General features: G+C 30.4%; 14 protein-coding genes and 2 long non-coding RNA genes across 35 annotated transcripts in view; 5 read left to right on the forward strand and 11 right to left on the reverse strand.

Annotated features, from left to right (window-relative positions):
* The window catches only part of LOC126833803 (uncharacterized), an 11003-nt gene extending 9260 nt beyond the window's left edge, over positions 1–1743 (forward strand). The window contains exon 19 of the mRNA XM_050565351.1: positions 1628–1743. Within this exon, the coding sequence (XP_050421308.1) occupies positions 1628–1644 (17 nt within the window). The 3' untranslated portion in view covers positions 1645–1743. The remainder of the gene's footprint in view (positions 1–1627) is intronic.
* Positions 1744–56659: 54916 nt separating this feature from the next.
* Positions 56660–60534, reverse strand: LOC126834054 (protein ABHD1-like). Of its 2 annotated transcripts, XM_050565689.1 has the most exons (8): positions 60268–60532; positions 59602–59771; positions 59321–59537; positions 58320–58432; positions 58070–58252; positions 57933–57990; positions 57701–57860; positions 56662–57004 (listed from the first exon to the last, which is right to left on the reverse strand). In XM_050565689.1, the coding sequence occupies exons 1-8, from the start codon at positions 60379–60381 to the stop codon at positions 56817–56819; spliced, it is 1203 nt and encodes a 400-aa protein (XP_050421646.1). In that variant the 5' UTR covers positions 60382–60532; the 3' UTR covers positions 56662–56816. The 2 variants fall into 2 exon arrangements, with proteins under 2 accessions (XP_050421653.1, XP_050421646.1); XM_050565696.1 differs by lacking the exon at positions 57701–57860 and having other exon boundaries at positions 56660–57004; positions 60268–60534.
* Positions 60535–63048: 2514 nt separating this feature from the next.
* On the reverse strand, positions 63049–66523 carry LOC126834013 (neuroglian-like). Of its 5 annotated transcripts, none has more exons than XM_050565675.1 (8): positions 66335–66523; positions 65658–65835; positions 65038–65129; positions 64484–64572; positions 64301–64409; positions 63910–64177; positions 63675–63845; positions 63049–63495 (listed from the first exon to the last, which is right to left on the reverse strand). In XM_050565675.1, exons 1-8 carry the CDS (start codon positions 66432–66434, stop codon positions 63222–63224), a joined length of 1281 nt encoding a protein of 426 aa, XP_050421632.1. In that variant the 5' UTR covers positions 66435–66523; the 3' UTR covers positions 63049–63221. The 5 variants fall into 5 exon arrangements, with proteins under 5 accessions (XP_050421632.1, XP_050421628.1, XP_050421639.1 ...); XM_050565671.1 differs by having other exon boundaries at positions 64484–64764; XM_050565682.1 differs by having other exon boundaries at positions 64484–64764; positions 66318–66523.
* Positions 66524–67583: 1060 nt separating this feature from the next.
* Positions 67584–73115, reverse strand: LOC126833952 (uncharacterized). Of its 2 annotated transcripts, XM_050565564.1 has the most exons (15): positions 72927–73113; positions 72304–72369; positions 71705–71773; positions 71304–71372; positions 71039–71107; positions 70647–70700; positions 70453–70485; positions 70344–70370; positions 70061–70085; positions 69807–69862; positions 69524–69592; positions 68732–68764; positions 68598–68645; positions 68062–68086; positions 67584–67729 (listed from the first exon to the last, which is right to left on the reverse strand). In XM_050565564.1, the coding sequence occupies exons 1-15, from the start codon at positions 73012–73014 to the stop codon at positions 67681–67683; spliced, it is 780 nt and encodes a 259-aa protein (XP_050421521.1). In that variant the 5' UTR covers positions 73015–73113; the 3' UTR covers positions 67584–67680. The 2 variants fall into 2 exon arrangements, with proteins under 2 accessions (XP_050421521.1, XP_050421530.1); XM_050565573.1 differs by lacking the exon at positions 71705–71773 and having other exon boundaries at positions 72927–73115.
* Positions 73116–74837: 1722 nt separating this feature from the next.
* LOC126834252 (uncharacterized) lies at positions 74838–76114 on the forward strand. Of its 2 annotated transcripts, none has more exons than XM_050566040.1 (4): positions 74838–74979; positions 75196–75408; positions 75492–75579; positions 75645–76114. In XM_050566040.1, exons 1-4 carry the CDS (start codon positions 74934–74936, stop codon positions 75712–75714), a joined length of 417 nt encoding a protein of 138 aa, XP_050421997.1. In that variant the 5' UTR covers positions 74838–74933; the 3' UTR covers positions 75715–76114. The 2 variants fall into 2 exon arrangements, with proteins under 2 accessions (XP_050421997.1, XP_050422006.1); XM_050566049.1 differs by having other exon boundaries at positions 75625–75739.
* Positions 76115–77269: 1155 nt separating this feature from the next.
* LOC126835675 (IQ and ubiquitin-like domain-containing protein) lies at positions 77270–79218 on the forward strand. The gene has a single exon (XM_050568419.1). It carries the CDS (start codon positions 77270–77272, stop codon positions 79208–79210), a length of 1941 nt encoding a protein of 646 aa, XP_050424376.1. The 3' UTR covers positions 79211–79218.
* Positions 79219–79849: 631 nt separating this feature from the next.
* On the reverse strand, positions 79850–107585 carry LOC126845267 (axin). Of its 3 annotated transcripts, none has more exons than XM_050584016.1 (17): positions 107093–107584; positions 84369–84554; positions 84208–84294; positions 83829–84120; positions 83511–83732; positions 83210–83452; positions 82796–82969; positions 82532–82682; positions 82328–82447; positions 82143–82248; positions 81427–81587; positions 81200–81341; positions 80998–81109; positions 80755–80903; positions 80506–80680; positions 80228–80431; positions 79850–80109 (listed from the first exon to the last, which is right to left on the reverse strand). In XM_050584016.1, the coding sequence occupies exons 2-17, from the start codon at positions 84484–84486 to the stop codon at positions 79983–79985; spliced, it is 2583 nt and encodes an 860-aa protein (XP_050439973.1). In that variant the 5' UTR covers positions 84487–84554; positions 107093–107584; the 3' UTR covers positions 79850–79982. The 3 variants fall into 3 exon arrangements, with proteins under 3 accessions (XP_050439973.1, XP_050439903.1, XP_050440031.1); XM_050583946.1 differs by having other exon boundaries at positions 80755–80906; XM_050584074.1 differs by lacking the exon at positions 82796–82969 and having other exon boundaries at positions 80755–80906; positions 107093–107585.
* A 4234-nt stretch (positions 107586–111819) lies between these two features.
* On the reverse strand, positions 111820–123686 carry LOC126833577 (heme peroxidase 2). The gene is made up of 20 exons (XM_050565002.1): positions 123453–123686; positions 119036–119214; positions 118810–118959; positions 118070–118205; positions 117782–117986; positions 117521–117710; positions 117332–117452; positions 116968–117249; positions 116687–116895; positions 116483–116621; positions 116134–116402; positions 115883–116056; positions 115389–115775; positions 115075–115329; positions 114832–115004; positions 114588–114741; positions 114225–114486; positions 113821–113967; positions 113275–113428; positions 111820–113204 (listed from the first exon to the last, which is right to left on the reverse strand). Exons 1-20 carry the CDS (start codon positions 123482–123484, stop codon positions 112875–112877), a joined length of 3948 nt encoding a protein of 1315 aa, XP_050420959.1. The 5' UTR covers positions 123485–123686; the 3' UTR covers positions 111820–112874.
* Positions 123687–153600: 29914 nt separating this feature from the next.
* LOC126834780 (diacylglycerol kinase epsilon-like) lies at positions 153601–158380 on the forward strand. 2 transcript variants are annotated; one of them, XM_050566958.1, is made up of 10 exons: positions 153601–153904; positions 154508–154687; positions 154862–155039; positions 155132–155262; positions 156281–156431; positions 156672–156889; positions 156954–157096; positions 157166–157649; positions 157725–157969; positions 158107–158380. In XM_050566958.1, exons 2-9 carry the CDS (start codon positions 154514–154516, stop codon positions 157842–157844), a joined length of 1599 nt encoding a protein of 532 aa, XP_050422915.1. In that variant the 5' UTR covers positions 153601–153904; positions 154508–154513; the 3' UTR covers positions 157845–157969; positions 158107–158380. The 2 variants fall into 2 exon arrangements, with proteins under 2 accessions (XP_050422915.1, XP_050422906.1); XM_050566949.1 differs by having other exon boundaries at positions 153601–153900.
* On the reverse strand, positions 158298–159318 carry LOC126834792 (uncharacterized). Its single transcript, XM_050566970.1, has one exon. The coding sequence runs from the start codon at positions 159149–159151 to the stop codon at positions 158477–158479; it is 675 nt and encodes a 224-aa protein (XP_050422927.1). The 5' UTR covers positions 159152–159318; the 3' UTR covers positions 158298–158476.
* A 5295-nt stretch (positions 159319–164613) lies between these two features.
* LOC126847401 (uncharacterized) lies at positions 164614–168880 on the reverse strand. 4 transcript variants are annotated; one of them, XM_050587601.1, is made up of 13 exons: positions 168576–168880; positions 167839–167912; positions 167626–167717; positions 167530–167562; positions 167365–167427; positions 166938–166991; positions 166811–166855; positions 166706–166732; positions 166507–166557; positions 166318–166347; positions 165995–166084; positions 165511–165594; positions 164614–164955 (listed from the first exon to the last, which is right to left on the reverse strand). In XM_050587601.1, the coding sequence occupies exons 2-13, from the start codon at positions 167853–167855 to the stop codon at positions 164711–164713; spliced, it is 831 nt and encodes a 276-aa protein (XP_050443558.1). In that variant the 5' UTR covers positions 167856–167912; positions 168576–168880; the 3' UTR covers positions 164614–164710. The 4 variants fall into 4 exon arrangements, with proteins under 4 accessions (XP_050443558.1, XP_050443568.1, XP_050443576.1 ...); XM_050587611.1 differs by having other exon boundaries at positions 167626–167692; positions 168576–168878; XM_050587619.1 differs by having other exon boundaries at positions 167626–167692; positions 167839–168016; positions 168576–168878.
* Positions 168881–169445: 565 nt separating this feature from the next.
* On the reverse strand, positions 169446–177201 carry LOC126847384 (uncharacterized). Of its 4 annotated transcripts, none has more exons than XM_050587580.1 (11): positions 177087–177167; positions 176968–177003; positions 176814–176876; positions 176451–176504; positions 176067–176111; positions 175959–175985; positions 175807–175857; positions 175613–175642; positions 175280–175369; positions 174819–174902; positions 169446–169836 (listed from the first exon to the last, which is right to left on the reverse strand). In XM_050587580.1, the coding sequence occupies exons 1-11, from the start codon at positions 177145–177147 to the stop codon at positions 169595–169597; spliced, it is 783 nt and encodes a 260-aa protein (XP_050443537.1). In that variant the 5' UTR covers positions 177148–177167; the 3' UTR covers positions 169446–169594. The 4 variants fall into 4 exon arrangements, with proteins under 4 accessions (XP_050443537.1, XP_050443518.1, XP_050443527.1 ...); XM_050587561.1 differs by lacking the exons at positions 174819–174902; positions 175280–175369; positions 175613–175642; ... (4 more) ...; positions 176814–176876; positions 176968–177003 and adding exons at positions 170081–170164; positions 170276–170365; positions 170611–170640; ... (4 more) ...; positions 171833–171895; positions 171989–172024 and having other exon boundaries at positions 177087–177162; XM_050587570.1 differs by lacking the exon at positions 169446–169836 and adding an exon at positions 174108–174444 and having other exon boundaries at positions 177087–177201.
* Positions 177202–178877: 1676 nt separating this feature from the next.
* Positions 178878–182341, reverse strand: LOC126847423 (uncharacterized). The gene is made up of 12 exons (XM_050587639.1): positions 182291–182341; positions 181792–181858; positions 181696–181728; positions 181539–181601; positions 181179–181232; positions 180762–180806; positions 180662–180688; positions 180454–180504; positions 180259–180288; positions 179945–180034; positions 179486–179569; positions 178878–179187 (listed from the first exon to the last, which is right to left on the reverse strand). The coding sequence occupies exons 2-12, from the start codon at positions 181850–181852 to the stop codon at positions 178943–178945; spliced, it is 783 nt and encodes a 260-aa protein (XP_050443596.1). The 5' UTR covers positions 181853–181858; positions 182291–182341; the 3' UTR covers positions 178878–178942.
* Positions 182342–220318: 37977 nt separating this feature from the next.
* On the reverse strand, positions 220319–221401 carry LOC126833426 (uncharacterized). The gene is made up of 3 exons (XR_007684946.1): positions 221292–221401; positions 220748–220809; positions 220319–220430 (listed from the first exon to the last, which is right to left on the reverse strand). It is a non-coding gene; the product is annotated as an uncharacterized LOC126833426 (long non-coding RNA).
* Positions 221402–232932: 11531 nt separating this feature from the next.
* Positions 232933–288358, forward strand: part of LOC126833396 (uncharacterized) — a 96243-nt gene continuing 40817 nt past the window's right edge. Inside the window, exons 1-5 of one of the 4 annotated variants that reach the window (XM_050564703.1) lie at positions 232934–233056; positions 239149–239527; positions 240123–240205; positions 241370–241496; positions 242010–242080. In XM_050564703.1, coding sequence (XP_050420660.1) covers positions 232985–233056; positions 239149–239527; positions 240123–240205; positions 241370–241496; positions 242010–242080 — 732 coding nt within the window. In that variant the 5' untranslated portion in view covers positions 232934–232984. Of the gene's footprint in view, positions 233057–239148; positions 239528–240122; positions 240206–241369; positions 241497–242009; positions 242081–288358 lie in introns of all 4 variants that reach the window. The other 3 variants (XM_050564721.1, XM_050564713.1, XM_050564739.1) reach the window with 3 other exon arrangements.
* On the reverse strand, positions 268456–270685 carry LOC126833434 (uncharacterized). The gene is made up of 3 exons (XR_007684948.1): positions 270487–270685; positions 268902–268963; positions 268456–268565 (listed from the first exon to the last, which is right to left on the reverse strand). It is a non-coding gene; the product is annotated as an uncharacterized LOC126833434 (long non-coding RNA).

Consider the following 288358-nt stretch of genomic DNA (forward strand, 5'->3'; position numbering starts at 1 on the left):
AGTATACATATATGTTTTTGTACAACAATAGATCCTACATGCGTTACAAAAATTAAACATCAAAATAGATCTTTCCTTCTTATGGTAATTTGTATTGTAATATATTTAAAAGCTTAATGTTAGGTTTTAGTGATAAGTTGCCTAAAAGCTAGTGTGGAGGCCACTTAAGTAAACTGAAGAGAAATCTGTATTTCAATGCTATTATTTATTTACTTATTTTTATTTTATTTTATACAAGTTACGGCAACTTAGGTCATTAGCTGTTTGTTGATTTGTTTGTATTGGTTTTTTTTAGGTTGGGTTGGGTTTGCGTTTGTGGTAACACGTGTGGTCGGGATTAAGCATCCGCGATAAAGGTGCCACCGATACAGCTTAAACTCAGGTACCACGCAACAGCTGGGGTATCCACAGCGCAACACCATGCCACTTATAATTTATTTAAATAGTAATTTTTTTTAGCTTTGGTGCGAATACCGGTTTACGCCGCAAATTAAAAGTTTGAATTAAAATGCGCGTGCTTGGGCAACCACTCAACGGCTCTCCGCATCACAGCTTATTGTATGGTTGGACGCCTTCGTCTATTGGACGGCACTAGTGCTCTGTAAAAAATATGTCATAATGATGTCATTGTGACAGTTCGTAGGAGCTGCATACAAGCCGATAATAACAATAATAAAGTTGACAACATTTTCAATAGAAAACCGCAGTATTAGATTATTAAGACAATCTACATATAAATATAACATGAATAACAAAATTATGTGATACCCACTAAAATATAATATAAAATAAAAAAAATGTTGTTGCAAGTTTTTCCGACAGTTTTCCATTTTTATTTTTTCCAGTTTTGATTTTAGGTCATTGGCCACCAAATTCGTATATTTTTATCGGGTTTTATTAAATTATACAAATTTATTATGATTCGAATAATAGTATTGGATATTAAATGTTAACAGCACACTTTAAATCAAAGACTTTAAAATACTGAAAATGTTTTAACATAATGTAAAACTAAAAACCTACTTTGTTATTCGAACCAATCCTAAAAAGTATTACTCATCAAATAAATAATGGCAATGAAATACACAGTATATTCAGTTTACTTAAGGTATACATGCATTTGTTTGCGATTTACGTCCAAACCTTGTTTGCTTGATATACAAACAGGGAATGGGCAGCCAACTTAAGTAGTTTAAGTTAACGTAGGGTTAAAACTAAACTTAGTTGTTTTTTTTATTGAAGACCAAGAAATAATAAAGTCAATTATAAAGGTTTTAGTATAGTTATCGCCAAGAAAAAAAAACTCATGTAATAACAATAAAGTAAGCCATCAATTAAATTAGGGTACCTAATAAAATACACAGTTAATTTTAGTTTACTTTAGGCAAACTTGCATTTATTTGCGATTTACGTTCAAACTATGTTTGCGTGCTATACAAATAGGGAATGTACAGCAACCATACGTAGTTTTAGGCAACGTACGTTTATGACTAAACTGAAAAAGGAAAACACAATAGCATTTGAATAAAATGTTTTACGGTGTGCCAAGTTGCTTTATGATGTTGTTAATAATCAATAATTGGAAAATGTTCATATCATGTAACGACAATGAAGATCTAATTTTTAGACTCAACGGCATACTGAGCAATCCTGGATGGAGATTAATGAACCATATCAAAGGCAAACACCAATGCTCTAAAAATTCATTTTCCGGCATTGATCTGTTTGTACCCATCGAAGAACCCGATAGCTTCTACGTGACCGACGAAAATGTCTACGATAAATACTCGATGACGGCTCGATTGATGGAATGCGTGTACGCGAAGGCCATATTAGATTATGTATCCTTCATTCTGTTTATTATACACGAAAGCTCACGTGATGCAAAACGTGTGAGTAACGTAAACCGTATTAGAAGGTGTCGCCAAAAAGCAAAATTACAATCAGTAAAAAAACCGAGAGCTAACATTGTTTTGAACTATGACGGATTTTGGTATATGCTTAATTTAGCGTTGGGTCAAATAGAAAACAGTCATGTGATGTTTGACTGTATAACCGATGCGTTGAGTTTTCTAGAAGAATCGTTGGATATATTACGTGAGTGCCAGTCAGATTCAAATATAGAGCTCATAAAAAAAAGTATCTTTCTAATCCGCAACGTCAAGAAAACTTTAAAACATTACAACGGCGAAAACCGTAATAAATACAATTCGTTCACTTCGAGAATTCCCAGTAAATTGGAAAAATATATCAATGATCATATTGTAAACAAATTGATTCAATTCACAAACGATAACTGCGTAATACTACAAACCGCAAACACAAGTGAACCTCAGACTTCAAGTGTGCCTCGGGTCAGTATCATTCAGCCCGTTAAAGACGCTCAATTAGAAATTGAAAATCTCATAAACAAGGTCATCACTAATTACTACGGAGCATTAGGTTTCATGAAACAAGAAGAACTGCCGGAAATTAACTTAACGTAAATTGTTGTATTCCTAAATTAAAAAATTATTTCTATAGTATAATGGATGTATTATAATTGTGTTATATATATGTTATATAGAAATAAAGATTTTTTTAACAATTTAATACTGCGGTTTTCCATTAGTCTATGTTTAACGGCATATCATCAGTTGACGTTGCCAATCACTTTGAATTTAAACCATTCACTATTTATAATAACGCGCCGATGTATACTTACGTTATACAATTTACCTAAGGTAAACTCGTCCACCATAATTGTAACAGCAGTACTGTATCCTCTGCGACCCAACTTATGTTCCTTCATCTGTCTATGTTATTTTTGTTTTTTGTATTCGCAATGACAGTTGAGAAGTTTATTCGTTTACTTTTTTTTTTAACAGAAATACATGTACAGTTATTAAGTGAAAATTACTGTTTTGTACTATAAAATGTTGTTAACAATTATTTAGTAAAACATGTTTACAATTATACGCTAAATGTTAACTTGATGTAACTCATGTTACAAAATTACAAAACATTCTACAGTGTAACTCACTGTAGAATGTTTATATGTGACAGGATATATGAGTGTATACCGAAAAGAATACCAAAAATTATGATGGGGAACTTCAATGCAAAAGTCGGCATGAAAGTTTACATCAAATATCCAATGACAACGGGACAAGGCTTATTACGTTTGCAATGTCTAAAAATATGCTGGTCAGAAGCACATTATGTCCACACAAAAACATATACAAGCTAACATGCGTGTCGCTAAACGGAGCCATTAAGAACCAGATTGACCATGTGATAACTGACAATAAAATAAAGCAGTGGATCCAAAACGTAAGAAGCTACAGAGGCGAGGGATCCCACTCAGACCATTTCCTAGTCGTGGTGATGATACAAGTAAGGCTACTAAGGTAATGGACCGGAAAACGTAAAGGGAAGTTCTTCAAGGAGGGAATACACAAGCTCCTGTATCGGTACGAAAAGTATATTCAACGCAACAGCGGCTACGTCAAAAAATAGTTGAATATACATGTAAAAATAACCTGTCATTTATTTCTTGGAAAATAAAACAATTTAATTTTTAAAAATGTGGAAACTTTACATTCTGAACATGCCTCGTATACTTATTTCTCACTAAACCACACCGGGTGGAAGTTAACACCCATGTCAAATATTTCTTATCGAAATAGAAGTGAATAAACACAAAAAATCTTATCCCACAAATAAGTACGATTTTTGTTTTAATAAAAAAGGCATACACAAACGTGAAATGAAAACATTAATTTTAAGAGTGATTTCAAAATCAATAACTGAAAAGAGAATAGTTTAAGCTCTGAATTAAGGTATAGTACAAAATAAATATAATGTTTAATATATATTAAAATAAAATAGCATTGTAAAGAAAGTGTCTACAAAAACGATTTCCAAACTTTCTTTTGTACATCGTAAAAATCATCTCTATGCGGGATAAAAGGCCGATTGTTTATTATTGCTTTAAACATTATTATGAGTATTTATATTTTCTAATGAAAATTAAAAAAACTAATTTTCTAATAGCTTAATCAAAAACGGGCCTTATAAGAAACAGAGAAAAAATAATAAACCTTACAAATAAAAATAAAATTGAAATGCACACTAAATTTTATGTATGTACCCCAGGTGGCCCAGGAAATATCTTATACGAAATATAATATTTTTTCTGTAGTCGAAGATAGTGGTTTTGTACTCTTTATGTCAATATGAGAAATACAGTTTTGCAACTGAATATTTACAACAACAGAATTCTAAGCCCCACGTCATAGTAATGTAAATAAGTAAATATATCAAATTTGGTCAAATTTACACTCTCCCGTAAACGATCGTCTGTTACGAGGGGAGTATTTCCTTAAAACTTAATACTTCTTTAAAATTATTACCTGTTCTCTCATCTCTGAACGGCGTTATGTATAGGCAATTGTGGTACATGAACGCATTGATCGGTTTTGGTTATATAGACACAAAGTAGGGCTCCGCCGCTAGACCCCCGTTGCTTTGAGATAGATTCCGAGTACTATAACCGGCTACGCTAGGCACGTTCACAGCCCTTCACTGTAAAGTATTTTTGGGGAGGTCACAGGTTCCAAAAGGGGGTGCCCGGTATGTGGAAGTCGCACGGTGTCGGGCCAGCGTAATACGTCTTAACCCTCCTTCGTTAGTGTGTTGCTATTTATTCCCGTCCTTAGTGTGTTAGGGTTTATTACACCCCATAAGTTATACCAACAACAAATCTTAAACAAATTTGAAAATAATGTTAAACATTTATACAGCTTAATTTCATAACAACTAGTATGTACTTGATTAGGTTACTACTACAAAAAACAATTTCTAGTAAACATTTTTTAATAGAAAATATTATTTTTGGTATTGAACATATAAATTAATTAATATAAAATTTAAAAAAACCGGTACAGTGAGGTCGGGGCATAGTGGGGACGGAACATAGTTGGATCGGGGCATAGTTGGTACGGGGAGGTCACAGGTTTACAGGAATTTTGTAATCTGAAAGTGATAATATCATTTTCGAAAAAACGCTTCGATGCAAATCGGTAGTTAGTATTTTCAAGCCAGTACAATTCAAACCAAGCATGGTGTAAGCCAGTAAAGTCAGAAAATATTAAATTGAATCGGTCATTTCAAAAACGACTTAGGTCACCGATTTTTCAAAAATGTCTATTTGTCAAATTTAATATTATATACTTATTTACGTATTCTGTGTGAAAACTAAATTTGTCAGACTCACTTCTTATATAAATGTTGAGTACAAGAAACTAGAATTACTGCAAAAACTATTTATGAAGTTTTTGTGGCTAGTGTAAAATTTCAAATTTGTGACTTGTGTCGTTTTTGAAATGACCGATAAAATTACAAAATAGAAGCATCGAAGCGTTTATTTGAAAGTGAGTTATTCACTTTTATTTAGAACAATTCCTGTAGAGTGTAGACCTGTGACCTCTCCGTCGCCTCGTTGCTTTGATTCCGTTATGCCTATATTCTACTTTACTAGGACTCTCGGATAAAATCACTTTCAAATTACGCTTTGATGCTTAAGGTATAAAGATGTCACATCTATATTACAGACATTTGGGATACAACACCGGAGAAGTGTTGGCAATTGGAACAAAACGGACGGGTGGAACAACTGTACTATCGTCGAGCGTGCAAGGACATTAATTCATTCCAATAATTTGGATGTGTCATTATGGGCAGAAAGTGTCAACACAGTGGTATACACTAAACTAAACAGGTACGAGTTCAATTAAAGATAAAACGCCACATGAGTTATATTGAAATCATACACCAAAAATTTAATCATTTAAGAGTTTTTGGTACGCAAGTTTTTGTCCATATACCAAAAGAAAAAAGGCAAAAATGGGACGCTTAAAGTAAACTTGGCCGATGAGCTCAAATATTTGTACAGAACTAAAATCCAATTATTTGAATTGTAAGTAGTCGTAATTTTGTCAGGCTTTTAGGTCTAGATTGATTTCTTGTAGAAACAAAATGGCTTTTTTTATACAAAAAATTGTATTAAATAAAAATAGTGCCTTGAGGCTTATACAAAAAAACGGGAAAAGAAATTGACGTGGTCGAAAATGATTAAAACCATTTATTACTTAAATAATGCCTATATAGAACCTCTTCCTTAATTAATTTACATTGAGTAGGTCTCTTGGCCTACTTTGAGGCGTCTGTTTGGATTACCCGGAAGTGTTTTTGAGTGCAGATGGGTGACAAGTCGGTTTGGATGGCATTGCATTTTGCATTTTAATCGGATAAAGCAGAATCAAGTTTGACTCTGAAAGACCTGTTTTCAAGATATGATTTGCGTAGAAGATATTAAGGCGCAGGAAATATTTGTTTAAATTTATATAGTAAGCCAGTGTGTCAGACCGTGTCAAACGCCTGCGAATCGTCAAGGAATAATGCTGAGCAGTATTTTCTGGTTTCGAGGGAGGTAGCAATAAGATCTACTGCTCTTTGAAGTCGATGAAAAGTAGCATGTTTTGGACGAAAACCGAAATGAAATTCAGGTTGGCGTTTTCCCCTTGAGCTATTGTACGTTATACCTTAAACTTTAGATGTCGTTTGTTAGTTAGTTAAACATTTTTGTATATTTACTATGATGTATTTTTTTATACTATTTATTATACATGAATTATACACACAATTTTAAATAAATATTGTTTACATAATATATCTAACTCATATAAGCTAATGTTTGTGATAGAGTCAGAGAGTAATATTAAAACAAATATAAATGCAAGTTTAAAGAATAAATTTCATTGAAATTCCATATGAAAAATGTTAATATTGGTCTAAGATGTTAATAATTACATACTAGTCGAACAAGGATTTTTTTATACAGGGTGATTCTTTTTATCATGAACCAGTCAACATCTCACTGAGTTTAGTTAATAATTGATTTTTTTTTTATAATGTTTTATAAAACTCAATTTTTCACAATTTCTTTTTGTTTTTACCATCCTCCCAACTTAGTTTTTTGATAACAACTTTTGAAACTTAAATGGTAATGTATGTATTTTCTTAATTTTTTAAACTGAGAATAATGTACTTAAAAATGTTGACTGGTCGATAACTATTTTCGGATAAATATTTTTGAAGTTATTGAAATATTGACTGGTTCATGATAAAAGAATCACCCTGCATGTAAAAAAATATTAAGGTTTGTTTTTATATGATATCACAATGTTTGTAAAATCCATCTTAATATCCAAACATTTATATTAGTTTATAAATATTCCACGAGAGATGGATTATATTCTGAAAATCTTTAAATATTTTTTTTTCTATACATTTATAAAATTGAACTCGGAATACTGACAATTGTCCTAAAATTTGAATTACTCAAGTAAAACATAAATGGACCAAAAATACAATAATAATCAAAATCGCTTTAACGTTGGGGACTTCAAATAAAATAACTAGGTCGATTTTGTTTTTGCTTTTGAATAGTTGGTTATTTAGTACATTGGTGTATGATAGTAACTGTTTGAACAAGCATACAAAACAACATATTTCAATAAATAACACCACTTATAGCGTGTTTTCAATACGTTGCCGTTTATGAAAGTAAATTCACAATTATTTAGAAAAGTATTGATAAAGCCATTTAAGATTTTTTTTAAATGTTTTTAAATGTGATTATAAAAATAATATAGAAACATTATTCATGACCGGATGTAGACATTTTTAGGTGCCATAAGACCAATAATTGTAGGAATATGGATAAAAATAAAATACAATAAAGAAAAAATAATCAATGTTTTCATAATAATTTATAGTTTTTTTATTATTACATAAATAATCGTTGATATTATCACGAGGCGCCCCCACGCCTTCTCCTAGGAACGTATTTTTTTATGTTACGGCAAAATTCCACAATGTGTCTAGAATTGTTGTTTTTATTATCAATATTACTGCTTTATGAAATCTATACATTTTTAAATATTTGTATGAGCGTATTTGTGAAAAAGTCTGTAATTTTTTTTCCCTAGTTTAAAATAAAATATTCGCTGAAATAAAATTTGTGATTTATAGAATTGCTATTCGAAAGAATTGGTCCAATATTAAAAAAGTTACATTGTTTACAGACAAAACAAAAGCCCAAGTCGTTGTAAACCAATTATATCGCTGCTACGCATTGAAGCTAAAAACCAAAGAGGATTCACATAAATTGTAATTATTTTATTTTTCCAGAAAACCGTCAACAAGTCGGGTTAACCATGTATTTCTTTTGACCTTGAATTTGTTATCGTCTTATAAACGTGTAAAAAGCGATTCCTATATTTTCATTTATGTAAACAGTGGAAATGGAAACGCACACCAAATCACCCTAGTGTTTTTCTAAAGTAAAAAAATTGTGTTTTCGAGCTAACGCTTAGGCGAGAATTCGTTAAATATTGCTTCCATAGAAAATCATATTTTTAAATCTTTGTTTACTTTTGAAACACACGTGCCAATGTGCGAAATTATACAAAACCCTCACTCTCTAATAAATAAAATAATTTATACACCTATTATCTTATCATTAATGACTTATTGGTTCGTATCAGCCATCTTTTATGATCACCGCCATTTTAAATATTTAGAAATTGATTGGAAAACAAAGCAATTGTGGCATTATTAAAATTGATAAAACTTTTTTTATTTGACACTAAAACCAAATGCTTTCGTCATAGTTTAATGATGGAATGAGTATAGTTAAATTTTCAAAAAACAATAAAATGTCTATGTAATTAATATTTAAAATGGTTACATGCAGTAAAAAAAAAATAAAGATAAACATACTTTGGCTGGTTAAATTAAATTTTTATTTTATTTAGGAGTAAAATTACTCATCTCATTTTCGAACTATGATGAAAACGTAGTTTTTATTAGTGTCCATAAAAAAAATTATGAAAAAATATTAACAATTTTATAATGTCTATCGAAAAATATTTAAAATAGCGACGACTTTAAAATTGGTGGGAAAATGAAAAAAATTAGGGATCTCATTTTAGGCCAAGGCGAACCAAGTCTAATGGTATTAGAATCCCACGGGGTGAGGCATTTTTATATATATATACTTATACATGTAAAAATAGGTCGCTTGTTTTTCCTTAGCATAATCGCAAATTTCTAGTATTTCTTTTTTGAAAATATTTTTGGTTATCATACTTTACAATATTGTAAAAATACTAATAATTAACCTTTTTTTTATTATTTTCTATAACCCTATCCACTTTTATAAACTTAAATAATAACGTATTTATTTAATTTACTATTTAAACTGCGAATAATTTTCGATGCACAAAAAGTAGTCAATGGAAATGAATATGGACAAATAACGACTGAAAACGCATAGTACTTTTCCTAAGGGTCTAAAAAGTTCCTTGAAGGTCGATTTTTAAATCTTAAATGGTAAAATATAAACTTGATTAACTTTTTAAACAAAAAATATTTTGCTGATATTTTAAATCGATACCTAACAGTTGATATTCTGATTATATTTCGATACTAATTACTTAGGGTAACAATAATTATTTTGGAAAACAGTGAAATTTTTATAAAAAATTGAACAATCGGTGGCAAAAGTTGACAGCTGCTATTAAAATATACTTTTGAAGAAAGACTCTTTTTTGTTTTTTTTTTTGCGTTACAGCTGCGATGGCTGCCGTAACACAAAAAAATATACACCTACGTCGTGGGTCCAAATATATTTAACCGACAAATTGTAAAATGTTTGTACATTTTTTATGTAACAACAAATCACATTAAAATCCTATCTATCTTAATTTAATAGGTGAAAAAAAAAGAAAGAGAACAAGTAAAAAATGCTAAATTGTTGGAAAAACATTGAAAACTGCTTCCAAAAGTCCATTAGCGATTCCATTTTCTTGAAATTTGCAAATGTATGTTTATCGTTGCTCTTGTTCATCCCCGCTCGCCAGCGAAATTATTAAATTTAATTGCAACTTAAATCTAACGATAACAAACATAATATCGTCACGTCATTCGGGTAAAGTTAGAGGGGGCATTTGCCTTTCCTCCCTCATGTCCGGTCAGGCATGATGTTCAACCCAACTAACGTGGTCTATAATATATGTGTGTCTTAATTGAATTTCTTCGTTTAAAAATATATAATACTGCTACAATTTTTTATACTTAAGCATAATAAATCAAGACTGTCTCATTTCGATTTGATATAATAATTCCTAACCGGATGCCACCCGTGAAATAGTTACAAACTGCAACATTTTGTGTTGTAACAATAAATTAATTTAAAAAGAAAAACGAAATTGACACATTTCTCATTACGGCTAATAAAAAATTTGATTTGAAATGGTAAACTGCCACAAAAATCAAATTCGGCAGTTAGGTCTGTTAAAAACCCATTGCTAAATAGCCATAACCTCAAATTGTGGTGTCTGGCTGAGATCTAACTTGGATTTAGCTTGGAATTAAAATAAACATAAGGTAACAAAAATAATTGCAAAGTATTAAAATTAAAGCTTTAAAAGTTAAAATTAATCATTTGGGACCAAGTTCAACCCTTAAGTTATATTTCCTGTAAAACTTTATTTTTTGTGTTGTGACAGTTTTGTTTCAAGGTTGCGACATTAATCGTGTTAATTGTATATAATAATTATAGCCTCAATTTAAGTGCATTATTGTCTTTAAGTGCTTTTATCAATACATATTTATATTTTTACTATATAAAATATACTATCGGCGACAATGTCATATTAACAATTTTATGGATTTTAATGAAAATAATTTTATCTATTTTGAGAAAATTTGTCGAATCGAGTTGAAATTTATAAAGAAAATTTACTTAAGCCATTAGTCTCAAATTTAATTAATTCCCATTTGCCAGTTCCCACGGATAGTGGTTGGGGGTGGGAATTAGCTCTGGCAAATAACCGAAAAAAGTGTTACCAAACAGCGTTACGCTGTTATCTGATAAGAGATATGTTGTACGTTCAACGTTCAAATCAGAACTAAATGATAAATTCAAAATAGTTTAAGGGGCTGAAATTCTCTGTGAATTGTATTACGCCAGATATTAAACACTACAATATTAGCCAGAAACTTGGTGTTTTAATATACTAGCTTGTTACTGCTTCTTAATATACTATATCATTATTTACAATTCCACCACTATAAATTTATTCGGTACTTCAATGAGACATGAAAATGCTCTTTCATGGTTGTAGACTCGGCTGACAAACATTTTTTTCTTTGTGAATATCCTTTGATAGCCATACTTAAGATTAGGTTAGTATTTGTTTTACGGACTTTTAAAGGCAGTAGTTTAAAAAATATCTATGCGCAAAAACTGTATGTAAATAGTATATCTGATTTGATAACATTTTCAAGTTTTGACAATTCGCATGCCCTTCGAATTTTCAACGTAAAAAGTAACACTAAGATGTACACAAAAATGTGAAATTTGAACATTGACAATTTTATATATTGTTTTTGTCGTTAGATCGACGTATTTTTCTGCTTGAATTTATGAATATTTATCGATGGAAAAAAATGTACTAAAACATGCGTGCACTAGTGCCGAAATTGTATGATTTTTGAAAATATTTTCAATTTATTATAACCATAGAATTTTCTGTAGGTATACAAAATGTTATCGACAAAATTACACATGGAAAAAAACCGAAATTTCGACAACCCACCGGAAGAAAGGCTGAAAGTTTTTAAAATTTTGTTTGGCGCAATTTTAAGATTTTAGAATTGATATTAGCCTAAAGATAGGTCTAACAAACATTATCAACAAAGCTTTATCAGTGTCACTTAAAAGCAGGACAACGAATGATACGAATTTTTATTGTAACTATGTATTATTAAATCATAGTGATTTGATAAATTATGGATAAGTAGGCCCACGTGTATAGGCATATATTTCAATCATAATAACGCAAAGATTTCTAGTAATTTCAACCTAACAAATACACTTAGTTAACTCAGTGTAAATGGTCGCTAAGTAAAAAAAAAAAAAGAAATGTTTTAACATAAGCCTTAAAATACGTGATATAATATAGGAACTAATTAAATACTATAATGTTAATGGTTTAATGGTCGATGTATATTTATTATACATCGTTGTCAACAATAAAATAAGTCGACATATAAAACCATTCATGAAAAAATCTATATTTAATTTACTTGGCCGGAAGTTGTAAGTTTGTTTTCAAACTTCCTACATAGTAAATATAGCACTTTTTATCATAGGGACAAAGTTGCATCTTTTTCAAAATTATTGCCGCTATGAATGAAGCATATAACATCATTATCAAATGTACTCATTTGGGAGTTACGTAGATAATAGAAAGGAGATAAATAAGAAGAAAAGAAAAAAAATTCGGATACCCACCCAAAAAAGTAAACCAATCAAAGTAGTGGAATCTACATTGCGGCCAAGTCTGTTTTAGCCTCATTCAGGTCATGCATCATTCGGATACTGGCCAAGCAATAAAAATAAAACAGCAGTGCTGCACATAAAAGTTTGAGTGAAGTGAGATTATTAACTAAAGAAATAACATACTGGCCACAATGTATATAACTACTTTAATAGGATGACTTTTTTTGGGAGGGGGTCTGGAACTTAACACTTTTTCACTGTTAGATTTTTGTTGGAGATTTAAGTACTTTTTAAGTTTAAAAACGAAAAATTTTTGAAAAAAATTTTAAATCTAAATGACTATAATTTGCGGTATGACTGATTCGAACCAGGTATACTCCACGTTATACTTAAGTATGCATTTTTGTCAACTTTAAGTAGTTAGAGATGTTTTAAAATAGATTTTCCACTGTAACTAAGTATTTACTATTTTCTGATTTTTGGACTTCTACATTTAATTTGTTGTCTTTGAATTAAAACAAAATGGCAGAAAGAAACGGATATTTATTTTTTTTAATTGAATTAAGGAGATACTTAGGTTAGTAAAATGTTGCCCGGTGAGGCACGACAGATAAAAAAAAATTACCTTTATTCTCAAAAAATAATACGAATTAGGTATAGCTTTAATATATGTGTAAAATAATAAAAAAACGTAGAAATATAAGCAACATATTTTCAATTTACATTATTTTAAAATTGACTAATATCATATGAGAGGATAATTCTGATACAAGAAAAATCAACTTGTCGAGAATGGCTGATAATTTTGTAATTTTGAAATATGATTAAACATAGTACTATAACGGTTGACGAACCAACTGAGCACAAAAATTAATAGTATTATTCTGCATTGATCTACATAAAATTGTTTTAATGATTTAATAACAATTTTTTTTAAAGATTTTAGGTATTTTTGTTAAAATATACGCAATCTGCGAAAACACAGTTTCCCGGCAATTAAAAAAAACTAGTGCCGAATTTGTTTTCCGTTTAATATGTTATGAATACATATGAGTTCTAACTACTGACAAATTTTAAACTTAAAGGTCCTAAAATTACGGCTAAAAAACTAAAAAAACTTGTACCCTCCCTAGGGGGGTGGGAAATGGGTATAATTTAAATTTGATACAACTGACGTGTGCGGACAAAACAAATAAATATTCCTAATAAATTTCAACTCGATCGCACTCTTTTTCTCGAAAATATAGCCAGTAAAAGTTCTAACTTAAAAACTCGTACGGTTTTTTTTTTTTTTTTTTGATAAAAAAGGCATACACAAATGTGAAAAGAAAATATTCATTTGTAGAGTGATTTTAAATCAATAACTGAAACGAGAATAGTATAAGCTCTGAATTAAGGTATAGTACAAAAAAAATATATATTGTTTAGTATATAATAAAATAAAAATGCAGTATAAAAAGTGTCTACAAAAATTATTTCAAAACTTTCTTTTGTTTATCGTAAAAATCATCTCTATGCGGGCTAAAAGGCCGAATGTTTAGTATTGTTTTAAACTTTATTATGAGTATTTATATTTTCTAATGAAAATTAAAAAACTAATTTTCTAATAGCTTAATTAAAAACCGGCCTTCTAGAAACAGAGAGAAAATAATCAACTTTACAAATAAAAAGAAAATTGAAATACACATTTTATTTTGTGTATGTACCCCAGAAAATATCTTATACGAAATATAAAATATTTTCTGCAGTCGTAGCTTATGGTTATGTACTCTTTATGTCAATATAAGAAAACTGTGTTTTTGCCACAGAATTTTTACAATAACAGAATTCTAAACCCCACGTCATAGTAATGTAAATAAGCAAATATATCGAAAAAAACAATCCCGTTTAAGTAAAAGAAATTTTCATAAGCAACTCTGCATAATACGTTTAGTTTTTCTGGTTCTTTCCTCATAACATCAAGCATTGTAAGTACACCATTAATATATTTTTATTAGAAATTTTAGTTTTAGTTTTTTTATTTTTGTGTTTAGACTAGCGGTAACATTAAATCACTAGGACGAAGTCATTAAATTACAAGTAGATATTATATCAGAAATTATATAGACAACTTTGCATATAACGTTTAGATTTTACTGTTTGGGCCGACAAGTCCTATTAAGAAGTGTATCTACAAGTGTTAAAAAAAAAAAATTAAAAATAGTCCAACGAGCTAGTCGATTAAGTAGATCTAGGGGTCTACAGCAATAAAATACATTTTCATTAAATATTTGTAATTAAACTTTTTTTAATAAAGGAGTAGTAAAAAATATGCTTTTAAAAATTATACGTGAATAACTTAATAAAAATAACCTCATAAATAATAGTGAAAACTTGTTTCAATGAGTATATTTTTCTTAGTCGGACATTCATGTTATAAGAACATATATAACTATTTTTCTTTGTATCAGGGAAAATTGGAACGAGTAAAACATATATTTTCTAACGTGTTTAGAATTTTTTAACCAGAGGCCCAAATTTAGGTTTCCAATTAGTATGACGTGTTAGGTTTTTATTTTGTACTATGAATTTTCGCTTTATAAAATGCGCTATTTTATTTTTATGATAAACGATAGACTGTGTAAGCAACACACGGTAAGTAATATATATTTTTGCGTCTTATTTACCTTAACATCGCATCGATATGGAATAACAACAATAATGGTAAATATATATATATATTTACTATCTTATACATGTAACGGTCACATTTAGCCGCCCGTTACCACTCGCCTTCATATATGCATTATTAGCAGTTTACCCCGATTAGCATGTAAGACATTATAGGTAGGGGAGACAACAGACACACGGGACCATGCCAGAGGCACCGATGACCAGTTAGTTGATATACTACCATCTTCGGACCGCGACCTAATTATTCTAAAGCCATTACTTATTATTTCTTGTTACATTACTATTTTGTATTTATTTTAACTTTACCCGTACTCGTGTGTCCGTCGAACTTCGCCATTGCCTGGACTAACTACAGAGAACGCTTTAGAGGCCACCAGGTAGAGGTGTAATATATATGTACATAGCTTTACTTATTTAATAAACCTGTTTTCGTTTCGTTACACACTTGAAAGTAAAGTTATTTATAGGTACGATCGCCTGTTAAGCTCCTCAGGCGATATAGAAAATATACAAAGGAAACTTTAGGGATTTTTGAGTGTAGATACGGCCTAGTCATCCGTCCCATCTTAGGATCCACTAAATTAACCCTATCCACTGTCGTTTCGGCCTAGCCTAGCCAACTAGCCAAACAGACACGTTACATACAAAAATATTGAAAACACGTTTTAAGTTGTGTTATTTATTAAAATAAGACGAAAACATATTTTGATCTGATGTTTTGTATGTTTGTCATACACTTATGTCCTAAATAAGAAATGTATTCAAAAACAAATAGTTATTAGAAATGAGAACCAAGACTGTTGGGTTATTTGAATTTTATTACTCTAAGGAAAAACTAACGCACAATAACTTATTTTTCTTGATATGGTCGACGGTGTACCGCTTTTTTATGTATTTTAGCACTACCACAAATAATACTTCACGGGCTATACTAAGAGACCTTATGTACAACAACATGTTTTTCAACGATCGTGTCGCTTTTTATATATGACGACTTCTGCCTTTACGAATCCGTAATACAAATAGCGAGTTTTAATAAAAAAAAATCCTTGCGTGAACGATTACTGACAATATCTCCGTGTATCAAGTATGGCTATCGACGGATATTCACAAAGCAATATACCATTACTATGGGGTTGGCACTTGAATTAGACCAAGCTGACTGAATATGATAAAAACATATTCAAACAAATGTTTCGATGCGAATCTGTAGAAATACGACTATCTATAATAGCCTTGTAATGACAATATTGTACTTAATATTGTATTTTTACTACTAGGGTGTACCCAAGAGGGTAAACCACTCTTGGAAATCAGTGTACAAATCTCTAGAGATCTTTGGAAATCTCAAATCTGGTGTACAAATTATTTAATGGTGGTCTACTCTCTGGATGGCGACGACTAGAGTTGATCTTTTCGACATAAGAATGTCGAAAGGTTTCCATTCCAGCACCGCTTTAGCCATATCTTCATCATTTCTGCGCATTACGTGGCCAAGCCGTTGTATTCGCTGGCCACTCATAAAGCTATTGGCTGGTGCCTGTCCCAACTCTTCCTGTAGTCCCCGATTGAATTTTCTTCTCTACGCACATATTCTGTTATCATAGATAGGACCGCAAATTGTTCTCCATATGTTATTCTCAAACGTTCTCATAATGATTTAATCACTTTTGAAAGCTTTAATGCTAATCCGTTTATAGTATAACTTAGCAAAGTCTAAATCAGTAGAGCTTAAACGTGTAGAGAAAGAAAAATCTTAAGCTTGTCGTTCCTGTTAACCCCTCGTTAACTACTCGTAAAATAATAAGCGAATGTAAGATATAAATATGAAAACAGAAATGATAGAATACAAAAGTACTTTAACCTTATCGGCTACCGCAACCTTTGACCCCTTTTTAAATAACTAATATATTTATACATTTTATGCAAAGGACCATGCGTCTCAAAGATTAATCATTCAGCTACTGAGCAATGTATATCAAACTTTACATAGGACCTTGGAACTGTGGCCAGCGGCAACGGAGTTGGTTTTTGATTATCATCAGTAATGCACGCTATTACTCTGCTTTGTTCTAATTTACGAATATTTTAAGAAATGTTATAACTATTTGTTCAAAAAAATGCTAAAAACGTAAAGAGACTTAACTAAACAGTTACTGAGTCTTATATAATATGATTTAATGATTATTATTAATATTTTTCCAGATAAAAATGAATCTTTTTTGTATTTTAATATCGTTTGCTTTGGTAAATGTTTTGGTAGCCGAAGATACAGGTAGATTATTTTATTTTTAAATTACACAAGCTATAAAAAAACTGAACATACAACTTTTTTTTTCCAGATGAAACATATTATAAAAGACAAGTTTACGCAACCAGTAAGTAAACATTTTTTTTTTAATAAAACATTATTTTAAGTCTTGCATTATGTATGCTTACAATTTATTTCAGACCAACATATCCAGTGTATTATTGACAACCGTAGTAGAGTTTCTATGGACCAAACAGGTAAAATATATTTAAAATATAAATAATTAAACTTAACGGTTTTGATAGGTTTGTCTGATTATCAAAAAACTTTTTAATTTAATATTAAAATTTCTATAACCTGTTGAGGTTGTAAATAAATGAGGTGTTCAGTAATAAAATTGTGTTGAAACCAGAGTTTTAAGTACAATTTGGATACTACATTAATGTAAATCGAATAATTTATATTAATACTCCTATAAATTAATAAATTTTTCGGGTATTTTTGTGTGTATAACAGAGAAGAATTAAAAATGTTGAATAATAAAAACATTTGTTAACTGCAACTTGGCACAGACACTCATCTTAGATGACAATACAATATCCTGTAATCATATTGGGACTCGGACATCCAGGTCGCCCTACACAGGGTCAAATGTGGGGGTCATTTTACTAAAATTTCATGTTTTTTTAAATCTTCTAAAATGAATTTAGTAATCTGTTCGCCAAATATTAAGTACCTTTAATAGGACTAAAAATTAAAAAATATAATTAATTAATAAAAAAAAAACTTTTTAAAAAACATGCTTTTCTAAAAATGAGTAAAAAGTGAACTAAAAAGTAAAAAATAATTTTATTACAAGAAAAACTTGCCAATCAATTGTAGCATATTTTATTTTAAATGTCAATTACTTTGAAAACAACCGAAAATTAAATACAATTTTAAATAATGTTAAACATCTTTAATTTTTGACTAAAAAGAAAAGCGTGGGCCCTAGTCAACAAAGACCCTAATAAATTTGTCAAATAGTGTTTTATATTGTAAGTTCTTTTGTAATTTAAATTTAATTTAATATTTGTGTGTGACACATACAATTCATTATACTTCACTCAATGAATTTGGACTTTGTTGAATAGGTCCCAACGTTTTTTTTTAGTCAAAAATTAAAGATGTTTAACATTATTTAAAATTGTATTTAATTTTCGGTTATTTTCAAAGTAATTGACATTTAAAATAAAATATGCTACAATTGATTGGCAAATTGTTCTTGTAATGAAATTATTTTTTACTTTTTAGTTCACTTTTTTTACTTACTATATATAAACCCAATTATTGCTTAAGTAATTTCCAGGTTTTTTCTATAGCTCAACTCATTTTTGTTTATTCTAGCTGACTTAATGAAAATAATTAAAAATATTGTTCTTGGAGAATATACGATGGGTAATTATAGTAATACATAGTAAATAATATAATTATAATGATAAAGTATTCTTGTGGAAGAAAATATTTTAAAACTAAATATATGATTTTTAAAATCTTAAACCTTAAAGTTTACTATATGATATATCATTATAATCATTCTATTAAACAACGCTTATGTTACGAATTTTAACCTCACCTTATCATTATTATTTATTTTACTCGTTACAACAACTTCAATTCAACTATTTTATTACCATCAGCTCTACTCAGTTTACTATAAAAAATCCAAAAAATATTGTTTTCCAAATTTATCGAGTATACTTGATTTTGGTCTTATGATTTTTATTAAAAATAAAAATAAAATGTAATTTCATTAAATAATACATTCATTTTATGTTAATTTTTAGTGGAAGTAGCATTAATGTTGGTAGAACCGGGTAATAATTTTCTTAACATATTATGAAAATATACCTACAAAGATTTGATATTTATTAAGTTTAAAATGGTTGTATTTTAATTTCAGAAAACCAAGAAGTCGTATTTATAGAGCAAGGTAAATGTTTAGTAGTTATTTGACCATATGAATTGAGAATAATGATTTATTTGTACATTGATTTCTACTATAGTGAATGATATACATTCACCAAATTTTGCATGTGATCATTTCAATATAGTTACTTGATACTGACTATTAAGCACAAAATTATTTTATTTTAATTCCAGAAACACAAGAGGACGTAGCTAAAGAGTGTGGTAAAGGTTTAGTAGTTAAATATTCATATGATTTGAATATAATCATAGTCTATAATATTGATTTCTATCATAAGGAATTATGTATGACTAAATTATCAGTTGTTAATTATTTATTTAAAGTTGAAAAGTAAGGGTAACACGAAATAATTAAATACAGGTACCTTAAATTCATTTTTTTTTTTGTCACTGGATATGGTAAGGCCTATAAATATCAAACAAATATTTACCAAACGATTTCCTCTACAATACAGTTAATTGATATTAACTATTGAGTACAAAATATTTTTATTTGAATTCCAGAAACACAAGAGGACGTAGCTAGAGAGTGTGGTAAATTTTTAGTAGTTAATTATTCATATGAATTGAGAACAACGATATATTAGCACATTGATTTCTATTATAGTGAATGATGTACATTCATCAAATTTTGCATGTGATCATTTCAATATTGTTACTTGATATTAACTATTAAGTATAAAATGTTTTTATTTTAATTCCAGAAACACAAGACGACGTAGCCATAAAGACTAGTAATTATTTAGTAATTAATAATTCATATGAATTGAGAATAATAGTAGACTTTTATATTGATTTCTATAATAAGGAATGATGTATGTTAACATTTTTTTTGTTTGAAATTTTAGATAAGTGTCTGCACTTGAAAAATTTGGTATCAAAACTAAAGCCTAAAACAAGTAAATTTTAAATTTAACTTTTTTATACGAACAATTATTAAATTTTATTGTTCAATATTTCTTAAAATAAATGATAAATATTTTATTGATATCCAAAGTCTATAAATATTTTGCTTAAGTTTTCGTGGATAGATCAAAACATAGTTTAAACCGAAAATTAAAACACGTCTACTAAAAGTTTTTACATTGACTTATTTGTCTAAAAATTCTCAATTATAAGATTACTGCTATACAGGGTGTTTCATTAATAATAAAATATGTAGTTTTTCGTTTTGGACACATTTAGTTTACGTAGTTTTACATTATTGGTCAATATTCAAATTTTATATTTTTTTTGTTTTTCTACAGAGCTATAAAACTTTAAAAATGTATTAATAAGTCTTTAATACATTTAGTTAAATAAAAAGTTTTGCTTATACCTAAGTGTGTTTCATGTATTTTACTACATAATTATGTACTTACATATGGCTTTTGAGTTTTGGTACTACTTAATGACGCCCAAAATAAGCTAAGGCACTTTCTAACGACAACTCGTTTCATATATTTTCATGGAAGTGTCTTATGTCACCAAAGAGTTTTATTTTTCTAGGCTATCCCTCTTTTAGGTACTGTTCTACTAGTTTTAATAGGTTGTCTTCTACTTAAGCTTTTTAAAATTCACTTTCTCTGTTTTTATTTAATCCTTACTTAACAATCTCCATTGTACGTACAATATCTTTAAGAGTTCCATCTGTTTTTTTCTTCTTCGTTTAAAATTTCTGATATTTTACACACTTGGCTCTTAACACATTATTTGTATTCGTTATTAGATTATTGTCGGTAGTTTGACAACAAGTTTTAACAAAATAGTCATAATAACAAGTACCAAACAATATATAGTAATAATCATAGATAAAGAATAACGTCTTGCAGATATAATATACTTCCGTCTACCTGCGTCAATTCGTTTATAGTTTATACTGGGTTTTGTCGCCGTCGTTGCAACTTGCAACATCACCTCCTACTGTATAAGTTTTAAGTTATAAGTTATATCTACTATATAAGTATAAGTTGTTCTTATATTAAGGGGCACGGAAAATCACCAAATTTTATGCAAATAAAGGCTAAAACCTTAGCCACTTTCTGAAGAGTCTACTGAACCGATTTAAAAAAAAAATTGTTAATTATAAAGATCTACATTTTTATTTAAATCATTATGAATGATGTACATGAAAATTGATTGTAAAAATATTTTCACATAGCTACTTTGTACATTTTTCGATTTTTCTAACAAAATAATTTGTTGATATTCTATATTTTGGTTATAGGTACAAACGCATCTGCAAGCAATACAAGTAATCTCAACCATACATACATAATTTTGATACTTATTATGTATAAAATGTTTTTATTTTATTTTCAGAAACATCAAATGTCTTACACATTAAGCATGGTAAATTTATAGTAGTTAATTATATTATTTAAGATATTAAATTATTCATAAAATATAATGAAACAATCATATACTTGCATATTGGTTTCTATTACAATAAACGATGTGCATCTAAATTTATTTTGTTTGAATTTTAGAAAAATGTTGGTACCAGGAAAAAATGCAAAGGGAAATAGAAACTGTAATAGGTAAATACAAATTTGAACTATTTTAGGCGAACAATTATTACATTTTGGATTCGATGTGGAGCTGAAAAGGTATTACGTAATTTTCTAGATTGTTTTAAACTTTGCTTGGTTTGGACTATGATAAGTTTTATTATAATATATTTTTAAATAATAGAGTTAAATATTGAATTGAAATTCAAAGTCATAATCATAAAAGTTTTTTGCTTAGGGCTTTGATGGTCGTTCAAAAACTTTTTGATTGAATTGGTCGGATTGAGTCTTTCATTTTATCGAATATTCATCGGACATGCCCCTATCTGAGAATAGCCTTATATCTAATTTTTAATAACACTACACGCCTCAGTACAGCTTTACATTTTTTATATTTTATGCGCAATTTCAATACTATTTTAGATATAACCTAGTTTGATGATTGGTCCATTACATATCTATAACTTGTATGAAAATAAATGATATCAAACATTTTTATAGTAAGGAAAAATACCGAAAATCTTAAAATTTGGTTTAAAAAGCTAAATTGGATCTGAGTCTTGATATTGATTGTCTTATGCTCGAAGAATCGCACTGCTGATAAAATTAAAACTAATTTTTTCAACAGTGTAATTGTTTTATATTTTGGTTATAGGTGAAAGATGCTCTCACCTTGCAATAGACGAAGGTAATCACAAACATACATAACATTTTCATGTTTATATTTAGGTAAATTGGTAGTTTACAAGTTCAACACAACAATGGCAAACACTAAACATTGCGGTAGATGGTTAATAAGTGTACCTATCTGAATAGTCTTCTAATCAAGGCAAATTAAGAATTTTAAACCTGGCCGCTCAATGGGAATTCGAGCATAAATAATGTGAACTATGCGATTGTGCACGGGAAATTCAAGGAATTTGCAGCATATGCTGAGAACGGCAATGGGCATATAGCTGCTAGAGAGTCTTTTAAGATCACTGGATTTATTCTGCTTATTTTGAAGTGATAGGGTAGACCCTCCGTGACCAGAATTTTGTACAAGTCTTATTAACTGCTTTCACAAAAGGGCAATAACAAAAAGGTTTAGGGAAAGGATTTAAGACAATTTGTTTAAGTTAGTCGTCACAATATGTTGATTATACAGTAGAAATATAAAAACAAAATCAAAAATATTAAAATACTCAAAAGTTTTTTACATATTAGGAACTTAAGTCAAAATAGGTATTAATTCTAGGTTATACAAACACTTGAAAAATTATAGGTACTATAACTAATTAATTGTTTTCTTTTTTATTACAAAGCCATATTAAAATCTCGTCACATAAAAGATTTGGGAGAAAAAAGAAGAGGTATGATTTTTAACGCTGCATACGAATTAACCCGTGCAGCTGTAATAGGTAAATATTTATATGGACATTTTTATTATTACATTGCTATGTATCTATTTTCGTGCAATAATTGTACTATTTTAGTTGCCTTACTAATAGAATGAAAATAACACAAAAAAAAAAAAATGTTATATGTATATTTACAGTATATCTTATGCGAAATACACAGAATTTAGTCCCCAATATGAGTCATGGTTACTAGACTCTTTTTCCTAACATACATTTACTAGTAACTTTATAATTAGACTTTTTCTTTTGAATTTAGTTCGTATTCTTTCATTGTTGAACCTTTTTGGTTAAAATGTCAATTTATTTTATTCAATTTTTTGTATCAACAATTACCTAACATGTTCTAACCAAAGTATAAGTTCTTACATTAAAAACATTTATTTTTGACTAACTATTACACGATTCACAATCGACTACAGTGATGTACTGTAAATCTTCCAGTACAAATTAATATATTTTTAGTTATAAAGTTTCTAATTAAGTAAATTATTATACAAATCAGGACTTTTAGTTTTTCTGGATGTTTGACGGTGTTCTCTAATTAGTTAAATATGATTGTTTTTTTTAGGAGGACATCCCAAATTGGATTTGGAACCATTACATTATTCAAAAAAGTGTCGTTTATTTGGATTGCACATGAGTTTACGTAACATACTTCATAGATTGCCAATTATAGGGTCTGCTAATATTCAAGATGGAACTGAAACTTGTATTCTAACAGCTCTAGATGAAAGTAAAACTAAATACAAAACCAAGCGTGACGGAATTTGGCAGTTTAACGCTGACGGTTCAAAACATCCTTTTATTAGATTTTAAAGTATTATTATTATTATATGTAAATCACATTTTCATGCTTTCTATAGAAAATAGAAAGAAATGATTTTATCAAAATTGTCAATAAATATAATGTCTTTAAAAGTAAATGTTTTTAGACACGATTAAGAAAATATTTCTTGTATATGTATTGAATTTATATTGTCATTTAATATTTTTCCGTGTATACAGATAATAACTAATATAACCACTTTACTACACTTGCATCTTTGTTTTTTGTTAGATAGATAAGTTTGCTTAACATTAATTAACAGTATTAAAATTAAATCGAATTTGGAAAATATTGTAAAATATATATAAATTATTCTTATTTCTCACCACACCATACCTGGTGGAAGTGAATGCCCATGTGAAATACAGTGCAGACATTGTGATTAAAAAAAACAAACTTTTAAAACTTTTTTTTGTTTTAAAAAAATATCTTACTAAAATTTAGCCTGTTCGGTGTTAGATAAGTGATTCCATATTTTGTTTATGAATCGCAAAACGTCTTCACCAAAATACATTGTGTGCCCAAGTATTTGGATTTCTCGTCTGATTCTGTAAATTGTTGTTATTAATCATAATGTTAACCGTTAGAAATATTATTGTGATAAAATTAAATGAACAATCCGGTTATTTATATGAAATAAAATAAAACAAAACAAAATTGATTAGGTGATAACATTTTAAAAAATATGGTCAAAAAAGCACAGTTGAAGCGTTAGGTTAAGAAAGTAATCTAAATGCCGGAAGACCTCGGATAAAAGTACCCCGTCTTCGATCACATTGCATGAAAAAACTAAATTAGAAAGAGAAAATTGTTGTTAAAATTATAGTAGGCTATCTCAATTATATCAAGGTACTAAAATATTTTCATTGTAATTGTATTACCTAATTATTATTACATATTCCGTGACAAAAAATAAAAAACATAATTTTACATTTATATATTAGAAATGTTGAGATATAAATTAAATGCAAAAATTATATATATATATATATATATATATATAATGTAAATTAACAAATAGAGGACGAACTGATATAGCTGATGGTAGTGGTGAAGTCAGATTTGGTCGGTCGGGCCAAATAATAATAACGTTAAACGTAAGAGAGACTATTACTTAATTAGAATTAAGTTACTTAGTATTATAATACTGTAGAAAAATATAAAAGTAACAGCTACTTGCTAGCCTTTTATACTAACCAAATTAATCATTTCTCTATCCAGCTTAAGATTATGAATTTTGTGTTTGTGAACCTGAATTACCGTTTCTGATAACTGAAATGCACACAATAATATTAGTAATATTAAGTAGTACAACTTAATAAGTATTAACTTATTTATAAATAAACTACTAGTTAATTGCTAGCAATTTGTACTAACCTTCTTACGTTTTTCTTGTTCCATTTAGATCATATGGAAATGCACACAACAATACTGTTGTATTGACACTTTTTTGTAGTTATAACGCGACATGGAACTAATCCAGTTTAGCGCCTACCCGTATTTTTCGATTTTTTTTTCTTCAAAATGTTTGTTTTTTTTACGCTGATGACGGTGGTGAAGTCAAATTTGGTCAAATTTACACTCTCTCGTAAACGATCGTTTGGTACGAGGGGAGTATTTTCATAAAACTTAATACTTCTTTAAAAGTATTACCTTTTCTCTCATCTCTAAGCGGCGTTATGTATAGGCAATTGTGGTACACGAACGCATTGATCTGCTGCTTCTAGCTTACAGATTATAGTATATTTTTTAAAATTTTTAATTGAAAAGAATAGTCTAGTAGTTAGACGGTAAATATCGAGTGTCCGGTGTTACTTACTTTTTGGGTTGAATGTAAAAATGTCTAGTGGTCAGTTGGCTAAATGTCTGTTATGGTGTACCTATGTGAAACGATTTTTTTTTGTCTACATATTGGTTAATTAAAATACTTATTTGTTCAAATATCACCGCCCATGCCAGTATCCGGTAATGACGTACTATACGTTTAAAATTGTCTTCATGTTGTTTAAATCTGGACAGCTATAAAATACATTTATTCAGTGCATCAAATACCTATATTGTTTGATTGTTGTATAAATGTATCACTTACTTATCCATAGCCATATTTTATATAATAGATAAATTGACATACATTTTCTAAATAAATTACACGTCCGGCGACTAAAAATTATAACTTTTTTATTGGGGTTACCTCATTAAAAGATGTTCTTAGTATAACTAATATGCTAAGAACTACACTACAGCCAAAATCAGCTATTTTACAAAAAGCAAAAGAAACTATTAATGGAATTGTAAAAACTTTTGAAAAATTAAGATGTGATGATGAGTTTTCTAAAATTTAGCAACAAATTTAATTGTTAGCTGAAGAATATGATATAACTTAGCAAATTAGGTATAAGTATAGTCCTTATTTGTAAATAACTAGTAATTTATCATTTTCATTTTAATTACTTGTTTTTTTATTTAAAACGTTTTGTAAAATGTTCAATTTCTTCAAAACTACTAAGTGAAGTACATTAAATGGGCATTTGTTAAAAGGGACCTTTACAAAAATATTTTTATGGTAAATAATTTATTTACTTATGTAAGCACATCGTTTTGTGTTGAAAAGTTCCTTCATCATATAGTGTTATGTACATGTTATACAAATATGTATATTTTTAGTATTCTAAGTTTGCTATTTATGTTCATTGTTATATAATAGATTAGACATAATAAATGAAAATGTACTTTATTATTTTCAAAGACAATTGTATATTATTTTTTAATTCAAAATAATTAAAATTTGTTAAAGTTTATTTTTTTAAATATAAACATAAACACTTATAATAAAGTTTTTAAGACAAAAATAACTGTTCGGCCTTTTAGCCCCTTAAAATTTTTTTTTACTTACACAATATACAAAAAAAAAAACTTTTGAAATCGTGTTTGTAGAAACTTCAGAAAGTGACTTCACGTTTTAGTCTAAATTTTCTTTTTTCTTTTTAATTACAACAAAAACTGTTATCACTTTAAATATGTCCGTATGGTAATGTTTTGTTTATTATTGTCTGGTTTGTATGATCTGCGTTGTTTTTATAATTATTAAGTATTGAATTTATATTATTGTATTTTACTGTAGATAGAGAAAACTGAAGGTAAGCTATATTTCAGGATGATCCTAGTGGCCGATTTACCTAAGAATGTTTCTCATAAAAATCTATATATTGTAATAAACGTTAATAAAGGTAATCACAAGCAAACATTATACAAGGTTATACAATAGTAATATTAAAAATATATTCAAAATTATTAAAATACTCAAAGTTCTTTAGAAATGTTAAACTTTAGTAAAAAGTAGGTACTAATTCTAGGTTCTGCAAACATTTACTAAATTATAGGCCTTTATTATTAAGTTTAATTTTATCACTTTCAACTTATCACTTGTTTTCTTTTTTCTTACTAAGACGAATTAAGATCATATGAGCTAACAACATTAGGAGAAGAAAGAAGAAATGCAATTTTAAGAGCTGTAGAAGAATTAATCCGTGCAACTGTAATAGGTAAATATTCATACAGGAATTTTTTAAAAATTCCATTATTGAACAATAATTTTACTAGTTTTGTTGACTTATTCAAATACTATATTATAATAATAATCATAATACAAATATAAATATATATTCAGACATTCATTCTTATCAGTTATGCACGTTACACATAATTAGTTTTTATTTAATAATAGTAGTATGGAGCCCTCACATCAAAAGTGTTTGGTATCACTCTTTTCCCTAAAATATATTTACTAGTAGCATTAGTCTTATTAATTATTAGTTAATAATTTATATACCAGGCTAAAATTTAGCCTGGTCGGTGTTGGAGAAGAGATGCCATATTAAGTTTATGAACCGCAAAACGTCTTCACCAAACTATATTGTTTGCCCAATTAAGATTACTCGTCTAATTCTGTAAATTGTTGTTATTATATTACAATGTTAACCGTTAAAAATAGTTTTGTGATAAAATGGAAAGAACAATCCAGTTATTTTTATAATATACAATAGTGATAACATTTTTAAATACATGGTCAAGAAAACACAGAACCGGAAGACCTCAGATAAAGGTACGCCGTCTTAGATCACTTTGCAAGAAAAAAGTAATTTAGAAAAAAAAAAATTGTCATCAAAATTATAGTAGGCTATTTAATTATTTAAAAAAAATATAGTTGCTAAATTATCTAATCATAATTGTATTACCTAGTTAATATTACATATTTCGTGACAAAAAATAAAAATAAAATTATTTTAATATTAATATTAATTTTATGATTTTTAAACACTTGTTTGATTCCGAAAAAAACAAATTATTTTAATTTTGAATACAAGACATTAGGGCATAACATTAAAAAAAAAAATAATAATAAATTAATTATATAAATTAATAAATATAAATTAGCTTGAGGAGAGTAAAAATGATGGCAACCATCCGTTGCGCTGTTAACAAAAAAATAACAAATTATTTAAACAATCTAATATTTTGATTATAATTTTTATGATTATTAAACCTTTTTTTTCTCGATAGTCATGTATAAGTATTCGGCAACGTTCATATCTAAAAAAACAAAATGACAGATTTTAGAAGATAGTTTTGTCCAATAATCCGTCAGCTCGTTAATGGAAAATCGGTGAAATTACTTTCAAAATAAAATACTATTGGAGTATGGCGGTTGTTAGTGTTAAATTCGTTCACGAGATCTCCCGCTTCGCCACCGGAGAGTATACCGTCGTGGTCGGTGTCAAGTTTTTTAAATCCAGCTATCGATGATCTGACCTCATCTGTACTTAACACCACCTCCTTCCAAGGAATCAACTAAATAAAATTATAAGCAGCGTAACAAAATTGAATTAAATAATGTGGAAGTAGTGCAGCACGAGAGCAAAAGAGTTTTAAATCGATAAACAATAAATTATATTACACTTTTGCGAACTGTCTTAGAACGTTCTGCCGTAATGATCATCAATTCCATCAACTCTATAGCAGCAGGTCCTGTGAAAGTTTAAATTATATGTTATGTAACAAAATCAGAATGCATCGAACGTAAATATATTTTCTATTATATTTTATTCTTACGGTTAGAGTTAAATAGCAGTAGGTCTTTATTGGACTCAGTAGTCATACCGAATTCTATAAAGATTTTTTGAATTTTTAAAGGATCAATGCGAGCGGAATTAGTTTTATACAATTGAATGAAGTCTTCTATTTGTGATTGGTTAAGACCATTGCCCTATAATGTAAGTGAAAAGAATAAATATAATAAAGACATAAGATATAATTATTCGAAAAAAGTATAAAGTTAATTTTAAAAAAGCCAGTACAGTGGGGTCGGGGCATAGTGGGGACGGAGAGGTCACAGGTCTACAGATTTTATTATAACTGAAAGTGATAAAATCACATTTAAATAAACGCTTCGGTGCGAATCTGTGGATAGTATGTTCAAACTAGTCATAATGGTTTAGAAGGTATCGTGGGACCAGTAATAATGTACTTGAAATTTAATATTTAGTCTTGTGTAGGGTGGATACGATAAGGGTTGATCGTCTGTCTATAAAAATGTACCGTCATAGTTACCCATATATCGTAATCAACAATATAATGAAAATATTTTCATTACCTGTTGATTCACACACACATAGCAACCTAGAAACTGACTACGGCCAAAGTGTAAATTTACCCTGTTTTTGGTGTTTTTCCTTAATAAAAAAAAAATTTTACTACAGATTTTTGAGAAAATTGTACATGTTATAGTTCCATTTTAGATCTATACCCTGTTCGCCGAGAGACCATGTGCAAACCCGGCATGCTCTCTCAGCGAACAGGGTATACCTTTGGTCTAATTTTCAGATCTAAATCTCTAAAACTTTGCTTGAAAAAGTGAAATAGAGAAAAAAATTCTATTCCTTCTAAGGGAAAAAAATTGTATGATATTTTTTTGGTTTGTTAATAGCACTATGTTTGAAGAACAATTCGTATAAATTTGGAACAATTTCGACTATTATTAAAAAAGTTATAGAGCATTGTGATATTAAGTTGAAAAATTTGTAAATTGCTTAGGTGTTTTTCTCGATTTTGATGGGGAAGGGGTGACTTTTTAAATTTTTGGCCTAATAAAGTACCTTCCAGGTATGATTTCTGATCAATAGAGTTGCTACACGAAGAAATCGGTTTAGCGGTTTACGAGATATCGTGGGTCCAGACACAAAAAAAAAAAATAAATAAATAAAAACACATCATTGTAAAAACAATACCTTCTCAGCTCCGCACCGAAGCTAAAAACTACAAATAATAGGACCTTTTTTGTTTTTTTAAAATCCTGATTTGAAAAGTCCTATCACCGGGTATGTCCTATTCCACTACTTATTATACAGTGACTTTCGTTCGTTCGTTCTTCTAAACGGTTCCCATTTAATGTCCCTAGAGATACTAGTTTTCGTCACACAAATAGTTACTTACTTCCGGTAGCATTTCCAACATTACCAACAATAATTCCGCTGCGTAACACATACCGATACCTAAAATTATATAAATGAAGATTATTCACTTGAAGTAAACCGCCGCTTCCTCGACCTAAATTTAATATTACCTTGGTCACTAACTAATTTTTCCGCCTTTGTCTTTTCTTTGCCATTAATATTTAGGTCTTCAAATACATCTGATATTTCTTTACCATCAAGGCATCCATGTACTCCTATACGTTCGGCGTGCTTATTGAACGTTTTGATGTATAACTCTACTTCAAAAGGCATCAGCGTTGGAATCTAATTCAATAGTTATTATTTTTATTTCGCAATAATATTCTTACAATATTTTTATATTGTTTAATAGTTGATATATTTTAATGTTAAACTAGATATTTAGATCAAATACCTCGAGCTTGTCAATTGTTCCATTATACGCTAGCACCAAAAATAAGTCCGTAAAATGTGTATAATAAGGCTTATCTATGTAAATTAAATAGTACACAGTTAGTTTTCAAAAACAAATACATCATGATTGTATGTGTTATACTTTAGTATGAAATTAAAACATAATTCGATTTATATAAGCAATAATATTCGCTGACTTTTATGGTGAAACCTAAATTACAAAAGTGTCATGGTGTGCCGGTGTAGCACTAACGTATGGTGGACAATGACCACCACACACACACACATATATATATATATATATATATCGTTATATATATATAAAAATCTCAAGTCACGATGTTGGGTAGCGATTAGCTCCAACACTATTTAACTGATCTTGATGATTTTTTTTACACTGTGTGTAAAAAAATATAGGATAGGTTAGATAGGAAAAATTGGAAAAGGTGCCCGGAAATTGAAAAATTAAAAATTTAGTGAAAGTTTATTCCAACCGCTACGTGTACATTTGGATGGTGGACAGCTGATCATATTTATTCATTGTTTCTGGCCAAAAAGACATGGTTTCACATATAAACTAATAATTTGTACAATTTGTGAGTACTATGTGTCAATTGTATTTATTAACCCGTGCGAATTCGGATACACAGAAAGCTATATATATATATATATATATATATATATACAGGGTATAATGTAAAGTTCTACCGAGCTTCAAATGAGACATTCAGGATGCTTTATGGGTACAATAAATGGTATTCATTTTTTTTTAATTTAAAAATTATTTAAAATAGAACTCGTATCCCATTAAAAAATGGTCCAACAAAAGAAATAATTTCAAATTTGAAATTGGGAAAAAAAATGTCGTTATATTAATATCTAACATGATTTTTTGGTAACTGGCCACACATACGTCCACCGAGTGGCCACTGTGTGGCAGGCAGGCATGTGACCAAAACCAACATATGACATGTAACACATCATTTTGGGTTTTGAATTTTATTCTCAATTCAGTGGTGTCCTTAGAATTATGAAATATTAAATTATGTGTCGCATGTCATATAGTGGTTTTAGTCACATGCCGGCCACTCGATGGCCACCTTGTGGACGTATGTGTGGCCAGATACCAAAAAATCATGTTACATATCAATTCGACAAGATTTTTTCTCTCGATTTCAAATCTAAATTTTTTTTTTTCGTAAGACAATATTTTAATGAGATACGAGTTCTATTTTAAATAGTTTTTAAATTTAAAAAAATAAATACTATTTATTGGAAGCTCGGTAGAACTTTACATTACACCCTGTATATACATAGAAACTGCTGATATGTAACAGTAAGTATTATATAATAACAAATACAATAGTTTTCAGCAAAGCTTGCATGTTTAATATGTATATAATACATTCAAATAAATGAGGTATGCTAAACATATGTAACTATATTGACAATTAAGTAGTTACTCAATCTAATAATTAAAAAAATACATTGCAATGTATTATACCGTTAGTAAGAAGGCCTTGATCTGTTGTGTAATAATAAATATTATCTATTGATATAATAGAATATGATATCTATATAAATAAAAATGAAATGCTGTTCGTAGTTAATCACTGAATTGGTTCATTTTTTTTTAATGTTTGTAATAGTCCGAATATCACCGCTGACAGCTAATCAGCTGACGTATAGATAGTTAGACATATTGACATATTGCATAGCCCCCTCCCCTTCTCTGGGCTAAGCCAGGGCAACGCAACTAGTAATAGAATAAAAATAACCTCTTTTAAAACTATTAAAACAATAACGCAACGTTAATTGTGTATAACAGATGTAACGAATACAATAGTTGTTTAAATAATACCTTACTTGGGTCGTATTTAAAAAGTTCATCAGGATTTTGAATTCCAAATCCGTTCTTCATGAGGCGTGGAATAACAAAATTATTGTCTAGTACATCTCGATTTTTGTATAATTTAATACATCTCAATATTTGATCCCTATGTAGTCCAATGCTCTAAAATTAAGTTTAATAACTTATAGTTTAACATTCGGGTGATCCATGTAACGTAAGACATTCATTTTCTAAGAAAATTATTTAAATTATATAGTTTTACTGAAAAGAAATGATTAACCCGATATTGTAAAATTATCAAATATTTATCTTTTTCAAACGAATAAAATTTTGTAACTTATGTGGGAACGTGAATATTTAATTGACTTATTAAATAACAATTTTTAGCTGAGGTTGATCAACTCTCGCTGATAAAACGAACACTTCACTCCACCCTTCCTACCGTCCTAAATTTTAAAATTAAAAAGTAATTAGTCAAAACTGATAATCGACCGGTCAAGAGTTTTAGCCAGTTTTTGTTAAATTAAAAAATTAATGAAATATATACGTTATCTTTTGAAAGCTGAAGGTCATTATGTTTTATCGTATAAGAAATTAGGAAATATTATACAAGTTATATAATATTGTATAACCCTATATTTATATTTATTTTAGGAAATAAAGTATCTTACCCATACTGATGTAAAGATATACACCATGCAGAGAATAACAGCACTCTTAAAATACATAATAGTTTTTAAAATAATTGAAGTCAACGAGGCACGTGTAGTATAGAGCTACTATTAGTGCTGAAGTCAAAAAAATGTATTAACAGTAAAATAAGTACATTTTGCATGTCTTTTACAGTTTTATATATTGACAAATGATAAATTTTCTGTTTGGCAAAATATCATAAATCTTATGTGTGCTATTTGGTTGCAAACACGATGTACATTTACTAGTAAGGATGAAGCGAAAGAGTGTTTGCTATACATACACAATGGCATATTACAGTTTTTTTGTACGACTGTTAATTGTTTTCCTTTACATACGATAACCACTGAAAAGTAAAACATTTTATTGTAAATCAGCTTTGAAGTTTATAAAAAAAATACCGTACATTTTTGCGTTTTAAAATGTGTTTTATAAGCTTTACTATGTGTTATACCTTGGGTATATTATGACACGCTAAGAATTGTGTCGAACATATATTTTATAGGTAGGTTTGTATTGAAAAGCTATTCATTTGCTTTTTACTGAGAAATTGTTTTTGTGTTTTCTGTTGTTGTTGTCGATGTGTTTGTTCTTATTTGCGCAAATATTTTTGAGTACGAAAATTTTGCACTGAAAAACCATTTTTTTTTTTATCTAAACAAGTCGATATACTACTGTTCGTTTTTATAGCTCTAGGGATGTTTTCGATATTGAAGTTACCACAATATGTTTTGTCCTTGAAAATTATTTTTCTGTTAGAATATAATATATAAAACCAATTTAACATGTAGTATATTTTCACATTGCAGTATACTTTATTTACAGCCACGTTAAATTTAATTTTATTTCCAACAACTATGGCTAAAAAACAAATAAAAAACACTTCCCTGCCACTTTTAGTGGGAAAAATGAAATTAGTTCCACAATTATTTCAAAACAAACATGCCTACTTTAATATATATATATATATATATATATATATATATATATACGTCAGCACTAAATTATCAAAAATTAAATCTATTAATTATATATTTATTTTTTTATTGAGTTTTTTTTTATTAAGTCTTGAAGCCTTCTGTTCAGTATTTCAAAAGACTTTCCATGGGCTATTGAGCATTCATCCCACACCGTGGCTTTACACTGTCTTAATATTTGTCCACGTTCCGATGATTTTACAATATCATATACCGGAAAATCGTAGCTATACTTAATGGTAGTCTTAGACCGAAGTGTCCAGCTCGTCCATAAGCGTAGCCGCTATTGCTGGTGATACCAGGGCGAGTGTTTCTCCCTGGATGCCACTAGGTGCATTCAGAAATATTACACCGCCTTATTGTTTTTTCAATGTAATCCATTATTATGTCATTAGTCAAATATACTTGATCGTGGCGGCTCGACTTAAAATTAATTTATACTCATTCGCACTATAAACACCACGCCCCACGGTTTGTATCGCTCTTAACTGTTCCGTTTTTTTCTAATTTTTTTTTTATTCATTTATTTTTTTTTGGTTACTATTGAAATCATATCAACGTGTTCAATATCGATTCCACAGATTCAATTGAACGGCTATTTTTACGATATTCAATAAAATGAAAATTCGGGAAAGTAGTAATTTGGCTCGGTCGTCTATGGTGATAATATTTTTACAATTTGAAGAAGTTGTTCTCTGTGTACTGTAAACGTTTTGTAACTCTTACAGAAGTAGAAACCAATCCTTCTCCCCACAGAACGAGTTTTGTGGTAGTGGTATGGTGGCCTCTTGAAATTTATAAATTTTTCCTGTTCGTCAAGTGCCGCCAATCAATGAGCGATTGTCGCTCGTTTGAAAATTTTTTGAAGAAATTTATAATCATATAACTTTAAGTAAAATAATTTTTAGTAACCACAAAATGGTGTTATCGCTTTTTCTTTATAATTCAATGTGGATGATGTTAATAGTTAATCATAATTCAAATGGTACACTCGTTGATGAGACGAGTTTAGGAGAAACTATTCAAACTTTGAGTATAAGAACTAATTTCTAGGCAATGTTGTAGGAGAAGAAAGTTACGGCCCTTGTTTAATACAAAATCCTGATCTACAGTTTGTATTTGGCTAAACAAGCTTGGACCAAGTAAATGATAAAGTTCATTCAAATATGCATAGCCAATTCCAAATAATTTCAACGGTTGTCTTGATGAATTATTTTAGTTTGTTGTATACACAAATTAATAACTATTTGACTTTGCATTACACTTTGCATATGGATAAAAATAGTTATAAACGGGTCCCCATGTTAAGCTTATAAATCGCAAAACGTTTTCCCCAAATATTGTTTGCCCTGTTTATATTACTCGTCTGATGGCGACGTCTCTACCGACCCGCATTCCAAAATAATTATCAAAATCACTCGAAACCTATACCAGAAATTGTTATTTTAGTTGTACGAATAAGTAAGCAGAATTTAAAAAAAAAGGTCCCCCCCCCCTAACTTTAGAATAACGATTTTTGAATTGTGTTCGTGTATAATCTGTGATGGACGACCGAAAATAATAATTTTTTTCATTTGTTATTAAAAAACAGCGAAATAGGTAATTTCATATTATGTTAGATAGATAATTTTATTTTTGTACACAAAACATTAAAACGCAATATTTAATTATTATAATTAACGAATGAATTTAAACATTTTAATACTTATTAGTACAAATATTACTTTTATGATTATTGCACATTTTTTTTATTTTTTATGCAGATCAATAAGATTTCCGCAACGTTTACTTTTTTTTTTAAGAAGCTAAATATTGAAAAAATTTTGGATAAAATGCCATTTTTTGAATCTTGCGGATTGTTAGTGAGTAATCCTTCCAGGAACTGTTTCGCTTCGTCATCAGAAAGCAGACCGTCGTGATCCGTGTCAAATGTTTTGAACAGAGATACCAGTGTTCTGACCTCTTGTGTACTTAACACAATCTCCTGAAGAATCGTCGAGTAAAATTATGTAATGCGTAACGAACAATTCAATAATTGGGATATTTTTGCATGACGGCAAAGAAATTTAAAATAGATAAAAAATAAATGATATTACATTTTCGTCAACTGTCTTAGAACGTTCTGCCTTAATGATTATCAACTCCATCCACTCTATTGCAGCGGGCCCTGTGCAAGTTTCAATTGAAATATGTTATATAAGAAATCAGAATTTATCCAACGTGAATATGTTTATATTTTCTTCTTACTGTTGGATTCAAATAGCATTAACTCTTTAAACGAATCCGGAGCCACACCAAGCTCCGTGAAGATTTTTTCAATTGCCAAAGAATGAATGCTACCGGACTCAGTATTATACAATTCAATCAGTTCGACAAAGTCCTCTATTTGTGCCTGGTTCAGACCATTGCCCTATAATGTATGCAAAAATGATAAATATAAGTTAGCTGTACAAAAATGTCCATGCAATTTACATTTTAAGAATTTGAATATTGAACTTTAATTTATAATTCGAAAAAAAGTATAAGGTCAATTTTCATAAACTACAATTAATAGTATTTTTTTTTTTTTTGATAGTATTCCGCTATTTATTATACATTGACTTTTCGTTTGTTCTTCTATACTGTTTTCATTTGATGTCCCTAAAGATGCTTTTACTCGTTGCATAAATATTTGCTTACTTGTGGTAAAACATCTATCATGATCAATAAGAATTCCACTGCGCAACAAAACCCGAAACCTAAAATTAAATAAATTAAGATTTTTAACTTGAAGTAAACCGCCGCTTCCTTGACCTAAATTTAATATTACCTTTATCATTAACTAATTGTTCGGCCTTTGTCTTTTCTTCTCCATTAATATTTAAGTCTTCAAATACATCAGATAGAACTTTATCTTCAAGGTATCCATGTACTCCTAAACGTTCGATGTGCTTATTGAACGTTTTGAGGTACAGCTCTATTTCAATGGGCATCAGCGTAGGAACCTAGTTCAATAGTTATTATTTTCATTTCGCAATAATATTCTTACAATATTTTTATATTGTTTAATAGTTGATATATTTTAATCTTAAACTAGTAATTTTAGATCAAATACCTCGAAGTTGTCAATTATTCCTTTATACGCTATCACCAGAAAAAAGTCCGTAAAATGTGTATAATAAGGCTCATCTAAATAAATTAAATAGGATATAGTTTTTGTTATGTAGAAAATATAATATTTTTCATCAAAGCTTTACAAGTCTAAAATGTGCATACTACATTCAATTAAAGTATGTATGCTTAACATATGGAATTATTTAGACATTTAAGGAGTTACTTAATGGAGTCAAGTAATTTGGCATCTTTACTTACAAACCAATTTAATTATATTTGTGCAAAGTTCACCCTACCTTGTTCACTTTATTTCATCACTAATTTCAACCAAATTGATAATTTAAAAAATTACGTTAAAATGTATTATAATGTTAGTAAGAACATCTTGAACGGTTAAGTAATGATAAATATGATCTTTTGAGTTAATCGTATATAATTAACCACGCATTAAAATAATAACGCAATATTAATTATCTATGGATGTAATGAATAAAATGGCCATTTTAATAAATTCTTACTTGGGTCGTATGAAAAAATACTTCTAGGATTTTCAATTCCATAATCTCGTCTCATAACGTCTGGGATAATATGATTTAAGTCTAGATTATTGGGATTCTTGTATAATTTAATACAATTTACTATTTGACTCCTATTTAGTCCAGCGCTCTAAAATAAAGTAAAATGACTCATAGTTAAACACTAGTACCTGGAGATTCATTTAACGTAAAACGCTTATTTTCTGGGAAAATTATAACAATATAATAGTTTTACTTTTAAAAAAAATGTTTTTTTTTTCAATATTATAAAATTATCAAATATTTATCTTTTCAATATTTTCCAAATCAGATTTGTAACTTATGTGGGAACGTATATATTTGAATAAGTATATTTCGATGTGGTTGAGTAACTCGCTCCCGTTGAAACTAACACTTTACTACACCCTTCCCATTATCGTAAATTTTGAACTTAAAAAGTAACTATTAAAAACTGGTTATCGACCATTCAGCAATTTTACCAAATTTTTCTAAATTTGAATGTTCATAAAATAAATGCATTGTCTTCTAAATGCATAAGGTCGTAAAGTTTTAACGCAAAAGTGATAGGGCTATATGATGTAAGTCACATTGTATAAGTATATAATTATATTTATTTTATGAAATATTATTTCATAGAAATAAGTATCTTACCCATGCTGATGTAAAGAAACACAACGCGCAGAGAGCAACAGCACTCTTAAAATGCATCATAGTTTTTGAAATAATTGAAACTCAATGAAATTCGTGTAGAATAGAACGCCTATTGGTTCTGAAGTCAAAATAACGAATGACCCTTGAAATAATTACATTTGTCGTTTGAAAAAACTTTTCGAGTGACAAAATTTTATTAACCTTACGTGTTTGCTATTTGATTGCATGCACTTTTCATATTCGCTGGTAAGGTGGGAGTTGGAGAGTATTTACTAGGCATGCACAAAGGTACATTATATATATATATATTTTTTTTTTTGGTTTTCAGCTACTGTAATATTCTATTGAAACACAGCTAATAGACAGAGCAGTATTTTATAACTAGATAATACATTTGATCAAATTGATCACGTCGTTTTCAGCTTTATGTTAAGTTATGGCCCGATGTCTGATTGATCAGCACGATCATGATCATTGATATACAAGGTGTCCCGACCCGGCTTTGCCCGGGATTTAGTTTACCAGGGCTGAGTAAAATATTCGGATATGCATAAAATTCAGACAAACAGACATACACTCATTTTTATATTTATAGAAAAAAGTCAGTACTCCAGGCTGTATATTCAAAAGCTTTAGCATACCCCGTCTCGGCTTTTTTTCTGGATCTACATATTGTGTACATAAAATTATATTGATTATGTCCCCATTCTTACTCGAGGATCTAGTTCCGGCCCCAGTCCCAGTTTCAATCGTGGAAATGTTTGATAGCGTCCCCAGAATCGTGGTACAAAGAATGGGCCTGTTCCTTTAATCATCATCTACCATTCGTTCGAGTACCGTGGTTACAATGGTTACAAAGCAAGTGTTTATTTTGGGTTTCTGTTTTAACATATCAGTTTAAAAACAGAAAAAGAATTTAAATTTGAATGTTTATGTGGTTCATCCTGAAAAGTTGCAAAAAACGAGATACGACCCTTTTCGTTGGGGTAGTCATAATAAAAACCAATTTAACATGTAGTATATTTTCACTACACAAAATACTTTATTCACATCTACTTTAAGTTGAATTTTAATTACAAAAACTATGGCTAAAAAAAAAAATTAAGAACGTTTTTCTGCCACTTTTAGAAAAATTAATTAGTTCCACTATTTTTCAAATCAAACATGCTTAATTTAATATATATATATATATATATATACATATATGTCAGCACTAAATTATCAAAATTAAATATAACAGAATACAGAATTTCTAAACTAACTACTATTTTATGTTAATACATATACAGGGTGATTCATTTTGGATGAGACACTCATTTTTTTGGAAGATATAAATATTTTGAAAAACAATTTTTTCCTATACTTTTAGATACTTATTGTACTGTATTTTTCAATAGTGTAAATATTCATCTCCAACCCTTATAATAAAAAACCGGTACGAGATCACTTTTGGCAACATTTTTTTTTTAAATTTCCATATATGTGCAGACAAAAATTGTTGAAAAATTTTAGCGTTTAAATTTTTATCTATGTGTTCGCTTGAAATGACTTTCCAAAGATTACATTTTTTGTCTATACTTATTAACAATAATTTTATCCCGTTCAACAAAGACAAGTAGTTTTATTACATCGTAAAAATATTATTACATAATTTTTATACAAAAAACACATTTTTATGTTTAACCGTAATCCGTACCATAATGAGATATAATAAATAACTACGCATTACGATACGTTAGTATGTGTTCAAAAGACTAAATGTAAACTATTCCGGACTTTACAATTTAGCTGGGGTTCAGTATCCACTATTTATAAATATGGCTGTCACAAATGACAATATGGTATCTTGACTATGCACTTGTTACCACTTACTGAGTGACCAGTAACTATATATTTTATTGTTTGTACAAAATCGTATAATATATGTACAAAACTTCTTTTGACTAACAAAATGTTGACTATTTCCATTTTTTCCATTAGTAAAAAAAGAAATTACAAACTTAATTAAACCATGTCTTGGCTTGCTATTATTTTAATAAAAATGGTTAATACAAGTTTAAATGTATTGAGCATTTTTATTTAGTGTGTTCCTAAATGTATATATCATTATATATATAAATATTGAGAGAAAGCGAGAGTTGTAGAGAAAAGTATTTTGATTAGCCCACCCCGTTGGTATTGAATTGTCTTAAATTCAATTTTGGTTCAAAAATTAACCCTACATATTATTTTAAATTGAAAACCATGATGATTTCAAATTATTTTTCAGTATATTATTGCGCGCATCTTCAAATTTTGTGAAATTGATTTCGATAGCAAGTTGTGGTTGTGTATTGATTTATAGAAGTGTTTTGTGTGGACTCATGTGTATTTCACATCGGTACGGAACCATGATAAATGATACGCTTAAAACGAAAGAAAAATAATTTTTCTACAAAATACTTCAAGGTCTTTAATATACCAACGCATTTAACAGTACGAAAACTCTGGGTACATAGACTATTTTAAATTATTTTTATTTGTTTTATTACTCATACATCGATACGAATTTAAGGTAAATAAGACGCAGAAAAAAGAACACCAACCATGTTGTTTTTGCACTATATCGTTTCCATTATATTATACCAGCGCATTTTATACAACGAAAACATCATAGTAAAAAAATAAAACCTAATACAATATCAATTGGAAACCCAAATTTGGGCCCCTGGTTAAAAAGTTCAGACACGTTATATTTATACCCAACACACTCACAAGTCACAAAATAATTTTTTTTCTCTGAGGACTGTTTTCAATATTTAATTTTTCATAAGGCGTTAAATTTTCAAATTGCGACGGATACACTTATCAGAGTTGTATCACAAAATAACCAGACAGGAAACTTAAAAGAAAATTGCACGGTCTCTTATGAGCTGCCAAAAAAGGCCGTCCGCCATATTGGTTTTTTTTATGGGGAGCCAGACTATAGTAACAAGGTTATAGATAAATTTATTTCTCAGATGTTTTTGGTCATACTGACTCGCAAAAAAGCAAGATAATTTACATAACCCGCAAAAATAAAATGTCGGACAATTATTAGTCCCAGTCTAGGTTTTTCTTCCGGTTATTCTGTTGTTGTATAAATTAAATGACAACTTAGGAATAAGGTCGTATGGTTGATTTTAATAGGGATAACATTGCCTTATCACTGCTAAGTCACCCTTACCAGTACTTCCCATATCGGTTTACTTATTAAAGTAATAAGCTTTTAAGTTCCAACATTTTAAATAAAATTAAATAACCAATATGCAACATTGTACTTATGTTTGTATGATATGCATTTACTTTAATTACTCCATTAAATATTATAGTAACTAATGCATCCAGACATTTTTATGTCATAGGTAAAAACTGATAATTCACACAGGTAATGTTTTATACCGTATTTTATTTCGAATTGAAATTTAGTTTAATATTTGTGTGTGACACATACAATTCATAAGACTTAACTCAATGAATTTGGACTTTGTTGAATGGGGCCCACGCTTTTCTTTTTAATCAAAAATTAAAGATGATTAACATTATTTAAAACTGTAGTTAATTTTCGGTTGTTTTCAAAGTAATTGACATTTAAAAAAAAATATACTAAAATTGATTGGTAAATTGTTCTCGTAATAAAATTATTTTTTACTTTTTAGTTCACTTTTTACAATTTTTTTTTTTTTAGAAAAGCATGTTTTAAATTTATTTTTTTTTAATTTTTTCACTTTTTAGTCCTATTAAAGGTATTTAATAATTTCTGAAAATATTACTAAATCAATTTTGAAAGATTTGGAAAAAAATTAAATTTTAGTGAAATGACCCCACCATTTGACCCTGTGTAGGGCGATCTGGATATCCGAGTCCCAATAGGATTTTTTTTACCGGTTTTTAACGACGTTCAGCGTTTTAAAGTGTGTTTTATAAATTAAAACAATACGCTAAGAAATATGTCAAACCGATATTTTATCGACCCGTAGGTTTGAATTGAAAATCTATCCCTTTGGTGTTAAAACGATGCTATTTTTGTGCTTTCTGATGTTATTGTCGATGTGAATGTTCTTATTTGAATGTTGGAATACTATAATATTTAACTGAAAAACAAATTTATTTTTTGGTCTAAATAGGTCGATGTGCTACTACTTGTTTTTATAACTATACGCATATTGTTGTTTTCGCAGTATTTTTTTTCCTTGAAAAGTTTTTTTTCTGTTAAAATAAATATAAAACTAATTTAACATGTAGTATATTTTCACTATACATTCATACATTCACTATACAATTAATTATACTTTATTTACTTACAAAAACTATGGTTAAAACAATTAAAGACATTGTTTCCGCCACTTTTAGGAAAACAGATTAATTAAATGCAATATTTTTCAAAACAAACATGCTTAATTTAATAGTTAAAATTAATTCATTATTCGTCTACACTTAATAAACAAAATTAAATGTATGAAATATATATATTATATTATTTTTAATGCCCTAGCATGTCACTATGCTAGCTCTTAAAAAAATAAGTATGACCAGAACTTTGTACAATAGTAACAATACTATTTGGAAGTTTGGATATTTGACAAACAGTATAGTATCACTACTGTGTGTTTAGTAAACGCAAAATATATTTCATCCAAAAATTCAAGATATTCTATGTTTAACATATAGTAAACATAAATGTTTGTAAATATATTTTAGCAAAACCCTAATCTAAAAGTGCAGTAAATGGTAAAGTAGTTTTTACTAAATGACAACTAACTACCTTTACCCGGAACAAAACCCCCGTACTGTTTAATTATTCATTAAACAGTATCTTCCAAGAATTTAATATGTTTGAAAATTTTATTTTGTTCATTTGCTAATGCCAGATAGACCCCAAGCTCAAAAACATATCTATGTAAATACAGATAATCTATTTTTAGCTTCGATGCAGAGCGGCTATCTGTATACACTGTAACTTTTTTAATACTGGACCAATTTCTTCGAATAGTTGGTACTTTGGGTGGGGTAAAAGTTCAAAAGTTTACTTCTTCACAGTCGAAATTTGAAAAAACCCCAAAAAAAAAACCGTACAAGTTTTTAAGTCAGAACTTTTACTGGCTATAGTTTCGAGAAAATAAATCGAATCAAGTTGAAATTTATAAAGAATATTTATTTGGTGCGGGACACGTCAGTTGTATCAAATTTAAATTAAACCCATTTCCCACCCCCTAGAGGAAGTTCAATTTTTTTGTTTACTTAGTTTCTTAGCCGCAATTTTAGGACCTTTAAGTTGAAAATTTCCCAGTAGTTAGAACTCATATGTATCCATAACATAATATGATGTGAGTCATTTTTCTTTTTGCGATTCAGCTGCTACGGCTGACGATACACAAATACAAATTTATACGTCTTGGGACAAAATATATATTATAGGCAAATTGCGAAATGTACTACCTACATATTTGTTTATGTTACTTACTGAGAGTTGTAACAGTAAATCATTAAAAAACTCTCGTTATTGTAATTAAATACATAAAAAAAAAGTAAAGGAAATAAGCAAAATAATTCAAAATTATGAAAAAATGGAAAAAAAATTTAAAATCGTCATTAGGGGTTACAATTTATTAAAATTTTTAAACATAATTTGATCATCTCCAGAAAATATTTATGCCAACTGATTATATAACGATTATATGAACGCAGAACATTGTTGTGTCACTTTAACAAGAATTAAATATATCTAGTACCTATTGACTTTGAATAATAGTTTCTGAAAAACCCTTAGAGATTAAACTATCCCTATTATCGTCATACTGGTTAAATTTGATTTGCCAATTTTCTATAACAACCTCACTCACTACATTAGTATAATATTAAGTTATAATTTAAATTTTATGATAACTAGTACCGTCATTTGGGTAAAGGTGATAAATAGCTATCACCTAAAACTCTGGTGTCTGGCTGAGATTTAACTAAGCAGCTTAAATTTAAAACAACAAGTATTTGGTAGCGAAAAGATTTGCAAAGTATTAAAATTGATCATTTGGGAGCAGGTTTAATCTCTAAATTGAATTTCCTCAAAAACATGATTCCTACTAATTGTATGCAATAATAATAGGCTATTTTTAACTACATTATTGCCTTCACAGTGTTTTATCAATACCTATTTCATATTTCTACTAAATTAAATATACTATCGGTGGCAATGTTACAATAACAATTTTATTATGCCTTTTTTATGAAAATTATTTTATCAACCGGCAATTGTTTTTGTCTTAACTTCTTTCGTTTATCTTTCCTTTAATCCTAATTATTTTTATTACAGTTTTCGCTGTTTAAATACTTTTTTAAAACAATATCGACGTTTTAAAATTAACAGTATTTACTTCGTTTGATTGTCAAACCGCAAAAAACTTCATCACACATCATGATTCAAGACGCAGTGATAATTCTTATAAAATGTTTTTCAAATATGTACTGTTTTTTTTTTTAATTAGTATAACTCAGTACATTTTTAAGACACGCGGTTCTAACTACTGACGTTTAGAAGAATATGAAAGGACATTCGAGATTGATTATAGCTATAGTAAAGTTTTTACTTATTAAAAAAAAAAAATTGTGTTTACTTAGTATACCATAAGTTTTTTTCTAGAATGGGGCACATAAAATTTACTTAAAAATCTTTAGTGAAGCTTTGTTTTAATAAGGAAAAACCAAACTAAAGGGGGGGGGGGAATTACGATGTTACTAGGCTTGAAAATACTAACTACCGATTTGCATCGAAGCGTTTTTTCAGATTTAAAAATTCCTGTAAACCTGTGACCTCCCCGTCCCCACTTTACCCCAACCCAACTATGTTTCATCCCCACTATGTCCCGACCCCACTGTACTGGTTTTTTTATAATTTAAACGGCTCTAATTTTGTGATTGTTAAGACAATTTTCAAAATTATTTTCTTCTTATTTATAAAATTAAGAATCTCTACAAAATGGCTATTGTAATATTTTTAGAAACAATTTTTGGGAAAAATGAAAAGCTATACGAATAACTAAACAAATAATTTGGACGATCGTCTCCTGATAGTTCAGTTTTGGAAAGGCTAAGGCCACAAGAAATATTTATGTTCCAATGTGTTTTCTTCAAGGGAAGATGGTAGGTACTTGTTTTTTTCGTTTTGAACTTTTAAAGTTTGTTTTAAATTTACGTCGAGTATTTGAGCTATCGGAGTTAATACATACGCCGTGTTTGATGTAACCGAACAAAATCCACCTTGACAACATTCAAAGGCCCCCACACCTTTGTATTTTTTATTGAAAACAAATTCTGTTGTAAATGCGTACAAAGGTAACGTTCATATTTTTTTAGTTTAATATGAAAACACGTTATTGTTTGAACAATATTTTTCTGCTCATGTATTACAACTTAGATTGTACCTACTTAAACTGAGAGGTCTCTGTCCCTTGGAATTTTTAATCTGAATTCACCTCGAACGAGTTTCGTCCACTCGCCGAATTTGATTTATTATAATAGATTTTAATTCCTAGCGTGTATTTGTAAAATTCTTTTTTAATTATACCATACCCGATTTTATATATACATTTAATTATTTCACGATACCTTTTACCGGTAGACCTCTCTATTTTATTGTAATATTTATTAATACTTAACAAAAAGTGTATACACGTTTGTAATTTATAAGCTTATGGTTTATTAGAAAAAGTTTTTCAGCCGAGTCTGCAACCACGAAAGAGCATTTTCATGTCTGGTTTAAGTACCAAATAAATTTAGAGTAGTGGTGGAATTATAGATAAAATGATATAGTATATAAACAAGCAGTAACAAGCTATAATCTAAGATGGCTATTATATAAAAACAACAAGTTTCTGGCTAATATTGTAGTGTTTAATTTCTGGCTTAAAACAATTCATAGAGAATTTGGGCCCTTGAATTTATCATTTAGTTCTAATTTGAACGTTGAACGTATAACATATCTCTTATCTCTTATCAGATAACAGCGTAACGCTTTTTTGGTAACACTTTTTTCGGTTATGTGTCAGAGCTAATTCCTACCTACAACCCCAACCCCATTCCCAACCCCAACACCATTCTCACCCCTATCTTCTATCTACTACCCCTATATCCTACCCCCTATCTCCTACCCCTATCTTATACCCCCAACCCCATTCCATCCTCATTCCCACCCCCAACCCCATCACCGTGTAGTAATTTTTCGTTACGCTCTTTTGGTAACGCTTTTTTCGGTTTGTGCCAGAGCTAAGACATGAAAATGTCAAAAGAAATATTTAAATTTTATTTGCTTTGAAAATAGTACAACGAGTAAATCTTTGAAGCTTTTTAGGGTTTATTTTTTACTTATTATTAAGTGATTGTCCATTTGCCAATCCGACGTCAAATACATAATGTATAATGTATCTGTTACTTTTTTTAATTATTGCCTTTTAATAAACATTATCCCTTATAACATTATTTCGTCCGAGTATGTTTTTTGTATTGTGTTTGTGTGAGTTCTTGTTATAATAGTTTAGAAAATCTAAGGATCTACTAGTAATATATCGTAAGTTGACATTATTATTGAATCAGATATACTTTTTTAACAAATTTGTTACTATGTTTTTTTTTTCAACTGCTATATCGTTGGATTATTTATAAAAGAAAATGTATTTAACTTTTCATAAACCCCGTGTAAAATAACTATGTATGCCTATGACAATTTTTTATGACATCTGGGACTACGCTTAGTAATATTATTTTAACGGTATGACAAAAAAAAATTGCATTTAAAAAAAAAGTCTTACACTTTTAAAACAAGTGTAGACAAGGGTTGAAAGAAATGAAAGTATAAAAAAAACCATAAATTCCTATCGGTCGCTGCAACCGTTGATCCCTTTCCTAATAAATAATATATTTACACATTTTGCGCCCAGGTCCCTAGTACTTTTTATTAATAAAATAACATTCCAGCGCGGTGTGTCTAAAGGTGTGTGCAAAATCTTAAACACAATTTTCCAGCCAAATTTCGGAATGACCTCAGCCCAAAATTATATTCATGTTAAAAATAAATTACATACGTCATTTTCGTGTACTATCTTAGAACGCTGTGCCGTAACGATCATCAACTCCATCAAATATTTAGCAGCGGGTCCTGTGCAAGTTTCAATTATACATTATTATATAAGAACTAAGAGCATATCTAACGTGAATTTGATTATATGTTATTCTTACGGTAAGATATAAATAGCATTAGTTCTTCTTGCGGTTCGGTACACACATCAAAATTATTGAAGATATTTCTTATATGCTTAGGACCCATGCTACCGGTTCTAGTTTTAGGTAATTCATACAGTTAAGTGAAATTACTTATTTGTTATTGGCTTAGACCATTGCCCTAAAATGTAAGCAAAAACGATAAATATAAGTTAGCCGTTGAAAAATATCAACGCATTTGTATGCGTTATAAAATAATATATACCTATTAGAACAAATTTAAGAATTAAAATTAGAATGTATCTGATTTTTATAAAATTTTAAGATTTTAACTATGGGGGCATTGTAATATCGTTTTGGATACAAGCAATAAATGCGGTGTAAAAAAAAGGTTATAATAGCTGATACCATGGTTTTCGAAACGATATTATGAATATTATATTTGTATTATAATTATGTATTAAATTGTGTAATAATAAAGCGCGAATATCAGTTAATTAATAAGAAAACCCTTTTTAACAACCAAGTCCGTACCGAAGCAAAACAAATTTAACGTGGTATAATATTTGTTTGTTTGTTATTGGTACACAAAATGTAATAAAAAAAAATATGTATCACTGCGTTGAAAATTTTTACTTAAAAATACTATATTACAATAATATTGTACAAGATTTTGGTTTTATTTGTTTTTCTCATTTTATTTGGCCGAATGAAAAACAGGGACAAATGCTCCATTGTATTATAGAGGCTTTGGTGATGTATGCTATCATAGGCCTTTTTAAAATCAACAAATAGCTGCCAGATGTTTTTGCGAAATTCATACTTTTTTTCTACTATGTGGCCTCTGATAGCGAGCTGTTCTATTGTTGATCTACATAAAATATTACTCTCCAAAAATTTCAAATTACAAATACAAAAAAGTATTTGAAGTAAATAAATGAACACTACCGATCTCTCATTAACTGATAGCTGCTCACTTTTATATAATATCACTATTGTTTTACGCTAAGCATCACGATTTTCCATATTCACTATATTAGCATAATACTTCTCAATAGATTGACCTTATTTGTTTTTTTCAGTTCATTTGCTAAAACGGAAATCATGAAACACGATGTTCTTATTTCAGGTACACGTTATTTGTTTTCAAATTCCATAAACTTGATTTTGATTCGAAATTCAACAAGTATGATTCGTCGACTTTTAAAGAACTCGATAAGTATGACGAATCGTTACGAGCTCAGGGCCAGACCATTTTGGCGATGCTCCTAACCGGCCTGAGGACATAATGACTATCAACATATACCTGAACAATGTTGCAAATACATTACTGGTACGAACCTTCTTGGGGGAGGATGTACCGACGAATAGCCCGGACAATGAGATAGAGGCTTACGGAAAGGAATTCCAAAAGGCCGGGAAACATATAATTTAAAAAAATATAACAGAGCATCGGTGAAAATTGCCCTGGGTTGTTGCCGGACTCGAAAACTGAAAGTCAAGGTTACGATCGCTTAAACGCATTGCTGTATAGTCTATATTATAGTGCCTATATTAGTATATTATTATGTCAACTGTATGATGTTGGTGAACATATTATTATCTTATTTCCAAAAATTAATCATTTTTCTCATATTTTTATTTTCATTTTTTAAAATATCATCTAACCAATAATATTTAGTTAAAATACATTTTCTTTTTCTTCACCTTGTGCAATTGAGGTCTAGTAGTCTAATAACCGCTAACTTGCATATAACTTTTGTATTATCACTAATGTTTCACAATAAGCGTAACGGTATTATTTTTATATGAACCCTTACAAACTATTCTCAATTTTAATAGTTACCTTTTAATTTTCAACAATTGAATATCATCTAATATTGTAATACCAAAAACTACACAATTTCAGTTATTTTAAGAGAAAACTGGTGTAGGTCGTTAAAATAATTATTTAGTATACATATTCAAAAATTAAAAAATGTCCTTTATATTATTATTACAACAAAATTAGCACAAATTACTATTAAGTATTAACTTGTACCCCATCAGCACGCAGGTGTCCCAAAAAAATTCCTTCTTTATATATTTTAGCATGATTGTTTTTCTTTTCTTTTCCTGTATACTGTACAATTTGATATTTATCATATCCGTGAACTGTATTACCATACTAAGCAATTAAGTGCTACATTTCAAATTGCATTGTAGATCCAAAATATTTAACAGCCAATATCATAAGACGCAGATGTTGTGTAAACTCTAGTTTAGCAAAGGCAAAGAATTATGTTAACAGAAAAATAACATTTGAGGTCTTTAACACAAAAATCCAGAAAAATGTTTTAGCTTCGATGCAAAGCAGAGATGCTATTGGTTTTATCATGATGTGAACCTTTTTTTGTCGTAACGTATACACCTTAAATATTAAAATAACATTATAATAGTGGACGGCCGCCGCCGCGATCTCGTGTGATATGTCTTTTCAGTAATCGCGACGACCACGTGCGTCCATATATGTTTTGCATACAACTTAATAGACTACATAACATAATAAATCTATAGACGCCTATATTCATATAGGCTTCCCGTCCATTAGAGTATAATATTGTGCACACGACCGTCTCTCTTTTTTTTTTTTAAGTTTACATTGGATCAACAACATATCATGTTGAGGTTCTGTATATATTACAAATAAGCACCAAAAGTACCAACTAGATAAAATTTGTGATTTATAGAGTTGCTACTCAATGGAGTTGGTCCATTATTTAAAAAATTACAGTGTATACAGATAAAAAAGGAAATGATTTTAATATTATAGTAAAAAACAATATTCGTTGATTGAATTAGAAAAAAAAAAATATTCGGAGTGTTTGAGGAAGTGTTAAGAGGACAGGATTCGGGAAGTCGGATGGGGAAAGGCTTTGACAGCCTATTCCGCCTCATCCTCCTTGAAAGGAGGGGTAGGAGGGGAACTTTCGAATGCGAAGGTGGTTGGAGGATTGGGTGTCGGCGGAGAAGGAGACGGTGGCTGTGAGTCCTCTGGGATTTCGTTTTTTGGTGGTGCTGGCAAAGATAGAGTTTTATGGATCATATGGTGGTCCTCTTCCGGTAACGCCGTGGGTGGTGAAGTCACGACCGCTTCATTTACTTCCATCGGCAATCTCTCTTCCTCCATGTTCTCCAGACTGCACTGCTGGCTCGTCCTAGCCTTCGCCTTCTTCTTGTTCCTTCTCTTCTTGTTTTCATGAGTGGGAGATGGAAGTGGCTCGCGGCCCTCTCTCCTTCCCCTCTGGTAGGCGGCCCACAGCATGTTGTCGACCCGGAGGGTGTCCAACGACGCCGCGTCTACCTCCCAAGGTTCCGTTAGGATACGCATTACCGGGTTAACCCCTACTATCCGCTCAAGCATGTGCACTCGATGCTCAAGCATGTGCACTAGATGCTCGAGTTCGGCACCCAGGCTTAATTGGGGATAGGGTTGTGTGGGGTCGAGCCAACGCGACCCAAAACCATCCCTGCCGCTCCTATCACCTTTGTTGATGTTGTTGGTGTTTTTGTTGGCCGCGGTCTGAAACAAACATGCAAGATGTGTATTTGTTGTACACGACACCCTTCCTAATGTTGTTTAACAGAGGGAGTCATTGTTCATCCCTCTGTTCGTTTCAGGCATGGTACATGGACTTTACGCGGGGGCGATTAATTTGCGAGAAAGACTCCCTTCCATAGCCTTTCTTTTAGTAGCTTTACCGGCCCCCGCCACTTAGGTGTGAAGCCCGCATGGAAGCCCTTGCTGGCTTTAGACAAGCGGTGGGCTTTATAGTACACTATATCCCCCACTGAGTATTTAGTCGTTTATCGAAGCGGGGTTGTTGTGATCAGCTCGTTTATTGCTTTCTCGGGTTGGAGCCACCCTTCGTTCAGGGCTTCCGACGATACTGGGGTAGGTTGTGGTAACGACCAGTCTCCTGGTCGTTTGGCCTCCATTACTAGCACTAAGACTGAAGTGGGGGGGGGGGTAATCTATCCGTTCATTTCACCGGTTTCTGACTGCGAATAGGATGGAGGGTAATTTTGTATCCCAAATGGTATGCTTATCGTCTACCAACAGCGCCCTCGGTCCTTTCTTTAATCCTGATTTCTGCGTTTGACGGGGTTGACCCGCGGGTGGTATACCGGTGTAGTTCATCCCTCGGATCCCCGCCTATCTAATGCTGGGTTTGGTGCACGCACAAACGTGGCAGGATTTCACCTACAGCCTAACCGAATTTTTCATCCCTTTCCAGAAGAAACGTTGTTTGACTGCCCTAAACGTTTCCTTCCAGCCAGCGTTGTCATGATATTTCCATATTACTCGGGGCGCTATGGTTCGGGGGGATGATCACTGGTGCGGTGTCTCGGTCCACGCCCGTTTATATAAGAGACCACCCAATAAGAGGAAGTCCCGTTCTTGGTTTTCTGAGTAACACTTTACGCGCGGGGGTGTCTTTTGTAAGTGTTTTGAGGAGTGGTTCAGTTTGAGACCTAGCTGTTGCCACTCCTTTAGCTATGGTGCGGTGAACGGTGGGCTGTTCTCCTCATGTTTCCTGTCGGTCATGCCGAAGTTTCTCGGGTTGTTTCTCAATTCTTTCCACGTTCACTGAGCGCCCTAAGAAGGAGATTTCGGGGAAACCAATTTTGCACTTTTTAGTGTGTCATGTTAGGCCATGTTTCTGTAGCCACTCAAGAACTTTGCTGAGGTGATTTAGGTGACTATCCAGATCCCCTTGATAGATGACAATATCATCAACGTGAACATACACAAAATCGTCTAAATACCTCACGAGTTCCTCGTTCATGACAGAGGACATGGGGGAGTTTTTAAGGCCGAAGGGTAGTACTTGGAACTGGTAGAGCCCCTTCGGGTTTTGAAAGTGGTATAGTTGCGTGAGTCTGGATTCATGGATACTAGCCAGTACCTTGATTATCCAAGACTGTGAAAATGTTTGCCCCTTTCATATTTCTAATCATGTCGTTAAGGTTGGGCACGGGGTGGACGTCTAAGATGGCGGTTTCGTCGAGTGTTTTGTAGTCAACACAACAACGGAAAGAGCCATCTTTTTTTTTTGTTAGGACTACTTAAGCTGACCAGGGGGATATACTTGGTTCAAATAGGCCCTGGGACTCCATATCTTCAACCATTTCGTCTATCACATTTTGTTTGTTTAACGGGTAAGGGTACGGTTTTAGTGTTACAGGGTCTTTGAGTTTAATTTCGCGCTCTATCAGTTTGTAACGGCCTACTCGGTCAGCGAAGATTTGTGGGTATTTTATTATGGTTTCGGTTAGCTGGGTCTGAGTGGGTGGGTCACCTGCTATTTCTATTTCGGATAAGTCTGGTTTTTCAGCGAAAAGTTTGAAACCAGCTTTCCAACAGGCGGTTGTTCTTTTAAGTGTGCCCAGATATATTGTGGCTGCAGCGTAGTCCCAGGCGACTTGCTGTGTTACTAGGAAGTCATGCCCCAAGAGTACGTGTTCGTGACTGGCCTAGTAATCGGGGCATTGTTCTAAAGGGAGGAGCCAATTGGTTTTCAACCGTGGTTTCCGCTAACAGTACTAACTGCCATGAGCTGATTATCCGAACAGATTGTCAAAAACGGTGATTTCCCGAAACGGTAGATTTGTGGGGAGCATTGACTATACCAAATGGTCGCTATTACTACTAAGATCGCTGCGAGGGGCGTTATACGGTAAATACCGAAAAGCGCATTCCCTACGCAGTTCGATCACTTTTATTTGGCCAGGTGTCTTTGCGGCCACCTCAGTAGTGCGCTGTGAGTAGGGCGAGAGAGAGAGAAAAAATGGAATAAAAAAAATAAATAAATAAAAATTTTGCGACAAGGCAGTAACAGTTAACCCTACAAACAACGGTCTAGTAAATAAAACAATGCTCAACCAAAAAAAAAAAAAACAACAAAACTTCAATGTGTAACGTTCTGAGGTTGTGGGTAGTGGGTGCAGGGGAGGAAAAATCAAATAAAAATAATATTACTGGTGTACTAAAATAGTAGTAGATTGGCTATGTGTCTGTTTACGTTTGTCGACGGTACTTTTTCACGCTACACCAGACGAGACATGTGTGTTTCCGCTCCTACCTGTTCAGGCGTGGTAGGGAGGACACTGAGTCATGGGCTCAGTGCTGCCTTGCACCTGATGATGCAGAGCACGCGGTCTTCAGGTGTGATAGGTGTAATGTATGCCTCGAACATGGTGTAGAAGAGCTGGAACCGGAAAACATGTAGGAGGCCATAACAAATTTTCTCCGACGTGCCATGAAGACTCGAGAGCGTGAAGAAAGAAGACGGCAGGGTATACTTAGATAAACATAACCCGGGTGTATCGCATACTGTAGGCCTGTCTCGTCCGTAGAGGGAAACAGGTTTTTTTCTATTGTACATAATTTGTAAATTGGCCGAATAAAAACGGCATCGGAAGAAGTAATGCCTTCCAAGGTTAGCCCCCCCCCCCACAATCTCTATGGATGCACACGATCGAAGAAAGAAAAAAAAAAGCCAGCAAAACCAAAAAAGCGTATTGATTAAAAGAAGACTATTTTGATCTGGTCGAGTAACTCGCGCAGATGAAACGAACATTTCACTTCACCCTTACTAATTTTTCAACTTTAATAAGTAATCACTCAAAAGGGGTTATCGACCAGTTAACGTTTTAGCAAATTTTTGTTTAATTAAAAAGTTAATCAAATATATGCGTTACATTTGTAAAGCTTAAGGGCATAAGGTTGTAACGCATAAGTGATAGCGCTATATAATATGAGTCATCATGTATGAGTATATAACTATATTTATTTTAAGGAATAACTTACCCATACTGGTGTAAAGAAATACACCACGCAGAGAATAACAGCACTCTTAAAATGCATAATAGTATAGTAGACAATTGAAATACAATGAAGTGCGTGTAGAATAGAGCGGCAATTGGCACTGGAGTCAAAATAACGAATGAACATTAAAAAAAATACACTTTTCATGGCTTTTACGGTTGTGTTTATTGACTCGTGATAACTTTTGTGAGTGACAACATTCCATCAACCTTATTTGTTTGGTGTTTGATTGCAAACACGACGTACGTTCGCTGCTGAGATGTAAGTCGAAGAGTATTTGGTAGACATACACAATAGTACATTATATATTTTTTTCTTTTGTTTTTCGATTATTGTAATATTTTATTGAAAAACAATTTGAAGACAAAGCAGTAATTTAGGACTAGATAATACATTTTATGAAATCGAATACCTCGTTATCAATTTAATGTTAAAAAACGGTACAATATCTGATTGATCAACTCAATCTATATATATATATATAATATTCAATATGTTTTTTTTAAAGCCAGTAATAGCAGCTCAACAATTATCACGTATTATTAAATTATTATTTAATAAGATAACACAATAATTGCCGACTTCCAAGCTAAAATAGTATAGTAAATAAATAATAGATTAACTCTAAAATAGTCTATGAGTATTCTGTAATAGTAGTAAACATTTTTAAGGAGCATGGATTACACATGCCTGTATCCGCCTTTTATTATACACTAGACCATTATGCGCGATTCTCATTGGTCAATTCGTTCATAAGACAGTTTGAGAGGCGAAATTTGGGTTTTTCCTGTGTGCAATTTTGTCGGTATAACGTTTTTTATATTGAAAATTAATTATTTTTATAAAGAATCGAAAATATTTTCGGAAAACATACAATTTCGGAACTAGTACACATAAATGTTGTAGTACATTTTTTTTTTTTGTGGCATCGAAAAAATATTCATAAATCAAGTACTAAATTTGAATCAAAAAAACAATACGACGTTCTAACGAAAAAACAATATATATATAATTGTCAATGTTCGAATTTATCATTTTTTTTTTTTTTTGTGCATTCTTAGTGTTTTTTTTATTTTGAAAATTCAAAGGTCAAAACAAATCATCCGAAGTTGACATTGTTATCGTATCAGATATACTACAATGGTGTTGTAAAAAACATAAATCAGCATCAACCAACTCACGTTTAGGCATACTATAAAAACTCCACATAAAGAGCGGTAATGACGGTTTATTTTTTGGTAATTTATTGAAAATATTAATTCACTATAAGTAAATTAAACGAAGTTTTATTGAACAATCAGCGTTGTGAGATATCAAAATAATTTCTATTTCTACTAATTTTGTTAATTATTATAAAATAAAAGTATAACTCGTATAAAAGTATATCTTGTAAAACTCCCCCCGTGGCGAATTTAACTTTTTAATTAAAATGAAACTGAAATAAGTTATTTTTAATAGTTTACCCAATTTTTAATTTATTTGTTGGTGACGCCACTATTGCGCATAACGCCCCATTGACGCTCAGTCTATCTCCAAAAACATGTACACAGATAGTGATGTACAATATGCAAATGTTAAGCATGATCTTAACTTTCAAAGGCGGTTTTTTAGTGAACTGAAATTACCAAATTCTATGGTAAAAATTAAAATATTGATTCTTGTTAATACCTGTAGTTATTTAATTAAATGCTGTTATAATATTGGTATTTCATTGTTATTGTTTTTTACTTTTTATATAAATAAAATACATTTTACTATATTTAGAAACCAATATTTTAACATGGATATTTTATTATACTGGATACAAAAAATGTCATGTCACCATTTTCGCGTGACAATATTAAAAAATATTTCAAATATTTATACATAGTAAGAGATAAGAGATAAGTAATAAACGATAAACGATAAAATATAGTTTTGTACCTATTACCTAACATGGTATACCTATTATTATATAATTAATCTTAACTTAACCCAAATGAGCAACAAAAAGACGGATCAAGAGCGGTTAATCAATTAGTAAATTTTTTGTAGTTATCGTTTTTGAATATTGCATCGAAGTATTGCCGTATAATACATATCATGAATTCTTCCTTTTCGGAAAATGGCCTAAAATTTTCAAAAAATCCAATATGTCCTCCTCTTGCCGTTAACAAAATCGCAACGTTTTCTGTGGTGGAAGCTTGTTCTACAGGTATATCTAAAATTAAAAATGGCACTAATTAATCTGCTTTAATCGTATGTGTATGTAAGTACATGTATGTGAATAAATGACAATGAAAGTATGAAGTTATGTTATACAAATAACACATTCGGAGGTAATAATTATTTCCAATTAATCCGAAACTAAATTATTGTTTTTGACTAAAACACTGTATTTTGTTCGATTGTGATTCTAAAAAAAATTTCTATTTTTCCAAAACTTGCACAAATGATGATTTGAGGGAATTTTTTGAAATTTCTAATTGATACAAAGAAAATGTTTGGAAGTTTACTGTATTAAAACACTAACATAAGTAACGATACAAAATAAATACCGACTGATAAGATAAAGCAGATCTGTAGGGTTATGTCTAAAAAACTAATTCAAACAATTATGTCATAGTACATCACAGAGAAAAATGATTTTTTTTTAATTTTAATAGTATAAAGTACTTTTTGTGTACGATTTTATTGTTCTATAAACCTGCTTAGTTTTCTGGGCTATTTCCTATATGGTTTTAAATCAGGATTGAAGACACATATTTGATATATAAATTTATAAGATACGCGTAGTTTAATTTGCACGCAAATCGTTTCATCAGATTTTGCAAACTGCAGTTTTGTATTATTTTTTTTTTCAAGTAAATATATAAGATGTAATTTTGTTGTATAGAATATTTTAACATAATTATACCGGACACTAGGGGGTCATCAGCAGCAGATAAGCACAAACATGGTATATTAAAACGGTCTATTTTGTCATGCAATGAAACCGAATCAAAGTAATCTTCAACCGTATTGTAGCCCAACATCTTAATTGTGTAATTTCTAAAAAATTCTACTCCGGTTTTACACTGAAATCGCAACAAAAAAAAAAAAAATGGAATAAATTATATTTTAAACGAAACTCTTACAAATGTTCGCACCTTAATCACGTCGTTGTAATTCCATTTTTGGTTTGGACAATTCAGGACTTTGCTGTTGCTGAATGAACATGATAAATATCATACTATAATGGCTGGCTGTATTATACAATATTATGGCGGAATAGAAAATAACAAACCTTTTCACATAGCTGTTTATCATGTAACGTGTCATCGCCAAATCAGTCATACGGCCCGTGATATTTTTCGACATAGATGATGCGATAGAGTGTGCATTCCAGGGCGCTGATAAAAACATTGCTGCACTTAAACGTTTGTGAGTGTATTGTTCGTTTGAACACATATAGACTCCTAACAGCGTACTATAGAACAAAAGTTACCGTGATATTGATACATTTGTATACAGTTGCAACAGTTATACCTACTTACCAACCCATCGATATTCCTAAGCCGCCCAAAATGGTTTTGGGGTACTTTTGTTTTACATGATTAACTACCTCTGTAACGTCTTCTAAATCGTGTCCGGTAAAACTTCTTGGCGTCTAAATAATACATAAAAATTTTAAACAGCTTTTACTAGAAAATGAATAAAACGTACAACAGACTTTTTCGTTTGGATATAATATGTAAATCTTAAAAACCTATTGTTATTTTCTTTGCGGTGTGCTATAATGTTTTACCACAAAAGAAATTTAAAAAAAAATTCCTTTTTTAAATTTTTTTTCCCACGACGGACGTCGTATTTTATTAATTAGGCTAATTACTTTGGTGAGGTCCATTATATAATATTTAAAGAAAAACTTCACTACTCTATCGAATAACTGTATTTTTTTTTATGTACTCCAAATTAAAAACATTTCTCAATTATATTATGTTTTCGTCGAAATAAGAAGTTAGTTAATATATTTAGATCTGAGGTTGTTTGTTGTGACATGCGTTACAAAATTTAAAGATTTGCTGACTTGATAGCTTAAAAGTACGCTAGATATATTGCATTTAACCATGAAATCAAACAATTAAAACGTAGAAACTTCTATTGAAAATGTGCATTAAGTCCATGTAAATATCAGAAGTATAATTATGTGTTTTAATTTCGTCAACAATACGTGAATCTCAATTTATAATGTACCTACTGTTAAACTTGTAAAATTAGTTTACTGTGAAAAAAAAATTTCCACCAGCTTAATGGGTCTTTAGGGCCAAAGATGCCATTATGACAAACATACCTTTGGAATGATCAACATTTTAAGGAAAAATTATTGGTTTTTACACGATGTTAAATTTTAAACGTTTATTCAGTATTTTGTAAAGATATTCATCCACCAAATTTATTAACACTCAGTATATAAACTATTCAAAGTTACATCGGTAAACAAAATTATCTTTCTCAACCGTTATATATAAATATATATTATGATATTATCACTAACCTTTAATTTGAGTCCCCCAACTCCTCTATAATTAAAAACAACCACACGGTATCCAGACTTTTGTAAGGCCAACGATGCAGCTCTCACATACCCACTTTGAGAACTATTACCAAACCCAGGCATTACCAAAATTGTGACGTCTCCGTTTATTGAATTTTCATTTGGCTGTAAAGTATCTAATGCTACATGACCACCGTCTTTAAGGTCCAGCAGTTCTCTAGAAAAAATTAATTTTATAAATTATGCCATACAATAACATTACAACAGTACTGGGAACGTACCTGTCATATTTTACGGACGGCACAAATAAATATCGAACACAAAATGCTATCACAGTATTCAAACCAGGTCCAAAACCCAATGCCAACGGCCAAATGTGTTTTTTGGTAAGAGGTACATGTTGGTAAAGAAACTTCTTGAAATCGCCGTCTTTGCAGTGTAACTTAGGTTCCTGAGTACACGATTTGTATGTAAATAATATTGTACATCTTTTTTTTTAAATGATGTCAGGGATCACATAGGTACACTATTGACAATTAGTTAATAAAGTTTTGTATTAAATGTTGGTTTTTTTTTTATTAGCTTATAATTATTTATAACGGTTTATAAATCAAGAGTGGATCTAGTGTATAAAAAAAAAAAGGAAGGAGTTGAAATCTAAATTTTGTTTTGTGTGATGTGCTTGGCTTGAAATGAAGAACAGCAATTATATTTTGAAATAAATATAAATAAAAATTATGGAAACTCGAATTTTCAGGGGTTGTTTCTATTTAAAAAGTATTCCAAAAGTTATAATCAAAAGTTTTGGATTAAATAGGAACTTTTTACCTTTTTCTTTTTATAAAACTTTTGATTTCAACTTGGTGCGACCGAACGGAAATGACAAGTATAAAAAAACTGAAGAATTTAGATTTAAATCAAATAATAATATATTTTTAACTTCTTACTTCGACTACAGATGTCAAATAATAATATGTAAATCCAATAATTGCAGTGAGTCCAAAAACATACAAGGAAGAAGAACAGCCAAAATGTAATATCTGATTAACGAAAGAGTCCATTTTAATTTGTATGAATAACTATTATAAGATAATAAATCAAAAAGATTGATAAGAATAATTAAGTTAAAATCTTAAATAAGCGTAAAAATTAAGAAAATAAAGTATACTGAAAAATGTTTTACTTTATGTACATGTTATAATAATTATTTTTTATTATTTAACTGCCCTGTTTGAAGACTACGTAGGATATATATTCTTTTTAGTAGGATATATTATATTAGCATTGTTTTATACTTGTTTTGGAGGTCAGACGTATTTTAATGGTTTTCATTATTTCGTGTATGAGTAAAATAATATAGTAGTATAGTATATTAAAACAATGAGTTTTATTGAAAACTTACTTACATATTTACATATTTTATATAAATTAATGCTTAATTAGTTTTTGTGGTATAGAATATGATTTTATTACAGAAAAAAATTATTTTAATTTTTTAAGTAATCATAATTATATAGAGCCAAATTAAAAACCTAATAAAATCAAATAAAATGGTTTTTTATAAATTTAAATTTAAACGATATAGTGTTGTATACGTTGAACACTATTAATCATTTTTTAGAATCGAAATTTAGATAGAAATTATTAAAACTTGAAGAATATATTAAATGATATTTGATTGATGTGATATGTTTTAAAGATAATTTATATATATATATATATATACAGGGCGATTCTTTTTATCACGGGCCACTCAATATCTCACTGGGTTTAATTAATAATTTGCTGAAAATTTCGACTGGTCAATAACCAGTTTTGGATAATTACTTTTTATGTTATTAAAGAATAAAGGCTAGAATGGGAGGTGGAGTGCAGTAGAGTAATTGCATAGAGTTATCAGCAAATTATTCCCAATAAAATAGCTGTCTTAAATTTCAAAAAACTAAAGTCACCAAAAAAATAATAAATAAATTAAGAAAAGTGATATTAAACAAACCATGGTTTTTATAGCGCCAATAAGTATGAATTTATTAACAAACAAAAATCTTAAAAATATTCACTGGAACAAAACTTATTTTATTTGTCAGATCTTTGTGGGACACTCTGTATACATATATTTATAATATTTGCCAGCGATTATTGGTAGTTTTATATAATAAGATTAACTTAATATATTATCGTGCAAATACTAAATAAAGAAGTGAAAACATATTGGTCAATAAAATAATATAGGATGTCTATTTAGTATCTGTCTGTCTAATGTTTGAGCTGTGACACGTCTTACAGCACGTGTAATATACTATAATAGTCTCAGATAATATATTTAAAACAACAAGAATTTTCAAATATAATACCACTCGATCATTGTAAAATAAATCATACTATTAAGTTAAAATAGAAAAGTTAAATTTATAGTTATATAAAATATATATTATAATCTTATAATATATATATATATATATATATATTTAAATGATTAATTCCCATGGTAACCATATGCAAAAAATACAATAATAAGGAATAACATATAAATATATAGTCTAATGGTAGGCAGGCTAGCATATTTTAATTTTAAGGTTATTGTAGTCGATTAAAAAATTCATAAGTACCTAACAATTTATTATAATTTAAGACAATTATTTAATATTTAATTTAAGGTCGTTGGATATTCTGTTGTGTTTTTTTTTATTTGTATAATATAATTTTTTTTTAATAATATTCCCATAAAATATTATTACTTTAAAACAATGGTTTTCAAGACCTGTGTGTTCCTTGTGCAATTTGCTATACCTAGCGGCTAGCCGAATATCTTATTAATAAAATATGACAATACTAGTCGAACTTAAAGGGTAGAGCAAGGGTAGAGCGACGACGTCTGCTAAGGTGATGAAGAAAGATCTTTTTCTTGGCTATTGGATTTATGATATTACCAGGGATATACCGGGTTTAATGTATAACACTTATTTTCTCGTAGAGTATTCACAACTTGGTATTTTTAATCATTTCTATTTGTGATACTGTACAATGCTACAAAATTGCCAAATATATACCTTTATTAGTATTTTTAGAGCGTTATCAACTTGTGCTACTTAAATAAGATTGTATGTATTTTTATTTTATTAACTGTAAAGTTGTAATTATTTTTGTAATTTTTTACTTATTCCTTTTCTTTTTTTTACATCTATCAAATTACAATAAAGAGAATTTTGAAATCTTTTACTGTTATAACTTTTATTAAGTTACATACAAAAAATTGTGGGTACTAAATTTCACAATTAGCCGATAAATTTTGATCCAAGATGTATAATTTTATAATTGTGAATATAGCCAGCTATCGCTGCTGTATCACGAAAATTTGTTGGCAAAGTTGACAATTTTATCCAACCAGATAATATACTATTTACTTAACATTGACCTAACCCCCCCCCCCCCCGGAGTTCCTTTGGATGAATGTGTAAAAAATATATTAATATGGTTTGTAAATATAATTTATTTCCATAAATAAATGATAAATTCAAATAATTTAAATGTATAGTTTTAGCAAGCAATGGCACATTAAATAAGGTACTTTTTATTGTGTAGAATAAATATTTTCCTTTTTAAATGTCTAAATTACTTTAAAAATAAAAACCTTAAAAAAAATCATCATTTATGTAAAAGTTATGTATATTTTTAAGAGGCAAATTAAATTATATATTGTACAACTCCATAAATTCAACAAGGTCAGTAAAAATGTCCAACTTAAAATAGAATGAATAATAACAACATTTTAATTTGGCTCATAACGATAAAACATTGGAGATAAAATGAAAGAGAATACATACCTACATATCTAGTATAAAAATAACACTGGTATATGTATGCCAATTAGTCCAATTGTTTAAACAATATTAAATAACGGCTATAAACAATTTATGATTTGGCACTTACTCGCGGATGTATTTTCATTTTTCAAAAAATAATTTAAATAATAATAAAACAGTTCTAAAATTTTAATTTTTAAAAAATCCCAGCTCGACACTTTGATTTCTAACGGGTCCGACTGTCTAGTTGTTTCACCGTCCACAGCAACAACTATGAACTCATACAATCTCATGGATTTTATACCCCCGACATCTATGTAGTTTTTGTCAAGTTCCGGCGGCGTTTCTACAAATATTGTGTCGCCTTTAAATCTAAAATGAATTAATTAACAAAAACTATGAGCACAAACCTAACGAAACGGCCATTTAGGTTACATGAATAAAATTCAGTGGCGCAGTCGCATAGGATTTAAAGTATACACTGTATACTTACATACTTACTGTGTGTACTTACAACTATACCACTGAACAAAATGATATACTAACTTTACCTGTACTGGACAAAGAAATGTGACCCAGGATAACCACGTAGGTCTGGACACCAAGTTATGCGAACTGTATTGAAAACACCATCTGTCGCCATGTGTTGGTAAGTAAATTCGGGTTTGTCTAAAAGAATGCCTTCCGGCAATGCAGGTTTGGTTCGTTGTTCAATGAAATACCTGAAATAAACAACTCATGTGTTAAATGTTCTGCACGGAATGTGCCTATTTCTTTGTTACATACGGTTCTCCGGAACCGGCGTTAGTTGTTGCTTTGATGTAGATTCGATAAATTGTCTCCGGTTTTAGTGCAGCCAATTTAACACATGTCTGTTCTGGATTGCTGATCGCAGGCCTTTCTTCCGTATAGCCCACTGTTACTTCGATCACTTTTTGATACGATATACGATATCCGGTTAACACACCGTTTGTTTGTTTCGGGGGCTTCCACCTCAACAAAATCGCCGACGATCCCCATTGTTCCGCTCCGATGCCATCCACCGGTCCGGGAACTAATAACACATTTATTTCTTTAGTTCAACAAGAGTAAAACTTCAAACTTCCTTCTGGAGTATTCAAACGTTATCAACGGGTTAAAAGGACCGTTAGGACGACTATTGTGAGTGAGCCATTACCATCTTTGCCTGAGTATCCACGGATTTGCACATTAGATTCACCCTCGGGTTGCCGCCATCTTACAGCCGGTTCTTTCTTTGAAATTTCTAATGACCGAGGCGCGTACGGCTTTCCATAGAAATAAAAAAAACCACAAGAAAATATTAACAAAATTGATAGAGTTGAAAAACAACTATGTGTACTTGAACAATAAGCATTGCGCTGGCTGACGCTTGGTCTAATTCGGTTCTAGCCAGACAAGTGTAGATCCCGGAATCCAATTCTATCGTTTCTGTTATAGCCAACGAAAAGTCGTTAGCTATTATAAAACGTGGATCTGTATCAGAGTCAATCGGCTCGCCTTTGGCTAACCATTCAATGTTCAAATTCAAAGAACCATCAGCAACAGCCGTACAACGGAAAGTAACCATCGTTCCGGCCACTACTTTAGAATCTTTAGGTGCATCCGCGATTCTGGTGGGTTCTTCAAATCAATTAAAGACCAAACCACTTTATAATATTTTATATAAGTTATATAAATACACAATGAAGTACTAATAAGAGCAGAGGCATCTGTCTCACGAGAGAACGGTACTGCGCAGAAGCCAAACGCGTCACTTATGTTTGCGCAGGCGCATACGAGGATAATGCATTTTGGTTTCTACACAGTACCGTTCTCTCGTGAGACGGAGTATAGAAAAGTAGGTACAGTTGCGAATACACTATTGAAAAATACTATTTTTTTTTTTTTTATTACTTTTCACAGTCAAGGATCCAGAAGCATTTACAGATCCCAAGTTGTTAGTAGCGATACACATGTAGTTCCCAACATCAGTAAAACGAACATTACTGAAAATAGAATATACTATGTAGGCATTTTAAAATTAATGATATACAACAGTAATAATAATAACCACAGATTAAGTAAAACCAGATAGTGCAGTCTAAATACAAATATAAAAATGTAAACAACCTTTAATAATCTCGGGTCAGTGTGACCAAAAAAAAATGAATAATATAATATTCTTCTGTTATACAGTGTGGTCAAAGTAATGTTATCAAACAACAGTAATGTTATCAGCATCGACCAAGGATAATAGATAATATTATCTACTTATTATCAGTAAGTTTTATCAGTTAACGTTATTATTGTAAACAGTCAACAGTGTGTACAATATTTTCGGCGATGTAATTTGGCCATGCCGAATAAAGTTTTAAGTTTAAACCATTTAAAAACCTTTTTTTTTTTAAAATCTATTATTTTCATATAAAGTGCAATATCTGGTTTTATTTAATCTGTGATAATACTTAATTAAATAACTTTAAACTAAAACGTTACATCATTAATTAATTTATATTTGCTTATACATTGCTTACGTTATTTGCAAATCACCATTGCCCAAAGTCGAATAACGCCCACCGGTCAACTCGATGTTGTTCCTTGTCCATTTCACATGAGGTTTGGGTGCTCCAAAGTTTTTACAGTCAATCGTCACCGTATGGCCGTCAACGGTTTCAACATTTCCCGGTGGTACAGGTATTACAGGAGCCAAAGCTTAATAAATTTGATATGTTAGTAGAATTTCGACGGAAATTACAAATATACGAAAATAATAATCCACTAAGAAATGTTTGAAGCATACCTATTGTAAACGTCACTGACCTTTATAAACGTAACCAAGACAATTGGTAGCGTTACCTAACGATAATTTCCAGTGTCGGTATTTTTTATAAGTGAATTTTTTTTGGGAATTTACAATTTGGACAGTTTACAAAAATAAAATTCCAAAAAATCTATTTTTAGTACCATTCCGTAGAGTGGGATATTTTTTCCACTTACAAGCTATTACTAGTGGTCTCAATACTTTGGCAACGGTTTTGCTACTTGGCCCACTGGTTGTTTTTCACAAACAAAAAGCACAAACGAGCCGCAATAACGTTTTACCGAAAATTCTACTATTAAATTACACATAATGAGGAAGGAAACCGTAGTAGAGAAAGTCTGTTTATTATGAAATCACACAACAATATACTTACTATTGTAATCGACTTACCTAGTACGGGTGTAGCTAAGTAAATACACAGAAGCGCCGTTACGCATAGACAATCTTGCAAAATTCTATTCATTTTGATTAATATTTTGTGCATAAACATCACTGAAAAAATTGCTGAAACGCACAACCAAGTACAACAACACGTTTAAAACAGTAGATATAAATAAACAATAATGAAAAAATACACAGACACACACTTAACAGTGGAAGAAGCATAACTGTTCTGTCGGAAACACAAAAATAGTGTTTTTGCCACTTGTCTGATCAATTCTATAGAGTTTATCATTAAAGGTTAATCCCAATTCAATATATTTACATGGCCGGCTTGTAAGCGGTGTAAGCTGTATATGAGGAAAAAGCGCAAGGTTGGCAGTTGCTTTGATTTTTTGCTAATATCATTGATTATAAAATAGACATAGTCAATGGTTTCATTGCTGTAGTTTACATACATATAAAAATGCTACAACGCAAAAACTAATCTTACAACAGCCGCTAAAATTATTAACACGGTCAAAACGAATAATAATAATCCTCTTTGTATCAACGATTCGGTCGATAAAAACTAATAATATTATGTATACAATACTCAATGTATAGAAATTGTATAAAAATAATCACTATAGACCAAACCGTGGTTTAATCTCATTATCATCATGTATATTGCACGTTCTAATTTTTAATCTACATTTCGAGTAATAAGCTCTTGGGTGCCTTTTAGGAACATTTGTTGTTCAAATACTTTATCGGATAATTTAGATCTGGTTAGGGGACTGTACAAAATCAGAATCAAAATTTTTAACAGGTCGTTTGAGTTTGTAACACAATTATCGTCGCTGTACGGGAACACAATATGTTCCGCCCCTTAAAATTATACGGTAATGGCAACACAACATACACCGACGCCATTTATTCGCCCGAAACGGTTTTCGCTTAATGTTTTATATATAATGATCATACAACAGTACAGCTTTCCAGTTGAAATTTATGACGGAATATTCAATAAATAATTTTAATTCAACATATTACTTATATTTGAAAATGATTACAGCATAAGTCACAAGACTTATGGCTTTTAAACGAGTGTAGAGTAAACAAAGTACAGATGTCGATGATATTTGATTGGTATCCACTATACGGGTGATTTGTATAAAACAAGATTAGTTGTGTTAATATGCACTTTCTGTAGAGATGGTCACTGTAGACCGAGTGCTGCCTTGACCAAGTGATTTACACATGGACAAAAACAATATTATGATAAAATAGTTTATTTTTTGAAAAAACACGTAACATATATCTTAGTTATCTTCAGTTAGTGTTACTGACTATGATGTCGATGCCATCCATATCTAATTCCAACCAATATATTTGTCGAGTATTTCATAATATTTATCATCCCTGAAAACAGTCGAATAATTTATTAAATAATAATATCGAATAGAACAATATTTGTCGTTAAACTGTAAACCATAAGAGGAAATTCGCCTTTTATTATTCTGGTTGAAATAAAAAATCCCATTAGTCGTTAATTTAATTTATATCCAGACTATATTGATAAATCATAAATCTTTCATCTGAACACAGTATCGTTTTGTTATACTCCTTATTATACTTACTTATATGCATAAAGAATAATATGTTAGATATTTCATTAACAAGTTGATTCAAGAGTTATTTGAAAATCTAAACTTAAATTAGATACATATTAAAATTGCAGTATAATTTCTTACGTGTTTTTGAAAATGGCAAACATGTCTGTAAAAAAAAAAACAGGTATTAAATAAGCATTACTAATAATGTTTTTGAAAAAAATCATCATGTACAACACAACATGGAGCAAAAGGAAGTTGAAATATTTTAGTTTCTTCGGTGATGTTGCTTTTCTTATTATGCACATTGAATGCGGTTACACATTGTAAAAAAACATAAAAAGTTGCAGGCTGACAAAAACATAACTGTAATGTCTGTTGCTTGACTTTACTAGGCACACAATGTTTTTCGTAAAACATTTAGTGAACTTAACTGAGTTTTTAGTTTGCAAATAATTTGTAGAGCTACTTGTAAAACCTAGTTCAATACTTAATAATTGTTTACGCCCTTTATAGTAAAAATGTCTTACTCAGTTTTGGATAAAGTAATAATAATTTACTTTTTTTTTATCAATTTGTTATACAATATTTCCTAAGCAATTTTTTTTTTTTTGTAGCTAATGAAGTCGACATTGACAACATTTTTTATGTACTTCAATAAAAAAATGTATAATTACCCAGAGAGTATGCCTGTAGCAAAGTAACTAGAGTTTCTCTTACTTTTTCTGTATGAAAACATATTATGTATTATATTATTAATAAATGTATTTAAAAGAAAAAGCTAATATCGGTTAATCAAAGGTGCACTTACTGTCCTTTAACAATCTATATGATACTCCGGGCTCTAAAATAAAAACCCAATAATCTATAACTAATTGTCGTGGCTAACTTATTGTAAAATACTTAACACTATTATATTGTGAGACGTATAAATGTATGTTAAAAATAAAAAAAATTGTTTATTTTTATAGGTATATAGGTGATTTATAACAGAATTCAGTAAGTAACTAACATTTTGTGACACCATAAAAATTGAGTGTGTTCTCACCCCTTATATTAGAGTTAAAAAATACAAGATAGGAATGTGACTTTGTAGAATAAACAAATAATTTAAAAAAAATGATATATTCATCTTCAAAAATGGTACGTTTGCTTGATGATAGTTTGAATATGACACAAATGTCAACTTTTATTTAATTGGGCTGCATGTTATGTGACACAATCTTATTCGAGTTATTTGAAGGTATAGAACCCCATTTTGGTAATTTATAACTGTGCTGGTTTACACTGCACTTGGTTTAACTTTTCTAGTTTGCTACATCACTTTTTTTCTTCAACTAGATTTTTACTTGGCGATAAAACATTGACTCTGCTTAAACTGGACTAGGTTTTGTCTACTAACTAACTAAGTACCGTTTATCCTGTTCTTGATTTAACTTTTTTTATTTACAATTTATGCTTGGTCCAATTCAAAATTAATTAACAGACTTCCTTTGTTTATAATTGTAAAATGATACGTTATATTTAAGTTTTAAGATTAAACTTTAATAATTGTACAGTCGTTATGCTACTTCATTTTTATTTGAAATAAAGTTATACTTACTATCTTCATACATATATCCGATTATGTCCCCTACTTCAAAATGTTCACTAGTTACTACCTCATCTGGACCTGAAATAAAAATTATTAAGCTGTACTGAATGACGGGAATAAAGAATACAGTTTGTACATAATTATTATTCTACCTATCAAAACCTATTAATTCAAGCGGTTGGAGTGATATTAATCATTGAAAATATTTGAATATAACTATGCCGATTTATTTAAGTAAGACTCCAACATGAATGGAAACAACTTGTAAAACAAGATATTTTACAAAACTTACTCAAATTTCCGATACACTCAAATATATTTGTTCTGTACGTCTCGTAGTCAAAGTCTCTGAAAATCGATTAATTGATTAATTATAAAAAAGCTCCTTGTCGTTCAATATTTACATATTGAATAATAAGTAAAAATGTGTGACTTGTGACACATTAAACTTGACTTAATCAATTAATTAGTTTGACTTGTGAACTTAAAAAGACAAAAAACATAAAAGTCAATAATCTAATCCATAACCAATATGTAATTACTTACCTATATTTACGGTGTTCAAGAATTTCTGTAAAATAAAACATAATGAAGTCATATCAAAAACTTAGGTTTGCATTTGTGTTTCAGAAATTACCACATTGTTATTATTATTATTATTGTACTTTGGCTAACAAATTATTATAACAAACCAAAAGCAATACAAATGAATAGTTTTACAATATTTAAACTATGATTACTATTAGTTTTTTTTTTTTTTTGTGTAATTTTTGCATATAATACTGACAAATATTGTTATGTACTTGATAAAAAAAATATGTGTAATTACTTTGACTTCCAAAAGGAGATCTTCCGTCTATACGAAAACGAAAAAGTATTAAATTATTATAATATTTATCTAACAAGCGAATATCGGTACATCTCTATGTGTTCTTTACCTCTCTTAACCACACCGTATTCCAACCCAGACCCTAAAATAAAATGTCAAAATCTCGAGTTATAATACTTATTATTTTATAAATAATAAATTTAATAACTATCAGTATTTTCTTCAGACAACATATTATTATGTTCTACAGCCGTTATTCTACTCAACATTTTTTAGTATTCAACCTAAATTAGAAATACTTACTATTGGCTGATTGAACACCAACTATATCACCTTTTTTTAACTCTTCGTTTAAATCTAAAATAAAATGAAAGAGTAAGTAATATTGAAGAGTAAAATAATAATAAGTATAATAACAAAAGTTAATAATTTGAAAATAATTGTATCTTGTATGGAAATATTGGGATAGAGATCATATATAATATTGAAGAAAAAAAATTCATGTTTGAAAAAAAATATATATATTTTTTTAAATTTAAATTGCTTTTGTGAAAAAAATATATATATATATATATTAAGATTTTTTCTAGGCAATCTAATGAGAAGTTATTGGTTTTATTTAAGTAATAAACTTCAACAGTTCTACAGCTGTTTATCTGTTCGAGTTTTATTAGTATTTAAAATAATATACTTACTATTGGCTGGTTGAACACCAACTTCGCGTGTATCATCTAGTTTAATCTCTTCAGGTGTTTCTTTCGAATCTAAATATTGTTGAGTAATATTGAAAAGAGTAATAGAAAAAAGTGTAATAGAAAAACTATATTACGGGTTTTTTTTTGGCATCCCAATGAAAAGTTTTTGGTTTTTTTATTTAATTAGTAAATTTCATCAGTTCTACAACCGTTAACAGAGCTACTCGTGTTTTATTAGTATTTATAATAAATTAAATATACTTACTATGTGATGATAGAACTCCAACTTCAAGTATATCAGTAAATTTAGGATTTTCAGGATTTTCTTTCGAAACTAAAAAAGTTATATAGTATTATTGTAAAGAGTAAAATTATTAAGTATAATCAAAATACGTTAATAGGTAAAATATAATTGTATTTTTTTATTCAAAGATTGGGAAAAATGAACTCTCGCCGAAAAGTCCACAATTACCTCTACATTTTAATATTGGAAATATATGAAAATTTTTGTTTTTGTCCAAACTACATGTTCTTATAAGACAAAAACTATATTAAGGTTTTTTAAACAAATGAAAAATGGTTTTTTTGAGCAATAAACTTCAATAGTTCTTAGCAGTTAATATACTCATGTTTGATTAGCATTTAAAATACATTAAATATACTTACTAGGTGATGAGGGAACACCAACCATGAGTACATCACCGACATCTAACTTTTTAAGTTGTTTCTCTAAACCTTAAACAAACGATAGAGTAATATTGAAAAGAGTAAAATAAGAATAAATAAATAAATAAGAAAAATAAGAAAGTATAATACAAATTCAATGCCTAACTTAAAAATAATTTTATCTTGTTTTAAACGATTGGGATAGATAGAGTACATTTTAATGTATAATGTTGCAAACATTTGCATTTATTAAGTTTTGTTAATATTAGTATGTTTTAATCAGAATGCTATGGACATTTTTCTTTTTTTTATGCTGATAATTTTCATATAAAACATTTTTTTCAGCATTACTCATAAAAGCAAAACCAAATCTAAAAAAAATGATCTCCCTATGAAAAAGAGAATAATAAGAAAATGTTGGTTTTGTCCAAAAAAACACATACTCTTGTGAGAAAAAACATTATATTAAGGTATTTTTGAGGCACCCTAATGAGAAGTTGTTGGTTTAGCTAAGTAATAAAATTTAAACTTCAATAGTTCTACAGCCGTTTATGTGCTCATGTTTTATTAGTATTTACAAATAAATTATATATACTTACTTTTGGGTGATTGAACTTCAACTATATCACCCATTTTTAACTCTTCCGCCAATTTTTCATTCGAAGCTAAAAAAAACAATGATAAGGGTAATATTGAAAAAAGTAAAATAACAAAGTAAGATAAAAAGATAATAAATTAAAAATAATTTTATTTTGTATTGAAACATTGGGATGGAGAATATAATGTTTATATATTCTTTCCTCGAAACTCCTAACAAAACACTGACAAACGTGTGTTTAAATATTTTTTAAGTTTAAAAAATAAAAAATAAATGCTAAATATAAATAAAATGTTGTGGTACGACTGATTCGAACCACGTATCGTTATACCACACAGCGTTACCAACTCTAGTATGCTAGTCTCATGCATTTTTGTCGACTTTTTTAAGTAGCTAGAAATGTTATAAAATAGATTTTCCACTGTCACAAGATAATAATATGTACTTGACTGTTTTCTGATTTTTGGACTTTTACTTTTAATTTGTTGACTTTGAAATAGGTAACATAAAAAACAAACTGGCAGAAGCTTGTTAAACACAAGTGAACATAATTTTACACACTTGCCATATTATTATTGTATACATACAAAGGTGGAAATTATAGAATACATTTTGAAATTTTACCTCTTAAACAATTGTTACCTCCGTCTACACGCCTACACGACACAATGAAAATATAAAACAGTACTGGGAAAATGATAGATCTCATCATTGAAACTTTTTATTTAACACTCACAGGTACAATGAGTTCAACAATTTCCAACAGAATGAACGTTTGATTTCGTCGACTCCAAAATAAGTATACCTAAGTTGATTTAGCAGATAAATAATTGTACAGCAGATGGGAGCCAACGACAAAACATAATAACTGTCAAATATATCATGTTCGATGTACATAAGTACCTAGTATTCAATTTTTTTTTTTTATTTTTACAAAAATTATCGTACCGACTTATATTATGTTAACATATTAGCTTACAGTTAATTTAAGAATCAATTATATCTGCTCAAACAACCCATGCAAACGTTTTAACATATTCTGAAACCAGACAATATTTGTAATACTTGTTTGATTTATCGACCGATGTGCGTTACACGTTTTCGTTTTTAGCTACCTAACGCCAATTATTAAAATCCAAATTGGTTTTTAGGAAAAAAAATATTATTTTCTAAGCAATTATTCTTTACTTGGGATTTAATGATTATACACATATTTTTGATAGAGACAGTGATAACGATATTACGGCTACAGTCTAATAATTATTATAATAATTATCGACTGAAATAATTACTGACCAATTATTTACTTCCCGTTTTGTGTATAGGAATGAAGACACATTTGTTAAAACTATTAGGGTACTTACCTGAAGATAATGGTAAATTAAAAATACCTACAACTATTAACAGAACAGTCAATAACTGATGTGTCTATTTTGCAGCTAGTCGATACTAATTTTACTAATTATCACTTAAATTGTATTTCTACATAGGCAAAATCGAGGTAAAAGATAATTCAAGCCAAGTCTTTGCCGGGCTTGAATAAAAACATTTTTTTCACTTTTCAGTATTTACTTACAACATCACTTATTAGAAATTTAATTCTACTAACGTTTGGAAGGGTACAATACCAAAAACTTCCAAAAACTCTTTTAATCTATGAAAATATAATTTTAAAATATCCAAACGAAGTATGGATATTATACCTAAGTAGGTATTCTTATTTCTAATAGACTTTTATCGATTTATACTATCTGATATCAGAGTATTTATTTAAAAAAAAAGCTAGGGCTGAGCAGAGGAGATTGGAAACAAATGGATGAATATTAAATAATTCATTTTGAAGAAGAAAAAATACTAAATATTTAAACTTTTTACTGAATACTATTATTTTATAGGATATTAATGTACCTACTGCATATTATTATTTAAATCAGAAATTTAATAATCGTCGAATACAATTTTATTGACAGCATCATAGTGAAATGGTTAACAGCTGATTTTGAACATAATATAAAAAAGCCAGTACAGTGGGGTCGGGGCATAGTGGGGAAGGAGAAGTCACAGGTCTACAGATCCAAAATCAAAAATTGATCATTCTTCATGATAGTTAATATTGAAATAGTGTTTTGTTACCGTTTAAAAATATTATTTTCCATCGAAGAGTATGTTCCGAAAATGATTTTCTCAAGTACGATTATGGAAAGTATACTCACAGAAGACAGCCAGAAGGGAAGCTTAATTTTAAAAAAATGACACGGGTTCCATTGGTTCCAAAGGCCGGCCGCCATATTGTTTTTTTCAGCAGGGAGCCAGACCATAATGGTCAAAACAAATTCAGTTCTCCGATGTTTCTGGCGACACTGACCCGGGCGAAAAACCGTGATAACGGTCCGCAAAAACAAAATGTCGGCGGACACTTGTCAGCGCCGGTCTAGGTTTCCCTTCTGGTTATATACGGTTGCTTGGCAACAGTGTTTTGATAACAACATAATATTGGTGTCGATATTGTGTTATCAATTAGTTTGAATATATTTTTCAACCGGTGTTGTTTTTCTGTAAAATTAAAACTTAAAATGTCACTTTGGCTACTGTTTAATGTGTAAACAAATCTGTTTAAAATAAAATTACAAAATGGATAAACTCGAAGGCCAGAATTCACATAGCCGTTCGTTTGAAGGTAAACAATAGCTCTGTTATTGCCATCGAAATCGGTTGGGTAAAAAAATATAAATATTAAAAATGTATCGTTAACTTTACTTGCTTGTTCGAAGTGCTTTGTACAACTGTATAAGTCTTTTAAGTACCTAAAGTCTAGTTTTTCATTGTTATTGATTATAAATGTTCACACCGCTTTTAATTTTTACTACGATACATATTTTGTTACACGATACAGTTGTCAAGCAGCGTCTGGAACAAAATTCCACCTGGAACGACCTTCTGTCGAAAGTACGAGACGAAGTCATCGAAGTACTCGAAACCGATGGCCAAATCGCCGTGGCCAAAGAAAAACCCAAACAGACCGAAACCGTCGAGCTGATAAACGGTCTAGTGTCGGAATACATGAAGTGGATGGGTTACGGTTTGTCCGACAGAATGTTCGTCAAAGGTAATTCAAAAGTCGGTCGACGGTTCGGTTTTAGACCTATCTAACATTCAACCTCTTCCCTTTGCGGGTTTTTTGTTCCGCAGAATCGGGAACGCAACCCAGGAAGAAAGATTTTCGCAAACAAATGGCGTCTCAACTCGATCTCGAAGACACCGAACAATCGTCGAAATTGTGAGAGACATTCATTTTTTTTTTTTTAAACCTTCCCTCTGTTAGTTTTTTCATTATTTTTCCAGGCCTCTACTAACGGTACTGATCACCATGTTCAAGAACAAAAACATAAATATCGACGAGCTCAACTTTTAAGTCGGCCAGGTTCGATTGTGCCTAATCATTATTCGTATTGCCCATGTCGTTTGTTATATTAAAATATGTATTATTGTTACATTTTTTTTTTTTTTTTACAATAAAACTATTACTTTGATTAATTTAGTTCGACGACATTTGGCGTGTTTGGCAAATGTTTAGTTTGTTAACTCAGTTGTTTATTGAATGTTCGTCTAATCGCTAATCGTCTGTTACGAGTAAATAAATTGTACACTTGTAATTTTAATTTATGATCTTTTCAACTGTAATTTGTGCAGTTAAAGCAAAGTCAAATATAAAAGTATTATTATTTCTCAAAATTTAAACAAATGAATAATTTGTCACAAAGTCACGGCTAATCGTGCTCGGTAGTTTATTAGCAGAAAAAAAAAAACATTAAAAATAAACTGTACACGACCGAAAAATGTGCCAATTATTGTCTAATAATGATAATAATAAAAAATGATTCAATAAATGTAAAAAAAAACCATTACATTTTTCCATAAAAATAATATTGTTTAAATTTGAATGCAAATATGGGCATTGTTTAGTTGTAAAAATGTCAATTATTAAAAACAAAAATATATTTAAATAAAAAACACAATTTTAATTCAAAATAATTGTATACTTACAATTTAAATGGATACAATAATTCTTATAAAAAAACAATCATCTAAAAATATTGTTTGAAACATTAAATACATTTTTTTTCTTTAAATAACTCAAAATGAGTGTTTGTTATTTAAATAAAAAAATGCCCAGTTTTGTGCGTAGAAAATCAACTCAAAATTGTATTAAAACATTTTCTTTTTTAATGCAAATAAATATTGCTGATTTTCCAAGTCGTTGACAATATTTGAAATCCCAAAGCCAGATTTTGATTGAGTGAACAAAAATATAGAATAATGTATTTTGGTTATTGATTCAAATAAAAAAAATGTAAAATATTCTAGTCTGTGTTTGAATTAGTATTGTTGGGAATCCGAATATCTAGATTTTCACAAAAAAAAAAAACGCTATTTAAGCCACTTAAGTGTTGTTAAATATTATTACAATACAAAGCTGTGTACCTAAGTTTAGTTTTCTTTATGAAAATTAAAAAATAAAACGACACAAAAAATCCGAAATCTGAAAGCAATTTATTGTAAAAGTTGAGCGTTTGTTTTTCTTCAAAACATTTTACTTAGGTACACAACTTTATATATTATTATAATAATATTTAACATATTATCTTATAAGACTAAGTGGCTTAATCCTGATTTAAATATTATTTTAATAAGGATATTAATAGTTTGTATTCTTATTAAATAAAAAACATATTTTTAAAAAATTAATTTAAGATTTACTGTTCAGTAAAAAAAAAATGTAATTAAGGGCAATAACCTAATACAAAACAATGTGTACCAGGGCCTGTGTCGGTTGCCTTGGTTATCGGCTGCGAATAGGCAAGTGTGTGATCAATGGGCGCGTCACAATAACTGTAGTAACTACGTACTGGACTGTATCACAATAGTTGAACAGTATTTAGTTTTAGTGAGGACCGCGACGTCGGAAAATGGCCAAAAACGTGAGCTGTACGGACGAAGTGGTTACGGTGAAATTCCGGACGGACGCCAACGAAACGTTGTTGACTCGGACGTTCAACCTGGACGCCGGCGTGGGCGTGCTGCGGTCGCAAGTGCAGCGACTGCTCGACGCGGACAACATATCCATACTGCTGGACGGCTCGACGCTCGACGACGACGGCCAGAGTCTGCGGCAATTGGGCGCCGCCGGTCTGGGCACATTCGAGTTGGACGTGCGGGCCGACGGCGGTGTCCGCGTGCCACCCCAACGTTCCAACTACCTGCCGGCGATGGACGTGATCAGCGTGCACACCGGCCGGCGGACCGTCGTGGTGGAAATCGAGAACTGCCTGGCCGGCAACAAACCGTGGCTGGGCGGTTACCGCGACCGCAACACCGGCAAGGTGTACCATAACGCGGCCGCCCAGACGGACTTCCGGCCCAGAACGTACGCGGACGTGGTCCGGACGGACGGCGCGTGCCAAACGACGGCCGACAAAGGCGTCGGCCGGTCAGCGGCGGACAAACGGACGCAGACGGCCGGAGGAGACACGGCCGCCGACGGCCGGTGGCTGCGACCGCAGGCGTACGGCGGTTACCGGACCGCGGGGTCGCCGGAAGACGCGCGGGTGCTGGCGAGCGTGGTGGTAATCCAGAGGGCCTTCCGCCGGGCCGCGGCTCGCCGGAAGCGCGCGGCCCAGTCGGCGGCGCAAAGGCCGAGCGGCACTTCGGAGGACCCGGCGGCCGTGTCGGCGCTGGAGTCGAAGCAGCAGCACTTCTACGCGCTGTACACGATGATCGGCAAGTGGTGGAAGAAGGAGAGGCAGCGGATCAGGGAGATCCGGGCGGACCGGTGCAGGAAGGCGGCGCAGATGAACCTGCTCAACAAGGAGATCAAGTTCCTGTTGGAGGTGGAAAAACAGCGGCTGGAACTCAAGTACGAGCTGACCAAACACGACGACATCACGTTCCTGAACAAGACGTCCAAGCCGAAAATGTTCAAAAACCGGAACGGCCAACTGCTCACCGTCGACACGGTGGGCAACCAAAAGGCCAGGGTGCTCAGGGACTTGTACGCCAGGGTCGTCGAGCAGCCGGCCGGGGCCGCGGACCGCGAGCGGGCGCTCCGGGACTTGTACGCCGTGGTGCGCGACTCGCCGTACAAGTACGCCGTTTACTTGCTGGACGCGATCGACATGGAACACGGCTTGATCGCGCGTGTCCGGGTGGACGCGGGCGGCCTGCGGTCGGTGCGTCGGCGGGTCGAGCAGCTGTTCCGGCACTTCATCCGGCAGCCCGAAGTCAACCCGGAGGCCGACTCGTACTACAGACCCACCGAGAAGCGCGTGCTGAACGTGTACACTTGCATCCGGTGCAAACGCAACTTGGCCGCCACCGACTTCTCGTTGGAGAGCCGCGTGAACCGCACCAACGTGTGCGCCAACTGCGAATGGGCCGAACAGGTGGGCCACAAGCACATCGACATGGCGCCGTACCGGCGGCTGCTCAAGGCGGTGCGGCGCGACGAGATGCGGATGGCCTGCTACGAGTCCGAGTGCTTCCTGATGCAGCCCACCGAGGTGTACCGGCTGGTGACGGTCATATGGGAAGAGAAGTCGGCCTTGAGCGAGGCCAACCGGCTGGCCGCGTTGCGGTTGGTCCGGTGGCGGCGGCAACAGCGCTGGTCGCCCTGGAACTGCGTGCTGTTGACCCGGCAAGAGGCCGACGTGCATCTGCGGGCGGAAGGCCCGCCGGAAGACTATTACGACCGCAAGTTCGTGGCGCGGGTCACCGGCAAACACCTGACGGCCAAGTTGCAGTTCGTCAACCTGGTGCGGGCCGTCAACAACCGGTCGGCTGTCGGCCACGGCGCCAAAGCGTTGCCGAAAAACTGGCAGGTGATCGCTGACAGTTTCAGCATTAAGGTGTGACGTCACCCTCCAACAGTTTCCAAAAAGATTTTGATCTTTGATTTTCAAAATACAATCGTCACAATAGTATAGTACTTAATCTGTCTCTTTTTGGTTTTTTGCACCTCAGATTTGTTTTCTAAGACGGTAGATTTATTTTGGGTTATGCACTTCATCGTTTAACAAATATATAATATATATAAATTATAATACATGATATATTTTTCCATGATAAAACATTTTATCGATGACCTCTCTTCTTGTAAGAGTTAACGGAAAAAGGTTAATAAAAAAAGTGTAAATAAAAATTATTAAAAAAAAAAACATCGTTTAATAAAAGTCTTTACAATTTTTGTTTTGTAATAACAAAAAAAAAAAACCCTATACAGTTGTTATTTTATATTATTATATATAAAATAATAAGTCTTATTATTTTATTTTAATTTTTATCTTGCCGTCAAGCGATTATTGTTCGGTCACAAATTATTCGTCGAAAAAAAAAATTATCGTGTATACAAAACTACTAAGGCACTGATTTACATTTTTCAAAAAATATTCAACAATTTGTTTTTTTTTCTTTTTTTTTTATCTTTATAGACGAGTTTAATGTCAAAAAAGGTATTAAAAAAAAAAAAAAAAAAAAACAATTAATGGTTATAATTTTAATGTTTTTAATTATCCTATACAAGTCTTTACGTCGTTCTTAAGCTACAGTTCTTAGTTAATCTTAATTTAAAAAAAAATAATAATAATAAAGTATAATAAATAATAATTATAATAATAATAATAATGATCAGTCGATAAGTCTCAGGCTAGCCATGACTTTACCCTTCCACAGCGGCAGCATCTGATCGTCGTCGGTAATCTCTTCTTGGATGCCGGTGCCGGGAGATTCGTCAAATTCGGTCGTAAAAAAGTACCTGAGCGACAAACAGACAAACGTAACAATTAGAAAAAGATTGGAAGAATAAAAATAAATTAAACACTTTTAACACTAGTCGTTTGTCTGGTTTAACTCTTCAATGTATATTAATATACCTGTAATGTCCTTTCTTCGGCATACATTCGATAAACTGTTTCAACGTTATCGGATGGCCGGCGATTTTCTTGCGGAACGGAAACTCTTCGTCGTTGAAGTTGTACACGACGGTGGTCGACGTGGGAGCGGCGACGACACTCGAGGTGGACGGCGGCGCCGACTCGTCCGTGGGCAAGCCGCGGCCGGATGAAGAAGAAGACGTCCTAGAAGAACGATAACGATAACAATAATGTTATATAAACGGTAAACTAAATAAGAGAGTTTAACAACAACATACCTCTGTTTATGACTCTTCTTCGCCATCTGGTCGTTGAGCCTACGACCGGCTTCGATCAACTGGTTGTCCGTATTGGGGAAAGGCGGGGGAGGCATGTTGGGGTCGGCGACAAACGGCTGTCGCGGCATGTGATTCGTCCACGAACCGTTACTACCGCATTCGACGTTTCCGCAATCTGAATGGTAAACACTCGATTAAAATTATATTACAATACCGAGTTGTACAAGGCGGCAAAAAAAGTCGACAAACCGTGAGATGCGGATTTTGCGGAGGCGGCGACGGCTGCGGCAGTGTTAGCAGACGCCGTGCACCAGCTGAACGCCGGACCGGGATCGGCCAGTGCGTCGCCAGCACACATCGGACTCTCCTGCAGCCATATCATGCAGCGGTTGGTAGACCTGCTTGGATGGGATAAAGTATATTGACAAATTAAAATTTTGTTACAAATATTAAAAAAAAATTAAATAAAAAATTATCGTCCAATAAACATACTCTTCTCGCGTTTTGTTCACGTTGGTCGGCGGCAATTGCGATTGACCGGACACTACGCTGATCCCGCTGTCGGTCATCGTGCGACGGCTACCCCAAGTGTGCCGGCCGAGACCTACGATGAAGTAGGGAAAAAAAGTAATTAAAATTTAATTTTACATATACTAATTAATCGTCAAACAAAATATATATGTAATTTCCGTACTCGACGCTCTGAGTTCAGCGTTGCAGTTGGCGTTTTGGTAGTCCGGAATGGATCGGCTCTTGGGAACGTGACGTCCCGGTTCAGAGCTGTCCGTCGTGAAGTCGGTGTAGTTGCCGCTATCGTAACCGGATATCCGATTGTCCTAAAAAGAGCACAGACATTTTTATTTTAATAATAGAGCGGACAACGACGACGACTAAAGAAAGTGTTCATCGACGGCGTCGTACTTTGTCTCTACGTTTCGACGATATGTTAGGGTTGGCCGCCGCCAAGTAGCTGCTGGCGAATTGTTGGACGGGACGGTTGACCTTGCCCAACACTTGTCGTCTTTGTAACGACTGTTCGGGCGATTTTGGCGGCGATTTGAAATACTTTTGTACGTGTTGATCTACACATAAATAGACAACGCGTTTCGTTTAGTCCATGCAATTACGACGTCAGCAAGTAAACAACAAATGAGACAGAAGACAGCATATATTGCTAATCGAAGTTGAGCAAAAGTATAGTATTTTTATTTAAATGATAAATTATTCAAATAAAATTAATGTGTACAAAAATTTGGTTCGAGTAATGTTGTTCGTATTTATAATTGTTTAATTTCACCGTTTTAAATAATGGAAAACCGTGTTATCATAGTACATATTCTCGTTTTATTCAAACTTTTTGAATACATTATTCATATAATAATGTTTGAAAATGATGATCAAATACAAAATATAATCCTTTTTATTTGGATAAATAACGATATTAGTCGTTTGTTTGTTTAATTGATTAGATTCAATTTATGTTATTCGATATTTAACTTTTTGCTCAACTCCAATTTGTCAATAAAAAAAAAAAAAAGAAGTCAACCATTGTTAGTAAGAAAAAAACATATTTTTGGGTTAGTATATATTTTCTTTATTTACAAAAGCTATTTTTTCGACGTTATCGTTCAACACACCTAATATTTCATCGTCGCTGCCTTCGGGTAGTTTCAAAGAAGCCCTGAACATTTCGTCAAGCATTTTAGGATCGTCGATTTTGCCCGACTCGCTGTCAAACTTGAGCTGCAACGAAGACAAAACAGATTAGACAAAATTACAAACGCCAATGTGGAGAAATCACAAACTATTATGTTCAATTTACCTCTGAAAGATTCTTAATCAATTTATTATCCCACTTTTCTTCGATATCGCGTTCCTGTTTGATTTTCTCCAGTTTCTCGCTCAGAATCGAAGCAAACTTTTTCGGTTCCATTGCCGGCGCCTGAAAAAGCCCATCGTACACAATTATAGGCTTTACAATAATATTACTTTTTTTATTTTATAAATTATTTCCAAGTCCACTCACGATACACTGAGGTTCTCTCATCGTACGAGGTATGATGGCCGCCGACATGGAACTCTCGACGTTCCTCCGTGCGTACTTTTGCACTTCTTTCATTTCCAACTGAGCGCTCTTCTTGGCTAGTACTTTTGGATCTCTCAGTTCGGCCAATTGTCTAAAAATGTAAATGGCAAACGGTTTTAATTAATGCCAACAACGGTGTGTGGTACTTACGACAATGTCGGTATTTTGTGTGTGCGCTAATAGAATAGCCAAACAATGACTTACCTTCTCAAACAGTCGGTCGACACGGACGCTTCGCTCAGACTTGCCAAATCGCTGTCCTGTGCCGAGGTCGGATTGTAAGACACGTGCGTGGCTCGGGGCTTAGTGCCCCACCAGGACTGATGGTAAGGGGTGCTGGGATTTGGGTTATAGATGCCCATTTTGGACGTCTTTGCTCTACAAGTACAGTTACAAGCAACACAATGCAATACAACAAAATTCAACAGCAAAAAATAAAAATAAAAAAGTAATATCGACTGACTAACTGTATTTTAACGGAACAACACAAATACATTTTACTTGAAAATACACTAACAAACAACTGTTGTGGTTTCGATAAAAAAATGTGAAACAAAATAAAACTTTTGCATGCGTAAAAATTGTCAAACGATCTCAGTTATGAACGATACGACGTACCTTTGCAGGAATTCTCCTTTGGCGAGATGCGATCGTTGTTTCTGGGACATGTGCAAAAGCGACTGGGTGAGTTTCATGGGGAAGTCTTTCGACTGTTTGAGGTCGTGGTTGGACAGCTCGGCGTCTTCCTTGAGGGTCATCAGGGGTTGTTGCTTGTGTTCGGGCGGCGGAGCTTGGTACCTCGAAGGTATTACTTTCTCTTCGGTGTCCGGTATGTGGTTGACCACTTTGCCGTCGTAAAAACTGTGGAAACGTCGTGAGTTAATAATAATAATATGGGTTGTCGTTGTCGGCAACTCACTTTATTCCGCAATCCAACGACCGAATGTAGGAGATGTACGTTTCTGATTGTAGGAACGCCGGGTACAACGTATCGTTTAAAAAAGCCTCGACTTGTACGAGAGCTTCGTCAAAGAGATGCTTGGGAAGAGCCGTTTTGTTGGTCATTGAATTTTTTACCCGTTGCACGACGCGCATCCTACACTCTTCGTTGACACCTAAATCTGCTTTTAGGAACAATTTTCTAGAACACAAAAAAATAATAAAAAAATCAGTTATTATAGAACAACGCTTCTTTCGGAGTGCAACCGCCAATAAATGTTTCAACTGTTGTATTTACTTGTAAATTATGGACCGCAGCTTATCGGCCTTCTGATCGGTGTGACCGTAGAGCCCTTGGCACGCCAACCAAAATTCCAGCACCTTACTGCATTGTTGACCGTGTCCGGCTTCCTCTTCCAGCTTCAAGTGTTGCCGGAACAGATTCACGCCTTCGGGGTCGGCCAACAAACTGTCCAAGTTCCGGGCCCACAACATGGGTCCGGAGCTGTGGCCATCGTTCGGAGACAACGAGCCTCGGTCGCCGCTATCGCCGTCAGCTGGTTCGTAATCGTGACGTGCACCGCGACCACCTAATGACAACAGGCAAACGATACAATTTGTAAGATATATTGTTAATAAAAACAGCAACAACATTATTTATAAACGGTTTTGTTTACCATATTCTTGGATGTTGCAGGAACAACATTTTGAACTGGACGTTGGAAAATCCGATCGTACTTTGCGACATCTCACACATTTATTATCTGAAAACACACAGAATAAGTATAATTGGTCAACGTAAACTTTCAAATTGGGCTTGTGTGTTTCGTAGGCTCACCTAAACTGTATTTATACTTTTGACCCGCACAGGACTTGTCTTCGGACGGTCGCTCAGACTCTTCTCCGACTAACACTTTAGGTCTGGCGGAGTCAATAAGTATGTTATTGTTCATCATAACCGCAGACGTGGAGCTATCGTTGTCGTGCTCCTTGCTACGTCTGTTACAGGCATTTCGAAACAGCACTGGAAAAAGAAAAACAAACATTTAGATTGAATTGCGCATGTAAACAACAACAACAACAATGGCCGCCATTATTGACGACATGAAACATTAAGTCATTTTCTACGGAAAGGCATATACGGCAAAATACCCTAAGAAAAATCTCCACCTTGTTATATCAAAATAAAGCCTATTTTTTTTTTTTTTAAATATATATATTAAGATAGATAATCCAAGTAAACGTAATCCGTAACGGGCAATCGATAAACAATAGTTTTACGATCCGACTAAATACAATGAAGGGTAAGTGTAAATACATATATAAATGTGTACTAGTATAATAATACAACAAACACCAATACATACCACTATCCATCACTCACAGAAATATTGTTGTATAATATATTTTTTTTTAATCTGAGAATAATAATAATGAAAATATGATCCGGGTGCAACAAACAACGGCAACCGGACTCGAGTAGTAGCTGTCGGTCGATGAAGCGCGTTAGTACGCAGGATCCGAGAGCGTACGTTGGTTTACTACCGGCAGCCGTTTAATCGATAGCGAATTTGTTTCCGATTGGAGAATAGAGAACAATGAAGTTATGAAAATATGATATGCACTTCCTACTAGTGTTTGGGGGGAGGGGGAGGGTTCTTTTTGTACAGTGCAATGGGATAGGAAATTATGATTTTTTGGATCAATTCATATGTCTATCAACATATAATATTGTATGTAATAAGTGGCAGCAGGCCAGGTAGGATTTCTTTATCCCTCATTTTGACATGATCCCTTTTTTTAAGAGCCTTCACTTGAGATTTTTTTTGGAATTAATCCAAACAATAAAATATGATATTGGCACTTGGCAGTTTATAAAAATGATTATTGGACATATATTAAAAAAAAAATAATAATATAAAATACCTACGTAGGATATATTTTAAGGTTCATACAACAATTATGTCGAAGGAAGTACACTAAATATTTTATAAAAAATAAATGTACTGTTATTTTTTAAATTCTTTTTAAATACCACATGTCAGTAAAAAATTATTTTGCAATATTTTTTTAATAAATTACAAAATAAATGTTCTTTAAAATAGGATTTTTAGTTAAATAAAAGGTTCAAGTTTTTATAATATAATTATATATATTATTATAAAAATTATTACTTATAAAATTGACAGTTTCCAATTTAAATATTAGTAACTTTATATACCAATGAATTGTAAAATTATAATATTACTCAAGTCTAATAAAAATCTGTACTCTGCTTTCTGTAATTAAAGAATTATTTATAAAATTAACAAATAATAAATTGAAAATAATGACATCTTGTATTTAATGTACATATATTATAATATTATTTATAGTTGTTTTTACTTGATTGTTTTATAAATTACCTGTTATTTTAAATAAATGTTTATTCATATAAATATAAAATGAATAAAATTGTAAAATTTAAGATTTGAGTTTTCATTTGAACAGGTTTTTGTTTTTAATAAATATTTGAATTTTTATTTTAATACAGAGGTTTTCATCTGTATGAAAAACCTAACATAACCAATTTAATAAAATAACGGTTAAAATAGTTTTATTATAACTCTTTATAGTTCTTTGCAAGTATTTAATTTCTAATGATTTTAGATTATATCACAAAAACATACTAGATCTCAATTTCCTTATCAATTGATAATTGTTTAAATTATATAAAACCACACAGTAAAAACACTATCATATGTATTATTAATTTTATTTAATAAGGTAAGTATACACGTTGCGACTTGCACACATTTTGTAGATGCCATATTTATTGAAGGTGAAATATATTTGTTTTTATCTATAAGGTTAATTATTTGTACAAGATAATTACTGTTATTGTACAATGTAAAAAGCCGGCGGGCTAATGGTAAAAAGAATAACAATCATAATAATATAATATTAGAAATCATTTCTTTGGAACAATGGACACCACCGGTATGGAGATTGGATTTTTGATATAATATTTTTTCAGCCTGGGGTTTAAGAAAACTAGTAGCACATTTGAATAGGGGTTGCCAAACATTGATAAAGTGCATCCCAAAACCGGTGACAAGGTCGGCCAAATATTGTGTTTCAGAGTTTTTAAGTCTCAATCTTTTATATATTATAATGTTGTATACTATTATTTACTCGGTTGCTGCTGCTGAGAAAAGGTTCTTCTTTTCATTTTATCGTTTTGCCATATGCCGCCGGTTTTCATATAAAAAAAAATCAAAAGAAAACGCACAATGCACGTTTAATCGGCCAACAACCCTCCCCCCAAAATGGGTTGTCTCAGGTAAAAGAAAAAATACAAATCCTTACCAGTATTTTATACCACATCCGTTTATAATACACAATACCCCAAAGATACTTGCAATTTTTTACTTTGGACTATAGTCCATGAAAACCCCAAAGGAATTTTATAATAGCACAGACTCGGCCGGTGAATGAACCCAGTTTTGTTATGACTGTTTAAGTGTATGACTTAAGGCGGCTTAAAAAAAAAATATTTTACCAAGTGTTTGAAGAATTGGACCGCATTCTTTCCTGTTTTTATTTTTTAGTGATGATAAATGTTTTTGAAACAAACAGACAACAATTTAAAAACGACAACTAACCCAACCGTCAAAACATTAACCATACACCCTAACCGCGGTAACCATACCTAACCGTAAAAAGGGTTACAACTTGACGGACAAAAAAATCGGTTTTGCCATTTGCCATATTAGTTACACATTATAGTAACCGATTTTGGATAATATATTTGATATTTATTACTGGGAAATAAATGATTTTGATAAATATAGAGTGAGAACAATATCACTGTGTGTGTAAAGAGACACTATCGAATTTTAACAAATCAATGTCAATCAACTGTCGTCACATTTATTCTTCAAACTACAAAGCGTACCAGAGACAGTAATAATTAAAATCTATAATTATAGCGGGGGAAAAAAATACAAACTTGAATAGTTATTTTTAATACACTTAAAACTTTGAAATGAATGTGAATAGTTGTTAACATATGTGTAAGGACACGTGTTGTACACGGGTTCAAACATTATTTTTAACACAGACGTTTTAAACATGTATTTAATACAACTGTTTTATTTTTATTTCATTGTTTTAATATGCCACACTTAAACGTTAAGGGCTGTGTTATTTGTTTGTAAAGAATTATAAATGAAAAACAAAAATGTATTATCCGGCACAATCGCAGCATCCATTAATGGCGGTTTTCTAAAAAAAACAAGCCTTCGCTTTTAACACTTTATAGTTTCAAAAATAGTATGTTAGCTTTAAAAAAAAAAAAAAAAGGACTACGCACTGCATACTTACAAAGATGTTTTTATAAAACAGTTTGAAGTTATTTAATTAGTTATTTACTTTTAGAATTTTTATTGTAATTAAAAATAATTTATGATTTACGTGGAGTAGGTATTATTCTTTGAACTATGTATATAATTATGTTTTGATTATGTAGTGATTAAGAAAAATTGTTTTTAGGAAATTTCTTAAAAAGAAAATTAGTTAAAAATGCACCTGCATTTAAAAAATAGACATTCCAATTACCGTAGTAAAAATGCATAATAAATACCAATTAGAACAAAAAAAATGTATAATTATTTATTATTTTTCAAAAATTCCAAGTATTTTACTACTAGGGCATTGTATCTTTTTGGACACACATACATACAAACGAGATTTTATACTTGAATAACTAAATAAGTGATTTGAGTTTTGACGTACATGATCAGATTCCAACAGCAGAATTAAATATACTATGGTTTTAAACAGTAAATGGAAACGTGTCGAAAAATATATCAGTCCAAAAACAAAATAATATGATAATAAAACGATAATATAACCACATATATATATATATATATGGCGCGAAAATCTGAAAATTGATAACAATTATAACCATAACGGTATTTCCAAAGAACATAAAAAAAACCCGTTCATCTTTTATATTCTCACTGGAATAATTATTTCATTTTTGTGTAGGTGTACATACATCAGCAAAAAAGTTAGGGGTTTAAACGTGGCCGAGACAAATTTTAATTTTGGGTATGGTTTAAAAAAAAAAAAAATTCATTTCGTTTTGGGATTTCCCCACTAGGTACGTTTTTTTATGTACATAGGTAATTTATATACAATATGTACACACACACGTGTGTCTATATATTGCTTCGCTTTGGCGGCGTCCGACTCTCTCACAGAAGGAGTTAATAGCCCCGGACGAATTCGTGTCGAAAAATCATAAGGTGTATATTGTATACAATAAATACCTCTCTGCTCGAGAATCAAACGCCACACGCAGCACCTGCTTGTAATAAATTAATAAAAATATAAAAAAAAAAAAGAGTAAAATAACCGTCGGGCTTTGAGCGAAAATCGGGGTGAGGGCAGTGTAATTTTGTAATGAACACACGATGTTGTTGTTGCGGCGGCGTCAAAAAAGCCGACCGGTTCCCCTCCCGCCTTGGTAGAATATAAGAAGTTGCCGGGCGGGCGGGGGAGGAGGGGCAGGGCCGAAGGGGAACGTCGGCGGTCTTGTAGCGTTTTTTGTAAATATATATATATATTTTTTTTCTTCTTCTTATACACTACATATTGTATATATTATGTGTAAAGGTACGGGTAGAAGAGAGCAGCAGAGAGGCGGCAACCGGTGCAATAATAATTACACGTGGCCGAGTGCCCTCCGGTTACGCTTCACGGTATAGTGAATTGTATATTATAGTAAATCTTGTCGGACGCGTATCACAACAACAACGACACATCGGCTTCTTTTTTTTTTTGGCCGGTACACCACTTTTTTAGATTTTTTAACAGGGCGCGGACGAGAACCGACCTTCGGAACGGATCAAAAACACAAAACAACAACAGAAGAAACGTTTTCCGCGTGGAATCGTCTCACAAGAGAAAAACAACGGGGCTGACAAACGGGGCCACCATAAGAAAATAGTGATAAGAATGGACGCGTAGACGTCCGCCGTTTTTGTGGGATTTATATTGTGTGTATAAAATAATTTCCAATATATTAATCACGGAACGGAACAATCAGAATGGACCCTGATAACAAATTACACGGGTAGCATATGCCGCCCGCGCGAATCGTTTCGGCCATTTTGTTTGTAGACAATCAGTGTATTTTTATATATATATAAACATTGATAATAACGTCTTCAAACAAAATGGCCGAAATGATTCTCTGTTATCGGCCGCCGCCCAGAAGTGTCCAGGGGGCCTGATAATAAGTACATATTTTTGTGATTTTGTGCTATTAACTTTACTTATAATTTATTGTCATAGAATATAGATGACAAAAACACGGATAGGACATTTCCAATTGAGGCCGTTTGTTTACAGTACTGCATATTATCTTATTTAGATTATAAATAAATAAAAAGTCAATTCGTAACAGTTTCGGCCTCAATTTCGTACACTTGATGACCGTTATGTGTCCTATCCATGTTTTTATCATCTATATTTATTGTTCATATTTTCATGTGATAAAAGTTTTAATTCCCACAAAGATGTGCACCACATTAAAGGGCTGCCTAATAATCAAAGGTCGCCCTGGGAACACGTGGACGTAGAAACAGATATATTTATAATAAACTAGATCGCTAACTAGTGATAAGAATTGAAGTCGACAGTCAGCCATTTTTGTGGGATTATGTGTATTATCTTTGCCGTGGTGTAATCATGAACCACAGCGGATTTATATAATATAATGTATAAGCACCACGGATATATATATATATATATATATATATGTAATAAATCAAGATCTCACTTATAATTATTATGTGATAAGGTCCTAATTCCCACAAAGATGGCGGAAAGTGGCAACTTCAATTATTAGATATACCTATCTGTTTATTACATAGATCTGTGACTGAAAAGTGTATTTTTTATGTTTATTCTCTTCACAATATGTAATATACAGAGTGATCAGGGTTTAATAAGAAATTTTATTTTATTTTTTCATACTTGCAAATATAAAATATATGTGATCCGAATTTTAAAAAAAAAATGTTTGTTTTTACCCCTTCCCCACTCCCAACTTTATTTTTTCGATAGCAACTTTTGAAACTTAAATGGTAACGCATAAATTTCATTAGCTTTTTAAATCGAGAACAATGCACCAAAAACGTTGACTGGTCGATAACCAGTTTTGGATAACCATTTTCAAGTTTAGGGCAGAAAGAAAGGTGGAGTGCAGTATTATTTTTATCTGCACGCACTTACCCTTATAGTGTAATTTTGGAATTCTCATAATTTAAAAAATAGTTGTTCAAAACTGGTATCGACTAGTAAAAATTGTTAGTACAATATTCTCAATTAAAAAAAATTAATGAAATGTATGCGTTACACTATTTGTTTCAAAAGTTACTATCAAAAAAAAAATTAGGTTGGAAGGAAGACGCAAATACAATTTTTTTTTTTTGAAAAATTGACATCCTATTGTTTAAAAAGAAATAGGAAAGGGACAACAGCGGTGTCACGTAACTCACGTGGCAGAAAAATCGTATTTACAGACGAGGGGAAGGGAAGGGTAGGTTGGGTGAGTAAGAGAGGGGTGGCGGGAGGGTGACAAAAAAAACACCGTGTTAAAATAATTGGACGGACGTTAATAAGTGAACACACACAAAGGTAGGTGTACTGAGGGGGATTGAGTAAAGAAAGGATCTATTTTCAGAGTTGGCAAAGATCCAACGAGATTTTATTCTCGATGAAACCCCCGGCGGCAAACGTTTGGTATTTACCAAAAAATATAGGTTTTTGCGCGTTTTACCTGTGCCCTGTGTGCAGAAGCGGCCGTCTTAAGAAAACGACAGTGAACTAATTCGATTATCGACATAAACTTGTGCGGTGTACGTTTTTAAATTAGATTTTCACTTGCAATATTACACAGTGTGTGTATGCCTTGGAGACTTTTAGACTATTTCTCATTTCCTCGCTGCGTTCAGCCTCTGTTGGAAACCGATACAGCGACATTATAAGCCCAGATTTAGGATTACCCTTTTATTTATTTTTTTTTTTTACCGCAGTCCTAAATACGACTCCTCTCTCTCCCTATCGGTCGACGATGGATACTGGATCAAAGAAGAATTAATTTGAAAGATATTATATCATTGTGAAATATCTCCTCTGTGTAAAGAGTTACAACGTTATATCTACGCCCTGTATCTTTATTTTTTATCCGATTAGGCGGCGATGGAAGTACTTTATATAACTTGTGTGTCATAAGACGGGCAGAAGACGGCTGCGGCTGAGGTATTTCTTTCGGTCTGGTACAACACATAATTCCATTGATAACCGCGACGGCAAAAGAGGAACAAGCGATAACAAAGACTCGACTCGAGCCACGCACATCCTATCCTACACTATATACCTACCTACCTATAATACATAGAGTTCATAAACGGGAAAATTCACTTCTATTCAACTCCGGTAATGTGCTCGGTGCAATCGGCACCAAAGCACACAGCAACAGAACGTGTACCATATACAACAGGATACACCATCTGCACGTATAAAGTCCTATTGCATTTTGAAAAGTACAAAAAAAATATATAAAAAAATATATAGGCTTTTGCACAAAACAAAATCGAATCATCCGGTCTGCGTCTCGCGTATGCATTTGAAAATTTAATCCCCTCCCCTCCCCGCCCTGTCTAACAAACACAATTATTATTTGATATATATATATATATATTTTTTTTCCCCTCCCATTTCTCAAGACGTTTGCGGTGGAATTGGATATTTCTATTTATCTTTTTTATTTTTTATAGCAGTTTCATAATACCAATAAGCACATAGTCTGTTGGCCACGAGGCATTCTTTTTGTATACCTACTCACAACAGTAATAATTTTATAACATTGGAGCTTTTATGTTACTTCTTTTGAAACTACAACGAGTAGACACACCATACACACCCTCGCCGTAAAGCGAGCGCCTCTTCAAAGTAGTATTCTGTCGAGAAGATACATATTGTATACAAGAAAATATTATCTAGTATATTTATATATATATATAGTTGTTAGATGTCCGACGAGCCACATTAATCGTTAGACGGCCGTCTACCTAGAAAACACTGGATAGGTTAAGTAAATCCTGTATATTTACCCTAACCCGGATTGCCACTGTCAATGATGACACCGTATGTAAAATTTTACAGCTGGTTCAGTGTAACGGTAAAACAGTGTTTAAATTACTTATTCACTTGTCCAAAATAATAATAACAATACAAATTTAATTCTGTCCACTGAACCTGTCTGAACCATTTGTCTGATCAGACAATTTTCCAAGCGTTATAGCAGCATGCATTTAAGGGTTTAGTTTAAGGTCAGGGATAAAGTTTCGAAGACAGCATTAAAACGTTTTTATAAAGTTAAAAAACCTAAGCCAAAAATTTGTTATAGTTCCAAACAGTTTTAAGACGTTTAAGACTACCTATACTTTTGTTTTATAAATGTGTACCTTTTTTTTTATCTATACCCAGTTATGGGCATTTTTGGACAAACCCAACAGTTTAAACCTGACCTAACTCTAAAAACATTTGCAGGCTTTTTTTTATGGGGGGAGGGGGCGAAAGGGATTGCTGTCATGTCAATGTCATCTCTTGAGTTTTTCTCGTCAGACTAGGAGGTTAGATATATACTTAATTCAATAGAGAAGAACGTTTAATGGTATTATTCAATTATGTGGCACAGCTATAGTGGCCAAGACATGGTGAAAAGGCAATTACCATGTGTCAAAGACCGGCGGTTCTCCCCCAGGAAGACCGGCGGCAACGGGGAGGGGGGGATGTGGTATGCAGAATCTATACAGAGAGAAAATGGAAAAATACCTTTAAAAGAGTACCATTATATAAGATTGTATTCCGCCGACTTGTTCGGTTCGATTAGTCCGATAGTAGAAGATAATATAATGGCGATGTCGGTGTACGTTAAAAAAAAAAAAATAAATAAATAAACACAAACAACAAAGCTCTCTCCAGTCATTTTGTATTGGGGATACCGCAAAAGAGAGACAAGACACACACACACACACAGTACTACTGCGCTGCTGACTTATACAACTCGATGGGCACTCGAAGACGTTTTTCTTTTATTTATTTTTTTCCACACAAACTGTACCTACCGATATAGAAAACAAATCTTGTTCTTTCTTATTTCTACTACCCGGTGCATGCCGATGACACCGAGACGAACAAGACCGTCGACAGGGTATATCTCATCCGACCTTCCCTCCCAACCTTCCGCCCCCCATTAGAGCGGAGTACTTAAAACCAAAACCTGTTTTCGTATGAGCCGCGAGTCAGAAATGGCTATAGAAAATAATGACGGGCTAATTTTCATTTCATTGTGTACAACGGATTTTTAACATTTTTTTATCGAACGTTTAATAAAAACATGAGAAACGAAAGAGCATGAAAAAAATATATACAGGGATGTAACTGCTTTGAGGCCAACAGTTAATAACCCGACCCAAGCTGAGCTCAGCGCATGTTTGGTATTTACTAAAAAATATGTGTACTACAGGGTTTCACAGAGATTATGTAAAAGTGTACCTACCCAAACAAATGTAGATAGGTCGGGTATATTTTTAAGCAAGAGCCTGGGTCACCACAAACTCTGGTAACAAAGATCAATAATTAAAATATGAAATCGAGACAAACGAAGACGGAGAAAATTTTAAGAAAAAAAATCGGTTTGAGAGGTCAAAGGATTTTAGATATAGTTTAACTACAAATTAAAAAATCATTCGCAAAAAAAAATTTAATTTGTATATGGCTTTTGGCGATTCTGTAGGTGTTTCTGGCCTTATTAGGTATTACGGTTTCTGTCCTGCTGTAGTAATTTAGCGGTTAGGTTTTTTTTTCGTTTAAACTGCCTTTAGCAATACTCCCTTTTGGGGCAATACATACTCAAATAACGTTAAAATCCAATTATAAAAAGAACAATATTTGACCTTGAAACATAAAACGTTGACTTTTAATTCATTTAGCTGAAATTTAAATGTTAAAACTCAATAAAAATATAATGTTATAAATAAAGTTAAATAATTTAATAATTTAAAATACATTTTAAAAATAACTTTCTTAGATGGAAATTACTGTTTGTTTATTAGCCAAAATAAAAATAAATATATTTAACAGTATATATTAGACAGACTCAAAATCAACACTTAAATGTTAATTTATAGCCAATAAGTTCCAAAAGACAATTTACAAGCAAAGTAGGCAAAAATGCCCAAATACAAAAAAAAACCAACTGCCTTTTTGATTCTAAATCCAGAAAAATTGTTGGCGTTTAACCAAAACGTGGTTGTATAGTAATCAAAAAACTAACTGGGCTTTTTATCAACTATGATTATTATACAGCGGGATTAAAATTAATGTCAAAACAAATTATTTTCTCGACCAATTTATTTTGATTAAATTTCAATAATATTCAATTTCAACAGTAATTATGCGTTTAAAGAGAACTTTGAAAACTTGTTGCGCTAAAAAAAAAAAATCGAGAAAAACAAGATAAGATTTTTTTTTTTTTAAACCCGTCCAAATGACTTAGGAATTTGTTTTCTTTTATCAAACACATTTTTCTCCTTACCGGTTATTAAAGCGCGGACTGTGGCCCAATACAACTTATAGTCTCCGACGGTCATCATCGTGGCGATACTTGTCACGCGACCACCTATACACGACCACCACCGCCGGCGTAGTACTTTCGCTCGGTAAGCAAGCAAGCAAGGAAGTAAGTAAGTAAGTAACACTACGAGGTACACTGACACGTTGTCGGCGGCGGCGGCGGCGAACGGGCGAGACAGAATGCCGAAAGTCATCTGCGACGACAAAAGGGTCGGTCGTCTCTCTCTCTCTCTCTCTGTCGCCCTCTCCTCTTTTTCTTTAGCACTTTAAAAGTTCTGCACTACCCTTGGCGCGACCTACCCTCCCCTTACCACCCTGTGACACTGAAATTGATGCCACACGCACACACACACACACAAAAGCTTAAAGAGAGTTGTTTTACGAATCGGAACAACACAACAGCGATATTAAATAATATAAAGCCTCGTCGTTGTCCTAGATTAAATATTTTACACAAAAGGATCAAACGGCGGCAACAGCAGCCAGAAGCAGGCGATCCTTTGAAAGTAGTGCCGCCCAGTCGTCTGGGTAGTACTGGGAAAAAGAAGTCTGCAGCGCGACACTCCTCTCCGCGTTAAAGATTAATAAAAAAACACGAAAATGCGACAACAGAGAGTTTAATGAAAACGAAATAATATCAACCCGGAAGGTGTGTAAAGAGATAGACGGAGAGAGAGAGCATAAAAAACGGTACAGTAGTGTCTGAATCAAAGGCAGAGCAGTTCGGATGTCAAAGGACTTCTTTATATTAAGCGTTTGAAGATTCATTTCGTTTTTTAACGCTCTTCTTTTTTTTTTTTTTTTTGTCACCTTTGCGAGATAAACGACATAAATGAAAATGGCGGTACATACATACATATAGTGAATCAGGAAAATATTCAGTACAACAACATAACAACGGTGATATGTATTCTGCAACACTATATTATAATGTATGTGTAAATAGCTACGTCAGTCCCCACTGTCTCTCTACTCGGGGATGTCTTGGAAGTAGCGTTTTTTTTTTTTACCCTTCATTAAGTTCATATAAAGCACATGACATATTTTAAACGAGCACGGACACAAGGTAAAACGCGTTAAGGACTAGAAAAAAAAAGTCAATGTCTTATAAAAAAAACACCCCCCCCTTTGATTTTTTTTTTGAAAAAAAACCCAAAGGTTTGTTTTCGTGAAAAAGCTCAAGCCAAGAAAACCATTGGCGAAAAATGTATTGGAAATATTGAAAATACAATAATAATTTAAAGAAAATATTTAATGGTGCTTTCGGGGGTACTTTCTTATTTGTATGACACGAAAACAAACAAAATTATTATTAAGAAAATAAACATTTTACATTTATATGTACATTTATAAAGCCTTTACCGTCAAAAAATTAGTCCAACCCAATTATCTCCCGGTTAAAAAAAAAACCTAATTAATTTACAACCCTAGTTTTTCCCCTAAAAATAGTGAAAAAATGTTTACTACATAATAATTGATGATTAATTTATAAAATTAATTATCGACCAGTGATTTGTTGTAACAGGCTGTTCTGAATATTAGACCACATTTCTATCAGTTTCCATTTGCATATTTTAATCGTTCAACAAATTGCAATATGCGTTTTCACTTGACTGAATTATTTTATCAGAGTACAAACAATTTTGATATACCTATTTTATTTGTATTGCTAAACACTTCAACCTGGCTATACTTATTATACATTCATTGTCAGTCAATAGTTTACTTTAATTTCAATAACTTTTGTATTTATGTCATACACAAAACACTCTTTTACACTTAAACATAGTTAAATATTTTTTTTAATTATAATTTGCAATTTTACAATTTTACCGTTTTTAGATAATTATTAGATTACACTTGAATTCAATTCGAATAATTGTATTTTCGAATAAATTATTATATTTCCGTTTCAATACATTATTCGATTCATTTTTAGCCGTCGTTCGTTGTTTAATTCAATTTTGTCTTTGCCAAGACATTACAGATTTTAATCCAAATCTATATATATATATACACATTTTTTTCTTGTCACAAATATAAAGTGAGTAATAATTTTAAGAAATAATCTACTGCTCGATTGTTGTGTTTTGGATCTGTCGTCGTACGCACAAACACATAAATCAAGTTTTAACGCATTCAAATGTCATACTTACACGGATTAATATTAATTTTCCGGTTGAATGTTTTGAACTGGATGCAAACTTAATGGAAATAAAAAAAAAACAAGTAAAAGAAAGGCGTAGGTAGGACGTAGTGATTTATCGTTACCACCAAAACAATTCATAGTCAACCACCACACACGCATTTACCACCGGTGCATGTTGTTACCGAAAATGGGGATTTTTAACATTAATTTTTTTTAAAAATGTTTTACATAATAAACACACACTCACACGGCAATAATTATTCAAATTAATAAAGATAATATAAACCTACGTTTTCTTGGCGGCGGCGACAGCCCTTTTACTTAAAAAACAATATTTCTCCTTTGGTCGTTGACCATTTTTTTTTTTTTTTTTTTCATTTAGAAGATACAAAACTATAGCGACATTCCGTATGACAAAAAAAAAAAAACGTTGGACGGTTATAATTTCCGATAAAGAATGGACAAGGGATGCCGCCGACAAATATATATAGATATACATATAGATGATAATCGGCGTTTAACATTTTTTTTTTTTTTTTTGCCATGGACATCACAGGCAGACCAGTTTTGTCGGTGACGGCTGTTTTTCTTTCATTATATATATATATATATATATATTATATTATACACATACATATACATGTACACATTATCTGTGGACTGTGTGTGTGTAGTTTTTTCCCCATTTTTCTCTTCTCTCGCAATAATAATCTGACAAGAATGCGCACCAGGTATTATGTGCGTTAGATACGGTCCCACCCAGCCTTCCTCGTCTTCTTCTTCTTCTTTTACACAAACAACATTTTCTATACTATAAGTCGCCGCCACACAGTATGTCTCTCTCTCTCTCTTTCTCTATCTATCTATCTCTTCGGTGTATTTGTGTCTGGCCGACAAACCAGAGACTTATAATACACTACCTTTAGGGTCTCGGCATCTTCTTATACACCTCTCTCACCTGTATCATAAACTCATATGCTACACGGTATAATATTATAACTGTAAAAATCCACGACCCTTAAGCGATAACCCGCCCCAACTTGAGTGAACCACCCCGAGCACAATCACTCCCTCGCCCTTCTTTCTAGCGCTTTGGTGGCATTGACTTGGGTAATGGGGGTGCTAACTAAAGAGGTACTTTACTTCAAAACCCACCCCCCACCCTCCAATTGATAGTTCACGTTGATCATTCGAGAAAAAAAGGTCAAAATTGGATACCTAACCTAACCAAAGTTTCAGTCAGTTTGGCTAGTCACAAGTCATTTCACTCATTTATTAAGCTGCTGCCAACGCTCCAAAAAAAATGATACAAATCGGGCTAATCGTTTGGACATTTTTTTTTTCTTAATTAAAAATACTTCTTCGATTCTGGAGTCCCCTAAGAAGTGTTCTCGGGGACTCGTCCAACGCCAATCAAGTTTAGACACACCAACATAGGAATACAACAGTGGACGGTTCTACTGAAAAAAAACTATAATTTTGTACAATATATTTTTTTTTTGATATAAATAAAAAAATCATAAAAAAAAAAACCCGTCGACAACACTGTTTCATGACATGACACATAAACCATACACAATACATTCGTGGGGTCGTCGCACTTGGAAGTCTCCGTGTAAACAGATGGAGACGCAGAATTATCAGTAGCATCTAGTAGCAAGTAAGATTTACATTTTGGTTTTAACGTGCCCGTATGGTGGGGGGTTCAGGTGGAACTCAACCGACAGAAAAATATCTATTCAAAACTAAGATCTCTAAGTTTTCATGGTTTTTTGAACACACCTGGAAACGACAATGAGTTCCCCATTGCCAATTTACTCCTCACACAAAAGCCAAGTCCAATACTACACTTTCCCTTTGCACTCTAAACGGCGCTCTGTTGCCTCTTTCCACCAAAAGTATCTCTTCTTAACTCTTAAAATGTTTAAAATAATATTAATAAACAATTGTTTTTTTACTTAACATACCAATCATTGTGTTTTGTAACCTTTTGACTGGTTTAAGCCCGTTTTTTGGGATAGAAATCTACTTTGAGGAGAGCCGAGGGTAGTTTTCACCTAAACATGTATAGATTTTCTGGTAAGTAAGTCTACTTCGCTGAATCTGTGCTCTCTCTGCGAGTTCAACAAACGTGGTCAGCGCCTTATTTTTTTTTTTATACAGTTTTTTTTCTTCATATATATAATAATATTATTATAACGTCGTGTAGTGAGATACGTCTACGTTTAAGATTTGTCCGAAGGTGGAAAGAAAACGAGAATGGAAAGAAGTAGAAAAAAAAAAACAAACCAGTCACGGTCGGTAATTCGAACATTAGGCGCGGCTCGCATTTAGGTAGGCTGTGTGTGTGTGTGTAATGTATTATTTTTTATTATTGGTGACGGCTAGCTTTTTTAAAACATTTTTTTTTTATTTATAATCTTTAAGAACTCAACCCGTGGGCAGCGAACCGACTCTGCTATAGGTACACCTTTCGGAGATGATCCGGCCACAGTATAGTATAGATAACGTTAGAGTTGCCAGATAACTGCAGCAAAAACTTAACATGATAATATTATGTCATCACTCATGCCGGAACATTGCGTTTTAATCGTCAAGAATAAAAAAAAAATTGATACATATTTAAGTCCTAAAATCATGCCACGCCAGGATTTACCCTTACGATGTTTCTGCTAGGTAAGCTAGGTTAGGTTAGGTTAGAATTACATGACGATATTTGTACACTTTACAAAATTGAAAATTCACAAAAACAATATTTATCAAGGTGTAAGTGAGTATACTTGATTTGGCAGGGCGGTGTCCAATTACAAAAAAAAGTATTCTCACTCTGGATAGGGCAAGTCCCCTGTTGAATCCTATCTTGGCCTTCCCTCATTCACTTTTCAGTAGGCACTCTATACAGTTTTAGGTTATAGTGGTTTTTTTAAATTTGTATACAATGTTTTGAACCTAACCTAACTCAAGAAGTGGGGAAAGAAATATGAACTTTTAGCCCATTAAAAATTCAAACCTAAACGATTGTGATTTGCTACACGAACAACCGGCCGAGTGATTAAAAAGTAATCATCTTTAGACCTTATACCGACAAAAAAAACTACAGCTGGTAGGTTAGGTTTGGGTTTTTTTTTGAAAACTTGGTAATTTTTCAAAATCATTGTTTAGATCTCAACTCTGTCTTAATTAATCTCAAGTTAAGTGCATATTTTCTTACAGCGATTCACCCAGACCATAATTTCCATATATTTTACACCTTATACACCTTTTAACCTTACATTAAATCATGTATTTTTATTTGTATCAAGATATACATATATATATTTCCACCCGAATTACACGTAGGCAATGCGGTAAAATCCAAAAAAAAAAAAAAACTAACATAAAATCCGGTATATCCTTGGAATATATATATATATATATATATATATATATATATTATGAGCATAGGCGGCGGCGGAGAGTGCTATTTAAAAACGATTTTTAAAAGGGGTAATTATACGTGAACGTGTGGCGCAACGATAGACCGCCGCTCAAGTTTTTTTTTTTTTACTTCTCTAGCGTCGGCCGGGGGGGCAGGGGCGGCGATTCACGCCGATAGGATACATAGGTATATATATACATACATAAACACGCGAGAGAGTGCGACCCATACCACACTATATACCATACCACGGGTCTCCTCTGTAATTACGAGATAATGACGACTGCGTTTGTGTATTGGGACTTATTAAAGCGAGAAAGAATTACTGCGGCGGCGGCGGCGGCGTGGCCGCAGTGGCGGACACGGACGAGAGAGAGAGAGAGAGAGAGGTGATGGTGGTGGACGCGGCCCGCGGGGCTGTACGTGTCGGTCACAGATCAAAGCGATCGCCACACAATGGGCCCCGGGGGCGAGTGGCGAAGGAAAGAGGGGAGTGCGGGGCGGCGGCGACGGCGGCGGGACGAGAAAGAGAAGTTACACGCACGCGGGACGGGGACGCCGGGGGAGAGAGTAAAAATCACCGTGTGCACAAACGGCCACCAGTAGAGATGTGCCACATGTTCGTTAAGAGAACAACACACAACAGGCGCAGTGTGTCTCAGAATATTGTGTTGTACTTACATTTTTCAAAAAAAAAAAAAAAAATACCAAAAATTCGCCAACGATAACACGGTACCTGGCTATTGGGGTAAACGGCGTTTTACCTGGCAATTCCAATAGACCAAAATCAAAAGAAATGTATACACTTTAATACAGCCACCCAAATCGCATATTACTCGGTTGGAAAACGCACGTTTAAAATAATAATAATAAACAACAACAATATTAGTCGACTGGACAAACATATTTTATAGTAAACCAGTCGAACACGGCGATTGTCGTTGTCGTTAACGCGGAATAAAATTAAAATCGGAAAGGACAGTTTCAATGTAAACAAAAACGTGGCGGCCATGTTTGGCAACCTGCTATGTAATCATAATATTATATTATATCCATACACCACCAATAATAATAATGTATAAAATATAACTATCTATCTGTATTATCATTTTATATCAACCTAAGGTTCCAGAACCTAACCTAACCGGGAATTAATACAGATATATATATATATATATAAACAAACTAGATTACTAACTATTGATAAGAATGTAAGTCGATGCCCGCCATTTTTGTAGAATATATTTCTGCGATTCTGCGTTATCGCCGACTTAACGTAGTATAATTTATTGTTACAAACATATTTTCGCATGTGATAAAAGTCATAATTCCCACAAAGCTGGCATGCTTAAATAATATAACACAAAAAAGGGCTGCCTAATAATCGAAGGTGCCCCGCCGTCCAGGGAACACAATATGAACGTCGAAACGTAAGATAGTAATAACTGCGAATACAATAATTTGAAAATTAATGCAAAAATTATAAGTTCAAATGTAATAAAAGTATAGTAATAACGTTGTCAAGTAGAAATGGCCAAACAAATTACTAAACTAACCAAACCTAATCAAACCTAACCAAACCTAATCAAACCAAACCTAATCAAACCAAACCTAACCAGACTTAACCAGACCTAACCAAACCTAACCTAACCAAACTAATCCCTAACCCATTTCTGCTGTCAAAGATATCACGTATAAATAATATTATTTTAGACTATTAACTGATAACAAAACACGGTTACGGTAATAATAGTTTTACTCGATATTTTTGCCTATTGTTGTTTATTTGTCCCCAACTTATATATGATACGTTGTAAAAGCTTCAAAAATACGAATGATGGTTTTTTTTTTATATTTTGTTAACGACAATCTGCCATAAATTTGTACGAAATCATTATTATTATTTTTTTTTTTTACCAAAACACCCAAACAAGAGTGTTTTTCATTCATTGAAAAGACTAACGCGAGGCACCGCGTGGAAAAATAATCGGATTGCAGCTGGTAATAGATACATTTTTCTTCTTTATCATTATATTATATGGTCGCCTCGTGGTGTACTCTTATATATATTTTAATTATGCCGAACATAACACAAATAACAATCAAATAGCTACACCGCTTAGCTCAAGAACCGTTTGCAAAACTGCCAAAATCGTATACGTATATACTTACTTGTGTGATGTTTTTTTTTTTTTTTTTTTAAAACCTTTCACACAACAAACGATTGAGCTAAACGGGTGAGAGAGAGGAGATCGTTTGAACTCGAGCCAATTTCTTTTCAGAGAAACAAGAAAAAAAAAACGAAAATCAATTTAACTTCATTATTAGCGAGAAAAGAAGTAAAAAAAAAAAAAAACCAAAACGAGGTTCTAAAGATAAACATGAAAAAGGAGCGTTTTACCTCTTATTGCACGCAGCTCGTGTAATAATATATTATGTACATACAAACATATTATATAGCCGTCGGTGGGAAACAAAAGAGAACTTTGTCGCGACCGTGTGCTTCGTGGAAGTTTATATCACTTGGCTTTGATGTGACAGAAGAAGCCAACGGGGTTTTTTTTTTTTTTTTTTTTAATCGAGTCAGGTGCGATACCGTTCAATAAAAATACATACATATATATATATATATATATATATATTGACGGAAAGCGACCACTTGAGAACTTTTTTTTTGCAATAAATAACTCTCCTTTGACGGTTAAAAATTATTAATTTCTTTCGACTGTGTACAAAAAACTTCTTCTTTTTTTTTCTTTCTTGTCGACTATCATATTATGCGTTATTAATAATAAATAAAAAGGAATGGGGGGGGGGGGTGCAGCAAACGTTGAAGAGCACAGACTCTTTTTGATGTGAAGTAACCATATATACCGCCGCTAACCTAACCACCACACCACCACCGCCACCACCTCACATACATCAAAGAAGACGTTTGATGAATTTGGAGAGACGGTTTTTTTTCCATTCATTTCCCGTCCCATCGTCGCTTCGTTTCCCTTCGGAAATCAAATCATGTGACCAATGACGTTTCACACACTGTTGCCTTTCGGTGTACTATTCTCTAATATGGTACCAACAGGGTTATTGCGGGGCCTTCTCGCCCGCAGCGGCTTTGTCGCCACCACGCGCGTTCTTCTGTATTATATACAAAATAACATGTTCATACAGTCGAAGTGTGAGATAATAATAATAATAATAATAATAATAATAATGACGGCAGGGTTTCTCAAAATAAACGTTTTCTTAACGTCGCGCGCTCGCCAAAAATTCAAATACACACAGCCAGCAATTCGCCGAATCGTGCTTGGCAACCACTGGCTAACCTAACCAAACCTAACCAAATCTAACCAAATCTAACCTAACTTAACCTAACCAACCTAACCCAACCTAACCCAACCCAACCTGACCCAACCCAACCTAACCTAACCAACCTAACCTAACCTAACCTAATCCAACTACCGCCTTTATGTTATTGAAAACCTTAAACAAACGCGACCAGGCAAAACTATCACAACAATAAAATTGTTGTTATTTGGCGAAAGAGTTATAGAAAATTACACAACACAAAACCCAAACCAAACAAAATATCAAAGGTTTACGTTGAGACAGGTCACAGGTTAGCCGTTGCTCTCCCCGATTACCTTAGGATAGGTTACCAGGTAACGTTAGGTAAGGTCGGGTTTGGGTTACCCTTTTACATTTGGTTAGCTATACAGTTACCTGATATGGTTAGGTAAGGTCGAACCTGGGAAATTTTTATTTTTATCACAAACATTAATCTCCAACATATAAAGAGTTACTCACTTTAGGTAGGTACATTTTATTTTTAACTGCATCAAAAAAATGTTGCAATCAAATAAGATTTTATGTACAGTTCAAGTAAATGACAGTTTAAATTACTACATAATATTAATTTTTTATATTATCATTTATAGTATACATTGTATAGTTTACGTAACATTAACATTTTTCAAATTTGAATTTATTCAAATAAATAATTAATATATACGATTTAGATTTTATTTGACGTCGTTTTAAATTTCATTTTTCTTTAATTATTTAAAAAAAACAAAAAAAACAGTTAACCTAAAAATTTAAATGAAAATGTATTTAAATATTACATACACATAATATATACATATTTATATTTTGATTTAACCAGTTTTAAATAAAACATTAAATTAATTTTAATTTGAACGAATTTACGCTAAAATATAAATAATTCTAAATTATTATTAATGGGACTTGTTTTAAATTACAATATTAATGTACTAACATTGGATTTTTCATTTTAATAATTATTAAAAATAATGCCCAAGTTCAGGTTAGGTGAGGTTACCAGTGGATTTTTTTTTTTATTAATCTAAAAAACCTAACCAGAAAAAATGGGTTTTATTGGGTGAAGGTGTTTACAATATTACACTAATAGCCAATAAGATAATTACAATCTGTCAAAATTTAAAATCAATGAACTAATACCTAATAAAGAAAAAAAACTAAATAATATAAGCAGTATACAAACCCTTTAAATCATTACAATTTGAAAAATATAAATTCTTGCATAGGTCTAAACGTTTGAATATCTTATAAAAATTAAAACCGAGAATAAAAATGGTATTAATCTTTCAAACTTCATGTTTTACTGATATAGGTGATACTACAATATTAATTAATTAAGTACCATTTATTATTTATTATTATTCTATCAAATTGATCTAAAAAAATACTACACTCATCTTTTCTTTCCAGTTTGAAATTCTAAATAATTAAAAACACTACAAATTTTACAATCACTGATCAAACTCACTTTAAATTGAATATCCGAGAAAGAAACTCAATCGGTCCCAAATATTTATTAAATAAATAATTAAGCAACTAAGTACAAACAAACCAAACCACCAAATATATGAAAATGCCCGGATAAGTATACCATACAAATAGATGCATACTCTGTTGACAATCTTTAGCTATCTATCGTTTTGGTTTTCATTATTTGTGTTCCTTTCATGATAATTTTAACCTACACCTTATAGACTGAAACAATTTTATTGATAAATTTACGATTCTTAAATTAGTTTTGTATCAAATGTCAAATTTAATAAAGAAACAATTCTAATTAAAACCTTTTCAGATAAACATGACAAGAAGCAATATAGTCTTCTAATGAAACAACTCATTCGTTGTCAATATGCATCCGAAAACAGTAATTCAATTTAAGATCAATGTGTAAAATATATAATAGGCAAAATTAAGAATTTTTCAAGTCAGTTTTTATTGATGTTTATAAGTCATTGTAGCAGTGCCCAGAAAGAACGCATTCAAAAGGAATTGCTATTTTTTTTTTTTATAATAAGAAATTACAACGCTATTAATAATATAGGTTATGATTTTACTTTTAGTTTAGCAGTTAAAATCTTAATGACAGATTCCGTTGCTCTTGCAGTGTTTGATAAAAAAGATTGTCGATCGTTATCAATTATTATGTTTATAATTGTTTGTGTACAACTTTTATGACAATGAAGTTAGCCAACTGCATAATACAAAAGCTATGGAAAGGTTTGTTAATAATAATTAACGGTCACTAAATGTAAAAACTGCAATTTTTTAAAAAACTGACACGTTAAAGTGAGTTACGATCGAAACTGTGTCGCACCCGTTTAGAGGATCTTTTCTGGACGGCTTTGAACACATATCTAGAATAACGGACGACGAGGACAATATTAAATCGAACAAAAGCGCATAGCTTTGATCGTTTAAACGTTGCCGGAGACGACACAAAGTAAACAAAAGTTTACCGACAAGTGTCGCCGTGATTAAAACGGCCCCAAAAAAGTGTAAGGTGTGCAAGTGTAAGTAGGTAAGTGGTTAGGTGTTACCACGTCGTCGTCGGCGCACCCTCCGCGGTTTTAAAGCGGATTAATTATCACGGCCGAGCGAGCAGCCGTGTACGGGCAGCGCGTTTGATACCTTTGGCGTAAACAAAACGAGCGCACACCAATCGTTGCTTTTGAACAAATACAAACAAAAAAAAAAGAAGGTTATAGAAAACGCATTATACACCTTTTGTTGTGTGTAATGAAATAAAATAAAAACGGCTCTTCCGGAGGGGAGACATCAAAGGGATTTTAATATTATTATTATTATAATCACGGCCCCTCGGGGGGGTGCCGACCGTCGTGGGGTGGCAAAGGCGGCGGCGGTCGCTTAGGGTGGCGCAGGGTTAAACGGCCGCCGCCGCCTCCACATCAAAGCGAAATGGTTAAGCCTTTGACACAGAGCTACGCAACAAACTCACCTCCACTCAAACGGTCGTCCTCCTTTGATGTTGTCCGTGCGCCGTGGTAAACGTTGTCCGCGCCGCCGTACGTGGAAAACCGACGGAAATCCGATAGCGACACTCGACGGCACAACGGGCGTCGCGAAACATGTTTTTCACACAAAAAGACACCAAAAATAATAAATTATGATTTTACACACGTTTTTTATTGAGAAATTCGGTTTTCTTGCGGTTGTTGAAATCGTCGCCCGTATCTAAGCGACTAAATAATAACAATAATCACGCGCACACAATAAAATATGAAAAAATTCAAAATTTACCAAAAAAAAAAAATCAAAAATCAAAAAAAAAACCAAACAAAACAAAAGCACTCAACGCGCGCCCGACCGAATTCCTATGCCGCCGATTACCACCGGGTACCTACTGCGTGTGTTGTGTGCACTGCGTGTCTGTGTGCGCGCGCTGTATCCAATCCGACATATAAAATGTAATATTTTACCGCACAGTCTAGACGGTGCGTGCACTGTGCTGTGCACGGTGTCTTTTATTTTTTTTTTCATTTTTCTTATAACGTACCGTCTCTGCCGGACAGGGGTGGGGGTGAACGGGACCGCGGTACGCGCGGTTACTGGTTTCCGGTTGAAGCCGCGCGAGTCCGGTTACGCGGAATAGCCGCCGCCGCCGATGCTGCTGCTGATAACAGCTACGAGCAGCAGAAGGGTCACTTTGGATGTAAACACCGACGGCCATTTTCTTAAAAATCTGTGTTTAATCTCTGTGATGCGCGACTGTACCTATAATAGTTAATAAATAATGTAAGGGTGTACAATAGGCAATGGCCGTACATTATATAAGCGGTGCGGATTTAAGAATTGTGTGTTCAGTTTTTATCAGACAACTGCCGTAGAGGCCGGACGCGGAGAGCGCGCGCCACCTGTGGGACAACCCGCGAACGCCCGGCGGAATGTCTCCGAAGTGGACCGTTGAGATTCAAAAATCCAAATAAAAACCGTACCCTCCTTTTACCTGAGGTTCAAAAACAACATTCTTATGGTAAAAACCGCATTCTTAACGATAGTCTATCGCGTAGCCAAAGTCACAACTACTCATAAATGAAAGAGCCAAACAATATGAGAAAATTATTTTATCAGTAAAACCTTTGAACGCGATTAAGGTTTTTCTAGTCACTACGCTAATGTTCTGGTAGTGGTGCCAATTTATACAAAACTGTCAAAGTACCTACCAAAATGCTCTGGACATGTTTAAATATTAAATAAAACATTTTAAGTGAGAACTAATATCACCTCAAATAGACCATACACCATCGAGTAGTGTACAAATTAAAAATATTCCATATTTTGAAGGGTACAAAACAGGCAAGTCACTGTTAAAAAATTGCTATTTTGATGTTATGAAATTCGATTTGATGCGAAACCCGTGTTATGGTCTTTATTTTTAAACGTTAATAAAAACAAAATATATTGTATTAATTGTAATTTAAAATATGATTATTATATTATTAGGTATTCGTGTCTCAAGTTCAAAACTGTAGTAATAATTTAATTTAAAACGCTAAGAAGTATTGTAAATTTAAACTTATGCAAACTCCGATACTAGTTTGGGGATTTTTAAAAAGGTATATATTATTTATTTTATTAATTGATGTTGTTAAAATTTTGAGTTTTTAACCGAAAAAAACATCCTGCTTACCGTAAAACCAATTTTAAGCACCAAAATAACTAAAACTAAAAATAAAATATTTTATAAAAATGTATAAAAAAGTTGCCTTACCAAAAATGTTTTTATCATAAAATAAAAGTTTAAATATTTTAGCAATGACATTTAATTTAAATAAAATATGCAAACAGATTTTTTTTTTTTATCAAAATGACATTTTTTTGCACAAATATTGCACACTGTGAAAGCAACAACTATTCAACACAACATACATAATATTATATACTCATAGACATTTCTTAGTAGGTATAAAATAATACCCTTAAACATATAATGTTCTTATTTATAATATTAATAATTACATTTGAACGGTTTATCAATTATAATAATTTATCTAATATTACATTTTTGTCATTATTCTATTATAAAATATTTGTTTTAGTTGGTATGTACTCTATTTTCTTTCTGTTTGTTGTATTATTTGACGGTACCTTGTACAAAATGTTGTAAGAAAGAATTGAGGATGATAAATAAAACACTAAATACTCATTTTCTTATTTTATCATTTTATCAAGATCACAATTTTATAGTTTTTCGATAGAGCTATGAAAAATATAAACATTTGGTATTTTGATAAAATTGATTAAAAACATAGTAAATTAAAAAGTTTTAAAAAGGAAAAACTATAGAATTGTATGCGCAATATTGTGTGAGATTATCTTTATAAATTATTGGGCTGGGCCATAGATAAAAATATAAAAAGATATTAACCATACTTGCGGTATAAACCTGGTTACACAAAAACCTAACCTAACTTTTTGATTTATTTCTTCCGGCTGCGACCAAATAGATTTTATTAGAATTTTTTTGGTTTTTGACTTTCTGTGTCATTTTTGATTTTACATAAAACTACTTTACTAATATTATGCATCGTGCATTTAAGTAAGTATTTTAAATGGTAAACGTTTTACTAATTAATCGACGTTTTTTATTATACCATGTTCAACTACAGCTACGTTTAAATCTGAGTAAAAACGTTTTTGATTTTAAGTTAAGTGCAATTATTTTTAAAATATATTTACATATAAGGGTATCATTGTATAAGTTTATGACTAGCCGCTGGCCCGAGTTGGCCGACAATATTATTAAATTTTAAAAATAATTATAATTTGTTCCGACACAGGTGTATAACCGAAATTTTGTTCTTTACCACAGACTATTTAGGACAAATATAGATTAAAAATAACGGTATTACTATTTTACCCATAATAGTATAAAATCACCTTACCACTGTTTTTATTGCAAGCGAGAATAGGGCAAAAGAGGTAGCAAATATTATAATAACAGTTATTTGATTTCAGTCAAATCACAATCTACCAATCATTATATTTTGTTTTGAATACAGCATTTTTATTATAAGATACCCAATGAAAATTTATTTCTTCATAATTATATATTATATCATTTAGTTTGTATTTTCAATTTTATTTTTTATAGTTTTTCAATAGGCCAGTTTGAAAAAGAAAATTAAATTTTGAATGACACAAAGGACATGTATAAGCATTAACAAATATGTAGACATAATAGAAACCTATTTGTTTTAAATATAACGGAAAAGCAGTTAGACTTAAAATTTACTTTTAAGTTATGAATGCGTTCTTAAACAAAATTTTAACTAAATTAAAATAAGTTTAATCACCATTTTTTTTTTATTGATAGTTGGTATTTTTTCACCAAATTTTGGTGCATGTCTGATTCAAGCCTGGATGTGATATTTTTAAATAATTTGAAAACAATGATTTATTTGAAATCCATTTTTGTTTGACCATTTAGAATAACCTGTTATTTAAAAGCAAAATATTTGATTTTTTTTTAAATATATAAATGTTTAAATAATGACTAGGTTTGGACTCTGGCGACAGTGAAATTATTTTCGGTTTAAAAATGTAAAATATTTCAATATGCGAGAATTGTTCAAGGCAAAGTCACTGATCTTAACAGTTCAAAACAATTCTTAGATTTGTAAGATTAAAAAGTACATACATTTAAACCTGTTATTTTTTCTACTTCGAATCTATAAAGTGCTGTGCCGTGAATATAACGTTTATTCTACACAATGTACCCATACAAATATTTATTGTATTTAAACCTCAGCATTTTTAATTTAATGAAATAATAATTTGAAAATAATGATTTATTTTGAAATACTTTTTTATTTTCTGGATGAAATAAATTTGTAATTCATTTTCATTTACTACATAAAATAATAATTATTATTTATTAAAATTATCTGTTTCATATTATCTGTACTATACATAAACATTTTGTTTAATGTTTTTCTGATTTTATTATTTTATCTTTTTTTTAAACTGTAATTATAGTTTTCATTTAATTTAAAAAAAAATGATAATGTACTTAAACAATTGTTCCATGTGTTATTTAAACATAAATGTATTTGAAATTATCATTTGGATATTTATTCAAATTAAATCAAAATGTTATTTATTATTTTAGCTCTTGTTTAAATACACTTGGATAGTATACACGAGTCATCATAATCTTAGATAGCTAAACACTGTTATTAAATTTTCATTTTAACTATTCACCTTCTGAAGGAATTTTCTCCAGAGGTGAGAACTATCAGTACATCATGCTGCATTATGCACGTTGGATAGGATATGATAAATTGATCACCTTTTATTTAATCTGTCTTTTTTTCGTGTTGAAATTAACTGAGTGAGAGACAGATGGTTTGGCTAGCCGACTACATACTTTATGCGATGATAAGGTAATTATAAAAGTAATAACATCACTTAATTCATGATATGTGAATTATGTAGGAATTTCGATCATAAGAAAACTCATTTCTTTCTCAGATGATTATTAATAATAAATACATCATCTTTAAATACAAGAAAATCCATTTTTTTTTATATTTCATTAATTTATTTATTAAAATATATTTACACATAACACATAATATAAGAGTAATTTATTAACAATAATATGACATTTTTATGACTTCACAATTTACAAGAATTATTATTATTATATTATCTATATTAGCACTTTAAATTATTAATGCCTACATAAGTATTACAAGTCCTAAATGGATTTCTTTTTGTACAAACATTTTTATGGACACATTGTAAACAAAGTTTGAATTGTACAATTTATAATAAGAATTATTCAAACACGATAATATTGACACAAATACTTAAGGCTTAAGTTATACAAAAAAAAAAAGTCTATTAAATAACTGGCAAGGTGAATCGAAAAGTTGAAAAATACACTATAAATAATTTAATAAGAATTTAAACAGCAATAAAATCTTCTATTTTAATTACAAATAGATATAATGCTTGCTAGTGTACTAGGATTGTTAAAAAACAAAACGTTTTGAGTATTAGTTAAATTAAAATCTGGGCAGTTATAAAAGGAATATACAAGAAAATTAGTATCATAATATTATATACTTAATACTACTGTAAAAAATAAAAGTATACTCTTAATTTAGTAATAATTTATAAATAAACTCTTACAGACAATTTAACCTAAAATATGTATATCGGCATGTTGACTTATTTAAGTGCTATATAAAACAATAAATAGGTTTGAGTTTTTGTTTTTTAATTTACTTTAATGAAGGATAATGCAATGATAACTTAGCCAAAAGCCTAATAATGTATCATGTGTGTGTGTGTGTAATGTGTATTACAATAACATTACCTACCGTTTAAATGCCATTAATATTAAAACAGATAATTTATATTATTTAAAAAAAATGATTGATTATGTTTATAATCATTAACTGTTTTTATTTAAGTCTATTACTTTAATATTATGCTGAATAAATTCGTTGTGTAGTCAACAAAAACCTTTACACTAAAACATGGCATTTTAATGGATAATTCTTACATAACGGGCTATCAGTCGTGTTTATACGTATAAAGTATAACAATTAAGTTACTTAGATCATAGGTACAACCATAATAATATAAAATATTTTTAATACACTAGTCGTCGTATTATGTTACGGGTAACAATAACAGCTAGCGGTTGCCATTTTCTTAGCAAAAGACAGACACTCGGTTGAGTTTGGTAAATATTGCGCGTTGCTAATTCAAATGACTATTGTTTCTGTGGGAAATTGGAAATCTCTCCTGAACGGTCTTCTCCTGCTCTTCAATCTCCTGTGCGGTCTTGATCGAATCAGCTGAGGGGGTGGTAAAAGATCTATTTCTTCTACAAACCTGGGACCCCGCTCGGGGGGCACTAAAAAGGGCGGCACTTGTGGACCGGACGACAATATTAAGGGGTCTGGACTTATAATGCTTTGTTCGACAAATCCTGCACATTGAGCAGCGCACACGTCATCTTGCATCATTTTGTCCACGCCGACTTCGTTCATCAAGCGACCGCAGTCAGTAACCCTTAACGACGCACAGTTGGGCTGCAAATACAACAAACACGTTAATTGAACAATTTTTTTTAGTTTAAACACCTAAAAATGTAATAAATACCCCTTCGGGCGTGCAAATGCAACTCGTGCAAGGTGACGGCAAATGCGACTCTCCTACTGCAATGATACGACCGTTAATGTTACAGTTTTGTCTGCTGTCTTTCCACAAAGTCAAATCGATCGACGGTAGCACCGGGCAAGGTAGTCTCGGGTTCCTACATTTGAAATAATAAAATAAGTAACATTTTAATTCGCAATAAAATCGAGTTCTCGGCATTCTGCAGTATGTCAAGGACGATCCACGTAAATTTACATATTTAGTGTTGTACCGATTTTCTATAATGTTCCAACTACTAATCCAATGCAATAAACTTCTGTTTTTGTATAAAAGTATTGAGAATTTTATAGTTTTATAGAGTTTAAGTTTAATTTTAATTCGGTATAGTTTAAAAAAATATTATATAGTTTACTTATTCGAGAACAGTTGTATTAAAATATAATATGCTAAGTAACAATATCCGACTCCCACCACTTGTACACATGAATTGTGGCAAGTTAAAAAGGTATTAATGTTTTGGAAAAATATTCTCAATTATCGTTTACTTACAAATAATCATTAGGCTGATCAAAAGCGGCCTTTTGCATATCGCTCATAACATCCAAGTTTTCACATAATATTTTTGACAGAGTAGCTTTACGAATTTCAGTGAGCTGAGCTTCTGAAAATCTCAATAACGGATCATCCGTTTCATACCTGTTAAACGTTATAAATCAATTGTTTTGATACAACGAATAGTCCTTAACATTAGGATCAATTTTAGGAATCAATTTTGTTAGTGAATTGATAAGAGTGTTGTTTGTTAAAAGATACCACAGGGGTGTTGTGAAAGAAAGAGGTGTCATTTAGAGTGATATTAAAGTTTTTATAAAACTGCCGTTGGGCCAGCAATGTTAAAGGGAACGTGATATGATGACAAAGATAAAGTGATGTAAAATTGAGATGAAAATTACCAGAAACGATCACATTGCTTTAGGTGTCTGAACTGTAAACCAATAATGCATGCAAACGTTGGACCAACAAGTCCGCCTTGGACTGGATATTCGCTGAGACCTCCAGGGAATAAATCGATATCGTCTGGGCTTGCATAAATCGTTTTAAATCTTGCAATGACATCTGGGGACATTTCTCTTGTTAAATCTTCCCACGCAATTGCTCGTTGAAGGCCACATCTTACACGAAGTGCGTTGTATGAAGGTACAGCGTGATCTCGAGCTAAACATTTAAAATGGTAATTCGTTATCATTGGTGGTTTGGTAGAAACTAATCGATTCTGGATTTAATTACAAATTACAGTAAAAGCTGAAAGCGCTTACCGCGTTGAACATTGAGTGCGGATAGATCCACTCCAGAATGTGGTATTTTCTTGTTTTCAAATAAATGATTGGTGATTTCAGCTGTTATAAACTGGTCTAAATTTTCCATTGGCGTGCTAGCTTGGCCTCTAACTATTTCATCAGTCATTTGATCCTAATTTAATGAAAATGGTTTAAATAAGATACAAAGGTATTATACAAATGTAAAATCTAAGTACTATAATAAAATCGTATTAAAAATTACTCTGAAAATGATATCCGGATTGAAAAAGACATCTCTGAGTAATATGGCTGGTTCTATAGGTTGGTATGTTGGTGACATCCTAGGAATGTGTGGTCGTAATAAACTATGGCCAATTCGGAAAGCAGCTACGACGAATTCAGCAAATGGGCCGGGATGGCAGTCGGGCGTATAACCTAGAAAACCAATTAAAAGGTTGATTAATAAGCCATGGAATACAATTTAAGCATATTACAATTGAATTACTTTTATAATATCCAGTCGAAGAAACCCTTAAATCATACTTATCAACAGCGTTCCAACCCAAAATCCTTGGTAGAAATTCGTTATAAACAATATGTTGGTACGCCGCTGTAAATATTTTTCTGGTATTTTGATACAACGTATCGTCATTCCAATGAGGGTTTAATCTATGCAACACTTCTGCGATACGATTATGCTCTCTTAAAAATATTGTATGCATAGCTGTTAATCCTGGTTGTTCACTCACTCGACCATCGCCTATCAAAAATTATTTTGTACATTCATAATGGAAATAATTTAATGCGATAGCTACAAACCTCCAATAAAACAATAACCAGATTGAGCTTTACACTCAGGATGTATGGGCGACTGTGGAAGCAAGTCCTTTCTTCCCGGTATGGGATGTATGGTGACATTAAGTTTACCGATATAAAACGCTCTGAGATCTTTTGCCATGCACGAATCCGAACCATAAACCGTGGATAGATCCAAATAAGCTGAATTTTGATTAATTTGATCTCTAGGACCTAGTCGTTGTTGGCCTGGGAGAGACCTCATGAACGGTAAACACATGCGTTGCCCGGTGGTTAAATTTATCTGGGGAAAATATGGATCGCCGGGAGGAATCGGTATAGGCATGCATTCCGGATGCACAGTCAATGGACTGTCACATGAACGACAGTCTGGTATGGATGAAAAGTATCCTAAAATCGAACATTTACGTGTTGAGTATTTTTTTCTTATTATTTACCAATTGTTAGGTAGATACATTAATTTGATTTCGAGTTTTTTAATGTAACAAATTAGTAACCTCGGTGAACAGGCGTAAACGTTATATCGTGGTCCAATATTTGAGCGAATTGCATAAGAGTAAGCGTGTAACGACCGTGTAGATGACTAATATCTGGATGAGACATAGCACTTACTAATCTTGCAGATGGCAGCGGAGAACCAGTTACGGACGTTAATCTCGGATGATTGATTCCTAAAGACGGAAAGAAAACATGTTCGTTGAACCTATTCGGTTTTATATTATGTATTCTAATAACGTGCGGTGTTTACCATTTTCGTACACTGCAGGCAAGATCCGTTGGAACGTTGTCATTGCCTTGCCGAAATTCGGGTTCTTTAAATTATTGCAATAACCGCTGAACGTTCTGAACGGATTTAAAATATTGCAATTGTCAGTTTCAACGGGACATTCGCCTTCGGCGTGATGAAGAGGCGGAGGAGATAGTTCGGTTAGCTCGAGGCCATCGAAAAACCCAGGGCTTATCGAGTTCAAACTAAATAACGGATCACCACTGTCCAAGATCTGACGACGGCGACGTCTAAATACATCATACAAGTCAATTACCTAATACAGTTTATTACATTTACTATTGGTTTTTTATTTTATTTTATAAATTACCTTTTCCCCAAAGACTTTAGCAGCTCTCTGGAAGCGAACTCGAATAACAAGGAGTTGTTTGCTAATATCAAAGCCGATTTACTAGCTTTACTAAACGCCGCGGCTGTTCCCATGGGCGATTTCGGATCGACTCCTCCTTCTGTAATGTTTGTTTTTATACAATAAATTCGTTTTATTATTACTTTTAACAATATAGTTTATTACTTTTTGACCATAACAAAAATTCCGTTTGCTTTCTTCTACTAACGTCATCTTCAGCCTTCCTCCACGCTTCCTTTACTAATGTGTCATCAACGGTCTCTGTCAATTCTCGTTCCGCATACTTTACTGGTAATTCGTCACTGTCTAACGGTTTGTCTTTCCATTGATACAAGTCTAATTTAGGATGTTGGTCGCAGTTTATCGGATGATTTCTACACACAATTTTAAGGATTAAGCAATTAAACCGGAAGTACATTGAAACCGGCTAAAATTTTGCCTCTTACAAGTAATCGTCTCGATCAATAAATGCTTTTGGTTGCATTGTGTTAACGTCGTCGAAATTCGAACAAACCATTCCCGCCATAGTCGTTTGCCTTATTTCTTGTAACTGATTTTTGCTGAACGTCGTTGGTGGAAAATCATTTTCGTACCAGAATCGGTCGGCGTCTTTAATTTTGGAAAACTGTTTTGCTATCAAACAAGAAAATGTCGGACCGAATACCGCTCCCTTTAGAGGAGTTTCCAATAAACCACCGGCCAACAAATCTATATCGCTGTCGTCGTCCCTACAATGGAATATTTATAAATTAACTGCGAATGTTCATTGAATACAGTTAATTATTTGTATGCATTATGCACAGTGCATACCTATTTAATGTTTTTAAATAATAGCTATTCGATTCGGTAGTTCTGTTAGCGCATAGGTTCTTCCATGTTTTGTAAGCAGGAATTTTCAACTGCCTTCCCAGGCTCAAAAACGCCTCGATATCTATAAAAAAATATGTAAGATTATAAAGATACACTGACGATAGTTAAAGACTTATCAAGGCGTCTTACTAGATTTGGACAAATTGTTGTTGGTCGTTCCGCCCAAATTTTTTTGCTGGTTTTTATCAAAAATAATAGCTGGCAATATAGGCAAGACGGTTGCGAATATACTTTGCAATACTCCCGGTCTGATAGCACTCGAATATTGTGTATAGTATCCGCGCTTTAGAGGGATTAAATTCCATTCGTTTACCGTGGCCTGTCGAATCGAAATTCCCACGATATTGAAAACCCATTGGAACGGCTTGTGTGTTTTTTTAATTTACTCACGTGTCCGACGACATTGGGAATAAATTCGTTGTACGTGATGTGCTGCAGCTGAGCTATTGTTATTCGTCTGGCTTCTTCATAAAGCGTATCGTTCGACAATTTCGGATTGATTTCCCTAATCGCGTCCACCAGACGGTTGTGCTCAGATATTAACAAACGATGAACCGTCGTAGTATAGTTAAATTTAGAATTTTCAGACGTCGAGCTAATTATTGAACACAATGCCGTATTAATAATGTTCACTGTCCATAACACGTGTACCTAAATGTAATAATATTATATACAGACCTAAAGCAAGAACTCGATTCGAGGTGGCCAGATTCAGTTCGTTTAATCGATAACAATGATGTTTCGCACGAAATATTGTTGTACACTGGAGACGCGTCCAAAAAACTAGTGGCAGCATTGAACAGAAAATCGCCTTCTATAAATAATTACATATTATGCTAATAATTAAAACAAATAGATTTCCAGTGATAGTAGGAGTTCATCAAGGGTCAAATTAATGTCCATACTTCTTTTCACCTGTGGTGAGAGCTACAGAAAGAGTAATAAAATGCTAGATAATAAATTAGAGCAATGTAGGGAGACATTATCTACTTAGAGTTTGAGTTTGGTAATAAGGAGGTTTTAGAACAAGGCAGAGTAGATGGTGAGTAAGTTAGTGAAATTTAAGTACTTGGGATCAGTTATGCCAAAGAATAACTGAGGAATTGAAAAAGATTAAAATATGTTTGAGTGAGCTGAAAAGATGCAAAAGGGGATGTTGTGTTACACAGAAAGGAGTCATTAAGAGTGAAACGAAAAATTCTATAAAATTGTGTTGGACCTCACAGCGATATAAGGAAGTGAGTGTTAGGTATTGGATAAGAGGAAGTTTAGGTATGAGAGAAATATGGATGGATAGAGGGTTTAATAAAAAGTGAGACTATGACTGACTGATCCCATTTGTATTGGACAAGGTGGAAGAGCTCCAATGAGACGCGCGAAGATGAGGAGGTGTTGTTTAAATATGAATTACATGTTACCTGTTATGTTTGCAATGGCCAAATCTTGCCTAATAAAATCTGCCCACATACCAGACAGAATTGTTAGGTGATTATTTCCAACAAGGTGGACGTTACTTAGCGTTTCGGCTACGTCAGAGAGTTCAGGCCATTTGTTTGACGAATAACCGTCTAAATACATAAAAAAAATAACTTACTTACTTTTAATATTCCCTAAATCGTTTAAATATAACATGTAGGTATTCACCTTCGGTCTCGGCAGACAGTTGTAGGAATTGAGAATTTTGTATTCCCCAATTGGGATGATGTACGTTGTTGCATCGTCCATCTACACTTCTGTATTTGCTGACCATACATTTTACACGGTGTGAACTACCGTCACTTATGGTACTGACTAGGGGATGTGTTCCCAGTGTCAAAAATAGGCTACAAGTTATAAAACAAGTGCATATTAATATTTTGCTTTAGATATGCGAATACAACAGCTTTACAACGGTTATTTTTTATCCAAGCCGTCTCGAGTGTAACGAGATAATATTATTTCACTATTGTCATTGTCAATTATTACAGTATTTTATTCGTTTAAAACGAACAGTGTCACGCTGTGTGTACGTCAAACAGTAGCTATTCTAAAATACAGTTTACATTGATTAAGATAGCTACTGGTTAACGACTATTATTTCATACAGGCACCAGTATGTGTTTACAATAAATTTTTTTACCGATTTTCACTTTTAACTATTTATCATTTCTATAACATGATACACGCTATCATCATTGTTCAGTATCGCTTTTTCTGCCACATCCGTTTCTATTCACACAATCTTTTCGAAAATGCAATTAATGAAAATCAAATTTCTATACATATATATATATTTATTAAATACACAGAAGATTAAAACACATTTCCACTGCACATCCATCATAATATTATTGTAACAATAGTTTTTTTGTCCGGATAGGCAATGTTCGATTCAGTTCAATTATTTCTAACAGCTGTCATCAAACAAAAGTACTTTATATATTTTTTTCAAAACCATATCCCTAACATTGAAATAAAATATCAAATACAGTTCGTTTACTAATTTGAATGGTTTACTGTGTACGTTCATACAAAAATTACACCTTTTCTTCTTAAATGTCTTAGAATTTATTTTGTTATTCCTACTTTAATAAGCCGTACAAAAGATAACAATGGACGTTGTATGTATTACATTCTATTCGTTTACCCACAACAGTTAGAAAACTATTAAACGTTTTCACGAACTAATAACATTACATAAACGTTATTTTTCATTTAAATTTCTAATAAAATGTATATATTTATTTAATAATAAAGGGAAAAAATCCAATAAAATATATTGTATTTATAAGATATTAAATGCATAATAATAAAATAACAAATTTCAACAAAATTGTCAAATATATGGTAAAACTTGTTAATGAGACAATTTTTTTTCGTAAAGATTTATATAAAAATATTCGTTTCCTGCCATTTGTAAACAAATATTTAAACGTTTTTTTTTTTACGTTGTTTTTAATTAAAAAAATAATTTAAGCAAAAAACAAATTTGTTATCATTAATAAAAATTGTATTACCTACAAACAGTTTATAATAACTATAGCAGTTTATAGTTGTTTATTAACAATTATTATTTTTACATGCATTTTGTTCTTCTTATATCGCATTTATTATAAATGCCGGCTTTGTTTGTACTGACGAAATCATAAAACGTTGATCACCGAAATTAATTTGATTAAACAAAATGTAGATCATGATTTTCCTATTATATAATAACGTACATGGTCGTTACATATGCACAACACGTCTGTACCTATGCATTATTATTCTTGTGGTCGCCGGTAGTGTTGTTTTGATCTTACATCAAGGAAGGCTTCGGGCAGACGAAAGTTATGGTATGATTTCAAACGTAATATTATGGTGTAAGATTGTTTAGTTGAAAGTTTATCATAGCCATTAATAAATATAATTATAAAAAAAAAATTGGGTATTATTATAAAATATATGTATACATCTAAAACTACTATTCTACACAACACATTAAAAGTAACACACACGTTTGTATTATATTATTATTATTATTGCCTTTGGTTATTAAACAAAACATTCATCTTAACAAACATATACTATATATTATGCATACTGACTTAGTTAAAAAAAAACATGTGTCCGAGTACCTCACCCAAATGTTTTACATAATGTTTGACGTAACGACGAAAACTCTTAGAAAGTTTAGTCGATTATTTCAACTACTTACAAGTCATTGGCATATTTTCGGAAACTAAACGATGGTCGCGTATTTTGAATAACAATATAAAAAGTCAAATGGCTCGACATCATACCTCACAGTGTGATAAAAAAAAAAAGATACACTTAATTTATCTACAGTAACGTTGGTGGAAGTAAATGATTTATATTACTTAGAATTTAAAAGCTACAAAATATTATAATACCATCTACGAATAGCAAATAAAAGTATTGGCATGGTAAAAATTTGTCAAAAATTTGTTACTTTTTAAAAAAAATATTTTTTTACAATACACATTTTTGTGATTGATGGGAAGTATTATGTATAAAACATTTATGTAAGGTTTTAAACAAATCATATTTAATTTTTTTAATTCATAATGCAATTTGTTGAAATATATTTTATGTTGTTACGATGTTGGTTTTCCTGTCAAAATATGATCAACAAACACAACTATTGGTTATTATTATTGTTAAAATATGTTAGAAATTTGTGTTAGCCGAGTAGGGTTTTGACAGGAGATCAAAATGGTCGAAAAATAATATTAATATTTATTATGACTTTTTTAATATATAGAAAATAATGATAGATAACTTTAAGTGTTATGATATTAAGTAAAACAATGGAAATGTATTCATAATAGATAAACAACATTTTTAAAGAAATTTATTCTGTTACGGTAGAACAGTTTAACTAAATAGATTTATAAAAAATATCTAAGTATAACAGAAGGAGTGATCTATTTCAATTTTTGACATTTGTTAAAGTACTAAATTATGCGTCGACTGATGAAAAGAAATGTTGACCGACAAAATCGGTTAGGTTATCGCATGTTAGCTTATGTTATTTATCTCTAAATTAGTGACTGTACCGATTCCAATATGGTTGTCCATTCGACTTGTCCTAGTTTTCGTTAAATTTACATATTAAGCTCATGAGTGAAATCGAATTTTGACATCTGTGCTAAACTAAGAAACTGTTTGTAAAAACAAATTGCCTCTTATGTAATTGCCAGCTGTAATACTTTGTTTGTAAATACCTAACGGCTGACAATAGAATACATTTAAAGAAATTTGCATTTTAGCAATGGCAGTTATTTAATTTTTATCGCTTAAATGATACTTTTGGCCACCATCCACGGATCTAAAGCGTTGAATAATTTCCTTCTGTACTCACTAGGTTCAACTCACTATGTTGGCTCAATAAATAAAACACTAAAATATGGGTACATTTTAAATAATAAATATTTATTATTGTTTCGTATTATCTTGCTTGACTAAAAAAGAATTTAAAATTAATTCAGCTAAATTTATTGTGAGAATAATGTAAATGGAAAAAAATGTAATCATACTTTTTATTTGTCTACCAACCAAAGGTATTTCTTTAAAAAATACAAATAATCCAAAAAATATTATATACATGATAAAAAAATTGGTTTAATTAAAATTGTCGCATGGATCACTTTTTTGACTCACATGACTTAAGTTTATGTTATTATGTATTCATATAATTATAAGAATCATTAACAGCTGTTGAAACGCTAAATCAACTTTATCAGATAAATTTAATGACCAATGGAAATTGATTAAAAACAAAATCCGTGTCGAGCCATATTTGAAATTTAAGTTTCAAACTTTAAGTCCGCCATCATAATTATTGACTTCTGTTTATTTACTAGGGGAGGGGTAAAAGTTGAAAAAGTTTACTCCTTCACCTCTAAAGTCGGGTGAGAGGGGGGGTAGTCAGTACAGTTAGATTGGTTAAGTTTGTATAGTTAATGTGTAGTTATATGAAATTGAAAGCTTTTTTAAACATAAGACGTTAACTTATAAACAAAAAAATCTTAAATGTTTCGGTTATTTAAATTTAAAAAAAAGGAAAAATACAGTTTCCCTTTTGAATTTTATGGTTAGGTACCTTATTTGACCCTAGTCGAAATGTTGCACTCGTTTTGTTAACGTCAAAGAGAATATTTTGAAATAATATATTTCAACAACGTTATTATGATATTAAAGATTATTTGATTTTTTCACGTTAGAAATATTTAGCACTTTTAAAGTCGTTAAAAAATAAACCGTTTTTGAGACGATTTTGCTTTTTTTAACCATTCGAGAACGTTTAAAACGTATTTAAACATTCTTTATGTTAATATTTCTCTTATTATTTTCTAATTTTTTTCTTTTTGGCACAAGTAATCTACTAATTTAGTGTACGATTTATCAACACTAGATTCTTGGATTAAATTTTTTTTGCACGGTGCCAATCGTTTCGCGTGGGAAGCCTATGCGGGCATAATAATATTATTATAGTGTAGGCCCGTGTGGTAGGTATCAGCTGTGCAAACTCTCGGTTGAAAGAAAAACAAATTTAAACGAAACAAACGGGTACACTTACCTCAACCGGAACCATAAGGCGGGTAAAATCATTTTTTTTTTTTTTTGTTGACGTTTGTTACATGCGGATGCAAATCAACGGCGGCGATTAAATTTAATATATATATTATTATTATTATTTAAAAAAAAAAAATGATCAAACACTGGCGCAGGTGAAATTTCGATTTCGTTTCAAACGTATCGTACACATTATCCGTTTCTCCGGTTGGACCGCCGTTGCGAACGCTCACGATTCATAAACTAATACTATCACTCTGAAGACTATAGTAAGTAATTCGCAGACGAAGAACGCCCTTGTCCACCGACGTGTCCTCCTACCTTTTTTTTTTTTTCACCGGTCAAACACACAAATCCACTCTCGCTGATATCGACAATTATCATTACTATTATTATCATCATTGGATAACGGTTGCAGTAGGAAGAAAGAATATATATATATTATCTAGTAGAGCTCTAGCAGCTAGAATACTTTTGAAAAAACATCCACACAGACCACACTTGTAACATATTATAACACATATACTATAGGTGGACACGTGTAATGATTATTATAGAAACGCCCAGTCGTACCTGTGGCTATAATATGTGTGTCTCTCATTGTAATTGAATTTTTCAATAACGAGATTTTTGTAAATTAAAGTGAAGGAAAACAAATACAAGTGAATCGTTCTGTGTTTTCTATTTTTTTTTTTTTACATTGCTTCTCATTTACAATCAAAACACACGACTATTTAACATATGACTCCATTAAGTAAAAATATGTATGTTTTAAACATTTGGAGTTGCACCACTTTTACAATGAACGGCCCGAATATTATGTTTTAAATAGCATGGCTATGTTTTTCGGTTTTTCAAATTTCAATAGACTTTAGTCGGTCAACAAAAAAGCAGAAAAAACTCTTTTTTCTTAGTCTAAGAATAAATTGTTTAAAAATGTTTTTTAATTTTATTTTAAAAGGCGAAACTTGACGTAACGAATTTAATGATACCAAAATCGATATTTGTTAATGATAATGTTAATTTTATCTATAAGAAATAATGACAATCATTTAACTGGTAATTAAAAAAGGGGAAAATTTAAGCAACTTTTTAACATAGAAGCATTAAGAACACATAAATATGTAGCAAATCTAAAGAACAGAAATTATACCTGAAAGCTACTTTATTGGGCCAAAAATTTAAACACTACCCTTTCTCTTAGAAGGGGTGGAACTTTTTTCTTGATTTCACTCTTTTGGGCATAGTTATGTGATTAAATGTCTGATATGAAGACTGATTGTAGATTTATAGTAAGGCTGTAACATACATTTATCTTAAAAATCGGTCGTCAAACTTCTTTTTATTAAGAATAATGAGAGATTTTTTCAAGTTATGTCTATTTAGATTAAATGTATGATTTAATAAAAACCTACAGCTTAATCTTAAAAAATACACACATTAAATAAACATATATTTTAATTGTTCAATGTCTCAGTCTTATTATACATTAAAGTCGCTTGATGCTTTTTATTGACTAAATTATTACTAATTTTTTTCCTACTTTTATCACGTTCGGTGTATGCAAGCTAGCTATTAAAGGTAATAAATTAAAATGTAATTTTATGTGTAACGAGGGGAAAAATGCATGACATAAATAATGACCGGTTTTTTAATACTACTCTACCTGTTCCAGGTATACATTTGGTAATTATTGTGGGATTGTTAATAAATCATGTTCAAGAATTACGCACCCAGTTATGCTAAACAAAAAACTTATATTAGCTCAGTTTTCATTTAAAAGCCGTTTTTCTTTCAAATGCTATCACAGTAGCTAGTTAATCAGCAAGGTACAATATTTGCATTAATTAATTGCTCTTTATGAATAAAACTTGAATACCGATTACTAATATTATTAACTAAGAAATATCTCTTGGCTATTACAAAATACATACATACTACATACACAGCTGGGGCAATGTAATGATTTATCCAAAGAAACGTTTTTATTATATTATTTTTATTTGGAAAATAATTAAAAAAATATAAATATATAAAATATGTTAACACAAATGTTGTACACGTCAATCGTTTACCATTAAGATTCCTTAGATTAAATATAATAATGCATTAAAATCGATTTTAATAAAAACTTAAATCTTAATTATAAGGTGAAATCTGCGGAACCGAGATAACGATCGAAGACACTTTACTATGATACTTGGTGTCCAAACCTAACCTAAGACAAAAAGTGTGAAGTGTATAATATATTATTTAATAATAGTTATTATTATATTTTATGGCAATTAAAAAAATTGCGACTATTATGTTGTTAGTTCAAGTTGAAGTAAAGAGTAAGAGTTAATTGGTAAATGGCATTGTTTGTTACAACAGTTTGCAAATCAGATAAATGCATCTTGCATCTCATGTTTTTTATTTGAATTAGAAACAACACGAGAACGAATTATACTTGGACATGGAAATTATTCATTCATTTTGAGACCAGATCTTAGTTAAGCAAAGAAAGTAAATAAAAACTTTGTTCGAAATACATTTTAGAGAATTAGTTCAGGGTTTTAAACAACAAGTGCGTCAGCAGCTCACTAAAACCAAACGCCCTGTAAAAATGGACTGCATATTGACTTACCTTATTCAGATTATTGGGGTTTTACTTTAAGTACATATTTTATGTACCACGTTAATATCCCAGACTGGTGATGTATGAGACACGACTCAATTCTAATACATTCAATTATATCTTTATGACTATTCGTCTTTCTGATCTATCACTCCTAAGGATGACCACATATATATCTATGCTAGTGTAGTATAGAAAATCGATATCTGTATCTCTGTGAGGAAGACTGATAAATGATAAAGAGGGCTAGATATGATAACAAGGACTGGTACGAGATAAGAGAGACTTTCGAGAACTGATAAAGACTTGTATCGTAAAATATATTGTTTTTATCCAAAAATAAAATTGACCAAAACTCTTACCGAACCGTTTTCATTAGGAAACGGTGCGAATTTTGTTTTTAACTAATACCATCCTCCCCATAGGCGACCGAACTAGGCCTAATTCAGGTCATTGAAAACCTATACAACGATAACAACAGCTAATAGCACAAGAGCTCGGTTATCTCACTCTGGGAGAGGCTCCTCTAATTCGAGCGCTGGCCTTAAAGTGATACGTTTTTGATAATTACAGACAATGGGATAGTTTTAACCGTGATCTTTACGAGGTGTACGAGACATACCTACCAACGTACGTCACGTTGGCACAAACAGATCAGCCAAAGGGGAATATACAGTTTAAACTGGTTGTTACCGGTCGAGGAAAAATAATCATCGAAACACTATGATATTCTTTGGCACGAACGCTAGTAGGTCACGAGCGGTAAAGGCTAAACCTTTCCAAATACCTCGTTGGTCGGAATGGAAACAACTCGTATTGGCTGTTATCGTTTTTGTAAAATATATAATAATAACAATATATAAAAGCGATTCAATTACGCAACACGAGCGCCGATGTCTGTCAGAGCTGTTATGCCTGACCGACAAGAATCAACATGGTTCAAGGCGGGAGCGATTTTTTTTTTGGTGGGCGATCCCATTGTGTTACCGAGGGGTCGTAACCGCCGTCAAAATGTATACACTGTCTGTTACAATGATTCGGCACATGTCCACCACTGTAATATACATTCTAGAGGAGCCTTATGTACCTAAGTAAAATGAATATAATAGTTAATACACACACAGACACGGGTATCCTATCCGTGAATAATAGCAATGGTCCTCGTCTAGGTCTATCCCGGATTGTCTGTCTGTGTGTCGAAGCGTACTTGTACAGCGTACGCTGTTAGTAAGTCATGGTCACATTGGCATAACACACCCAAACCCAGGTGATTTAAGATTCCAGGGAGAGTAACATGTGATATACTTTACCGAGTTCATAATAACCTATAATTATGGTAAACTCGGAGAACAATAGCATAATATCTCCTATAGTCATATTAGAATAATTCGCTCACAAAGGCCTGCCCGAACTTCGCTGGTCCTGTCTGCACTTGATAAATATTAATCTCTTGCTCCGTCTCATACGGCTACTTAAAATGTATAATTTGTTTTTAAACGAAAATTCAAGGAGAAACCACACTTGCAAAGCTATACAAAATTGATCAACTTTGAGAATCTGAAAGGTACTATTTAGCGCCAAAAATATTAAAGTCCACTCCTTCCACTTCGAAATCGTGAAATATTACCTACCGATAAACGTTGACGGTCCAACAAAATATCATAAGCCCATTCCCCTAAAAGAGATGGAAACTATTTCTTTAATTTCTTTTTTTAGGGTAAGTTTTAGGGTTTAAGGTCTGAAAATTAGACCGAAAGTAGATCTAGAATGATCAGGCTATAACATATAAAATTTATTAAAAAATCTGTAGTCAAACTATTTGTATTAAGGGAAAACCTATTGAAAGTTTCCCACATTTTCCAGGGTAGGTTATGTCCCGGTGGTAACGCTTCTGTGGGTACGTCCCAACCTGTGAATTTTTGTATGATGGTGATATTGACTACTACAAATTAATAGCCCGACCATGTTTGATGAACCCCTAGTGTTCAGTTTTACCAAGTGGTTCTTGTTTTTAATTATTATTATAAAATGTATTTTGAAAAGTTAGTGAAAATGTTCTAAAAAAAAAAAATAAAATATGAATTCTTAATTACTTTTAGATTGTCCTAATGTTGAGTACTAGTATAATAGTTTATCCCATGGTCATGAAGTCTTTTTGTCACAGCTAAATTAACACTACAAGTAATTTTAGTCAAAGTGTACCATGTATTTTTTGTGCCGGTTAAGGTGTTTATAGAAAATAATAATAATAAATCGAAATTAGGACTGACAAGCTCCAAAAGAAACAATGGAATTTCGTGTTTAACATTTAATAACAGGTTTTTCGCGCTAATTGATGTGTAAAGCCTTAAACACGGATTTCATAATACCCACGTGCAAAAATTAAATTTTATAATGTTTATAAATGAATCATAATATTATTGATAAAATATAGACAGGATTTGTATGTTTTAAAAATGTTAAACATTACAGTTAAAACATTGCAAATTTAATCATTTTTCTTTTATCACTGAAATTAATTGGAAAAATATATTGTTTTCCTAATCAACTATTGTTAATATTTATTAACAATAGACTATCGGTATCGCAATGATCATTATTAAACCAGTATTTCTTAAAAATAAAATTAAAAAAAAAACCTTAAAGAAATCGTGAGTGGGCTTTGGCCGTTAATCATTGCTGGTAATACTTATTTCATTTCAAGCTACTTCATGGTCATATTTTTGGTCTTGTAAATGGTTTTGCCCTTTGATTTACTATGTAAATTTCAGCAAAAAATTGTTGTCACAGATTACTTACCGGTTTTCAGTCCATTTATAATATTTAATGTTATTCTTTCTAGCTCTTTTACTTTAGTTGTAAGTTTATATACTAAAACAAAAAAAGGTGAAATCATTTTATACAGTTAGCTCGTTTCAATTTAATAGGTTGAACAATTGTTTTTTTATCATAATTTATATTCTTTATAGTATCATACTCCGTGTATTTTATTGTTGGATAATAAAAATGATAATCCCATATACCCACTACCTTATTAAATAACATCTAATAAATCATCATTTTCAAATTTATTTATTCCACCCACCGTTGGCTTATTATTAAGTTTAACATTATATTATAATATAATATAGATTACACGCTTCAAACGGCCGACTAAGAGAAATATTATTCATAATAATACTTAATAGTAACAATGATATTATTCGTAGACGTGTCCCTGAGCCTGTCAATATAATATTTTTGACCGTACCTTAGTATTTTGCATTGATACTTAAAATTAATCTGCGGTTTGATTTTTACAAAAAGTTTTTTGTATGCCATACTGTTTTCAGCGTTTTTTTTTTTATTGACATCTATTTCCAAAGTCCTTCGACTTAAGTGCGATAGCTTGGAATAAATTCGTCAGGTCGGGTAAACAGTCGTAAATCTATTTTTAAAGAGATAATATTTCGCTTTTGAAATTGGATTATTATTCGTCTTACTTAAATTTCATCATGCAACGCCGGGGTTTCCTTTATTAGTTGCACTTTAGTTGTGTACGTCTTGTATAATATGAGATGGATAATTTTAATTTGCTAGCCCTCGAAAGCTTTCATAATGTGGTAGACAGAAGAGTGAAGTTTACCGGTTGTTGTACGGATGCATTAAATTTCATTGATAAATATTAATTTATATTACCCCAATAATTATTGAATAATCGAATCAACGGCCTAAAAGCGTTATTTCATAACATGAAACAGTGTACAGCAGCAACATCTGTATGGCTTTTTACGGTAAAACAAAGTGTATTTAATAACGTTTATTATTTGAGTTTACCGGGAAAGTGCGGCAATTACCTACAAAGGTTGACAATGTCGGTGTAATTAGTATTGCGTGGGTTATGAATAACACAGGACAAGTGCATTATGTAACTCGAAATTAATACTCGACAAAGACCTACATAAACGAGTCGGTGTTCGCATGACAAAGTCAGTAGGTTTCAGACAGATTAAATATGGTAGGCAAACATCATAGTATAACGTATGACGTTATGGTCGTTTGTTGAATTGGAAGAAAGCGTAGGGAGAAAGTTCACTGAGCTCTTAGGTGACACTTTTAAATAACAGCTTTAAAAGTAGTTATATCAGCCAATTTTAAAATTTTTTTTTTTAAATAATCAAATAATATAATATAATGATAAAATATAACATACTTCCTGTGTGTGTTAATAATCGGTAAACTTAAAAGAAATGGACGTTTACTTCGGGCTAGCTTAATTGTATGGACACCTCAGTTGTGTACGCAGGGGGTGCAATAGTGTTAAAGCTAATTAAACAGTGTTTCAATGAATATTGGAAAGCGAGTACCCCTAGTTGTAATTGAGAGTAAAATTGTCTTGCTAGACATAAAGCATAAGTGTGTTTATTCTAGCAATTTACAAAACCGTTTTTGTCCAAGTTTATTACTGACCAAACCTATATGTTATTAGGAAATGCCTTTAAAATTGGTTTTCGGCCATTGGCGATGAGAGGAAATCGATAATTTACACTTCTTCCCTTATTACAAAATTCTGCATACACCACTGGTAGTGACTATGGCTTGTTAAACTATGTATAAATTTCTTTTTTTTTTTAATTTTAATCGAAAAAACCATGTTGACATAAAAAAAACGGGCTATAATAATTGTGATATTTAATTTTTTTTCTATTTTCAAGTATTAAAACAAAAACCACATTGTCCTGCACACGGACAATGTTACAGGAACCGTCTGCGCTAGGCGAGGCTCTGATTAAAAAGCATGCATTATAATAATGTTGTACCATGTTACATTATTTCAGGTATGCGTAATGTAAATAGTAGAATTACATTATACCACAATACGATCCGGGAAATCCTCGACCTACTCACCGTGAAATGCCCGCTCCTTATCGTTCCAAACACTCTATCCGTTGATTGTCTTTTCAACCCGTCCGTCTTCTTATTTACCATGACAAACGGAGTGTTGCACATAATTATTATCACAATGAAATGCCCGAACAAAAACCATATGAGTAAGCACTTGTCTATTTTGTTTTAAAAAAAAAATCACAAACGCGAGATGGGAGTCTCTGCGTCCAAACAATGATAAATTATTATTTTATTATTATTATTATTATTATTAAATACCTACTTATACACACAACAACCGAAATAGTAAGACGAAAAGAAAAAAACGTTCCAGCTTTAGAAACGTTTAACGTTTATTTCGGCTCTGACTTCTAAGCATGTCTTATTCCAATAGTATAAAAGCGAGCATGGTTAGAATCGTGTAAGATGTAATTTTGGATAGCAAAGTAAAAATCAAGATTATTCAACGCTAGTTATTGCAAACTATATGTTGTATTGTATAAATTATATGTCCTACATCACTTCTGTAGTAAATTTAAATCGTTTACGAAATATGTTTAGTGTGTAAGTTAATGCTATACTACTGACAACTTTCTAAAAGTATTATAAAAATAAAGTTTCTACGAAATTGCATCTAAAACTATAATGTAGGAAATCAATTCAAACAATTATTCTATTGAATTAACTATAAAACTTTACACCAATCTCAAATGAAACACATCATAAACTTTTTACTCCAAAAGAAGTGGATACTTTTTTGTGTGGAGTTTTTTGGATTTAAGCAACTTAAATAATATTTCAATATTATAAGTATACCTAGTTTACTAACAATTGATTAAATGAAATTGTAAACAAATTTTAATTAACATTGACAAAGAGATAATTCAATTATTGTTATTAACACAATTATTTTTACAAGAAATACCTACTCGATGTTGATTTATTTTTTGTCTATAATATATATCTTCAATTGTGAATCAATTTCGTTCATATTATAACTTGTAATGCACCTTTTAAAAGTATGATTAAACCTTACTTCTACGACTGGATATTAAGTCATTTGGATATTAAAAAGACAGCTAAATTAGTGTAAAGTCAAGTATGTGTAAAGATGAACAAAATTATTTAAATTAAATACAATATGGACACACCGTTTTGTTCAATCCTAAACGAACGGTTCTCACGGGACGAATTAATATTTTATACACACCTTTTGAACCTTTTGAAAAGTTATTACTCTTTTTCATCACTCGTACTTATACAATTTGTATTCAGCAATCATCAGACGTTTGTGAATAATTTATTTTGCAGCAAAACAAAAGAATGAATGACCGCCAAGTGTCTGGTCTGGTCCTCTACGCATAACATTAAATGCATGGGTTTTATTTTATACTTTTTTTGTTGTAATTTACACTTTTCTTTGATCGCAATATGTGTTGCTGCAAAAACGTGAAAATGGTAATTTCTGTGGAATTAAGTAACTCCCTACAAGACGGCTATTTCAATTTAAAAATATATAAAATTGCATTGCACTAGGATTTGAACATATGATCTGCCAAGTCTCCGATTAATTCATATCTGAACCGGAACTAGTACCACTTTTCGTTCCTTTAAGTTAAAATATGCAATTGCATAAGGAAAACGCCTTAATACACTTATTACATTTCAATGCATACAAAGAGTTGTGCACAAAATAAAATGGTGAGAACTAAAAGCGTACGTGACAATTTTTACAAAAACAATATTTTGATCATAAAATATTCTTGCCAACGAAACCGTTTTCTTTCTGTATTTGTTTTACAATTATTATTGGTCGATTTTTTTTTTTTTTTTGAAACAGGTTTCGAAGAAAACTAATCACCATTGTCCATTAGAACACAAAAAATATATAATTTTTGTTTTGTTAAATTCTATGTCTCTCTTATCCATACCCTTTTACCCTCGTGCATTCCTTTTTGATTCTCATCACTTCAACGTCGAGTTTTATCATCATATTTTTATCGGGTACTTCAAAAAATTATCTACATAAATACCCGGTACTATTAGGGGTTCTGCGCAAAAGAAACTATCTGTTTCCTTAATTTTCAAAAGAAGTAATCTGTAATAATTTCAAGCTACGTGTCTACAAAAACAATTCGTTCTAGGAATAAGTTTATTTTGTTTAACGTTACTTCAATGTTCATAATAATTGTTAGTATAAAAAAAAAAAAAAAAAATGTTCCAAAAACTTTTTACCCTTGCATAAACAATAAACATTGACTTCATAATATGAATACTTTATATTTTTTAGGTCAATAAAAAAATAAAAAAATAACTGGCGATGACATTGATGAATTCTGTGTTATTAAATAACGACAGTAATAATAATATAAAAAAAAAACATATTTTAAAAACGACGTTGTAAACAAAAGGTTTAATTTTCGACAACGTCAAAGTGAAACAAGAAAACTATGTATATTAATTTATATTCATTTTTATTTTAATTGACAACGACAACGGAAAAACGCTAAAGAAATATTGAATTTAATAACTACTACTGCTACTAAACTACTAATAGCTGTTATTGTGGGACTAGCACGTGGTATGTGCGTTGCCTTTCATATTATATCAAATCTCCCATTCCATGTTTTCTTTTACCGGTCGTTTTCACATAGACATTACACAGTACAGACAACCGGAAACATATAACGTATTAACAACAAAACTGCGATGAGCGACGTTGAAAATCATTTTTTACCAATACACATTTGTAGCGATAAAAAATAAATAATAAAGATTATTGTTTCGTTGACATCACAATGCGTCTTATAGCCCATACATGGTATTCTGCTATTGTATAACTAAAATATAACAACTAGTAAGAATTTCTAATTGCGTTTACTCGCCTGTGTGAAATTGCTTCTTAAATATTATGTCTGTGAGATGTTCGAGTTGGCGGCGGTGAGATGTTTATTTTGTACAGTAGCTAAAATATGTATTGAAATATAATAATTACAAAAGGAAAACGGTTTCCTGGAACCAGTTGGTTTTGCAGGAACCCAGCCTGGAACCCCGACGGCTTCTTAACAAAATCAAAGGAACGACAAACGGGGAACAAATTTCCTTTATTGGGATTATATATTCTTTTCAATCAATTCTCGGACGAACTGTCGAAAGGAGAAGAATATACATTTTTTATCTCGTTATAATACAATCATTAGCAGCTGTTTAAAATAAATACATTTTCAATAGAAATAAGCATATTTTCATAATTTTACTCTTAATTGGATGTAGGTACTAATATCATCCATACAAATGAAACGAAATCATAGCCTTGGACAACCATAACGGATCTTGGTAACAACTAAAAAAACGGTTTATTGCATTCTGAATAATAATATATAAAGGAAGGAACTAATTTTAAGACAAATAAGATTCATGAACTCCCAATATAATGTGAAAAAAAGTTTTCGTTTTTTTTTCTTTAGACGATTGTGTAAATAGGTAACAGATACATTTTTCGGTTTTGTCAAGCGGCAAAACAACAATGAACATAGCCACGATTATTTAGTTAAAAAGTCAATATGAATTTTCAACGTATTGACCCAAAAAAACATATTATAAACGCAAGTTTTACACTGTAATCGCAGTAACAGTATCCATTAGAAAGAAAGAATCATTTCAGTTTCATACAACTGCAGAACTTTCAATTCAAGCGCTGTACCTGTTGAAAATGTCATAATGAACTTTAAACATTTTATATTCTTTTTATGCATGTTTCATTATTTTAATACAGCAAATGCATTTACTGATGAGGTAATTTTGAATTTTTTCTATATAATACATTAAAAATGTTTTTCAATAGTCCTAGTGAATAATATAGAAGTAATAATTCGAGATACATTATTTCAATAATCATAGTACTCACATTGTGTAGGTATAAAAATGAAAAAAATTAATGATTTTAGCAACTCGTCAATGTTTATCTTGGTGTACTTAATATGGATAAAATAATTGGATTCCTCCAAATAGCTAGTGTCACGTACACAAACGGGAAAGTTACTAAGCGTGAAGTTGAAGCCTACTTACTGGGGCAACAACACCAATATGGACTAAATGATGAGGAAGTCAGAGAGATGATTAAACCCTTGAAGAGTACGTTCAATATATTATACACAAAACGCAATAATACAAATTGCACCCCATCAATTCGTTACGGCATAGTAAAATTTGATAAATTTTAATGAGAATAATTTTGTAATGATTTCTAGATAGTCATATGCGATGGTCGATATTTAGAGCATTAATTATTGTTGGAAAATAATGTGTACGCTATTAGCCGGTGGTGCATTTAAACATTTGCAAACTCTAGGCAAGTAATTTGTTCACACTTATACCATTACATTTTTCGTTTCTTTTTAACATATAGTTTTGGTTGTTATCTTTTTTTTTTTTAATGTGATAAATAAAAATAAATATTAGCTTATTTTTTAAATTTTATGCATGTAAGAATTATAATTGGGTGTGTGGGGTTTTTTTTTGTTTTAGTTGATTACTCTACTGTTTGTGTGATTTTTAAACATTATATTCAAACATTGAAACTTCATAAAAAAAAAGTTAAGCAACTAGTTCTGTGTTGATTAAACAACTTTACTCTTACCCTTACCTCTTCACAAGTAAAGGGTATAATTGAAAACCAATGTTAAATTCATAATAATGGGTAATGAATCCTGTCTCATAAGTAATAGTGTAGAAACTCAATATCAATTTTCAGTTTATATGAACTTAAAGCTTGCGAGACAAAGCTTCGGTAACAAATGAAAATGAGACCTACATAAAACTTATATTCCATCCCCTGGTTTATTGACCGACTTATTATTATGTGTTCATTTTTACACTTCTTTCGAAAAAATAGTTTCTTATTATTAGTGTGATCTATGTATGTTCGTGGTTAATTGTTGTCAATATTTACCTGCCGTGTTATCACTATAGACCTCAGACTACAACCGTGGTATAGTTCTATGGTTCTAACTTCTATGGTTAAGAAAATGCAAAACTTAAAAAACAATACCCGATGCCTGACAATATTTCATCAACTATCAAAATATGTTTTTATCTTTGCTAAATTTGCGTTTTGCTTTAATTTTCAAACGTCATCAGATTATTTAAAAACGGTCGATAATAAAACATCATGTGGTAATTCATATTTTACATTATATGATGGATTTTTAATCGCCACGGAAAGCGGAAAAGTAAGTAGATAATAAAGTATTTAAGATAATTAACCCGTTACTAGTTTTTAGCTAATTAATTATAAAAAAAATAATTTGAACATTATATAATATTATACCGTTACAATATTGTTAATAAACACATAAATGAACATATCAAAAGTCAAGTAAAAATGGTTTGTGCCTGTCAAATTATCTCAACAAATCATCCTTGAAACAATCACCTTTTCTGCAAAAAATGTCTCATAAAACAATATACTATTAGTTTTCATTCGTATACTTACTGTATACCTATAGTCTATAAGCGCAAACACTAGGGTATTTTATAGAAACACATATTATAATACCGTAGATGTGTCACGGTCGCATTTGTGGTAATGAACCTACTGAATGGGTTGTTAATCATTGGTGTAGTGTGTTGATAGTAATTGGCATTTTAAAATATGCGCTTTGATTATTTTTACCTATAAAAAAAATCATTATGCGAATCCGTAAATTAATTCAAATGGAGAGATAAACGCTTATTATTATTATTTTTTTGCAGCTTCGACGCGGAGCTAAGAAGGTAAATGTTTATTTCTATTAATCGTTGGACAAGTTTTTTTATAAAAACAAATACATTACTCATTTAAGCGTGTTTTTACGGTCGACCCCGGCAAAGTGGAATAATTTGTATTTTACATAATTTTGCAATGAAGACGATCTTCGCATTCTGTTCCATATTGTTGTACGGTGTCAATATCGTTTGTGGTCTACGTGCCACAAGGTCATTGGCAACCAGTACCTGCCTAATTTGTAATATAGGATTTTACGATTAAGTCGCCCAATGTTGTCGATGGTCTTTTGGAAAAGACAAACGACCGAAATAGCCGACTGTCATAATCATTTTGCGATCCGTATGGGAAAAAATCCTCTACTATGTACCTATATAATGTGTATATTATGTACCTATTATGCATAAAAGATCCGATGTAAACATTTCGTAATGGCGGACACCCGAGAAACTTGTTTGTCACCGATGACCTAAACGGCGATTCAACGTTTGGGGGGACATTGCACACAGGCGACACTGTACTGATGACTACAAAAAAAAAAAGATAAAACCCGTATTTTATTATGTCATAAATATACTATTTTGTTTTTTTTTAATTCTTCAGAGCGAATCGTTTGAACTTGAACTTATCCCAGTAACACATATTATATGTATATTTCGAACACTATTTTTTTTTTATTATCAGAAAATATATTTATACAGTGAGTACAATAAGTAAACGCGGTGAACGTTATGTACACAGAGTTGCAAAGTGTTTTAAACATATATTTAAAACGTTTTAAGTTTACCGTATAATTACATTTATTTTATAATTTTCACAATACTTATATTTATATTTAATAATATGTTATAAATTAAATATATATATATATATATATATATATATATATATGTTTGTTATTTTAATTTAAGTAATTAATTTGTATTTGTTGAAACATACAGAATTCAGATTTTAAGGTATAATATAATAGTTAATATGAAATATGTATTATTTGTATGTATACATAAAACTAAAAAATGTGCCCAAGGGTTTGTTCTGTAGTCTGTAGAGTCTGTCTCTAGAACTATTGTTTATTTCTAAAGAGTAAATATCTAATTAAATAATTAACTAGAATTAAAAAAAAAAATCATCCGGAATTGGTAAGTATTTAGTAAATATGTAATATATTTACAATTTCTACATAATTATATACTATACCAAATTAGATTAAAATTTGTTTAAAACATTTTAAATAAAAAAAACAATGTTTTTAACATGTTTAAAACATAATTTTTAAATTATATTAAACACAGTTTAAAACATTAAAAACATAGTTTTAAACAAAAAAAAAACTTTTTTTTTTTGTATTTATGACATTAATTAATTATCGTTAAGGGAAGACACTCGGCAGTATCATCCGGCTAGGAATTTATTAATTTAATTTGTTTAATTTAATAGGAAGTTATTTTCGAAGGGAGATCGAGAATAGTTGCTTTATTAAAAAGATTAGAGTGAGAACATAGATTTAAATGGAAATTCGAGTATAGAGAATTTGCTAACTGGTTGAGTGTTGGTACAATTAGGTCTTTATGTAGGTTTTTGTTTGTGAAACACTATGAACACTATTGCGTTACACGAATGCGTTACAATTTACAAAAACAAATTACATATCTTTATTATTATTATTATTTTTTTTTTTTTTGCAATTGTTTCACTGAATCCGAATCAAAGTTCTTTTAAAACTCGGATAAAAATCACTTAACAACTTATTTGATTAAATAACTTATTATTCATTTACTCTCAAGTATGTTGGCAATTCGGAGACGGCTGCTAGCTTCCTGTTCCCCTTAACAGTATGTAATAGATTATTATTTTTGTTATTGGATTTTTTTTTTAATGTGTTTGAAATATTAGAAGGCGTTTCTTAGACGTTGAAAACAAAGTCTCCGACAAGAACCGTGTGCATACTTCCCCGAACGGCTGTCGAGCTTAGCCTTTCTCTCGAATTTCTAATTTACTTTTTCTAAAGATAGGTACACACAAGTAGTAGAAGTAAGTGTGTGTGTGTGTGTGTAATCATAATACAATTTGCTTAACGCTGCCCGGCCAGTGCGAACGGCAACAATATAACAATAATATTATTATTATTATTGTGTGTATTTAGTTTTTTTTAAATACGACCGTTGCGCAATCAATGTAACACTCGTATAATATTATGACGAGTCACAATCGTAAAAGAGTAGGTAAAATCCATCAATTGTTGTCCACTAGGTATAAGAGCCGTGTCGTGGGCGAACCCGTGGAATGCAAGGGCGAACACCGCACCAAGTGAAAGGAACAATAATAATAATAATATATAGGCGCCATCGTGTAGAATCTGTTTTTTGGGCTTTGTCCAAATTAGATGTTATAAGCACCGTAACCGATTTGCATAGACCAGACGCGCGTTTACCGTCGTCGAATCCGTTATGATTCACATAATATATTGTTTACTAATGGCAACGAATCATCTTGCTAATAACACCGTATCGCTTAAAGAAACCAGAAATGTATTTGAGGGGTAGCCGAGGGGGGGGGGATAGGTGGACACTAGTTGTTCACTTAAGGGGTAGTATTTTTTTAACCTTAACGACTTAAATATGAGTTTGAAATTGTTTTATTCGCTTTTGAAAACAAATCATCCTCGAAATTCGAGAAAACAAACGAAAAATGTTCAATATTTTAAATTTATATTTAATGTTAAACTGTGATAATTTCTGAAAAATAGTAACAAAATATTTGTAAGCTGTGACCCTTTCACATTTGGCCCCACATGACGAATTCAAACACCATTTATTTACGTTCAATGTTTAAATAGTAATTAATAATAACTGTTAACTACTTGTCAACATTTTGTCAAATGATTAGTGGAATTGTTATTTTACAATTTTTAAAACTGCCATCGTTGATTTTTACCCATAGGCCCCGTTAATCGTACAACTATCAAAAAAAAAATCTTAATTTATCATAGCGACCTTAGCGATTAATCATACTTATTAGTTGTCACACATATTGTGTCCATCTTTGTAGTGACTCAACCTCCAAGTGCATATTTATGCCCAATCTTCTGGGAAACGTATTTAATAATTTATTGTAATATAATTTATTTTAAATACATATTAAATTACTATTTTTCCCCCAAAACCATTTGACATTGTGCAAGTTATGAGAAAACTTTCAAGTCAAACTTGTTGAACTTTAAACTAAGGATGCGACAACAAAAAATCTAGCTAATCACAATAAGATATATGTGACTTTGTGTATACGTGACTTTCAAAGACTTTGTGTAAAAACCAGACATCTTAAAAAAAAAGCAAATATAATACAAATAGCTTTGAATTTATCAGAACAAAAAGAGTTAAAAGAAATTCTTTAACATAATTTCATTATCAGATGATTGGATTAGTTTGTTTTTTTGCACAGAAAATATATTAAACCTAAGTGGCCTGGTTATTGCACAGAATTCTTGAAAATGTCCAATATAAATTTATGCATTTCTAAAAAGTAATATATGAGAAACCAATTTTTACTTAATATTAAACGGTTAGAATCTCATAATATATTTATTTAGAGTCTTTAAGCTTTTTTTTTAAATATATTATAATTTTCATGTATCATATTAAAATTATCCAAAACTAAACAGATTAATCTGAATACTTTAGCCATAAAAAAGTGACTCCAATTTCTTCTTTATAAAAAAAACATGTCTTACTTCAGAAATGTTATACTTATGTTGGACTTTGAGTACTTATGAACGTTAAATGATCGTTCTCGCCAGTTAAGATTAGTTCAGCCAACAATTTAGCCTCTAGAGGCTTATTTTGTTCTAAATTTAGCGTATGTTTATAATGTATTTTTTTAAATATGGTAAAATAAAATGTAATCTTTCTCCCGAAAGAAAGACATTGCATCATGAACATGTTTTATGATATGCGGATTTTCCCGTTTCGTGTCAATAATACGTTATCAACCGATTCTCTTATCAATCATATCTTATCAGTTATCCAGGGATTTGCACGATCTTATAACCAGGTCTGGTAGTTCCCTATACGGAAAAACGTAGCCGTATTTTCCAATATGGCGGCCACCGGCGTGTTGTTTTACACACAAAAAACGTGTCGGCTGATCAACGCACGCCGGGTGCCGCCATATTGGAATAAAAAAACGGCTACGCTTTTCCGTGCGGGGAGTTGCCAGACCTGGTTATAAAACCGGCTTAAGTAAGAGTTTATAAATGGTTAGTTTTGTGTGAAGGGACAACTTGGATTTAGAATTAATAAATCTTCTCGGAATATTAAGACGTTCAGTTTAATTTTAGTGCAGTGTATGTGGTGTGCCCAGTTTAGTTTTTCATCAGAGTGTACCCCAAGGTATTTGGACATTATTTAGAGTAACGTGAGGGCAGATTGTTTGTTTCAGAGTGAATGTAATATGACAGGATTTGGTTTCATTAATTTTGATTTTCCAATACTATTACTGCACCAGGTGCCATGACTTGTATGAAAGTCCCTGACGTTACTCGAGGCGATATAGGACTACGGCAATGGCGCGTGTGTGTGTGTGTGTGTGATAATCATACTAATTCGATTAAACGTGAGATCGTAAATTAAAGATAACAGAAATACACGCATATAATATATTACACATACGGATATACCTATGGGGACGGTTCGCGGCAAAGTATGTTTATTATTGTGACCACGAATCCGAGTGGCGTATCGTCCAGGCTTGTTAAAAGTTCGTTAACCAGAAGAAAGTGAAAATGGCCATGCCGTCATTTGAATAAATAAGAAAATGTAGACGACGCGTTGTGTTATTAGAATGCAATCGGTCTTCTCCATTTCGCAGGCCTATTGTGTGTGTCAAGACACCTAGACCAACACAATATGATAACCACACAGTATTTGTGAGGACAAAACGCCGCCACCGGACTACGGTCAATATAATATAATAATAATAATATTATAGAAAGTCATAATATTATTATACATAGCCACGTGATATATTTTTTTCAGGTTCAATCAAACACGGACATTGATTGAAATGGTTTTTCTCGTTTATTCGCTACATTCATATTTGAATAATAACAAATTCTATGTCAGACAATTTTATCTGGAGAAAAAAAAATAATAAGACCTAACAATCAGCACAGTGGAGACGGTCCGGGGCCAGAAGTCTGTGGTAAAGTAAACGCCTCTTAGAATTTGTAGATAGACAAAACTTATCACGATATTTCGATCTTTAGCTAAAAGCATTGAAGCGTGCTAACGTTTATTTATCTTATCCAAATACGACATCTAATACCAAGTTTAAACTAGGTTTAGTATAGAAGTTTCGAGTCTGTGGTCATTCTTATCACTATCGTTTTTCGTATCAGTTGATTATCAATTAACTATAACTTGTCAGCTGACTCGATAGTTATAAAACATGTTTATCATACTTCTTGTGTGATTATTGAAATTGTAAAAACATTAAATTTCCAAAAAACAATCCAATTTTTTATTTTGATTCTATTCAAAACCAATATCATTGATTTTACAGAAAAACTAAGTGATAGCATATATCTATTTATATCTACTGAATTTAGAAAATATGTTTTTAATAACTTTGATACCATTACAAAATATGTAATAGATGTAACACATCGAAATAATTTAGTTGCATAAATAAATTAGTTGTTGTAAAAAAAATGTATACACATTGGTGGTACGAGTGACAAAAAAATGATATTATTTCAAAAAAAGGTTATATACATTTCTTACACAGTTACAATTTTCGTTATTTTCTTACTCGAATTGTGAGGCGACAACGAAAACGGTTCTCAACAAGCACTTGAGTAAACAACACAACATTTTTTTTTTAGAAATACAAGCATAATATGTAGATACATTAGGTACGTTGACGATTGTTCGTACCAAATAAAATTGAACTTTCCCTAAACAAGTGTTATTCGCGCTGTGTCGGTGATACGATTTGTTTTTACCAACAAATTAGGTAAGTACAAAATAAAAAATATTAAATAAATGCGAGATTAAACCATGAATTAAACAACGTTTTCTTTGGTAGGTAATAATTGTTCGAAACAAGACAGCAAAAGACAATTTCAATCAGCACAATATCATAAAATGGTTTTGTTAAAATCATGGTCAGTTTTGGTTTACATCATAACCCAAGGTACCACCATGGTATCATGCAAGGATGCCCTTACAAGGTTTGACGAACTTAAGTGTAGCTTTCTTTACAGTGCTCATTTTAACATGCGTGTGACTAAAATTGCACATCTTGAACCCAAGCGTATGAGAAACCAACCTATTCGAGTTGACTATAGTTCATTCGAAAGAGAAGCCGTAGAAATTCTCAATTTGATAATAACTGAATTCGACGAACGCGAATATGACCTCGACGAGATTTGGATGTTTTATCTGTACGCACAAAAAATAAAACAATTTTACAAGCCACCATTAGAAACGGCTACAGTTGAGGCACTGACAAGTCCTGATGCGTCGTTACTACCTGATGTCATAGAGAAATACTCGGAAATGCATAGATTTATTTTCAAACAGATAGGAAAATATCTAAACGACAATTGTGACCCGAGCAAAAGTCCAAATTTGAATTTGATTAAAAATTATGAAAAGGAAACCTCAAAAAATGAAAGTAACTTATACGACAGTCGTTTCGTTTCCAAAGTGATTTCGGATAACAAAAAGGAGTTGTCTGGATTTATAAATGGCAAATACCGTTGGGTAAGCGTAACGTTTTTCGAGCATTTTAGACAGCTATTTTTTTATAAAAAAGACAATCATCATTCGAATTCACTTTATGTATTTTTTAATCAATATGTCGGCTCGAGCAGAAATTTAGACAACACGTTACTCCGAATGGAGATGATCAGAGAGAGAGCAGACACAAGTGTGGCGTTGGAAGGAGCACGTTTGATTGTAGCGTATCAACGTATGGCGTTTGACATTGTTAATTTAATAATGTTAAGACTCACATGGGATTGGTTGACCAAAAGTAATGAGAAAATTAATAAACAAATTCATAACGACGACAGTTATGCTAAAATTTTAGACACATTTGCAATCCGAATATATTGTAATGACAATATTTTCTTCAAGGATTTAGCATCTTCTTTTAGAAATAAATCTATCTCGCCAAATTGCATGGCCGACGAAATTAAACAAAAACATGACCTTTTATCGAATTCTATCGGATTGACACTAATCGAACCGGGAAAACCGAAATCACCAGCTGAAGTTTATGGCGAATCATGGAAGTTTTTAGAAAGTTTGCCAAACGTCTTTGGGAATATTTCTATAATCAAAACTATTCGATCATTTATCAATATGGTCGACAGAAAAATGATAAAATAATTGGCCGACAATTTTACAATTATTTAAACTTAGTAAACTATTTTAACATATTTTTCCTCTTAAATTGATCGTAATACATATTATTACCTGTCAGTTGAAATTTTATTTTATAATCCTTTTTAAGCTTTTAAAAATACTGGTGTATTCTCAAGAATTTAAGTGTAAACAAATAAAAAGAACATATAAGTTCTCGGTAACCAAGCAGTATTGTTGTTGTTGATATTTTATATTTTTTAGTTTCCATATGAAGTCTTTGTTGATTTCAACTGTGTCAAAAAGGAAACCAAAGCAATCAAATGAACCTATTAAAGAGTTGTCTCCCCAAGCGATAGTAAATATATTTAACTTTCGATCAATAACATAAGTTTATTATAAATCTAATTAGTTTTAACGAAAAACATGATCGTTTGGGCCAATACTCACTGACAAACAAATTTACTTTTAAAACTTAACATTGTAAAAGGTCCAAGAGACGATTCTACTATCTAAATACCGTCATTTCGTTCGGTTATATTTATAGTTAGAAGTTCTTGGACCAGTTGCCTAACACTATTGTTTAATGTTATATCATTTCCCGAATCCTGCCCGTCTATAAATTCCAGTCGTTGAAAGATTTTCAACTTATGTATGGTTTGTCATGAGATATTTTATGTAGGTATTCAAAGTAACCCAAACTATCTCTGCAGTCACCTGAAACTTAAGTGAATTGTAGTAAGTCATAGCAAATTGCATTATTCATGGACAGTAACAAGATATAGGTGCGTTTTAAAACGTTTTGTATTGATTATTTAAATTTATTTCTTAACCAGAGAAATTCTGTTTTCTGTTCATTAATTTGCAAGGGAAATATAACTGCAAAATCTTAACGGCTTTAGTTCTTATGTTGTATTTTGCATGGTTGCGTGGTAAACAATTTAACAAATATTACTTACTGTAAAAAACAATCATTTGTAACCATGACTTTACATTTATTATTATTTTTTTTTTTGTTTTTAATGTAACCGCCAAATATATATACTAATTGTATTACATAATTTGACACAGCAGGAAAAAATAAGTGTCTTTTTTTGGAACCTTTTCTGGTTCTTTTTAAGTATTTTCATTTCGACTATGAATCTTAACGTATTTACATCATAGCCATTAATAAGTAACATTACACATTTTTAATAAACCTTATTCATTTAAACATTATCATAAAAATGCACTTTATAAAAATTATTATTATTTGAAATAATAAAGTTTAATAAAACCCTAAAAACCTTAATACTTGTCTGTTGCAAATAACTTACACGATCATTACATTTATTTGTTTAATCATAGCCTTTTTTTTTTTTAGATAAAATATTTTTTTTTTACAAATTAAGCAATTTTTTTTTTAGTAAAATCATTTATTCGATCAAAAGCTATGTCGAATTAAAGTGAATAGCTAAAGGTGCGCTCCACTGTTGTGATTGTGACATTTTTCCAATTTCAACGTCCTTAACTGTCTTACTTTATCGACCACTTGGCATGGCATTCCAAGACGGATGGTAATTTCAAAGAGCTTTTTAAATTGCTCGAATGTTATTGAAATCGAAGTAGGGAAAAATGTAATTAATAACAACGAAATGCAATTGAAACAAATCGAATAACGTATTAATTGAAAATATAAGAAAACAAATTTTTTTGTTCTATGATTTCCAAATAACATTATTATTACTTCTTCGGACTTCCACTTTCCGAAGTTAGCTTCTTTGTTAAGTATTTTTTTTTTTAGCACATTTAGCCTAATGAAATAAAACTATTAGTGATTTATTCGGAAAAATTTGTATTTAAAAATAATATTTTATTGAACAAAAACGTTATTCGAATAATGCACAGTTCTTTTTACAATACAGTGGACGGTCTTTGGGTAAAAGATAATAAGTCAATAATTGGACAAATTTGGAAATGTACTTGAAAAATGAGCACTGTTTGTGTGAGTTGGTGAAAAGTTGGAAAACAATTTCAATGAAGATGTGACAAAATATACAATTTATAAATCCGAAGTCAATAAACAAATAAATAGTACAATTATTATTCGAATTCGAACTGTGATCTCAAATACACCAATGAACGCCTTCGTTTGCTATGATGTAAACTCCCTGATTTATATTTTTACTTAAGACAACACTATGTAATGGACTCGCTTATGCTTATATTACATTACTCGATCCATTAAGTCCACACGAAAGCATGTTGGTGTTTTTATTTTTTATCTTTGTATTTTTGAAAATGCCGCCGACGGCTTTCTGCGGTTGTTATTTTCAAAGAAAGTGAGTTATGCCAAGAATGACATGTTCCTCTTTCGCTTATTTATAACAGACGGTGCGAGTCCAATAACTCTGGTGTTTAATTACCAAACACAGTACCTAAGCATGTACGTGAGATAATATAAATTATACCTACATAAGTATGACGTGTATATATATATATATATATATATACTAATAACAATCGGTCTTGTGTTCGCTGTTAACGGCATTACGTTAGTCTACGATTGATTTTGCTTTATTATGTAAACAGCAACTGTTGCCTATTAGTATTATCCACTCCTACACCCCTTACATGTATGTGCACTATTCGAGAAGCCCATAAACGCAAAAGAGAAAAAAATTAACGGAGAAAGTTTTTTTTTTTCGTCTAAGTAAGTATACGGCTCTATACTATACTTACTGGCTTACAAGTTCGTCCGATGATGGTTTTATAAATGGACTAAAAAACGCGCAATGATCATCTTCATAACTTACACCAGTAATATCCGTACACACTGTTCTCACAGAGTCACGACGGTGTCATTAAGGGATCAGTTTGTATATTATGTAGGTTCATGTAGGTATTTTTTTTTTTTTTTAACAATGAATTGCTTAAAAACTTGAATTTTTATTATTATTATGATACCGATCGTTTAGTGACTGTACCGATGGTCACCACTAACCAGCATTTATATACAAATATATTATACAGGAACGTTAGATTGAAGGTAACTCTAGAGAGTTATTATTAAAGAACCTTCCCTCTCTCCCCACAAAAATAAAGGAAAAATTACACTTTATGTTAAAATTAAACCTAAAATAATGTTCTTATTAATTGGGACAAGGATAAATTTGGTACAGGGCCAGGGCCAAAAATTTTAAGTGTATTGTGAGAGGGGGGGGGGTCTGAATTTTAACAAATAAGCTGTATCCAAGTATATTGGGGAACTGCCCTAGTTCATTTGATGTTTATGTTTCTGTTGTCCAATTATTGGTCCTTGCTAATATTACAGCATAAGCCACATAGGTTAATTAAGTAACACATAACGGGAAGAAGCGTGTGGATTTCAGTCTGTTGTTGTGATATTGTCGAAATAGTGTCTACCTATTTATCATGGCTATACTTATTAACATGTCCATAATAATATTATTTAATAATATGTCTCTACTGACTGTCATAATGCTGTTAACATTTATGTTTATTTTTCATAACTTATAAGTAGGTAACTAAAAACTGAATATGTATTGTGTTCCGTTTTTCATGTTATGTAAATTTAGATAGCTGTGCATATTTTTAGCTTCGATGCAAAGCTAATATCCATAAAAACAAATTTAAAAAAAGTATAAAGTCCATCTACACCGTATACTGGATTTTAATTGGTTTTTAAGACTATAGTAATAACTGGTTTTTTTCTTCTTCAAATTACTATTTGAAGAACGCCAACAAGTGTTTTACAACACCTCGGCCGTAAAACGTTATTCTTTTGATGAAAGTAGGTATTAAATCCTTTTAAATATTTGTAATTTCACTATCAGTCAACTAGCTTAGATCGTTTGGATATCCATAAAAATCTAATTGGTTTTCCGTTTAATTATTCACAGTATAACTTGAATGATATTTAACATATATATATATATATTTATATTTATACATACATATTATAATACATATGTTGTAATTTATACCCGTCAAAAAATATAATATATATATTTTTGTACAAAAAGAAATTTGTAATGTGGACAGATTATTCAGAAACTAATCACCATCTAGGAAGTACTTGTTATTTTGATAAAGTCGAGTCATTTGGATTTTTTCAGTGGTGTAATAATAATATTACAATATTTGTGTATTTATATATATTTATGTAATAGTTAAATATTTGTACAAAGAAGTAAACACTTGGTTTTTTTTTTCTAGAATGATTACCTTTAAGAATTCGTAAAGAGCCGTGACCGCCTTGACCCCTCCTAGTGTCACCCCCCCAATCTTTTTATGATGGATTTCTGTTTGAAATAATCGCAGAAGGTAACGACGTTTTAAACGTTTGGGATGTCTACCGGGAACACGGTAATATTATATTTAAGGTACTGAAGAAGTTTTATAGAACGATTTGTTAATCGCCCGTTATATATATATATAGGTATTTGAAAGAGAGATCTGCCTTTATTCGTCGATTATTTGAACAGCGATACGTTTGTATGTGTTGTGTGTGAAAAAACATAAAATCTCAGAATTCAGTAGCTTTCCAATGAATAAAAAAATACCCGCATTTGATTAATTTCTACCGTTTTTGCGGAACTTATATCTGTAAATGGATTTCTTGTTAAATAACCGCCAAAAAGAAAAAAATGTAATTTAGCGCCAAGTTTAGATGACCTTAAGTCAGGGAAGCTTTACTCAAAATAAAAACAAAATGTGATTACGCCGTAAAACAGAAAATGTGAGCTATTTTCTGCACTTAATCGCTCGAAAAATTGCTTAAAATACATTTTAACAATTTCTATGAGTTCTAGGTATTTTATAAGTATATGTTGAACCCGTTTTATTGCGGTTTATGTGTTTTATATGAAACCAAAATGGTCAAGTGCAGAAAAAGGGTACATTTGCACCAATTCAAAATGGCATGCTCATTCATAATTTTTGTAAAATAAGGATTATTTTTTTTTATGTAGGTCATAAGGTCATTTCTTCTTTTTTACACATAGCTTCTCCCCGTTCTCTTGTTTAGACAGTTTTCTTGTATCTCTTGTGAATTTTTGGTTTTTAACCACCCTGCAATTGGTGATTCCCAAATCTACACTTACTCGGGAGAATAATAATGCTGTTTTTTTTTACATTAATTTTGACATTAGCCGTTTCAGCAAATTCGCTATTTGTGGTACATAATATATTGTGGGACTTGTTGGCCAGTGATCTTTTGTAGCTCTAGTTAATGCGTTGCCTTCACGGCTTATTAAATTAACGATTGAATTTATCCGATGAATTTGTTACCGTAAGAATGTTAAATAATGTTATATATTTTACACACACACCTACCGTGACGTGGCTTACTCTAAAGTATATAATAATGGTACTTAGTATGTTAACTCTTGTTACATAACTGCCCTCGGCTATGCACACTTGTATGGTTTATTGACTTTGGAATTCAACGACAAATCATGTGGTGTTCGTGTCACGACAACCATTTTGATCTACATTATATATTCTGTATAATAATAATAATAATAATAACACTGTAACTAACATTGAATGTTTAACATTGAAAGTGAAATACCATATTATACAATCGCCTATATAATGTCAGTAACCGGGCAATCGATTATACGATTTAATTATTAATTACCATAAAGACACCTGTGAATAAATGTGAATATTTATAAGCGAAACTACTAAAGCTAACACCATAATAATATGTATATATCTATTATTATATCAACATTTTTAACGCATACTTACCTACCGTGTGCGCAATACATAATAATGCACACACACACACACTTGGGAAATTGCTTTTCAATTATTTTTTCTTACATTTTTTGACTTAAAAATATAAACAATTTATAAAAAAAAATACTCTATTCACGTGTCACTATATTACAAACACAAACAAATTATAATGTCCACGTAAAGGGCAATTAAATTGATTAGTTTATTTTTCTTTGCTCTTCGAGTTTGTTGAACTTTCTCCGTGTAATAATTATTATGTTTTCGTAATAAGCCAGATTTACATATTGCATATTATCCAATAGATATTTGTGTGTGTTTACACTATATGTTTACTTTGGACAGCATCCGTTCGGATATCAATCAAGAAAAGGTTTTTTCTGTTATTTGTTACAATTATCAATACCAGCCAACACTTACACACGACAGGGTGGCTTTTTTTTTACACTTAACTGCGCTATTTAACAGCTGATGTATAAATATCTTATATTATATAAGCTTCCTTCTATCTCGGATATCAATAATTTCGATACCCGCGGCGGTGTTTGGATCTAGTAGAGGAGGTGGTGGTGGTGGTATAGTAGTAATATATAGTAGTAGTAATAGATGTACATAGTGTATTATGATATGAGGACGAGGATGTCCGGAGGCGGGAACCGGTTTTGCCATTGGAAACTTTTACTGTCTGCCAAAGACAAAAAACACCGTACCGAGGAAATCAAAAGCGAAAACCAATGTATAACTGTGGTAGATAGTCCACAATAAAAGTGAAAACGAACGGATAAAACTTGATTCTTCCATCACCGTCAAGAGCATAGACCATAGTAATAATATGCTCTCTTGGTATGTCTCTTGGTATTTTCTATGTGTGAAAATGTAGGTACATAATTGGGTTTTTTTTTTTGAAACGCATTCAAACACATTAGCCATCAATGTTGGCGAAAACTGTTTTTTTAGGGGGGTTGAAACCCAGGTAAAAAAAAAAACCCCCGTCAGACTTGACCAAAATAACAATAATTGAAGGTGATAAAGGTGTTCAAGCATTCGGCTATGTACATAATATTTTGCTAAATTGTATAATAATATATATTAACACAAAACATGTCAGTCAACACCTTTACCAATTCATTCCTTTATTGTTGCCAGAAAGCATTTCGGGGTGGTCAGAGGTCTTCAGGAATTTTATTGTAACTCAAAAGTGATTAAATTCGGCATTTAAAAACGCGGTTCGATGCAAAGCAAAATGTATCATCGTGTAAAAATTTGCTTAAAATGTTTTGACGTTTCCATCCGCACACTTTATAATAATAAAATCATTTTTTTTGTGATAATAATTGTTTTCTGTTCTCTATTTACACATAGCATTACCAGGAAATTCAAATGTATTGAAAACCCCCTCAGTTAATTAGTAATACACTGACTATAAGTACAAGACAGTAAAGTAATGATTTTTTGAAAAAATCAAACATTTTCCATCCCTGCCGGGGGCTTATGAAATGCTGCGTTTTTTTTTTTAAGGTACAACGATGGTACTGTATCATCTAAATAACACCCTACACAAATTTTGGAACAAATTGGACTTTATTAAAAAAAAAAATTCTACAGCAAACCGATGAGAAATGTGTTAATTTTTGGTTTTCACGATTTGCAATATTTTATCAGGTTAGGGCAGCCTACTTAACCTTTGGTGTCAATGTCAAAGCGGTATAAATAACCATCCGAGAACCCTGTAATCATTGTGGACGGTATAATAATTATTACATTTTATAGGTGTTCTGGTGTTATGCAAGTCGAAACGATTCGCAAAACTGAGATGCCACAATAACTATTGTAATAACGACAGGAACGCCTACAGTAGGTATATTACTAATATATTATTATAATGTATAATATAGCTGTAGTATTGCGCACATACAGTACAACAGGTAAGTATAACAATAATAATATATAATATTGTTTGCAAAATTCTAGCCAGATGCCACAAACGATCACATTGTGTTGACGATTCGACGAACTGTCGTTTTCTATTAAACGAAAGCAAACGGAAAAAGTACATTGGAGTTGAAAATAATTTTAATTAACAATTGCAAGTAGGTATGTCGGGGTTCGATAACAACATATTTTCCTTATTTTTTCCTTATTATTTTATAATAATTCCTGTCTCTGGTAACACATTTTTTAATATGTCAATAGTAGTATAAAACATAGCTGCTAGACTCGCTTTTTTGGAAAGCATAAGACAATAGTTTTGACTAGTTCGATTAAAACCGTTAAAGAAAAATAACCAAACAAATTGTCGACGAGCAAAATAAAAATGTATGTCAAATAACTGGTTATTCGCAAACTTCCAAATCGCCCATGTTTAATACACACACAGCCTAACATACTCCATCCGGTTAGATATAGGTAGAATCTTATTGCACTAAGTTAGGTCTTTTAAAATCTTTAGTGTCTAAGATTTGAGCTGTACATATAGGGCTTATGTCGTTATGGAAAATACTGTGCTTGGTTCGCACTGTACAAGCGGTTACTTCAGGTAAATTAAAAATAATTGTTTCAAAAAACGTGCACGGTTTTTGTTTATATATTTAAGTAGGTACGATCCTTTTGGGGGATTTAGACTTTCAAATTAATTATAAAAAAAAACCCATTGCACGTTTATGTGGCACCTTTGTCGTTTCAAAATTAATAATGATATAGTTATTCGCCTTAGAAAAAATATAAAAACTTGTCAATTAAAATAATAACAACAAACAAAAGTAGGTACACTTTCATCGGTTTGTTGTCATGTACTAATATAAAGTGCAAGCTCATTCTGTCCGCTTGGCCTTATAAGGATTTGATTCAATTTTCTTATTAAACACTTAAATTCCTAAACGAGCAGCCTGCAGCTGGTCGTGGTTTATGATTGTATTAATTATTATTGTTTATCCTTGCAAGTTTTGTTCGCAAATGTATGTATAAAATATAATATTATTATTTATCTGCTGCGCAAATGCGTTGAAATCGGGTTAGATCAGTAATAACAGTATATTATTATTATTATTAAACCATAGGTATTACAACCTTGTTTTCATATATACGGTGGGATGATTTATCAATATATTATTCACAAGTTTGGTCAAAATCAGTAATCACTTTTTACATAATAATACTAGTCTGATACTTTTTGTCAAGGAATATGAAATTATTGTTTATTGAAAATTTTCATAGTCATTTTTTAATTAGCATTTAGTGTTAATAATGTTAGCCCAGATTGGATTATCCCCATTCTAGTTCTTAGACCTAAAGTACAGGGCTCAGAAACGTTTTTAGAAAATTGCACGTTAAATAAGGCACCTAATAATAATTGTTATTTTATTAATGTGTTAAATATTGGAAATAAAATAAGCTCCATGACGGTTAGAAATCATAATTGGTTAATTCGAAAGGAAGCGAAAAGAGTATTTTAAAAATTGAATGAAATTTTGAATTTTTCCCATAAAATATACAAATCATTGCGTTTTTGGTCATCAACTTCAAATGTACTTATTTTATGGTTTTGTTCCCAAACAAAGGTCAAACATTGTTAATAAATTATTTTTAATACCTATTATATTTAAATAAGTTTAATATGAATTCTATAAATATTATTTTGTAAAATTTTGTTATATAGTTTTGGTTATCTGTTATCAGTTATCACTGTTATCAGGTTATTATGTTTTTGCTGATAACCAAAATATTGATCTGGAAAAAAAGGAGTGTCCCATCACATCAATACCGTTGTTAACATCATCCTAATCCATGATAACAACATTGTTATTTACCAGACTGAAACTAGAGCTAAAGCCTAAAACTATAACAATAAAAAGTAAAAACGCAATTAGTTTGTGTGTAGTTTTAAAATGTACACAATAAACGAGTATTGAAAAGGACAACGTAGTACATTTTTTATTTGCTCCAAGTCGTTAATGTAAGTTATAACTTGTATGTGACCTAAGTCAAATACCTATGAGCAATGTGTCACCAAAGTAAATACTTACCTCTTAGTCATCGTCTGATCCGAGATTTACCTGAGAAATAGGTCGAATGAAGAAGTTATAAGCAAAACAAAGTAAGTAAGTTTTCAAGTCAGTTTTTTTTTTACATGTTTATCCGATTCGTTTATAGTTAATAGTCAAGTAAAAAGTTATTTCAATCAATTAGGTATTACCATATTACACTAAGTAAGACAATACCATTTTTATTATGTTGTTGACATTTTTTTAGACACAAATCGAAGGAACCAAATCCCTTGTTTATTTGCTTAATATTAGTCTTATTTACGGTTATTTTCTTTCTGAAATCGAAAGATGTGTATAACAGTTTCAATAATTCATAAGCAAAATCTGCGATGGTTTGTGTCGCTCTTACTATTATATTCTCTGTTACTTGAGCAACGTAAACTGACACAGTTCAAGTAACTATAACCTAAGTAACTGAAGCAAGGCGTGGTCTAAATGTCGGTAAGACCATTAAGAAAATATGGTACGCTAAATTTGTGTAAACATATTTTTAAACAATCAAATTAAAGTGGGCAGATATTGTGCCAATATCTTTTATGTAGCTTTGCCGCTTCTTGATTGAATCCAGTAGTGGCATGAGTTTTTAAATGCATTGCACTAAATAAATTTGTTGCTTTAAAAAAATAATAAGACTTGTATGTATTTTTTTTATTACAGCCAACCATGTATTTAATCGAAGACGACTTGATAAAATCGAGCTTGATCACCGTTTTTATCGCCGCCGTCGTCTTCTTTACGAGTATTAAAATTTTCAAATTATTATTTCCCACATCCGATGTCGCCGACAAGAATTGGACGTCCCACACTTGGGTGGAAAAGCCACTGTTTATATCTAACGTAAGTGAATCGAATACAAACTTTTTAACTTTGTTTACGATTTTCCTAAGGAAAACAAAAGTAATTTGATTACGTAACTAGTAAAGTAATTTTGTTACATTTTAAAAATGAGCTACTTGTCCAAGACAAGAAAATGCCATGACAATATTACAAATTTTCAAAACATATTTACAGGATCCAAACGCGTGCAACGTTTGCGACACTCTGATTTACGGATCGAACACGCGTTACTGTGATAGTTGCGGTCTTTTCGTCGACGTAGGCTGTTTAAAAAAGGCCAACAAAAGAATTTACTGCAAGGTATTGAGTACGAACAGACTGTCGGACGCGTTCAAACATCATTGGGTGAAATGTAACACGAGTTCTCGATTATTATTAAATTTTGTTTGTTTTTTAAGGAATTTTAGACATTAAATTAAAGGATACTGTCTTTTTTTTTTTTAGCCATAACAATACAACCGGCTCTTTGTGCTAATTGTCCAGACGACGAACCCGATATTATCCTCGGAAGTTTTGTCCAGTGTACTTGGTGTCAACGAATTCTGCACGAAGACTGTATACCTCGTTTCGAACCAGTAATTTTACTCATACGTTTTAAAATAAAATTATCGCAGTTAATTAGTTTTGGAAAAATCTAATCTACAGACCGAAACTATATTTTTTTTTCCACTTCAAAATGTGTTTTTTCCACTTCTTTAGTTTTTGTCTAAGGTATTGATATCATACATTTAAAATCAGTCGACAAGCAACATAAAATGCAGTTTTTTAAATTGTCTAAAAACTAATCTATTTGTATGTTTTAAAAATAAACCTTTTTGAATTCAAATTTTTCTTTTTTATAATATATGCAATTTTCAATGTTGAAGACGATACTTATTTTCCCCATTATTTTTAATATTATAGTTTTTTTTCAATGTAAAACAGGCAAAACTTAAAAACAATATTTCATTTTTAACAGTCGTTTAGATGTTGCTCATTTTAAAAACTGCATTTTTAGTAGTTGACTTAAGAGTACTACCAGAAAAATAGATTTGTATCGAAAATTATAAATGTTTTAACTGTGTATATCAAATAAATAATTACAATAACACTGATAGCTGTTGGAAATGAAATTATGTAGAATAAACTGAATAAAAATAATATGAACATTTTAGCTTCGATGCGGAGCTAAGAAGATATGTTTCTTTTCTATTAAAAAATTGTATAAAATAATATAATATTAAATAGTGTGACATTTTCTTAATTTCTTGTTTACCTTAAATAATTTTTTGATCTTGGAAATTTTTAAACTTATATCTATCATAATTTATTTATTATTTAGACATTTGGACACAAACATAGTGAATAATAAATAACAAATCATTTTTTCCTATAAAATCTTCACCTAGATAAAAAAAAAAGTATTAAAATAATTTTCAACCCTGAATTTTATTACTAAAACAAACTAATATAAATATAATAATAAAAAATAAAATGAATGTATAAAAATATTTCTTAAAGTCAGTTAACGCTTTATAGCTGTTATGCCTAGTTGACTGACTTTAATTAACGTGAAAAATATTAATTGGTTTTAATTTTGATTTTTTGTTATAGAAATGTGAATTTGGAAAATATCGAAAGTATATCATACCACCGTTTTGTGTGAAAGTTCAAAATAAATTCAAAGTCAACAGCGGAAGACATGTCGTCATCGACAAAGTAGTTCATCCCGGATGGCCAAATTGGACACCGTTATTCATATTCGGTACTTATTATGATCGTATTATGTGCAATCGAGTTTTGGGCGAGTTATTTTTTCATAAAAAAAATCCAACATTTTCATCCCTCATTTTTAAAATAATTTATTTGGAAGTTTAATGTAATTATTAGAATATTTTTGTCCCTTCCGATTTGGAATTGTAAAAGCTATTATTTTGTAACGTTATGTAACTCGCTTTTTCCTTTCCATCGTTGATGTTGCGTTACAACCGTTTACCGTTTCAAGTTAACAAGAAGTCTGGCAACAACGACGGAGCTTTAATAATGTCGTACTTTCGACGTCTACTCAATCCCGTTCAAGTGTGCGACGTTATAGAAAATCCTCCGGAAAAAACTTTGGCTTGGATGAAGAACGCCAATTTCGACCGTGTCTATATATTGGTTGCCGGCGGCGATGGAACCGTTGCTGGAGTTCTCAACTCTGTTCATAAACTCCTACTAAAAGTAATTAAACGATTTCTAATTAAAGAGCGATTGTCTTAAAATTGATTGTTCAACGTTGTTTTAGAATGATCCTGCGGTCGGAATTATCCCTTTGGGTACGGGAAACGATTTGTCCAGAGTGTTGGGATGGGGAACGACCTATTCCTACGATGACTTTTCTTCCGTCCTGGATTCGTTGGAAAATGTTTCGGTTATCGAATTTGATCGGTAACGATGAGCATAATTATAATTGTTGCAATATTGTTATTATTATTATTGTATATTTAATTTTACCAGATGGGAAATAAGCGTACTGTCGAACGTGTTGAAAAAAATCAAAGTAGTCAACACGACGTCTATGTACAACTATTTTGGAATCGGCTTGGACGCTCAGATCACGTTGAATTTCCATCGGACACGGAAATCGCCGTTTTATCTGTTCAACAGCACGTTGTTCAACAAAATGATCTACTTGGGATGTGGCACGCAACAGTTCCTCGAACAGCAGTGCAAAGGTCTGTCGGAAAAGATCGAGTTGTACATAGACGATCGCAAAGTCACCCTGCCCGACATCGAGTCTATCGTCATTGTCAATATCGAATCGTGGGGAGCCGGCGTAAACTTGTGGCAGTTGGGAATAAACGACGGAAACGATTTCGGTGTACAGAGCGTCAACGACGGTCTGTTAGAAGTGCTGGGGGTGCGATCGGCCATACACATTGCTCAACTCAAATTAGGGTTGTCTGAGCCGATCAGAATCGGTCAAGCGTCGAAAATCAAAGTAACGTTTTTAATTCTAATTTATCGTTTTAAACATATTTTTAATATACTTTTTCGTTTGTGTTTTGATCTATAGATAAAATTGTTGGAAAAGTTACCCGTTCAAGTGGACGGCGAACCGTGGTTACAGCCAAAATGTGATATAGTCTTCAAATGCGTAAACCGCGCTTTGGTCATGAAGAAAAATGGCGAATAGGATGCTTCGGCAGTATAACAGCGAGCAAATTTTAATCTGAGTAATGATAATATTCCAATGAAATGAACAAATCTTAGCAACACCTTCATTTTACTCGCGTGGATTAAAAAACTAATGGAAATTAAGTACGCATGCACATTCTATAGTCAATTTTCGGTTCACTGTGTCTTAAGACAACTCTTTGCGGTGTCTAATTAGCCGCTTTATATATCGATCGTATTATTAAATAAATAGTAATTGTGTTATTTTTATCGCTTTTTAGGTTTTACAATACCAAATGAATCTATACACATTCGAGTGCATCACACTAATTCCTAAATATTACTACTTGCGACACACTTGTCGTCAGTGTTGAATAATTTCTTTTGCAGTATTAACGTTACCAAATTGTGATTTATGTATTTTTAAAAAATTACCATGTTATAACTGACAATTTGTGTTTTTATTGGCACGTTTTATTTACCTACTTTATATTATTATTGTATTTTCGTTATTTATATTGCACACAACAAGTTAAACCAATGTAATAGTATATATTTTATTTACAAGTTATTGAAATTTATTTGTTTAACAAAAATGTTTGATTGTTTAAATACAATGTTTATATATTTATACAGAAGTCATCACTTACGTTATTTATTCAGAGTAAGCGATAAACCGTTATCGGACAGTTTGTACAAATAAGAAATATCGCTCATGTCGAACATAGTTTTGTAAGAAGTGATCCTCATTGTGCCCGTCGCCGCGTTGGAGAATCCCGTCGGCAATGGCGCCAACGCTATCTTGACATCGGACAAATGCGACGCTACGGCTGCTAGTCGTTTGGTCGCGTCGTCGACTTTGTGCTTCCAACATGCAAATATCAATACAATCGATTGGTGTTTTCTAACGTAGGTCAAGAACGCGACAATGTTCTCGACGGTTTCGCCCAACAGCAGTGGAACGCTGAGATCGTCGACGATTAAATACAACGTTTCGTTTGGACATTTTTCCATCAGCTTTTCCACGGGGTCGAGCCAAGATCGAATGGAATGTTCGGGTTCGACAAACTGAAATCGTTTCTTGTTGGCCATCGACAGTAAGTTGTAGTTGTACTTAAGCCCGACGTTGTGGTAATGGCCGAACGCGTCTCGCACGCCGAACATTAAAACGGGTCGGTCGGTTTTGTTCAGTATGTACCACAAGTAAAACGCCGTGATTATGTCTCCTTTGGCCGTTTCAGTCTCTTCGATGCACACAATCCGTCGATCCGCATCGTCCGGTCGCAGCACTAGCCGGAGTTCTTCGAAAACGCTTGCGTTGGCCATACTCACACGAGGTGAGGTGTAAAACCGTTTGTATAATATGTGTGTTAAAAATTAAATATATTAAACTCGAATGCCAGTCATGTGTGTGTGTGATTCGTAAAATAAATATAAATAACAAATAAAACGTTTAACATTCGAGTAAGCAATAATAATAATATTGTACAGCTAATGTGAACATTTTGAATCTTATCATCATCGCTTATCAGCAATGCTCTTATCAGTTAAAGAAGTTGGAGGTAAATTGGAACGACGAGAGAGAAAAAAATATCATGGAAGAAAAAATAGCGCGGAAAGTTCAAAAACTGAAAAGGCAACCCAACTGATATCTCCAATTCAAAAGAACAAATGTTCCGATTATTATGTTTATAAGGTCAGTAATTTCAATAATTCTAATACAGGTTTTCAATTTACCCGAATTTAGGGGTAGAAGTGGGGGCGGGGGATACATCTTTAAGAGAATTGTATAAATACCAATTATGTCTACCAAAATAGATATTTTAAACGTCACTGAATTCAACTACACGGGGTCAAATGAGGATTACCATCTAAGGGATTACCATTATAACAAAAGTTAATTTTTAGGTGCTATAATATCGTGGAACAATGGCCATTGTTCCATTTATTTATACATAAATTAGATAAACATACTAAATACATATTATAGATAATTGACTGTACAAGTCATATATTTAAAAATACTTAACTTTGTTTGTAGTCAGACAAGCTAATTTAAATTGCAGACCTCTGTTAAACAAAACTTATTTGAATCCCTACAGTTAAATATTTATAAGCTTAATTAAAAATGTTTTTGTTTTCGAAAAGAATATTCGATTGTAAATCTTTTAAATTATTAGATTTCAATGATCCCAAAACAACAATTAAATCATTTTTTTTTAAATCTAAAAACTACCATCAAGTCCCATGTAACTACTAAAATAGGAAAATGGCTTTACAATTTATATCACATTTGAAAGCAGCGACCTTAAAAACATATAATTTGAGGTTTTTTAATTGCAAAAATTGTTTTTTAATAAATATTGAAGCCCCACAAAAAAAAAAATCCTTTTTTCTTAAAATTTGTTTATAATTATATGCTTTGACAAAGTTTAAAAATGTATGAGCAAATATACAAAAGTAACTTGAAAAGCTACATAAAAATAATAATAGGTATTTAATGCAAAACAAAAGTATGATTTTCGAGAAACTTGGAGGGGGACTTGTGTCTCAAAAGGTCATCTGAGCTGTTAAGTTTGTTTCTCATGAAAGCCAATGGTGCCATTTCATCAAAAATCGATTCAAATAATTTCATATTTTATGTTTAAATAATTATTAGAACAAAAAAAATATTCGAATAATTCCCAACCGGTCGCTAAAACTAAAACGTGTGTCGTTTGTATTTTCATATTCAAAGTAGATGTGCACAAAAATGTACAAAACAAATATCGAAACGACTGAAAAAAATATTAAAGACATAAGTTTTATTTTAATTTAAACGTTTTTTACGGGACTTTTTAAATAGCAATTCTACATTTTGCAGTCTTGTAATAAATTTGCTGTCTGCAATGAGTTGCAATCCAAGTGCGATTTATTGATCTAAGCATTTTCTATTGCTGCCAAATGTGGTATTAGTTTTATTTTTCGAACACTGCACGTTTAAAATTGAATAGAAAAATATCATAGAAATACACAAAAATGCTGTTCTTACACAACATCTTAAACTTAAATCTAGTGCCACAGTTTAACAATGACCGGCATCTGTGTCCAAATATATTATGTCGTTTATACAGGCTTACAAAAGACATTTGGTCCAGTAAACTATGAAATTCTTATCCTTTAATTAAAAAAAAACCCTGGCATTTTTGGAAACATTCTAGGCTGGTTTGAATATGATTTGTGTACCGTCACTTTGGTACTTTCTCACTGTACTCTGGCTTAGACTGCACTTGGTTTAAACAGTGTTGGATTCTATCATCCCCATATCACCTGCGCATCGAAGCGTTTATTTAAAAGTAATTTTATCACTTTCAGTTTTAATAACCTCCCGTAGGCTTGTATCCTCTACCGTCCCAGCAGTACGGAAATTCAGTCTGCTAAGAACTGAAAAAAAAAACTTCTAAAAACTGATTTGTTTACATAATTTTGATAGTTATTATTATTTGAAAAAAACACATACATTTGCATAACATTGTATTTAACACTATTCTACCGTAGAAATGACGTTTACAAGAGTCAAAACTAAATTCATATAAATCATAAATATCAGCCGTCCTTTTCGATGGTCCATTGTTGAAATTCACGCGAAAAACGTATGAACGATCTGATGAAACTAAAATCGATCTTGAACAATACACTTTTTAAGAACTTCGTGAACTCTTTGGGTTTAATATTGTAGTTTTCGGATTCCACGAACATTGGTTTACAGTCGTAAAACGACGAATGCAAACGGTTCAGCGTCGCCGACACGTTGTTGATTTGATCGTTCAATTCGGTTTCGTCAATTCGATATTTTCGATTCTCGTCGGAAATGGATTCGTTCAGCATGTCGATTACACCGTTGAAATGCGAACTGTCTCCTATGTAAGAAACGAATCGAGAGAGGTGTTTGGACAACTTGCGTATGAACGCGAACCCTTCGAAATCCTTAAGCGACTTTGGTTTCATTCTGGACGTGAACCTGTCCAACGGGTTCGTCGAAGAAACCAGCATGTTTTGCAACCGTGTCAATTGAACCCACGTCGACTGTAACATCACGATTTCCAGCAGTTCGATGAATTTCCCTTCGAAAAGTCCGATGGCTCTGATACGGTGCCTCAGCTTGGTGCTCTCGTCCACGCACTTCAGGTAATCGCCCGTCATCTTGTCCTGTATTGTTTTCCATTCGTCCAGTCTGGCGTATCGTTGCAACAATTCTCTGATAACATTATCGTCTCCCCGAACAATATGGTTGATGAAAATCCGTCGAAATTCAAAAATTAAGTCATTATGGTCCAAACCCCGGAAAAACAGGATGTCTTTAACCTGCTCCTGGTTTTCCACTATTAATGTCTCCTTGTCGATAACCGACATGTCGTTTATCGATCGAAAACCTTCATAATAAATCGACCGTTCGTACTCTTCGTTGTACTTGTTTTCTCTCGAACAATTCCCGTTGGTGAAATATTCGAGGTAGTCTTGGACGTCGTTCAGATCGGCAGGCAAATTAACTAGTCTGGTACGTAAGTCCATATCATTTAATCTAGCCATATCGTGGTAGAGCACATAGCTCAACCATATAGCGTTTATCGATATATTATATTTCCAACGATACAGGACCGACAACATGCATTTGGCTTCCACGGCGAAACAAAGGGGATTTGTTATCTTGTAAAATTGACGTTTAAAATAATGAGTACTGTAATTTGACTTTAAATTGAGTTTGTTGATGAAAAAACCAATACCGTGGTGAGTTTCTGCAATATTTCTGAAAACCTTCAAGTGATAAAGGCTGCTGTAAACGAAACTGCATTCGACTTGTTTCATTCGGTTTACTACCGTTGCCTTTAGCTCGTGCGCGGGTAGCTCATTTAATTCTCCGTCGGTTAAAATGTTTCTTGTGTTTTCACACCCGGTGTTCATATCCTGCAAACTTAGATACATATCGGTTAAAAAGTACCTGTCCGGCTCATCGTTGTCGTCACACGATACTAGGCTTGTCCAATCCCACGGTAGTACGACAATCAAGAGTAGAATCCGTAGCGGTTTTCGTTGGCACATGGTGAGCTGTTTTGGCTGCTAGTACCGTTTTTTTAAAAAACTTTATTAATTTGATTTGTAAGTCACAGGCGTCGTAACCGTAATGTCGTTTGTTTGCTGCAACCGCGGCGTAGCACTAAATCGTCTACACTATTTAAACAACTTGCAGTTACTATTCCCACTTGAGTATAGTTCGACTGGCCTGTCAACCCAGTTTTGGAATACTTGCACATTACAACATCACGTGTAAACACAATACCGCACTCGAGTTTTAATAATTTGAAATCAAACATTTTTGTTTTCCCATTTTACATGTAACAAAAAAAAAACTATCGACATAATTGATATTTTCATTTATGAAATATAGAAATATTTAACCACAGTGTAGTAAAATGTGTAAAATGTGTACATAAATGGAATTGCAGTTAGAAAAGCTGAAAAAAGCAATAACCCGGTAGAAGCTAAAATTGCTAAGAGGGTGAGACGGGGGTGCAGATTTACGGAAACATAGTTCTAGATGGAATGTTGCTAGGGACAGTTCAAAGCTTCACATACCTGGGGAGTGAAATCACAAGCAACGGGAAATACCATCAAGACGCGGTGTGTATGATAGCGCAGGCCAAACAAGTCTGTTATACATAGAAAGAGACATATTTTTACATCGAATAGATTACGCCTGGGCACCAGAAAATCACTTATAATAGGTTTTGCGTGGAGCGTAGCCCTATATGGAGCAGAGACTCGGACTATACTGAACACTGAGAAGCTTTTGAAGTATGGTGTTGGAGGAGAACGCTAAAAATTCCACGGATAGAAATGGTAAACAATGTAGAGGTTTATAGAAGAATGAATACTTAACACAAATCGGTATGGAATACGTTGAAATTGAGAAGAAAAGCATGGATCGGACACCTAATAAGAAATAGTCCTTGGCTAACAGCAATAATGGAGGGAAAAATAAAAAAGGCAAACCTGGAAGAGGAAGGCCTAGAACATCGTTCTTGAAGCAAGTGATGGAAGATACCGGAATGGGAACATACTGGGAGTTAAAAAGGCGACAGGGAAAAATGGAAAGAGGCATCAATATTTATTTAACCAATCTTTGGATTGAAAAAAAAAAGTGCAGTAAATCTCCAAGTTTTTGTGTGTTTATTTAGTAATAAATGTAAGACGCAATGTTTTTAAATCGGTCATATGTTCAGCAAAAAAATTGTCGAGTGAACTACATAATAGTGTATAGTGTTTGTTTATTCCACAAATGTCACCAAATAATGATGGCCAATCATACTGTCTGTTGAAAACATAACTGTTAGGCTTTTGGTTAAGTGGACTGTAAACACTGTTTAGCTATTAACGTTATTTAATTATTAATGTATTACACGGGAAAAAGTACATATTTAGTTCAACTAAAAATATGGTTATTATAGGGACACAATCAATTTCTAGTTGGAATAACTAAATAGTCGGCCCGGCTATGTATTGTTGTACCTATATTAGATACCTAACCATAATTTTTCCCATCTTGCTTGGAACAATAAAAGTAAAATATACTACGTGGCCTACAACAGTAATGCAATACTTAATAAGTAAAATTGTATTTTTAAAAATGCTTCAAATCCAAACTGTATAATATGGAAAAAAGGTGAAGTATCTGTTTAAGTTAATACATATCATGTGATTAAAATCGCGAGTAAAGCTGTTTATTATTAAATACATTAAATTAATTTACAGCCTGGATATTAGCGAACAGTGCAAATATTATTTAAATATACTAACAATAGTGTTGTATAATTTTAGAAGAATTATATAATTTAATTCTGGTCTAAATTAGCATATTTGATTTTTTAAAGTTTCTACACGTTTATCTATATCGTCGGGGTTTACTTGCCACCATATGCCATCAATTTCTCTGTACACCTGTACTTCGGGTGTTAAGCCTTTAATTTTTAAGGTACAAGTTTTCTTGTCTTCATTAGGCAAAACAAATACATCTTCTGTTGGACATGTTGTCAACAAGAACAATGTTATAAATTGACACATCTTTGTTAATGGAACTTGATACAAATTTCTGTCTAAAAATATTAAAAAAAAAAAAACAATAATTTTTATAATTTGAAAAATTTGAAAAATTTAGCTTACTAGTTACTACTTTAGTTTTTGGTGCAAGACAAAACAATACTTAACTTGTCAAAAAGTCATTGATAAAGACACATTATATAACATTATTATGTGGCCCATTTTTAAAAGCAGAAGTAAGTTGTCACAGGGCGCCAGGGTGCAAATTATTTGCAAATAAATGAGCAATAAGTTAAAAATATTTTCAACCCTTAAACAACTATTTTAGGGTAGTATAAAATATAGATTTGTTAAAGTATTTCTAAATTTTAAATTGAATATGAACGTTTAAATTTAAAATGAATAACTAAGAAAACATACATATTTTGGAAAACTTATGCTCAAAGCTCCTAATTAATATGATTTTGAAAAAAATAGGGTAATATTTTGTTAAGGAGCAGAAAAATAACCTGACTTCTAGTCCACCCTTTTTTACAGTATATGTATATATGTAAATATAATATATAAATAATAATATTTTTAATGCCACGACAAACTTATATGAAACTTACCTGATGTACGGATGATTCGATTTCTTGAATTCTCTGTAGGTGCATATCTTCTCTCTTCTAGAAGATTGGTTATATTTTCAAAATCTGCAATAGTTAATAAAAAAACAGGGGTAATACTTTTATTTTAATAACCTGCCATTAGTATTGAATGTCAAATGAAGTATTCTTGCTTCATTTGAAGTACATACATTTTCATTATACAGGATTTTTTACATACATATACATGATTTTTTTTTTAGGGTTTATCAGTTTTTCCCTATTGTTTTTATGCAATGTGATCTCTATTTTTCGCATAGAATTTTAATTTTACCACCTTTAAAATTTGTTGTTTTTGTATCAACTCTCAGTACTTCAATGAAAACGTATATTTTTTTATTAACTTTTTGATTTAAAAATTATTTACTGCAAATTTGACTGGTCGATAACCAGTTTTCGTTTATTATTCCAAAAACGGTCGCAACCCATGAGTTATATAAATATTCACCTATTGCCTGGCAAATTATATTGTTTAATGCTTTTCCAATAAGGCTTCTTCTCTGATCTCCAAGCTGTGGTAAATCTAAGTTCATAAGATCTGAAAAATAAATTAGTGGATACACAATAGCACTATATTCGTCTAGTCAAGAAATTATTATATTCATAATTTTGTTATTCTATTGCAAGATAGTACAAATTCGACAAACCCACACACTCTCCGACTAAAAATGTATTATACTAAAATTATTGTTTTACCTAAAATATATTAAAATACTAAAGCAAATTCAAACTCTACAATAAGCCTAGAAGCTATTTAAGATTTTCGATTACCTTCGGATGGGACGTCAGGAGCAACAATTTCTATAGCATTATATATAACAAATCAATACAGTTACAGTAAATAAAATTCGGTTTTATCTAACACATTATTTCTAAAACCGAGAATGTAAAGATCAAGTATATAAAGTAATCATCAATTTCGGAAATTGCTCCCTTAAACATGTTAAGTTTGATATTTACTTAATGCATCTACGAATTCATTTTTCAAAGTTTCTTGGAGTCCTATAGATGCTGTAAATAATTAAAAAAAAATTAATTTTGAAACTTACTTGTATTATACATACTATTATTCCCGATAAATTCATAAATAATGAATATGTGTGAAGTATATGAGAATAATATGTGTAAGTATAATAAAAAATTATAAATGCATGGTTACCTTGTATGCTGTTATTACACGGATATTCTAAATTACAACAAATGCATCGAGAATATTAAAAAACTGTGTGAAAATATTTCCAAAATATGCATTGCAAACTATTACCAAGTGAAACGATTATTTGATTTATAAAATTGATATTCACATATTCTGAAATTAACATTACATAAATTAATGATATAGGAACTTGTTAACTATTTAAAAAATATATTTATTATATAGTTTTTACTACCGAATAAAAATACATCATTAAAAACTATTTGTTTAATTACATGCTCCAATCCGTCTAGAAAAAAACAAATAAAGATTCAGCCGTGATAAGAAAATTAAAATAAAATAAAACTATAGGTACATTTATATATTTTTTAATTACATGCTGCAATCCGTCTAGAATAAACAAATAAATTGTATTCATAGTAAAATAAAATTGTACATATGTATTTATAAACCATTAGAATAATGTTAATCCACGCTTTAAGCAGTGACTATTTGTCAAAAATGCTTATAAAAATATTTGACTTTTATAACTTCAGTGATTATACAAAATTTAGAACACTAGTTCTATTTAACACTTGCACTTTTTTAAACAGATTATAAAAACTCAGAAAACCACAAAATAATAATTATATATTAGTAAATTCATTTAAAGTAAATTTTACTTGCTATAAAGTTATCTTCTACAATACAATTGTTCGTATTATGAGCAACCTCGATGAGTGTGTCTGTAATACGTAATTAATATATATATATATATATACATAGAAAACGGTAACATTTCAAAATTAAAAAAGCTATTTTTTTTATAAAAGAAAAATGTTACCGACTTGTAATGGCAATTTGCTTCCTATACTCCTCAACTATAAAAAAATGTTTAAAATCTTACTTAATATGTATAATATTGTTAAAAAAAAAAAAATTACTTGGTTCACGTGTTGAAACATTGACAAAAAAAACCGACATTAAAAAACAGAAAAGTTTCATTTTTATCTGTGAACAATAATAAACATAAAATCTACTTTTATTAGTCATGGACGCCGCCAGAGATGCGCAAATGTTGGTATAACAAGGCTGTAATACCAACTTTTTGATACAATTTTTTATTTTAAATACACTTTTTGGAGTTAGATACTTACTTAAATTGTTGGACCATTAGTATATCTTAGACAACGGTTTAAAAATGGTCTTCTTACGACTTGCAATTAGGTACCTATATATTCGACCGAAAACTTAATGTGTTTTTACAGTGTACCAATTGTGTTTACACAGCTGGTGCATTTTTTTTGGTATGATTCATCATGTACAGACGATTTTCTTTAGTTGAAAAAAGTTTAAAAAAAAAATAGAACTATAAATATAAAAAGTATGTATTCTTCTGTTTTTTTTTTATGAAAAAAAATATAAATTTAAGAACAACTAAATAATACTATTTTTATTTCATTAAGGGTAACCCAAGAACATGTAGGTTTGTAAGAATAAGTTAATAATATCGTTTATCATCTTTGTGTTGTATTTGTCTAAAATTATTAATTATATTCCTTTAATTTCCATCGATTGGTTTTTAGACAGCCCAACCAGTACCACAGACATAATACAATTTTTTTATTCATCATTTATACATGTTTAAATCACAAATAAATTTCTATTATTATATGAAAAAAAACGTTTGTTTAGAAACGTTAATTTCTAGCTGTTACGGTATTATAAAAGAAAAATCATAATGAAGAATCTTAATTACTGTTTAAGATTTTTACACAAAAAGATAGGCTAAGGTATAAGCTGAACATTTAATTCTTTAGCTTTCGAGAAATTATAACATACTAACATACTAAATTAAATAAATTTTTTAGAGTTTGATAGTTACTGTACTTACTTAAATTGTTGGCCAGTTAGAATTTCTAAGACAACAATAGTAACTTGTTCAGCTATTCAAACTAACTGTTTGGAAATGGTAATTTTACGACTTGTAGTTGGGTTTATATATATATTTCGACCGAAAAATCAGAAACTTAACATTGTTTACTGTGTACCTGTTTGTTTTGCACAGCTGGTAAATTAATTTTTGTTTTGTATGATTTATTATGTAAAGACAATTCTTCGACGCGGAGCCAGACTCTGTAGTTATTCTTTGTTTTTGTCTAGACTATGTTAGTATTCTTAGTTGTAGGTTTGACAATTACTCATGTAATTGTCATAACAATGTTTACATTAGACAACTTCGAATTAAATTTATATTATATGACCTTAGTGACGGCCATAGTTTCAAATTTAAATTATACCTATATCTCACCCCCCACGGAGGGTGGAAATTGTTTGTCCTTGTATGCAATTTTTAGACTTTTTTTGTAATAGGATTGGTGTCAAAAGATTGTCTTGTATTTATAATTTATTGGTGTTATTAGCCCACCCGTAATGGATGGCCTTTAGAAAAATTGGCATAAATTTGTATGTTTTCGCCAAAATTCAGTACACTTACTTTAATCCTGAATCCTAAAGAAACAGCTCTATAACTGTTATTCAGGTATATTTGTTTCAATTGTGTTTGGTATAACATTGTTATTGGTTTGCCAAAAAAAAAAAAAAAAAGCCCGTACAGTGGGGTCAGTTGTTAAGTGTTAAATTTCGACAGTTTGATGCAGAAAATAAGTAAAATTGTATTTTTAAAAATGCTTCAAATCTAAGCTGTATAATATGGAAAAAATGTGGAGTATCTGTTTAAGTTAATACATAAGCAATAATGTGATTAAAATCGTGATTACAGCTGTTTATTATGAAGCACATTCAATTAATTTACAGCTTGGATATTAGAGAACAGTGAAAATATTATTTAAATATAATAACAATCATATTGTATAGTTTTAGAAGAAATATATAATTGATTCCTGGTTTAAATTAGCATATTTGATTTTTTAAAGTTTCTATTGGATTATCCAAGTCATTGTAGGGTACTTGCCACCATATGCCATCAATTTCTCTGTACATCCGTACTTCGGGTGTATAATTAATTTGTAATGCACAAGTTTTCTCTTCTTCATCACTCCGAACATGTACAACTTCTATTGGATATTTTGTCAACAAGAACATTATTATAAATTCACACATCTTTTTGAATGGAACTTGATACAAATTTCTGTCTAAAAAAATAAAAAAAAAAACAATAATTTTTATAATTCGAAAAATTCAGCTTACAAGTTACTACTTTGGTTTTTGGTGCAAGACAAAACACAAAAATAAATACATAAATACATATTTTGGAAAAAGGGTGCTCGCCACTCCTAATTGAAATTATTATGAAAATTTGAATAAAATAGGGTAATATTTTGTTACCTCCAAGGTACTCTGGTTTTTATGCAATGCCAACTCTATATGTAAACTTACCTGATGCACGGATGATTCTATTTCTTGAATTCCCTGTAGGAGCATGTCTTCTCTCTTCTAGAAGATTGGTCACATTTTCAAAGTCTGCAAAAGTCCATTAATAACCAAAAAAATTAACTAGCTGCTCGTGATACAGTTTTGGATTATTATTCCAAAAAATGTTGCAACCCATTACAGCTCTGTATAGTTATTTACCTATTGCCTGGCAAATTATATTTTTTACAGCTATTCCAATGAGATTTCTTCTCTGATCTCCAAGTTGTGGTAAATCTAAGTTCATAAGATCTGAAAAATGTATTAGTTGATACACAATGACATTATATTCCTTTAGTCAAGAAATTATTATATTCATAATTTTGTTTTTCTTCTGCGAGGTAGTACCAATTCCTTTACTATTACGACAATCACTAACACTCTCCAACTAAAAATGTATTATACTAAAGTTATTGTTTTACCTAAAATACTTGAAAAAAATAAAGCAAATTCAAACTCTACAATAATTCTAGAAGCTATTTAAGAATTTCGATTACCTTCGGATGGGACTTCAGGTGCAGTAATTTCTGTAACATAATATATAACAAATATCAAATCAATTAACTTTAGATAAAGTTAATAAAGTTCGGTTTTATCTAATACATTATTTCTAAAGCCAAGAATATTAAGATCAATATGTTAAGTAATTATCAATTTCGATAATTGCTCCCTTACACATGTTATGTTTGATATTTACTTAATTCATCTACGAATACTTTTTTCAAAGTGTGTTGGTGCACTAAAGATGCTAAAAATAATAACAAATACATTAAATATGGGCTAAGTATATAAGTATATGTGTAAGTATATTGTAAAAAATTATTAATACTTGGTTACCTAGCATGCTGTTGTTCCATGGATATTCTAAATTAAAACAAATGCATCGAGACTATTAAACAACTGTGTTTAAATATTTTCATAATATGCACTACAAATCATTACCAGGTAAAACGGTTGCTTGCATGATGAAATTGACAATTATATATTCTGTATCTAACATTACATAAATTAATTAGAATTTTTTATTTTCTATTCTATTATAAACAAGATGACAGACTTGGAAGTAGAAAAAAAAACATCTGTACTAGTAATTCGGGAACAATTTAACTGCCACGATTATATAAAATAGAATAAAATAATTGGGTTGATCTGATGCAAACGTGGCAAAATAAATAAAATACAATTATTATACGAATCAAGAATTACTATTGTTATACATGTTACAAAATGCTTACATTTATAATTTTGATAAAAATCTACGATTTATATCACAGATCTGTCTGCATAGAAACGCATTTGTGTTATTCAAATTCTTATACTATTAACGAATATTTTTTTACCTTACCTAATAAAAATACATCATTAAAAACGATATGTTTAATTACATGCTCCAATCCATCTAGAATAAACAAATAAAGATTCAGTTAAATGAAAAAATTAAAATCAAATAACACGATAGGTATATTTATATTTTTTTTAAATTGCATGCTCCAATCCATCTAGAATAAACAAATACATTTTATTTGTAATTGATGTTAAAATAAAAAATAAATGTATAGGTATATGTATTTATAAACCATAAGAATATTATTAATCCATGCTTAAGCAGAGACCATTTGTGAAGTGTGCTTATAAAATTTGTTTATACATTTCTTGATAATTTGGAAAACCACAAAATAATAACTATATATTAGAAAATTAATAAAAAATAAATTTTACTTGATATAAAGTTATCTTCTACGATACAATTATTCATATTATGAGCAACCTCGATGAGTGTGTCTGTAATACATAATTTAAAAAGATGTGTACAAAAACGTTAACATTTCAAAATTAAAAAAAAACAATTTTTTATAAAAGAAATGTATTACTGACTGTTAATAGCAATTTGCCTCTTATACGTTGTCTCTACTTTAAAAAAAAAGTGAAATATTAAATTGTTTCAAATCTTACTTAATATGCACGTTATTGTTTAAAATAAATCAATTACTTGGTTCGTCCGTTGAAACATTAACAAAGACAAACGATAGTAAAAAACAGAAAAGTTTCATTTTTATCTGTAAACAATGATAAACAATAAATAAATTTATATTAGTCATACAGGCCATCAGAGATGCGCAAATGTTGGTATTACAAGGCTGAAGGATTTATTTTTATTTTATATTTCTTGTTAATTTTGTTTATTTTACCAAGCATTCTTTATTTCCTACACCACTAATTGATTTCTTTTTTATAGCAAGGTAAAAAACTAACTTGAAAGGCTAAACTTGTAGTCAGGTCACCCTAATGAAGAAAAATGAGAAATAATCAATAAAAATGGTCTCTGTTAAATATTTATTGTATTGTGTAAAAACTTTGGTTAAACTACTGTATTTAAAATAACAAATATAATATTTAACTAAATGTTTTTAACGTTAAAAAAATATTTTTATTGGAATTAGCTTTCAAGAAAATATAACATACTAAATCAAATACATTTTTTGGAGTTTGTTAGTTATACTTACTTAAATTTATTATTGGACCGTTAGAATATCTTAGACAACGCAACGGTTTGAAAATGGTCTTCTTATGACTTGTACTTGGGTACTTATTTTATATTTTGACCGAAAATTTAGAAACTTAATGTGTTTTTACAGTGTGCCAATTGTGTTAACACTGCTGGTTCATTTTTTTTTGCCAGACCCTTTTGTTATTATTTGTTTTTGTCGAGAATATGTTACTATTCATAGTTTTATGTTTAACAATCACTCATAGATCTAATGTTTACATTAGAGAACTGTCAATTAAATTTATTTTATTAGACATGCTTTATTTCTTAAACCACTATTTGATTTTTTTTTATAGCAAGGTAAAAAACTAATTCGAAAGGTAGCTTATTGACCAAAATTGTAGTTAGGTCACCCTAATGACCGAAAAGTAGAAGTAATCAAAAATGGTCTCTGTTACATACTAATATATTGTGTAAAAAGTTAGGTTATATTACTGTATTTAAAATATAAATAGGTATTTATCTGAATATTTAACGTATTTTTAATGTAGTTAGCTTTCAAGAAAACATAACATACTAAATTAAATACATTATTTGGAGTTTGATACTTCCTTAAATTATCGGACCGTTAGAAAATCTATGACAACTGTTTGAAAATGGTCTTCTCACGACTTGTAGTTGGGTACCTATATATTTTGACCGAAAATTTGGAAACTTAATGTGTTTTTACAGTGTACCAATTGTGTTAACACAGCTGGTTCATTTTTTCTTTTGCCAGACTCTGTTGTTATTCTTTGTTTTTGTCTAGACTACGTTACTATTCATAGTTTTAGGTTTAACAATTACTCATACAACTAATGTTTACATTAGAGAACAAAATTCAGGACACTTACTAACTAACTTAATCCCGATTCTTAAAGAAACAGCTCCATAACCGATAGTCAGGTATATTTGTTTCTCTTGTATTTGGTATCACAATGTTTTTGATTAGGTTGTATCGAAAATCGGATAAATGTTAAAGCCAGTACGTTTTAATGTGTAAATTACAATACTAATTGTAAAACATGTATTATGACACATTTAGTAACCATAGAGTATATAATATAAGATTCCCATGTAATATAACAAATGTGTAACATTTTCGATAAACTGTAGAGCGTAGTTTTCTAATATGAGTTATTTGAAACATTAGTTCAGACCACAAAGGTTTACTGTAATGGAAATAATTACATTGTTAATGAGTACAAACGGTTGTAATCCACAAGCGTTTAACAAGACATACATTATGTGTGATTTATGCCACTGTATTTTTGCAAAAAAAAAACGGTCGGTTATCAAGTGTTAAATATTCGTGCTATTCAGTTATTATTATCAGGTATGTAAAGATTGCAATATTTTATGTTGTTTGTTTAATTTAGTGAATTATTCAAATGCAAACAATTCTTTTTTATAAATATATATATTTATTATGTAATATAATGAAAATATTTTTCAGATACTAGGAAATTAACGAACAGTGCAAATATTATTTAAATATAACAACAATGGTATTGTAAAGTTTTTCAAGAATTATAAATAAAAATGGTTCCTGGTGTAGTTTAGCATATTTGATTTTTTAAAGTTTCTACACGTTTATCTTTGTCGTCGGGGTTTACTTGCCACCATATGCCATCAATTTCTTTGTACACCTGTCTTTCGGGGTTTAAGCCTTTAATTTGTATGGTAAAAGTTTTCTCGTCTTTATTGTTCATAGTAGATACATCTTGTGTTGGAAATTTTGTCAACAAGAACAATGCTACAAATTGACACAACTTTGTTAATGGAACTTTATGCAAATTTCTGTCTAAAAATATAAAAAAAAAACAACAATTTTTATAATTCGACAAATTCGGTTTACTAGTTACTATATTGGTTTGTGGTTCAAGACAAAACTATACTTTACTTGTCAAAAAGTCATAAATAAATATACATTATTTATTAGTTAAGGCTATTAATTAAAAAAAAAATATATATATACATTAAATATTATGTGGTCCGTATTGAAAAGCAGAAGTAAGAGTTGACAAGGTGCCACGCTTACTACTTGATATTTGTAAAAAGTATGTGTTAATAGTGACTAAACATTATACAGTATATGTATATATGTATAACTACACATATACTCATAAATAAATTATAATATTTTTAAAGTCATGACAACTCTATATGTAAACTTACCTGATGCACGGATGATTCTATTTCTTGAATTCTCTGTAGGAGCATGTCTTCTCTCTTCTATAAGAGAAGTCAAATTTGTAACATCTGCAAAATTTAATAAAAAAACGCGATTAATACTTTTATTTTTATACCCTGCTATTAGTATTGAAGGTCGAATGAAGTATTCTTGCTTTATTTGAATTGCATTAATTTTTATTATACAGGCTGATCCACTCAATAACTTATAGGGTTTAATAATTTAATTAATCTTTATAGCTCCGATGCAGAGCAGCTCCCTCTTACCCCTTCTTAAATTAATTTTTATTATATCAGCTCTCCAAACTAAAATTTTAACGTATATAGTTTATCAAATTTTTAAGTTAACAAAAATTTACTGAATATTTTAACTGGTCGATAACCAGTTTTGGATTATTATTCCAAAAACGGTTGCAACCCATTACAGCTTATAAATAAACATTTACCTAAGGCCTGGCAAATTATATTTTTTAATGCTTTCCCAATAAGATTTCTTCTCGCGTCTCCAAGGTGCCTTAACTCTAAGTCCATAAGATCTGAAAAAATAATAAGTGACTGTGACTTGTTAAAAAAAATAGATACAAAACATAAATTAATTGATACACAACGGCATTATATTCATTTAGTCGAGAAAGGATTATATTCATAATTTTGTCCAACTTAAAGTTTATTGTATTGAAATTATTGTTTCACCTAAAATATATTAAAATAATAAAGCATACTTAAACTCTACAACAAGCTTTATAGCTATTTAAGATTATCGAAAAAGGCTCAATTACTTTCGGATGGGACTTCAGGAGAATTCATTTCTATAACATAATGTATAACAAATATGAAATCATTATAGAACAATTAAAAAATTTCGGTTTTATCTAATACATTATTTTTCAAACTTAGAAATAAAGAGCAATATATTAAGTGATCATCAATTTTGTAAATTGTTCCCTTTAAAAATATTAAATTTGACATTTACTTAATTCATTTAGGAATTGTTTTTTCAAAGTGTCTTGGAGTGTTATAGAATCTAAAAATAATAACAAAATACATTTTGCGGTACATATTTTTGAAACTTATATGTATTTTGAAGTATGCAAGTATAATATAAAATTATAAATGCATGGTTACCTTGTGTGTTTTTAGTACATGGATATTCTAAATTAAAACAATAAATGCATCGAGAATATTAAACAGCTGCGGGGAGATATTCCCATAAAATGAAGTACAAATTATTACCAGGTGATACTATTGCATGACTAATAAAATTGATATCCACGTATTCTGAAATTAACATTACATAAATTAATGATATTAGATTGGATTTTCTATTCTGTTATGAACAGCAGAACAGCTGAGTTCGAAGTAGAAAAAAAAACTCTGTACTAGTAGTTCGGAAATAGTGTAACTGTCAAGATTATATTAAACTATGACAATAATCATACTTGGTACAAATTGTCAAGTTAAATTTTCGATAAAAATCAACGATATATTATATCACTGCTAAATTTGCATAGAAATGCATTTGTGTTACTCTAATATTTGTATACTATCATCAAATATTTTTTGCTACTAGAAACTGTTATCTTTATTTTTTTAAAAATATTATATAGTTATTACTACCGTATAAGTATACATCTTTGAAAACTATTTTTTTAATTAGATGCTCCAATCCATCTAGAAATAACAAATAACTATTTTAGCCACAATAAAAGATTTAAAAAAAAATGTTGTACATACATAATATGTCTACAAATTTTTAAATAAAATTATACCATGATTATTCAATGACTATTAATTGCTAAGTGTACCTACTTATAAAAGTATTTTACATTCATAGCTTAAATATTCGCTCAGTATCCAGTGCACTGGTTCTGTATAACGATTGCACTTTTTTAAACGGTTTATAAAAACTATAATTGGATTTTTTTACAAATTCTTTGACAATTATATTGTATAAGTTGATAAATTTAATATAAATTTTACTTGATATAAAGTTATCCTCTACGGTACAATTATTCATATAATGAGCAAGCTCGATCAGTGTGTCTGTAATACGTTGTTTAAAAAATATGTATAAAAACGGTAACATTTCAAAATTAAAAAAGGTATTTAAAAAAAAAAAAGAAATGTTACTGACTTGTTATGGCAATCTGTCTCTTATATGTCGTCTCAACTGTAAGTAAAAACTTTAATTTTAAATGGTTTTACATTTTACTTAATATGTAACATAGTTATTGTTTAAAATAAAATAATTACTTGGTTCGTCCGTTGAAACATTAACAAAGACTATCGATAGTAAAAAACAGAAAAGTTTCATTTTTATCTGTAAACAATAATAAACATAAAATCTATTTATATTAGTCATAGACGCCACCAGAGATGCGCAAATGTTGGCGTTACATGTGTGTATTTTTTGATATATTTTTAAAATTATTTTACTAGACCTACTATACTTCCTAAAATCGTTAATTGATTTTTTTTTATAGCAAGGTAACAAAGGTACTTGAAAGGTAGTTTATAGGCCAAAATTGTAGTTAGATCTTCCTAATAAGGAAAATGTAAAAAAAAAAAATAAAAAAAAGGTCTCAGTTGATTATTAAATGTGTTGTGTAAATAGTTAGGTTATACTACTGTGTTTAAAGTACAAAACATAAGAAGGCGTTTAACTAAATATTTAACGTTTTGGAAAATTTTTTTATTGTTGTTAGCTCTCAAGAAATCATAATATACAAAATTAAATACAGTATTTGGAGTTTGATACTTACTCAAATATTTGGACCGTCAGAGTTTGTTAGACGAGGGTTTGAAAATGGTCTTCTTACGACTTGTAATTGGGTACCTATATATTTCGACCGAACATTTAGAAAACTAATGTGTTTTTACAGCGTACCAATTGTGTTTGCACAGCTTGTTCATTTCTTTTTTTGTATGTTTCATCATGTACAGACAATTTTCGACATATCTACATTAGAGAATATCTATTTACAATGTTTGAAAAATTTTAACGTTGTACAAACTGCGACAAAAATAATAAGATAGGTACATTCTATAAACTGCGATAATTTATTTAATATGCTTACTGGCTGCTATATAATATATACATACCGAATACCGATACGAATGCTATCTTGTAACATGTATTATTATAGACCTATGGTGTGCACATGGTCAACAGAAGTAAAAGTGTAAAAATAAAAGTTAAAAAACTATTTTAAAATATGGAATTAGAACATATTATTATTTAACTAACATTAAAAATTGTTGTATCTACATATAATAGGATCATACTGTCTTGTATTTATAATTTAGTAGTGTTATTAGCCCACCCGTAATTTTCGGGCATTAAAAAAATTGGCATAAATGAGTATGTTTTCGCTAAAATTCAGAACACTTAACTAACTTAATCCTGAACGTTAAAGAAACAACATCTGTAACAGCTTTTGTTCAGGTTCATTTGTTTCTAGTGTGTTTGGTATCATATTGTTATTGATTTAGTTATATCGAAGAATATAGGATAAACGTTTAAGCTAGTACGTTTTAATATCCAAATTACAATACTGGTTGAAAAACATTTATTGTGACACATTTAGTAACCATAGAGTATATAATATAGGATTCCCTTAATTAACAATTGTGTAAAAATTTTCTATAAACTTTCTAGGGTATTTTTCTAATACCATTTATTTGAAACATTAGTTCAGACCACAAAGGTTTACTGTAATGGAAATATGTACATTTATATTGAGTACAAAGAGTTTTAATCAACGACCATTCCAAAGACGTTTAACAAGATATACATAATGTGTGATTTATGGCACTGTATTTTTGCAAAAAAGGGGTCAGTGATCAAGTGTTAAGTATACGTGCAATCCAGTTACTTTTATCAGGTATGCAGAGATTGCAATATTTTATGATGTTTGTTTATTTTATTGTATTATTAAAGTGTAAACGATTCTTTTTTTTATAAATAAAGATATTTATTATGTATTATAATGATTATATTTTTCAGATACTTGAATATTAGTGAACAGTGCAAATATTATTTGAATATAATAACAATTGTGTTCTATAATTTTTAAAGGATTATAAATAAAAATGGTTCCTGGTTTAATTTAGCGTATTTGATTTTTTAAAGTTTCTACACGTTTATTTATGTCGTCGGGGTTTACTTGCCACCATATGCCATTAATTTCTCTGTACACACTTGTATCGGGTATTGAGCTTTTATTTATTATGGTACAAGTGTTCTCGTCTTCATTGACCAGAGCAAATACATCATGTGTTGGACATTTTGTCAACAAGAACAATGCTATAAGTTGACACATCAAACATGATGAAACGTGATACAAATTTCTGTCTAAAAATTAAAAAAAAAAAACAATAATTCGACCAGTTCAGCTTTTTAGTTACTACATTGGTTTTTAGTGCAAGACAAAACAATACTTGACTTGTCAAAAAGTCATAAATAAAGTTACATTATATATGTGGTCCGTATTGAAAAGCAGAAGTAAGATGTCACAGGGTGCCACGCTTACTACTTGCAGACATGATAATTGTAGAAATTATGTGTTAATAGTGACCTAATATTATACGGTATATGTATATATGTATACCTAATATTTTTAAAGTCATGACAACTCTATATGTAAACTTACCTGATGCACGTATGATTCTATTTCTTGAATTCTCTGTAGGAGCATGTCTTCTTTCTTCAATAAGAGAAGTCAAATTTGTAACATCTGCAAAATTTAACAAAAAACGCGATTAGTATTTTTATTTTTATACCCTGCCATTAGTATTGAAGGTCGAATGAAGTATTCTTGCTTTATTTGAATTGCATTAATTTTTATTATACAGGCTGATCCACTCATTATCTTATAGGGTTTAATAATTTAATTTATCTTTATAGCTCCGATGCAGAGCAGCTCCCTCTTACCCCCTCATAAATTAATTTTTATTATATCAGCTCTCCAAACTTAAATGTTAACGTGTATAGTCTATTAACTTTTTAGTTTAACAAAAATGTACTGAAAATTTTAACTGGTCGATAACCAGTTTTGGATTATTAATCCAAAAACTGTTGCAACACATTACAGCTTTTTATAAATACCCACCTAATGCTTGGAGAATTATTTTTTTCAATGCTTTTCCAATAAGACTTCTTCTCGCATCTCCAAGCTGTGGTAAATCTAAGTTTATAAAATCTGAAAAAAATATTAAATGACCGTGTTGTTAAAAATAATCTAGTTGATACACAATAGCATTATATTCGTCTAGTCAAGAAATCATTATATTCATAATTTTGTCCAACTTAAACTTTATTGTATTGAAATTATTGTTTTACTAAAATATATTAAAATAATAAAACATATTTAAACTCTACACAATCCTTAAAGCTATTTAAGATTATCGAAAAAGGCTCAATTACTTTCGGATGGGACTTCAGGAGCAGTAATTTCTATAACATAATATAAAACAAATATAAAATAATTATAGATACAGTTAAATAAGTTTGGTCTTATCTAATACATTATTTCTAAAACTGACAATATAAAGACCAATATATTATGAAATCATCAATTTTGAAAATTGCTCACTTAAAAATGTTTAATTTGATATTTACTTAATTCATCTAGGAATTCTTGTTTCAAAGTTTCTTGGAGTCTTATAGATCCTAAAAATAATAACAAAAACAATTGTGCAGTACATATTTTTGAAACTTATATGTTTTTTACATAATATTGTTCCTGATATATTCATAAATAATTTATGTGCGTTAAATATACAAATATATGTGTAAGTATAATATAAAATTATAAATGCATGGTTACCTCGTATGCTGTCACTACATTGATAATCTAAAACAAATGCGTTGAGAATATTAAACATCTGTGTAGAAATATATCCATAATATGCAATACAAATTATTACCAGGTGATACTATTACATGATTCATGAAATTGAGATTTATAAGATCTGGAAATAACATTACACAAATTTATAAATTTTCTTTTCTATTAAAAACAGGAAGACAGAGTTTGAAGTAGAAAAAAACATCTGTAATTTACATATTATTAAATAAAATAAATGATATCATTGTGGCTGAGTTGAAGCAAACGTGGCAATTAGAATAAAACATAATTATTAGATGAATCAAGCATGACTATAGTGATAATTGTTACAAAAAGATTCCATTTGTATTTTTGATAAAAATCTATGATTTATATCACTGATAAATGTGCATACAAATGCATTTGTGTTACTCAAATTTTTATACAATTATTAAACACTTTTTTCTACTAGAAACTTTAATCTTTATTTTTTTAAGTATTATATAGTTGTTACTACCGAATAAATATACATCTTTAAAAACTATGTTTTTAATTAGATACTCCAATCCATCTAGAAAAAACATATAACGATTTTAGTCACAATAAAAGATTAAAATTAAATAAATTGTTGTCAATATATATATGTATTTATAAATCTTCAAAATAAAATTATTCCATACTCAAACATTGACTATATGCTAAGTGTGCTTATAAAAGGATTTTACTTTCAGAACTTATTTGCACAATATTCAGTACTCTTGTTTTACATAACGACTGCACTTTTTTAAACAGTTTATCAAAACTATAATTGATTTTTATTTACAGATTCCTTAACAATTATGTATGTATAAGTTAATTAATGTAATGTAAATTTTACTTGATATAAAGTTATCTTCTACAGTACAATTATTCATATTATGAGCAATCTCGATGAGTGTGTCTGTATTACATAATTTAAAAGAAAATTTATAAAAACGTTAATATTTCTAAATTGAAAAAGCTATTTTTTTTTATAAAATAGAAATGTTACCGACTTGTAATGGCAATTTGCTTCCTATACTCCTCAACTGTAAAAAAATGTTTTACATCTTACCTAATATGCATGACATTGTTAAAAATAAAATAATTACTTGGTTCGTCCGTTGAAACATTAACAAAGACAAACGATAGTAAAAAACAGAAAAGTTTCATTTTTATCTGTAAACAATAATAAACATAAAATCTACTTTTATTAGTCATAGACGCCACCAGAGATGCGCAAGTGGTGGTATTACAAGGCTGTAGTTTTATATTTTGATATATTTTTTGAAATTATTTTACTATACATACTTTATTTCCTAAACCGTTAATTGATTTTTTTTAATAGCAAGGTAAAAAACTAACTAGAAAGGTAGTTTATTGGCCAAAATTGTAGTCAGGTGACCCTAATATATATATTTTTTTTTAATTCTCTGTTAAATATTAATGTTTTGTGTAAATAGCTAGGTTGTACTTCTGTATTTAAAATATAAATTATAAGAAGGTATTTAACTAAATATTTAACGTTTTAAAAAATATGTTTATTGTAGTTAGCACTCAAGAAAACATACCATACTAAATTCAATTTATTATTTGGAGTTTAATACTTACTTAAATTATTGGACCGTTAGTATATCTTAGACAATGGTTTGAAAATTATTTTTTTACGACTTGTAATTGGGTACCTTCGTATTTTAGTGACCTTGTGTGTTTTTGCAGCGTACCTATTGTGTTTACACAGCTGGTTCATTTTTTTTTTTTGGTAGGTATGATTCATCATCTACAGACAATTCTCCGACGTATATTCTATACTTTGTTGTTCTTAGATTTAGGTTAAACAATTACTCAAACATCTAATATTTACATTAGAGAACTGTCAAATAAATTTTTAATATGGGTTACGGCAATATTTAAACTATACTTATATCTTACCCCCCCCCCCCCCGACGGAGGGTGGTATTTGTTTCTCATTGTGTGAAATTTTAAGACCTTTTAGTTGAAAATTTGTCAGGAGATAGGAACCATATGAACCCATAACATATTGAACATATGTATGTTGTGATTGAACCTAACATGTGTGTGGAAATATTTTCATAATATTCGTTACAAATTATTACCAGGTGATACTATTAAATGAATCATAAAATTGAGATTTATAAGATCTGAAATTAACATTTACCAAATGTATGATATTAGATTGAATTTTTTATTCAGTTATGAACAGGAGTTTGAGGTAGAAAAAACATTAAACATCTGTACTATTATGTCGGGAATAATATAACTGACATTATTGAACAAAATAGAAGAAAATAATAGGGCTGAACTGAAGCAAACGTGACAATAAGAATAAAACACAATCATTAGATAAATCAAGCATGACTATAGTGATACTTGTTAAGAAATAAATCCCATTTATATTTTTGATAAAAATCTATGATTTATATTACTGATAAATTTGCATAGAAATGCAATTGTGTTACTCTAATTTTTATACAATTATCAAATAATTTTGGATGGGGATGGGGATGTTAAAATAATAGAGCCTTGCTAACATTTCAAAAAAACACAAAGCATGTGAAGTAAGGTTGGTTAGGTAAGTAAAACGGAGTATGTCATAATTGGGCGAAGAAGTAGAGAATACCGACAAGGAGAGGTTATAGAAGTAGAACACCATAAGTTTAAGAGAGCGCCACATTTTAAATACCTAGGATCCATAATAACACAAGATAGATACAGATTTTTTTTACTCATCAGTTGGACATATTTTGATATTTTAATAATAAACATTTATTTTTACAGATAAATATAAAAGATTTGTCTTTAAAGGTAGCTGAATAACTTAGTTTAGCAGATTTTAAACAAATTTCATTATTTTGTTTACCTACCAATTTAAACAACAATGAAAATACAGTTTTACAGGGAACATATAGTCTTCAAGTATGTTATTTTGCTAATACAACATTATTATTTAAAGTTTATGATGTACAAATTTGATGTGGATTTGGGCTGAGAGCTTCCGAGATGTTAAATGGCATCTGGAGTGTTGTGTGTTCTGCATATTTTCTAAATTCAGCTAAAAAATGATATAGGAATACCACAGGTTTCACATAAGAGAGCAAACCATATATTTATAACTACAAAACATATTTTAAATAAGTAGTTCCTAAAAAATTATTACTCATTACGTTTCATGTACGTTTCAATGACCTTAAGATGGAGGTGGACACTAGGATACAAATGGGAAATAAATGTGATTTTGGCCTAAGAAGTATGTCTGGCTCAAAAATCTTATCAACAAAATTAAAAATACAATTGTACATGACCCTGATAAGACCAGTAGTTTTATATGGTTCTGAGATATGGACTCTAACAAAAGGTAGAAGAAACAAGACTTGCAGTGTTTGAACGGAAAATTCTAAGAAGAATTTATGGACCATGTATCGATTCTGACACTGGGGAATGGAGGATACGCCACAATGATGAATTGAAGAACTTGTTTCAAAAACCAGATATTATTGCAGAAATTACAAAGAAAAGATTAATGTGGGCTGGGCATGCTTGGAGGAAAGAGGGCTCATTTATTAAGGCGGTTATTAAAGAAAATCCGATTGGGAAAAGACCGTTAGGTAGACCGCGTTTACGATGGCAGAATCGTATCAAAATAGATGTTAAAGCAGTAGAACCAAATGTACAATGGAGAGAAGTTGCAGAGGATAGAGAAAGATGGCCGTAACCCACAACAAGAAGATGAAATCTTAGAATAAGTTATTATTCTAAAACAGTCACCGATCTGTAAAATTGTTCAGCAAATATATACGTTAACATTAAAAAACACACACAGGTATTTTGTATTACAATAGCCACAAATCGCATATTTTTAACATTTTTCTTAGAACATTATGCGTTATCAAGTTTAGATGCTTGAAAATGTTGTGTGTAGTGCTTTTATTGAAAGCTAAATCTAAAAATAATTTTTTTTTTCTCCTTTGTTTTACATATACGATCGATACAATTATAGTACAATAAGTATGCATGATGACACAGGTAAATTATAAACATTGAAAGTATGAAAAGAGAAGCCGTCTACTGACGACGCTCTTATTAGCTTCGTTTATCTCTAATAATAATATTTTATAAAACGTTGAAAATATATACCACCTAGTAAAAAACCTTGTAATATTTTGTATTTTAAATACCCTAACTATCTTACACGATACATTTTAATTGGACATTTTTTTGATTATTCAATTTGTTCTTCATTAGGGCATCCTAATTAAAATGTTTGCCAATTAAGTACCTTTCAAGTAAGATTTCTACCTTGCTATAAAAAAAAATGAATTAAGTGGTCTGGAAAATATTGTGGGTCAGGTCAATGAAAAAATATTACTAAAAAGAAACCGCCTTATAATACCAAAACTTTATCGGCTACGGTCACGACTAATAAAAATTGATTTTATGTTTATTATTGTTTACAGATAAAAATAAAACTTTTCTGTTTTTTGTTAACGTTTCAACAGATGAAACAAGTAATAATTGTATTTTAAACAATAACATACATAACTAAGATTTATAATAATTTAAAATTTCATTTTTTTTCACAGTCGAGGCGACGTTAAAGAGGGAGATGGCCATTACAAGTCGGCAACATTTCTCTTTTATAAAAAAATAGCTTTTATGATTTTGAAATTTTTACTTTTTTATACATATTTTTTAAAATATGTAACACAGACGCGATTTTCGAGGTTGCTTATAACATGAGTACTTTTTATGAAAAAGATAATTTTGTACAAAGTAAGATTGATTTCAAATTATTTATCGAATTCCCCAAATACTGGAAAAATATTTCAAATTTCATATAGTAAACAAATTGGTTTTTTTTACAAATGAATACTGCGTAATGCTATAAGCCGCAAATACAAGTGAACATCAGACTTTAAGTGTGCATCAGATGTGCATTATTCATTCCTTTGAAGATGCTCAATTAGAAATTGAAAGTCTCATAAACAAGGTCATCAATAACTACTACCGTGCATTAGGTTTCCTGAAAGAAAAAAAACTGGTGGAAATTCACTTAACGTAAATTGTATTCCGAAATTATATAATTACATATATTATTTAAAAATAATGATTTTCTTAATATTCTAATACTGCAGTTGTCTAAAAAAATGTTTTAAAATATGCTTTTTAATAAACAATTTAAATTATTATAGCCAATGCTTTATGGTACAATTGAAATGCTTTAAATTCTATAGGGACAAATGTACATTCATGAAATTTTAATTCATAACAATAATTACAGTTGCAGTATATTTATGCGATTTGTTTCACGGTGTATATTCAACGGCATAACAACAGTCAGCGTTGCCAACCAATTTTAAAATAAACCAAATCGGATTATTCTTAGGCAGAGTAATTTTGAAGTACAATGATTTGATTTCGACTAAATATACGTAGGTGTAGAGGCCCCCTTAAGGTAAAACTATATATTTATTTGCGATAAACGTTTGAAACATGTTTGTATAATTCAACTGATTGTATTGATCGTACTGATCCTACAAACGCTTGGTTAAAGTTTTGAAACCACATTTAAATTTTTCATAATATTTTCAAGGCATAGATCGTGGCACAATTTTAAAATTATTATTAGTAGGTGTTTGTGAAGTAGAGTTAGTTGAATTCGACCTAAATCACGCAGGTATACAGGCGCCTTAAGGTAAATATACACATTTTGTTTTCGATATACGTTTACAACATGTTTGTATGATTCGCAAATAACAACTTCAATAAGTTTCAGCTAGCGAACGATTACAACTAAACTTAGTGGTTATTTTTGTTTAAAAAAAAAAATTATACAGTGATATTTAAACAAAATGTTTTACAGTGTGTCAAATGGCTTTATGATGTTATTAGTAATCAGTAATTGGCAGATATTTGTATTATGTAACGACAATGAAGATCTAATTTTTAGACTCAATGCCATACTAAGTAATCCTGGGTGGAATCGGATCGACCATATAAAAGGAAAACACCAGTGCTCTACAAATTCTTTTTCTGGCATTGATCTGCTTATACCTATTAAAGAGCTCGATAATTTTTACGTAACCGACGAAAATGTCAACGATAAATACTTGATGACGGCTCGTTTGATTGAATGTGTGTACGCAAAGGCCATCTTAGAATATGTATCCTTCATACTATTTATTGTACACGAAGGCTCATGTGAGGCAAAACGAGTGAGTACTATACTCCGTATGAGAAAGCATCGCCATAAAGCAAACCTAACAAAAAAACCTAGATCTAAACCGGATTTCAACTATGACAGATTTTGGTATATGCTTGATTTAGCGTGGGGCCAAATAGTAAACAGTCACGAGATGTTTGGCTGTATAATCAATGCGTTGAGTTTTCTAGAAAAATCGTTGGATAAATTACGTGTAGGCCCGGATTCAAATATAGACCTTATAAAGAAAAGTGTCCTTTTTATCAGTAACGTGAAGCAGTTTTTAAAACAGTACAACGTCGAAAACCATTATACATACAATTCGAAAATTTCAAAAATTCCCGTTATATGGAAGCGGTTGTTTAAATGTAATATAGTAAACAAATTGGTGCTTTTTACAAATGGAAACTGCGAAATGTTGCAAACCGCCCACACAAACGAACCTCAGACTTCAAGTTTGCATCGGGCCAGCATTGTTCATTCCGTTGAAGACGCTCAATTAGAAATCGAAAATCTCATAAACAAGGTTATCAATAATTACTACCGAGAATTAGGTTTCCCGAAAGAAGAAAAACTGACGGAAAATCTCGAAACATAATTGTTTGTAACTTGTATTTTTATGGATATCAAATAATTTTGTTATAAGTGTTATATTTAAATAAAGATTGTCATATTAATCTAATACTGCGATTATCTATTAAAAATTATGTCAATTATATCAATGTTGTCGACGGCTTGTATAAAGCTGTACAAGGTTTGTATCACATAAATTTCGGCAAACAAATTCATACTATGTTAAGAAGTATGGTGCGTCTAACGAAAGCCTAACATTTTTAAGTGTTCCTAATTCAACAACATATTTAAATGTGCGTTTTCTGTTTACAACATTGAAATACAAAATTCGTATATTACTTGTATCATATAAAAAAATATGTTAGAGAATGTTAGCCATGAAGAAGTTAAAGGAACCATAGTCAGCAAGAAAAATTGGTAAATTAACTAAAAATATAACCAGCTCATATACTAGATCATGAATTAACGAACTACCGCTTAAAAAACTTGTAATAAGTATTACAAAGTTTTATAGTCTAGTATGAAAGTAAAACACAATTAGATTAATAAAAGTAATAATATTCGCTGACGTTCATTATGAAACCCAAATTACACGAATGACATGTGGTGCCGGTGTAGCACTCTTGTACGTTGGAAAATCCTTCATTTGAACTTTTGACTTCTAAAGAAAAGTAATAAAATCTTTTTCTCTTACTTCTCAAAATGATTTAAATAATTGTATTTAATAATAAATGAACAAATGATCGGGAAAAATTGTTCATGCTTTAGTTTAAGCTGAATCTGTCAAATTATAAAAAATTGTAGTTTTTGTTTTTTAGAAAAAGCATAGTTCTTTGTTACAAAATGTCCAAACATCAATTATTAGTTTTGCATAGTGAAGATAATAAAACTTGTACCGTTACAAATACACACTCTGAACAGGTGTATAGGGAAATCGATGGCATATGGTATCGTGTAAGTACCGATGACATAGATATTCCTGTAAAACAACTTAAAAAAGTTTTTCAGTCGAGTCTGTAATCACGAAAGAGCATTTTCATGCCTCGTTGAAGTACCGAATAAGTTTAGAGTAGTGGTGGAATTATAGATAATGATATAGTACAAGAAGCAGTAACAAGCTAGTATATTAAAACATTAAGTTTTTGGCTAATATTGTAGTGTTTAATATCTGGCTTAAAACAATTCATAGAGAATTTGGGCCCTTAAACTATTTTGAATTTATCATTTAGTTCTAATTTGAACGTTGAACGTACAACATATCTCTTATCTATTACCCTTATCTCCTACCCTATCTTCTACCCCTATCTCCAACCCCTATCTCCCACCCTATCTCCCACCCCTATCTCCCACCCTATCTTACACCCCTATCTTCCACCCCTATCTTTCAGCCCCTATCTCCCACCCCTATATCCTACCACCTGTAACGCTTTTGTAACGCTTGTGTAAAGAACGTTTTTTTCGGTTATGTGCCAGAGCTAAGACATGAAAATGTCACAAACTAATATGCTTATTTAGACCAGGCATCAATTGTATAAGTCTTCTAAAATGTTATAAAACAATTATTATTATATATAAAGAATATTTTCATAGTTCATTGATATCCAAGCTATAAATAGTTTTAAACTATTTTTTAATAAACAGTTTTAGTCAAGATTTATTTTATATTTTCTTACATATGTAATGATTTAAACAAATACTCTATATTTTTATCGTATAGTACAATATTGATTTCGACTGTCGACATTCTTTGCCATTATTTCTATATCCTTTAGCACTCCATCTATATATCTCTGTCGAGGGCGTGAAAGTGTCTGTAACTCTTCCAGTCAATTTAACGATCTACGAAAAATGTCCAATTGATTTTTCTTTGAATTTTTTAATTGATTACAATAAAAACAGATATAATATAAGGTGTCCATAGAGTGTGCAACTTTTAAAAAAATTATAAAACAGTTACATATCAATGAAAATGCATATACTCTTATATATTTACATTCAATAAAGGTTACCGTCCAATACCAATTATAATTCAAACATGGAGCTTATAAAGAGAAGTGTCTTTCTAATCCGCTAATTGAAGCAAAAATTACAACAACGAAAACCGTAATAAATAAAATTCGTTTACTTGGAGGATTTCCCAAATACTGGAAAAATATTTCATATTTCATATAGTAAATAAATTAATTGTTCTTACAAATGAATACTGCTTAATACTATAAACCGCAAATACAAATGAACCTCAGACTTTAAGTGTGCATCAGACGTGCATTATTCATTCCTTTAAAGATGGTCGATTAGAAATTGAAAATCCCATAAACAAGGTCATCAATAACTACTACCGAGCATTAGGTTTCCTAAAAGAATAAAAACTGGGGGAACTAACTTAACGTAAATTTTTTGTATTCCGAAATTATACAATTATATATATTATTAATAAATAATGATTTTCTTAATAATCTGATACTGCAATTGTCTAATAAATTTTTTTTAAATATGCTTTTTAACAAACAATTTAAATTATTATAGCCAATGCTTTATGGTAAAATTGAAATGCTTTAATTTCCATAGGAACAAATGTACTTTCATGCAATTTTAATTCCTTATAATAATAATTACAGTTATAGTATATTTACGCGATTAGTTTTTAGCGGAACTATTTCACGGTGTATATTCAACGGCATAACAACAGTCAGCGTTGCCAACCAATTTTAAAATAAACCAAATCGGATTATTCTCAGGAACAGTACTTTTGAAGTATAATGAGTGATTTCGACCAAATATACGTAGGTGTAGAGGCCCCCTTAAGGTAAAACTATATATTTATTTGCGATAAACGTTTGAAACTTGTTTGTATGATTCAACTGATTGTATTGATCTTACTGATCCTACGAATGCTTTGGTTAAAGTTTTGAAACCACATTTGAATTCTTCATAATATTTTCAAGGCATAGATCGTGGCACAATTTAAAAATTATTATTAGTAGGTGTTTGTGAAGTAGAGTTAGTTGAATTCGACCTTAATCACGCAGGTATACAGGCGCCTTAAGATGAACATACCGTTTGTTTTCGATATACGTTTGCAACATGTTTGTATGATTCGCAAATAGCAACCTCAATAAGTTTCACCTAGCGTACGATTACAACTAAACTTAGTAGTTATTTTTATTTAAAGAAAAAAAATAATACAGTGATATTTAAACAAAATGTTTTACAGTGTGTCAAATGGCTTTATGATGTTATTAGTAATCAGTAATTGGCAGATGTCGTTATCGTGTAACAACAATAAAGATCTAATTTTTAGACTCAATGCCATACTCAGTAATCCTGGGTGGAAGCGGATCGACCATATCAAAGGAAAACACCAGTGCTCTACAAATTCATTTTCTGGCATTGATCTGTTTATACCCATCGAAGAGCCTGATAACTTTTACGTAACCGACGAAAATGTCAACGATAAATACTTGATGACGGCTCGTTTGATTGAATGTGTGTACGCACAGGCTATCTTAGATTATTTATCCTTCATTCTATTTATTGTACACGAAAGCTCATGTGAGGCAAAACGTGTGAGTACTACACTCCGTATGAGAAGGCATCGCCAAAAAGCAAACTTAATACCTAGAGCTAAACCTGATTTCAACTATGACAGATTTTGGTATATCCTTGATTTAGCGTGGGGCCAAATAGTAAACAGTCATATGATGTTCGACTCTATAATCGAAGCGTTGAGTTTTCTTGACGAATCGTTGAATAATTTACGTGAAGGCCAGTCGGATTCAAATATAGACCTTATAAAGAAAAGTGTCCTTTTTATCCGTAACGTAAAGCAATTTTTAAAACAATACAACGAGGAAAACCATTATACATACAATCCGAAAATTTCAAGAATTCCCATTATATGGAAGCGGTTGTATAAAATTAATATAGTAAACAAATTGATGCTTTTTACAAATGGAAACTGCGTAATGTTGCAAAACGCCAACACAAACGAACCTCACACTTCAAGTTTGCATCAGGCCAGCATGTTTCATTCCGTTGAAGACGCTCAATTAGAAATCGAAAATCTCATTGACAAGGTCATTAATAATTACTACCGAGAATTAGGTTTCTCGAAAGAAGAAAAACTGGCGGAAAATCTCGAAACATAATTGTTTGTTTTTCATATGATAATGGATATCAAATTATTGTTATAAATGTTATATTTAAATATAGATTGTCTTAATAATGTAATACTGCGGTTGTCTTTTAAAAATTATGTCAATTATATCAATGTTGTCGACGGCTTGTATAAAGCTGTACGAGGTTTGTATCACACAAATTTCAGCCAACAAATTCATACTATGTTAAGAAGTATGGTGCGCATAACGAAAGCCTAAAACTTGTAAGTGTTCCTAACTCAACAACATACTTAAATGTGCGTTTTCTGTTTACAACATTGAAATACGAAATTTGTTAAATATTCGTATCATATAAAAAATTATGATAGAGAATATTAGCCAAGAAGAAGTCGAAGGAACCATAGTCAGCTATTGTCAGCCTTACACTATTATTATTACATATTTGATACTTTCTGGCAAATATCTATCATTACAAATTATAATTCTTAATTAATCGCTCCAATCGATTAAAAATTAAAAAAAAGATTTTAGCCATAGTAAAAGATCAAAATAAAGTTATATTTGACAATGTAGTACACTCATTTCCTCTCAAAATTAATATTATGAAAATTCTATTTAAAGTTTGGGTCATTTCGATTCTAGTAATATCTTCTACACCTCATGGTAAAATAATAAACAATTATATATTCTAGCCTATAGATTGTTATGCACTTGCGTACCATAGAAAGATCACGAGGGTGGCCGTATGCCAACATAGCCTAAAAGGGTTAATCTTACCATTAAAAAGCCTTCCGGTATAGAAAATCCGCCAATATCGTTTGGCTGAGGAGGTAAATGAGCCAGTGCCATCAACTAATTTATATAGTTGTTCGTAAGACGTATTAAAATAGAAAATTTAAAAAATTGTGGTTTACTTTTAATAATCGTATGCCAATCTCAAAATATGTCTAGCAGTCTCATTTTCTCTAATTAATGCGACTAGGCCTATATGTCTGACGTGTCTTAGTACGGCCTATTACCAGTAATAAATGTACAAAAAATTAAACTTACAAATCGTGTTATTCATATTTTATAGTTTTTATAGCATTAATCTAACTCAACCTGTGAAAAATGGAAATTGCATCCAATTTGTTCCATTCAGGAAAAACAATGAGCGCTAACACATTGCCGCCTTACCCACTCGGCCACTCCTCTCAGCTATGTAAAATAACTAAATAGAGCAACTTATGGAAAACATTAGTTAAATAGTTGTTTATTAAAGTATATCATGTTACCATTTCATTGTAGATATATATGCACAGTAAATAATTGTGCGATTCTTATTTGTGCGTGAAAGGGACACAAGATGAGTTCCATCAGCCGCTACAATAGGTGCACGAATAAAATTGTGTCTCGAATTTTGTATGAAATCGGTGTTGCAGAAAACCAAGCCGTAATAAAAAAATATTAAAAAAATACCTGGTATTGCAATAAAAAGTGACGAATTTCAATATTAACGTTAATGTTGAAAAGTGTCATTTTTGTTTTATAGGCTATATTTTCTAATATTTCACCAAATATTATTTACTAAAAGTTTTGAATCAAATTTTTTCTATGATAATTTTTTTTTTTTTTGAAATTACAATATAACATGATTGTGCATGCTAATGTAAGATCGCTAATAACTAAATATCTACTAAATATACTAATTATTTGGTCTAAAGTTCTATAATAAACTAAGTACTACCTATTAGTTAATCTATGGTAAAATAATTAAATTAATCAAAATCCTTATTCACAGTTTTTGATTAAATTTAAAATGTATTATCTGCATTACATAAATATACATCTACTGTACTATAACAAAGTGATTAAGATATAGCATTTTTTTTTTATTACATACCTCAAAACTTCTTGGTTAATAATAACCCTATGGTTTATTTGCTCCATAGCCCTTTTCCGTAATCTTTGAAGAAACAGTGACCTGTTGTCATTTGCATCTATTTCTTGTAAGACACAAGTGTGCGGTCTTGTTGACCGAAAATGTATATTGTCTAATCGCACGCTTGCTCTTCCACGACATCGGTTTTGGGTAAATGGATACATCTTAGTTGTCTACAAAAATTTAACAATAATAGGTAAATATTTTACTTAAATATAATAAAAAAATAAGTATAAATGTTATATTTCTTAATATAACCTTTGATTTGCAGTGGTCTTTTGGCTATGGTAACTGTATCCCAGCCTGTCGACATATATGCGAGAATTTGCATGAGTACCATTCACTATTAAAACATCTTCTGCATATGGAAAACGGGAGCGTGCTCTTCGAGCTAAAAGAATTTAATTTTTAATTTTATGTTAACAAATTATCAAAAATGTTAACAGCTCAAGATTAAGAATAGTTTGGATTCAAATAAATACTAGTAAATATCATATAACAATTATCATGTCCTTTTTCTTTTATTCATTAGTCATTTTTACGACTTCAGTAAAAATTCAAACTATTTTGTTGAATCTTCCACCCAAATTATCGATCAGACTCCAGTTATAAGCTACACATAACTATATATTATTTATAATTAGATTAATACTTTTAGTTTAACGTCACAAACAAAATAAATTAAATTTCACTTTGACATGAAGTAATATTAAAATAATATATTTATACAGTGCTTGGAAGGAACACGTTCAACTCATTTCGTTCAATTTTCAGGAACTCGTCGTCCATTGACAACATAGTTCCTTTTTCGTGTAAAGGACCGTATTATATTTTTTGTTTATTTTTTAAAGCATGCACAATTTTTTCCGACCATTTGTTCATTTATTATTAAATATAACTATTTAAATAATTTTTAGAAGTAACAGAAAAAGATTTTATTACTTTTTTTAGAAATAGAAGTTCAAAAGAGGGATTGTCTACCATACATGAGTGCTACACCGGTACCACATGTCATTCGTGTAATTTGGCTTTCATAATAGACGTTAGCGAATATTATTACTTTTATTAATCTAATTGTGTTTTACTTTCATACTAAAGTAAAACACTTTGTAATACTTATTACAAGTTTTTTAAGCGGTAGTTCGTAAATTCATGATCTAGTATTTGCGCTGGTTATATTTTTAGTTAATTTACCAATTTTTCGGACTGACTATGGTTCCTTCGACTTCTTCATGGCTAATATTCTCTAACATATTTTTTTATATGATACAAATATTATACGAATTTCGTATTTCAATGTTGTAAACAAAAAACGCACATTTCAATATGTTGTTGAATTAGGAATACTTAAAAATGTTAGGCTTTCGTTAGACGCACCATACTTCTTAACATAGTATGAATTTGTTTGCCGAAATTTATGTGATACAAACCTTGTACAGCTTTATACAAGCCGTCGACAACATTGATATAATTGACATAATTTTTAATAGATAACCGCAGTATTAGATTATTATGACAATCTATATTTAAAGATAATATTTATAACAAAATTATTTGATATCCATAAAAATACTAGTTACAACTAATTATGTTTCGAGATTTTCCGTCAGTTTTTCTTCTTTCGGGAAACCTAATTCTCGGTAGTAATTATTAATGACCTTGTTTATGAGATTTTCGATTTTTAGTTGAGCGTCTTCAATGGAATGATCAATGCTGGCCCTATGCAAACTTGAAGTCTGAGGTTCGTTTGTGTGGGCGGTTTGCAACATTTCGCAGTTTCCATTTGTAAAAAGCATCAATTTGTTTATCATATGACATTTAAAGAACCTCTTCCAGATGACGGGTATTCTTGAAATTTTCGGATTGTATGTATAATGGTTTTGATCGTTGTATTGTTGTAAAAATTGCTTTACGTTACTGATAAAAAGGACACTTCTCTTTATAAGCTCTATATTTGAATCCGGGCCTTCACGTAATTTATCCAACGATTTGTCTAGAAAACTCATCGCATCTATTATGCAGTCAAACATCTCGCGACTTTTTTTTATTTGACCCAACGCTATATCAAGGAAATACCAAAATCTGTCATAATTCAAAAGAGATCCTTTAGCTTTTGCCTCATAGCCTTTTTGGCGATACCTTCGACAACGGAGCTTATTAGTCACACGTTTTGCCTCACATGAGCTTTCGTGGACAATTAATAGAATGAGGGATAAATAATCTAAGATAGCCTGTGCGTACACACATTCAATCAAACGAGCCGTCATCAAGTATTTATCGTTGACATTTTCGTCGGTTACGTAAAAGTTATCAGGCTCTTCGATGGGTATAAACAGATCAATGCCAGAAAAAGAATTTGTAGATCTTTTACTATGGCTAAAATCTTTTTTTTAATTTTTAATCGATTGGAGCGATTAATTAAGAATTATAATTTGTAATGATAGATATTTGCCAGAAAGTATCAAATATGTAATAATAATAGTGTAAGGCTGACAATAGCTGACTATGGTTCCTTCGACTTCTTCTTGGCTAATATTCTCTATCATAATTTTTTATATGATACGAATATTTAACAAATTTCGTATTTCAATGTTGTAAACAGAAAACGCACATTTAAATATGTTGTTGAGTTAGGAACACTTACAAGTTTTAGGCTTTCGTTATGCGCACCATACTTCTTAACATAGTATGAATTTGTTGGCTGAAATTTGTGTGATACAAACCTCGTACAGCTTTATACAAGCCGTCGACAACATTGATATAATTGACATAATTTTTAAAAGACAACCGCAGTATTACATTATTAAGACAATCTATATTTAAATATAACATTTATAACAATAATTTGATATCCATTATCATATGAAAAACAAACAATTATGTTTCGAGATTTTCCGCCAGTTTTTCTTCTTTCGAGAAACCTAATTCTCGGTAGTAATTATTAATGACCTTGTCAATGAGATTTTCGATTTCTAATTGAGCGTCTTCAACGGAATGAAACATGCTGGCCTGATGCAAACTTGAAGTGTGAGGTTCGTTTGTGTTGGCGGTTTGCAACATTACGCAGTTTCCATTTGTAAAAAGCATCAATTTGTTTACTATATTAGTATTATACAACCGCTTCCATATAATGGGAATTCTTGAAATTTTCGGATTGTATGTATAATGGTTTTCCTCGTTGTATTGTTTTAAAAATTGCTTCACGTTACGGATAAAAAGGACACTTCTCTTTATAAGGTCTATATTTGAATCCGGGCCTTCACGTAAATTATTCAACGATTCGTCAAGAAAACTCAACGCTTCGATTATACAGTCGAACATCATATGACTGTTTACTATTTGGCCCCACGCTAAATCAAGCATATACCAAAATCTGTCATAGTTGAAATCAGGTTTAGCTCTAAGTATTAAGTTTGCTTTTTGGCGATGCCTTCTCTTACGGAGTGTAGTACTCACACGTTTTGCCTCACATGAGCTTTCGTGTACAATAAATAGAATGAAGGATAAATAATCTAAGATAGCCTGTGCGTACACACATTCAATCAAACGAGCCGTCATCAAGTATTTATCGTTGACATTTTCGTCGGTTACGTAAAAGTTATCAGGCTCTTCGATGGGTATAAACAGATCAATGCCAGAAAATGAATTTGTAGAGCACTGGTGTTTTCCTTTGATATGGTCGATCCGCTTCCACCCAGGATTACTTAGTATGGCATTGAGTCTAAAAATTAGATCTTCATTGTCGTTACACGATAAAAACATCTGCCAATTACTGATTATTAACAACATCATAAAGCCATTTGACACACCGGAAAACATTTTATTTAAATATCACTGTATTATTTTTTTCTTTAAATAAAAATAACTACTAAGTTTAGTTGTAATCGTACGCTACCTGAAACTTATTGAGGTTATTATTTGCGAATATACAAACATGTTGCAAACGTATATCGAATACAAAATGCGTATGTTTACCTTAGGGCGCTACTACACCTGCGTATATTTATAGAGCACACTTCGCAAATGGTAACTGCTTAAAGCATGGTTTATTGTTTTTTAATTATATATTTTACTTTATTCTTTAACACTTATGCGGTCCTCCTAAAAGTGGTCCTTACTTTAAATACGTACAAGAGATATAAGGAAAACATTTCTAAGTATTATTGATATTGACTGGTTCATAATAAAAGAATTACCCTGTATATATGCTATAGAAATTATGGCTCCTGAAGTTCCATCCGAAAGTAATAACGCATTTTCCTAAAAATGCAAATAGCTTTAATGCATGTTTTAGTGTTTAAATTTGCTTTATTCTTCTAAAATATTTTCTGGTCAAACAATAATTTCAATATTTTTAACTTTTAGATGTAGACTGTGAGTGTGGGTCGTATTTTCAAACAAATTTGTATCACTTCGCCAGAGAATAACAAAATTATGCCCCAAACCTTTAGGGTTAAACTCGTTTGTGACATTATTAGTAATGCATTTAACATGACGTATTGTGATTGTCAATAAGTAAAAAAATAAATAAATATATGATCAAATAAGGAGTTGACAAATCTGTAACGTGTTGAATTAAAATAAACTTTATTTTTCATTATGATTTATGATATATTTCAATGTCATTCACGAATATTTTGTTTTCTACACAATAGTGTTGTACGAGTGTGCTCCGAGTGAAAAAAGTGAATTTTAGAAATGTAATACACAAAGATATTAAATAATTTTAACACACAAGCAACTATTTATTGCGTAGTCTATATGGTTAGAGATTATTAAACAACCTCTTGGAATCTATGAACATTTAAATTAAGTTAGGTCAACCGATATAATAAAAAATGTACACGAAAAACTTTTTAAAAGTAGAATAAATGTTTTATTAGAGTGCGCCGTTGCATTTCTAAGAAAAAACTGGTATTAAATTAATAATGAGCTGCAGTGTTTAAAATTCTCTAGAAAACGTTTATAAAAACTTATTAAAACTTCAGAGTTAGGCATAACAAATAAGTAAGCTTTGGGTATTTTCAAAATTGCTTTAAATATTTTATGGTACTTAACTTTAATATTCACCACTATAGGTCGACTTAACAATTATATGGCAATGCGCGTAGTTCAATTGGATCAGTTGTTCTTCACCAGTCACAGCAGTCACAAAATCAATCTACTATTGAAGTTTGAAGGAGTAGTTTATTTATCAGCCTTAGCCTACGTGTCCATCAACATTAATTCAAATCCACAAAGGACATACCGTGTTTGCAATCAGGTTCGTAGACAAAACAAATACACGTATTCTACCACTGTGTTAATTCACTTAATAATGTCGTATACAAAATGTACTAAAAACTGTATTCTAATAAAACCAACTTTATCACAATTGCACTTTTCTATAGTTTATATTTGACTCATTTTAGTGCAGTTTTTAATTTCAGGTTCTCGTTATTATTAGATGCACCCGACAAGCATTTACAATGTTTGCCTCGACTTGATTATTTCTGGTAAATCAAACTTTTCACTACACCAAAAGAAATAAGACTCCCGGGTCTTTAATTAGTAAAAAAATAAAATGCAGATTAAAATGTTTCTAATATAATTTCTATATATAATATATATGGGGCGTTCTGAGTCAAAACACGCAATCATTGGGATCGACCAGTCAACATTTTTCGTACGTTATTCTCAAATTAAAAAGTTAATCAAATATATACGTTACCGTTTAAGTTTTAAAAGTTACTATCAAAAAAATATTGTTTAAAAAAACTAAAAAACACGCTTAAATAGTAAAATAAACTAATAAGTAGAAAATAATTTTCAATATAGAAATCAATTAATAAAAAATAAATAGTAATATTGTGAAAAAAGTGTGGGGCGCTTTTCAAGAACTGATATATGTAGCACCCCACGCTTTTTTCACAATAATACTATTTATTTTTTATTAATTGATTTCTATATTGAAAATTATTTTCTACTTTTTAGTTTATTTTACTATTTAAGCGTGTTTTTTAGTTTTTTTAAACTATATTTTTTTATTTTCCACTTCTTAGTTCGATGTACTTTAAAATCGTGTTTTTTTAATTCTAGTACACACGTGTCTCTATTACTTGAAAACTTCAGGTAAACCACAATGAATACGCGCATGTACGTTCGGTTGCCTTTCTCTTTTAGTTACATAGTTACATACAAACATACATACATACAAGTGAAGCTAATATAAGCGTGTTAAAAAACTAAGTTTGGACGAGGGTAAAAACATAAAACATTGTGAAAAATTGAGATCAAAATGTATAAAAATAATATGAAAAAAACAGGTAATTTGTTATTAAACTCAAGCTTGAATTTTAACCATTAACCTTGCTCAAAAAACAATGGTGGACAATACCTTATAAATTACACACTTAGGTATAATTATTATCATAATCAAATAAAGTAAACATTTATATGCTTCATTAGATCTACACCGCTAGAAGGAGTACTATTCAAATAAAATTTGGCTAAACTAACGCTTTTTGGCTATTAACTTTAGGTTTTCCGCTTATACTGCAAATTTTGACAGCCGATACGTCAAAAGAAAATGCTGGAATTTGGGAACGACGATTACAAAGATTACGTGTTTAACGTGCGGCTGGCCAAACTGTTGGGTCTGTGTCGATTGCTACATTCGAAAAATGTTAAGTACCACGGTTACGATATCTATCAGTTATCGATCATGTTCGGTATGCTACTGGGAACCATAGCGCCCGTCTGCGGATTGGCGGGAATGTACCATTGGCGCAAAGACTTAACGCAGCTTTTTTTGCAGTATATACTAACCCAAAATACAATGTTCGTCTTTTACAAAATGTTGGTGATTTTTATGAAATCGGATGAGATTTGGGACTGTTTGGACGCGGTCAGATTCGACTTTTTGTCCTACGAGCTCTACGATAAAAGAATACTGAAAGTCTGGCAGACCCGAGCTATACGGTTAACTTATGCTCTATGTGCCATGATGTTTATCGGGGTCGCATTTTGGTGTGTGGCTCCACTTGCTATGTTTTTGGTCCAATAATATGCCTTTCAGGTAACACTTTTTTTCTATTAGTTGTTACATGAAGTAATTGGTTCTGTGGTATAGAAGATAATGTGGGTCCATACTCAAATATAAGGAATAAAAACAACACTGTAAAAACAATTATTACAAATGAATGTAATGCAACAAGCACTAGCCTCTAAATTATGTACAAGGAAAATACTAAATATGTATTGTTTATTAAACATAAATTAACATTTTATACAACCAGCATTAATAGAACTTTTTTAACCATCTCAGGAATGATCAACGATTATAATTTGGTTGGAAGAAGACCCGAAGGTAAACGTGCAATGAAAATACAGAAATATTTAAAATTAATTCTTTCGGATCATCAAAAAGTTATGAAGTAAGTGATTTGATATATGCTAATAGAAAACGTGAAATGGTCTCAACAACGGCATTATCTATTAGAAATTCGAATACCTACAACTGTATCAGTAACGGAAGGTTAGGTTAGGTATGATTTTTAAACATTTGAAAGTAATAAAATCAATATAGTAAATTGTTTAATGTTAAGACGTTGGCCATAGTGAAATAGTATTGTTCATACTACCCGCACAAAAAATGTATAGTCACCTTGGAAATTTTATTACTTTGTAAAATTATTAAAACAGCAGTTATTGCAAAATTAAGCGAGCAAATTTGAGGAATTTAAAAAACAAATTTCTTAGGTAAATCAAGTTTAAAAGTTAAAGCGAGGGTAGTACTTAACGGTCTACAAATAACTGTAAAATATATATTAAAAGTTAATATACATAGTAGGGCTCGTGAAACCCACCGGGAATTTCCAAAATTTGCAACGAATCTTTTAATTTACTCACTGAGTCAATAATTATTATATATACATTTGTTTAAATATGTATCTATAATGGAATAAATAAAATGTGATGATGCGTCGGAAAAAGAAGAATATATTTGATTGAATTTAATTTTTCTCTGAAAACTCTAAGTCTAAATAAAATACAACGATATCACAAGTTGAAAGAATAAGACATAAAGGAAAAATAAATGTCAAATCAATAACGTTTTCATATTTCGATTTCCTATTCTTGTCAATAATAATACATATGTACATGTTACAATGGAATGACTTCTTTATATTCTATAAGCGAAAGAAATTGGGCAAATATGGAAAACATGATTTAGTTGTTAAAACCCTTTTAAGTTGCCACAACCGTGATTTGTCGAGATGATATTGTGACAATATCAATTTTACGACCAGAAGCACATAAACGTAGAAATAAAAAAATAAACGATGAAATTATTATCGACTCTGGATAAAATTTTAAACATATGTTTTAGAAAATTGAAAAAAAGACTTAAAATGATAGATATTAGGTATTACAAAGTTAACATTATGAACATATTTTTTTCAGGAAATTGGAAAATTTTTATAAGGTTATTGAAAAGCCCATTTTAATGGAGTTCTTTGTATTTTGGATTTCTTTAGTATGTTTTTCATTTGTTGCAACACTGGTAAGAATTTTTTTTAAAGTTATATCCTAATTATCACAAAGTGTCACAAACACAATATGGCTATGAATTTTGCTTTAATATTGTATTTTTTGTGATATTATAATAGAGCTACTACGGAAACGATGCGATTGATAGCATTCAAACATTCAAGATGATTGGTGCATTTATAGTGTTTACGTTACAATTATTCATGATTTGCTCATTATGCACTGTTATTAACGATAAGTACTGAACATTTATTTCAAATTTATATCACTACCCATGCTGGTGTACCTATTCTTATTACTTTATGAGCAAATCATAGCCATATTGTATTTGTGACACTTTGTGATAATTAGGATTATAACTTTAAAAAAAATTCTTTACGTTATAATATTATCATAATATTGTGAGGAAATCAAAACATTTGCATATTGACAAATAAATTGTGTTTTAATTCAACACGTTACAGATTTGTCAACTCCATATTTGATCATATATATACATTTTTTTTCCTTATTGAAATCACAATAATTTTATAATAATAGTTTTAATGTGTGCCGTGTCTGTAACTTCTACAAATACTTTTCATAAAATAAGAAAAAATTACATACACATTTGTAAATTTGTAAATGTTGAAAATTATAATTTCGTACTATGTGTAACCATATAATCAAAATATATCTGTGTCGGTTAGAATCTGTGATTAATAGATTTGCTACTTAAAGAAATTGGTTGATTTATACAGAATTTTAAATTCAGATAAAGGAAAGTTACAACGCCTACTTTTACTGTTCCCTCAAATTATACATAAAAGTATAAAATGTTCCACACATTTTTAAATATTAGATTCCTCCAATATTTATTCAACCGTTTGAATTTAGTTATCAATAACAAATGAATAGCTAAGATTGATTAAAATTCAAACTTTATACATTTAAGTCATACTAACCGATCCTATAAGCCAATTGCAATGTCCTTTCCAAATCATTTTCAGTCATATTTCATTATACATCATATATTGTACGTATTTAGTATTGTATTATTGTATTAAATTTCAATAATTGTATCCGTTGAAACGCTCAAGTAATACCATGATAACATATCTTTAAGCAAATATTGTTTAGTACTTACAAAAATAATTAAAATTGTGTTTATTAATTTTAGTATTAATCATTCTCAAAGTTCATCATATTCAATAGTAATGTACTTGATAAATTATGTTAAAATTATAAACCTGCTGTGTAAATAAAATGAATACGCTGTAAAAACCTATTAAGTTTCTAATTTTTCGGTCGCAATGTACAAGTCGTAAGAAGACCATTTCCAAACAGTTAGTTTGGAAAGCTGAACAAGGTACTATTGTTGTCTTAAAAATTCCAACGGTTTTATAATTTAAATAAGTATAACTACATATAACTACAAACCAAGAAGCGGTAAATAAAATAATTGCTATAACCAATTTACTGTTTTCGACAAATATTCAAAATATATCCAAGAAAAAACAGATTACCGTAAGCGATATATAATTTGTATTTTATGCTTATGGCAATTATTTTTAGCTTACACATTAGCATACATTATTGTGTAATAATCTTGAACAGTAATTAAAATTATTTATTCATCTTAATACTTTTTTTCATCGTACCGTTTCAATTGACAACGTTTTTAAAACTTTTTTTTATATAAAAACATAGCTACTGCAGTAATATTGTGATTTAGTCAGTTTATTATTATAAGTTCGAAGGTTATTATTTAATATTAGTTATCGACTATTCGACATTTTTAGCAAATATGTACGTTATTATTTTTTAACTGTAAATTATCATAACAGCTTGGTAATACCAAAAACTTTCTCATTTCTGGCGACGACTAAGTCTAACATAAATTGATTTTATTTGTATTATTGTTTACAGGTAAGTATGAAACTTTTCTGTTTTATTTTACCGTTTGTTTTTGTTAATGGTCGGACAGATGAAATAAGTAATTATTTTACTTTCAACAACAACATACTTTAATAACACTTAAAATACTTCAATAATTCAATTTTTTACAGAGGAGCGGTTTAAGAGGGAGATTTTCATTACAAGTCAGTAACATTTTACTAAAATCAAAAATAGCATTTTAATTTTGATATTTTACTGTTTTTATACATATTTTTTAAATTATGTAATACAGACGTTCTATTCGACCTTGCTTATTATATGAATAATTGTACTGTAGAAGATAAATTTATAGCAAGTAAGATTTGTTTTGAATTAATTTACTGAAGTTTAATTATTTTCTTTTGCTTTTCTAATTAGCATGTTATTTCATAATAAAAACTATAGTGTCCATAAACTATTTAGAAAAGTGCAAGCGTTGTATAGAACCAGTGTACCGAATACTTTGTGACTACTTAAGTTATGAAAGTCAAACCATGTATATTTACAATAATATTCAAAGTAGAATTATCGGAACAAATTTAGTTTAACATGCACCCTTTTTTTTTTATTAAACCCATCTCATGTAGTTCAAATGTCTGCTTTCAGTTTAGTTATTACTTACAATGATCTTACCCAAATTTTGTGTGTCTAAAGACAACTCAATCATTTAAACAGTCTACTTTATTGCATTTTTTTAATGATAAAGTTGTTTATATAAAAAAAAAAAGTTAGTTAAAAATGTAAAATAGGCAACATTTTAAATATTTACTGTAGAATTAAAATAGTAAGCAAATTAAATCAAAAATTCCTTATTTAATGTAAATTGTTTAAAACAATTATTTTAGCACAGAACATTAAAAAAATATTAACTTTTTGAATAAATCGAACATAACTAAACAAATAATATTAACGCTTGTCCATTTAAATGTATAGAGATTGTAAGCCAAATTTTAAAGCTATTGTTTACTACCTATAAAAACTATAAAAATTATAATTTTCATAATAGCATAATAATCTGTTGTACTGTGCTGTTACTTGATGAATGTAGAAAATTGATAGTAGAAAAAAACGTTCCCATTAAATAAACGAAGTCTATACTATTTTTCGTACAAGGAATGAAAGTAAAACTTTCCAAGTATTGAAAAATATAGTAAAATATGTACTTACAGGAATAAGAAAAAAACTAGTTAAAAAGTATTCATATATTACGAGATGATGAGTGTCTAACTTTAGATGAATCATCCTGTATATGTAAAACTTTATTTTAATCTTTTATTATAGCTAAAATCTTTATTTGTTTATTCTAGACGGATTGGAGCATTTCATTAAAAAAATAGTTTTTCAAGATAAATATTTATACGGTAGGAATAATTATATAATAATAATTTAAAAAAAAAAATAATGCTTTTAAGTAGAAAAGAATATTTCAAAATATTATAAAAATTAGATAAATACTAATGCATCTCTATTTATAACAAATATCTGATAAAATTATATTATCCAGTTATCAGACATAAATCATAAATTTTTATCAAAAATTTAAATGAAATATTTATGAAACTTAAATTGTAATAGGAATGCTTACTTCATCTAATAATTGCATTTTATTCTTATGGTCACGTTTTATTCAATTCAGCCATAATATATATTTATATATTTTATTGAATAACGTCAGTTACATTATTCCCAAATTTACTTCTATTACAGTTGTTGTTTTCTACTTTGAACTCAGCTGTCTTCCTGTTCAAAACAGAGTGGAAATTTCTTTCAAATATCATTAATTTATATAATATTAGTTTCAGATGATCATAATGTAAATTATATGAATTATGTAATCGTTGCACCGGGTAATAATTTTTATTGCTTATTATGGAAATATCTCCACGCAGTTGTTTTATATTCTTTATATTCTCAAAGTGTTTGTTTTTATTTCAGAATTTCCATACCTCGGCGTCAAATATGGTATCCATACATTTATACATCACATTTTACACACTCTATACATATTCATTAATAAATTTATTGATAAAAATATTATGTATAATATTTATTAGACTAAAAATGTATTTTATTTTTATTTTTAGCACATTTATCAATGCATAAAGAATTAAATCAAGAAATAATAGATGAATTAAGTAAATAGAAAATGTAATATTTTTAAGGGAGCGATTTTGAAAACTGATGAACTAGCTTTAACATCACAAATTAAATTTAAGTAATTTTAATGATATAATTTGAAGTTAGCAAAAATTTGATTTTGTTCAATATTTAGTATGTTAATTAATTAGTCTATTTTTTCTCAGTTTTAGAGAGAATGTATTAGATAAAACCGAATTTTATTAACTGTACCTATTTTTTTTTTGTTGTTTGAACTATTATATGTTTTAGAAATTAAAGTTCCTGATGTTCCATTCGAAAGTAACTTTTGTAATTTTCTAAAATCGTAAATAGCTTTATTGCTTGTTTTACAATTTAAATTTGCTTTATTCTTCTAAAATAATTCAGGTAAAATCATTATTTTAATAAAATAATGATTGTTTCAGTTGGGGAGTGTGAGGGTTTATCGTATTTTTAAACGAATTTGTATCACATCACCAGAGAATAACAAAATGATGAATATAACGATTTACTGACTAAACGATTTAGGTTAACCAAAACTTTTATCTAATATTGTTTGCCGGTACAATCATTGAAATAATGCTCTGTTTCCTTTGTTATGTATACAAATATTTAGTAAATTTGGATAGTAGTTTTTTTTATATTGCATTTTACAATGCTGAACTTACATAGTTTAAGGTTAGGCTATGCGTTTATCCTCATGAAAACTCATAGTGGTGTTAGGTGTATGGTGGACTGATCATATAATGGAAGGGAACACTACCCCTTCAGAAGATATTACCACCAAAATCAGTTTCCTAACAAACGCTTCGCCAATCTGTAGATAGTACAAATATTCAATATCGATTCTGGTTGTCAACAATTTAGCTTCATTAAAGTTCTTTGAAATATAATGACATTGTGTATCAACTTTTTTTTAACTATTTCTTTTTTAGCACCATTTGTTTAATAATTTTTGCAGATTATACGAACTTAGATTTTACACAGATTGGAAATGAAAGAAGAAGTCTTATTGGAAAAGCTTTAAAAAATATAATTTGCCAGATAATAGGTAAATAATTATATAGTTTTGTATTGGGTTGCAAAATTATTACCCTAATATAGTATTTATCTAGTAAATCTCAAGTTCAGAGTGACTGTTATAGATAAAATAAAAAATTGTGTTATATTAACTTTATACAGTTAATTATAATAATAATATTACTATACAGTTCTTTAAAATGTAATACAATAAAGTATCATGAGTATTTAGTTAATTTTATATTTTTATTATTAATTGTTATCAACACGGTTATTAATTAACTTTTGCAGATGTTGAAAATTTGACCAGTCTTTTAGAACACAGAAGACATGCTCCTACAGAGAATTCAAGAAACAAAATCATCCATGCATTAGGTACGTTTTTTTTATAGAATTTTCATGACTTAAAAACCATTATATATTTTACATTTATTTATAATACATAGTTTATATATTATACACATGCTCTATACAAGGGTGGACCAGAAAACAAGTTATTTTTTTCGTTCCTTTCATCATGTTATGATCCTTGGTTTTTTTAATTTATTCGTATGATATAACTGTCTAAGAGCAACAAAATATATTACACAATATTTTTACATTATACATTTACAAAATTATTTCCATGTTTTAGACATTAAATAGCTATAAAAAAGGCTTAAGTTCGATTCAAAGACACAGCAATTAAACTTCTACTCTCAATTCTGACAACCATCGGACTGCGTCTCCTTCTAATGAGTGAACTGCCCTACTACCTTCAGGAAAAGAGTAAGCTGTGTATTCTTCAACTATGTGGCTCATCGTTTGTGCCATTCCTTCGGCTTCGCATAATGGAGAATATTTCAGATCCCATTAGGTCATTAAGTAATTAGACCTACCTCGACCACATCGAAAACGATTTAGCATTGATCATTCTCTCCTAGGGAAGTGAAACTCTGGCGGCATTTTATCGGGCTCCTCAACCAGTTCATAGTTTTATAGTTTTTTCTTGAACGGGCATATCATACGTATAAATATTAATAGAATAGAATAGAATCGGTGCTATAATAGAGCCCTAAGATAATCCATTATTAATGATTCCACTCTATGAAGCACCTATGTGTAACTTTGAAACTTTGAAATATATATATATATATATTGTATCGTTATTTATGACCTTTTGACATGTAAAGTAGTTTTGTCTTGCACCATAAACAAAAGCAGTAACTAATAAGCCGCTTTTGTCGAATTATAAAAAAAAATTGTTTTTATTTTTTTAGAAAGAAAATTGTATCAAGTTCCACTAAAATATATATGTAGATATATAGCATTATTCTTTGGTACAAAATGTCCAACACATCAGTTATTAGCTGACCATAATGAAGATAATAAAACTTGTAGCGTAACAAATACATGCTCAATTCCCGAAGAACAGGTGTACAGGGAAATTGATGGTATATGGTGTCATGTAAGAACCGATAACATAGATATTCCTGTAAAACAACTGAAAAAACTAATATGCTATGTAGACCAGGGATCAACTGTATAATTCTTGTAAAATAATATTATAGTATTGTTGTTATATTTAAATAATATTTTTATTGTTCACTTAAATCCAAGCCGTACATCAATTTAATGTATTTCATAATAAACAGCGTTACTCACGATTTTAATCACATTTGTTGCTTTTGTATTGATTTAAACACATACTATATTATATATTATTATATTTAAATTTATCATACTATATTTATTGAAAAAAAAAATTATCAATTTTTTAGTAGTCGAATTGGTCACGTCAGGGTTTGGTCAATTTATGAATAATGGTACAAATATAAAGTAATATTGAAGTGTTAAATATTATATAATATTGTCTATCCAACATCGCAGGGAGGTTCCATCGTGACACGCTTGTGGAAATAGCTACCAGGTTCTCATGTTATAATCAGTTTACCAAGTTAAAAGTTTTATTATAAGAATATACTAACTGACAACTGTTCAATGCTTGAATAATAATTTATACCCACGGTTGATAACAAAATAATAAAAATAAATAACCAAACAAAAATTTCTATTTAACCCGCTGGATTTGGATTTTGTTCATCAAACTCATACTAAGAATATATTGTGTTTTGATGTTACTATTTTAATCTAGTGCATAACGAAAAAAATATATATTTGTATTCTAAGACTTAAGTGTTTGTTCTTAAGTAACAAAAAAAAAAGACTGTTTTTTTTAATGTTTTAGTCTATATTTGTATGATGTATATTTTCTCTTATAAAACTCATACATATTTTTTTTGTAATTTTAGCGTGAACAATTAACGCCATTGGTGAAAAAAATATAAACTATGTATCAAAAATAAGACAGGACCTATACATGCATTTTAAGTTATTATTTTTAAAACAAAAATAGGCGAGAGTAGTGAGTAAAAATTGAATATATTATTATGTAATAATAACATATTAGCAGTCATTTAATTTTCTTTAAAAAGAAATCATGTCCATAACAGTAATTTTACTAACATTTTAAAAATTGTATGTTAGCACTAAACTATTTGAGACTGAAGTGTTTGACCTACAATATCATAATTTACCCGTATATTATTGAATACCTATTATGACAAATACTACTCCTTCATTACTTACTCGCCTACTTACTAGGTTGTATTATTGTTACTGTATCTTGTAAATGTTTTGAAGAATCCAATGGTTTTTATCAAAACTTAAATTGGAACATGTTTAAAACAATTTTGTTCTAAGTAGAAACATTTATTTTTATACAAAAATAGAGCCTGTATGCATTATGGAAGTTGTATACAAAAATGAAATACCAAAAATTATCCCTCTTTCATGCGCGTTAATACATTTGTTTTAAAATGTTAGCTTACTGATAAGTTATAGTGAAAAATTGCCTATACAACGCGCTTTAATGAATGCTAGTATAGACTAGTACATTAAGTATTGTAAGTACATTAATAATTTTAATTAGTAACGACAATTTTACAGCTTCTCCTGCAGATTATTTTTCAAAATGCCAATAATTTTTGCCATGCAAGTGGTCACCCATCCGGGATGAAGCGGCAACGGACACAGCTTAACACGCGGCAGCTGAGGTGTCCACTGCGCCAGGTGTGGAACGTCTTAAGTTGCTTATGAACATCACATTATTATTATCAAGTGTAATATCTGTGGCCACCGGAATCAACCGCGGCCACAACAACGACATTGTGTTTCAACTTTACTTGATTATTTTTTTTTTACAACAGTAATTTAATATTTTTTGCAGAATATACAAACTTAAATTCTACACATATTAGGAATCAAAGAAGACGGCTTACTGGAAATGTTTTAAAAAGTTTCATTTTTATTTGACTTTCATTGGGTAGCGAATTATTACCCCAAAATATTTTTTATCTAGTTTATCTTAGTTTTAGAGTGACTGTTATAGATAAAATTAAAAATTGGGTTTTATTAACTGCATAACTATTTGTTATTATTATTTAGCTATATGACTTCTTTTAAACAAATTCTTTTACTAAAACAAAAGAAGCTACAATATTTCTGTTGTGCTAACTTATTATAATTATTTGATATAAGAAAAGAACCGAAATGTAACGGGATCCTATACTTGTATATTAAGACATATTTATATTTCTAGGTACTTCCATGTAGCGGAGGTCATGTCAACTTTTTTCATGAAAAAAAAATACCAAAAGGAGTTTTACTTCTAACACGAGTACTTTATAATAGACAAACACTCTGGTATTTTATTTTTGTAATTGATTCCTGGGCTTAATGCTCCCGATCAAAGTTATTATGAATTTATTCGGTAGTAGTAAGTAGATCTTAATGCTTGTATTATAGATGAATTTTGGTATTTTTGTAAATAATATACTTAATAATTTATAATACACTTGAATATTTAAAAAAAACATATTGAGTCGGAGGAGGTCACATATTAAAAATTATTACATATGAAAGTATAGAAATTCCCCCAGAGAGACACTTAGTGTTACGGGCTTGGCAAACCAGGGGCCCCGAGTTGAGGCATTTAGAGCGTTGCTGGCTCAACACCTAATGTAATGTCCAGATCTAAAAACTTAAAATATTTGCCTCAAGATATTTTATACACGTATAAATGTATATACAAATTAAATAAAAAAGAAACCGCTAGATCGCGTTACTTTCGAGGCGCTATTTTGTGTCGGTTTCGAGCTGAAAGGCCAGGGTTAAGCACGTTTCATTCTAAAACCAAAAATCATGATTTTAGGTTTTGGAGGAAATTTATGCTGGTGCCCAAAGATATATGGCTAATGAATTGGAGCGCCTTACTGAATGGCGTGAAAGTGGAACGTTTGACAGGAATACCATAAGAAGCTCTTTTTGGAACAGATCATCTAGCGAAGAACTAGATGACATGGACGTTGATCAAATGCTAGATGTAACAGAACCATTGCTGACGGGTACGATGAATAATGATATTTTATTAAAAGATATTGAAAAATATATAATATGTGAAATGTGAATAACTAATAATCATTTTGATGTTTTACATAAATTACTTTCGGTAGGTAGTGTGCTTTTTCAATAACATTTTTGAGATGTACTTATAATACTATGCAGAAATCGTCTGTAAAGATAGCTAGGAAAAACTAGTTATACAAATATAAACCGCTTTTATATAATTTTTTTTATACTTATTGTAATTAGTATTTAATTATTCATTTTACGACATTCCCATACTTTTTTTTTTTAGATGCGGTTTTAGATTATTTAAAATTTAAACATGTGGACAAACCAAATTATTTGTTATTAGATGGCTTTCAATAATACCCGTTATGACCAAATATTTTAAATAAAAACGCATTAATAATAAATGCAGCCTGTTAATTCGTTACAGCATAATTTAGTTTAGTAACTTTTAATATCAACACTTCATAATAATTTCTAGATATTCATATGTCAAAAGAGGAATTGAAAGAATTAATTCAAGCAAAAATAGAATATTTAACTGATGAGGTAATTTTACATTTTTTTTTATCTAATAATACATTTAATTCCAATTGATTCCGCGGTGTACGTATATAACATAACTTACAGTATAATATAAACAAAATTAAAAAAAAAGAATTTGTAATATGGGCAATCCTCCTATGAGGTAATATCTTGTGGTGGAGAGTTTGACTTATGTATTATTTTAAAATCTAAAAATATTATACATTAAAAAAAATTATAATAATTAAATAATATATAAACCTATTAAATAATAATCTAGACATAATTAGAGAAACATTATTTCTAAAATAGTAGTATTTGAAATGTGTATTAAAAATAAAATAAAAATGTAATTATTTAGGATCTTGAAAAACTTTATGAAGCAGTACAAAACGACGATACAGGATATGTTATCAAGCGTTTAGTAAAAGACTACTTACGTAAGAAAAGCATTGGATCGAAACATATACTATCTAAACAGGAAATTCAATATGTAACTAAAAAATTGCCGTCGAGTACGTTGAATAATAACAATATTTTAGTAAAATATATTGTAAAACATATATGTGAAAAACTAACAATATTATGCAGACATCATCTGTAAAGATTTTTAGGAAGAACAAGATCAACAAATATAAAACGATTTATATTTTTTCTTTAGGCGAGTTGTAGTTAACATTGAAAGATTCATCTTACGACATTCTCATACATTTTTTTCAAACACGATTGTAGTTTATCTAGAAATTAAACAAGTGGATAATTAGAATAATTGTTATTAGATGGCTTTTAATAATATCAGTTTTGACCAATTATTATACATAAAAACACAATAATAATAATTACAATCTTTTATTTTGTTACATAATAATATAGTTTGTTAAATTTTAACATGGATATTTTTACAACGTTTAATAGATATTTGTATGTCAAAAGAGGAATTTAAAGAATCAATGAACATACAGTTATTCAAATTAACTGATGAGGTAAAAATGATTTTTTTTTCTTTTCTGAATATATGATTCATTAAAAAAAATATATATAATTATTAAATACTACATTTATTTATGTTATAATAGTTACGACGATGTGTATTAAAAGAAAAATATAATGATTTTAGCAATTGGACTACACTTTTGATGGTATCATAAGTTATGTTGACGGACTATATACAACTTACAGTAGTTTTGATGGTGAAAAGGTGGACAAAGTGTTCATAGAACGCTACTTAAGAGACAACTTATCCAAATATGGTCTAACCGTTGGTACTATGACTCCTATAGTAAAAGATCTATCGCCAGGTACGACACATAATAATAATTTAGTAAAAGATATTGTAAAATAATATGTATGTAAAATGTGAATAATAGTTACTTTGATGTTTTGCGTAAATTATTTTCGGTAGGTGTTTTTTTTTACAATATTTTTGAGGAGTAGTTAGATGGCTTTTGATAATACCCGTTATTAACAAATATTGTACTTAATAATGTATTTACAGTGTATTATAGTTTGTTAAATTTTGATGTGAATACTTTTATAATCATTTCTAGCTATGACAAAAAGCGAATTTAAAGATTTAGCGAGCTGGTGGTGGTTTTAAAAATGTTCCAATTCCAGGCAAGTATTTTTCTGTTTCTTTATAACTTATTGTTTTAGTTTATAATTTTTTTTTGTATGTGATAAATAAAAATAAAATATGTCACATATTTTAGACTTGTAAAAGTTTATATTTTAAGCTATTCAAAATATAGTATATACAAAAATAAAAAGTTTGGTTTTCAGCCTTTCTAGGTGAAGAGCTTATGATATTATTTTGGTTTGTCAATGTTTATCGATTGTAGCTACGTCATTATCCAAAGAATATGCCATACACATTTAGTGCCAACGTTAAAAAAAATGGTAAAATTGTATAAAACTATAAATACTATTTACATAGTGTCATGGAAAGTTCTACCGAGCGTCAAATGATACATTCAGGATGCTCTGTGGGCACAATAAATGGTATTAATTTTTCTCCATTTTTCACACAAAAAATAATTTCAGATTTGAAATCAGGAGAAAAAGTCTTGTTGAATTGATATGTAACAGGTTATTTTGGTATAATTATTTTTTCGTAAGAAAATGTTTAATGAGATACGAGTTCTATTTTAAATAATTTTAAAATGAAAAAAAAATGAATACCATTTATTGTACTCATAGAGCATCCTGAATATATCATCTGAAGCTCGGTAGAACTTTACATGACACTCTGTATATAACCATAAGTCGTTTAACGTTTTTTTTATATTCATTCATTGTTTACAAAAAGAGACAATAATAATAACAATTGCCTCATTATTTTGTTATATATAAAAAAGGAACTGTCAAATGGTAAACGCTATACACCACACGGTTTTTCAAGTGTTCTTGAGAATCCATTTACTAATACTTATAGAGCTGTTATTTATATTATTTAAATTTTGAAAGTAGGACGCCAAGTTGCTTAAAAAGTTTATCATTTTAATGGTTTATTAAATATTAATGGACCAATCACAGGCAAAGAAAATGGAATTTAATTACCACTGAATATATGTTTATATAACAAATTGGTTCATTAAATCCTTACTGAACGTTTTTGCAGATCGCAGTCCGTCATAAATGTTTTACATGTTATCAATAATACATTTCCAAAACAACAATTGATGCGAAAATTTTACTATAAAATGAAGCGTATAAAATACACAAACATTGATAAGACTTTTAAGAAATCAAAAAGAAATACTGTCATTACTAATTTGAAACGAATCTCTTAAATGCTAGGGTCCTTTAAACACTCATGTTTTATTAGATTAAAGATTTTTATGCAACTTTACAGTGGAACATCATTGACTGATGTAGGTATAACAAAATAGTTTAAACATTTAAATACAAACACAACTGCAAAACAAAATATGTTAAGAAAAACTCCTCGTTTTCAATAAAAAAATAAATAATAAAACCATACATATTGTTTTTGTAATAAACGAAGATTCTTAAAATGTTCAAAGTTTGTGGTACCTACAAAAACTTTGTTTACATTACAATAGTCACTGTAAAAAACAGCTTGGTTTTGATAAAAAAAAACAATAATACAATATTGGATTACAACTTTTACTAAATCTTAATGTTTAAATATAACATTTACAAATTACACAAATAGTACAGTAATCTATTAAAACAGAAATAACCCTCACACCCATAAGAATTTTAAAAATAAACACACACAAATTAAAAAACAAGCTAACGGCATACTGCTTCGATTTTTTTTTAAAAAAGTCTTAAATTAAATACATGAAATAGTTTGACGTTTTGAATATAGTAAATGAAGATAGAAAGTTGAAGTCATTTTTATAGCCCTGAAATAAAAAAATAAAAAAGTTTAATGTAAGACAATATTATAAAATTTATAAAATGTAGTATCCTTCGGTCGAGGAAGTCACTGTTTTTCATAAATAATTATTTTTATAACTTAAAGTAATAAAAACGTATAGGTTTGATTAAGTAGAAAATGTTAATAAAAAGTCATGTTTCATTCAAAACTTTTAGAAAAGTAAAATTAAACAAGAACTTGTTTACTGTTTCTGAGCTGATTGGTTTTCGATACTTGTTTGATTCGTCAATATATACCTATTTATAAAGTAACATTATAGAGTTCAACTATAGATCTAAAAAATATTCCATAAAAATTTTACTATAACTTTACAGTTTTATATCCGAAAATACGTATAGTGAATCAGATAATTTATTATCGCTTTTATAAAATGTGTAACATAATATTTGTTGCTTTTTGCTTTTTTTTAAAACCGATAAATTCGTATTTAGGTAACGTAAATATTTTTTAGTTTTATACGAAAACATCTAATTATTTCAACAATACACGTGTTAAATATTTCTCTGCTTATGTACTACAACTTTAGACCAATGACAGGTATTTGCCTCTCGGTATTCAAAACTCAATTCACCCTCAAACTAGTTTTATCCATACACCGAATTAGAATTATTTTAATAAATGTAAAACAACAGAATAACAGTAAAAGTTTCATAATACACCAGTTGTACCACAAAATATTATAGGCGAGAAGGTATAATGGCACTAAATGTGTATGGCATATTCTTTGGATAATGACGTAGCTACAATCGATAAACATTGACAAACCAAAATAATATCATAAGCTCTTCACCTAGAAAGGCTGAAAACCAAACTTTTATTTTTGTATATACTATATTTTGAATAGCTTAAAATATAATTTTTGACAATTCTAAAATATGTGACATGTTTTATTTTTAGTTATCACATACAAAAAAAATTATAAACTAAAACAATAAGTTATAAGGAAACAAAAAAATACTTGCCTGGAATTGGAACATTTTTAAAACCACCACCAGCTCGCTAAATCTTTAAATTCGCTTTTTGTCATAGCTAGAAATGATTATAAAAGTATTCACATCAAAATTTAACAAACTATAATACACTGTAAATACATTATTAAGTACAATATTTGTTAATAACGGGTATTATCAAAAGCCATCTAACTACTCCTCAAAAATATTGTAAAAAAAAACACCTACCGAAAATAATTTACGCAAAACATCAAAGTAATTATTAGATATTCACATTTTACATAGATATTATTTTACAATATCTTTTACTAAATTATTATTATGTGTCGTACCTGGCGATAGATCTTTTATTATAGGAGTCAAAGTACCAACGGTTAGACTATATTTGGATAAGTTGTCTCTTAAGTAGCTTTCTATGAACACTTTGTCCACCTTTTTACCATCAAAACTACTGTAAGTTGTATATAGTCCGTCAACATAACTTATGATACCTTCAAAAGTGTAGTCCAATTGCTAAAATCATTACATTTTTCTTTTAATACACAACGTCGTAACTATTATAACATAAATAAATGTAGTAATTTTTCACTAGATTTATAGAGTATTTATGATTATATATATTTTTTTTTAATGAATCATATATTCAGAAAAAAATTCATTTTTACCTCATCAGTTAATTTGAATAACTGTATGTTCATTGATTCTTTAAATTCCTCTTTTGACATAGGAATATCTATTAAACGTTGTAAAAATATCCATGTTAAAATTTAACAAACTATATTATTATGTAACAAAATAAAAGATTGTAATTATTATTATTGTGTTTTTATGTATAATAATTGGTCAAAACTGATATTATTAAAAGCCATCTAATAACAATTATTCTAATTATCCACTTGTTTAATTTCTAGATAAACTACAATCGTGTTTGAAAAAAATGTATGAGAATGTCGTTAGATGAATCTTTCAATGTTAACTACAACTCGCCTAAAGAAAAAAGATAAATCGTTTTATATTTGTTGATCTTGTTCTTCCTGAAAATCTTTACAGACGATTTCTGCATAATATTGTTAGTTTTTCACATATATGTTTTACAATATATTTTACTAAAATATTGTTATTATTCAACGTACTCGACGGCAATTTTTTAGTTACATATTGAATTTCCTGTTTAGATAGTATATGTTTCGATCCAATGCTTTTCTTACGTAAGTAGTCTTTTACTAAACGCTTGATAACATATCCTGTATCGTCGTTTTGTACTGCTTCATAAAGTTTTTCAAGATCCTAAATAATTACATTTTTATTTTATTTTTAATACACATTTCAAATACTACTATTTTAGAAATAATGTTTCTCTAATTATGTCTAGATTATTATTTAATAGGTTTATATATTATTTAATTATTATAATTTTTTTTAATGTATAATATTTTTAGATTTTAAAATAATACATAAGTCAAACTCTCCACCACAAGATATTACCTCATAGGAGGATTGCCCATATTACAAATTCTTTTATTAAATTTTGTTTATATTATACTGTAAGTTATGTTATATACGTACACCACGGAATCAATTGGAATTAAATGTATTATTAGATAAAAAAAATGTAAAATTACCTTATCAGTTAAATATTCTATTTTTGCTTGAATTAATTCTTTAAATTCCTCTTTTGACATATGAATGTCTAGAAATTATTATGAAGTGTTGATATTAAAAGTTACCAAACTAAATTATGCTGTAATGAATTAACAGGCTGCATTTATTATTAATGAGTTTTTGTGTAGAATAATTTGTGTATAATTTGGCTATAAAAGGTATTATTAAAAGCCATCAAGAAATAATAATTTTGTAGTTCCGCTTGTTTAATTTTTAAATAATTAAAATCGTGTTAAAAAAAATGTCATGGTGGATGTCATAAAATTAATATTTCAATGTTAATAGACAATGAAGACGACGTCACACCACCCATTTTTAAGGAGTAAAGTATAAGCAATTTTTCCAAAAATCTTAATTAAGATTTTGAACTATAACGTACACTTATGAATACAGTATTTAGGATACTTTGTTGATTGACACACTTTTTTGTCAGACTATCACAGTAATTTCTATAGGATATAAAATTACAATTTTTTTCCCACTAAAGCAGTTTTACGCAGATTGGATTTTTTCAGGCTTTATAATATATAGTTAAGGAAAGAAATTCATACATGTTATTTAAGAAAAAGTTATCTGTGTTCCAGCATCCTTATTTTTTCGATATACCCAATGCAACCAACTCTATATCATTTTTAAAAAAGTCAAAAAATTCCTTTCTTAAATAATTCCTTTCTGAAATATTAAAACAATTGGCCTAGTAGAGCACAGACAATGTAGTTGTCTATATTATGTGAAAATTTAGTTTCTTAGTTTTGATAACAGCCTTTGTAAAATTAATCAATCAAATTAATCAATTAATTAATCTGCTCAAGGCGAGTTTTAAGAAGAAAATAACGAGTGTGAGACGTCCTCTTACGACAAAAGCGTTACACGTATGTGTATAACTTTTCTTCCTAACTATCAATACAGGCGACTTCTGCAAAATATTACAAGCATTATTCAGAAATATTGAAAAAAAGCGCTCTGTTGTAAAAAGGTAAAGTGATTACTAGTCACATTTCACAAATCCATCTTACAATATCTAATGATTATTATTAATTAATGTACTTGGAATTTTTTCAATTTTAAACCCAATGTCCTTTTTAGTCCTTTCAATGTTTCTTTCAATAATGTAAAATTTAACTGAATCTTTTCCAGCATCTTCTCGTAACGTATAATAAATCTCATCCAATACCTAAAATCATTACATTTTTTTTAAACATTGTGAATACTATTATTACAGATATAATGTGTCTAAAATTATTTTTAATTCTCAGTCTATAACAGTATATATCTTAGTATCCACTATGTTTATACAGTATTTGATTATTATAATTTTTTTTAATATATTAATATATTAAATATATTATTTTTTTCAATTTTATTGTGTGTATCTTATACTGTAAGTTATGTTATCTACGTACAACACGGAATTAATAATAAATAAATATATTTTTAGATACAACAAAAATGCAAAATTACCTTATCAGGTAATTTAATTTCTTTTATTTCCATTGATACTGCGAATTCCTTTATTGACAAACGAATATCTAGAAATCATTATAAAAATATTCATGTTAAAATTTAACAAACTATATTATTATGTCAGAAATTAACCAGTTGCATTTATTATTATTGCGTTTTATAACGGGTAATATTAAAAGGCATCTAAAAAAAAATAATTTTGTTGGTCCGCTTTTTTAATTTATGTAATAGTGTAAAATCGTGTTTCAAAAAATTCATAGGAATGTCGAAAATTAACATTTTGATATTATATACAATTAGTCTAAAGAAAACAAGATAAATTCGTTTTATATTTTTATAACTTGTTCTTCCTAAATTTCTTTACTGACAATTTCTGCAAAACACTATAAGTACTCCTCAGTAATATTGTAAAAAACACACTACATATCGATTAAAATAATTTATATTGAACATCAATGTGATTATTAATTATTTATATATCGGTGCCTAAAAACTATCATGGCCAATCGCAGATTTTCCAAATTTTCAGGAGGAACAAAAAACTTATCACAGATAACTTAAAATTTTTTACAGGCCCTGAGGACATTTGATTGTATCACAGCGACCTCTTGGTGTCAAATATTGAAATTAATAGCATGGTCTCAAAACCATTGGTTTATAAAAAAAAAAAATCTTTGAGATAGGTATGTTTGTATATGTATATTTTACTAAACTATTATTATTCATTGTACCTGGAAATTGGTTAAATATCAATTGATATCCATGTAGTTGATGATTCATTCCCACGCGTTTTTTGATTAAGCAAAATCTTGCTCGAACTGGGGCTGTGGCTACAGAATCTTCTAGTACCGCATCATAAATTTCGTCCAATTGCTAAAATCGTTACATTTTTTTTTTTTAATACACAATGTGATTACTATAATTAGAGAAATAACGTGTCTCAAATAAATATCACTAACCAGTATACAGTTCATTAAGTTTATAGAGTTTTTAATTATTATAATCTTTTTTAAATGTATTATAGATTTAGACAAAAGTTATAGCTAATAAAATAAATTCAGATATTATATCTATTATTACACATTGTTAATACTACTGTTATAGAAATATTTTTGTGTCGAATTAGGTTAATAAAAGAGCTTATTTTTTTTTAATTAGATATATTTAGATAGAATAAAATTCATATTTACCGCTTCAGTAAATTTTAGTTTTTTTATTAATTCTTTAAATTCCTCTTTTGACATACGAATATCTAGAAATCATTATAAAGTGTTGATATTAAAATTAACCAAACTAAATTATGCTGTAACGAATTAACGGGTTGTATTTATTATTATTGCGTTTTTAAGTACAATATTTTGTCATAACGGGTATCTTAAAAAGCCATATAATAACAATAATTGGTTGTCCACATATTCAAATTTTAAATAATATAAAACTGCATCTAAAAAAAAAAATTATGGGAATGTCGTAATATGAATATTTAAATATTAATTACAATTAGTCTAAAGAAAACAATATAAAAGCGGTTTATATTTGTATAACTAGTTCTACTTATCTATCTTTACAGACGATTTCTGCATAATATTATAAGTACTCCTCAAAAATGTTATTAAAAAAGCGCACTACCTACTGATAGTAATTTATGTAAAATATCAAAGGGATTATTAGTTATTCACATTTCACATATATATTTTACAATATCTTTTAATAAAATATTATTATTCATCGTACCCGCCGGCAATAATTCTGTTACATCTGTCATCTGATCAATGTCCATGTAACTTGGTTCTTGGCTAGGTAATTTGTTCCGAAAAGAGCGTCGTATGGTATTCGTGTCCAACATTCCACTTTCACGACATTCAGTAAGGCGTACCAATTCATTAGCCAAATATCTTTGGGCGCCAGCATAAATTTCGTCCAATACCTAAAACCATTATATTTTGTTTTAGAATGGAACATGCTTATCCTTGGCCTCTCAGCTCGAATACGATACAAAATAGCGCCACAATAGTAACGCAAAAGTGGCGCGATCTAGCGGTTGCTTTTTTATATAATATGTATAAAATGTTTTGAGGCAAGTCTTTTAGGTTTTTAGGTCTGGACAATTATTATATGATAATATTTATATCCAGTGCATCAAAAACCTAAATTATTTTATTGTTGTATAAAAAAGTATTCATTACTTATTCACATCCATATTTTATATAATGGATACATTTATATACATTGAAGGTACAAATCCATATAATGGCATTTTTATAAAATGGGTAACCAAACATTTATCCAAATATATTAAAATTGTTTCACAACTAGCACAATTAAATGAATGGTTAAATTTATCCAAAATAACTAACTCAACTGATCAGTTGAATGTTGCCAACAAACCGATTAATGCGAAATAATAATAAACTGTTAAAAAGCATTTGGCCACAGCATAAAATTAAGTCTATACTATCATTGGAATTAAGGTAAATTCAAACATTATTATTTTTTTTTATACACAATGTGAATACAACTATTATATAGAAATCATTTTGTTTCGAATTAGGTTTATTAAATAAACGGTATTTCTTTTTTAATGAGTTATTTAGTTGGATAGAATAATTCAAAATTACCTCATCTTTTTTTATTTCTTTTTTAAATCGCAATTTTGACAAACACATATCTATAAATCATTAAGAAATGATTGATGTTAAAATTTAACAAACTAAATTATGCTGTAAAAAATTAACAGATTATTTTTTTGCGCTTTTGTGTTCAATATTTGGTCGTAGTGGGTACTATTAAAAGCCATATAAAAACAACAATGATGTATTTCCGCTTGTTTAGTTTTTAAAATAATTTAAAATCGTGCTTCGAAAAAATTCATGGGAATTTCGAAAATTAACATTTCAATATGAATTACAATTAGTCTAAAGAAAACGAGATAAAAGCGGTTTATATTAATTATATTACTTGTTCTTCCTAACGATCTATGCATAATATTATTAGTTGTTCACATAATATATATTTTACTAAATTATTACTAATCAACGTACCCGACGGCAAACTTTTAGTTAAATATTCGATTTCCTGTTCAGATAGTATATGCTTCGATCCAATGCTTTTCTTACGTAAGTAGTCTTCTACTGAAACCTTGAGAACACATCTTTTATCGTCTTTTTGTACTACTTTATACATTTCTTCAAGTTGCTAAAAAAATTATATTTTTGATTATACTACACATTACAAATACTACTATTTTAAAAATAATGTGTCCCGAATTATCTCTAGTATATTATTTACTAGGTTTATAGATTATTTAATTATTATAATTTATTTTAATGTATCATATATTTACATATTATGGCCTTATGCCAACTCTCCTCCACAAGATTTTAACTTATGGAAGGGTTGCACACATTCAAAATTCCTACTTTTATAGTATAACTTTTTATTTTTTTTATATTATACTGTACGTTATGTTATCTACGTACACCACGGAATTAATTGCAAATAATTATACTATTAGATAAAAAATTTAAATGAAAATTACCTCATCAGTTAAATTTGATATTTTTGCTTCTATTAATATTTTTAATTCCTCTCTTGACATATGGCTACCAACTAGAAATTATATAAAGTGTTGATATTAAAATTAACCAAACTAAGTTATGCAGTAATGAATTAATAAGTTGCATTTATTTATAATGCGTTTTTGTGTACAATATTTTGTTATAACGGGTATTATTAAAAGCCAATTAAAAAATAATATTTTATTGGTCCACTTATTTAGTTTTAAATATTCTAAAATCGTGTTCAAATAAAATTTCATGGTGAATGTCATAAAATTCATATTTCAAAGTTTATCTCAGTTCGTGTAACCGTAATAAAATTGTTTTGTAACATATTTTTTTAGAAAATTAAGAAAAAAGCGTTACATGTATGTGTATAACTTGTTCTTGCTAACTATCATTACAGGCGACTTCTGCATAATATTACAAGCATTATACTGCATATATTATAATATTATAATCACTCTTTAAAATTGTTAGAAAAAAACGCTCTACCTATCGCTACCTATTAGATATCGCCCTACAATATCTAATAATTGTTATTATGTAACGTACCCGGAATTTTTTTAATTTTAATCCCGTTATCCCGTTTAAAGATATAAGACATTTTTGCAGCACGTTTTTCAAATATGTAAAATTTTACTGAATTGTCGGCAGCATCTTTTCGTAACGTAGAATAAATTTCGTCCAATATCTAAAATCATTACATGATTATTTTTAAAAGACGATGTGAATACTATTATTACAGACATAACGTGTCTCAAACTATTACCACTTTTCAGTATATAACAGTATATAGGTCAGTATTCACTAGGTTTTTTCCCCCTATTAATTTACGGTTTTAAACATAAGTGTTAAGACCCACAACACAAGTTGTGTATATTTTCAGTAAGTGTAAACCGAAAAATTTGATCCTTTACCTCTGATGTTAGAATAATTTCTCCATCATCAAACTTTTACCAGATATTTTACTAACTTCTAAGTTCGTATTGCATAAATTTGTAAAATTTTTGTTTAGTCAAATTTGCGTTGGGGTCATTAAAGTTGGTAGTATTCAGCAAACCACTCGTTTCAAGTCGTAAATGAAGTGCAAAAAAATTGGTTCAATGATGATATGGGTCATAAGAACATAACTAAAATTTTATATAAAAAAAATATCGGATTGAAATTTTTAATTTTTTGGCCCCAAAAAATGTTTTTGAAAAATACATAAATAAAAATTTCCCAGGATTAAAAAATGAAAAATATTTTTTAAAATATGGTTATTGTACACTTAGTTACAATTTTAACTGTGCAAATTTCATGCCTATCCTACTATCGGCAGTTAAATTACAGAGTCGTGAACATGTTTTCTGTCATCAGACCTATAAATAATGAATGATGAAAAATTTCAATATTTTTTGAAATATAGTCGCACACCCATTATCTAATTTTGCGTGGAATGACCCTTATATGATTGTAAAAGATTGGTCTGCCGGCCAAAAAATCTTCGTCAACGAAATACTTAACAAGCCAAGAAGAATTATTATCTAAAGCTAGAAGCCAATGTAAAGTCAATACAAGTATATCTGGACCAGCAATGCAGAAATACTGGTAAAGGAAGAAGATGGATCCAAGACATTTCGTATCCACTGTAAGCATTTTGATTTGTGAGCAATGTACTAACAATTTTGACTGGTCGATAACCAGTTTTGTTTACTATTTTTGAAGTTATTGAAGTTTATAGTTAAGGGCAGTAGGAAAGTCGGAGTATATAAATTACTTTTATCTACGCGCACTTCCCAACCGCATTTACCCTCCCATCTTAACAATTAAACTTTCATCACTTAGTGATTATTAGTTATAATTATTCAAAACTGGTTATCAACCAGTCAAATACTTTGGTACATTATTCTCAATTTAAAAAGTTAGTGAAATGTATGCGTTACCATTTAGTTAGAAGGGTGGATTGAAAAAAAAACAATTAAAAAAATTGAGATCACATTGTACGAAAACATTATAAAAAAAAATTACTTATTAAACCCAATGAGATATTGAGGGGCTCGAGATAAAATGATCACCATAATTATAAAACTATTCACCCCGCATATTGTAGAAACTATCGCCCCATAACGATTTATCAAAAATGATTAAAAAAGAGAATAATGCAATTTTTGAATAATAATATTTGATTAAAAAAAAAAAAAATTAGCCATATAACAAACAGATCAACCGATGACGCATTATTTTCATTTTTAAATCAATAATTTTATCCGTGCAAACCGTGGCGATAGTAACATAAAAACAAAGTTCTAGGAATATTCTTTGATGTCAAAAAAGCATTGTATTTTATAAATTATTTTTAAAGATAATACCCTCTACAAATTGTATCGCCTAGAATTTGTAATTAAACTTAATTACCTATAATAATAGATAGTAAATTTAAATGGAAACGTCATATTAATGCATTAACCAACACAATATACAAATTTTTTTATATATATATTACAATCACTCGTCCCATCAGTTATGAATTACGGAATAATTGTTTGAGGTCAGGTAAGACACTTATACCAAATTATTAAAATAACTGTAAATAGCATAAGTTAAATGTTAAACTCTCTACCATAAGATATTAGGAAAGCAATTTTTACCTTTAACAATTTTGTTTTATTTTTTTTTTACTTTAAAGTAAGTTATGTTATCTACGTACACCATAGAATTAATTGCAAATAAATATATTATTATATAAAAAAAAATGTAAAGTTACCTCATCAGTTAAATTTGATATATTTAATGTTTCTTTAATATAATTCATTTGTATTTTAAATTCCTCTATTGACAAACGAATATCTATAAATCAATATAAAAATATTCATGTTAAATTTAACAAACTATATTAGTATTTAACGAATTAACAGGTTGCATTTATTATTATTGCGTTTTTGTGTATATTATTTGGTCATAATAGATTATTTTTTCCAATTTTTTAGTTTTTAAATAATTAAAAATCGTATTTTTGCATAACACTTTATGTACTCCTCGTTAATGTTGTAAAAAACATACTACTTATCGATAATAATAATTTATGTCAAACATCAATGTGAACAAAATACATATCACTGATATCATTAGGTTTTATAGAGGCCCTGATGACATTTGATTGCATACAGACGGTGTCAAACACTGAAACTAATAACTCAGTCTCACGCGTCTTGATAATACTGTTACGTATCAGCAGTTTATATAAATGTATATATGGTGGGGATTGTCCAATTCGTGTAAATTGGGTTTCATAATAAACATCAGCGAATATTATTATTTACAATAATCTAATTGTGTTTTTCTTTCATACTACGGTATAGCAAATACAAAAACATTTGATTATAAAATAAAATTTAAATTTTTTGAGAGAGCCCATGATGGTCTTTAGGCGTATAGATTGTACTAAACTATTATTATGTATCGTACCCGGAAAGTCGTTAAATATCAATTTGATATTTTGGTGATTCGATTTTTCGCGTTTATTAATTAAGCAAAATCTTGCTTTAACTGGGGCTGTGGCTTGAGTATATTCTAGTACCGCATCATAAATGTCTTCCAATTGCTAAAATCATTACATTTTTTTTGTAATACACAATGTAAATACTATTATTAGAGAAATAACGTGTCTCAAATTAATATCACCAGTCTATGTTATTATTCACTAGGTTTATAGAGTATTTAAATACTATAATTTTTTTTAATGTTTTATGTATTCAGACAACATTTTTTAACAAATATTTTTTTAAGTTGCTAATAAAATTAATTCAGATTTATATTTTTTTAATACACAATGCGAATACAACTGCTATTGAAATAAAAATTTACCATGAAGTGGGTTAATAAAAAAACTTTTATGAGATATATTTAGAAAGAAAAAAAATTCTTATTTACCGAATCAGTAAATTTTGGCTTTTTTTATTAATTCTTTAAATTTCTTTTTTTATATAGGAATATCTAGAAACCATTGCAATGGAACATACTTAGCCTTAGCTTCCCACTTTGAAAACGACACAAAGTAGCTCTACGAAAGTAACGCGAAAGTGGCGCTATCTAATGGTTGCTTTTTTATATAATATGTATACATATTTATATGTGTATCAAATGTCTTGAGGCAAGTCTTTTAAGTTTTTAGATATGGATAATTATTATAATATTCAGTGCATCAAAAACCTCAATTATTTGATTGTTGTATAAAAACTTATTGCTTACTTATTCACTGACATATTTTATATAATAGACTAATTGATATACATTGAAAGGTACAAATCCATATAATTTTTTACCATTTTTTAAAATGGGTAACTAAATATTTATCCAAAATAAAATTACCTCATCAGTAAAACTTGCCACACAAAAATAAAGGCACATGGATGAAAAAATAATAAAAAATGTAGTATTCATTATGATATTTTTTTAATGCAAAAGTCAATTGAACAGTAGCATACAAGAATTTTAAATGATTCTTATTCGTTTTAATGTCTGCTGTTTTAGCGATTTCAGTGTAAAACTTAACAAACGCATATGTATTTTGTTTGTTCAATATAGGTTGAAAATTCCTATTGATTTTTAAAATAAATAATCGTAGCTATGGTATGGCCTACAGATCAAAAAAACAAAGCAGTAGTTGTTTTGCCGTTTGGTAAGCCTAAAAAATGTAACAATTATCTATTTACACAACCGTCTTATAGCAACATATTAATTTTTAGCATTTTGTAACCGAAACATTTTATAGAAATCATAAAAACAGTAGTGGTTAGCCGTTTGCCCCAAAAAATGTACTACTTGTTTACACAACCGCTAATAAAATAGTTCAAACATATAAATACGAAAACAACTGCAAAACAAAATATATCAAGAAAAACCACTAGTTTTTGATAAAAAAAATATGTTATAAAACCAAAACAATGGTTTTTGTAAAATACGAAGATTCATATAATATTCCAAATTTGTAATACCGGTAAATTTTTACCATTTGCTTACATCACAATAGTCGTTGTGAAAAACAGCTTGCTTTTGATAAAAAAAAAAAAAACAATATGCAATATTGGTTTTAATAAAAAAAACACGATAAATGATTTTACAAAAAGTCCTTGTAATAAGCTAAAATTATAAAACATTTGTGATTTAGAAAATCATAATACATTCACTGTATGTCTCTCTCTTACGTTTGACTTCCGTTATTTCCACCGATCGGGGCTTTGACGTTTTAGTTTGGCGTTTTTGGGCTTATAGCTGGCAAGAACAAACGATACCAAACAAGTTGGCCACAGAAAGAGGTGCAGGGGGCAATTTTTCCCCTAGACTATTGCCCGCCTAAGAACATACCACCAGTGCCCAAAATTCGAACCGGTGACCGTGTGTTGACACACTGCCGCCTTCTCTCACTTTACTACGCGCCTGCACACAATACATTCACAGTTAATATAACAATAACGTTCTACAATGCATTCAAATACAGCTTCAAAACAAAATTTGTTACAAAAAATAGCTCTTATTTTCATTTGTTTACACTGTCTCATTCGATGCAGATAAAAGTTTACCTTCAAAATTCGTTAAAAATATAAAAGTAATTTATTGCAACTTATAACATATGTTTAATTATTATTATTATTGCCTTTATATGTCTAATCGTCAATAATTGATTAATTAAACTGCCGTTATAATTTTTGTTTAAATCTTATGTTTACACAATAGTCAACAATATATTTTCTTACATCATTCAATACCGTATTTTTCAACAAATAGTACAGTTTTATTTTTTCCTAACGACATCAAGTTAGAGCTCTTATTGCTTTTTTCGAAAACAAGTTGATTTTAAGATATTGTGGTTTATTTACATCGCTACAATAGGGTTACGCAGTGCAATCTATTTAATGCAAGAAAATTTGATTTTGATTTTGTAGTATAAATGTAAAAGGTGATTTAACATACAATACAAATAAACTGGAATACATAATATTAAACGTATTTTGTTTTATCAATTGTGTATTTATATGTTTGAACTATTTATGATCTCGTATTGTGAAGCCCTGATGTTAGAATAATTATTATAGATGCATTTTAAAATTTATATTTAATATATATTATAAATTACAAACCGAACTAATACATTTTTTTTTTAGTAATATTGAAATAATAAAAATTAATTAAGGGCATTATGTGGCGTAGAGAACACTTCAGCTGTTAGGCGGCACAGGAGGATTAGCTGTGTCCGTTAGACAAGCGCTATTTTGAAATTGATATCACTTGAAGATGTGTAACCACCCGGCACCACTAACCCTATATGCCAATACCCTAATGCGCAGCATTAGATAAATTATTAAATTTTATGTTTTATGTTGTAGTTACATATACAAAACAACGAAGCTAAAATATCACAGTTTAAATGATATTCCATGGGACTGTTCATATCAAGTATTTGACGATCAAGAAGACAGTTAATGAAGTTTCGCATAAATATTCACAAATTTAGGAGCGAAACAACATTTTTATGTTACATTATAACAGCTGTAATATAAATTTAAATACCTAAACTCAATTTGAGTTTAATAGATTTTAGTAGTTATAGGTTTTTGTCCTTATGTGTTATAATGTGTTTAATAGGAATTGTAGCCAATTGTAGAGTTATAAGTTGTTCCTTTTTTTTACTTTTTTAGAGTGAACTATGTAAATTATGTTCTTCGGTTTGGTCATTTAAAATTATAAGTATACGATTCTTAGAGGTGTTGCGATTTATTTACTTAGCAACGACACGCTAACTTTGCTAACAATATATTTTTATGTTGAAAAATAACCGCACAATTTTAAATCATAAAAATTTTGGGAAAATATTGTAAATTTGTATAAAAGAAATAATATAGGTCAAACATTTAAATACAAAAGCAACTGCAAATAAAAATATGTTAAGAAAAACAACTTGTTTTCGATAAAAAATTAAGTTAAAAAACTATACAAACTGTTGTTGTAAAATTTAAATACTCATGGAATATTATTCTTTGTTCATGAGACCTATAGAACCTACCATTTGTTTACATTACAATAGTCGTTGTGAAAAACAGCATGCTTTTGATAAAAAAAAAAAACAATATGCAATATTGGGTTTAATAAAAAAAACACGATAAATGATTTTACAAAAAGTCCTTGTAATAAGCTAAAATTATAAAACATTTTTGATTTAGAAAATCACAATACATTCACTGTATGTCTCTCTATTACGTTTGACTTCCGTTTTTTCCACCGATCGGGGCTTTGACGTTTTAGTTTGGCATTTTTTGGCTTATAGCTGGCAAGAACAAACCGCCAGTGGCCGAGATTCGAACCAGCGACTGTGTGTTGATACATACAACGCCTTATCTCACTCCACCACACGCCTACATACAATACATTTACAGTTATTATAAAATAACGTTCTACAATACATTCAAACACAAACATCAAAACAAAAATTGTCACAAAAAATAGCTCGTATTTTCATTTGTTTACACTTCCTCAATCGAAACAGATAACAATTTACATTCAATTAAAAAAAACTACAATAAAACTGTACACATTCTTTTGTAAAAACTAACAATTTTTATTATGTTAAAACAAAAAAGATTATAATACAAACCAAGTAAACAAATTCTTAAAGAAATGTATCTGTGTACTTTATGCGGTGAATGTAAAAGACGTTTTAATTAAAATTAAAAATTTACAATCAAATAAAGTATGTTATTTTATTAAAGAAAAAAAATGTCGATCTATCATTTGTGTATTTAAATGTTTATACCATTTATTCTCTCGAATTTTAGAACCTTGATGTTACAATAATTAAAAATAGATTTTTAAATTTGCATTTAAAACTTATTATAAATAACGAACGTAATACTACTACTTTTTCTTAGATATCTTGAAATAATAAACAAAAAATTACATATTAGATCTATACTAATTTAGGAAATATGTATTTCCTCAAACAGCGATTTAAAATTAGTAGGAACTGGTTATTATATTGTGTGTTGTAGTCACTAATTACAGTAATATTGTCCACAAAAACCAAAACAAGTAATCAAAAATATCACAGCTCACAGTTGTATTTTAGAATCAACTATAATTTATAATTTATATTTTGCCCATTTTTGGGTACAACTGTACAAGTGATGGATATGTTCGAATATCAATAACTATTTATTTAAAAATTACTTTTTTCTTAAAGTGGAATGACTTTGTAATAAACATAATTTTTTGAACGCCTAAATTAATTTAATGAGTACGGTTGATATGGATTTTCTTTCACTAATATGGTGTATGATAATAAAGTTTTCTTGTTGGAAAGCATAAGTTTATATGCCGCTTTTTGTCATTATCGATGTAATTAACAATTATACCTCCTGACATGTTTTAAAAATAGGTATTACACAAATTGATAAAATATAGTGTGTCTAAATGCTTTAATTATCAAGCCATGGAAGAAGCTAATATTTATAATTCTAGTATTAATGAATACCAGTAATAATTGTATTTTTAAACTATTCTATAATCTATACAACTATTATAGTATTTTTCCAAAACCTGAAAATGTGTCATATTATTTAATTTATTTTAGTTATTTCAAAAACATTAGTTTGGGAGGGGGGTAGAAACATAATAATTTGTGGAAAATTGAGATCACATTATATAAAAATACTATGAAAAAAAAATTCAATTATTAATTAAACTCAGTTCGATATTGAGTGGCCCATGATAAAAAAAATCATCCGTCTATACAAACATTTAATTTCTTATAATTATATTTCTAGTATAACCTTTTTTTTCTGTTACTGGCCGATACATTTAGAATGCATTTTAAATATATTTGTAATGTCTCGGTTTTTTTAGCCTACACCTCAGGGAGCTGGCTCTATTCCAGTCAAGAGAAAAGTTTCTAGTAGATTATTATTTTGGTTAGTTTTTTTTCTCCATCAAATACTCTTATATAGAAAATGCCGTTTAGAACTAATTATATGTGGTAGTGGCCTGCCATGTATTTTTATAAGAAATATGTATGTTATGTACATAATTTTAAATAATGACTTAATCAAACGAATTAACTTGATCGAAAGATCTTTAAAATTATTCATTATGTTAAAAGACGCATCTAAAAATGAATCCCAATTTGGACCTCTAAAATGGTAGTTGCAGCACTGTACATTAAAATTATCTTATAAACCGGTTGTGTAAACAAGTAGTACATTTTTTGGGTCAAACGGCAAAACCACTACTGTTTTTAAGATTCGTAGGCCGAGTAAACACCAGTACACCTGTAAAATACCAAGCTACTGTTCAATAATATTATGTTAAAATATTGCTTCATTCGTTTTGAAATATAGGTATTTTAGAAACATATTTTTTAACTACAGGAGATGAAAATCAAACTTTAGCTTACCTAACTTAGGTAAGTATGCCGGGGTAATCATATGGAAAAACCTAATACATATACGTAAAATAATAATATTACCATTAAAGTGATTTGAAAAAAAAATTTGTTTTCTATAAAATGTTTAGTTTGCAAAATACTAAAAAATAACATGTTGCCATAAGACAGATGTGTAAATAGGTAATAAGTCCATTTTTTAGGCTTAACAAACGGCAAAACAACTACTGTATTTTTTTGGGGGCCATAGGCTCTACCATAGCCACGATTATTCATTTTAAAAATCAATAGGAATTTTCAACCTATATTGAACAAACAAAATACATATGCGTTTGTTAAGTTTTACACTGAAATCGCTACAACAGCAGACATTAAAACGAATGAGAATCATTTAAAGTTTAAAATTCCTCCGTATGTCACTGTTCATTTGACTTTTGCATTAAAAAAATATCATAATGAATATTAAATATTTTATTATTTTTTCATCCATGTGTCTATATTTTTGTGTGGCAAGTTTTACTAATGAGGTAATTTTATTTTGGATAAATATTTAGTTACCCATTTTAAAAAAATGGTAAAAAATTATATAGATCTGTACCATTCAATGTATATCAATTAGTTTATTCTATGAAATATGTCTGTGAATAAGTAAGCAATAAGTTTTTATACAACAATAAAATAATTGAGGTTTTTGATGCACTAAATATTAATGTAATAAATTTTATATTTAATATAATATAATAATTATCCATATCTAAAAACTTACATATAAATATGTATACATATTAATATAAAAGAGCAACCACTAGATAGCGCCATTTTCACGTTACTTTCGTAGTGCTACTTTGTGTCGTTTTCGAAGTGGGAAGCTAAGGCTAAGTATGTTCCATTGCAATGATTTCTAGATATTCCTATATAAAAAAAGGAATTTAAAGAATTAATAAAAATAGCCTAAGTTTACTGATTCGGTAAATAAAAATTTTTTCCTAAGTATATCTCATAAAAGTTTTTTTATTAACCCAATTGCAGGCGAATATATTTCTATAACAGTTTTATTCACATTGTGTATTAAAAAAGTATACATCAAAATTAATTTTATTAACAATAACTTAAAAAAACCAGTATAGTGGGGACGGAGCATAAATGGGTCGGGGCATAGTGGAGACGGGGAGGTCACGGGTTTACAAGAATTTTTAAACCTGAAAGTGATAAAATCACTTTTGAAAAAACGCTTCGATGCAAATCAGTAGTTAGTATTTTCAAGCCAGTACAGTCCAAACCAAGCACAGTATAAACCAGCAAAGTTAGAAAGTTTTAAATTAAGGTTCTGTATTTACAAATGAGCATCAAAGCGTTTATTTGAAAGCGATTTTATTCAATTTTATCACTTTTATTTATAATAATTCTTGTAGACCTGTGACCTCTCCGTTTCCTCATTGCTTTGATTACATTATGCCTATAATCTACTGTACTAGTCCTCTCGGATAAAATCACTTTCAATTTAACGTTTTGATGCTCATTTGTAAATACAGAACCTTAATTTAAAACTTTCTAACTTTGCTGGCTTATACTGTGCTTGGTTTGGACTGTACTGGCTTGAAAGTACCGATTTGCATCGAAGCGTTTTTCCGAAAGTGATTTTATCACTTTCAGATTTAAAAATTCCTATAAACCTGTGACCTCCCCGTCCCCACTATGCCTCGACACAACTATGCTCCGTCCCCACTATGCCCCGTTCCCACTGTACTGGTTTTTTTTTATTTTTTGCAAAAACGTGGTGGACCAAATAACACATATACAATGTCTTGTTATATTTTGTTGGAATGGTCGACGATTCATGTTTTAATCGTTTGTACTTTATAGTTTAAATTATAATCGCTTATTCTCAATAAAATTAATATTTATGTATTATATACTTCCATTAGAGCAATCTCACACAAACTATTTATACTTCATAGATTATATTATTTCGAAGCTATATTATACTTCTATTTTATTAGATTGACAATGTACAAAATAAAATGCAACTAAAAAAACCTTTTCATTGATCCTTAAAATGGAAAGAGTGGGATAGTGAATCGGGTAGGTTGCCTAAACGGGTCCCATTTAAATACATTAGAAAATCGCCATTTTACTGCCCCATCCTGTATATTAATTTCTTGTTATTTTCTAAAGAAAAATTGATTTTCTTACATTTAAATTAAAATAAATCGTATACTGGTAGTGTGATGAAGAAAACAATACATTTTACCTAAATTTATTACTTATTAGTTAAATATTACTAACCTGTATAGCCACTAGCGGTCGGCTGTTGCCTGTTATTTAACAATAAACTTTTATGGAGATTTTAATAATAGTATAGGAGCAGTATCATGATGTTAAATGTTCACGAGATTTGATCTAGTCATGAAATAACGTACTATCATTTATGACTTAATTATTATTAAAATTTATCTTAATTTGTACATAGTACTAAAATAATGAAATATTTTATACAAAATTAGAGCTACAAGTTGATAAACTAAAAAATTTTAATTAGCACGAAGCAGATTATCTAGTATTAGACAATTTAAACAATCAAGCGTGAATCTCTTTAAATGAATAACATTATAACAATATGCAAAACATTAGTTTTCCTTTAAAAAAATTGTGTAATAAAAAATACATTTTGGAGCGGTAAACTGCATAACAACCAACACTTAATCTGAATCCAAAAAACAACAGTCCTCTTCATAATTTGCAGGTAGTTGGACCTTATATACTCATAGTTGACCTTCGGTAAGGTAACATAACGCAGGCGATAAAATAACGAGATAACGACAGTGGTTTTGTTGTATCAGAATCATTAAGTGGTTGGCCCAGTATTAAAAAAGTTACAGTGTATACAGATAAAAAAAAAGCCCACATCAGAGTAAAACCAATATCTTCTCGCTTTGCACCGAAGCTAAAACATTTTTCTGGATTTTTTTGTAAAAGACATCAAAAGTGGTCAAATTATATGTTTTTGGGGTCGGTGATTACGAATTTAATATCAGTTCTCAATTTTAATCATCCAGAAAGAACTTAAGTAAAAAAAAAAAAAAAATTGAATTTGTGTAAACTTAAAGCCAAAAGTGGTACTTGAGCACAAAACTCAATAGTATCATTCAGCATAGATATACATAAAATTGTTTTAATGATTTGATCAATTTTTTTTAAAGATTTTAGGTGTTTTTGTTAAAATATACGAAATCTGCGAAAACACAGTTTCCCGGCAATTAAAAAAAAACTGTTGTGCCGAATTGTTTTCCCGTTTAATATGTTATGGATACATATGAGTTCCGACTACTGGCAAATTTTCAACCCAAAAGTTTTAAAATTACGGCTAAAAACAAAAAAACTTGTACCCCCCCCCCACCCCCTAGGAGGTGGGAAATGGGTATAGTTTAAATTTGACACAACTGGCGAGTGCGGGCATACCAAATAATTATTCCTTTTACATTTCAACTCGATCCAACTCTTTTTCTCGAAATTATAGCCAGTAAAAGTTCTAACTTAAAAACTCGTACGGTTTTTTTTTTTGTTTTTTCAAATTTCGTCTGTGAAGAATTAATTTTTTTCAACTTTCCCCCCCCCCCCAAGGTACAAACTAGATAAAATTTGTGATTTATAGAGTTGCTATTCGAAGGAATTGGTCTATTATTAAAAAAGTTACAGTGTATACAGCTAAAAAAAAACCAGTACAGTGGGGTCGGTGCATAGTGGGGACGGAGCATAGTTGGGTCGGGGCATAGTGGTGACGGGGAGGTCACAGGTTTACAGGAATTTTTAAATCTGAAAGTGATAAAATCACTTTCGAAAAAACGCTTCGATGCAAATCGGTAGTTAGTATTTTCAAGCCAGTACAGTCCAAACCAAGCACAGTATAAACCAGCAAAGTTAGAAAGTTTTAAATGAAGGTTCTGTATTTACAAATGAGCATCAAAGCGTTAATTTGAAAGTGATTTTATCCGAGAGGACTAGTACAGTAGAGTATTGGCATAATGTAATCAACGCAATGAGGAAACGGAGAGGTCACAGGTCTACAAGAATTATTATAAATAAAAGTGATAAAATTGAATAAAATCGCTTTCAAATAAACGCTTTGATGCTCATTTGTAAATACAGAACCTTCATTTAAAACTTTCTAACTTTGCTGGTTTATACTGTGCTTGGTTTGGACTGTACTGGCTTGAAAATACTAACTACCGATTTGCATCGAAGCGTTTTTTCGAAAGTGATTTTATCACTTTCAGATTTAAAAATTCCTGTAAACCTGTGACCTCCCCGTCACCACTATGCCCCGACCCAACTATGCTCCGTCCCCACTATGCACCGACCCCACTGTACTGGTTTTTTTTTTTTTTGCAAAAACTTAGTGGACCAAATAACACAAATACAATGTCTTGTTATATTTTGTTGGAATGGTCGACGATTCATGTTTCAATCGTTTGTACTCCATAGTTTAAATTATAATCGCTTATTCTCAATAAAATTAACATTTATGTATTATATACTTCCATTATAGCAATCTCACACAAACTATTTATACTTCACAGATTATATTATGTAAAAGCTATATTATACTTCTATTTTACTAGATTGACAATGTACAAAATCAAATGCAACTAAAAAAACCTTTTCATAGATCCTTAAAATGTAAAGGGTGGGTGGATTAGTGAAACGGGTTTTACCATTTAAATACATTAGAAAATCGCCGTTTTACTGCCTCATCCTGTATATTAATTTCTTGTTATTTTCTAAAGAAAAATTGATTTTCTTACATTTAAATTAAAATAAATCGTATACTGGTACTGTGATGGAGAAAACAATAAATTTTACCTACATTTATTACTTATTAGTTAAATAATACTAACGTGTATAGCCACTAGCAGTCGGCTGTTGCCTGTTATTTAACAATAACCTTTAATGGAGATTTTAAAAATTGAGTTTTTTTAATAATAGCATAGGAGCAGTATCATGATGTTAAATGTTCACGAGATTTGATCTAGTCATAAAATAAAGTATTATCATTTATGACTTAATTATTATTAAAATTTATCTTAATAGCAATAGTACATAGTAATAAAATAATGAAATATTTTTTACAAAATTAGAGCTACAAGTTGATAAACTAAAAAAATAAAATTAGCACAAAGCAGATTATCTAATATTAGACAATTTAAACAATCAAGCGTGAATCTCTTTAAATGAATAACAGTATAACAATATACAAAACATTAGTTTTCCTTTAAAAAAATTGTGTAATAAAAAAAACATTTTGAGTCGGTATACTGCATAAAAACCAACACTTAATCTGAATCCAAAAAACAACAGTCCTCTTCATTATTTGCAGGTAGTTGGACATTAAATACTCATAGTTAACCTTCGGTAAGGTTATATAACGCAGGCTATAAAATAACGAGATAACGACAGTGGTTTTGTCGTATCAGAATCATTAAGTGTCTTAATAAGTACATGGATAGGTTTTTTCCAATAAATCGAGTGTCTACTACAATCAGTTACACGGTTTGGTCGCCTGAGATGTAATAAACACAATATTATGATACCGATCATTAGGCCCTAAACTAATCTAACACGGATAGACGTTACCAACTGATAGTTTTTAGTGTCTGTTCGTTTCTCACATCTGGTACACTGGGTTTTTAGTTAAAAAAAAAAAAAAATAAATAAATGTGTGTAAACTTTAAGTCAAAAGTGGTACTTGAGCACAAAACCTAATAGTATCATTCTGCATAGATATAAATAAAATTGTTTTAATGATTTGATCAATTTTTTTTAAAGATTTTAGGTGTTTTTGTTAAAATATACGCAATGTGCGAAAACACGGTTTTCCGGCAATTAAAAAAAAACTGTAGTGCCGAATTCTTCACCCGCTTAATATGTTATGGATACATATGAGTTCCAACTACTGACAAATTTTCAACACAAAAGTTTTAAAATTACGGCTAAAAACCCCGAAAAACAAAAAAACTTGTACCCCCCCTAGGGGGGCGGGAAATGGGTATATTTTAAATTTGACAAAACTGACGTGCGCGGGCATACCAAATAAATATTTCTTATACATTTCAACTGGATCCGACTCTTTTTCTCGATACTATAGCCAGTAAAAGTTCTAACTTAAAAACTCGTACGGTTTTTTTTTTTGTTTTTTCAACTTTCGTCTGTGAAGAATTAAACTTTTTCAACTTTTACCCCCCCCCAAAGTACAAACTAGACAAAATTTGTGATTTATAGAGTTGCTATTCAAAGGAATTGGTCTAGTATTAAAAAAGTTACAGTGTATACAGCGAAAAAAAAAGCCCACATCAGAGTAAAACCAATACCTTCTCGCTTTGCATCGAAGCTAAAAAGCCCACATCAGAGTAAAACCAATACCTTCTCGCTTTGCATCGAAGCTAAAATATTTGTTAAAAAATGTTGTCTAAATACATAATACATTAAAAAAAATGTATAGTATCTAAATACTCTATAAACCTAGTGAATAATAATATTCACTTGTGATATTAATTTGAGACACGATATTTCTCTCATAATAGTATTTACATTGTATATTCCAAAAAAAATGTAATGATTTTAGCAATTGGACGATATATATGATGCGGTAAAAGAATATGCTATAGCCACAGCCTCACTTCGTGCAAGATTTTGCTTAATTCAAAACCGCGTGGAAATGAAACAAAAAATACTACAAGATACTACATCCTCAGATGCAGTAAATTTTGGCTCAATTAAAAAGCCACTGGAAATGAATCAAAAAATACTAGAAGATACTACATCCTCAGATGCAGTAAATTTTGGCTCATTTAAAAAGCCACTGGAAATGAATCAAAAAATACTAGAAGATACTAAAGCCTCAGATCCATTAGTTTTTGGTTTAATTGAAAAATATGAAGAATCGAATCACAACCTACTTGAGGCCAATCAATCAATCGATTTGATATTTAACGACTTTCCGGGTACGATGAATAATAATAGTTAAGTAAAATAAATACATATATCGACACCTAAAGACCTCTCTCATGGCCTCTCTCAAAAATTAAAAATTTAATTTTATAAGCAAATGTTTTTGTATTATCAAGACGCATGAGATTGTGTTATAAGTTTCAATGTTTGACACCAAGAGGCGGCTGTATGCAATCAAATAACATCAGGGCCTCTATAAAACCTAATGATATCAGTGATATTTATTTTGTTCCTCCTGAAAAGTTGAAAAAACTGAGGTAAGCCAAAATGGTTCTTAGGCGGCGATTTGTAAACAACTAATAATCACATTGATGTTCAATATAAACTATTATTGTCGATAAGTAGTGTGTTTTTTTACAACATTACCGAGGAGTACTTAAAGTGTTGGGTAGAAACACGATTTTAAATTATTTGAGAACTAAACAAGCGAAAAACGTCATTATTGTTTTTAGATGACTTTTAGTAATACCCGTTGTGGCCAAGTATTGTACATAAAAGCGCAATAATAATAAAGGCAACCTGTTAATTCGTTACATGTTAATATAGTTTGTTAAATTTTAACATAAATATTTTTATAATGATTTATAGATATTCGTTTGCCAATAGAGGAATTTAATGAAAAAATGAATAATATTAAAGAATTATTAAATATATCAAATTTAACTGATGAGGTAACTTTACATTTTTTTTTATATAATAATATATTTATTTGCAATTAATTCCATGGTGTGCGTAGATAACATAACTTACTTTAAAATATAAAAAAAATAAAACAAAATTGTTAAAGGTAAAAATTGCTTTTCTAATATCTTATGGTAGAGAGTTTAACATTTAACTTATGCTATTTACAGTTATTTTAATAATTTGGTATAAGTGTCTTACCTGACCTTATACAATTATTCCGTAATTCAAAACTGATTGGACGAGTAATTGTAATATATATAAAAGAATTTGTATATTGGGTTGGTTAATGCATTTATATGATGTTTCCATTTAAATTTACTACTATCTATTATTATAGACAATTAGGTTTATTTACAAATTCTAGAGCGATACCATTTGTAGAGGTTATTAACTTTAAAAATAATTAAAAATAATTTATAAAATAAAATGCTTTTTTGACATCAAAGAATATTCCTAGAACTTTGTTTTTATGTTACATCGCCAAGGTTTAAATGGATAAAATTATTGGTTGAAAAATGAAAATAATGCGTCATCGGTTGAACTGTCTGTTATAAAGCCAAATTTTTTTTTTTAATCAAATATTATTTCAAATTGCATTATTCTCTTTTTAAATAATTTTCGATAAATCGCTATTGGGCGATAGTTACTACAATATGCGGGGTGAATAGTTTCATAATCAGTAGGCTATCATAAGTTAGTAGATTATCTGGTAAAAATTTGGTAATGGAGAAATTATTCTAACATCAGAGGTAAGGGATCAAATTTTTCGGCTTACACTTATTGGAAATACACACAACTTGTGTTGTGAGTCTTAACACTTATATTTGAAACCGTAAATTAATATGGGGAAAAAACCTAATTGGTTTTAAATGATTTGGGTCATAAGAACATGCTACAACTTTATATCAGTTGTTTTTGGATAATTTTTATTTTTAATTCGATGATTTCATATTTGTTAACACAATTTTATCTAAATACATGATACATAAAAATAAAAAAATAATAATCAAATACTGTATAAACCTAGTGAATACTGATATATATATATATATACTGTTATATACTGAGAAGTGGTAATAATTTGAGACACGTTATGTCTGTAATAATAGTATTTACATTGTCTTTTCAAAATAATAATGTAATGATTTTAGATATTGGACGAAATTTATTCTACGTTACGAGAAGATGCTGCCAACAATTCAATACAATTTTACATATTTGAAAAACTTATTGAAGACCCTGAACGGGTTATCGGTTTTAAAATTGAAAAAATTCCAGGTACGTTAAATAATAACAATTATTAGATATTGCAAAATGTATATGTAAATTGTGACAAGTAATCAATTTGCCTTTTTACAAAAATTATTGTCGATAATAGAGCGTTTTTTTCCAACACTTTTGAAGAGTGCTTATAATATTATGCAGAAGTCGCCTGTAATGATAGTTAGCAAGAACAAGTTAAACAAATTCATGTAACGCTTATATCTTAATTTTCTAAAAAATTATGTTTCAAAAAATTGTTTTCATTACGGTTACTCGAACTGTAATAAACATTGAAGTATGAATTTTATGACATTCACCATGAAATTTTAATTTAACACGATTTTAGACTATTTAAAAACTGAACAAGTGGACCAACAAAATAATTGTTTTTAACTGGCATATAATAATACCCGTTTTGCCCAAATATTGTACACAAAAATGCATTAATAATATATGCAACTTATTAATTCATTACAGCATAATTTAGTTTTGTGACTTTTAATATCAACACTTTATAATCATTTCTAGATGGTATTCATATGTCAAAAAAGGAATTAAAAAATATAATGAATGCAAAAATAGAAAATTTAACTGATGAGGTAATTTTCGTTTAAATTTTTTATCTTATAATATATATATTTGCAATTAATTCCGCGGTGTACATAGATAACATAACTTACAGTATAATATAAAAAAAATTTTAAATTATACACTAAAAGTAGGAACTTATAATACGTGTAACCCTCATATAAGCTATTATCTTGTGGTGAGAGTACGACTCAAGTATTGAATTATGAATTATTTTAATATCTAAATATGTGATACATTAAAACAAATTATAGGTAATAATAAAATAATTTTTAAACCTAGTAAATAATATACTAGAGATATTTCGAGATACAACAATTCTTAAATTCTAGTATTCATAATTTATATTAAAAATAAAATTAAAATTATTTTAGCATCTTGAAAGAATTTTTGAAAAAATAATATACAGATATAAAGGATGTGTTGACAAGCTTTCAGTAGAAGGCTACTTATGTAAGAAAACCATAGGATCGAAGCATATACTATCTGAACAGGAAATCGAATATTTAACTAAAAGTTTGCCGTCGGGTTCGTTGATTAATAATAATTTAGTAAAATATACATTATGTGAATAACTAATAATATTATACAAAGATCGTTAGGAAGAACAATTATTACAAATATAAACCGCTTTTATCTCGTTTTCTTTAGACTCTTTGTAATTCATATTGAAATGTTAATTTTCAAAATTCCCATGAATTTTTTCGAAGCACGATTTAAAATTATTTTAAAAACTAAACAAGCGGAAAAACATCATTGTTGTTTTTAGGTGGCTTTTAATAGTACTCGTTATGACTAAATATTGATCACAAAAACGCAATAATAATAATTACAATCAGGTTATTCGTTACAGCATAATTTAGTTTGTTAAATTTTAATATAAATCATTTCTTAATGTTTTATAGTTATGTGTTTGGCAAAATCGCGATTTAAAGACGAAATAAAAAGAGATGAGGTAATTTTAAATTTATTCTATTGAACTATATAACTCATTAAAAAAGAAAAACCGCTAATTTAGTAAATCTAATTCGAGACTAAATGATTTCTACATAATAGTAGCATTCACATTGTGTAATAAAAAAATTAATAATGTCTGTATTTACCTCATTAGCAATAACTTGAAAAAAATATTTATTAAAAAATGTAATCTAATTATCTAGTACATTAACGAATTACAAAAATGAAATACTCTAGTGAATAATATACAGGGAAGTAGCAATAATTTGAGACACATTATTTTCGTAAGAATAGTCTTTACATTATGTATTCAAAAAAGTTACGGTCTACTTAAAGCATTACAGCTAAACTAATAAAACATGCTTAAGTCTGCTGGCTCTTGAATATTGATTATTTCCGATCAATAATCTCCTTGCGATATATGATGATAGTATAGTCTTAATTTTATGCTGTCGTCCAATGGTTTTTAGTAGTTTTTTATTATTTCGCATTAATCGGTTGGTTGGCAACATTCAACTGAATTAATTATTTTGAATAAATTTAATTGTGCTTATTGTGAAACAATTTTAATTTTTTTGGATAAATATTTGGTTACCCATTTTATAAAAATGCCATTATATGGATTTGTACCTTTCAATCTATATAAAATTATCTATTATATAAAATATGGCTGTGAATAAGTTATGAATACTTTTTTATACAACAATAAAATAATTTTGGTTTTTGATGCACTGAATATAATTATTATCATATAATAATTGTCCAGATTAAAAACCTAAAAGACTTGCCTCAAGACATTTTATACACTTATAAATATATACATATATACATATTTTATAAAAAAGCAACCGCTAGATCGCGCCACTTTTGCGTTACTATCGTGGCGCTATTTTGTATCGTATTCGAGCTGAGAGGCCAAGGATAAGCATGTTCCATTCTAAAACAAAATATAATGGTTTTAGGTATTGGACGAAATTTATGCTGGTGCCCAAAGATATTTGGCTAAATATTTAAAACCCCTTGGTATACTTTCTCGTAAAAAATACGATAAAAAAGTGGACAGATCTCACATAGAACGCTTCTTGGTCGACAACTTATCCAAATACAATGGACTAACAATTTATAGGGTGCGGGATGTAGTAAATGACTTGCCGCCAGGTACGACAAATGTTAATAATAATTTAGTAATAGACATGATAAAATAATATTTTTGTGAAATATGAATGCTTATAATTAATTTGATGTTTTGTTTTAATTATTATCGGTAGGTAATGTTTTTTTTTTTACAATATTTTTGAGGGGTCTTAGACGGCTTTTGATAATACCCGTTATGGTCAAATATTGTACTTAATAATGTGATAATAATAACAGCAACCAATCAACTCGTTAGAGTATATTTTAGTTTGGTAAATTGTAATAAGTACACATCGGGGGAGAACCGTGGACACCTCACACCCCCTATTCCAGATCGATAATTTCCAAAACAGTCAAACACTTTGGGGTAGGTCCACTGTGGAGAATAAAGTATTTATATATATATATATATATATGTGTGTGTGTGTGTGTATAAAACAGTACAGTGTTTGTATGCACTGTCATAATATATTATAAAAAAAATCTCTATATATATATTTATTCATAAAGATTGTATATAAATGTCGACTGAACGTGCGTGGGTTCTGTAGCATGTAAACTTACCGTATTCCTATCAATTCAATAGTAATGGTATGCCACTGCAACTGTTGTGTTTATGTCGGTGAATCGTTTGATCTTGTTATGAATGAATCGGAATGCGTAGAGTGTAAACAATTTGTATATATACAACGGACGGTGTAATTATGTGTATTTACAAATACTATAATCTCTGTATTACACTGTACCTTTCAATTGATTGCAGTGGACGCGACAATGTTTATTATTATAGTAAAGATATAAAATCTACTTGAACCCTAAACCATAAAAATTATACACTTCTTGCGTACACGTGTTACGACAACGATGTTGTCATCTTCAGCGTTAACAACAGACTGAATTATTATTATCTTATGATTGAACGTTGATATGATATCCAATAACCTAATTAATATTTGTATGTAATCTTCCACAGAGATGCGAAAAAATACTCATATTTCATTTAAATTATATATAAAAAAAATATTTATCTGTATGAAATAATGTATTATAAAGAAAATGCATGCATTACACCGCGTGTATTGTGATAAACAATTAGACATTTATCAAATTTTTAATAAAATGCATTTTTTACTCTGTATTCTGCTAAACAATTAGCTATTATATACTGAATTATCAAAGTTGAAATAAGATATTTTTTTATTGCAAAAGTGTGTCAACATTTAATAGAAAAAATATTTACAATGTATTTAATTATATGTTACATATAATAATATTACTATAGTAAAATGCATTATGATATATGTCATATTTGAGACATCCTATAGATTCGGCTGTATCAAACAAAATGCAAAATTATGTGAAAATATGTACAGGGTTGCATATACTGTGATACAAAGTAGATGTATTACTGTGTAATATAGGACAGTTTCGCTTTACCCTATAGTTTCGGAGATGTCAAACGAATTGCAAAATTATTGTTTAAGCAAAACTTGCAATGTTGCCCTAACTTCAGTTTAGTTAAAATTGATGAGATTAACAAAAAATATGATATAAGTACATAAAAAACATATAATGGTTACATAAACAGGAGAGTTCAATCAATTTTATTTTCTCTAAAACTCAAACATAAAAATTAACTCATTTACATATTATATAATATAAACAAGCTATCCGGATCCGGCGTTGCCCGAGGTTTAGTTTGCCAGGGGTGAGTAATTCCTATTCCCTATTTTCCCTCCCCCCATCTTAAATCCCTTATCAGATCACAGCGTTTTTGTGACACTTTTTTTGGTTATTATGTCCTCCCCTTACTCAAAGGTCCCAGATCCCGTTCCAACAGCTAAAAGCTTGCCCAGAATCGTGGTACATAGAATCATCCTGTTTCTTTAATCATCACCTACCATTCGCTTGAGTACCGTGGTTACCATGGATACAAACCAAGTGTTTATTTTAGGTTAGCAACGGAAAATATTTCTTATTTAAAGTACAAAGTTCATGTTTGAGGTCATCCTTAAGGGTGGAATTTTCGAAAAGTACTATGCCAGTTATGTTTGCGGCAGTGGACTCAACAACATCCCAAAGTTTCATGGCGATCGGGTGAATGGTGTACTAATGCATAAAGGACAAACTATGTTAGATTCATCAGTGTGCTCAAAAAATGATCACTCGTGAGTGTTAGATACAGAACAGATATAAAATGATTGGATGTTATGTTAATGTATAGATAGGTGTGTGTGTGTGTGTTTGTTAAAAATGTATCGGTCGGATTAAGGGAAGCAGAGTAGATAAGAGATTAGATAAAAAAATGTGATGTACAACATGATAATGATGTTCAAAGAAGAGTGTAAAATGAAATATTAATACAAGTTAGATAGATTACGGCAATTGGTATAGTGAATAATGTCTAGTGCAAACAAATATAAATCAAGAGAGGGTATTCTAAACATTTTTGGATAATAATAAATGTATACAAAAGTGACCTAAATTTGATTAAAAAATCAATTGATTTTCATGAAATCTTTATTTTACATTGTTATTCTGTTAGTGTACACATATAGTAAAAACAACATGTCTAGAGCTTACAAATTAACATGTACAGTTATTAAAAATATTGAATAAGTTTTAGTTCGGTTATCTTTGATTATCATTGGAAGTTCTTAAAATTGTCGATTGAAAAAAAAAAATTATTTTTATCACTCTCGACTACAGACAATTATAATGATGCGAATGAACTTTACTATCATGGTTGTATAAACAGGAGACTTCGATCAATTGTATGACCTCTAAAACTCAAACAGAAAAATTAACTTATTTACATATTATTATTTATAAATTTATCAGACTCATATTTAATACAAATATTTTTTTTATTTTTTTTTTATTTTTTATTTATAAAAATATATTTACAATCTGTAATATTAGTTACAATAAGTAAATTTGAAAAAAAAATATGATACAATGACAGGACAACGTGAAAGAAGAGGGTGTCCAGTAACACTACTTCAACTAGATTTAATTACATAATTATAATTGTTTTGAATTCCTTAAAAAATTTGTTGATTATTTTTTTTTTTAGTTATTGAGAAGGTCGCGAGACCAATTTCGTTTTAATCGACGAGGAGGATTGTTTGGAAGAGTAAGAGAAGAAATATTGGATATCAGTGGATTCGGGTGATTTATAGTGGTAGAGTGGAATTTTTTATAATGAGTGGATGCAAGAACAGGAATCGTAGGAATACTGAGGTCGTGATGGAGTGTACGATTACTTACATACCAAGGCGAGTTAGTTAGGAGACGGAGGTTAATTGATTGAAATGATTGAAATAAATTTAGATTTGAGGTTTTTGTCGATCCCCAAATTTGGATGCCGTAGGTCATTGCAGGACGAATAAGTTGTTTGTATAGGAGGATTTTATTATTAAGAGAAATGTTTGAACGGAGAAGATGTCTTAAGCTATGGAGTTTTAATTTAAGAGATAGTTTTTTAGTTTTGATGTGAGTAGCCCAGGTTAATCGCTTGTCAAGATGAATGCCTAAGTATTTAACAGAGTTTTCTATTGGGATTATATTATTGTTAAGAGTTAATGGAGGACTAACTTTGAGTCCTAAAGTGAATGTAATATGTGATGATTTATTTTCATTTACTTTAATTTTCCACTGATTAAACCAGGTTTCTAGCTCGTTAAGATGCATTTGCAGTTTATTAATGGCTGAATTAATATCTGGGTCGGAAGAAGTTATGCAGGTGTCATCTGCAAAAGTGGCTAAGTTAGTGATGTTTGAATGAGGTATGTCGGCAGTAAATAGATTATAAAGGGTAGGCGCGAGAATGCTACCTTGTGGAACACCAGCTTTTATAGGAAAAGTATTTGAAAGCTCATCATCGCATCGCACTTGGAAAGTACGGTGTGAGAGGAAAGATTTTAAGGTAAGATATAGAGGAGTGGGAAGGAAACGAATTTTGTAGAGCAGGCCTTTGTGCCATACGCGATCAAACGCCTGTGCTACGTCAAGGAATACGGCTGAACAAAAATGTTTTTTTTCTAGAGAAGAGGCAATGTTGTCTACAATTCTGTGTACTTGGTGAAGGGCTGAATGATTATTTCTAAAACCAAATTGGGTATCTGGAATAATTTTTTTTTCGGTTATAATTGGATAGATTCTTTTGATTATGATTTTTTCTAGGATTTTAGAGAAGGAGGGGAGTAGGCTAATTGGTCTATACGACGAAGGGAGATGCGAGGGTTTTCCAGGCTTATGAATTAGAATAATGACCGAGTGTTTCCAAGAAGAGGGGATGTATGATAAACGGAGGATAGAGTTAAAGATGTGTGAGAGGTGAATAATAGCTTTTTTTGGTAATTTTTTAATGATTTGTTTTGTTATTAGATCATGGCCGGGGGCTTTGTTGTTGGGAAGATTCTTAATGATATAATGGACTTCGGATGGAGAGGTATGTTTAGTTGGTAATGACATAGGGAGAATTTGGGAAAGAGTGGATTCTACGTGACTAACGTGATCATCGTCAGGCATGTCAGGATGAGGAGTGAATCTCATTTCTAGATCGGTTGCAAATAAGTTTGCCTTATCTAGATTAGATGTGGCTAAGGAGTGGTCAGGATGGCGTAGAGGAGGGATTTTATTTTTTTGTTTAAGGATATTTTTAGTAGCTTTCCATAATGAATTATTGGATAAGTTGAGTGAGTTTATATAATGTTGATATTTTTCTGAATTGTGTTTGCGCAGAATATTTTTTAAGGAAGATGTAAGCATATTGTAGTTTCTTTTATCACTGGGCAAGTGTGACTTCTGCCATCTAGAGCGGGCTCGTCTTTTTTCAATTATTAGTTGAGAAATATGAGGGGTAGGTGATAACTAGAGTTTTGAGTAGAATTAATAGGAATGGAAGAGTCGAGTACTGCTTTTTGAATAATGGAAGTAAGAGATAGGACTGCAGAGTCAATGTGTGAAGGAGTTTTTAAAGGAATGTTAAGGAGAATTTGATTTTCAATAATACTGTGGAATTTTGGCCATATGGTTTTACCAGGCGTAATTGTAGGGTAGGATTTAGTTATGTAAGAGAGATCATTTAAAGTTAATAAGACAGGTGTGTGATCGGAAGAGAGGTCTAAAGAATTAGTTATATTGTAAGAAATGTGATTTGGAAGAGTAGTTATAAAAAATTCGAGAATGTCAGGTTGACTGTTTATGTGCGTGGGCCAGTAGGTGGGATTGGGAGGGGCAATTATTTTTAGATTTTTTGTTGTTGTAAAATTAATTAATGAGCGCCCTCTGGTGTTGACGATTCTAGAGCCCCAATCGTGGTGTTTAGAATTAAAGTCACCACCAGCAATAAAATTGTTACCTAGAGAAAGAAAGTACTGTTCAAAATCAGATGTTTTTATGTTAGGACGGTTTCTCTTTGGGTGTGGACAGATGCTATTAATATTAAATGTTGTTTCTGATTTTTTGCGTTACAAATTTCATTGTGTAAGGAAGAGAGGGAATCGAGAGTTGAATGATTTCTTCGAAAACCACATTGTTCATTTGTTAGTATATTTGATGTCTCCAAGTGCCAAACAAAGCGCTTGTTTACTATTTTTTCTAATGTTTTTCCTAGTGTATTGATAAGTGAAATAGGTCTATAGTTAGCGGTATCGAATTTGTTCTTGTTTGGTTTAGGGATAGGTATAACAATTGCGTTGCGCCATTGGTCAGGATATATGCCTTTTTCCCAAATTATATTTTAAATCTGGAGAAGTATTTCGAGTCCTAGCTTTGGTAAATTTTGAATAAAAGAGTATGGTATCCTATCTGGGCCTGGGCTTTTGCTTTTGCATCCAGATAATGCATTGCGTAATTCGGTTATATTGAAGGGTTGATTAATTGTGTTTTCTTGATGGTAAAAATTGAGCTCTAGGTCCCTTTTAATGTTTTCTTCTGTCTTGTGTTTGAAATTTAAAAATGCATGTTCGTAGTTTGAATTACAGTTATTTTTTATGAAGTGCTGTGCAAAAGCTTCAGCTATATCTGTAGGGGATGAGAGTGAATTACCATTATGGTTTATATTTAAAGGTAATAGTTGGTGGGTTATTCCTTTAATGGATTTAATTTTGTTCCACATATCGGTTGAAGATGTGTTTGAGTTTATTGAATTTGTATATTTTTGCCATGATTCAGTTTTGCTTTTTTTTGTTATAAATTTTGCTTGAGCGCGCAATTTCTTTAGTCTTCTTTAGTATTTCTTGTACTCAATATTTGTATTAAATATGAGTCTGATAAATTTATAAATAATAATATGTAAATGAGTTAATTTTTCTGTTTGAGTTTTAGAGGTCATACAATTTGACACGGTAGTAAGGGGGGGGTTGAAGAAAATAGCTAAAACCGGATTAAAAGTTGTGGTTTTTTTATTAACTTTGAAAACAATATGGAAATATATTAAGTGAATACGCGGGACGGCGGCGGATGGCAGTCGCGGATCAATGTTAAATTAATAACTGATTATCGGATTGCCTACAGTGGTCATCGCCGCCGTGTTTCGCTGTCAAGATGACACCCCCCGGACCTCTTCATACACCGACGGCCGGCTCGGGCCGATATAGTAGTTTATCGTTCCCACCTGCGGTGAGACGGTGGACAGTTGATAACACGACCGGGCGCACATTTAATCGCTAATAACGGAAACATGCACTTGCAGGCCGTGTCAACCCTCCCCCACTAAACGGTCCAACCGGTGAACTTAATCGGTGTCTGTTCCTCCCTGTCTTTCACATCTCCTCGAGTGACATCGCTGAAACCTTTTCAGGCAAGCGGGCCATCAGAGCACTCGCATCGCACCGGTGACCTGGTGGTCAAGGGCGGGCGTAGTAGAACTGAGGGGACAGGGAAAGGAAAGAAGTTAGGAGGTGGTGTCTGACGGTGGTTGGAGGAAGATGTCGATTTCCTCGATCGTATGGTCAACTTGACCATCGACGGTGACGTCCATCACTGCATCCTCTTCCTCCTCTGCCGTTGGTGTTACCGGGGCATGTGTCCTCGGTGTGGGGATTGGTTGCCTCTTCGCCGAGGTCTTCCCTGAGTCGGTCTGTGGCGTTGGTTTCTCCAACCGATGTTGCTGGGATATCCGACTCCTTTCTTCCCGCTTCACCTTCCTCATCGCCTTTCGGTACTCGTTGAGACGGATCATCCTCTTCCGTCTCGCCGATACCGTGTTGTTGTCTAGTTCCGTGCTGACTGTGGTCGGAGCTCCGGCAGACTGGTTTGCCGTGGGCACAGCTCTAGTGTTCTGGACGGCGGAGTTGGATGGTGTTGCCAAAAAGTTGGAGGCGCCCTTAGGCGTCATGTGGCGTGGCGCAGTTTGTGGCCACGGGGACCTGCCAGCGTAGGGCGTGGGCTGACGCGCCGTAGGTCGCGTTGGCGGCTGATTGATTAGTGGAGGTGGTGCCGGGACGCTGATCATGCAGGCTTGCCACCCACGGGTGAAGGCCGCCCACAAAGCGGGGTGCTTCTGTAGCTCGCTTTGGGGAGCTGTGAGCACTTGCTCGGGCGTTAAAGTTGAGCTGGGTATGGTCGCCCCAAACGACTGCAGCAGCTGTTGCCCACGAAGGTGGTGCTGCACCATGATTTGCAGGAGGTTGCTGCTGTTGTTCGGTCTGGTTGATTGAGACATACTGAAAATTGTACAAAATATTAATTGACGCAGTCTCAATATCTTCTGCAATGAGTAAGCTAATGAGGCCTGTTAAGGTCCTCCTTACCCACCAGATGAGACGATTTCAGACACGAAACGTGAAGTTTCCGGGGTGGTCGCTGGTCAGTGAGGTAAACACCTGAGCTCAAGCGTTCCGCCAGTCGGACAGGTCCTAGCCATTTCGGCGCGAACCCCGCATGGAAACCTTTGTCAGCGTTCGATAAATGATGAGCCTTGTAATACACCCAGTCACCAGTCGAAAATTTTGATTTAATCGGGGTGACTGGTTTTTGATTTTTTCCGTGATTTTCAAAGGCAACTGTCTCTTGCCCTCGTCTATGTCGGTTGATCTCCACCACGGGAATGACGGGAGGTTCAGATAGGGCCCAACCGCCGGGCCGTCTGGCTTCTCTGCCGAGTACCAGAACCGACGGTGGGAAACCTGTAGCCTCGTTCAGTCTATTCCGAATAGCGAAGAGTATCGACGATAGCTTAGTGTCCCAAGAGCGATGACTTTCGTCCACGAGGTGTGCACGTAGTCCTTTCTTCAGCTCTTGGTTGCGACGTTCGACGGGGTTAGCTCGTGGATGGAACACCGGAGTAGTCCACCCCTCCGCCCCCCATCGGTCGAGTGCTCTGAGCATTTCTTTCGAAGTGAACTGAGTCCCGTTGTCACTAAGGCACACTCGAGGGTACCCGAAACGTGAAAAGAACTCGCGTTCGAGAGTTTGGATGATTACATTAGCGGTGGCCGTACCTAGCGGGTAGGCTTCGACCCATCGGCTAAAGCAATCGGTGACCACCAGTATGCATGTTTTACCCCTACCTGTTCTTGGATAGGGGCCCATAAGATCTATACTGATGACTTCCCAGGGTTGTCGGGGTTTCCTAGGTTTGAGGGGATTCTCTGGTTTTGCGTTCAGAGGTTTAGTACAGGCACATATGTGACATGCACCTACGTATTTCCTAATATCCTCTTTCAAACCTTTCCAGTAAAACCTAAGTCGTACGGCCCTGAAAGTCTCTTTCCAGCCTGGATGACTGGCTAGAGTGTGGTCATGATACCACCAGATGATTTGTTGGATTTTGTCAAGTGGTATTACGATTGGAGGCAACGAGGAGGAGCAATTTTCGATATGTTTCCGGAGAAGGCCATTATTTAAGATGAATGATTTTTTTAGTGCTTTTGACCTTCTGGTATTGTTGGCTGGACAGTCAGAGGATATGTTTTCTTTTATGGAGCTAACATATAGATCATCTGATTGCCAAGCTTTCAAAACCTCTTCGGAAATAGGTGTATCGATTTGTTCTACCTCTTGTTGTGTCAATGAAAAGAGTCTATCAGGGGTACCATGTGAATTGTTTTTTTGTGTTTTTAGTGAAGGTACTCCTAGTAGGTTTTCATCGAGTTGGTCTTCGTTGACTGGCGGACCATCGGATGGGTACCGGGATAACATGTCAGGTGCTTGATTAAGGCGCCCTGGCACGTGTATCGTTCGGAAATCCAAGTTACTTAGTTGTAACGCCCATCTGGTTAGTTTAGACTTTTGGTCTTTGGTCTTATGCAGCCAAGTCAACGCCGAGTTATCAGTAAGGAGTTCGAAAGGTGCTGTTTCTAAGTAGGGGCGGAACTTATCGACTGCCCAAATTATAGCTAAACACTCTCTTTCGACTGCAGTATAACGCTTTTGTGTCTCGCTCAACTTTTTGCTTGCGTAGGCAATGACCTGTCTTTCCTCCGGGCTGTCACCCCTTTGGAAGAGAACAGCTCCGACGCCTATTTCGCTAGCATCAGTTTGGAGGTGGAATGTTTTACTGTAGTCGGGAGAGCTTAGTTTTGGGGAGTCGTACAGGGCCTTTTTAATGCTTTCAAAAGCGTTCTGTTCGTTACCTGACCATTTCCACTTTTCACCTTTTTTTAGCAGTTGTGTTAGGGGTGCAATTGTATCAGCATAGTTATCTACAAACTGGCTATACCAATTACAAACGCCTAAGAACCTACGAAGCTCCTTAATTTTGCGGGGAGTTGGGAAGTCCCTAATAGCTGAGAGTTTTTCGGGTTGTTTTTGTATTCCCTCTGCATCCACTAAATGTCCAAGAAAAGAGATTTCGGTTGTCCCTAGTCTACATTTCTTGGGGTGGCATGTCAGTCCATGTCTGCTCAGACGTTCAAGGACTTTAGCTAAGTGGTTTAAATGGTTGCTAAGGTTATCTGAATATATTACTATATCGTCGAGATAAACTTGAACAAAATCATCTATGTACCCTCTTAACACTTCGTTCATGAGCCTAACAAAAGTCATGGGGGAATTCTTTAAACCGAAAGGAAGAACTCTGAACTGGTAGAGACCTTTGCGAGTACGGAAAGCTGAGTACTTCCTAGAATTGGGGTTCAACGATACTTGAAAGTATCCAGATTTAAGGTCTAGTATACTAAAGATCTTTGCGCCCCTCATATTCCTTATCATGTCATTTAAATTTGGCATGGGGTAGGCATCAGATTCCGTTAACTCGTTTAGTCGTCTATAGTCAATACAAAGGCGTGGCGAACCATCTTTTTTCTTTGCAAGGACTATAGGAGCGGCCCAGGGCGATGTGCTCGGTTCTACTAGGCCTTGCTCCTCCATATCCCTTATCATATCGTTTATGATGTTTTGTTTTTCAGCCGGATAAGGGTATGGGTTTAGAGCGATGGGGGTGTGGTCCCTAAGTCGAATTTCGTGATCTATCAGCTTTGTGCGGCCTATTGAACCATCGAAAACCTCAGAATATCTGGTGATGACTTCTGTTAGTTGGTTTTGAGTCATAGGATCGCCCGAAATTTGGATTTCAGAAAAATCTAACTTTTTGGGTCCCCTTGTTGTCTTAGTGGCTGCCCAACAAACGGATGTTCGTTTGGAGGTCCCTAAGTAGATTGTACCTGCGGAGTAATCCCAAGCGACTTCGTTTTCTACAAGGAAATCGTGCCCTAATAGGATATCGCAGTACAGGTTGTCTAGAATCGAAGCATTAAATTTAATTTGTACTTCTGCGACTCTAGCGACGAATGCGGCGTGGCCACTGGTTGTTTGAGTGTGCCCGTCTGCCATTCGAACTAATGAATTTAGTCCTATAAATGTTTTTCCGAATTTTCTCGAAATTTCCGGCCTAACATACGACTTTTGTGCTTGAGAATCAAGAAGAGCAGTGACGAAACCAGAATCGAATTCTAACTCTATACATGGAGTTGGTATTGTGTTAGGGTTTCTATTTAATACCGTTCGTACGGATGCAAGTCCAGAGCACTCGGGGTTTTCATAATGAAAAACAATTCGAGTGTCCTGTCTTGTTTCATTCGTACCTGTATTTTCGCTGTTCTCTATACTCTTATGATCAAAGTCATTGTGTATGTCGAAGCTAGTGTTGTTCTGTTCGGAGCCCGGTGCGTTTTTAGGTGGAACACATCGGTCTTCGATACAGATTGGGGTTGTAACGTCATTTAGGTTTTCTAGTAGATTGTTGGGCTCTAACCAATTTTCTCGAACTATGTTTGGGTGAGTTGAGTCGCTAGTTGTTCTTTGGTCAAGAATATCGGAGCTAGGGCTAACTTGGTGAGGTGATGATGTAATTGGTGGTGACAGTTCGAGTAAATGGTTATTGCTTTTTGTTCTAACTAGGTCTAATGGTGTACTTTGTGTCATGAATAAATTTCGAGAAGTGTCGAGGTCGTCTACTAGTCTATATTCATTTACTTTAATGCCAGTTGATTCATTTACTGAATTATCAGAGCTGAGTATAAGAGGTAAAGGGACTAGTGGGCGGTCGTCGGAATGTGTGTGGTGACCCGTGGACTGGACTAAGATCCGCGGGGTTTGGGGCCGTTTCCCGAGGGCTTTGTAGGACATTCACTGTTCCAGTGAGGTCCCTTGCAATGCTTACAGGGGAGAGGTGGCTTTCGGTTTGTGTTGTTTACCGAGTGGGCCTCAGAGTGTTTTGCTAAGTCAACTGGTTTTGACTTAGTAGGTGGGTAATAGGACTTCTTCAAGTCCCTCGGCGGTGCTGCGTCTTGGGTCTCTTGTATGGAGTACGAAGAGCTATCTAAGACTGCAGCTATTCGCCTAAGGTCTGTGAACGACGCGGGGTGTTGGAGCCTAGCATGTATTCTAAATTCGTCTCTCATGAGCCCTACAATAGTACTAACTATTTGCGGTTCGGAGAGACCTGTTTGAATTCGACGGGATAATTGGTTTTTCTCCATGACAAAATCGGTCAGTCGTTGGTGTGGACCTTGTCGAACTGACACAATTTCGGCACGGAGACGGGACTGGATGTCAGGGCAGTTGAACCTTTCGGCTAACTCGCCTTTAAATTCAGGCCAAGACATATCTAGAGCCTTAACCGTTCTCCACCATGCAGCTGCCGTTCCCGTTAATTGGGGTTCGACTGCTCTAACCCATGCGGCTGGATGTATTTTTGCTTCACGCAAAATACATTCGGAATTTGCCACAAATCGTGTCGGGTCCTCCTCTTTTGTACCAGAAAACTCAGAAAGTGACGCTCTTGCAGCTTTTAGGTCATTAAATGGGATAAGTAATGATTGGTTCCCTACCCTAGTGCTAGACGAATCGTTAAAATCGTTTTCGAACCGTACAGGTACGGTTGGGTCGACTCGTAGGGCGACTATCATTTTCCGTATGTCGTACAGAGTAGCTATAGGGTTGTGAGTCATACAAACGATTATTGACTGTATTAGAATTTAGGTCCCAGCTTGTACTATTTAGAGGGGCCTGTGCTGTCCCTTTGCTCCCTAACTGGTGTAATGAGGTCGTATCGTATAAAGTCAGCTGGGGACTAACCGTTCGCCTGATCTCCTCTTCGGTTTGTAATAACCTATCATGGAGTGAGGCGGGCTGACTATCGATACGAGTTCTACTTACGTTCAAATTAGCGGTGGGAGTGGCCCTATCTTCTACCGTTACAGTAGGTACTACTGGCCTAAAACTACTACAGTTTGTTGACCTAACCGTTTGGACGTCCTGTTCAATACTTGAAATTTTATTTAAAATGTTTTTTTGATTAGTTAAGACCCGTGACAAAGCGGTTTCAAGAGCGGTTATCCTTAGTTCCAGATTCCCTATAGAAGTTTGCGTCCGAATGTTTTGCCTAATTGCTCCTATCTCTTCACTAGCTGAGCGTATGTAGTGAATTGTGTGAAGGTCAGGGAATTGGTCATTCGGCGCGCTAGCTCGGTATGTGTTTGTGGGAGTGAGTGGGCGGCGGGAGTCCTCATATTCGAGGTCGCCGTAGGTTAGGTCTAGTGGGTCCTGTTGGACATCACTATTCCTATTGTCTTCTACATTGTGTAACTGTTGCGCTTCTAACTCGCCTATCGGTCTCGGGTTGACAGAACTATTAATATTATTTAAAGCATTATCAACAATCGGGGGCCGAGGTGGTAGAAGGGTGGTGGACGGATCACAGCCTCCGTCCCTAATCACATTCTCTAGTACACACTGTAGGTCGTTGCGGCTAGCGGTATACGGCAGGTTTCGGTAAGCGCATTCGCGTCTGATTTCGGTAACCGACATTTGATCTAATGTTTTCTCCATTTCCGATTTTTTAATTTTTTTTTTTGACAAATGAAAATTTAAAAAAAAAATTTATTTAATTAAAATTAAAATTTTGATATATGTATGCGCTGTGTTTATGTTTTATTTGTTGTTAGTATAAACAACAGAAAGAGAGAAAAAAAAAATTTTATATATATATAATTAATTGATTTAAATATTATTTTACTGTAAAGCAAACTAAAAGAAAAGAAAAAAAATATATAATATATTAAGAAAAAGAGGAGAAAAGAAAAAAAAACTGTAGGGGTGAGCGGGTATTGGCGATTCAAATATAATCCAGTATACAAATACCAATACAGTCACTACACGTCCGAAAAAAAAAGTTAAATTTGTTTCCTATCTTTGACTTTTTTTTTTTTTTAACTAATGACAAATAACCGGAACGTTTAAGAGAAAAACAAAAGAATTGTTATTACTTATTTTTTTTGTTCGTCATACGCTGCTTGAAAGTAGTAACCAAATAAGGTGTTGTTTGCTTACATAAATTTAAAAAAAAAAAAAAATTATATAAACCTTATTTCTTCCTTCAATATTTTAATTTTCTTTCGACCGGTTTCACTTAAAAAAAAAAGTAGTAATTATTCGCAAATATGCTTAATCGTCAATTTGGTACGTTTTTAACCGAAGTAATTAGCGTAAGTCAAATATCCGTTCGGCCGTGCGGGTTACTATTTAATAAATGGCCGAAGAAGGAAAAAAAAAATAAATAAATAAATATAAATTTATGTTATTTAGTGAAAATATTATGCGAAGAAAGTGAATTTTATTTTCCAACAGTGATCGTTATTTGGTAACTTTCAACTTAATCGTATGGTGGACGGTACCGGGACGCGGGTGTGATATGCGTTACAATAACAATAACAAGGTGAACGTTACTAAAATCCTAACCTGTATATTGTACGCCGGTACTAGCACGTCACGTGTGTGGCCTAACTAGGTATATATTTGTTGTAAATACTACACTAGTAGGATGGAAAAAAAACAAAAATTTACACGAATAAATATTTTGACAATTTAAGTAAATTAAATATTATTTAAATCGAGTGTAAAATTTTCTTCTCAGTAAAACAGCGGCCAAAATAATCCTACCTGGTTTCGCTGAACACCGGGACTTTTTCCTCAGCGGGGAGCCAAATTTGACACGGTAGTAAGGGGGGGTTGAAGAAAATAGCTAAAACCGGATTAAAAGTTGTGGTTTTTTTATTAACTTTGAAAACAATATGGAAATATATTAAGTGAATACGCGGGACGGCGGCGGATGGCAGTCGCGGATCAATGTTAAATTAATAACTGATTATCGGATTGCCTACAGTGGTCATCGCCGCCGTGTTTCGCTGTCAAGATGACACCCCCCGGACCTCTTCATACACCGACGGCCGGCTCGGGCCGATATAGTAGTTTATCGTTCCCACCTGCGGTGAGACGGTGGACGGTTGATAACACGACCGGGCGCACATTTAATCGCTAATAACGGAAACATGCACTTGCAGGCCGTGTCAATTGATCGAAGTCTCCTGTTTATACAACCATGATAGTAAAGTTCATTCGCATCATTATAATTGTCTGTAGTCGAGAGTGATAAAAATAATTTTTTTTTTTTCAATCGACAATTTTAAGAACTTCCAATGATAATCAAAGATAACCGAACTAAAACTTATTCAATATTTTTAATAACTGTACATGTTAATTTGTAAGCTCTAGACATGTTGTTTTTACTATATGTGTACACTAACAGAATAACAATGTAAAATAAAGAGTTCATGAAAATCAATTGATTTTTTAATCAAATTTAGGTCACTTTTTTATACATTTATTATTATACAAATATGTTTAGAATACCCTCTCTTGATTTATATTTGTTTGCACTAGACATTATTCACTATACCAATTGCCGTAATCTATCTAACTTGTATTAATATTTCATTTTACACTCTTCTTTGAACATCATTATCATGTTGTACATCACATTTTTTTATCTAATCTCTTATCTACTCTGCTTCCCTTAATCCGACCGATACATTTTTAACAAACACACACACACACACCTATCTATACATTAACATAACATCCAATCATTTTATATCTGTTCTGTATCTAACACTCACGAGTGATCATTTTTTGAGCACACTGATGAACCTAACATAGTTTGTCCTTTATGCATTAGTACACCATTCACCCGATCGCCATGAAACTTTGGGATGTTGTTGAGTCCACTGCCGCAAACATAACTGGCATAGTACTTTTCGAAAATTCCACCCTTAAGGATTACCTCAAACATGAACTTTGTACTTTAAATAAGAAATATTTTCCGTTGCTAACCTAAAATAAACACTTGGTTTGTATCCATGGTAACCACGGTACTCAAGCGAATGGTAGGTGATGATTAATCTCATCAATTTTAACTAAACTGAAGTTAGGGCAACATTGCAAGTTTTGCTTAAACAATAATTTTGCAATTCGTTTGACATCTCCGAAACTATAGGGTAAAGCGAAACTGTCCTATATTACACAGTAATACATCTACTTTGTATCACAGTATATGCAACCCTGTACATATTTTCACATAATTTTGCATTTTGTTTGATACAGCCGAATCTATAGGATGTCTCAAATATGACATATATCATAATGCATGTTACTATAGTAATATTATTATATGTAACATATAATTAAATACACTGTAAATATTTTTTCTATTAAATGTTGACACACTTTTGCAATCAAAAAATATCTTATTTCAACTTTGATAATTCAGTATATAATAGCTAATTGTTTAGCAGAATACAGAGTAAAAAATGCATTTTATTAAAAATTTGATAAATGTCTAATTGTTTATCACAATACACGCGGTGTAATGCATGCATTTTCTTTATAATACATTATTTCATACGGATAAATATTTTTTTTATATATAATTTAAATGAAATATGAGTATTTTTTCGCATCTCTGTGGAAGATTACATACAAATATTAATTAGGTTATTGGATATCATATCAACGTTCAATCATAAGATAATAATAATTCAGTCTGTTGTTAGCGCTGAAGATGACAACATCGTTGTCGTAACACGTGTACGCAAGAAGTGTATAATTTTTATGGTTTAGGGTTCAAGTAGATTTTATATCTTTACTATAATAATAAACATTGTCGCGTCCACTGCAATCAATTGAAAGGTACAGTGTAATACAGAGATTATAGTATTTGTAAATACACATAATTACACCGTCCGTTGTATATATACAAATTGCTTACACTCTACGCATTCCGATTCATTCATATCAAGATCAAACGATTCACCGACATAAACACAACAGTTGCAGTGGCATACCATTACTATTGAATTGATAGGAATACGGTAAGTTTACATGCTACAGAACCCACGCACGTTCAGTCGACATTTATATACAATCTTTATGAATAAATATATATATAGAGATTTTTTTTATAATATATTATGACAGTGCATACAAACACTGTACTGTTTTATACACACACACACACACACATATATATATATATATATATATACTTTATTCTCCACAGTGGACCTACCCCAAAGTGTTTGACTGTTTTGGAAATTATCGATCTGGAATAGGGGGTGTGAGGTGTCCACGGTTCTACCCCGATGTGTACTTTTCACTATTTCAAGGAATTTTCTGTAGCTATTTTAGATTTTTGATTTTTTTTTTTCACCAAAATTTTGGTAAAATTGTTAAAACTGCAGTATACTTATGTGACGTCATTTGCAGCAACTAAATGAAATTTTCGTGTACTCTTGTGACGTCATTTTTTGCAATTAAAATTAACTAAAATTGCTGTGTTCTTATGTGATGTCATAATTTATAACGGTACTGCGGTGTACCGTTGTGACGTCAGTCACCTGTGATAACAATAGAATTTTTAACTGTGAATAACAATAGGTTTCGGTTTCCATTGTTCTCCAGAAAACTGTTGAACTTGCAAATATTTAATATGTATAGGTTGTCTAGATTACTGACCTATGGCAATGCATAGAAATAATTGATCTGAGATAACAATGGATTTTTAATCGGTATAACAATAGGTCACGGTTCCTTTGAATGCTAGAAAATTGCTGAGTATGTAACATTTTCTGGAGAACAATAGGATGCTTCACTGACCTTGACAATAGGCATTTATCGCATAGAAAATTGCTGAGCATGCAAAATTTTCTGGAGAACAATAGGTCGCGTCATTCTATTGTTCTCCAGAACCCCCATTTTATGTACTACTTCGAGCATAGTAAAGCCTAAATTTGGGTAGTGCTTTGTAGGCCCAGCATATTAAAGCATGACATCAACGTACCATTAGTCTTTGAATTCATAGTCAACCTCAATTTTATTACACACAATGAATTTATTAACATTTTCATTTTTCTTTAAACATTTAACAGGTAAGGTTCAAACATTTTTTTTTCTTTATAATTCATTACAATAAAAATAACAGAAACACACAATCAATTTATTAAAACGTTTAACATTTTACCAGAGTGGAACTATTATATAATAACAAGATTCATAATCATGTTATGATATATCGTGCTAGCAAATAAATAACGTAACAAGGAGTTACACAATTAAGTGATTTATAAGTATTAATAATTTATATAAAATATTACAAACACAGTTTAACAATTCCGTGGCTTAGAGAATGAGTGAAAACTGCTGTTTAATAAAAAAAAAAAATAGTATAGCTGTAAAAAGTTAGCTTCTAAATTATGAAGGAAATGTTTAATTCTCAGCTTTTGATACCTCTATGTATGTATGTTTAAATTTAATCTATTAAAACAAAAATAACCCTCACGCCCATTACAATTTTAAGAATAAACACATTAAAAGCAAGCTTACTGCCTTGATTTTTTTTTTTAAAAGACTTAAATGAAGTACTTAAAATAGTTTGAAGTTTTCAATGTAGTGAATGAAGATAGAAAGTTGAAGTAATTGATATAGCCCTGAAATATAAAAAAAAAAAAAAAGTTTAGTATGCGATAATTATAAAATATGTAAAATTGTATAAAACGAAGTGACCTTCGGTCGAGGAAGTCGCCGTTCTTCAGGAATAATTATTGTTTTAACTGATGTATTAACTACTGTATGAGTTCAGTTATGGAGCAAAAATAATATTCTATACAAATTTGGCAATAACATTACATTTTTGAACCAGAAAATTCGTATAGTGAATCAGATAATTTGTTATCGCTTTTATTATAAAATGTGTAAAACAAGTAACATACTATCTGTCGTTTTTTGTTTTTTTCTCAAGCCGATAAATTCGTACTTAGGCAACCTTTATATTTTTTAGTTTATATGAAAACATGTTATTATTTGAACAATTCACGTGCTAAATATTTCTTTGTTCATGTACTACAACTTTAGACCTATAACAGGTATATCTGTCTCTCGAAATTTCAAAACTCAATTCAACTAAAAATATTTTTATCCATACAACGAATTAGAATTATTATAATATATCTAAAACAATAGATAAACAGTAAAAGTTGTATAATACTCTTCGAAATTTGATTTGTGTTCTTATGCGTCCAATATATTTTCTATTCAATACACACCAGCTGTACCGCTAAATGTTTTAGTCGAGAAGTCATTATGTTTTTACAATAACGTGTTTTTTTTATGTTTGACATGTTATGACTTTTTTTAACGTTGGTTCTAAATTTGTATGGTATATTCTTTAGATAATGACGTACCTACTATCGATAAACATTGGCAAACCAATAAAATATCAAAAGCCCTTGTCCACCAGAAGGGCTGCAAACATTATCTTTATTCTGAGGTTAAAAATAAAGTGGCATTATCATTTTTGGTTAAAAAAATTCCTAAAAAAATTGTAACCTCTCCTCTCATATATGCTCTCCTTTAAGCTCGATATATGCACTGTACTGGCTTTGAATTGTTGTATTTACTATATTTTAGATAGCTAATAATATTAACTTTGACAAGCCTAAAATTTATGACAATATTTATTTTTATTTTTATTTATCACATACAAAAGAAACTATAAGTTGATACTATATGTTATAAAGATACAAAAAATCACTTGCCATATAACGGAAAAATTTTAAATACGCCAAAGGATGCTGTTGTAGCGTCCATTATCCTCGTGAAGTGAACAAACCATAATCAAATTCATCTTTAAATTCACTTTTCGACATCAAATGTTTAGCTAGAAATCATTATAAAAGTATTCACATTACAATTTACCAAACTAAATTATACTGTAACGAGTTGATTGGTTGCAGTTATTATTATCACATTATTAAGTACAATATTTGACCATAACGGGTATTATCAAAAGCCGTCTAAGACTCCTCAAAAATATTGTAAAAAAAAAAACACTACCTACCGATAATAATTAAAAGAAAACATCAAATTAATTATTAGCTTTCATATTTCACATAAATATTATTTTATCATGTCTATTACTAAATTACTATTAACATTTGTCGTACCTGGCGGCAAGTCATCTACTACATCCTGCACCCTATAAATGGTTAGTCCATTGTATTTGGATAAGTTGTCGGCCAAGTAGCGTTCTATGTAATATCTGTCCACTTTTTCACCGTATTCGTTGGCAGCTTTATATAATTCGTCAACATGTCTTTTGGTAGCATTATAAACGAAGTCCAATTGCTAAAATCATTACATTTTTCTTTTAATACAGAATGAGAGAACTACTATAACATAAATAAAAGTGTCTCAAAATGATACCAGTATAGCTTTATAGAGTATTACATAATTATAATTTTCTTTTTTTTTAATAAATCATCTATTTAGATGGAAAAAAATCATATTTACCACATCAGTAAATTTGAAAGATTGTTTATTCACGATTTCTTTAAATTCCACTTTTGACATACGAATATCTATAAATCATCATAAAAGTATATATGTTAAAATTTAACAAACTATATTATTATGTAACGAATTAACAGGTTGCAATTTTTTATATTGTGTTTTGGTGTACAATATTTGGTCATAACGGGTATTATTTAAAGCCATAAAAAAAAATTATTTTGTTTTTTCGCTTGTTTAATTTTTAGATAATCTACAATCGTGTCTGAAAAAAAATGTATGGGAATTTCAATATTAGATACAATTCGTCTAGAGAAAAAAATATAAAAGCGATTTATATTTGTAGAACTTATACTTCCTAACAGCTATCTTTGTTAACGATTTCTGCATAATATTATCAGTTATTCATATATATTACATTTTACAATATATTTCATATATTTTACTCAATAATTATTATTCAACGTACCCGACGGCAATTTTTTAGTTACATATTCGATTTCCTGTTCAGATAGTATATGCTTCGATCCAATGCTTTTCTTACGTAAGTAGTGTTTTACTGAGAGCTTGGTAACATATCCTACATCGTCTTTTTGTACTGCTTCATAAAGTGTTTTAAGTTGCTAAAATGATTGTATTTTAATTTTTTATACACATTAGAAATACTACTATTTTAGAAATAATGTGTCGAATAATGTGTATAATAGGTTTATAGATTATTTAATTATTATAATTTTATTTAATGTACCATATATTTAAATACTAAAATAATACATAATTCAATACTTAAGTCCAACTCTGCACCACAAGATATTAGCTTATAGGAAGGTTGCAAATATTACAAATTCCTAACTTTAGTATATATAATTTTATATTTGTTTTTACATTGTTTTATATTATACCGTATGTTATATTATCTACGTACACCACGGAATTAATTGCAAATAAATATATTATTAGATAAAAAAATGTAAAATTACCTCATCAGTTAAATCCCTTATTATTGTTTTCATTGATTCTTGAAATTCCTGTTTTGACATTGAGATATCTAGAAATCAATTTAAAGTGTTGATGTTCAAAATTACCGAACGTATTAACGAATGTACAATGCTGTAACGCATTATTAAAAGCCGTCTAAAAACATTATTTTGTTGGTCCACTTGTTCAGTTTTTAAATAGTCTAAAATCGTGTTTAATTAAAATTTCATGGCGAATGTCATAAAATGACTATTTCAATGTTTATTACAACTCGTCTAACCATAATGAAATTATTTTGTAACATAATTTTTTAGAAATTTAAGATAAAAACATTACATGTATTTGTATAACATGTTCTTCCTAACTATCATTACAAGCGACTTCTGCATAATATTATAAGCACTCTTCTAATACACAGTATCTAATAGTTATTATTATTATTTAACGTACTCGGAATTTTTTTAGTTTTAAACTCGATATCTATTTTTGGAACTTTATTTTTTGCAAGGTTTCCTTCAGTTATGTACAATTGACAAACTAAATTTTCGGCAGCATCTTCTTGTAACGTATAATAAATTTTGTCCAATATCTAAAAACATTATTTTTTTTTTTTATAGACAGTGTGAATACTATTATAACAGATATAATTTGTCTCAAACTATTACCATTTTTCAGCTTATAACAGTATATTATATCTCATTAATCTCTAGGATTATAAAGTATTTTATTATTATAATTGTTTTTTAATGCGTCCTGATTTATATAAAAATTTTTTTTTTTTTAAATCAAGCTTAACGGGCCTTTAAGGCCCAACGCTGCCATCAAGATGGTTTCTTGACGAATTCGCTTCCGGGACGGGTCGTCAATCCGTCGCCGGAGAGGGGGATGGCGGTTCCTTTTTACCGGACGATTGCTCGCCCAGCAAACGGAGTGCCTGTGACCGAGTGTCGAACCGGCGACAGTGAGCGCTAACACACTGCCGCCTTACCCACTCGGCCACTCCTCCTCCTCCTCTAAAATTTGTTAACAAATATTTTGTTGAAGTTATTGTTGAGAAAGTAAATTCAGATATTATCATTATATATAGCAAAAATACCCCGGGAGTTAATTCTAGAGTATTAATAGTTGAATTGAAATCACTTAAAATAAAAAAATAGATTTTAGCGCATGGTATTAAGTATGAAAATGACTGGTAATTGGTCATTCCACGTGAAATCATCGAATGGTGTGCAACTATACTTCAGAAATGTTTGAAAATCTTATCATACATTCTTGATAGGTCCTTAATAACAATAAAAAAAGAATAAAATTCAACGGTTTCAAACATAAGTGGAAAAAGACCCACGACACAAATTGAGTATCTTTCCAATATGTGAAAACCAAAAAATTTGATCCCTTACCACTGATGTTAGAATAATTTCTCCATCTTAATAATTTTATCAGATATTCTACTAACTTATAAGTAAGTATTTCACGAATTTGGAAAATTGTTGTTTAGTCACATTAGTGTTGGGGTCATTAAAGTAGGTAGTTTTCAGCAAACTACTCGTTTCAAGTCGTAAATGAAGAGCAAAAAAAAACTTAATTGGTTCAACGATGATATGGGTCATAAGAACTTAACTTAAATTTTTTATAAACAAAATAGTTGTTTGTAATTTTAATGTTCTAGTAATAGTTGTCAAAAAAGCATTTGATTTTATAAATAATAAATTACCTTTAAAGAAATAACATTACGGAGGTTTTAGAAGAAAAATGTATTAACGTATTAAATTCATATCTATCAAGTAGGAAACAAATAGTTAGGGTTAATAATTATTTAGGTATGCCATTCGAGGTACAATGTGGTGTAGCACAAGGTACGGTTCTAGGACCTCTTCTTATTATTATATACATAAACGATCTGTTGAATCTTAAAGATAATATAAATATAAATATTCCTAAATTCAAAGAACATTTTGTTGCAAAAAGTTCTATTCCTGTAGCAATTAAAATATGTAGGATTCTTAAAATTAATATACCTGATTTTTATGAGATAAAACATTTTAAATTGTATTTGAAAGTTGAAACACATCAATTTAGATGTTATTGTAATTGTATAATTTTTTTATATGTAATATAATTTGTAAATTTGTATATTTTGTGTTGTTGTGCATTCACTGTCAAACTCTCCACCACAAGATATTAGCTTATAGGAGGGTTGCAAATATTACAAATTCCTACTTTTAGTATTAATTTTTTTTTAATTTAATTTTGTTTATCTTATACTGTAAGTTATGTTATCTACGTACAACACGGAATTAATTACAAATAAATATATTTTTAGATACAACAAAAATGTAAAATTACCATATCAGGTAATTCAAATTTGTTTAATCTCATTGATTTTTCGAATTCCTCTTTTGGCAAACGAATATCTAGAAATCATTTTAAAAATGTTCATTGTTAAAATTTAACAAACTATAGTATTATGAAATGAATTAACAGGATTAATTAATTATTATTGCGTTTTTGTGTACATTTTTTGGCTACGACGGGTATTACCATTGATTATGTAATAGACATAATCAATACATAATCAATGGTATTATTAAAAAGTCATATAAAAACAATAATGATGTTTTTCCGCTTGTCTAGTTTTTAAATAATTTAAAATCAGGTTTCTGTAAAACACTATAAGTACTCCTCAGTAATGTTATAAAAAAGAACACTACCTACCGGTAATATTTAATACAGGGTTTCCAGCATAAAAGGTAAGTAATAAGTAATTGGACATCTGGGGGACCCCCAAATAAGCCCCTAAAAAAACACACTACTTATCGATGATAATAATTTATGTTGAACATCAATGTGATTATTAATTATTTACATATCGCCGCCTAATAACTATTTTGGCCTATCTCAGATTTTCTAAATTTTCAGGAGGAACAAAAAACATACATATCACAGCTATCATTAAGTTCTATAGAGGCCCTGATGACATTTGATTACATACAGCCGCCTCTTGATGTCAGACATTGAAACTAATAACTCAGTCTCACGCGTCTTGATAATACAATAGCATTGGTTTATTAAATAAAGTTTAAAATTTTTTGAGATAGGCCATAATGGTTCTTAGGCGTCGACGTATGTATATTATACTAAACTATTTTTAATCATCGTACCCGGAAATTGGCTACATGTCAAATGGCTTTCAAGTAGTACATGTTTCCTATCTTCGAATTTCTCAATTATGCAAAATTTAACTGGATATGAAGACTTAGCATCTTCTAGTACCGCATCATAAATATCGTTTAATTGCTAAAATGAATACAATTTTTTTTTTTTGAATACACAGTGTGAATATTGAATACTATCATTAGAGAAATAACGTGTCTCAAATTAATATCACTAATCTGTATATTATTCACTAGGTTTATAGAGTATTTAATAATTATAATTCTGTTTTAATGTATTATGTATTCAAACAAGTATTTTTTTTAAGTTATTGCCATTAAAATAAATTCAGATATTATTTTTTTAATACACAATGTTAATACTACTGTTATAGAAATAATTTTGTGTCGAAATAGGTTAATAACATACCTTTTTTTTTTTTAATTAGATACATTTAAATAGAAAAAAATTCATATTTACCGCATCAGTAAATTTTGGTTTTTTTATTAATTCTTTTAATTCCTTTTTTGACATACGAATATCTAGAAATCATTATTAAGTATTGATATTAAAATTTACCAAACTAAATTATGCTGTAACGAATTAACAGGTTGTATTTATTAATATTGCGTTTTTGTGTACAATATTTTGTTATAACGGGTATTATAAAATGCCATCCAATAACAATAATTTGGTTTATCCACTTGTTTAATTTTTAAATGATCTAAAATCGTGTCTAAAAAAAAAAAATTATGGGAATGTCGTAAAATAAATATTTATATAATAATTAAAATTATCAAAAAAAAAATGTATAGCGTTTTTTTATTTGTATAACTTGTTCTTCCTAATTATCTTTACAGACGACTTCTGCATAATATTATAAGCACCACTCAAAAATGTTGGAAAACCCGCTAAGGTAGCATTTATTATTATTGCCTTTTTATATACAATATTTGGCCACGGCGGGTATAACTAAAAGTCATCTAAAACAATAATGATGTTTTTTCGTTCGTTTACTTTTTAAATAATTTAAAATCGTGTTTCTGCAAAACACTATAAGTACTCCTAAGAAATGTTATAAAAAAGAACACTACCTACCGGTAATATTTAATACAGGGTTTCCAGCATAAAAGGTAAGTAATAAGTAATTGGACATCTGGGGGACCCCCAAATAAGCCCCTCGTTTTTTTTTCGATAAATAAAAAATTGAAGGTTTCGACAGTTAAATAAAATAATTAATGACCTAAAAAAACCAAAAAATAATTCCATGTTATTCAGTGCAAAAAGCTCACCTTAAAAGAGGGGTCACATCATTTTCAGTCTTTTTCAGCCCCTAACTCTTCTCTTATCACTTATCTTATCATTTATTTCTTACCTCTAGTCTCTAATCATTTATCTCTTTTCAATTATATCTTATCATTTATTTCTTATCTCTTGTTTCTAATTATTTATCTCTAATGTCTTATCATTTATCTCTAATCTCTCATAATGTATCTCTTATCAATTATCTCTTTTCTTTTATCTTTATTCTTTTATCTTATAGCAATTATTTCTTAGCATTTATCTTTTATCACTTATCATTTGTTTCTGGTCTCTAACCATTTTACTCTTATTATTTTTTTAGTTAGGGGCCGAAAGGGACTGAAAATGATGTGATCCCTTTTTTAAGGTGAGCTTTTTGTACTGATAAACAGGGAATATATTTTTTTTTTAATGTCATTATTTTTTTACTTAACTATCGAAATCTTCAATTTTTGACTTATCAAAAAAATGAAAACGAGGTGAAAATTATTATTATTCATCATACCCTTCGGCAATGTTTCTGTTACATCCATTAGTTGTTCAAAGGTTATGGAACTATCGAAATCTTCAATTTTTGACTTATCAAAAAATTGAAAACGAGGGGCTTATTTTGGGGTCCCCTAGATGTCTAATCACCTATTAGACCTAATATAACCTTCCATGGTGGAACACCCTGTATAAAACATCAAAGTGATTATTAGTTATTCACATTCACATATATATTTTACAATATCTTTTAACAAATTATTATTATTCATCATACCCTCCGGCAATGTTTCTGTTACATCCATTAGTTGTTCATTGGTTATGGAACTTAGTTTACTTTTATGTTCGCTCGCTAGTTCTTCTTTATTTATGTAGTCCAACACACCTTGTATTATGGTAGACCTATAAAACGTTCCACTTTTGAGCCATTCAGAAAGGGGTTTCAAATCATTAGCCAAATAACTTTGAGCGCCAGCATAAATTTCTTCCAATATCTAAAACCATTATATTTTGTATTAGAATGGAGCATGCTTAGCCTTGGCCTCTCAGCTCGAAAACGACACAAAATAGCGTCACGATAGTAACGCAAAAGTGGCGTGATCTAGCGGCTCCTTTTTTATATAATATGTATATATGTATATATTTATAAGTGTATAAAATGTCTTGAGACAAATCTTTTAGGTTTTTAGGTCTGGACAATTATTATATGATAATACATATATTCAGTGCATCAAAAACCTAAATTATTTTATTGTTGTATAAAAACGTATTAATTACTTATTCTCAGCCATATTTTATATAATAGATCATTTTATATAGATTGAAAGGTACAAATCCATATAATGGCAATTTTATAAAATGGGTAACCAAAAATTTATCCAAAAAAATTTAAATTGTTTCACAATAAGCACAATTAAATTTATTCAAAATAACTAATTCAGTTGAATGTTGCCAACCAACCGATTAATGCGAAATAATAAAAAACTACTAAAAACCATTGGACGACAGCATAAAATTAAGACTATACTATCATCATATATCGCAAGGAGATTATTGATAGGAAATAATCAATATTCAAGAGCCAGCAGACTTAAGCATGTTTTATTAGTTTAGCTGTAATGCTTTAAGTAGACCGTAACTTTTTTGAATACACAATGTAAAGACTATTCTTACGAAAATAATGTGTCTCAAATTATTGCTACTTCCCTGTATATTATTCACTAGAGTATTTCATTTTTGTAATTCGTTAATGTACTAGATAATTAGAATACATTTTTCAATAAATATTTTTTTCAAGTTATTGCTAATGAGGTAAATACAGACATTATTAATTTTTTTAATACACAATGTGAATGCTACTATTATGTAGAAATCATTTAGTCTCGGATTAGATTTATTAAATTAGCGGTATTTCTTTTTTAATGAGTTATATAGTTCAATAGAATAAATTTAAAATTACCTCATCTCTTTTTATTTCGTCTTTAAATCGTGATTTTGCCAAACACATATCTATAAAACATTAAGAAATGATTTATGTTAAAATTTAACAAACTAAATTATGCTGTAACGAATAACCAGATTGTAATTATTATTATTGCGTTTTTGTGATCAATATTTAGTCATAACGGGTACTATTAAAAGCCACCTAAAAACAACAATGATGTTTTTCCGCTTGTTTAGTTTTTAAAATAATTTTAAATCGTGCTTCGAAAAAATTCATGGGAATTTCGAAAATTAACATATCAATATGAATTACAAAGAGTCTAAAGAAAACGAGATAAAAGCGGTTTATATTTGTAATAATTGTTCTTCCTAACGATCTTTGTATAATATTATTAGTTATTCACATAATGTATATTTTACTAAATTATTATTAATCAACGTACCCGACGGCAAATCTTTAGTTAAATATTCGATATCCTGTTTAGATGGTATATACTTCCATTCAATGCTTTTCTTATGTAAGTAGTGTTCTACTGAAAGCTTGGTAACATATCCTTCATCGTCTTTTTGTACTACATCATACATTTTTTCAAGTTGCTAAAAGAATTTTATTTTTATTTTTAATCACATTACAAATACTACTATCTTAGAAATATTGTGTCTCAAATTATCTCTTGTATATTATTTACTAGGTTATAGATTATTTTATTATTACAATTTGTTTTAATGTATCATATATTTACATATTAAAAAAATACATAATTTAATACATAAGTCCAACCTTTCACCACAAGATATTAGCTTATAGAAGGGTTGCAAATATTACAAATTCCTAACTTAAGTATATAATTTTATATTTGTTTTTACATTGTTTTATATTATACCGTAAGTTATGTTATCTACGTACACCACAGAAATAATTGCAAATAAATATAATATTAGATAAAAAAAAATTTCAAATTACCTTATTAGTTAAATCCCTTATTATTGTTTTCATTGATTCTTGGAATACCTCTTTTGACATAGAGATACCTAGAAATCAATTTAAAGTGTTGATCTTAAAAATTACCAAACGTATTAACGAATGTACAACGCTGCAACGAATTAACATTTGTTGCATTTATTATTATTATTGCGTTTTTGTGTACATTTTTTGGCCATAATAGGTATGATTAAAAGCCGTCTAAAAACAACAATGACGTTTTTCTGCTTGTTTAGTTTTTAAATAATTTAAAATCGTATTTCAAAAAAAATTCATCAGAATTTCGAAAATTTACATTTAAATATTATTTATAATTAGTCTAAAAAAAACAAGATAAAAGCGGTTTTTATTTGTATTACTTGTTCTTCCTAACTATATTTACATAGGATTTCTGCATAATATTATTAGTTTTTCACATAATACATATTTTACTAAATTATTATTTATCAACGTACCTGACGGCAAACTTTTAGTTAAATATTCGATTTCCTGTTTAGATATTATATGCTTCCATTCAATGCTTTTCTTATGTAAGTAGTCTTTTACTGAGAGCTTGGTAACACATCCTTTATCATCTTTTTGTATTACTTCATAAATTTTTTCAAGTTGCTAAAAAAATTATATTTTTATTTGTAACACACATTACAAATACTACTAATTTAGAAATATTTAGTTTCGAATTATTTCTAGTGTATTATTTACTAGGTTTATATATTATTTAATTATTATAATTCATTTTAATGTATCATATGTTTATATATTAAAGAATACATAACTCAAAACATAAGTCCAACTCTCCACCACAAGATATTAGCTTATAGGAGGGTTGCACACTTTAAAATTCCTACTTTCAGTGTATAACTTTTTATTTTTTTATATTATACTGTAAGTTATATTATCTACGCACACCACGGAATTAATTGCAAATAAATTTATTATTAGATAAAATATGAAATGTAAATTTACCTCTTTAGTTGAATTTTTAATATTTGCTTGCATTAATTCTTTAAATTCCTCTTTTGACATACGAATATCTAGAAATTATTATAAAGTGTTGATATTAAAAGTTACCAAACTTAATTATGCTGTAACGAATTAACAGGTTGAATTTATTATTAATGCGTTTTTTTGTACAATATTTGGTCATAACGGGTATTATAAAAACAACAATGACGTTTTTCCGCTTGTTTAGTTTTTAAATAATTTAAAATCGTACTTAAAAAAAAAATGTATAGGAATTTCGAAAATTAACATTCCAATAATATTTACAATTAGTATAAAGAAAACAAGATGAAAGCGGTTTATATTTGTATTACTTGTTCTTCCTAAATATCTTTACATACGATTTCTGCATAATATTTTTGGTTATTCCCATAATGTATATGTGACTAAATTATTATTAATCAACGTACCCGACGGCAAACTTTTAGTTCCATATTCGATTTCCTGTATAGATAGTATATCATTCGATCCTATGGTTTTCGTATATAAATAGCCTTGTACTGAAAGCTTGGTAACACATCCTTTATATCTGTATATTATTCTTTTAAAAATTATTTCAAGATGCTAAAAAAATTTTAATTTTATTTTTAATATAAATTATGAATACTAGAATTTAAGAATTGTTGTATCTCGAAATATCTCTAGTATATTATTTACTTGGCTTATAAATTATTTTATTATTACCTATAATTTTTTTTAATGTATCACATATTTAGATATTAAAATAATTCATAATTCAATACTTAAGTCGTACTCTCCACCACAAGATAATAGCTTATATGAGGGTTACACGTATTAAAAATTCCTACTTTTAGTGTATAATTTTTTTTTTTTTTATATTATACTGTAAGTTATGTTATCTATGTACACCGCGGAATTAATTGCAAATATATATATTATAAGATAAAAAATTTAAACGAAAATTACCTCATCAGTTAAATTTTCTATTTTTGCATTCATTATATTTTTGAATTCCTCTTTTGACATATCAATACCATCTAGAAATGATTATAAAGTGTTGATATTAAAAGTCACAAAACTAAATTATGCTGTAATGAATTAATAAGTTGCATATATTATTAATGCATTTTTGTGTACAATATTTGGGCAAAACGGGTATTATTATATGCCAGTTAAAAACAATTATTTTGTTGGTCCACTTGTTCAGTTTTTAAATAGTCTAAAATCGTGTTTAATTAAAATTTCATGGTGCATGTCATAAAATTCATACTTCAATGTTTATTACAGTTCGTGTAACCGTAATGAAAACAATTTTTTGTAACATAATTTTTTAGAAAATTAAGATATAAGCGTTACATGAATTTGTTTAACTTGTTCTTGCTAACTATCATTACAGGCGTCTTCTGCATAATATTATAAGCAATCTTCAAAGGTGTTGGAAAAAAACGCTCTACTTATCGATAATAATTTTTGTAAAAAGGCAAATTGATTACTTGTCACAATTTACATATACATTTTACAATATCTAATAATTGTTATTATTTAACGTACCCGGAATTTTTTCAATTTTAAACCCGATATCCCGCTTAAAGACATTAAATTCTTTTGCAGTACGTTTTTCAAATATGTAAAATTTTATTGAATTGTTGGCAGCATCTTCTCGTAATGTAGAATAAATTTCGTCCAATATCTAATATCATTACATTATTATTTTGAAAAGACAATGTGAATACTATTATTACACACATAACGTGTCTCAAATTATTACCACTTCTCAGTATATAACATTATATATATCAGTATTCACTAGGTTTATACAGTATTTGATTATTATTTTTTTATTTTTATGTATCATGTATTTAGATAAAATTTTGTTAACAAATATGAAATCATCGAATTAAAAATAAAAATTATCCAAAAACAACTCATATAAAATTCTAGCATTGTTCTTATGACCCAAATCATTTAAAACCAATTAGGTTTTTTCCCCATATTAATTTACGGTTTCAAATATAAGTGTTAAGACTCACAACACAAGTTGTGTGTATTTCCAATAAGTGTAAACCGAAAAATTTGATCCCTTACCTCTGATGTTAGAATAATTTCTCCATTACCAAATTTTTACCAGATAATCTACTAACTTATGATAGTCTACTGATTATGAAACTATTGACCCCGCATATTGTAGTAACTATTGCCCAATAGCGATTTATCGAAAATGATTTAAAAAGAGAATAATGCAATTTGAAATAATAATATTTGATTAAAAAAAAAAAATTTGGCTTTATAACAGACAGTTCAACCGATGACGCATTATTTTCATTTTTCAACCAATAATTTTATCCATATAAACCTTGGCGATAGTAACATAAAAACAAAGTTCTAGGAATATTCTTTGATGTCAAAAAAGCATTTTATTTTATAAATTATTTTTAATTATTTTTAAAGTTGATACCCTCTACAAATGGTATTACTCTAGAATTTGTAGATAAACCTAATTGTCTATAATAATAGATAGTAGTAAATTTAAATGGAAACATCATATAAATGCATTAACCAACCCAATATACAAATTCTTTTATATATATTACAATTACTCGTCCAATCAGTTTTGAATTACGGAATAATTGTATGAGGTCAGGTAAGACACTTATACCAAATTATTAAAATAACTGTAAATAGCCTAAGTTAACTGTTAAACTCTCTACCACAAGATATTAGCTTATAGGAAAGCAATTCTTAGCTTAAACATTTGTATTTTGTTTTGTTTTATATTTTACTATAAGTTATGTTATCTACGTACACCACGGAATTAATTGCAAATAAATATATTATTATATAAAAAAAAAATGTTAAGTTACCTCATCAGTTAAATTTGATATTTTTAATATTTTTTTAATATTATTCATTTTTTCTTTAAATTCCTCTATTGGCAAACGAATATCTATAAATCATTATAAAAATATTTATGTTAAAATTTAACAAACTATATTAACATGTAACGAATTAACAGGTTGCCTTTATTATTATTGCGCTTTTATGTACAATATTTGGCCACAACGGGTATTACTAAAAGTCATCTAAAAACAATAATGACGTTTTCCGCTTGTTTAGTTCTCAAATAATTTAAAATCGTGTTTCTACCCAACACTTTAAGTACTCCTCGGTAATGTTGTAAAAAAACACACTACTTATCGACAATAATAGTTTATATTGAACATCAATGTGATTATTAGTTGTTTACAAATCGTCGCCTAAGAACCATTTTGGCCTATCTCAGTTTTTTCAACTTTTCAGGAGGAACAAAATAAATATCACTGAAATCATTAGGTTTTATAGAGGCCCTGATGTTATTTGATTGCAAACAGCCGCCTCTTGGTGTCAAACATTGAAACTTATAACACAATCTCATGCGTCTTGATAATACAAAAACATTTGCTTATAAAATTAAATTTTTAATTTTTGAGAGAGGCCATAAGAGAGGTCTTTAGGTGTCGATATATGTATATATTTTACTAAACTATTATTATTCATCGTACCCGGAAAGTCGTTAAATATCAATTTGATTGATTGATTGTCCTCAAGTAGGTTGTGATTCGATTCTTCATATTTTTCAATTAAACCAAAAACTAATGGATCTGAGGATTTAGTATCTTCTAGTATTTCTTGTTTCATTTCCACGCGTTTTTTAATTAAGCAAAATCTTGCTCGAACTGAGGTTGTGGCTATAGCATATTCTTCTACCGCATCATACATATCGTCCAATTGCTAAAATCATTACATTTTTTTTGGAATACACAATGTAAATACTATTATGAGAGAAATAACGTGTCTCAAATGAATATCACAAGTGTATATTATTATTCACTAGGTTTATAGAGTATTTAGATACTATACATTTTTTTTAATGTATTATGTATTTAGACAACATTTTTTAACAAATATTTTAGCTTCGATGCAAAGCGAGAAGGTATTGGTTTTACTCTGATGTAGGCTTTTTTTTTATCTGTATACACTGTAACTTTTTTAATACTGGGCCAACCACTTAATGATTCTGATACAACAAAACCACTGTCGTTATCTCGTTATTTTATCGCCTGCGTTATATGACCTTACCGAAGGTCAACTATGAGTATATAAGGTCCAACTACCTGCAAATTATGAAGAGGACTGTTGTTTTTTGGATTCAGGTTAAGTTAAAATGTATTTTTTATTACACAATTTTTTTAAAGGAAAACTAATGTTTTGCATATTGTTACACTGTTATTCATTTAATGAGATTCACGCTTGATTGTTTAAATTATCTTTTATAAGATATGTAATCTGCTTCGTGCTAGTTTTAATTTTTTAGTTTATAATTTTGTATTAAATATTTCATTATTTTATTACTGTGTTCAAGTTAAGATATATTTTAACAGTATTTAAAAGTCATGAATGATAGGTTAGGTACGTTGATAGTACGTTATTTTATGACTAGATCAAATCTCGTGAACATTTAACATCATGATACTGCTGCTATACTATTATTAAAATCTCCATAAAAGGTTATTGTTAAATAACAGGCAACAGCCGACCGCTAGTGGCTTTACACGTTGGTTATATTTAACTAATAAGTAATATATTTAGGTAAAATTTATTGTTTTCTCCATCACAGTACCAGTATACAATTTATTTCAATTTAAATATAAGAAAATCAATTTTTCTTTAGAAATTAACAAGAAACTAATATACAGGATGGGGCAGCAAAACGGCGATTTTCTAATGTATTTAAATGGGACCCGTTTAGGGAACCAACCGTTTCACTATCCCACCCTTTACATTTTAAGGATTTATGTAAAGATTTTTTTAGTTGCATTTTATTTTGTACATTGTCAATCTAATAAAATAGAAGTATAATATAGCTTCAAAATAATATAATCTATGAAGTATAAATAGTTTGTGTTTCAGGTTTAAAAATGCCTGTAAACCCGTGACCTCCCCGTCCCCACTATGCCCCGACCCCACTATACTGTTTTTTTTTAAGTTATTGCTAATAAAATGAATTTTGATGTATACTTTTTTAATATACAATGTGAATACAACTGTTATAGAAATATATTCGCCTTCAATTGGGTTAATAAAAAAACTTTTATGAGATATATTTAGGAAAAAATTCTTATTTACCGAATCAGTAAATTTTGGCTTTTTTTATTAATTCTTTAAATTTCTTTTTTTATGTAGGAATATCTAGAAATCATTGCAATGGAACATACTTATCCTTAGTTTCCCACTTTGAAAACGACACAAAGTAGCTCTACGAAAGTAACGTGAAAATGGCGCTATCTAGTGGTTGCTCTTTTATATTAATATGTATACATATTTATATGTAAGTTTTTAGATATGAATAATTATTATATTATATTAAATATAATATTTATTACATTAATATTTAGTGCATCAAAAACCTCAACTATTTGATTGTTGTATAAAAACTTATTGCTTACTTATTCACAGACATATTTCATAGAATAGACTAATTGATAAACATTGAATGGTACAGATCTATATAATTTTTTACCATTTTTTAAAATGGGTAACTAAATATTTATCCAAAATAAAATTACCTCATTAGTAAAACTTGCCACACAAAAATATAGACACATGGATGAAAAAATAATAAAATATTTAATAATCATTTTGATATTTTTTTAATGCAAAAGTCAAATGAACAGTGACATACAGAGGAATTTTAAACTTTAAATGATTCTCATTCGTTTTAATGTCTGCTGTTGTAGCGATTTCAGTGTAAAACTTAACAAACGCATATGTATTTTGTTTGTTCAATATAAGTTGAAAATTCCTATTGATTCTTAAAATGAATAATCGTGGCTATGGTAGAGCCTATGGCCCCAAAAAAAATACAGTAGTTGTTTTGCCGTTTGGTAAGCCTAAAAAATGGACTTATTACCTATTTACACATCTGTCTTATGGCAACATGTTATTTTTAAGTATTTTGCAAACTAAACATTTTATAGAAAACAAATTTTTTTTTCAAATCACTCTAATGGTAATATTATTATTTTACGAATATGTATTAGGTTTTTCCATATGATTACCCCGGCATACTTACCTAAGTTAGGTAAGCTAAAGTTTGATTTTCATCTCCTGTAGTTAAAAAAAAAGTTTCTAAAATACCTATATTTCAAAACGAATGAAGCAATATTTTAACATAATATTATTGAACAGTAGCTTGGTATTTTACAGGTGTACTGGTGTTTACTCGGCCTACGAATCTTAAAAACAGTAGTGGTTTTACCGTTTGACCCAAAAAATGTACTACTTGTTTACACAACCGGCTTATAAGATGATTTTAATGTACAGTGCTGCAACTACCATTTTAGAGGTCCAAATTGGGATTCATTTTTAGATGCGTCTTTTAACATAATGAATAATTTTAAAGATCTTTCGATCAAGTTAATTCGTTTGATTAAGTCATTATTTAAAATTATGTACATAACATACATATTTCTTATAAAAATACATGTCAGGCCACTACCACATATAATTAGTTCTAAACGGCATTTTCTATATAATAGTATTAGATGGAGAAAAAAAACTAACCAAAATAATAATCTACTAGAAACTTTTCTCTTGACTGGAATAGAGCCAGCTCCCTGAGGTGTAGGCTAAAAAAACCGAGACATTACAAATAAATTTAAAATGCATTCTAAATGTATCGGCCAGTAACAGAAAAAAAAGGTTATACTAGAAATATAATTATAAGAAATGAAATGTTTGTATAGATGGACCCCTAACTCAAAAAATAATAAGAGCAAAATGGTTAGAGAACAGAAACAAATGATAAGTGATAAAAGATAAATGCTAAGGAATAATTGCTATAAGATAAAAGAAAAGAGATAATTTATAAGAGATACATTATGAGAGATTAGAGATAAATAATTAGAAACAAGACATAAGATAAGCGATAAGAGAAGAGTAAGGGGCCGAAAAATGATGTGACCCCTCTTTTAAGGTGAGCTTTTTGCACTGAATAACATGGAATTATTTTTTGGTTTTTTTAGGTCATTAATTGTTTTTTTTAACTGTCGAAAACTTCAATTTTTTTATTTATCGAAAAAAAAACGGGGGGCTTATTTGGGGGTCCCCCAGATGTCCAATCACCTATTACTTACCTTTCATGCTGGAAACCCTGTATTAAATATTACCGGTAGGTAGTGTTCTTTTTTATAACATTTCTTAGGAGTACTTATAGTGTTTTGCAGGAACACGATTTTAAATTATTTAAAAAGTAAACGAACGGAAAAACATCATTATTGTTTTAGATGACTTTTAGTTATACCCGCCGTGGCCAAATATTGTATATAAAAACGCAATAATAATAAATGCTACCTTAGCGGGTTTTCCAACATTTTTGAGTGGTGCTTATAATATTATGCAGAAGTCGTCTGTAAAGATAATTAGGAAGAACAAGTTATACAAATAAAAAAACGCTATAGTTTTTTTTTTTGATAATTTTAATTATTATATAAATATTTATTTTACGACATTCCCATAATTTTTTTTTTTAGACACGGTTTTAGATCATTTAAAAATTAAACAAGTGGATAAACCAAATTATTGTTATTAGATGGCATTTTGTATTACCCGTTTTAACAAAACATTGTACACAAAAACGCAATATTAATAAATACAACCTGTTAATTCGTTACAGCATAATTTAGTTTGGTAAATTTTAATATCAATACTTAATAATGATTTCTAGATATTCGTATGTCAAAAAAGGAATTAAAAGAATTGAAAAAAAACCAAAATTTACTGATGCGGCAAATAAGAATTTTTTTCTATATAAATGTATCTAATTAAAAAAAAAAAGGTATGTTATTAACCTATTTTGACACAAAATTATTTCTATAACAGTAGTATTAACATTGTGTATTAAAAAAAATAATATCTGAATTTATTTTAATGGCAATAACTTAAAAAAAATACTTGTTTGAATACATAATACATTAAAACAGAATTATAATTATTAAATACTCTATAAACCTAGTGAATAATATACAGATTAGTGATATTAATTTGAGACACGTTATTTCTCTAATGATAGTATTCACTATTCACACTGTGTATTCAAAAAAAAAAAATTGTATTCAATTTAGCAATTAAACGATATTTATGATGCGGTACTAGAAGATGCTAAGTCTTCATATCCAGTTAAATTTTGCATAATTGAGAAATTTGAAGATAGGAAACATGTACTACTTGAAAGCCATTTGACATGTAGCCAATTTCCGGGTATGATGATTAAAAATAGTTTAGTACAATATACATACATCGATGCCTAAGAACCATTATGGCCTATCTCAAAAAATTTGAAAATTTAATTAACCAATGCTATTGTATTATCAAGACGCGTGAGACTGAGTTATTAGTTTCAATGTCTGACACCAAGAGGTGACTAAATTGTATCTCTAATGGCATACCTAAATAATTATTAACCCTAACTATTTGTGTCCTACTTGATAGGTATGAATTTAATACGTTAATACATTTTTCCTCTAAGACCACCGTAATGTTATTTCTTTAAAAGTAATTTATTATTTATAAAATCAAATGCTTTTTTGACAACTATTCCTAGAACATTAAAATTACAAACAACTATTTTGTTTAGAAAAAATTTAAGTTAAGTTCTTATGACCCATATCATCGTTGACAAATTATATCTGTTATAATAGTATTCACACTGTCTATAAAAAAAAAAAAAATGTTTTTAGATATTGGACGAAATTTATTTTACGTTACTAAGAGATGCTGCCCAAAATTTAGTTTTTCAATTGTACATAATTGAAAGAAACATTTATTTAAAATATAAAGTTTTAAAAGAAGATATCGGGCTAAAAATTGAAAAATATTCGAGTACGTTAAATAATAATAATTATTATTAGATACTGTGTATTTGAAGAGTGCTTATAATATTATGCAGAAGTCGCTTGTTATGATAGTTAGGAAAAACATGTTATACACATACATGTAACGCTTTTTTCTTAAATTTCTAAAAAATTATGCTACAAAACAATTTCATTATGGTCAGAAGAACTGTGAAATATATACTTAGAAAGTATATATATACTTTGAAATATGAATTTTATGAAATTCACCATGAAATTTTTTTTAACACGATTTTAGACTTTTAAAAACTAAACAAGCCGAACAACAAAATTATTGTTTTAGACGGCTTTTAATAATTCGTTACACCGTTACACATTCATTAATACGTTTGGTAATTTTTAATATCAATACTTTAAATTGATTCCTAGATATCTCTATGCCAAAAGAGGAACTTTAAGAATCAATGAAAACAATAATAGGGGATTTAGATGATAAGGTAATTTTCCATTTTTTTTATCTAATAACATATTTATTTGCAATTAATTCCGTGGTATACGTAGATAACATAATTTACAGTATAACATAAAACAATTTAAAAACAATTATAAAATTGTATACTAAAGTTAGGAATTTGTAATATTTGCAACCATCCTATAAGCTAATATCTTGTGGTGCATAGTTGTACCCTAATATTGAATTATGTATTATTTTTATATTTAAATATATGATACATTAAAAAAATTAATTTTAGCAACTTAAAATACTTTATGAAGCAGTACAAAAAGACGATAAAGGAAATGTTACCAAGCTCTCAGTAGAACACTACTTATGTAAGGAAAGCATTGGATCGAAGCATATACTATCTGAACAGGAAATCGAATATGTAACTACAAAATTGCCGTCGGGTACGTTGAATAATAATTATTGAGTAAAATATATGAAATATATTGTAAAATATAATATATGTGAATAACTGATAATATTATGCAGAAATCGTTAACAAAGATTGCTGTTAGGAAGTATAAGTTCTACAAATATAAATCGCTTTTATATTTTTTTCTCTAGACGAATTGTAATTAATATTGAAATTCTCATACATTTTTTTTTCAGACACGATTGTAGATTATCTAAAAGTTAAACAAGCGGACAAACAAATAATTTTTTTTTAATGGCTTTTAATAATACCCGTTATGACCAAATATTGTACACCAAAACACAATATATAAAAATTGCGACCTGTTAATTCGTTACATAATAATAGAGCTTGTTAAATTTTAACATATATACTTTTATGATGATTTATAGATATTCGCATGTCAAAAGTGGAATTTAAAGAATTCATGAATAAACAATCTTTCAAATTTAATGATGTGGTAAATATGAATTTTTTCCATCTAAATAGATGATTTAAAAAAATGATTATTATAATCATGTAATACTCTATAAAGCTAGTGAATAATATATTGGTATCATTTTGAGACGCTTATATTTATGTTATAATAGTGATCTCATTGTGTATTAAAAGAAAAATGTAATGATTTTAGCAATTGGACTTCGTTTATGATGCTACTAAAAGACATGTTGACAAACACTATATAACTACTAGAAAATACGGTGATATAGTGGACAGATAATACATAAAACGCTACTTGATCGACAACTTATCCAAGTACGGACTAACCGTTTATAGGATGCATGATATAATAGAAGACTTGCCGCCAGGTACGACCAATATTAATAATAATTTAGTAATAGACATGATAAAATAATATTTATGTGAAATATGAATGCTAATAATTACTTTGATGTTTTGCGTTAATTATTATCGGTAGGTAATGTTTTTTTTTTACAATATTTTTGAGGAGTCTTAGACGGCTTTTGATAATACCCGTTATGGTCAAATATTGTACTTAATATTGTGATAATAATAACTGCAACCAATCAACTCGTTACAGTATAATTTAGTTTGGTAAATTGTAATGTGAATACTTTTATAATGATTTCTAGATAATCATTTGATGTCGAAAAGTGAATTTAAAGATAAATTTAATTATCGTTTGTTTACTGCACGAGTATAATGGACGCTACAACACCAGCTGTTGGCGTATTTAAAATTTTTCCGTTTCGAGGCAAGTAATTTTTTGTTTCTTGATAACATATTGTATCAGCATTAGAGTATTAGACGCATTAAATATACAAATATAACTTCAAAGGGCATTATGAAACTTTTACTGTTTTTCTATTGTTTTAGATTTATTAAAATAGCTGAACTCTATAATATTACTATATCAATAGGTTTATATTGACGAATCAAACAAGTATCGAAAACCAATCAGCTCAGAAACAGTAAACAAGTTCTTGTTTAATTTAACTTTTCTAAAAGTTTTGAATGAAACATGACTTTTTATTTACATTTTCTACCTAATCAAACCTATACGTTTTTATTACTTTAAGTTATAAAAATAATTATTTATGAAAAACAGTGACTTCCTCGACCGAAGGATACTACATTTTATATATTTTATAATATTGTCTTACATTAAACTTTTTTATTTTTTTATTTCAGGGCTATAAAAGTGACCTTAACTTTCTATCTTCATTTACTATATTCAAAACGTTAAACTATTTCATGTATTTAATTTAAGACTTTTTTAAAAAAAAATCGAAGCAGTATGCCGTTAGCTTGTTTTTTAATTTGTGTGTGTTTATTTTTAAAATTCTAATGGGTGTGAGGGTTATTTCTGTTTTAATAGATTACTGTACTATTTGTGTAATTTGTAAATGTTATATTTAAACATTAAGATTTAGTAAAAGGTGTAATCCAATATTGTATCATTGTTTTTTTTATCAAAATCAAGCTGTTTTTTACAGTGACTATTGTAATGTAAACAAAGTTTTTGTAGGTACCACAAACTTTGAACATTTTAAGAATCTTCGTTTATTACAAAAACAATATGTATGGTTTTATTATTTATTTTTGTATTGAATACGAGGAGTTTTTCTTAACATATTTTGTTTTGCAGTTGTGTTTGTATTTAAATGTTTAAACTATTTTATTTCTTGCACGATAGAATCTCGATGTTTTAATAATTAGAGCACAAACCCTGATATGTCTAATTATTATTTTACGTGTTACACTTATAATGTATTTTTCTTTGTCAGTTGGTCAGTAATTTCATTATTAAACTTTAATACGGCTTTTAACAATTAAAAATACTGAACCAGAAATAGTTAAAGCTGATGCGTTCAAATTTTAAATTATAAAAATGAAAATTTATTTTAATGCACTCGCATTGGATGAATGTATTTTTTTATAGAACCCTTAAATATCTAAACATTTTTTTTTTTTTTATGTTGTTTGACATCATATGTACCTATTATAAACCAGCTCGAACAAATGCTAAAATAGTTTCTATACATATTAAATTTAGTTTTTGTTTATTTCGGTATATATTCTGTATTCTGTACATATTCTGTCTATGCACCTAAAACCGAAGAGTAATTACAGCAAAATATTAGAGTGTCCAAACTTTGATTTTTATTCCAACTAACAAAATGTTATAACTACAGCTGATATTAGTTGTATATTTTTTTAGTTATATTTTTGAATATTACTTTCAAATTTAGTATTTATTAAATTGATGGATTTGTTTTGTATTTTTTCTGATTTTGCATTAATTCATAAATAGGTGCTTTCTTACAAGATAAAAACTTTAATATCTAATATACGTAGGACAATACAAACAAATACAACCATACATTTTATTAGTAAAAAAGTAGGTGCTGAAGTCTTTCCGTTAATGCAGAAAAATTATAAAATATTAAATTGCTATACAAATCTTAAAAGCGCAGTTTAAATCTTCAAACTGAATAAATTAGGTGAAATTAAAATTAAACGATTTGGATAGCAAAACAATGTACACAATAAAATAAATGAATATGTCAACAGAATTTCTTAAGCAATAATTTGATAAAAGAGGAATTTAATTCCTTATGTCTTGATTTATATGTTAACATATATTTTATTTATAACGTGAGCAATTACAAATAAGTTAATACAATATTTCTTTTAAAATGTAGTACGATTTTTGTTTTTTAAAGAATAGAAAGATACCACTTTTTCATATAATTAAGTGAAAACCGATATTTCTTTAAAATAACTAAAATAAATTAAATAATATGACACATTTTCAGGTTTTGGAAAAATACTATAATAGTTGTATAGATTATAGAATAGTTAAAAAATATAATTATTACTGGTATTCATTAATACTAGAATTATAAATATTAGCTTCTTCTATGGTTTGATAATTAAAGCATTTAGACACACTATATTATATCAATTTGTGTAATACCTATTTTTAAAACATGTCAGGAGGTATAATTATTAATTACACCGATAATGACAAAAAATGGCATATAAACTTATGCTTTTCTACAAGAAAACTTTATTACCATACACCATATTAGTGAAAGAAAATTCATATCAACCGTACTCATTAAATTAATTTAGGCGTTCAAAAAATTATGTTTATTACAAAGTCATTCCACTTTAAGAAAAAAGTAATTTTTAAATAAATAGTTATTGATATTCGAACATATCCATCACTTGTACAGTTGTACCCAAAAATGGGCAAAATATAAATTATAAATTATAGTTGATTCTAAAATACAACTGTGAGCTGTGATATTTTTGATTACTTGTTTTGGTTTTTGTGGACAATATTACTGTAATTAGTGACTATAACACACAATATAATAACCAGTTCCTACTAATTTTAAATCGCTGTTTGAGGAAATACATATTTCCTAAATTAGTATAGATCTAATATGTAATTTGTTGTTTATTATTTCAAGATATCTAAGAAAAAGTAGTAGTATTATGTTCGTTATTTATAATAAGTTTTAAATGCAAATTTAAAAATCTATTTTTAATTATTGTAACATCAAGGTTCTAAAATTCGAGAGAATAAATGGTATAAACATTTAAATACACAAATGATAGATCGACATTTTTTTTCTTTAATAAAATAACATACTTTATTTTATTGTAAATTTTTAATTTTAATTAAAACGTCTTTTACATTCACTGCATAAAGTACACAGATACATTTCTTTAAGAATTTGTTTACTTGGTTTGTATTATAATCTTTTTTGTTTTAACATAATAAAAATTGTTAGGTTTTACAAAAGAATGTGTACAGTTTTATTGTAGTTTTTTTTAATTGAATGTAAATTGTTATCTGTTTCGATTGAGGAAGTGTAAACAAATGAAAATACGAGCTCTTTTTTGTGACAATTTTTGTTTTGATGTTTGTGTTTGAATGTATTGTAGAACGTTATTTTATAATAACTGTAAATGTATTGTATGTAGGCGTGTGGTGGAGTGAGATAAGGCGTTGTATGTATCAACACACAGTCGCTGGTTCGAATCTCGGCCACTGGCGGTTTGTTCTTGCCAGCTATAAGCCCAAAAATGCCAAACTAAAACGTCAAAGCCCCGATCGGTGGAAAAAACGGAAGTCAAACGTAATAGAGAGACATACAGTGAATGTATTGTGACTTCCTAAACCAAAAATGTTTTATAATTATAGCTTATTACAAGGACTCTTTGTAAAATCATTTATCGTGTTTTTTTTATTAAAACCAATATTGCATATTGTTTTTTTTTTTTATCAAAAGCAAGCTGTTTTGCTTTTGTTTACAACGACTATTGTAATGTAAACAAATGGTAGGTTCTATAGGTCTCATGAACAAAGAATAATATTCCATGAGTATTTAAATTTTACAACAACAGTTTGTATAGTTTTTTAACTTAATTTTTTATCGAAAACAAGTTGTTTTTCTTAACATATTTTTATTTGCAGTTGCT

This window comes from Adelges cooleyi, unplaced genomic scaffold, assembly GCF_023614345.1.
Source record: "Adelges cooleyi isolate 19-005CV unplaced genomic scaffold, UGA_ACOO_1.1 ACOO_flye_CR_arks_rails_tigmint_CR_PRNA_1, whole genome shotgun sequence".
Taxonomy (NCBI): domain Eukaryota; kingdom Metazoa; phylum Arthropoda; class Insecta; order Hemiptera; family Adelgidae; genus Adelges; species Adelges cooleyi.

Excerpts from the sequence above, each read along its gene's own strand:
- LOC126833952 (XM_050565564.1), bottom strand. The coding sequence starts at position 73,014 with ATGATGAGATCTATCATTTTCCCAGTACTGTTTTATATTTTCATTGTG. Across the intron at positions 69,593-69,806 it reads TGAGTGTATCGGAAATTTGA|GTCCAGATGAGGTAGTAACT; the intron begins GTAAGTTTTGTA and ends TTTTTATTTCAG. Across the intron at positions 68,765-69,523 it reads CGGATATATGTATGAAGATA|AGCCCGGAGTATCATATAGA; the intron begins GTAAGTATAACT and ends TTTTTATTTTAG.
- LOC126847401 (XM_050587601.1), bottom strand. Across the intron at positions 166,558-166,705 it reads GTGTAATAACAGCATACAAG|CATCTATAGGACTCCAAGAA; the intron begins GTAACCATGCAT and ends AATTATTTACAG. Across the intron at positions 166,085-166,317 it reads TCCTGACGTCCCATCCGAAG|ATCTTATGAACTTAGATTTA; the intron begins GTAATCGAAAAT and ends TTTATTTTTCAG.
- LOC126835675 (XM_050568419.1), top strand. The coding sequence starts at position 77,270 with ATGGCCAAAAACGTGAGCTGTACGGACGAAGTGGTTACGGTGAAATTC.
- LOC126833577 (XM_050565002.1), bottom strand. The coding sequence starts at position 123,484 with ATGATTTTACCCGCCTTATGGTTCCGGTTGAG. Across the intron at positions 118,206-118,809 it reads GGCCATTGCAAACATAACAG|AAGGCGATTTTCTGTTCAAT; the intron begins GTAACATGTAAT and ends AATTATTTATAG. Across the intron at positions 114,742-114,831 it reads ATCCGGATATCATTTTCAGA|GATCAAATGACTGATGAAAT; the intron begins GTAATTTTTAAT and ends TCATTAAATTAG.
- LOC126834013 (XM_050565671.1), bottom strand. The coding sequence starts at position 66,434 with ATGTTTATGCACAAAATATTAATCAAAATGAATAGAATTTTGCAAGAT. Across the intron at positions 65,836-66,334 it reads CTTAGCTACACCCGTACTAG|CTTTGGCTCCTGTAATACCT; the intron begins GTAAGTCGATTA and ends AAATTTATTAAG. Across the intron at positions 65,130-65,657 it reads AATGGTGATTTGCAAATAAC|TAATGTTCGTTTTACTGATG; the intron begins GTAAGCAATGTA and ends TTCTATTTTCAG.
- LOC126845267 (XM_050583946.1), bottom strand. The coding sequence starts at position 84,486 with ATGATGAACAATAACATACTTATTGACTCCGCCAGACCTAAAGTGTTA. Across the intron at positions 82,683-82,795 it reads TCGACCGACTGTTTGAGAAG|ACAATTGGCCGAACTGAGAG; the intron begins GTAAGTCATTGT and ends TTACATTTTTAG. Across the intron at positions 80,110-80,227 it reads CCGAAGAAAGGACATTACAG|GTACTTTTTTACGACCGAAT; the intron begins GTATATTAATAT and ends TTTGTCGCTCAG.
- LOC126834792 (XM_050566970.1), bottom strand. The coding sequence starts at position 159,151 with ATGGCCAACGCAAGCGTTTTCGAAGAACTCCGGCTAGTGCTGCGACCG.
- LOC126834054 (XM_050565689.1), bottom strand. The coding sequence starts at position 60,381 with ATGGACTCTTTCGTTAATCAGATATTACATTTTGGCTGTTCTTCTTCC. Across the intron at positions 58,253-58,319 it reads TTAGGAATATCGATGGGTTG|TACGCTGTTAGGAGTCTATA; the intron begins GTAAGTAGGTAT and ends TTTGTTCTATAG. Across the intron at positions 57,005-57,700 it reads TGATGACCCCCTAGTGTCCG|ATATACCTGTAGAACAAGCT; the intron begins GTATAATTATGT and ends TTTTAATTTTAG.
- LOC126847423 (XM_050587639.1), bottom strand. The coding sequence starts at position 181,852 with ATGAAACTTTTCTGTTTTTTACTATCGTTTGTCTTTGTTAATGTTTCA. Across the intron at positions 181,602-181,695 it reads GAAGCAAATTGCCATTACAA|ACACACTCATCGAGATTGCT; the intron begins GTCGGTAACATT and ends TATGTAATACAG. Across the intron at positions 179,570-179,944 it reads AATAATTCTCCAAGCATTAG|ATGTTACAAATTTGACTTCT; the intron begins GTGGGTATTTAT and ends TAAATTTTGCAG.
- LOC126834252 (XM_050566040.1), top strand. The coding sequence starts at position 74,934 with ATGGATAAACTCGAAGGCCAGAATTCACATAGCCGTTCGTTTGAAG. Across the intron at positions 75,409-75,491 it reads CGACAGAATGTTCGTCAAAG|AATCGGGAACGCAACCCAGG; the intron begins GTAATTCAAAAG and ends TTTGTTCCGCAG. Across the intron at positions 75,580-75,644 it reads ACCGAACAATCGTCGAAATT|GCCTCTACTAACGGTACTGA; the intron begins GTGAGAGACATT and ends TTATTTTTCCAG.
- LOC126834780 (XM_050566958.1), top strand. The coding sequence starts at position 154,514 with ATGTATTTAATCGAAGACGACTTGATAAAATCGAGCTTGATCACCGTT. Across the intron at positions 154,688-154,861 it reads AGCCACTGTTTATATCTAAC|GATCCAAACGCGTGCAACGT; the intron begins GTAAGTGAATCG and ends ACATATTTACAG. Across the intron at positions 155,263-156,280 it reads GTATACCTCGTTTCGAACCA|AAATGTGAATTTGGAAAATA; the intron begins GTAATTTTACTC and ends TTTTTGTTATAG.
- LOC126847384 (XM_050587570.1), bottom strand. The coding sequence starts at position 177,195 with ATGACTAATATAAATAGATTTTATGTTTATTATTGTTTACAGATAAAA. Across the intron at positions 175,858-175,958 it reads ATGTACTAAAAACACACAAG|ATTCTATAACACTCCAAGAC; the intron begins GTAACCATGCAT and ends TATTATTTTTAG. Across the intron at positions 174,903-175,279 it reads TATAATTTGCCAGGCCTTAG|ATGTTACAAATTTGACTTCT; the intron begins GTAAATGTTTAT and ends TAAATTTTGCAG.